Source organism: Nyctereutes procyonoides, unplaced genomic scaffold (assembly GCF_905146905.1).
Source record: "Nyctereutes procyonoides isolate TBG_1078 unplaced genomic scaffold, NYPRO_anot_genome, whole genome shotgun sequence".
Lineage (NCBI taxonomy): Eukaryota > Metazoa > Chordata > Mammalia > Carnivora > Canidae > Nyctereutes > Nyctereutes procyonoides.
The window spans coordinates 16,099,602-16,366,679 of record NW_026575052.1 but is presented as its reverse complement, the minus strand read 5'-3'; the positions used below and the strand labels follow the sequence as shown (position 1 = coordinate 16,366,679).

The 267,078-nt window shown below is 51.8% G+C and overlaps 5 protein-coding genes and 1 long non-coding RNA gene across 23 annotated transcripts; 5 read left to right on the top strand and 1 right to left on the bottom strand.

Moving 5' to 3' along the window:
* Nucleotides 1-35,440: 35,440 nt before the first annotated feature.
* Nucleotides 35,441-40,981, top strand: LOC129513934 (uncharacterized). Its single transcript, XR_008665328.1, has 3 exons — nt 35,441-35,542; nt 39,479-39,554; nt 40,930-40,981. It is a non-coding gene; the product is annotated as an uncharacterized LOC129513934 (long non-coding RNA).
* A 25,524-nt stretch (nt 40,982-66,505) lies between these two features.
* Nucleotides 66,506-76,704, top strand: SPOCD1 (SPOC domain containing 1). Its single transcript, XM_055332396.1, has 13 exons — nt 66,506-66,600; nt 67,057-67,098; nt 67,204-67,264; nt 67,571-67,661; nt 68,600-68,759; nt 68,876-68,992; nt 70,498-70,623; nt 72,693-72,825; nt 73,046-73,196; nt 73,500-73,635; nt 74,156-74,245; nt 74,867-75,053; nt 76,035-76,704. Exons 1-13 carry the CDS (start codon nt 66,517-66,519, stop codon nt 76,673-76,675), a joined length of 2,019 nt encoding a protein of 672 aa, XP_055188371.1. The 5' UTR covers nt 66,506-66,516; the 3' UTR covers nt 76,676-76,704.
* A 26,436-nt stretch (nt 76,705-103,140) lies between these two features.
* On the top strand, nt 103,141-139,069 carry ADGRB2 (adhesion G protein-coupled receptor B2). 13 transcript variants are annotated; one of them, XM_055332618.1, is made up of 31 exons: nt 103,141-103,330; nt 110,136-110,955; nt 121,724-121,807; nt 122,060-122,224; nt 123,443-123,607; nt 124,207-124,371; nt 124,457-124,624; nt 124,699-124,800; nt 124,955-125,061; nt 125,858-126,052; nt 126,205-126,273; nt 126,353-126,461; nt 126,774-127,104; nt 127,476-127,581; nt 127,761-127,804; nt 128,067-128,193; nt 128,645-128,748; nt 128,852-128,954; nt 129,651-129,801; nt 129,980-130,049; nt 130,407-130,473; nt 130,619-130,704; nt 131,000-131,098; nt 133,189-133,360; nt 133,631-133,726; nt 134,092-134,131; nt 134,778-135,394; nt 137,618-137,653; nt 137,952-138,047; nt 138,146-138,202; nt 138,592-139,069. In XM_055332618.1, the coding sequence occupies exons 2-31, from the start codon at nt 110,151-110,153 to the stop codon at nt 138,775-138,777; spliced, it is 4,722 nt and encodes a 1,573-aa protein (XP_055188593.1). In that variant the 5' UTR covers nt 103,141-103,330; nt 110,136-110,150; the 3' UTR covers nt 138,778-139,069. The 13 variants fall into 13 exon arrangements, with proteins under 13 accessions (XP_055188593.1, XP_055188592.1, XP_055188599.1 ...); XM_055332617.1 differs by having other exon boundaries at nt 137,949-138,047; XM_055332624.1 differs by lacking the exon at nt 122,060-122,224 and having other exon boundaries at nt 137,949-138,047.
* A 20,479-nt stretch (nt 139,070-159,548) lies between these two features.
* COL16A1 (collagen type XVI alpha 1 chain) lies at nt 159,549-208,594 on the top strand. Of its 6 annotated transcripts, none has more exons than XM_055332423.1 (72): nt 159,549-159,881; nt 161,446-161,557; nt 163,484-163,553; nt 163,663-163,780; nt 164,628-164,751; nt 165,041-165,307; nt 165,925-166,005; nt 166,167-166,292; nt 167,047-167,100; nt 167,405-167,431; nt 167,993-168,028; nt 169,044-169,070; nt 170,206-170,268; nt 170,513-170,554; nt 170,843-170,887; nt 170,986-171,021; nt 171,377-171,439; nt 171,813-171,857; nt 171,941-172,036; nt 172,197-172,235; nt 172,854-172,898; nt 173,059-173,094; nt 173,593-173,703; nt 174,109-174,144; nt 174,371-174,406; nt 174,484-174,594; nt 174,957-175,001; nt 176,765-176,800; nt 176,950-176,994; nt 177,278-177,409; nt 178,153-178,188; nt 178,391-178,498; nt 178,842-178,964; nt 179,058-179,111; nt 179,325-179,366; nt 179,696-179,731; nt 179,825-179,878; nt 180,050-180,118; nt 181,813-181,866; nt 181,962-181,988; nt 182,762-182,821; nt 183,004-183,051; nt 183,183-183,236; nt 186,521-186,574; nt 186,808-186,840; nt 188,302-188,418; nt 188,503-188,544; nt 188,630-188,716; nt 189,561-189,605; nt 190,537-190,581; nt 192,375-192,428; nt 192,989-193,042; nt 193,521-193,574; nt 194,963-195,007; nt 195,124-195,177; nt 195,504-195,539; nt 195,881-195,943; nt 198,124-198,195; nt 198,358-198,411; nt 198,980-199,024; nt 199,234-199,278; nt 199,602-199,655; nt 200,090-200,143; nt 202,237-202,287; nt 202,626-202,715; nt 204,106-204,141; nt 204,814-204,858; nt 205,748-205,936; nt 206,299-206,365; nt 207,092-207,268; nt 207,475-207,552; nt 208,256-208,594. In XM_055332423.1, exons 2-72 carry the CDS (start codon nt 161,480-161,482, stop codon nt 208,456-208,458), a joined length of 4,878 nt encoding a protein of 1,625 aa, XP_055188398.1. In that variant the 5' UTR covers nt 159,549-159,881; nt 161,446-161,479; the 3' UTR covers nt 208,459-208,594. The 6 variants fall into 6 exon arrangements, with proteins under 6 accessions (XP_055188398.1, XP_055188397.1, XP_055188399.1 ...); XM_055332422.1 differs by having other exon boundaries at nt 159,549-159,905; XM_055332424.1 differs by lacking the exon at nt 167,405-167,431 and having other exon boundaries at nt 159,549-159,905.
* Nucleotides 208,595-215,019: 6,425 nt separating this feature from the next.
* Nucleotides 215,020-232,451, top strand: PEF1 (penta-EF-hand domain containing 1). The gene is made up of 5 exons (XM_055332430.1): nt 215,020-215,104; nt 224,570-224,870; nt 229,027-229,182; nt 229,631-229,774; nt 231,433-232,451. Exons 1-5 carry the CDS (start codon nt 215,081-215,083, stop codon nt 231,660-231,662), a joined length of 855 nt encoding a protein of 284 aa, XP_055188405.1. The 5' UTR covers nt 215,020-215,080; the 3' UTR covers nt 231,663-232,451.
* Nucleotides 232,452-232,592: 141 nt separating this feature from the next.
* On the bottom strand, nt 232,593-243,102 carry HCRTR1 (hypocretin receptor 1). The gene is made up of 8 exons (XM_055332429.1): nt 243,077-243,102; nt 241,607-241,930; nt 241,206-241,384; nt 239,800-240,043; nt 239,207-239,322; nt 238,109-238,335; nt 236,957-237,078; nt 232,593-235,509 (listed from the first exon to the last, which is right to left on the bottom strand). The coding sequence occupies exons 2-8, from the start codon at nt 241,809-241,811 to the stop codon at nt 235,319-235,321; spliced, it is 1,284 nt and encodes a 427-aa protein (XP_055188404.1). The 5' UTR covers nt 241,812-241,930; nt 243,077-243,102; the 3' UTR covers nt 232,593-235,318.
* Nucleotides 243,103-267,078: the final 23,976 nt, after the last annotated feature.

Sequence of the window (267,078 nt, the reverse complement as noted above, 5' to 3'; positions counted from 1 at the left end):
CCCCTCAAATCTGACTTTGCCTCTACAATACAGATGCTTTATTTACTAAGTTATCTGAGACAGACACAGGGCTCATTCTTGATCCCTCTCTTCATTGGCCCCATTTTTCACGCTGGTACCATGTCCAGATGTACTGATTCATTCATTCATCCATTCCACGAAACGTACAGCAAATTTATCAGAATGGCTGTATAGCATATTGGGCAAGAGCACTAGAGCTTGCAGTCAGCCTGCCAGGCATCAAATCTTGGCTCTGCCATTTCCCAAGCTTTGAAACCTTGGGAAGTTTGCTTAACCATTCTGTGTTTCCATTTCCCTAAATATAAAGTAAGAATGCTAGTAGAATCTTCCTCACGGAGAACTGAGAGGATGGAATGAGTTGCTTTGGGTGAAACACTTATAACTCAGTCTGACAGAAGGGAGTCTGGATGGCTCATTTGGTTAAGCATCTGACTCTTGGTTTCGACTAAGGTCATGATCTCAGGGTCGTCCTATCAAGGCCAGAGTTGGGCTTATACTCAGTGGGGAGTCTGCTTAAGATTCTCTCTCTTCCTCTGCCCCTCCAACCCTGTGTCAGCAGGGCTACGTTCTCTCTGAAACCTGTTGGGAGAATCTCTCTTTGCCTATTCCTAGCTTCTGGTGCTTTGCTGGAAATCTTTGGCATTCCTTGGCTTAGAGCTGCACATCCCTAGTCTGTGCCTTATCATCACATGGCCTTCTTCCTCCATGTCTCTGTCTTCATATGCTGTCTTCTTTTAGGACATAAGTCCTATTGGATTAGGGGTCCACCCTACTGTAGGATGACCTCATTTTAACAATTATAGCTGCAGTGACCCTATTTCAGAACAGGGTCACATCCTGTGGTACTGGGAGCTAGGACTTCAACATATCTGTCTTCGGCAGCCCGGTGGCTTAGCGGTTTAGCACTGCCTTTGGCCCAGGGCATGATCCTGGAGACCCGGGATCAAGTCCTGCATTGGGCTCCCTGCATGGAGCCTGCTTCTTCCTCTGCCTGTGTCTCTGCCTCTCTCTCTGTCTCTCTGTGTCTCTCATGAATAAATAAATAAAATCTTTTAAAAAAACCTTATCTGTCTTGAGGGGACACAATCCAACCCATATCAGGCAGGAACTATGATCTAGGAATTACATTTGTTCCCCAACCTTCTTACCTCTTCTCTCCTGATGGCTGCTTAGTTCATTCTGTCTTGGTATGCCTCCTGACTGGCCCCTAGTCTGGCCCCATCGCCCATCCTCCATGTGGCTGTCAGAGTGATTTCTCCAAAACATAAGGTTGATGTTTGGAATTCACCTCCTTTGGAAGCTCCTTGAGTTTTCAGGTAAAGATTTAGCACAAAAGATTCTCTTGTTCCAGCTCCTTCCTGCCTCACTACACTGAAACTTATACCACAACCCAAAAAATTGTTTGTGGTTCTCCAATTGTATCATTCTCTTTCATAGCTATGGATGAGTGCCGGCTTTCTGCCTTGCACACACCTACCCTCACATTTCTCCACCTGTCTGGGGAAACCTTCCTTCCCTGACACCCTCTCCACCCCTCTTCTGAGTTCCTTTAGCATCCTGTGTACACCCTGAATATAGAAATTAATGAATTTATTGTTTTTCTTGTGTCTTGCTGATGGGACAGAGTGCCCCTTGAGAACAGGGATTGTCTTTGTATTCCCTATTATTAGACATTAATGTCACTTTCAACCTTTTCCCTATTGCAAATAATACTATGGTGAATATTTTTATGTTTAGATATCTTTTTCAAATTTAAAAATATTTCCTGCACAATTCAACAACAAAAAGACAATCCAATTTTTAAAAATGGACAAAAGACTTGAATAGACATTTCTCTAACAAAAATATACAAATGGCCAATAGGCACATGAAAAGATGCTCAATGTCAGTAGTCATTAGGAAAATGCAGATCAAAACCACAATGAGAAACCACCTTATACCCACCAGAATAGCCATAATAATTTTTTAAAAAATGTTGGGGGAATGTGGAGACACAGAAATTGGAACATTGCCATTGGGAATGTAAAATGATGGACCAGAGTGGAGGTTCCTCAGCAACTTATACATGGTTACTGCATGACACAGAAATCCCAGTCTTAGGTATATGCCCCAAAGAGGCAGGTGTTCAAACAAAAACATGTACACGAATGTCTGTAGCAGCACAATTCACAAGAACCAAAAGGTGGAAATGACCCAGATATCCATCAATGGATGAGTGGATAAACAAAATGTCTATGCATACAATGAAGTATTGCTCAACCATAAAAAGGTATGAAGTACTGCTACTGCAGCGTGAATGAACCCCAAAAACATCATGTTGAGTGAAAGAAGCCAGACATAGAAGAAGGTCACATACTATAAGATTCCATTCATGTGAAATATCCAGAATAGATAAATCCTTAGGTACAGAAAGCAGACTGATGGTTGCCAGGGAGTAGGGGGAAGTGGAGAATGGGAATTAACTGCTTATTGGGAATGAGTTTTATTTTGGGGTAATGAAATGTCTTGGAGCTAGGTAGAGTAAGTAGTAGTTGCACACATTGTGAATGTACTAAATGACACGGAATTGTACACTTTAAAATGTTTAATTTTATGTTACATGAATTTTACCTCAATAAAAACATCTTTAAAAGGAATGCAGTACCGATACCTGCTTCAACACGGATGAACCCTGAAACCATTATTCTAAATGAAAAATCCAGACACAGAAGGTTGTATCTTGTATGATTCCATTTATATGAAATACCCAGAATAGATAAATTCATAGAGATAGAAAGCAAACTTGGGCCTGCCATAGGCTTTCGGGGAGTGGTTGTAATGGATTTGAGGTTTCCCTTTGGGGTGATGAAATATTCTGGAACAAGATTAGTGGTGCTTCTTGTACAACATCATGAATGTACTCAATGCCTCTGCATTGCACACTTTAAAGTGGTTAAAATGGCAAATTTTACATAACATGTATTTTTATCATGATGAAAAATATTCCTAAGGAAAGATTTTCTGAAGTGAAGCCAGAATCAAAGGATGTGGTATATCACTGAACTTCTGTTGAGAAGGGGTCACTCACACCCTGCCATCAGCCAGCTTCACTCACTTGGTGTAACATTGTTCCTCAGGAAGTTCCTTGTACTTCCAAGCATGAGGTTAAATTGAATAAGAGCTTCCATAGAAGCACAAACTAAGTTAACAGATTTTAAAGCTGGGAGGGGCCCAGAGGGCACCCAGTTTCATCGGGCTCATTCTTAGCAGACCAATACTTAGTAATGATTTTAGTCCTTACTTAGTCCTGAAGTAAAAAATCACAGGAAACCTACCTACCTAAAATTTACATGATGTAGTGCTTGTGCTTTAGGTGGTATAAAATTTGGAATAAACTTCCCAGGTATGAATCCCTGCTCTGCTGCTTATTAGTTGTGTGAACTGGGATCTTACTCTGTGTCTTGGTTTCTTCATCTATAAAATGGGGCAATGGGGCGCCTGGGTGGCTCAGTGGTTGAGCATCTGCCTGTGGCTCAGGGTGTGATCCTGGAGACCCTTCCTGCGTGGAGCCTGCTTCTCCCTCTGCCTGTGTCTCTGCCTCTCTCTCTGTCTCTCATGAGTAAATAAATAAAATCTTAAAAAAAAATGGGGCAATGACAGTGCCTATCTCATCAGATTGTGTTGAAGATTAAATGAGTTTATATATATATAATATGTTCGGGGTTGCAATCTCAACTGTTAAAAAAAAGAAATAAACGGAAATTTATAAAATGCACTTTAAATCTGTAAATACCTAGGCATGATTACCATAGGAGACTGAGATAGTTAGGTATTTGTACCTATATGTAGAAGAACTCTGGACGCTGCAGCTATAAATACAGACTGACAGGGGCATGTTGTACTTCAAAAACTCTGAGCCCGCGCCTGGGTGACTCAGTTGGTTAAGTGTCTGCCTTTGGCTCAGGTCATGATTCAGAGTCCTGGGTTTAAGTCCTGTGTCAGGCTCCCTGCTCAGCAGGGAGTCTGCTTCTGCCTCTCCCCCTGCTTGTACTCTGCTCCCCCTGCTCGTACTCTTCTCTTGCTCTCTCTCTCTCTCTCAAATAAATATAATCTTTAGAAAAAAAACAAAAAACAAAAAATTCTGACCCTTGCCATTGGTGACATGCTATTCCAAAACCAATTCTTGGGCAGATCTTTTTTTTTTTTTTTTTTTTTTTTTTAAGATTTATTTATTTGTTTGTTTGAGAGAGTGCATGAGTGGGCGGGGCAGAGGGAAAGAGAAAGAATCTCAAGCAGACTCCTTGCTATGCATGGAGCCCAACTCAGGACTTGATCTCAGGACCCTGAGATCATGACCTAGGCCAAAACTAAGAGTTGGTGCCACCCAGCTGTCCCATTTTTTATTTATTTTTATTTATTTTTAAATTTAAAAAAAAATTTATTTATGATAGTCACAGAGAGAGAGAGGCAGAGACATAGACAGAGGGAGAAGCAGGCTCCATGCACCGGGAGCCCGACGTGGGACTCGATCCCTGGTCTCCAGGATCGTGCCCTGGGCCAAAGGCAGGCGCTAAACCACTGCGCCACCCAGGGATCCCTGTCCCATTTTTTAAAGTAATCTCTACACCCAGTTCATGGCTTGAACTCATGACCCCGAGATGAAAAGCTGCAAGCCCTACTGACTGAGCCAGCCGGGTGTCCCTTAGGCAAATCTTAGTATATGTGCTGCTGAAGCCAGCATCCCTTAGACAAATCTTTAAACAGATTAAATCTTTTGATTTTCACTTGAGTTGCATTCCTGGGAAATATTTTTTTAAAACCATACTTGTATGTAAGTTCAAATTAGATTCCAGGCTCAGATAACTTTACAGGTTTTTCATCTTCATAAATGTGCATGGGGCATTTGAAAGTGGGACATGGGACCATTCGTTACTGTGTGGGATGTCCTACATATTTCTGGATGTGTAGAATCCCCAGCCCCCTCCTCGAAATGTCAGTATTCTGTAGTGGGTGTTTCCACCCCCACTGAGAACCACTGAAGCTATTCCAACCATCTCCTTTTCCAGACCTAGTTACTGGGACTCAGAGAGGGAATTTAAAATAGGCACATATTCCTTTGACTGCTTGCTCACCCCAGCTCCATCTTCAGCCACGTGATCACTGTGGGAAGGGCCTCGTTGGTAAGCAGGACTCTGCCCTGGCCACATTTAGGCACTTTATTCCTGTCTTTGCCTACACACCATCTTTCTCCCCTCTGCCTCTCCCTCTCTCTTCCCCAACACTCGACCTGTCAACAAGTCCAGTGGGCTATACCTTCCGTACATGTACCATGTGCAACTACTAGTTCCCTGCTTCCTCTCCTGCCTGGTGACAACCTGTTCTTTTCATAGCCACAGGAGGTTTTGAAAAAAAAAAAAAAAAAAAAAAAAAACACACATCAAGCCACTTCTGCTTTAACTGCCCTAGAGGTTTTCCAAGACACTGGGAATGAGGTGGATTCTTCTCCCTGCCCCAAAAGGCTCTCGATGATCGGTCCTCATCTCCATTCTCCTGGCTAAGCTCCAGCACACTGACTCACACACTTGTCTCAGGGCTTTACACCTGGTATTCCTTCTGCCTGGAAATAACCTCTCTTCAGCCAGATCTTTGGAGAGTTGACTTCTTATCCTTCACGTCTGTTCATTTAAAAAAAATATATTTTATTTATTTATTCATGACACACACACACACACACACACAGAGAGAGAGAGAGAGAGAGAGAGAGAAGAGCAGAGACACAGGCAGAGGGAGAAGCAGGCTCCATGCAGGGAGACTGATGTGGGACTTCATCCCAGGTCTCCAGGATCATGCCCTGGGCTGAAGGCAGTACTAAACCACTGAGCCACCTGGGCTGCCCCTTCATGTCTGTTCAAATGTCACCTCCTTAGAGACTATCCTTGGCCACCTTATCTGAAGTTACGCCATGCCCCATCACAATCTGTGCCCTCACTTTCATTTTTGTTCTTTAAAGTGCTCATTACAGTTTGAAGTGGGAGTGTTGTTCTCTTGTCTCCTCACTAGACTCTAAATCACACTGGAGCAGAGACTTCATTAGTATCATTCTCCATGGGACCCTGGGACTTGGTCCAATCCCTGCAAGAGCTGCTCCATATTTTTTAATAAGTGGATTAAAGGCCGACACACATCTTCAAATCTTTCCCCATGAATTTTGTAGCTTGACCCAGAGAGAAGTTCCTTTCTTTTTTGGATCCCAGAACCTTAACATATAAAGCTCAGAAAGTATTGGTGGCTGAAGGTTCTGCCTTTTAGGCCAGAGATCTGGTAAGGAATCAATGGATGAGAAGATTAGAGAAAGAGGGAGAAGAATAATATGGGCATATGGAGAACCAGAGACAAGAGACAAAGATGGAAAAAGAGCATCTTTGCAGCAGTGTTGGTAGGCACCAGATGTTCCTGGGGTCCAGTTGCTAACCTGCTCTCTAGGTAAGTGTATGTGTGTAAGTACTCATGTGTATGTCCTGTTGGTTAAAAACCAGTTTCATGGGGGTAAAATTTATATGCAATGAAACCCTGATTTTTAAGTATGCAATTCAACGAGCTTTAACAAATATACAGGGGGGCCTGGCTGGCTTAGTCACTAGAGCATGTGACTCTTGATCTCTGGGTTGTATGTTCAATCCCCATGTTGGGTATGGAGATTACCTAAAAATAAAATTCAAAACAGAACAAATAAACAAACCAAATATACAGTCGTGTAACTACCACCACAATCAAGATATAGAACATTTCCTTCAACCCAAAAATCATGATCTGTTTCTGGAGTTACACATGATACCCCAAGATTCTTTGTTTGAAAACAGCTTTGTTGAGGTATATTTGATACACAGAGAGTGACATGTATTTAAAATGTGTGATTTCGTTAAGTTTTGACATATATGTGCCCCTGTGAAACTCTCACCACAATCAATCCCCATTTACCCTGAAAAGTTTCCTTCCACCTCTTTGTAATCCCTCCCTCTCAGCCCCTGTGCTCCTGTCCCCAGCAGCCACTTGAGGATAGCCACTCTGCTGTCAGTGTTGGTTAGCCTGCATTTTCTAGAGATTTATATAAATGAAATTATGCAGTGTGCATTCTTTTCTGCCTGGCTTTTTTTTTCTCTCTGTAATTATTTTTAGATTCATCCATGTTGTGGCAAGTATCAATAGTTCATGCTTTTGTCACGGCTGAGTAGTATTTTGTTGGATGGATATGCCATGACTGGTTCATCTATTCATCTATTGATGGGCATTTGGGTTGTTTCCTGTTCAGGATTATTACAAATAAAGCTGCTGTGAACATTCCTGTACAAGTCTTTGTATGGACATAACATTTCCTTTTCTCTTGGGTAAGTACGTATGAGTGGAATCGCTGGGTATTTCTTTTTTTTCTTTTTTAAATATATTATTTAGTTATTTGAGAGAGAGTGAACATGAGCAGGGGTGGTGGGGCAGAAGAAGAGGAAGAAGCAGACTCCCCTCCCCTGAGCAGGAAGCCTGATGTAGGGCTTGATCCCAGGACCCTGAGATCATGACCTGAGCTGAAGGCAGATGCTTAACCGACTGAGCCACCCAGGTGCCCCTTAATAATGCCTTTCTTTCTCTTTCTTTCTTTCTTTCTTTCTTTCTTTCTTTCTTTCTTTCTTTCTTTCTTTCTTTCTTCTTTCTTTCTTCTTTCTTTTTCTTCTTTCTTTCTTTCTTTCTTTCTTTCTTTCTTTCTTTCTTTCTTTCTCTTTATTTTTGCTTGAGGCAATCAATTTAGGGTTGGTCAAGGTTCCTCAGCAGGACTGTCACTCAGTTCCCTCCCTCTGGCCTCCTTCTGGGCTGTCCCTGTTACCGTGCAAGCCCTGCTGTCGCAGTTGGCCGAGCAAACACCTTAGCTTCCTGGGCATGTCGCATTTGAGAGCAATGTTGGCTTACATAAGCACGCCGACCTCTTGCTCCTTGCCAAAATCTAACATCTGGGAATCTTTTTCTTTCTTTTTTTTTTTTAATTTCTAGGTTTATTTTTATTTTATTTTTCTAAAATTTTTTATTGGAGTTCAATTTGCCAATATATAGCATTATACCCAGTGCTCATCCCATCGAGTGCCCCCCTCAGTGCCCGTCACCCAGTCACCCCCACCCCCCACCCACCTCCCTTTCCACCACCCCTTGTTCGTTCCGGGAATCTTTTTCAAGTGTGTTCTTGCTGCCTCTGGACTGGAATGTGAAGTGCCGACAGAGTTGTCTGCCCTAACAGTGTGATCAACGTATGTCTATGGATAGACCACAGTAGTGATCAACTCCAGAGAAGGAGAGCCTTGAAGGAAAAGATAGTCGGAGGAACAGGGAGCCATAAGATGAGCTAGCTAAGAATGAGTTTCGAACATTCAGAGCTTAAAGACAGCGTTACCTGGGCAGTATGCTTTTACATTTGAGTTGAATTCATTTCTGAAAAAGGAATGCATTCAGATGGCTCAATATTCAAGAGCAAGGGTGGGTAAACAGTACTGTAAAAGTCTTTCTCTTACCCATGTCCTTAGCCACCAAGTTCCTGTCCCTAGAGGCAACCACAATTCTCCATCCCTGGTCCCTTTGTTTTTCCAGATATCTGCATATACAAAGATCTGCAAATATAAGCACATATGTGTATGTATCTTGTGTGTGTGCATAGCACTTTTTACACAAGTGCTAGCAAGCTAAACACACTCTGGTACACTTTGATTTTTTTTCTCTTTACATATCTCTGGGTTTAATCCACAGTACAGTGGAAAAGAGCCTGCTCGTTCTTTTTTTTTATATTTACATAATACTCCATTATACTTACTCAACCAGTTGAGGCAGCATTTGACCACTGGTATTGGTAGGACAAGGGGATGACAGGATGAATAATTTTAGTTTGCACAGTAAGTAATGACAAAAATTACAGGTGGATTCTCTTGGCCTTCTGAACTGTAATATAATCTCAGTGAAGGTAGACTGAAGGATAGGTAGCATTTTTAAGCACTTGATATGCCGAAGGATTCAAAAAGTACTGGTTCTTAAACTTTAGTGTCTTTAAGAATTACCAGGGGAGCTAATTAAAACTGAGGCTAAGCAGGCTCCCTCCTCCTCCACTGCCCCAGAAATTCTGGTTCATTGGAGGGGGCGGTGGGGGGAGCACAGAATTCTAATACAAGTGGTCCTCAGACTAAACTAAGGAAAACCATGGTCTGCAGAGGGAAAAGAGCTTTCCACTGAAGGAGTAATTGAATAGTTCATGAATTCAAATCATTAAAATAATTTCATTCCCATATTTTTAAACCTGAAAGGAATTTATGAACAAGTAAATGGTCTTCTCGAACAGGTCAGAAGAATATGCAGTCTCCTCATCCCTGCATGCCAGCTCCCTCTCTCTCTGGGGACAACAGTTTCCTGTCAGTCATTACCTTTGAAGAGACAGGAGGTCCCTTACCACACTGCAGGGAGCCCACGGTGGCTGTGGAAAGAGGCCTTGTCCCTAGGTAGGGGCAGTGCGAGGCCCTGGGAAAAGCAACAAACTTGGATTTGGAAACCCTGGGTCAAGTGTCATCTTAAATATCAGTGACTCACTGTGTGCCAGGCACTGAGCTCAGGATCTTCCAAGTATTATCTCAGTGAGTCTTACAAGAACCCATTTTACAGAGCATAAAACCGAGGCTGAGAGGGAAGTTTAGTAATTTGCCAGAGGCCAGTGGGGGTGGGGGTCACATAGCTAAATTGATGGAACCAGGATTTTGATTCAAAGCTAAAGCTATTGTTCTTGAGATACCTGGGTGGCTCAGTGGTTAAGTGTCTGCCTTTAGCTCAGGGCATGATCCTGGAGTCCCAGGATCGAGTTCCATGTGGTGCTCCCTGCAGGGAGCCTGCTTCTCCCTCTGTGTCTCTGCCTCTTTCTGTGTGTCTCTCATTAATAAATAAATAAATAATCTTAAAAAAAAATAAAGCCATCGCTCTTAAACACTCTGTTTAAGTGCCCTTAACCACTTTGTTGCTGGGGAAATTTGGGAAAACCTCTTAACCACTCTTGGGTTCTTGGGAGTCCATAACACTTTATGGAAACTCCTCATTCATTGTCTTTCTTTCTCAACATGGGAGCTCTGTGAGGACATGTCCCTGTCAATGCAGATCAGAAAATCGCTTTTTCGGGGCAACTGGGTGGCTCAGTGGTTGAGCATCTGCCTTTTGCTCAGGTCATGTTCCCAGGATCCTGGGATGGAGTCCTATATCACTCTCCCCGTGGGAGCCTACTTCTCCCTCTGCCTATGTCTCTGCCTCTCTCTGTGTCTCTCATGAATTATAATAAAATCTTAAAAAGAAAAAAAAGAAAATCACTGTTTCTAAATATCTACATAGCCATAAAATAAAAATATTCAAAATATGATCACCAGAAAAACAACCTTCCTGGGGCACCTGGGTGGCTCAGCGGTTTAGCGTCTGCCTTTGGCTCAGGTCATGATCCCAGGGTCCCGGAATCGAGTTCCACATCGGGCACCTCCCAGAGAGCCTGCTTCTCCTTCTGCCTATGTCTCTGCCTCTCTTGTGAATAAATAAATAAAATAAAAAAAAAACAACTTTCTTGACTTTCCTCTGATCTTGTCTGCCTACATTTTATATACATATGTATATTATATATAATATGTATGTATTATATATTATGCTTAATATATAACATATATATTATGTATATATATAAAATATAGGCAGGCAAGATCATTATTTATATGCATGCACTATATATTAATAATGTATATACATTATATGTAGACATAATACATATATTATATATATAAATATTATATATTAGTTGATTTGGTGAGTGAAATGTGGATGTAAACATCCATGCCACTTCTAAGCTAAGCCACGCTAAGGGTTAGCTTGTGGGCTCCCATCTTTTTCATTTCTTTCTGCCATGAATCCAGCAATGGCCTTGAGAGGGGCTGTTCTGTCTGCCTGGTGTGAAGGTCACTTGGACGACAGACAAGCTGACCTATGATGACGTTAACATGAGTGAGAAATAAATATTTGTCAAGAAGAAAAATTGTCTCTGAGATTTGGGGGGCATTTGTTATTTACAGCTTAACCTAGCCCATCCTGATACAGTGTCCTTGGAATGCTACTTTGACCCCTCGGAGCCTAAGTATCCTTTTCTATAAAATGGGAAGAATTGTGGCTTACTTCATTCTCAGGGCTGTTTTCAGGATTTACATAATGCAATGGATTGCAAGCACTTAGCTTACTTTTGGGAGCTCAGTAGCTTATTAAATTTAATTGAATCTCAACCTAATCAGCAACTGGAAAGAGGCCAGAGACCAATGGATGGTGACCTTTTATTTAAAATCTGGCAAAACAGGAGTGCCTAGACAGCTCAGTTGGTTAATTGTCCGACTCTTGATCTCAGTTCAGGTCATGATCTCAGGTGGTAGAATTGAGTCCTGCATCAGGCTCCATGCTGGGCGCGGAACCTGCTTAAGATTCTCTCCCTCTCCCTTTCCCTCTGCACAACCCCCACCCCAGATAAATAAATAAAATAAAATCTGGTAAAACACTTCTTTCCATAGCAGCAGTATTCACAGTAGTCAAAAGGTGGAGACAATTCACATGTCTACCAACAGATGGATAGATACACAAAGTGCACAGACATAGAGTGGAGTATTATCCAGCCTTTGAAAAGCACGGAATTGTGACCCATGCTACGTGAATCTTGAACACTATGCTACATGAAATAAGCCTTCCACGAAAGGACAAATAATGTGCACTTCTACTCATATTAGAGAAGTGAAATTCATGGAGACAGAAAGTAGACTGCAGGGGGGACACCTGGGTGGCTCAATGGTTGAGCGTCCACCTTTGGCTCAAGTGGTGATCCCGGGGTCCTGGGATTGAGTCTCATATCGGGCTCCTCACAGGGAACCTGCTTCTCCCTCTGCCTGTGTCTCTGCCTCTCTCTCTGGGTCTCTAATGAATAAATAAATAAAATCTTAAAAAAAATAGACTAGGAGCTGCAGGGGCTGGATGGAGGAGGGAATGGTGAGTTAGTATCTAGTGAGGACAGTTTCAGTTTGAGAAAATTAAAGAGTTCTGGACACAGGTGGCAGTGGTGGTTGCACAACAGTGTGAAGATGCTTAATGTTACCAAATCATACATTTTAAAATGGCTAAAATGGTAAATTTTATGTTATGTATATTTTATCACCATAAAAAAAAAGCTTTATCAAGCTTCCCTTTCATTTGAAAAAAACCCAAAAACTTCATTCATTTTTTTTGCTCTGCTTTGTGGTGGGTCAACCTCATTTGGAGCTCCTGTTCTGGACCACAAACATTTATCTTTTCCTTTATTATTATTTTTGTTACATATATCACACGTGGTACTTATTTAAAGATTAAAATACAGATAAGCAGGGGAACTTGGGTAGCTCAGTCAGCTAAGTGTCTGACTCTTGATTTCAGGTCAGATCATGATCTCAGGGTCCTGAGATTGAGCCCTGCGTTAAGCTCTGTACTGGCTGTGAAGCCTGCTTAAGATTCTCTCCTTCTCCTTCTCCCTCTGCCCCTCCCCCACTTGTTCCTTCTCTAAAATAACAAATAAATAATAAAATACAGATAAGCAAAAAGAAAAAAAAAATCTACTCATGTACTCACCCTGCAGTGATAACCAGCATTCATGGTTTGGTGTATCTCATTACAAACATCTTTCTAAGCACTTATACATGGAATTCCACATATATCTATACACAGTCATACAAAGTTGGATTTAAACATAAAATCAGGTCAAAGTATATATGCCAAGATGTAACTTGCTTTTTTGGTCTACTAAATAATAAATATAGATCTTTCTTAAGATGAGGTGTCTGGCTGGCTCCATCAGTGAAGCATGTGACTCTTGATCTTGGGGTTTTGAGCCACATGTTGGGTGTAGAGATTACTTAGAAATAAAATCTTTTTTTTTTAAAGATGGGATTGGGGAGCCTGTGTGGTTCACTTGGTTAAGTGTCTGCCTTTGGCTCAGGTCATGATCCCAGAGTCCTGGGTTTGATCCCCACCTGCATCAGGCTCCCTGCTCAGCCGAGAGCCGGCTTCTCCCTGTTCCTCTGCCTGCTGATCCCCCTGCTTGTGCTCTCTCTCTGTCAAATAAATAAATAAAATCTTCAAAAAAATATGGGATTACTTCCCCAAAATCCCATTTTAAGTTGAAAATATTAAGTTGCATTGCGTCAAATACACCTAACCTACAGAATATCATACCTTAGTCTAACTCACATGTGCTCAGAACACATACTTAGCCTACAGTTGGGCAAAATCATCTGACCCAAAGCCTGTTTTATAATAAAGTGTTGACTATTTCATGTAATTTATTGAGCAGTGTGCTAGAAGTGAAAAACAGAATGGTCGTATGGGTACAGAATGGTTGTAAAGGTACTGGTTGTTTTCCCTCCTGATTATGGTGGCTGACTGAGAGCTGCGGCTAGTCCAGCATCACAAGAAAGTACAGTACCGCATATCACTAGCCCAGAAAAAGATCAAAATCTTAAATGTGAGATGTACTTTCTACTGAATGCATATCACTTTCCCATAATCATAAAGTCAACTGTCTTAAGTTCAGAAGAGCTGTACATGAATAATTTTCCACATTAACAGTATAGATCTGCATCATCATCGTTTTTTTTTTTTAGATTTTTATTTATTTAATCATGAGAGACACAGAGAGAGAGAGAGGCAGAGACACAGGCAGAGGGAGAAGCAGGCTCCATGCAGGGAGCCCGACGTGGGACTCGATCCCAAGTCCCCAGGATCACGCCCCAGGCTGAAGGCAGGCACTCAGCCACTGAGCCACCCAGGCGTCCCCATCTTTTTTTTTTTTTTTTAAGATTTTTTTATTTTTTTATGAGAGACACACAGAGAGATGCAGAGACACAGGCAGAGGGAGAAGCAGGCTCCTTGCAGGGAGCCCGATGCAGGACTCAATCCCAGGACCCTGGGATCACCCCCTGAGCCAAAGGCAGATGCTCAACCGCTGAGCCACCCAGGTGTCCCTACATCATCATTTTTTTAAAGTTTATTTATTTATTTATTATTTATTTATTTATTTATTTATTTATGAGAGACACAGAGAGAGAGAGAGAGAGAGAGAGAGGCAGAGACACAGGCAGAGGGAGAAGCAGGCTCTATGCAGGGAGCCTGATGCGGGACTCCATCCCAGGACCCCAGGATCAGGCTCCGGGCTGAAGGTGGTGCTAAACTGCTGAGCCACTCGGGCTGCCCTACATCATCATTTTTAATGACTGTACAGAGTCCCACTGTATATATGGATGTAACGTCTTTATTTAACTAATATCCCTCTTACAAACATTTGGTTGTTTCCATTCTCTTTTGTTATTATAAACAAGCTTATGGCAAATATAATAATTATGGTACAATTTATTGATTACTTTATATGAACCAGAGATACTTGCCAAGCACGTTGTAAGCATTATTTAATTTAATCTTCACAAGAGTCCTATAAGGTAATACAGTTATAATCCCTATCTCATAGGGGAGCAAACTGCAATTCAGAGAGGTTAAGCCATCTGTCTACATTATCCGGCAAGTGACAATACCGGGATTTAAATGGAGCTCTGTTTGTTCTACAGCCCACCCTCTCTCCTCTCAGTTGTGCTGTGTCCCAACTACTGAAATAGCGTTCCTTAAATTCCCTTTCTTGCAGCCACGGGATGGAAGGGGTTTGTGGGCAAGGAGCCTAGAAGGTCCCTTATCTAGCTCTTTTGAAACATAAATGGAGCTCCAAAAGTTTTAGATCGATTTCCCCTTAAGAAAGTGTATGTACTTGCCAACAAAGACACCCAGTCTTCCCTGAGGGCTGTCCCGAAAGTCTTAGATCTGGGACATCCCTGTCAGCCATCAGGCCAATGACTGCCTAAAGCCTTGTGTTCTTGAGAAGCAGATTTGGATGTTGTCCTCTCTGCCCTAAGAGAAGCACACTGGGCCCTCCAGGTTTTCTCACCAGCTGAGGCCTATAGGCTGTCCAGCCCAATCCTAAGTCTTGTGCTTTCCTGTCAAACAGAGAGGATCCTCCCATTGGTCCAGGTCCATGGCTTCCTTGGAAACAGCAGCCACTAAGGGATGACTCTTGTGTCCAATAGTCACTCGGGTTCAGTAGCCTCTCTCTAACCCAGGACCTACTTCCCCCAGAAGCAGACCCTGATACATGGATTTCAGAGTACACAGTTTTTCAGGAAGTGCAGGATACACCAGCAGGGGAGTGAGGAAATGAACAGGAAAGGGAAGTCTTCCAATGAAGGGTATGTTATCACCAGCTACCATTCTCGGCAACCAAAGCTAAAGTCCATGGAAAAACTCTGGAGAATGTCCTGCTGGGGTGAGTTCACCAGATGGGTGAGGGAGCTGGGGTATTTATATACTCTCAGGGCAGAGAGGTCTTTTGCAGCTTTGGGAAAAGCCTTCAGGTAATGAGATGCAGGGAGTGGAAGTTCACTGGAGCATACTAAAGTGATCAGTCTGAGAGGTGAGGGTGGGGGAATCGACTGTTCTGCTACATCTTGATACCAATATTCCCAGGGCCAGGATTTTGCTAGGAACTAAATCTTCCCACACCACAGCACCTTCCCACCCAGTCCCCAGATACAGCTGGAAACAACATTTTCACCATCCACAAGGAAGTCCACATGTCTTCAAATCTCACATATCATTATTAATAGTTTTGTTCACTTCTTCTGTCAATTATGAGAGGTTTATTATTTTGTCTTGTTCTCCCCCCCTTCCATTAGCGTGGAAGAAATACTTTCTGTTCCTATTCTTATAATAGTTACCCTCTTAATTTCATCTTGCTATCTGAGCAAAGTCTAAAATTAATCAGTGTCTTTTCTCCCCCTGAACTTTGCAATAACCTTAAAACATCTTAACTCCAATAACTAGCCTTCTATTTTTTTAAATATTTCATTTATTTATTCATGAGAGACACAGAGAAAGAGGCAGACACAGGCAGAGGGAGAAGCAGACTCCATGTAGGGAGCCCGATGAGGGACTCAATCTCAGGACTCCAGGATCACATCCTGAGCCGAAGGCAGATGCTCAACCACTGAGCCACCCAGGAGTCCCCAGTAACTAGCCTTCAACTTGTATGCCATTGTTGCATATATATTTTACAATCTTATTTTTTAACCCTCAGATGACATTTTTATTATGGTTTTATGTAGTTAATGAATAACATGAATTATTCAGAGGCATAATTCTTGGGGCACCCAGGTGGCTTAGTCAGTTAAGTGTCTGCCTTCAGCTCAGGTCATGATCCTGGGGACCTGAGATAGAGCGTATGTCAGGCACTCTTCTTAGCAGGGAGTCTGCTTCTCCCTCTCCCTCTGCCTGCGGCTCCACCTGCTTGTGCTCCCTTTCTCTCCCTGTCAAATAAATAAATAAAATGTATTTTTTAATTTAAAAAGAAGCATAATTCTTTTTTTTAAGAAGTATAATTCTTAATTTCCAAATATATAGGGGTTTTCTAGTTACCTTTTCTTTATTAATTCCTACCATAAATTCATTGTAGCTTGAAAAAACATTTTGTATGATTTCAATACTTTGACACTTGCTCAGATTTGCTTAATGGCCCAGGATATAGTTAATTTCTGTAAATGTCCCATGGGTTCTGAAAAAGAACATGAATTCTACAGTTTGTTGGATACCATGTTCTACAGATGTCTGCTAGGTCAGGCTTGTTAATCATTACATCTTCTCTGTTCTTACTGTTTTTTGTCTGCTTGTCCTAGCAATCACTGAAAGGGATGTGTTGAAATCTACTGTTATGATGGTTGATGTGTCTCTTTTTCCTTCTGCCATTTTTTGGCTTTATACCTTTTAAAAGCATGTTATTAGGTACATATGAATTTAGAATTGTTATATCTTCTTAAATGAAATTTTTTTTTCATTATGAAATGACCCTCATGCCCCATTGTGAAATGTTTTTGGCTTTAAATTGTATTTTATTCTATTATTAGTCTAGCTATGTCAGCTTTCTTTCGTTTAATATTTACATAACATGCTTTTTCTACCTTCTCACTTTCAATCTTTTTTTATATTTACAGTTTAAATATACCTCCTGTAGACAATAAATATATAATTGGGTTTTTAATATCCAATCTGGCAGTCTTTGCCTTTTGACTAAGATACTTAGTTTTGAAACTTCAAAGTGCTATTATTATTATTAACGTGATTACTGTTATTACTATTTACATTCAATATTAATTTAGACTTTCTGCTCAGGATCATTTTCTATCTGCCTGAAATAAAATATGTACAATGCCTTTAGAGTGTTTAGATCTGCTAGTGGCAAACTGTTTCAGTCTTTGTCTGAAACTGTCACCTTTATGGTTGTTTTTCTTCTGCAGGTCTAATATGATGAAAAAAATTGTCAATTCAGAACTCATCCATCAAAAATATCCTTCAAGAATGAAGACAAAATAAAGATCTGTCATCATCCATTGAACTCTTAGTTCTTCCTGCCCCAGACCTGCTGTTCCCTAGCAATCCCCAAATTTGGACAGGGAGTACCAAAATATTGGAGTTATCTGAGATTTATCTTCTTTTTCCTTCATCTCATATCCTGTTCTTTGTTAAGTCTTGTAAACTCTATTTCAATCTAACCGCTTCTTACTTCCTCCACTTCTACTAATTTAGCTCAAACCACCATCATCTCCCCTCTCTAAGTGTAGCAATAGCTTCCTAATTGGGCCCTCTGCTTCCTCTCTTACCACCCACATGACATTGACACAATATCCTTTTATAATGCAAAAGAGATATTGTTACCCCCCCAACCTTCTGATGTCTTCCTATCATATTTAGAATAAAATGCAAACTCCATACATAGTGTATGCAATGTGGCTTCTCCCCACTAACTTTGTTTCACTCCATGCTGCCTCTGTTCACTGAGCTCCCCAAGCTGCACTGGGATCCTGCCGCTCCATCTCAGGGCCTTTCCTCTCGCTCTGCTGGAGTGCTCCCCCTAGACCAAGCCTGGCTCCCTACCTCACTTCACTCCCACCTCTGCTCAAACTGCTCAAACATTAAGTAATCAGCAAGGGCTTCCCCACTCCCCATACCTTTTCTAAAATAAAGTCCTACCACTCTACTCCCTTCTCTGTTTTAGTGTTCTTCATAACAACTCTTAACTACCTGACATCATTTCATATGTACTGGAGTGTAAACTTCTTGAGGACAAGGACTTCATTTTATTCACTTTATTCATTCCTAGTGTCTCAAACCATCCCTAGTACAGAGGAGGTTCTCCATAAATACTTGCTGAATGGATGGATCTGCATTGTTGTCTATTTTACAATGAGATGCACATTAAAAGATTTTAATGCAAATATAGCCCAAGTATTTAACCTCATTAGCTTGTTATTACAAAGGTGAGTTTAATTGCCTGACTGCCTTTTCATTCTCAACTTAAAATGAGGTAACACTCCATCCACATAATGGCAAAACCTCAGTCTCTCCTTAAAGGGACCATCCAGTTATTTCTGAGAATCCCCAAAGAAGGATTCCTAGAAGTATGCTAGAGTTAGCCTGTGTGGGCTCCTAAGAGCTGATTGTTAAATATTCAAGAATTCTGTGAACTGTTGTTATACTGTGGTAGCTTGAAATTGGCCACACTGGGAGTATTTATACCATGGAAATCAATGAATGTTACATATCAGAATGGTTTTTTAAATTAAAAAAAAAATTAGAGGCAGTTTACCAGTACAAGGTTCCCCAAACTAATAAACTGTTTCCAGATGATATTAGCTCCTCTTCTGCTGAGGCCCCCTTGCAAAGGCTCTTGGAAAATCCCATCCACTGCCACTGCCCATCCTGTGAAGGCCAATGTCTCTGCAAGGATGCTATATCATGCACTCTCTGGGAGCCAAGGGTAAAGTTAAGGGCTGCCCACCAAGTAGATAGAGACATGGAGAGGAGCCTTGAGATAAGGGTTTCTCTACAACTTCCCTCTGCTTTTCCTCTAATCTAGCTGACTTTCAAAGCTCTTAGGCCTTATTTTTCTTTTTAATCAAGGCTCCATAGTGGTGGTGCCAAAGTGTGGCTTCATGATTTTATCCCCCATGTGGAAGACTCTGCTAGTTGCATTTTCTATATGCTTTCTCCCTTCTTCCTTATTGTGACTATGATGTTGGAATAGCAGAATGGCAGAGTGGGAGACACAAGAAGCCACCATTAGGACACTAGAGCCAAAATAAAATATCCGGGCAGCCCTGATGGCTCAGCAATTCAGTGCCGCCTTCAGCCCAGGGCATGATCCTGGAGACCCTGGATCGAGTCCCATGTCAGGCTCCCTGCATGGAGCCTGTTTCTCCCTCTGTCTCTGTCTCTGCCTCTCTCTCTCTGTGTGTCTCTCATGAATAAATAAAATCTTAAAAAAATAAAATAAAGTAAATAAAATAAAATAAAATAAAATAAAATAAAATAAAATATCCTGACTCAGTTAAGCCTCTATTAGCTGTCTTACCTGCTGCTTGAATCAGTTCCTAACTGAAAACACTTCTCTGTAATATCCATGAGCCCCTCCAAGTTGGTTAAGAAAAAACCACATATTTTTAAGGTGCCTGGGTGACTCAGTTGGTTAAGTGTCCAACTATTGATCTCAACTCAGGTCTTGATCTCAGGGTCATGAGTTCAGGCCCCACACCCAGCATGGAGCCTACTTAAAAAACAAACAAACCAAAAAACCACATATTTTCTATGCAAGCACAACATCTAAACAAGACCCCTCTGCTTTTTATTGTCTGATGGGAATGCTATTGATTTTTGTGTATTGATTGTGTAATTAGCCAGGTTCTTGGACTTAGTTAATATTGTAAATGGATTTTGGGGGGATTTCCAGATATATAATCAATTAGCTTTAAATAGTGATTTTGAGGCAGTCTGGGTGGCTCAGCAGTGTAGTGCCTGCTACACTGGAGACCCAAAATTGAGTCTCACGTCTGGCTCCCTACATGCCAGCCTGCTTTTTCCTCTGCCCTTGTCTCTGCCTTTCTCTCTCTCTGTTTCTCATGACTAAATAAATAAAATCTTATTTAAAAAATGATTATTTTGCCTCTTTCTTTCTAATATTTATACCTCTTTTTACATGTTTCCCTAATTAAATCAATTAGAACATTTAGAACTGTTAACTAAACATTGTGGTAGGGATCCTTAATCATTCTTTATCTAATGAAACTATTTCTAGAGTTTCATTATGAAGCATGATGCTTAGTTAGAGACCTTTGAAAACAATAATCATAAGAAAATATCACTTCTATTTTATTAATATTTGTAAAACTTAGTTATAGATATTAAATTGATGAAATGCAATTTCATTATCTTTTAATAATATTGTATGGCTTTCTTTTTCTACTTATTAATAAGATAAATTATGTTAATAGATTTTCTCATATTGATCTATCTTTTTATTTCTGTAAAGAATACCACTTGGTCATGGTATGTTTTTCTTTTTTTTTTTTTTATTTTTTTTATTTTTTTTTTTAATTTCTTTTTTTAATTTTTATTTATGATAGTCACAGAGAGAGAGAGAGAGGCAGAGACACAGGCAGAGGGAGAAGCAGGCTCCATGCACCGGGAGCCCGATGTGGGATTCGATCCCGGGTCTCCAGGATCGCGCCCTGGGCCAAAGGCAGGCGCCAAACCGCTGCGCCACCCAGGGATCCCTGTTTTTCTTTTAAATGATTATTATAGTCTATTTTCTTTTTTTTTTTTTTTAATTTTTATTTATTTATGATAGTCACACAGAGAGAGAGAGAGAGGCAGAGACACAGGCAGAGGGAGAAGCAGGCTCCATGCTCCAGGAGCCTGATGTGGGATTCGATCCCGGGCCTCCAGGATCGGGCCCTGGGCCAAAGGCAGGCGCCAAACGGCTGCGCCACCCAGGGATCCCTATAGTCTATTTTCTATAATAAATTATATTAATAGATTTATCAATATTTAACTATCTTAACATACCTATAATAAATACCACTTGATCATGGCATCTTTCTCTCCTAATATACTATTAAGTTCCCTTTGTGAATATTTTTTAAAGTGTATGAACTCAGTCTATAAACCCAGTTGTACAAGAAATATCATGTTTCTCATTCTGCCGTGATTTTATTCAGGAGTTTTGCATCAACATGAATGAGCAAGGTTGGTCTATTCTTTTCCTTTTCTTCACTATACTTGAGTTTGGGGCACAGGGTCTTCCTAAAGAAAACCAGAAATATTTCCTTCTTTATCCAACAGTTGTCCCTGTTGCTTGATGTAACTGCCCCATGGGTAGGCTGCATTATTCCCATGTTACACCTAAGGAGACTGAGGTTGGCTAGGATTGACCTTGTTAAGCCCAGTATCAAGGTCTCTGGGAGGCAGACTTTGTCAACGAAAGGTAGTGTAGAATTGTGGTTGAGTTTGGGTTCTAGGGCTAGACTAACCAGCTAACCCCAGGTAGCCACCTCCACCCAGAGTTCTTATGAGAATTTAACAAGATGATTGTGTGTGTACTGGAGAACAATGCCTGGCACACAGTAAACACTAAATAGACAAGAATTTAAAAACAGAATAGAACAATTCAAAACCCAGAGAAAGCTACTTGGTGAACCAGGCATCAGGCCAAAGGAGCACAGTCCCAGGGATGGCTCCTTCCAAGCTGAGGAAAAGCCTCAGGAATGATCTCTGCCCAGAGCAGCATCCCCTTTCTAGCACCCACACCCCAAATGCCTTCCAGATTTCATACCCCTTGCCAGGACAGAGCTGCAGGGACCTTCTCAACAGTCATGCTAGCTGCCTGGACACCTTGGATTCTCCTAAATCAAGGCCCCATGTGGTCCCTCTGGCCTGGGATGCGTTCAGTGACCAAAGCGAAAAGCAACTCACATTTTTCATGGTGTGTCCTGAACAATGTAAAAGGGAGTTCAGTGAAGAGCACTCCCATCTGAAGCTGCCTCCTTTTCCTTTCATGTATCCCAACCACACCTCCCAGTTGCCTTGAAGATCCAGCCCTTCACCTCAATTCCCACCCCAGCTGGGTGATCATCATCTCCTTTCTCTGTCTAGTCACCCACACACACACATCACCATTCCCCCCATCTCCTCACGGTGCCCACTCCTGGAGCCCAGCCCCCAACATGACCCTTCCCAGGAAAGTAGCTTGTTTTGGGCTCTGATTGCTTCTCCAACAAGAAGCAGCTCTCCTTGGATATCGTTCATCCTGTTCTTAGATGCCCTTGAGGATAATTTTTGTCTGCAGAGAAGACAATTAAGAAAGTTTATTTTTGGTTTTAAAAATGGAGTCAATTTATTAAAATTACAAATATAAAAACCTTAGTTCTCCGACTTTTATGTTCAGGTTACAAATCTTATTATTCTATTTATAAGCCTAATGCATCTTCAGAATAATTTTTAAGGAGACTTTAAATGTTTGGTCCCATTTACAAACTCAGTTAAACACCTTCACATTGGAAAATTGCTCTGATAAGCTTAATTGTATTTGATTTCTTTTTAAGTATTTATATTTTCTCACTTAACAAATGGAATCTTTTTAAGTACAAAATAGTTCTTATCAATCTAGCACATTAAACTAATAAATATGGTGAGCCCCAAACTCACTTAGATGTCCCAATATTGTGCATTACTTTAGTAAGAGTTCAACTTGCAATCAAAGTCTTAGTCTATTACTCAGTTACACATTTAAATCAGAGTTATACAGTTGTCATTCTAATAGAGAAAATATTCTTAAACATTACAATTGCATAAAACACCCAATATGAGTAAATTTCTTCTTATCACAACATTACTAATGCTATAGTCTTTGATTCTCTTTGGCTTTTCTATACTTAAAGATTTATTTATTTATTTATTTGAGAGAGAGAGAGTGCAGGAGGGAGGGGCAGACAGAGGGGGAGAGAGAGAGAGTCTTAAGCAGACTCCACGCTTAGTGCAGAGCCTGGCAAAGAGCTCAATCTTGTGACCCTGAGATCACCACCTGAGCCAAAACCAAGAGTTGGACACCCAACTGACTCTGCCACTCAGGCACCCCAAGCCTTTCTATACTTACTTTATTTTTTAAAAAAGATTTTATTTATTTATTTGACCGAGAAGGAGAGAGAGAGAATACAAAGCAGGGGGAACAGCAAAGGGAGAGGAGAAGCAGGCTGGCTACTGAGCAGCATTGCCTCCCCCCCCCACCCTGCCCCCAGACATGGGGCTCCATCCCAGGACCCTGGGATCATGACCTGATCTAAAGGCAGATGCTCAGCCAACTGAGCCACCCAAGTCCCCCTCTATACTTAATTTAAAATAATAAAAAATAATAATAATAATAATAGCTAACACTAACATAGCATTTTCTATATGCTACTCTGTTCTAAGTGCTTTTCATATATTATATATCAACTTATTTAATTGTCACAACTCTTGACCATAAACTTCAAGCAGGCCCCGAAGGCTGCCGGCAATCACACCACATGCCACGAGAGCCTTCACTCTCACATGTTTTTAAGTGACTCTTTCATACATTCTGCCCTCTTCTCAACCTCCCAACACCTTCCCATCTTAGCCAGTGATCTGTCACACAGCAAATGTGATTTCTCCCACCTTATAAAATAAAGCAAAATAAAAGTATTCTTTTTTTTTTTTAAACCAGATTTTCTCTGCTGGCTATCAGCCCATTTTTTAGAAACTCATCTTGGGACACCTGGCTGGCTCAGTTGGTGGAGCATGCAACTCTTGATCTCGGGTTTGTGGGTTTGAGCCCCACGTTGGGTATGGATATTACTTAAACATAAAATCTTAAAAAAAAAAAAAAAAAAAGCAATCCTTACCTTTGCAACAAAACTCCTCAAAGGCATTGTTATCCCTCTCCCCTGCCTCCACCCACTCCCAGCACACCCACCTAAATCACCTTGGTTCTTCTTCCAGACCATCAGCAGTGCTTTGACACAGCTGATCACTCTCTTTCCTGGAGACACCACGTCTAAGATGTCACTCTCTCTGGATTTTCCTCCTAACTCCCTGCCATCCCAACTCTAGCTGTTTTGTGGTTCTTCCTCTTCTGTCTTCTCTCATGTCACATATCCCAGTGTTGGTCCTCAGTGTTCCTCCCTTCCTTATGGCCTCTCGTTCCCTTGGTGCTCTCATCCTGTCCCATGGTCTTAATACATTTATCTAGTTGCCTCTGGTTCCCAGAGTTGTGTCATCACCCTGGAACTCTTTTTTCAACTCCATGCTTACATATCCAACCACCTGCTTGACATCTCCACTTCTGTGTCTAGTAGACATCTCAAATTAAACGTGTTCAAAGAGGAACCTCTGATCTTCCACCCACTCCCAGGTCTGCTCACCTGGAGCCCTCCCTGAACCTGCCCCCCCCCCAAGTTGATGAGCATCCTTCCAGTTGCTCAGACCAAAATCTGTGGATTTTTCTCTTTTCTTACATCTCATATTCTAATTGCAAAATCCCGCTGGTTCTGCCATAAAGATATATCCAGAATTGGGCCGTTTGTTACCACCTCCACTGCTATCACCTCTCACTTGGATTATTACAATAGCTTCCTAAGTGGTCTCCCTGCTTCTACCTTGTCCACTTACATTCTATTCTCAATATAGTATCCAAAGGGATCCTTTTTTTAAAACTCTATTTTTATTTTTTTTAAATAGGCCCAATGCAGGGCTTAAGCTTACGACCCTGAGATCAAGACCTGAGCTGAAATCAAGAGTTAGATGCTCAACCAACTGAGCCACCCAGGCGCCCCAAAGGGATCCTTTTAAAATCTGGATCAGATCATGTCCCTGTTCTCAAAAACTTCAGTGGCTCCTACTTTATTCGGAATAAAAGCCAAAATCCTTGCAGACCCTCATGATCTGATTCCTTGTCCTACTCTTTTTCCCTTCTCATCAGCTCCAGCCACACTGGTCTCCTGGTTATTCTCCCAATATCCCAAGCGAGCTCCTCCTGTATGGTCTTTATAGCAGATGCTCCCTGGGCCCGGACAGCCCCTGCCCCAGATACCTGCTCCTTCTCACTCCTTCACCTCCTTCAGGTCCTCACTTGAATCTCACCATTTCTAGGAGGCCTACTCCAAGCACCCTACTAATATGGCAGCCTGCTGCCAGTCCTTTTTGTTCCCCTCACCCTGCTCTGCTTTCCCCATCTCCAGAGAAAAGACATATCATTTACTTCCTTATTGTGCTTATTTTGTATCTCCCCTACTGGAGGCCAAGACTTTTGTTTTGTTCCTTAGTGTCTCCTAAATGCCTAGATTAATGCCTGGCATTTAGTGGGCTCTCAGGGAATACTTTTTATATAAGCAGTTTCATTAGAAGAGTACGATTTGTACTTCTGTCCTACAGATGAGGAAGCCGAGGCACAGAGAAGATAAGGAACTTGTCCCAGGTCACTCAGCCAATAAGTGGTGGAGTGGGGATTTGAACTGAGAATCTATGGGCTCAGTCACTACTCTAGATGCCTTTGTAGCTTAAAACATGGGAACCTTTGCTATAGGCTACTCTCTGGATTCCAGGTACTCAAATCACTTAAAGTCTCTTTCATCAAAGAAGGCTGTATTCCCATTCAGGTTGGGGATGGATTTTGCCTTTCTTTATCTGTTAAGATATTAAGCATGGTTTTCCATTTTACAGTAAAGACCTTTGAACTGGATGGGAACTTAAATTCTGTCAGGATTTGGGGCACCTGGGCTCAGTTGGGGTTAAGCCTCTGCCTTCAGCTCAGGTCATGATCCTGGGGTTCTGGAATAAAGCCTCGTGTGTGTCCAGGATCTGAGCCCAGCAGGGAGTCTGCCTCTTCCTCTTCCCCTCTCCCACCACTCATGTTCTCTCTCTCTCTCTCTCTCTCTCTCAAATAAATGAGTAAAACCTCAAAAAAAAATTCTGTCATGTTTTAATGGTCACGCAACTCAAAGAACAGAACCCAAGCTCTGTGAGGACAGGTGTTCTTGGATACCCTGCCTCTCTTGTTCTTTACTGATTCAGAGCAGTGCCTGGAGCCAAGTCCATGCCCCACAGATATTTGTTAAATGCTGAGTGAATAATATCTGGGATAATATCTAGTTAAATTTTAGCTACCTCACGTGGCTTTGTCTGACTCGAGGTTGTGATTCATTACACGGTTCTCCAATTTATTACCTGGTCTCCTTGGCTCCTCTCTGTTTCATTATCTGAAAGTGCTAGACTGCCACAGTGGACTGTGGTCCTCCACAGGCTTCTGGGTTCTTGGGTAAATGCTCCAGGTCTGCGTGAGCCGGATGGACCTGTCTGTCAAGGTGTCCGAACACCACCGCCACGGAGTCGGGGAGCATGACCCAGCCTCTGCCAGTCCTGTGACTGATCAACACTGTGACTCAAGCAGAGCAATCAGCCAGGAATTTTTATTAGTGTTGTTACTACAACTACTGTCACTAAGAGGACAGCCGGTACTCTTTCTTGCTTTACACGGGGATGAATGTAGGCTGTCAGTGAGGTGGCTTCTGGGGCTCCCACTGGTCACACAGAGACTGTGTAACACCAAAGGCGTGGAGCCCACAAACAAATAAAGGCAGAGAGGTGAGAAGGTGGGAGAGAGAAAGTCAGGGAGGAAGGGCTGGAGAGAGACCTTTTCTTTATTAGCCTGTTCAATTTTTCTACTTCTTGAGTCAATTTTGGTAATTTATATTTTGATAGAGTGTCATCCTCCTGTGGATGTGTCATAATGTTATCTTTATTTTTTTAAAAGATTTTATTTATTTATTTGAAAGAGAGAGAGACAGAGATAGTGGTAGAGAGCATGAGAAAGGAAGAGGAGAGGGAGAAGCAGGTGCCCCCCTGAGCAAGGAGCCTAATTCGGGGCTCAATCCCAGGATCCTGGAATCATGACCTGAGCCAAAGGCAGACGCCTAACCCACTGAGCCTCCCAGGTGCCCCATAATGTTATCTAGATTCCTTAGCCCTGTCTGCCCCACAGCTGTATCTCCTTTCCCATGATCTGTATGTATTTGTATCACCAAACCCTATAACTTTTGTTCTTAATTAGGCTTACTAGTGGTTCTGTACTTTACAAGATATTTTCAAAGAAGCTATTTTTCTTTATCCTTTTCACTGCTTTTTCTTTCTTTGTTTTCTGCTTCATTAATTTTCTTCTACTTTGTCTTGTTCTTTTTCCAGGTCTTAAGCTGCATCTCAAGTTTGTTCACTTTCAGCATATTTTAACAAAATAATTTCAAATTGTAAATTATCTTCTGAATGAAGATCACTATGCTTCATAGATTTTGATATAAATTTCCATTAATTTGATTATTGTGATGTCTGTTTTTATTCCCTCTTTATTCAGGTATTTTCCTTCACCCACTTTTCCTGATGAATCCCTCCTTGCTCATCAAATTTCAGCTTAGACACTATTCCTCAGGGAAGTCTTCCTGACCATGTCCCCCATCAGGTTAGGGCTTCTGGTTGTAAACTCTTATAGAGTTGATACTTCTCTTTCTGATACACATTGGGGATGATTCTTTATGTGATTACCTATTTCTTTTTAGCTTTCTTACCAGACAGCAAGCTCCTGAGCTCAGGGATTGTGTCGATTTTTGTCACTGTTTCGATAAGTGCTTATTGTATGAATGACTGAAAATTAATTATCAGGGAGATTGTGAAATAGTACAACTCTTTGGGAGGTGACCTTGGCAATACCTAAAAAGAAAAAAAATCCTTGATTACTTACGCATTTACCCTTTTGCCCAATGATCCTACTTCCAGGATTCTAGCCTAATGATACACCGGGAAAAATGTTAAAATGATTTATGCACCAGGCTATTCATTGTGGCATAATTTGAGATAACAAAATATTGGAAATAATCCAAATGTCTATCATTAGGGAGACTGGCTGAATAAGCTGTGATACATTCTCACCGAGGAACCAAGGATAGTATCCAGCTGTAACACGGAATGTGGAAGATGCATTGCAATGGAGCAATCTCCAGGATATATTGCTAAGTGAAAAACCCAAGTTGTGGAACTAAATACCTAGCATGCTATCTTTTGTGTAACAATGGGGTGGGAAGGGCTATAAATATGTATACAGATTGTTTGTATTTGCAAAAAGAAACACTGGGAGAATAAAGCAAAAGAACCCCCAAACCACTCAACGACAATAAAAACAATTACTTATGGAGGAAAGAATATGGTGGAGGGACAGCGATGGGAGGGAAACTTTCTAAATGCATATTGTTATGTGGCTTTGGCTTTGGAATCAGATAAATATTTCACACGTTCAACAATAATATTAAATCAAGGGGCACCTGGACGGCTCAGTTGGTGGAGTGTCTGACTCTTGGTTTCAGCTCTGGTCATGATCTCAAGGTCATGGGGTCGAGCCCTGCATTGGGCTCTGTGCTCAGCATAGTCTGCTTGGGATTTTCACCCTCTCCCTTTGCCCCTCTCCCTCCTTGCTCTCTCTCTGTGTCTCTCAAATAAAATGAATAAATAAAATCTTTTTTAAAAAGGAAAAATATTAAAAGGAAAGGAGAAAAAAAACAATGTCTAAAATTAGAAAACAATCTGAAATGAAGGACTTTACATCACACTGGTGATATAACTACTCAGTGGAGATAATTACCTGAAGTGGCTTCACAATACAATATATTAACAGTAAATGCTTAAAAATATATTTTCTAAGGACAAAAAGAGCTGCAAATAAATTTCAAAATTGCATTTGGAAGTTTCACTGTCAGTATAAATATTGATGTTGTCTTTTGAAACTATTTTATGTAAATCATAGCATAAGGCAAATAAGTGATGATGCTAATAGGAGAATCCAAGATCTTCAGTATAAAAGAAAAGAGGTATGAGGATAAAACTAAAGAGGTTAAGTAAAAACCTTGAAATGTGGCATTTGGATTGGAAATATTAGCAGAAATTCATGATTCTTTCATTTTTCTGTTCAAAAGTTATGTATTTTCCAGCTTCATCCACTGAAAAATTTGGAAGCAGTGATAACTCACTATCAGTGAGCACATTTAGTGCCCAGATTGTGTCCTCCAGCCACCAAGAATTAGGGCTTCTTGGAGAAGCAGGTGATTCCAAATCTGGGTCAGGAAATAGATAACAGGAGCCTAAGACATCTTGTTGAGCCAGCCAGCAAGGACATTGTCACAGAGTAATGGGATCACACTGAATATATAAACACCTATTTGTCCATATTGACATTCAGAGAGACAGAGAGAGAGAGAGAGGGAGACAGAGAGAGAGAAAGCCTCACATCAAGCAAATACTATTAAACACCATTGGTGGTAACCAGACCACAATCCTCATCCTGAGAATTAGCAGTGACAAGAAGAGAATTAGGTCTTTATACTGTCATTCTTGTGCTATTTCATCTCAACCTAGAGCTGTCGTTTGTGAGCAATGGTAGTTCCTTATAAAAAAAATTCTAACTAATAAATGTAGAAGGATTGATGGGATTAGAAAATCACCTTTGTTTTTTTACAACCACTAAGAAAATAATAGATTAAGGCAATAATCACCAGTGGATGAAATTATTATATGAAAGGTTGATAGGGAATTTTATAATGGAGGGAGTCAGGTTGTCACTGCCTGAGCCCACTGATCCATCTTAGCACCACTATGTGTGTTCCTGACATGATGTCATATGGTGCACACAGCCCTACATGTGAAGTACATGCCTTAGTTTGGATTCCCTCAAAAGCACACCCTAGGAAAAACATTTGGGTGCAAATGGTTTACTTGGGAAATAATCCCAAAAAGTACCTTTAAGGGATTGGAGAAATGAGGCAGGGGAAGAAGAAAACCAAAACAAAGTGAAGTAAGGAATGAGCCACCACTGGGCCACCTGGGGTCCAGTTCCTGTGCATCATCCTCTGAAAGACTGCAAAGTGTCAGGAACTTTCTTGGAGAGGCCAGGAGGCTGGGGTCTTGAGCCACCAGCTCCCACCCTGCACTAGTCAAGGCTGTTACTGGGGCCTTAGCTCCCCTGCTGCTCTCCAGAGCAGAAAATACTCTTAGGGTGCGAGACTTGAAAGGGCATTGGTCTGGCAGGTGGGTAAGTGGTTTCCAGGACTGGCCCAGAGGATTAGATGAAGCACCAATGCCACCTGCTGTGGTATCATGTCAGGAGAGCTGACCTTTGGGCTGGCTTCTAGTTCTAGGAGATACGGAGATGGAGGAATGAGGTAAACAGTACTATGAGGAAGTGAGTAGACAAATCCAGAATGGGGGAGCCTTCTACAGGAGGAGCGATTTCTTTAACGAGGGTGTTCTCTGAGTTGGTTACAACTGTGGGCAACTGGGCTCAATCTGGCCAGGGTCCCTCTGAGGACCCACCAGGAAGAGCCTCGGACTTGTTCCACTTGAGGACTGAAAGCTGAGGTGTTTATCCAAGATTCCAGGCTCCCTTTGTTAAGGGTTGCCCCTTGGGGGCCTCAGCTTCCCGCATTTCTAAATTGTTCCCAGCTGGAGGGCTGTGAGGCCTTCCCCAGTGAAACTGAGAGCCCTGAGACAGAAGAACATAGGCTCTGTTGATGTGGGGGAGGGAAGGCACGCAAAACTATCTTCCCAGCTGCTTCCAGTTGAGTCAGGGGCCAAGGGGATGTGGAAGGGGCACCACCAGACTCTGTATGCATTTTGGCGGATTCCAAAAAGAATCCTGCTGCTGCCCTACTGGTTGCCTCCAGCACATATCCCTGGCTCTCACTGGGAACCAGAATTTCTGCTGTGCAGTTGTAGTGGAAGTGCAGGGCCATCTGTGCTGTGTGTGTGTCTGTGTGTGTTGTGGTGAAAGTGCTGTATAGCCCCTGCCTTGTTCTCAGAAGGACCAGGTGCTTCTCAGAGTGCTTGTGTGGAGCCATGCCGGTTCCTGCTCACAGATAGCTCACAGATAGGGGCTCTGTGAGCACTGGAGTTCCTTCATGTTGCTTCCCTGCTTAGGATCATCCAGGCAGCTGCTGGGCCTCCTGAGATGCTGGAATGCAGCTTGGCTGCCTGGGTTCCTCTGGGGGGGCTGGCAGGGCCACAGTAGGACTGGCCTCTGCCCCCACTCCTGCCCCATCCTGGTGGCCATCTCTCCTCTCTCCACTCATCCTTCCCAGCCCTCTATCTTCCCCCCTCAGTGTGGCTCCCCTTCATGTCTGCCACCATTTTGGCCTTCCGTCTGCCTCAAACCCTCCATGGCTCTTTGTGTCCTTCCTCCTCCAGCCTTGTTTCCACCTCAAGAGCCAGTTTTAAAAACCGACTCTTATAAAAAGGTTTTAATTACAAACACGCTATAAAGAGACATTAAAAGTTGGAAAGAGGGAAAAGAAAAAGAATAATCCTGTCACTCTAACTCAGCAGCTGTGGTCAATTTTGGTTATTTCCTTTCAGTCTTCTCAAAACGAATTTCTAAACATATCATCCTATACTTTGATCTTATATTCTGCTTTTTAATTTTAATAATAAATCCTTCTGCTGGCTTCCAATGTCAAAGCAAATATCAAAGCACCTTTGCAGTGGCCTACAAGGCCCTACGTGACCTGCCTACCTACCCTGCCTCCCACAGGTGCCCAGTGGTGCACCCTCCTTCCAGATACTTCTTTCCTCTGCCCATCACTCTGCTCTCGCTACAATGGGAGCTTACCTTTCCTGAAGGTGCTGAGGCCTCAGGGCCTTCACACTGGCTATTCCTATGCCTGGAATGTCTTCTCCCAAGTCTGCATGGATCACTTCTCACCCCCAAATTGAAGGATCACTTTGTCAGTCAAGGCTATCATGTCCACCCTCCCTAAATGGCAGCACCTCCCAACTGCACTCCCAATCTGTTACCCAATTTTTCACTCTAACATTATTGGGAAACAACTCTATTGCACTCATGTTGGGCAGACACCTTTACCTGTGATTTTCCCAACCATCGCCTGGAGGGACATTTTGGTTGAAGTGGAATTGCTGGGTTCAAAGGTGTGTACATTTAAAATTTCTATGGCAGGGATCCCTGGATGGTGCAGCGGTTTAGCGCCTGCCTTTGGCCCAGGGCGCGATCCTGGAGACCAGGAATCGAGTCCCACGTCGGGCTCCCTGCATGGAGCCTGCTTCTCCCTCTGCCTGTGTCTCTGCCTATCTCTCTCTCTGTGTGTGTGACTATCATAAATAAATTTAAAAAAATTAAAATAAATAAATAAATAAATAAATAAATAAATAAATAAATAAAATTTCTATGGCATTGGCAACTCGCTCTATACTAAGGCTTCACCAATGAGTACTACTACCAGTGGCACCTGACAATGCTTTCTCCCCTTATTTGCCTAATTTTTGCCCATTTGATAAGCAACCTGCATCGTATTGTTTTAATCTGCATTTTCCTTATTAGAACTCACATTGAGCATCTTTTCATACACTTATTACAAGTTTATATTTCTTCCTGGAATTTTATTTTTCATATCCTTTTCTCATTTTTCTATTGGATTATTCATCTATTTTTTATTGTTTTATGAGTTCTTTGTATGCTGTGGATCTATTTAGCCCAAAGTAGATTTTACCATTATCTAGTTCTAGCTAAGTACAGGTTTCCAGGGGTCTTCACTTCCATAGTACCACCTAATCTATGGATGTCAAAGATCTCACCCACTGGTTTAGGAGGAGGAGTAAAAGTCTTAAGTCACTTAAATAGGGGAGGCATTGGTAGGACTAAGTGTGGACAGAGCTCCTCAGCAAAATCCCAGGACAGGGGTGAGCATCACTTCTTTTGAGCACTCCAGACAACTGTCAGTGAAGGCCCTGGATGGAGAGCGAATAGCTGAATGGCCTAAGTGGCCTGGAGCACCTACATAAGTGGCCATAGAAGATCTGCTCGTAAAGGCGCAGCCCCCACAAAGCTCCCAGCCAGTGAGGTTAGAGGGTGTGGCCATCTCTGGGCACTGACTCCTTTGTGGCCCTGGAGGCCTGGTACCCTCATCCTAGTCCCCCTTGACCTCTTCCAAGGTCATGTCTGATCCGACTCTCTTTCTCCCTCTCTGCCCCATCTCTCCATTGATTGCTCTAGGTAGCACCTGGTCTGGGTCTTCTCTGTCCTCTTTGCAATCTATAGTTAATTTATAAACTCTATCTCCAGCTTCCTTCAGGATCTACCCTTTTGATTTTCAAGAGCATTTTTCTTCAGCAAAAGCAGCTTCTTGCAGATCAAAGGCTCTGCCTTTCAAAAATGTGGTTTCTTATGTGGGCTTCAGCAGATGATCTGGAAAGTTAAAAAACAATGCCATCTGAACGTTGGCTCTTTCTCTCTCTTTATATTCCCGATATAAAAGCACTAATTCTCCTGGAGGTCAAGTGGAACCTCTGATTGACGTGAGGAAGTGGAAAAACTAAGAGCAAAATTGTTATTTTTGAGATATGTACTTGCGGCATTACTGCATGTTCACGGCAGGCTTGTTTTCCCCAGTCTGTTACTTGTCTTTCAACTTGGCTCTTGTGGTCTCTGTCATTCTGAAGATGTAGTCAAATCTATCCACCTTTCCTACTTTTCTTCTAAAGCTTTCATGGGGTTTTTTCATATTCAGTTCTTTAAATCAACGGTACTTTGTATGTGTGTAAGGCAGAGTTCAGATTTTTTATCTTTCAAATCAGAGAGCCATTTGTCCAAATGCCATTGATTACATAGTTTATATTTTCCTTGTGGGTTTGAAATGCTACCCTTAAGACAGATAAACAGATAGGCAGACAGTCTCTCTTCTGCTATCCTGCCTGCCGATCCCTTGTGGTGTAGTCAATAAATTCCCATCTCCTTAAAAAAAAAAGATAGGATGAAGAAAAGAAAGAAAGGAGGAAGGAAGGAAAGAAAGAAAAAAAGAAGAGAGAAAAGAAAGAAAGAAAAGAAAGAAATTCTCTTCTTTTATAAGTATTTTTATTTCTGGCTCATTTTTATTCATTAAAATTATTTTTTCTTGTGGAGAAAGAGGGAATTGGGAGTTACTGCTTAATGGGGACAGAGTTTCAGTTTGGGAAGATGAAAGAGTTCTGGAGATGGATGGTGGTGATGGTTGCACAACAGTGTGAGTGTAAGTAATGCCACTGAACTTTATATGTAAAAATGGTTAAAATGGCAATTTTATGTATATTATACTACAATAAAAAATTCTAAAAAAAATTTTTTTGGATCTTCTAATCTTGTGTATTTTTTCTTCCTGTTAGACTTGAGAATCAGGTTGTCAAATTCCATAAAAAGTACCTTTGATATTTTTATTGAAATTACATTAAATTTATAGATTACTTTGGGGAGAACTGACATCTTTTTAATACTGAGCTTTTCCACCCAGGAACATGGTGTGTCTTTCCATTTATTCAGATCATTTTTAAAATATCCTTCAGTAAAGTTTTATAATTTTATTCATATCAGCTTATTCCTAGATATATGATGGCTTTAGTCGCCACTCATGAATGGAATCATGAGTATAGCACTCAGGTCTGTCCTCAGCCCAGACCCTGGGATGAATGACTGGATCCAAAAGACACATGAGTCAGGAAGTAAAAACTGTCATTTCATTTAAAGCCTCTGCAATAGGCAGCAGGTGTATCCAAGCGAACTGAGCCACAGAGGCTGGCAAGGTCAAGAGGAAGGACCTTCAGGATCAGAGAAAGCCAAGTTTATCACCTGTGTGGTCAGGAAGAGGGAGAAACTGAGATGATGAAGGTTGGGACCTATGCTCACCTTGAATACTGATGTGCCCCAAATGCCTCTTTCATTCTGCAGAGCAGATTGTGGCTTTGGAGCCAAGAGACCTGAGTTTGAACCCTGGCTCTGTCATTACTAGCTCAGTGGCTTTGGGCCACTGATTTTGCTGCTCAGAAACTAAGTGTCCTCACCAGCAAAATAAGAGTGTAATGTAATTCTAATTACATATTTAGTTGTTGGATCATTTGTCTGTCCCTCCCCGCCCCCAACCTGTAACTCTACATGGGCAGGTACCAATTCATCAATATGCAGGGCTACTTCTAGCCCATCCAGTGCTTTTGAAGGAATTAGGAAAAGGCACCCTTCTGAGCAGACACAGCTTTGTGAGTCCAGTCTGGTGACTGGCCTGTTGGCTGGATCTTGGCTCCCACTTGTCTCTCAACTGAGTGCCCTTGTGTAGTGAGTGACCTGCCCCAGTGTGTATACACAGTGCTTGGCACAGGCCTGGCAACATGAGAGGTATTCAAGGAATTCACTGAATAGATAGATGATTAGATGTGGGGGCTTAGGGAGAAGGAGATGAGGGAACCCCTAAGGGGTTCTCACTTGAGCTCAAAAAGAAGTCCTCTGCTTCCAGATATAAAATAACACAGATTATTCCAAGTACTTTATCTCTCTTAATTCTACAGGTGCTGGGGATGGTGTCCACTAGCACCTAGGCTGTGACCTCTACAGGAATGGTTCAATCTGATGATCTGGTGGGATGGAAACCCCAGGTCTTAGGAAGCCTCCAAGAAGCATCCTCACTCAGGGAAGAAGAAGGAGACTGACTTGGTAACAAAACTGTGAGCAATCTAGGGAAGTGGAGACGAAGAGTAGATGAAGAATAACTGGTATGGGAGGGGGTACTTTCTGAGGAGGGGAAAGAATGTGGTGACCTGAAGGATGAGGAGGATCCAGACACAAGAAGTGTGTCTGGAACATGCTTGGATGTTGGATGGAATGTGCAAAAGTCCTGACACTGGGGACGGGTTGCTTAGCCCCCCTGGGGAGCTGAGTATTGGCCAATTTGGCTAGTCTTCCATGCCTCATTTCATAAACTTTTCAATAATTAGATGCCCTTTGGGATTTTTCTACACTACCCTCCTCTTTCTGAACTTTGTGAGGTTCAAATAACTGAGACATAGCCTCACTATACCACCATCTCCCCGACATGTACTTTGTCTCTTCATATAGGGCCAGCCTAGGTTTGACTGGATCATCTCACCAAGACCAATAAGAGTTCTAACTAAAAAAAAAAAAAAAAGAGTCCTAACTCCAAGGCAGTTCTGGTGGCTCAGTGGTTTAGCACCGCCTTCAGCCCAGGGCTTGATCCTGGAGACCCGGGATCAAGTCCCATATCAGGCTCCCTGCATGGAGTCTGCTTTTCCCTCTGCCTGTGTCTCTGCCTCTCTCTCTGTGTGTCACTCATGAATAAATAAATGAAATCTTAAAAAAAAAAAAAAAGAAAGAAAGAAAGAAAGAAAAGAGTCCTAACTCCACCATGTACTAGCTGTGGTCTTTGTCAACCCCTCACAGTCTCCTTCTCTATCCATAAAATGGGGATGAGAAAATTGACCTAAGTTGTTGGGAAGATTCTGTCCTCAATAATAAAGGCAAGTAGTGCAAGAATAAAGGGGAGACAATTAAAAACTCCAGGAAAAGGGCACATGGGTGGCTCAGTTTGTTAAGTGTCTGACTTTGATTTCAGCTGGGGTCTTGATCTCAGGGTGGTGAGTTCAGGCCCCAGTTGGGATCTATACTGGGTGTGAAACTTACTTAAAACAAAACAAAACAAAACAAAAAAAAACCAACCTCTAGGAAAAACATAAAGATGTAGAAGGAAGGAAATATACAAGCCCACTTCTTAACTCAGCAATGAACAATGTTTAGATGGTGAGAGTAATCCTTAAGCTTTTAATTTCTTTTTCATGTCTTTCTGTGCTGGCCAGAACTACCAGTGCAACACTGAACAAAAGCAGTATTAGTGGGCAACCTTGCTTTGTTCCTGACTTTAAAGGGAATGGTTCGCATATGCATCATCAAGTATGAATGCTAGCTTAAGCAGCTGTGGGAATAGTGAAATCTGAATCCTCACAGAACCTCTGATCTTTTTCTTCTTGCAACTAAACAGTGGTTTTCATGCTACAACCATTCCAAGATTCCACAGTCCCAGTGCAATGAAGTTTAAGCCTTTTAAAAGCCTAGCATTCAAGGCCTCTTACCCTTTCCCAATTCTGTGTCTTTAGGATTTACCCACTCATCCCATTCCAGATGTCTGGACATTCCAGAACACACCCTTCATGAGATCTTGAATTCTATCTTGGAGTATCTGTCCTTTGCGTTCTTGCCTGCCTGCTTTTCTCCTTGTCTGGAATACCCTTCCCTTCGCGTACTTACTCCCACTTATCTTTGAAAAGCCAACTTACCGCATTAAGGAAACTTGCCTTCCACCCACTCCAGCACTCGGCATAAGATTCATTTATAGTCTGGGGACACAGGTCCCAACACACACTAGGGTCTTTATGTATGTGTCTGTTGAATAAACACATATGAACTCCTGACTAAGACTTTAGGTTACCGAAAGGAAGGAAGTCCTGTTCTTCCAACAAATCCAGACTGTGCTTTTGCTTCAGCCTCCAAACTCCCACACATGTTCAAAAATGTTGTCTTCTGCCTTTATACTTGATCAGCAGTTTGGCTCAAAATAAAATACTTGAGTCACACTTTCTTTCCTTGCTGACTTTGTAGGTGGTGCTCTATTGAGTTTGAATGCTGGATGCTGCCATGAAGAAGTCAGAGGCCAGCCTGGTATCCACCCCCTTGTAAGTGACTAGTTTGCTTTGGTTAAGCTGCCCAAAGGATTTTTTTTTTTATAACTTTGAAATCTAATACCTTTATTAGGACATATTTGATATTGATCATTATGGATCAGTTTTCCTGGGTCTCATTACCTTTTCAATGTCTCCATTTTTTCAAGACATTTTCTTGAATTATATCTTGAAATATTTGTTTGATGCCATCTTTTGGTTTACTTTTTCTGTTACGTGTATATGGTCTCTGTCATTTTCTCTCATTATTTAAACTTAAAAAAATCTTTTCATTCCATTTCTCTCAAGTTCTCATTTCTATCCTCTGTCCCCTGTAGTGTTTCAGCAGAGTCTGTGCTCTTTGGCGCTACATCCACGTTAACTTTTATTTCTGTGTTATTGTAATTTTCCTGAATCCTGACAGCTTGTTTTACTTCCTTTGGTGGTTTTGCTTTTATTTCTGTGAGCTCTTCTATCTCTTCTCTGTACTCTTGTTTAGTAGAAATAAGCCCTTGGCATAGTGTGTGGTGTATTGTGGGAATTTTGTGAAGTTCCTCTTCATTATCAAGGCGACTACTTTCATTTTCTTGTATTTTCTGCCAGGCTTTCATCAAGTCAAGATGAATTTTTTGCATACTTGTGATCATGCTTCAAATCCAATTTTGCAGTATGCTTGTAAACCTAACTATATTATAAGCATTAGTTTCCACACTTTTGTAAGTATTTGATGGTGGCACACCATGCCATTGAATCAACATGTCATTATTTAGGTGACCATTCTTCTGCTACTGGACATTTTGTACTGTTACAAATAATTTCCTATTGAATTATATATTCTATGTTATTGTTGCTTTCATTTGTACCTCATTTTCATTTCCTACCGCAAGTTGAATGTTCTTCCATATTTACTTACTACTTCTATTTCCTCATTTGAATTGCTTGCTTGTGACCTTTGTCCAGACAGATATCTCTTAGCAACCTATTTTTCATTGGTGGGTATGAAATCCTTACATAATATAGACATTAACCACTTGCCATTTTCCCCATTCCCAGGTGACATTTACATTTTACTTACTTTTCTAACACACAAACTTTTGGTGTTTTACCTATTAGTCTTTGCATTTGTGATTTCTTTGACTTAGTACATTGTTTATCCAACAAATACCGTGTGAGGACCTGGTACATATGACAGGTGCATGGAGAGGTATGGAGTGGAGGAGTAAAGGACACCCCAGTTCCTGATTTCCAGTTAAGTTGGGGATGCAGACAAGAAAACAATCACAGTGTTGTCCCAGTAAGGGCTAGAACTGTGAGGATTGCAATGGCAGCTGCAGCAACGGCCAATTGAGCTAGCTCTCTGCATCCAGCCCCTTTCCAAGAACTTGCATACAATATCTCATCTAAACCTCACAACAGCTCTGTGACTTACAGGAGGAGGAGGATCTTCAAAATCATTACAGTTAGGGAGAATGATCTTCAGACTGCTAACGTGACTTATCCACGCTCCAACTGTTACTAAGAGCTGAAGTCAGTATTTGAAATCAACCAGTTAAGACTGTAGAGCTTGTGTTATTAACCATCCTACCAAACCAACTCCCAGGGGCAGGGTGGTGATGGCAGCAGTGATAGTGATAGAGTTGCCCATCAAGGAAAGCCTCCTGGAGGAGATGAGTCAGCACTGAGAAATAAAGGATGAAGACAATTTCACCATCAGGCAAAGGATTGTGGAGGAATGAGCACCACCCAATTGTGGTCCGTTGAATCAAATGTATTGTGTGATATAAGGAGAAGCAGATTTGCCCCAGGCATGGAGCCCCCTGAGAGGCTGTAAGTTGGCCAATAGCCAGCCTCAAAGTACAGGTGGTTCTTTCCTAACCCACATTTTACTGTCTGTAATAAACTGTCTGTTTATTCCCAGCAGGCTCCATGTCAGGTGCTGGGGACACAGAGGTAAACAAGACACTCAAGACACCTGCCCCATGGAGTTTATATTCAAGGTGGGGGAAATAGACAAGAAAGAAAATGTACTGAATGTTTGCTCTTGCCCAATGTTCTTAAAAATTCCCTTTCTACATTTTGATTATTCCTTATATCTCAAGTTCCTTCTTCCCAAAGCAGAAGCCTGCCTTCTTTGAAGCAAGGGTGCAGGCATGTGACCCACTTTACTTCAATCCCACTCACCCATCGGAGATACCAAGTAGGCGGTGAGCTCTGTGTGGGATCAGATGCACATGGGGTACACCTTTTGCTGGCCTGGGTGGTGGCCAACGCAGTATGGTTCTGGAGTCAGTGACAGTGGCAGCAACTCCCTCGTCAGTCCGATTTTACAGTGTGCTTCTTGGAGATGCCCCTGCGAAGCTGCGTCTAGAGCCTGTTTCTCTATCATCCGATAAGCCTAACATGCCTAAGTAAATTCCCTTTCTAATTAAACTGGCCGGAATAGATAACTGAGAGGCTAAGAGATTTTCCCCAGTGGTAGTTCTGGGACCAAACCTGGGAAAGGAAGAATCCAGACCCTGATGTCCTATCCTAGGTACCGCTGGGGTGATACCCCGGCTGGGGGGATCAGGCCGAAAGGGTTTGCTGGCACCCTCACATGATCATCCATGCTCAGCCTGGGCAGAACAACATGACTGCCTCCCCTCCTTGAGTCTTCTTCCTTGAGGACTGCAAGGTGATGTGTTTTGGGATGGGACTGTGTATTTTTAAAATTTTATTTTCTATTCTTTAAAAAAATTTATTTTTAAGCAGTCTCTACACCCAACATGGGGATCGAACTCACAACCCTGAGATCAAGAGTTGCGTGCTCTACCAACCGAGCCAGCCAGGCACCCCAGATTGTATATTCTTATTAATAGTATTGTTATACAATTATATATCCATCTTATACTCAGAAATAAGTAAGGGGCTAGAGCCCAAATGGACTTGTCCCAGGAAGGGAAGAAGGAGAGAAATAATCTAGGGTGTGTGGCCTTGGGGTTGTGAGCCATCCCGACCCCGCATTATATATGTGAAGGAGCCTGGCTCAATGCCCCCTAGAAGCCAGATTTATGTCCTTTGACGTCACTGTTAAGACTAACTGCACAAGGGGAAATGGGGGCTCCTGCCACCAATTCAGATTCTGCTTTAATTAAATCAGATCTTGTCCAGGGAGACAAAATAACTCGCCAAGAGCACTGAACTGGTGGCAGGGGGAAGTCAATTGCACAGAAATGGCTTATCTACCAGCAGGGCCTGCCTGTTAGCGGTGCAAGGCGAGAGAGAGGTGTTTTTCTGTTGGATGCATTTCTTTGCATTTTCCAAGGCTGGCAGATCAATAGCTACAAACAGCTAAAATAAAGTTCCGTCTTTGCTCTCCATACCCTCTGACAGGAGATGACGGGCCACTGGATAACTCAGGTTCCCATCAGATGTTACTGCTGTCAGCAACTGCTGTCCATGACCTACTCGGAACAGCCTTCAAAGGTGAGGGCTACTGTGCCTTTTTCAGAGATATGAAAACTGAGCCTTGGAGAGGGACATCATGACCCAGAGTCCCAGAGCTTATCCTTGGCCTTAGGCCTCTGTGCCTGCAAGGTGTTTATTATCACAAGCTAGGTTATTGCCGTCGTCAATTCCCCAGGCTAGAGAGTAATCGTGACCCTCAGAGAGGGAATAACCTTGCTTGCTCAAGGTTACAGAGCTAGTGGATGGCAGGGCTGGATTTAGAAGCCGGCTCGTGGGATCACAGAACCCCCTGCTAGGAGAGCTCATTGGTCTGGGCTGGTCTGGCCCCTGAATGCCTGCCCTGGAATCAATGGGAGATGGGCATCAAGACTCGTGTTCCTCTGAGAATCCCTGGAGGGAGAAGCAGGCTCCTTCCCCATCCACAGTAGCAAGGGCATCAATTCCTGGCTCTGGAAGGATCTACTCCCCAAAGCTGCAGCTCTATTTTTAGCCTTGAATCCATCAATAAGTGGAGCCTGGCAGAGCAGGCAAACTCCTGGCTGCCTGGTATTAATAAGAAGAGAGAATGGGACTGTTTATTAAGCGCTTTCTGTGTGCTGGGCATTATGCAAAGTGCTTAACATGGATTATCGGCCTAAATCTTTACAACATTCCTATGAAACAACTACATTATTATCATTTTATAATTAAGGAAAATGAGGCTCAAAGATGTTAGGGGATTTGCTTGAGACCACACAGCTGATAAACTGTAGAGCCAGGATCCAAAGGCAGGTCACACCCAAGTCTGTGGGACCCTGAGTCCATGCACTTTCCTCCTTACCGTTTTGTCCAATAGAACAGGCCCCTGGCTGTGGGGCAGCCTGGCCGGTGAGGGGGTGAGGGGCTGGGACAGGGCAGGCTGGCTGCAGCAACCAGGATACTAGGAGGTGCTGTGAAGCCAGAAGGAGCCAAAAGCTCCAGCTGCTTGTGCTGCTTGGTTGGTTTCTGTCACTGAGAAGAGAAACCCAGGCCTGGGAGTCCCCAGATGGAGAAAGGCTGGAAGAGCATTGTGGGCAGAAAGAAGAGCATAGGCAAAGGCAAGGAGATATGAAGTGAGGCTGGTTCAGGGCATAGTGAATAGTCTGGTAGGATTTGGGCAGAGAAGGAAGTCTGGTCAGGAGCTGGGCAAGATCCCAAAAGCTCTTCAATCCCAGGCAGGGAGTCTCCGTATTCTGGATCCTGGAAAGACTAGGGGTGGAAGAGTGGCATTGTCATGTCTGAGCTTCAGAGCAGGGGGTGGATTTGAGAAAGAGGCCGGAGAGAGGGAGACAAATGGCTATCCCCACTACTAACAGTGATAACAGCTTCCATTTGTTGAACACCTGCTATGTGTGGCTGGCCTCATATTAGGCCCTTTTCATAAGCGATCACCTAATATACAGGGCAGGTGCTCCAACCGTGGTGGCTCTGTGAACGCTTTTGTTATTCCTCTTTTACAGACGAGGAAACAGAGGCTTTGTGAGGTCAAGTGACCACCCAGGGCCACCAGAACGGGAATCTCCAGAGACCTTGGTGCCATGCTGGCCAGATAGGAGGGTGCAGAGTAATAAACAGTCTCTGGCAAAAGGACATTTATCTGAGGTCTCAGGAATGGAGGCGATATGTAGTTTTCAACGATGACAGAGATGAAAAAAATTTTTTCCCTTTAAATCAGTTTATTCTCACACTGAGGATAGTAGTTATGTTACTAAGGTTACAAAGTGCTTCTGGGCTGAAACCAGTAGAAAGCCTCAGTCAGGGGAGAGGGCATTGTGTCTGCAAGGCAGTGGCTAGGGGTGGGATGGAAGGGCAGGGTCTCAAGTTCTGTGAGTCCAGCAGCTCTGAGGTCTCCCCTGATCAGAGGTGTGGCCAAGGCTCAGGGTTCGGAGGCCCAGTAGCAAGCTGCAGAGGTGAGTGAAGGAGGGGGTAGGTCTGAGTCCCAGCTGCATATGACATCAGCAAGGTCAAAGTCTCTAAGGAGGGGGAAATATACCACCACCACCACTGCCACCACCAATAATGGGGACATGTGAAAATGTAAAGAGATACAGGAATCAGCTAGAAGAGCTCCCAGTGGCCCAAGCTGGAATAGTTTGAGCAACAAAATAAATAAGGCAGTGTTGGGCCACAACCCGAAGTATGAAATAAATATCCATGAGTTCATACTGATATCAATAAATGATTGGATAAATGGTATAAATAAGTGATTGAAAAAAGACAGATCTCCCATATGGAATTCCAAATAATTTATGTAGATATTCCACCCTCCAGGAGGTGGCTCATAGCTCCCCACTGCTTATGTGTGGGCTGTACACAGTGACTTCCTTCCTAAGAGAACTGTTGAGGAACAGAGTTTCCTCAAACATGATCAAGGTCAACATCAACAGTGATAAGTCATGCCGATACGATGTATGTCCATCAGCAGTCCCTGGCAGCCTTGGAAAAGGTCCACTTTTCATAAAACAAGCATACCCACCTGGGGTAGCCACAGCTCCGGTTCATTCCTGGCTGTCTGTCCACACCCCTGCAGGATGGGGATGAGGAGCCCTAGAGGACCCGACCATTGCCTAAGTGGCTGGAAGCTCAGGAGCATGGGAAATGTGGTCACTTCAGCTGCAACCAGGACTTCGAGAGGCCGCCACATCCAGGGGTGTCTTGGGAGGGTACATTCGACCGGGAGAAATTAAAGCACGCGCGTTATAAGGTTAAGGATAACTACTAAAGATTAGAAACAGAAAAATCTAATTTCCAATCTTTGGAGGAAAATAAAGGGACTAAGTGTGATTTGATAAATCCTAAAGAAGGCAAAAAGGAACACAAAAGGAAGCGGGGAATTTGTAATAAGAAAGGATATGCAGCCAAAGTAGAAATAAGACCAAGTGTATCAGTAGTCCCAGACATATGACTAGGTTAAACACATCGATGAAAGACAAAGATGCTCTGATGGGAATTCTAAAGTCTAGCTATATGCCGTGTACAAGAGGTGTGGTGAAAAGCAGAACTGCACATAAAGGTTAAAAATAAAAGGGTAGAGGGATGCCTGGGTGGCTCAGCGGTTGAGCATCTGCCTTCAGCTCAGGGCATGATTCCCGGGTCTTGGGAACAACTGCTGCATCGAGGTCCCTGCATGGAGCCTGCTTCTCCCTCTGCCTATGTCTCTGCCTCTCTCTCTGTGTCTCTCATGAATAAATAATTAAAATCTAAAAAAAAAAAGTGGGGGTAGAAAAATTATACCAGGCAAACTCTGATCACAAGGAAGCAGGGTACTAATAAATTAAGCAAATAATAAATGAATAACTAATTACTGTAATAGTTTATTATTAATAATAAATGAATGAACTAATAAGTGAATTAAAGCAAAAGAACATATATGGTAAAAATCTTTAAAAAAAAAAAAGGAGGGGGGCGCCTGGGTGGCCCAGTTGGTGAAGCATCTGCCTTTGGCTCAGGTCCTCATCCCAGGTTTCCTGAATGGAGACCCACATCTGGCTTCCTGTTCAGCGGGGAGTCTGCTTCTCCCTCTCTCTCTACCTCTCCTCCCAGCTTGTGCTCTCGCTCTCCCTCTCAAATAAATAAATAAAATCTTAAAAAAAAAAAAAAAGAACATCGATAGGAAGGAAGAGAATATTTGGCACAAATGAAAGTTGTAATCTACCCAAAAGAGGTAAAAATAAATGAATGTGTATGCACCTTAAAAGGTGTTTGAGATATAAAAGCAAGAACTCAGCGAAGTAAAGGAGTTAACAACAACAACAAAAAAAAGGGGGCAACCCGGGTGGCTCAGCAGTTTAGCGCCGCCTTCAGCCCAGGGCCTGATCCTGGAGACCCGGGATCGAGTCCCATGTCGGGCTGCCTGCGAGGAGCCTGCTTCTCCCCCTGCCTGTGTGTCTGCCTCTCTCTGTGTGTCTCTCATGAATAAATAAATAAAATCTTAAAAAAAAAAAGGGAAAAAAAAAAAAGGAGTTGACAAGTCCATTAAAATCATGAGATTTAGGGGATCCCTGGGTGGCGCAGCAGTTTAGTGCCTGCCTTTGACCCAGGGCGCGATCCTGGAGACCCGGGATCGAATCCCACGTCGGGCTCCCGGTGCATGGAGCCTGCTTCTCCCTCTGCCTGTGTCTCTGCCTCTCTCTCTCTCTGTGACTTATCATAGATAAATAAAAATAAATATATTTCAAAAAAAATCATGAGATTTAAAAACACCTCTCTTAGAAATTGATAGATCAAGTAGATAAAAAATAATTAAAAACACGATAGAGGATAACGTGGACTGATTCACTCCACATCTGTTCCCATATACAGTCGTGCTTTCTTATCTTGCAGAGGATGGAAAGCTGAAAACGATTGCCCAGTCCCTTACAGCTAGTGTTCCAAATGTGGATTAATTTCTGGCCCCGGGTACCACTGTGCAAGATCTGGAAGGTGGATGAGAGGCGGAGGCCATTGTCCTCTCCCTTGGGCAGGTGCTGCTTACGAGCCCAGTGGGAGAGCCACTGGGGTTCTCTATGCCCATATCTGGCCTCCAGTTTTGTGAATGTTGGGTCACAGTGGCAGCCAGGGCTGTGCCGTGTCCCAATCTTGGCTCGCTACCAGCATGCCATATTTGTGGACTGCTCTAGTGGCGGTGTCCCGAAGCCCGGCCTAGAGTGCACTCTTGTGGCCCTTCCAGCAACCTGGTAAACACCCACCACCTCGTATTGCTGGGGTGGTCATTGTTTTCTGCACTGAACCCCCGTTTCTACCGTTTCAAGTTACTATAGATTATTGTGGATTTGAAAAACATGATTCAAACGCTGAGGTAATAAAGAGGCAGGAAAAGCTTATACCATTAAGCGGAGACTTTACATGATTTCAACACACAACAAATATTAACCCTGACCCTAACCCTCATCTGTAAAATAGGGATAATAACAATATTTACCTCATAGACTTGATATAAAGATTAATATAGATAAATCAAAATAGATAAATATAGGCAAAGCATTTAGATCAGTCCTGGCTCAAAGTATCGTTACATGTATTAGTGATCATGGTCTTTTTTTTTTTTTAAGATCATTTATCTATTTATTCATGAGACACACACAGAGAGAGGCAGAGACATAGGCAGAGGAAGAAGCAGGTTCCCTATGGGGACCTGGATGTGGAACTCGATCCCAGGACCCCAGATCATGACCTGAGCCAAAGGCAGAAGCTCAACCACTGAGCCACCCAGATGCCCCAGCAACCAGTGTCTTTTTATCCTCAGTACCATATGGTGCTAATAACACCACCACATCCCCTTTCTTTGCCAATGGTGGGAGATTTCCATTATTGAAGTGGACCAGAATAACAGTTCACCTGTTCTCAGGAGGCTTGATCGAGTCTCTGCCATCATGACCGGAACATTCCATAGTGGGAGGTCTTTTCACTTAAAAAAAAAAAATTCTTTCTTTCTTTCTTTCTTTCTTTCTTTCTTTCTTTCTTTCTTTCTTTCTTTCTTTCTTTCTTTCTTTCTTTCATGATAGACATGGAGAGAGAGAGAGAGAGGCAGAGACACAGGCAGAGGGAGAAGCAGGCTCCATGCCAGGAGCCTGATGGGGGACTAGATCCCAGGACTCCAGGATCGCACCTGGGCCAAAGGCAGGCGCTGAACTGCTGAATCACCCAGAGATCCCTCCCCCCCAAAATCATTTCTTTAGAGCAGTATTGAGGTCATTAGTGGCACCCAGTCTCAACTCCAACCTCATTTGTGAACCTGACAGCCAGATTGAGATGGATAGCTTTCGAGATGGATCACACAACATCTCTTTTTTTCTATGAGTTTTAGATTTACAGAAAAAAATTGAAGATAAATACAGAGAGTTCCCATATACCTGGCACTCAGTTTCCCGCACTGTAAACATTATCTTGATTTTTAAAGATTTCTTTATTTGAGAACGAGAGCGAGCAAGCGAGCATGTGCAAGCAGGGGGAGCGGCAGAGGGAGAGGGAGACAGAATTTCCAGCACAGTCCCCGTTGAGTGTGCAGCCCAAGGTGGGGCTCCAGGCGGAACTCCCATCTCCCCACCCTGAGATCATGATCTGAGCAGAAAGCAAGAGTTGGACGCTTCACTGACTGAGCCAGCCAAGCACCCCGAGATTATCTTGATTTTGAAATTCAACATTATGTCTCTGAGATACAGCTGTATTGATCTATAGATCTAGCACATTCCCTCTAACTGCAGCAGAGTATTCCCCCAACCTGAAAGCTGCTCCTGGCCTCACATAGTGCCAGTGAATTCCATTTCCCTCTCGCTGATGTCTATCAGATTCCTAGTTCCGCAGTGAAAATATTTACATAGCCATAATGTCATAAATGTCATCTGGTTTTAATGTTAAGAATCAATCTACAGGCAAAGAATGGCAAACTGAATTAGCTCTACAGGATTGGATGTACAAGCTACAAAGGTTGACAAAGCGAAAAGGTGAGTGGCTGGAGGAAGGGCAGCAGCCGGGATGGGAAACTATTCATTTCACACAGAGGAGAGTCAAGAGATGCAATCTCAGGAAGAAAGGACATTTTAAGACTATTATTCAAAGTGGTGATAGTTATCAATAGAAACAATAGCAACATAAATATGAAAGAGAAAAAAAAAACAGGAGGAGAGGGGGGCACAGGTGGTTAATGCAATCATCACAGCAGGGAGTGAATAGAGACTCTTACCATGAATAAGTCAAGTGATAGAATATGAGGATATTACTAATGTTATTAATATTATTAATTAGTAGTAGAGTATGAGATTATTCAGTTATGAAAGCAGCGGGAATAAGAAAACTAAAAACGACAACAAACACGGTGAAAGAAAGGTTGCTCCCCAGAGTCAGGAACTGAGAGGACGGTTAAGCTTTATTTTCTAACCTTTCAGTGGGGCTTGGGTAGGCATTTTCCTCCGTATGAGTTATATTTTTATATCTGATACAATTAAAGTAATAAATAATTAGGCAAAGGGGATCCCTGGGTGGTGCAGCGGTTTAGCGCCTGCCTTCCGCCCAGGGTGTGATCCTGGAGACCCAGGATCGAGTCCCACGTCGGGCTCCCTGCATGGAGCCTGCTTCTCCCCCTGCCTGTGTCTCTGCCTCTGTCTCTCTTGGTGTGTGTCTATCATGAATAAATAAAATCTTAAAAAAATAATAATTAGGCAAAAATGTGATTCTGATTCTCCTCGGGGTTCAGGCACTTTCAGTAACTCCCCGCGGCCTGAGGACCAAGTGTAAACTGTCACACAGATTCCCGGCCCCCCAATGCTTCTGCCCTCGGGTCGGGGCCCACCCACCCCCGCCCAGAAGCCCGGGGGATTTGGCACCTCCGCCGGGAAGCCCTCGGGAGGGAGAGCGCGCCCTCTGCCGGTGCCAGGACGCCCGCACGCCCGGGGGCCCGTCCCCGGCGCCTCTTCGGAGGCCCCGCCCCCGTTTCTCACGCCGGGCTCACCCCCGCCCCCGCCCCGCCCTCACGTGACCCCCAGCTCCAGCCCAGCTCGGGGGGGCATCCTGGGAGGGGGAGCCCGGGTGCGCAGGTGAGAGCCTCGGGACGGCTGGGCCGCAGGGGGCCGCAGGGGGCCGCAGGGGGCCGCAGGGGGCCGCCGGGTCATACCTGGTGGAGGTGTCCATCGGAGCGGGACGGGTGCGAGGGGCACCCCCCTGACTGTCTGCTCCCCACCCAGGGGTTAGGAGCTGAGCTTTCGGTGGAAAGAGGACCCTGCTCTTCGCCTCCCGTCTGCGAGCCCTTCGGTGAGTCGCTAAGTGTCCCTGTATCTCCGTTTCCTCCCCTGTGGCTGCCCCCATGAAATGAAATGATGCACACAGTGGGTAGTTAAGAGATGGCAGCTGCAGCTGCTATTAGTCCATCCCGTTTAAGCAAAAGTGGAACCGTCAGAGGTGGGAAGGCCTTAAGAGTGGCTGTTTGCCTTGCCTCCCCTGGGGCCCCAGGTCCAACCTGGGGTGCGCACATGACTGGGTGCTGACTCCCTGTGGCCCCTGGGAGTGCCCCCCAGGTGCCCCCAGCCCAGTGTTCTGAATGCGCTGGCAGCCTGGCGCTGCATGATGCCTTCTCCTCCCTGTCTCCTCATGGAGGAGGCTTCTGCTCTGGGCCCCTGTAGGAGGGCAGACATGTCCCAGGAGGGGGCTGCGGCGGGCTCCGGCCGGAAGGCCCTGTTCTCATTCCCCGTCGCCGCTGCTGTGGGCCTTTCCAGGAGAAGGTGGAAGAAGCCAGCTCCGCAGCAGGCTTGACACCACACCTGCCAGGGGCGAGCTCTCGGGCCCTGAGTTTGGGCTGGCAGCAGGAAGACAGTCCTGAGGGAGGAGACCCATGGAGGTGCCAGCTCCCAGGCTGGGGCTGCTCCTGGGGCCACCTTGGAGGCCGAGGCCCACTGGATTGTCCTGGAGCTGTAAGCCATGGGACAAAGCCAGGTTTGGTGCCTGGCCCCCAGCTCTGCTTCCAGCTGCCCACAGTGCCTGCTCAGGGGGAAGCTTGGGCCTCCGAGAGGCTCCAGACTTCTCTGCATGACATCTTAGCTGAAAGTTGACCTGGGAACCCTTGTGGCATGTCTGTGGATCTCCCAGAGAGAGCTCTGGTTGGCAGGGAGAGGCTGGCAGGGCTTGGGGAGATGAGCTGCTCCAGGCCAGGAGAGGCCAGAGATGGTGTGAGTGGTGAAAGAACCCCCACCCTCAGCAAAGAGTAGCCCCCCAAAAGGAGCCTACCATCCTCATCAGGCCCAGCCCCTGTGGGGGCAAGAAAGAAAAACAGGAAGTATGAGGCCCACTCAGAGGGTGGGGAGGGGGCAGGCGGCTTCTTGTGGTTTGCTTAGAGCCCTAGTGGGGACAACTCCCAGTGTGAGGGAAGCCCCCCACCAAGTGCTGACCTGGAGTCTTTGGGAGACCCTTGCAGTCCTCTCTCTCCCAACGACACTGGGTCTGGGCCTGTAGATCTGGGTGGAACTTGTGTGGGATGTGTATCAGAGACTGAAAAGTTGGAATATTTGCCTATTGTGGGGAATGGGGCCCAGCTAGGCAGCCCCCATGACCCCATGGAGGTCCTACTGCCTGATGGAGGAGAGTCCCCTCAGGCCAGTTGCCTGGGATCCTTCACAAAGCTCTGTACGGTACCTGGGAGTGTCTGGAAAGGCTTCCACAGAGTGGCAAGAAGCTGAGTCCGTAGTCAGGACTGGCTGTGATGGTGGCCCTGCTGTCTCATACAATCAGGAGGAGCTAGAGGTCACGGCTCAGCCAGTGTCCAAGGTGAGGCGGGGACAAGGACTTGCTGCTCCCACTGACATCACCTCCAGCTCTCTGGAGTCTGCAACCAGCAAGGCTCACTCAGGCCCATCCATGGGGCAGAGAAGATCCAAGTGTACCAAGAGGCTGAGGCGAGGCCCAGTGCTCCATGCCCAACACTGGGGCACAGACAGGAGGGCAGACAAGTCCAGTCAGGACCAGCCAGAGGACTCCAGTGCAGGAAGCTTCCCCAAACTGGTAAGTTGAGCCTGAGAAGTTGGGATAGGAAGGGCTTGGCCATCTTAACACCATGCTTGGCGGTGGAGTTGAATAGAGGTAAGCTAGAGAGGCTTTTAGTGGACATTAGCCTTCCCACCCATTTCACGCATGAGTCAACCGAGACCCACTGTGTCAGGAAAGAGAACATGAACTATATTTGCTCACATCTTGTGAGGGTTCATTATCTTTTGGAGTTGGTGAGTCCTGGGTTCAAATTTTGCCTCTGTCCACTTCCTAGCTGAGTGACCTTGAAATGTTTTTTAAACTAAGTTTTCTCATCTATAGAAAGGAGATACTAATTCCAATTTAATGGGAGTTGTTTTAAGGATTAAATGAGATGGTGGTGTAAAATAATGTGCCTTGCACCACATAAGGCACAAAGTAAATTACTTAATTTATGTTAAATTTGTGTTTCCTTTAGTGTTAGCAAAAGCCCTATAGATGGGCATTAGCTCCATGTTTCCAGGTGGGGAAACTGAGGCTCGAGGACATTAATAAACTCTTCCAGGCTCACACAAAAGAGAGTCAATGTCCAGCCATGTTCCCTGAGTTCACTACTTTTCTTTCCATTGTTCTTTAATTAAATTATTTTATTAATAACAGCTTACATGTTTTTTAAAAATTACGTCATTTTATTTATTTATTTTAGGGAGATAGAGCATGAACATGATTAGGGGGAGGGGCAGAGAGAGAGGGAGAGAGAGAATTCCAAGTAGGTTCTGTGCTGAGCACAGAGTCTGAAGTGGGGCTCGAACCCAGGACCTTGAGATCATGACCTGAGCCAGAACGGAGTCGGACGCTTAACCAACTGTGCTCCCAGGTGCCCTGATAGCAACATGTTTATATACAAGGCAGAAGGTCTTCTCACATAGTGGAATTTTTATCACATTCAATGAATACGTATTCTGTGCTGGGCACTTCTGTGTGAATAGTCACATGAAGCCCAGAGAAGTAAGGTAAATGGCCCAAGGTCACACATCTGGTAAATGATGGAGCCAGTATATATAAACCCTGGTGGTCCATCCTGAGAGCCCACTGCGTGCCTGATTCTGCAGCTTCCCTGTTGGCATCACAGTAGTGATGGTATCTAGCCTGCTTACCATGGGCTGGATACTACACTGAGCACTTTATCTTCCTAATAGGTCTGTGAGGTAGATGCTGTTGCTATATACCCATTTTACTGATGTGGACACTGAGGCTCAGAGAGGTAAAATGACTAGTTCAAGGCCAAACAGCAAATTCATAGAACAGGGATAGGAACAAATGAGCTGCTGGGCGATATACCACTCTTTGCTATTATAATGGCATTAGAATGCTATTACATTGTTTTTGTAAACAAAACATCTTTCATCAAAAACATTAGTTTTTAATAAAAACTCTAGTATGTGTTTACCATAGAAAATAAGAAATTAAAAAAAAAAAACACCCAGATGCCTGTCATCTTTTCCCTGTGCATGCATAGCTTTTCTTTATCTAGAAATAGGATCACGTGAGTCAAATGTATAACTTGACTTTTTTGGTATTTAAAAATTTTTTCACAATAGGTGCCTGGCTAGCTCAGTTGGTAGAGAGAGAAGAGAGTGCAGGGGAGCAGAGCAAGGTGGAGAGAGGGGAGAGGGAATCCTACACAGGCTCCATGCCTGATATGGGTTTCAGTCTCATGACCCTGAGATCATGCCCTGAGCCGAAATCAAGAGTCATACAGACACTTAACTGACTGAGCCACTCAGGCACCCTGGGCATGTGACTCTTGATCTTGGGGTCGTGAGTGCAAGCTCCACATTGGGCATAGAGTTTACTTAAAAAAAAAATTTTTTTTTTCACAATTAATTTGTTAACACAGAAAGAGGAAGTCCATTTAAATGCTTCCAGGCCCCATTGCCCTTCGTCTGGAGATAATCACTGTTAATGGCCATTGTTATGAGCATCTGCCTCTATATCTCGTACATATATATAAATAAGCTCATACCATGTTTCATTGTTCTGGGATTGGTGCTTTGTATATTTTTCAAGCATTATAGTATTTGGAGATCCTTCCAACTTGGTACATATTGTTCTGCTGAATCTGTGCTTTTCCTGTGCCGTGTATGCAGCAGGCTGCAGACATTTGTCACAGCCACAGGCGCTGCTAGGACCAGAGGATGGGCCAGAACTTCCTCTTCTCATTTCCCACCGCCATCGTGTAGTTAAGAGTCCGAAGCCTGGAGCCTGGAGCCTGGCAGCCTGGCACTCAGTCAGGCTTTGCCACTATCTGACCTAGGCAAGTGGCTTCACCTCTCTGAGCAGAATTTCCTCATCTGCAAAATGAGGGTGTGAAAAGTACCTACCTGATTGGGTGGTGGAGGGGAGCAAATGAGAGGACACGTGTTTGGCATTAAACACAGAGCCTTGTACAAGATGAACATGCAGAAATGTTACCTGTTGTTGACCTATATACAGTTGTGTGCTGTTCTGAGTAATGCTGGGGTGAAGCTCCCTGGGCATCTGGTTTCTCCCCGTTTCTGATGATTTATTTGGGCCACATACCTGGAATTGGGATTCTGGGGCCTGCGCTGGTCTGAGGGGCTCGTTGGAGCTTCGTGGTAGTGCCAGGTGCCAACCTGCCTTGACGAGAAGAAGCCAACAGCTGCTCCCTCCTCCAGGCCCCATCCTTGACTCAGCAGCACAGCTTCCTAAACAGCCTGTTGCTATGACAACTAATGCCAGCTGCAGGAGAATTGAGCCGGGGCTGTGACAGGGACCGGCCGGTGGTTGAGGCCAGGGCTGAGTGCGGCCTGGGCAAGCGTGGGCATAACGTCCAGCCCTGGCCCTAGCACCTTCTCCTGGAGGCAGCCTGGCTCATGTCAGGAGAAGACAGGTGGGGTGAAGATTAGTCCCTGCTTCTTTCTGCAGGGCAACTCTAGATGAGAGATGTCTCTTCTGTGAATTGTAGTTTCTTCCTCTATGAAATGGGAATCTGGTATGAGAGGTTGGTTGTGTTGTGTTCTTCTGGTTTGAGATACAGACTTTGTGAGGATATGGCAGGGTAGGTTGAAATGTCATTTTCTTCTCTGTCCTGAGCCCCGTGGTGGCCAGTGAGGTCAGGAGCTGCTTTGTGGTGGAGTAGCAGGTGACGTGGGGAGGGCAGTTCTGTCACAGACCCCTGGCTCTGCCTGTCACAAGCTGGGAGGCACAGAGCTCCTCTGGTCCCACCCAGGTGTGCAGGCTCAGGTGCGCTGTCTGCAGCTGCAAAGTGTCGGGAGCTGCGCGCGAGAGGAGTGTCTTTCTGGCAGATGGGTAGCCTGAGAATAGCTCTTTATACTGAATGCTTAAGGTATACCAGGAGCTTCACATGATGTCATCACCTCATATTGAATCCTCACAATAGCATTAAAAGTTAGTGTCAATACTCAATACTCCCGTTTGGGATTCAGAGAAGTTAAGGTCACACAGCAAGTAAGTGGTGAAACCACTTTGTTTTGTTGTTGTTGTTAAGCTAGTTAGTTAGTTTATTTATTTATAGCACAAGAGAGACAGTTTCAAGCAGACTTCACCCTGAGCGCAGAGCCCGACTTGGGGCTCAATTTCATGACCCTGGGATCATGACCTGAACCAAATCAAGAGTCAGACACAACCAACTGAGCCACCCAGGTGTCCCTGGACTTAGTTTTTGAATCCAGGCCTGTAGGCTTCCAGAATCTGTGCTCTGAGTCAGGCGGCCAAAGGCCTGGCTAAGGAGTTTGGATTTTTTTTTTTAAGATTTTATTTATTTATTCATGAGAGACACAGAAAGAGAGAGAGAGAGAGAGAGAGAGAGAGAGAGAGAGGCAGAGACACAGGCAGAGGGAGAAGCAGGCTCCAGGCAGGGAGCCTGATGTGGGACTCGATTGCGGGTCTCCAGGATCACACCCTGGGCTGAAGGCGGCGCTAAACCCCTGAGCCACCGGGGCTGCCCAGGAGTTTTTGATGGGATTTTATTATAATTTGTTTTACAAGCAAGGGGCCTCCTCTGGGGATCTCATGGTTCAGTGTGGGGAGGTAAACAAGTAACCAGAGGTGGACTGAGGCCCAGCAGACCTTAGACACCCAGAGGGCAGTTGACTGTCCTGGGGAAGGGTGGGTGGGAGGGCTTAAGATAGGGTAGGGCAGAGGAGGGGGCTGTCTGAGTTGGGTTTGGGCAAAGGAAGTGATTGTTCAGCAAGCAGAGAAGATAGGAAGGACATATCAGGAAGAGAGCAAAGGTACAGAGGCAGGAGGTAGCTCGGAGTGTTACAGGAGTGGAGCAGTAGGTGGAATGGGGTCTAGAGAGGGAGAAGTGAGGTGAGAGACATCAGCAAGGACAATATTGCTTGAATGCAAGTGGAGAAACTTAAGTGTGGTCAAGTATCAGGAGGGGATCTCTCAGGGCATGAGCTGAGGAATCTTAACATCAGTGTTTGCAGAGAGAATGTGCTGGGGCCCAGGCACTGTTCTAAGAACCTTGAATAATAATGGCCCTTGCATCAGCACTATGAGGTAGATACTGGTATTATCCTCATTTTACTGATAAGAAAACTGAGGCACAGAGATACTAAGTAATTTTCCCAAGATGATACAGATCCTGGGATGCCTGGGTGGCTCAGTGGTTGAGCGTCTGGCTTCGGCTCAGGTCGTGATCCCGGGGTCCTGGGACTGAGTCCCATCTGGCTCCCTGCTCGTGGAGGAGTCTGTTTCTGCCTCTCTGTCTCTCATTAATAAATAAATAAATAAATAAATAAATAAATAAATAAATAAATAAATAATATTTTTAAAAAAGATTACACAGATCCTAAGTGCTGCCAGTGTCCCATTGCATGAGTATGCCATAATTTACTTATTTATTGATTCCATATGGACATTTGGGTTGTTTGCATTTTGCTATTATATCTGGTGCTGCTATGATGAAGAGCTTTATGTATATGTCTGGGTACATATACCCAGACATGAGTATCTCCATGGAATATACCTGGGAGAGGAATTGCTAGGTTATAGGGTATATGGAACTTCAACTTAAACGCCAGAAGTTTTTTTTTTTTTTAAGTGATTGAAACAGTAGATACTCCGACCAGCAGTGTATAAATCCCAGTAGCTCTGCATCTGCACCAACACTTGCGCTTTATGCCAAAATGGGAATATGCTATGGTTTCTTTTTTTTTTTTTAAGATTTTATTTATTTATTCATGTCAGAGAAGAGAGAGAGAGAGGCAGAGACACAGGCAGAGGGAGAAGCAGGCTCCATGCAGGGAACCTGACGTGGGACTCAATCCCGGGTCTCCAGGATCTCACCCCAGGCCCAAGGTGGTGCTAAACCGCTGAGCCACAGGGGATGCCCTATGCCCTATGCTATGGTTTCTCAATGTTGTTTTGATTTTTTTCTTTTTTTAAAAAAAGATTTTATTTATTTGACAGAGAGAGTGTGTGCGCATGCATGCATGCACACACATGCAAGAGCTGGTAGGGAGGGTCAGAGGGGAAAAAGCAGACTCCTCACTGAGTAGGGAGCCCAACACGGGACTTGATCCCAGGACCCCAAGATCATGATCTGAGCCAAAGTCAGATGCTTAACTGACTGAGCCACCCAAGTGCCCCTAATTTTTAATTTTTATTTTCATTTTGCTGTTACTGAGGAGAATCTTTGCATACATTTTGGCCATTACTGTTAAGTCTTTTGCCAAAAAAATTTGTTTTGGTTGTTCAACTGTTCACTATTGATCTGTAGGAGTTCTTTACATATTTTATTTATTTGTTTGTTTATTTTAAATATTTTATTTATTTACTTATGAGAGACACACAGAGAGAGAAAGAGGCAGAGACACAGGCAGAGGGAGAAGCAGGCTCCACGCAGGGAGCCCGACGGGACTCAATCCCCGGGTCTCTAGGATCACGCCCTGGACTGAAGGTAGCGCTAAACTGCTGAGCCACCCGGGCTGCCCCTTTACATATTTTAGATCCTATTCCTTTGTCTGTTGTATGTTTTGCAAATATATTCTCTCAAAGTGTTGCACATGTTTTTGCTTGCCTTGCAGTGTCTGTTGTTGGGTAGAAATTGCTAATTATTAAAAAAATTTTCATTGTAGTAAAATATGCATAACATAAAATTTACCATTTTAACCTTAAGTATATAGTTCAGTGGCATTAAGTACATTCACACTGTCATGCAGCCAACACCACCATCCAGAATTTTTTTCATCTTCCCAAATCCCTTAAACAGTAAGTCCCCATTCCCTTCTTCCCCCAACCCTTGATAACTGCTATTCTTTCTGTCCCTATGAAGTTGACCATTCTTGTTACCTCATGTAACTAGAATTGTACAATATGTGTACATTTGTGACTGGCTTATTTCACTTACCATGATGTCTTCAAGGTTCATGTTGTAGCATGCATCAGAATTCCATTCCTTTTTAAGGCTACTTAATATTCCATTGTATGCATATAGTACACTTTGTTTATCTGCCAGTGGACATCGGGTTGTTTTAACTTTATAGCTAATGTGAATAATGCTGCTAGGAACATTGGTGTATGAATGTCTGTTCAAGTCCATGTTTTCAATTCTTTTGTGTCTACTATGCCCAGAAGTGGCAGTTGAATCAAAGTGGAATTGAAAAGAGGTAGAATTGCTGGAGAAATTCTTAGTGTTAATGTATCTTCATTTATCCATTATTTTACTTATGTATTTTTAAAAATCTTTAAGGGGCACCTAGCTGGCTAATTTGGTGGAGTGTGTGACTCTTGATCTCAGGCTTGTGAGTTCAAGCGCCATATTGGGTGTAGAGATTACTTTAAAATCTTGAAAAAATAAAAATCTTTTAAGAAATCCCTTTCCTGGGATCCCTGGGTGGCGCAGCAGTTTGGCGCCTGCCTTTGGCCCAGGGCGCGATCCTGGAGACCCAGGATCAAGTCCCATGTCGGGCTCCCGGTGCATGGAGCCTGCTTCTCCCTCTGCCTGTGTCTCTGCCTCTCTCTCTCTCTCTGTGTGTGTGACTATAATAAATTAAAAAAAAAAAAAAAGAAAGAAAGAAATTCCCTTCCTTTCTCCAGGTCATGAAGATGTTTTTGTATATTGTGTTGTTTTGCCTTTCACAGTAAGGTCTATAATGTGTCTAGAATTAATCTTTGTGAATGATATGGGCTATATCTTTTTTATATGGATACCTAATTGTTCCAACACCATTTACTGAAAATTCTGTCTTTCCTCATTTATATGCAGTGCCAGATCTGTCACAAACCAAGTCTCAGTGTATATGGGATTAGTTTTTGGTCTCCCTGTATTCATCCTGTTCAGAAATCTTTCCCTTTACTAATACTATAGAATATTAGTTATAGTAGCTTGCTGTTAAAAATTCTTGATATCTGGCAAGGTGTCTCCCATCTTTGTTGTTTTCAGGAGGATCTTTGCTTTTATATTCCTTTGCACTTTCATATAAATATTACAATCGGCTTGTCAATTTCCACACACACACACACACACACACACAAATCTGTTGGGATTTTTGAATGGATGTGTATTGAATCTGTAAATCATTTTGAGGAGCACTAATATCTTTGTGAAGTATTGTACAACATGTTCAATCCATGAACATGGTATATTCCTCCATTTATTTTGATCATCTTTATTGTCTTTCAATAGTTTTATATTTTCTCCATAAAAAAAATCTTACATATTTTTCCAATTTATTCCTAAATACTATATATCTCTATATAATTTTTTGTTATGGAAAACTTCAAATATATGTAAAAATAGCCTGCATTGTAAGAAGGGGTTGGCAAATTATGGCCTGTGAGTTGGCCACCTCACCTGATTTTGTAAATAAACTGGAACACAGACACAACTATTTGTTTACATATTATCTATGGCTAATTTCATGCCCCAGTGGCAGAGTTGAGGGATTTTAATAGAGACTGTATAACCAGCAACCCTAAAATATTTTCTCTCTGATTCTCTACAGAAGAAAATTGCTGGCCCCTGGCATGAAGTTTCTTGTACTCATCACCCAACTGTACTATCTGTTATTTTGCCTGAAAGTTGACAGTAGTTCCAATAATATCACCTAATATTCATTCAATATCCAAATTTTTAATAGTCTCATAAAGATAATTATTTTTTATACTTTATCTTTTTATTTTTTTTTTAATTTTTATTTATGATAGTCACAGAGAGGGAGAGAGAGAGAGGCAGAGACACAGGCAGAGGAAGAAGCAGGCTCCATGCACCGGGAGCCCGACGTGGGATTCCATCCCGGGTCTCCAGGATCGCACCCTGGGCCAAAGGCAGGCGCCAAACCGCTGCGCCACCCAGGGATCCCTACTTTATCTTTTTAAAGTCAAGATCTAAATAAAATGCACACATTGCAATAGGTTGATATACCTTTAAACTGCTTTTAGCCAGGACACCTGGGTGGCTTAGTGGCTGAGCATCTGCCTTTGGCTCAGGGCATGATCCCGGAGTCCCAGGATTGAGTCCCACATCGAGCTCCCTGTATGGATCCTGCTTCTCCCTCTGCCTGTCTCTCTGCCTCTCTTTCTGTGTCTCTCATGAATAAATAAATAAAGTCTTAAAAAAAATAAGTTGCTTTCAGCCTTTAGGTTCTCTCTCCTTATTTTTTCTGTAATCTATTTTTTAAAATATTTTATTTATTTACTTAAGAGAGAGAAAGGGATGCCTGGGTGGCTCAGTGGTTGAGTGTATGCTTTTGGCTCAGGGTGTGATCCCAGGGTCCTGGGATCGAGTGCTGCATCGGGCTCCTTGTGGGGAGCCTGCTTCTCCCTCTGCCCATGTCTCTGCCTACATCTCTGCCTTTCTTCTCTCTGTCTCTCATGAATAAATAAATAAAATATTAAAAAAAAAGAGAGAGAGAGAGAGAGCATGAGTGCGGGGCGGGGGGACAGGCAGAGGGAGAGGGGAGTTACAGTTTCTCACTTTTGCTGGTGTATAAAAATGCAATTAATTTTGCAGGAATCCTGCTGGATTCTTTTATTAATTCATGTAATTTACCTATTGAAATTTTGTTTTCTGTGTGTCAGTCATATCATTTGCAAATAATGACAGTTTTCTTCTCTCCTCTCCAATTTTTGCATATTCTCTGCCCTCTTTCCTTTGTGCTAGCTAAGACCTTTAGTATAATGTTGAATAGAAGTGATGATGAGGGAGCCCCTTGTATTGTTTTGAACTTTCTAGGGAATGTGGTCACCTTTTCACCAGAGTATGTTTGCTATGTTTTGATTGTTTTTTTTTTTCCCCCAGGATTTTTATTTATTTATTTGACAGAGAGTGCTGGCACACAAGTAGGGAAGGAGCCAAGAGAGAGGGAGAAGCAGACTCCCCGCTGAGCATGGAGCCCTATGGGCAGGGCTGGATCCCAGAACCCTGAGGTCATGACCTGAGCCAGAGTCAGAGGCTTAACCAACTGAGCCACCTAGGTGCGCCTGTTTGCTAAATTTTTACATACATGCCCTTTATCAAGTTAAGGACACTCCCCTCCATTGCTGGTTTGCTCATTATTCTGAATGGACAGGACAGTACATTTGGCCAAATGTAATTTCTGCATTTTTGGAGATAATGTTTTGTTGTTTTTTTTTTTAATAATGTGGTTTTTATTCTCTAATTTATAATTGTAGTAAATTTAATGAGTTGGGTGGTTTTTTTTTTTTTTTCATGTTAAGTCAGTCTTGCATTTCTGGAATAAACCTAACTTGATCATGTTATCTCTTTTCATATTTTCTGAATTCATTTTCATAATATTTGGCTTGGAATTTTTGTATTTCTATTGATGAGTTAATTGACCTGAAATGATTTATTCTCATCTGCTTTATAAGGTTTTGGTGTCCAGGTTTTGCCTCCTAGAATGAATTGGAATGTTTTCTCCTTTTCTGCTTGCTGCAGGAATTTGTATAAGATTGGAATAATTTGTTCTTTGAACATTTTGGAAGAGTCACTGGTAACAAAGAGGCTGGACTGGTGTTTTCTTTAGGGATGAGGTCTCCTTTCTTACTGATTTAATTCATTTTATGGCTAGAGGTTTATTCATTTTTCTTTGAGTCAATTTTGGTGAGTTGTATTTTTCTAGAAATGTATCCATTTAATCTGAGTTTTTCAAATTTATTGGCAAGTTGGCATAAAGCATTTTATGATAGCATCTTATCTTTTTAATATCAGTGCATTCGTGATTACTCATCCCAGATATGGTCTAGTCGTATCATCCCTCTTTTCCTTATTCTTGCCAGATATTGTCTATGTTTTGAGGCTGTTCAAAGAACTGATTTTTGGTTTTGTTGATCCTCTCCATTGTATGTTTGTTTTTAGTGTCATCTTTCTTTCAATTTATTTTCTTATTTTATAAAATCTTAAGAATTATGCTGAATTTATTAATTTTGTCTTTTTTCCCTTTCTAATAAAGTCATTTGAAGCTATAAAGGAACCTGTAATTATCACCTTAACTGCATACACAGACTCTAATGCATAATGTTTCTTATCATTCAGTTACTAATATTTCATAATATTTATTACAATTTTTCTTTGACTTACACATTATTCAGAAATGTTTTCCTTAATTCCTATTCCTCTAGGCTTTTTTCTTTTTTTTCTCTCTTTCTCTTTGTTATTGCTTTCTAACTTAATCAGTGTGGTATGAGAATGCAGTTTTTATCTGAGTTGTCTGATATGGTGGCCACTAGCCCCTTGTATCTTTTGAGCATTTGAACTGGTCAAAATTGAGTAAGTGTAAAGACAGTACCAAAAAAATGTAAAAGTCTAATAGATTTTTATATTGATTACATATTGAAATTGTAATATTTTGGGTATGTTGAATTAAATACAATATAAAGTTAATTTTTTTAGAGCAGAGGAAGAGGGAGGGAGAGAATCTTAAGTAGGCTCCACACCCAGGGTAGAGCCCAATGAAGGGCTTGACCTCACTACCCTGAGATCATGACCTGAGCCTAAATCATGAGTCTGACACTCAACCAACTGAGCCACCCAGGTGTCCCTAAAATTAACTTGTTTCTTTTTACCTTTTTCTTCCTGTGGCTACCAAAAAGCTTGAAAGTACACATGGCTGATGTTTATACTTCTATTGGGCAGTGCTGGTGTAAAAAAGTACTAATCTTTTGAAATTTGTTGAGATTTGCTTTATGGTCCAGGCTGTGCTTAATTTTATCTGTCACATGTATCCTTGAAAAGAATATGTGTTATCTATTTGTGAAGAAGAGTGTTCTATATATGTGCACAGGTGAAATTTTTAAATTGTTTTTATCAGGGATGCCTGGGTGGCTCATTTAGTTAAGTGTCTGCCCTGGGCTCAGGTCATGATCCCTGCTGGGGTCCTGGGATGGAGCCCCATGTCAGGCTTCCTGCTCAGTGGGGAGCCTGCTTCTCTTTCTTCCTTTGCCCCTCCCCCTGCTTGTGTTCTCTCACTCTTTCTGTCGAATAAATAAATAAAATCTTTAAAAAAGATTTTAGGGGATCCCTGGGTGGCTCAGCGGTTTGGCGCCTGCCTTTGGCCCAGGGTGTGATCCTGGAGTTCCAGGATTGGGTCCCACGTCGGGCTCCCTGCATGGAGCCTGCTTCTCCCTCTGCCTGTGTCTCTGCCTCTCTCTCTCTCTGTGTCTCTCATGAATAAATAAATAAAATCTTTAAAAAAATAAAAATAAAAAATAAAAAAGATTTTAAAAATAAATTGTTTTTATTAAATCTTTTTGGATCTTTACTGTTTTGTCCATCAGACTGATCAACAGTTAGGGAGATACATAAGAATTTCTTGCTATAATGGTGGGTTAGTCTTTTTCCTTGTAGTTTTGTCTTTTTTTGCTTTGTATTTCTTAAGATTATGTTATTAGGTGTTTATAAGTTTTTTTTTTTTTTAGGTGTTTATAAGTTTAGACTTGTGGTAGCTTCCTGATGAAACTGCTTGTCTTTATGTAGTGAGGTCTTTGCCCCTAGTTATTTTTTTCCTTTTATCAGATATTAGAATAGCAACAAAGATTTATTTTGCTTGGTATTTGCCTGTTTACATATTATTCTATTTTTTCTCATACTCTTTTTTGCATTTTTGTATTTTAGAAGTGGGTCTTATAAATATCCTTTCATTGGGTTTTCTTTTTTTAAGGGTCTGATTTTTTTAGTTTATCTCAAAGATTAGTCCATTTTCATTTGTTGTAGCTACTAATTTATTTGAATCTATTCCTACTCTCTTTTTTTGTGCTTTGCATATACATATATATCCTGCCTTTTCTATACTTTTCTCCCTTTTATTGCCTCCCTTTAGATGGATTATTTTTTCTTATTCCTTTTTATTCCTCTAGTAGTTTGGAATTTTCTATGCTCTGTTTATATTCTTTTGTTGGCAATTTTGGAAATTTTAAAATGAATACTAACTTGTCAAAGTTTAAAGGTGGTTACTACCATTATCTGCCTTGGAAATGATATAGGGATCCTGGAATATTTCAATTAAATGTAGTTAATTACATTTAATTGCTTTAAATGTGCCTTTCTAATATATGTATTATCTAGTAAATTGATCCTATCTTATTTTTTAATCCCCCAATTACACACTGTTATAGTTTCATATGATCAATGTTCATCTAGATTTAACAACATATTTGTTATTTTCTTTGCTCAAAATTCCTCCTTGCATCTCAGCTTTCCTCTCAGGTATTATTTTTCCTTTCTGCTGCCTCAGGTTCATCCTTTAAACATTTTGTTTCTTGAGAAAAATAAAATTATCAAGGATAACAATAATTCTCTTGGTTTTCTCTAGGATACCTTTGTTTGATCCTCATTCTCAAAAAATATTTTGTCTGGGTCCCCAGTTGATAGTTATTTGCTTTAAGCAGGTTAAAAATATTATTCTTCTATGTTTTGCCTTCCATTGTGACTGTCAAGAAGTTAGCTGTTAGTCTAATTGCCATTCTTTGTACTAAAAATGTCTTGGCGAGAGGCATTTATAGCACATGGTTAAAGGTGTAGCCTCTAGAATCAGACTGCCTGGATTTAAATCCCAGCTCTTTGGTCTGGTGGCTGTGAGACACAGAGCAAGCTGATTAACCTCTCTGTGCCTCTGTGACCCTCAGTTTCCTCTTCTGTAAAATGGAGAAGCAGTCCCTAGTTTACAGGGTTTTGGTGAGGATGAAATGAGCTAATGTAAAACATTCAGAAGCATGGTGGCACAATTTCGTGCTATTGCAGTGTTAGCTGTTGTTTTTTCTCTTTATGCTCTTAGGCTCTCCTCTTCACTGGTGTTGGGCAGCTGCACTATGTTGTGTCAAGGTGTGGATTTACTTTTACTTACCCTGTTTGAGATTCACCGAGCTTTCTGACTCTGTGAATTGTTGCCTCTTACCAATTCAGGAAAAGTCTTAGCCATGTATCTTCAAATCCTGCCTCTGCCCAGCTCTCTCTCCTCTCTCCTGGAACTTCAGTCTGATCAATTAATCAGTTAGTCCCTATTCCCTCTGTCCTTCTGTCTCTTTCACTGTGTTTCACAGTCTCTGCATTGCAAATACTCCAGATGATTTAAAATCTGTTTTCTCGTTCTCCAACCTATTCAGCTGTGTCTAATACGCTATCAAACCTACATATTAACGTCTTACATTTTAGTGATTATTATCTTCTCTTTATTTCCAGAAGCTTGTTCTGAACCAGAGCTGCTTGGTTACAGTTGAATATGGTTTTGCCCCTCGTTCATACGTTTGACTCCTTTTGTTTTGTTAAACACATTACGCATATTTTGTATTCTAGTCTGATAAATCCAGCGTCTAAAGTCTTTGCTGGTCAGATTCGGCTGCCTGTTGTTTTGCAGCCTCATAACGCTGATGTAGACACCCCCAGACAGGGGCCTGTCAGAAAGTTTTCAGCCATGGAGGGTAATTCTTTTTTTTTCCAGATTTTATTTATTTATTCATAAGAGACATAGAGAGGGAGGCAGAGACGTAGGCAGAGGGAGAAGCAGGCTCCATGCAGAGAGCCTGATGTGGGACTCAATCCCAGGACCCCAGGATCATGACCTGAGCCAAAGGCAGATGTTGAACCACTGAGCCACCCAGGTGCCCATGGAAGGCAATTTTAAATATCTTCCCTGCTTTCCTTCCCAGATGTCCCATTTTCTCCCCTCTTCCCTTTCCTCAATTTACTTTTTTGAAAGGCTGATTCATTCCTGTGGTTTAAAAAAAAAAAAAAAAGTGAAAAGTCTCCATTCCAGCTCCCTGTCCCTTTCTTACCAGCAGCCTCTGTTTTTAGGTTTGTGGACACTTCCAGAGATATTTGATGCAGATTCAAGCAAATAAATTTAAAATTTCTTTCTCTTTTAACACAAATGGCAGCACACTACATACATTGTTCTAAACTTGTTTTGTAATTTAAAGAATATGTCTCTGATTATAAAAGAAATACATGCTCATTTTGAATAACATAAATACCCAAGTGCCTACAAGCAGAAAGTGAAAGTCCCTCTGGAATTTCATTCCCCAGAGATAACCTCCATTACACGTCTATAAATATATATTTACATAAATGGGCTTATGCAACATACTGCTCTGTAACCTATTTTTTTCCCTCCAAATAATAAGCCTTGCCATCTTTCCATGAATCTTTCCACATCTGTCCATGTTGTCTACATAGCCCGTAGTTCAGCGCCTGGTCTTGAGTCAGATGGAAGTATGTTCAAATCCTACCTCTGCTCCTTAGTAGCTGTGGGATTTTTCAGATCCTCTCTGACCCTGTTTTCCTCATCTGTAAAATGGGGGTAGAAATAGTATATACCTCATGGTGTTGATCTGAGGCCTTAATAAGATCATGTATGATGTGTTTCTCCCTTCAGGAGCAGCTACTGTATAAGCCTCTGATGAATGATAATTTTTATTATGACTCTTTTTAGTGGCCAGTTAGAATCCACAGTATGATATGTCATGGTTTATTAACCATTTCCTCTTTGATGAACATTGGAGGGTACTCATTTGCTTTTTGTGGGTTTGGTTTTGTTTGTTTGTTTGTTTTTGCCAATCCCATGAACACTGAACATCTTTCTCTTTTGTGTGAGTGTCTTCTTGTGAACTCCCTACAGTGGGGTCACTAGCCCTCTGAATCCTAATCTCTACATCCTTTCTCTCCAAGGAGGAAATGAAAATGCCCCATGGGGTGAAGCACGTGTGTTACGTAGGTTTTTGCTTTTATTACTGCTCTTCCTCCTCCCCGTCCTCAGGTCTGGTGGGGTGGGAGGGGTCGTTCACATCAGAGGCCCCTCTGGGCTGCTCTGTAGTACTCCCCACTTCTTGTGATGCTGAACCTAGGACTTCCAGTTTCCCCCAGACTTTGGAACCTCACCATTCATGACAATTCACTCAAAGGTTAGATTTCAGACCCATCTACTTTCACAATAGTTCCCCATGGTTTGCAATAAATTAAAAGAATCAAAACATACTTGAAATGGGAGAGGAACCTTAAAGTAAGAGAGAAAGGAGAAAAAAGAAGGGGAAATCTTGATGTGATAACCTCTCACCCTCTGCCAATCCTGGAAAGGTACAACAAAGTTAATGCTGAGCTTCCCAGCAGCCAAAGCAAAAAGGGCAAAAGGATAGATTCTATAGCTCACAAAAAGACCAAAAACCACTCTGCACCTTGAAATACTTACAAAGGGCTGAGGGTGAGAGGGGAAGACGAGAGGGTGAGAATAAAGACAGATTTCTCTCCTGTCACAGAGACCATGTAGTCAGCAAACATTTCTTGAATGCTACTTTGTGTCAGGCCTATTCTAGGCAGTGGGTATAAAGCAGGACCAAGACATCTAGTTCTCTGTCCTCATGTTGCTTGCAGTGCATTGGGGGAAAGAGACTAAACCAAGTACAGGTGAAGCGAGGTCTGGGAAGGGCCTCGCTGCTCAGTTCTGAAGTGCTTTCCTACCCCTGCAGCTTGGTTCCGGGCCAGTGATCCACCTCCTGGGGGCCATCAGCCATGGCCAGGCAGGGGAGCCTCAGCCTCCAAAGCTGGAGGTTCTGGAGAACATGATGGAGGTCAGCTTAGCATCACTGGTCCAGAGGCCCAGAAGGAAGGAAAGGCCCATGGCCCAAGGCCCCAGCGGGTGCCAGGTAAGAGCAGGTTCTTCACACAGGCAGCGTTAGTTACATAATCCCTGCTGAGACACACGTTCACACCTGCCTCACAGAGATGTCACTGCCACCACACAGGTGTGACTGGCTCATGGTCACACAGAACATGATAGCCAGAGACAGGGTTAGACCGCCACTTGTCTGGCTGGGCGGTGGTGTGTGTGTCTGTGTGTCCTTTGTCCTGTACTCCTGAATTCAGGAGCGTGACTGGAGCAAGGCAGGGGCTGAGCTTCCAGTGCATTCAGAGAAAGAGCAATCGCTGATCTTTGTTCCTGGCTGACCAGCATGTCCTGCCATCGTCAGGCCCTCTGGCCCCCTCCCTCAGCAGGGATGCATGGGCCCCTGGTGGCCTCTGACTTCTTTTGCCATCTGAGGAGTCATTCCATTCCCCTCAGCGACCCCCCTCACCCTATCCATATCGTCTTTCTCTGGCAGGAGGGAGCTCCTGTTCAGAAGGCCTGGCCTGAGTGTCCTGGGGTGAGTGCTGCTTCCCCTGCCCAGCATGGCTCAAGGAGAAGGTGGGGAGGTGATTGGGGGAGCAGCTGCTCCCAGATCATGGCTTCAGTTTCCCCTTCCCCACAGTCTGTCCCTGTCAAGGCTAAAGAGGAGGAGCCTGGTAAACAAGATGGAGGAGAAGACTCGGGTGAGGGGCTGTGGACTTGTCTTCCAGGGGCTGCTTGGGACTGTCGGGGCCTCCTGCCCAGCTTCTGGCCCCAGCCTCTGCTAGCACTCTTTCTTCTCTCACCTCTGATCCCCCACTCCCACTGCCTTCAGTCCTTCCCCAGAGGGATGGGGGCTGCCAGCTGCCTGGGACTGGATCCTAGACATCTCAGGTCCCTAAGGGTGGGCCCCCCCCCCCCCCGTTGCCTATCTAAACCCCTCAGCATTGAGTTACCCCCTCCTCTTGCTCTACTGCATCTCATGGGAGTTTGTGACTCTTTTTCTGTAGCTCAGCTTCAGCCTCAACAGGAGAAGCTATCCCTGGATGTTGGGGTACGGAACACTGTGGTCCATGCCATGCAGGAGGTGCTGCGGAGCCGGTAAGGCCTCACTCCCCACTTCCCTGACATCCGTGACATCCTGAGAGCCGTGCTCACCTCCCCGGCCCATGCCATGTTCTCAGGGCTTCTGAATGTCTGACTAACCCCATTTTGTAGCTGTGAGGTCTTTTGCCAGCACAGTGAGCTGGTGGAGAACTGACATTTGAACCTGGGTCTCTCTGGCTTCAAGGTCATACTCTCCCATTTTGCCAATGCTGCTCATGTCCAAATGGTCATGACCCACAGCAAATGCTTTCAGACACAGTGAGACTCCACTGGGAGCATCTGAGAGATCTGAACCCCGAGCTTTCATTTACAATGGTGAGACCAAGGCTCAGAGAGGGTAGGACTTGGCAAAAGTCACACACGTTGGGCAGCCCCAGTGGCTCAGCGGTTTAAGGCTGCCTTCAGCCCAGGGCCTGATCCTAGAGACCCGGGATTGAGTCCCACGTCAGGCTCCCTGCATGGAGCCTGTTTCTCCCTCTGCCTGTGTCTCTGCCTCTCTCTCTCTCTCTCTCTCTCTCTCTCTGTGTGTCATGAATGAATAAGTAAAATCTTAAAAAAAAAAAAAAAGCCACACACGTCACCCCCCACGACCTGGTGCAGGGCTCTGTTCCCTGCTCTGTCCCCTGCCTTCTCACCCCACTGCACCCCCACCCAGGCTTCCTCCATCACAGTTCCACTGGCCAAGGCTAAAGCCTGGGCTGAGCAGTCAGATCTTGCTTTGTCACTATCATGTGGCCATAGGCAAACCCCTTACATTCTCTGAGCCTTGCTCATCCCATCTATAATGGAGAATGATAGTATCACCTCCTCACAGAGTTGGGGTGAGAATAAATGTGTATATGTAGGAAGATGTGCAGAATTTAGGCTCTCGGGTAGAGAGCCTAAATCGCCTCATGGGCTCAGAGCCGTGGTTCCACTCTTAACCCCCACAGCCTCCAGGAGCTCCCAGACCTGGTGCTGAGTGAGGAGGCGGTGGAGGGCATCGCTGCTGGCATCGAGACAGCCCTCTTCAACCTGACACAAACCACCAGCTGTCGCTACAAGACCAAGTACCGCAGCCTGCTGTTCAACCTGCGTGACCCCCGGAATCCAGTGAGATGGGTTTGGGGCAAGGCCAGACCCTCTCTTGGAGGCTTGAGGCCCTGGCAGGATGTTAGGGTGGGGGCTTCTGAAGCAGTGTGGTGCAGCCCCCATGCCTGCCCCTGCAGGACCTATTTCTCAAAGTGGTTCGGGGAGATGTCACCCCCGAAGACCTGGTGCAGATGAGCTCAACCCAATTGGCGCCCCAAGAGCTGGCCTGCTGGCGGGACCAGGAGGAAAAAAGGGTGAGCTGTTGGGTCAGGTCAGGATAGGTGACGGAGGAGGGACACGGGGAGGGGATGGCCCAAAGATGCAGCAGAAGAGACAGCAGAGTGAGGGGGCTGGGCAGTGAGATCTGGGGAGCACAGGACAGAGATGGGAGGAAATGGAAAGAGCGAGCACACATGGAGAGAGAGAGAGAGACTCTCTCCACAAAAAAATGGAAAAGAAGCTGCGGGGGTGAAACGGACTGGGGATGGAAAGATTGGTAGAGAGGTGAAGCCCCGAGAGGTGTCATCGTCCACTTGCTTTTCCGTGCAGCTGGGCTGTGGGTGGGGCGGGGTACTGGGCGTGATGGTCCGGAGTCTGGAGTCCAGGATTGTCATCCACCATTGATGGGGGTAGACAACCCCCTGGCGGTCCCCCTGCTCTCATCTCAGCCTCAGAAGCCCTCCAAAAGACTGGAAGTCTTCTCACTGCCCCAGGCTGGGGTAAGGACCCCATAGCCCTCATGCTCCACAGTTATGGCCCTGTATACCCCATGTCCATGGGTGTCTCCTTCCTGCTCAGGGACAGGGAAGGTGTGGGCACTGAGCCGCCTTTGGGGAATGCTTGCTGGTGGTCCATGAGAGAGAGGGGACTAATCTAAGAATAGGCCAGTGGGATGGGTTGGCGTGCTGAGGCCCCTGTTCTGAAAGACATTGGGCTGATTAGATTCACCTAGAATCCACTGGGTGACTGTCCACTATAGGCTGGGCTTCTGTCCAGGGACCTGTGGAGGACCAGGAGCAGGACCAGCTACATAACTTGGTGGGGGCAGTGCAAAACAAAAATGTGTGGCCTTTTGTTCAGCAACTATTAAGAATTTCAAGGTGGCGACAGTGTAAAGCATGGGGCCCTGTGAGGTGTGGTGCCCTGTACAACAGCAGGAGCCCACACTCATGAAGCCAGCCCTGCCAGAGAGGATGGGACCTCCTCCAGGCTTCCAGGAAACATTACAGATAGGATGACATTGATCAACAATAAGAATGACAGGTAGCATTTACTGTGAGCCAGCCTCCAGCCAAGCATTCTACATTTGCTGTTTAATTTAATGCCCTTAATTGAATTCCTAGAGAACAGATAAACCGAGGTTCAGAGCAGTGAAGTGCTTGTGCAAGGCCACACTACCTTGGGGGTCTCTAGTAACAACCCAACTGATGCTCCAGAGCCTGCACTCTTTCGACTACACTGTATCCTTCCCAGGACAGAGGCTGGGGTGCAGTCAGAGGCGGAATTGGCTTGTGGGAGAAGGTGAAGTTCAGGAAGGCTTGCTGGAGGAGGCAGGTCTTGAGTTTGGAGGGTGAATGAGTAGAATATGGAGCAGTAGGGCATGGGGCTTGTTAGGTGAGGGGAGTGGTGGAAGCAGAAGTATGAAGGAAGAGGAAAAGTTGGCACAGGAAAGGGGCCTCGGGAGGAAAGCGCGCGCTTGGGCTCCTGGGGGCTTGAGACCCCCTGACCCGGTTGAGTTTGGGCTGCTGGGCCCTACCAGGGCCTGGAGATCATTGAGCAGCAGCAGAAGGAGCTGCGCAGCCTCCCGGCCTTCAAGCTGACTCACAAGGGTGAAGTCGAGATCCTGCGGGACGTGGACCAGATGCTGACCCTAGAGGATCTGGTGGTAAGTGGCAGCCTGGCCTGGCTCGGGTTGGGGGCTTGTGCCCAGGGTCCCACTCCTCACCTCAGCAGCTGGGTGACCTTGAGCAAGTCACTGGACTACTGTGCATCTCAAGCTCTTTGTCGTGAACAAAGTGGTGACTATTACCATGGGGGTCCAGGTGATGTGGGGCGGAACCCTGGCCCTGGCCTGTCCACACCTTCTTGGTGCCGATCACTTCCTTCTGGCCTGATGCCAAGGCACCCCACATGAGTGGTAGCAAGATCTCTGTGTCCACCACAGATCTCTGATTGGGAAGCAGGAGGGCCATGCTGTTTGAGTCAGTGACTGCTTCTGGATGTGAACAATACAGACCTACTCTCTTTGGTGGTGGGGTTTAGGGATGCTATCTATGTGCACTGCGGAACCACCTGGAGCCCAAGGCAGTTGCTACACTCCCCTCTTATTGCTGGGGATCTGCTCCATCCTCCTGTCCATCCTGCTCCTTCCTTCTTCCCCTTTGCCCCTCCATCCTGCATGTGGCCTGACATGGTGGCTCAGCAGCCCTCAAATCAATGAGCTCATCATCAGCTCAGCCTCCCACAGACGATCGGAGCTCCCCTTGGCTTATTGCAGCCACTCTCAGGAGGCTGCTCTGGCTTAGCTGAGGTATTCCCTGGGTCAGATGTTCACCTGACTCTAATCAGCTATGTGTCCGGGATGGACAGTGTGGACGGACCCCATGAGCCATGCTCATTGGGTAAATGACAATGAGCACGAAAGACAAAAATCCCTGCTCCCCTTCCAAGCTGGTATCCAGGCCAAGCACCAGAACGGCTGCCTGTGTGGAAGGGAGTCCCCAACCCAAACCAAGCGGTATTCCCTGAATACATTGAACATAATTGTAAATGGAGGAACTAGAAGACCCAGAAAGAAGTCTCCACTGGGGAGAGAGTTGCAGAGTAGCATAATATCATCCTTCCTCGAGCACCTGCTGTGTGTCCCTTTACTGTTTACAAACAGTGCCTCATTCAGATCCCACCGTGACCTACGAGGTAGGGGAGGCCATGTCCTGGATCAGGAACCTGAAGCCCTTTGCCCAGGGTCACGTAGTGGGTCATGGGGGAGCGGTGACTTGAAGCCCGTGCCTTGGTGCTACTCTGGAGGTGGTTTAGGAGGCAAGAGTTTCAGGATCTTTTAAAATCTTCCTCAAGCCAGGTTTGTTTTGTGTTTGAAGCGGTCTCTACTGTGAGGGGGAAGGGGGATTAGGCAGGGAGCATCAAGTCTCAGAAAAACGTTCCTTCTCCCTGATTCTGCCATCTGGGGCTGAAAACTTGTCCCAAGGACGTAGTTGAAATTCTCAAAAAACACTTTCTGCATGAGGATGTCCTCAGCACTGTTTGCAGTGGTGAAAATGTGGGAACCACCTCACTGTCCCGCAATCGAGGCGATGCCTCGAGTGTCGGCGCACCAGTGGACAGGCCCGTGTAACGTGCAGATGGCCCCGCTGTGGTGCACGGATGCAGTGAGAATACAGGTTGAACATCTGATCCCAGCTGTTCTAGTCAAAGGACCCCCCAAACCCTGTGGTTAGGAAAACCGTTACAGGGAATACCCAGAATGCCCATCACTGTCTCTGAGTGCTGGGACGAGGGGTGATTTTTAGGTAATTTTCATATTTTCTATACTTCCCGGATTTTCTTTCTTTCTTTCTTTCTTTCTTTCTTTCTTTCTTTCTTTCTTTCTTTCTTTCTTCTTTCTTTCTTTTTAAGATCTTATGTATTTATTCATCACACACACACACAGAGAGAGAGAGAGAGAGAGAGAGAGGGAGAAGCAGGCTCCATGCAGGGAGCCTAATGTGGGACTCGATCCCGGGTCTCCAGGATCACGCCCTGGGCTGAAGGCGGCACTAAACCGCTGAGCCACCCGGGCTGCCCTATAACAAGCTCATGGTACCTCTGCAATAAAAGGATGTGTTATTTGGAAAAATAAGACCACATCCCCGAGGCTCCCCACTCATGGAGATCTGCTCGCACCCCCGCCCCCAGCGCCTTTCCAGTCTACCCGCTCTCTCCTCTTGTGCCTCCTAGGAACCCATGGTGTCCATAGACTGCAGCACCTTGGCCCTGCCTGCCCCATCAAAGGCCACCACAGAGCAGGACGAGGACACCACGGAGCAGCACGAGCACCACTTCCTGGACCCCAGCTGCCGAATCTGCATGGGTTTGGGGAGACACAGGCTGGGTGAAGGGGTGGTAGGCAGGCTGGGGCTGAGGGTGGGCTCAGTAGTAACAGGGATTCATGGCCCTGGGAGAAGGTGGCAGGCTGGGCACACCTGTGTCCCAGGTTACTTCGAAAAGAACCTGTTCAAAGCCTGGTTCTGAAGCCCTAGGCTGGCTTCATCTAGCTGCCTGCCTGTCAGCTTCCCTTCTGTTCTTTGCAGACTGGAAGCCCTCGTGTGAGCTGCCAGACTCCCTCACAGCTACTAGGAGGATGGGGGACAGTGTCTTCCAGAGGGTCCCAAGCCCGGCCCTTGCATCCTCTCCAGAGATGCCCCAAACTAGGGAGAAGCCTCCCACACAGCTCCAGGACAGGTGGGGGACTGGGACTGGGGGAGGGTCCATGGAGGCGGCCACGTGGGGGGCAGCAGACACAGTATGGACTCTTCTTTGTGGTCTTGGGCTAACCCCGCCTCTTCTGGGGGTCTCAGTTTCCTCCTCTGTGCAATGGAACCAATCATCCCTGTCTGCTGGTCCCCACCCCCACCCTTACAAGGCCATGCTTGGTTGAGTGTTCCAGCACCCACATTAGGAACACAAGACCTTCTCTGAAAAGTCAGGAGATGCTGAGGAATGTCCTGCCAACCTGCTCTGTCTGGCCCTCTCTGTCCTCTCTAGGCTCCAGATGCCTGCTGGGCCCACAGAGGCCCTGCCCGGCCAGCCGCCCTGGGAGGGAGCTCTGGACATGTTCTCCATCAAGCGGTTCAGAGCTAAAGCCCAGCTGGTCTCTGGAAGCAGCTGTCGGCTCCTCATGGTACTCCAGCCCTGCTCACCAGGGTCTCCCTCACACACTGGCCAGTCAACTCCTCTCACCACTTTCATTCATTCTTTTACTCCTTCTAAAATAAGGCATTGGCACCCTGTCTGTGCCTGGCCCTGTGCTGGGCATGGGCCAAATGAGACACCAGCCCATTCCTGCAGGGACACACAGGTCAGACTCCCTGTAACCCAAGGCCCAATGTGAGAGGGCCCCAGGAGAGGAGTCTCATGCCTCTGTAGCCCAGGGGAGGGTTTTAGGAGTGACTGTTGAGTGAACAATCAGCTGAACTGTTGGATGTGGGTGGAAGATTCAAGGAGGGAGGACAGGGCTTCTGAGGAGCTGTAGGAGACTGGCCCCAACAAGCTGTAGACCTCCAGTGGCAGTCACGGCTTCCTGGGCAGCCACTGACCTTCCTGGGGTCCTGGTATCCTGTCGGTCCATCCTTGTCACTGAAGGCTATGGCTTCTCGGTAGCTGGTGTTGAGGGCTGACCAGCCATCCCTACCTATCTCCAGGCCCTGCCTGAGGTGATCCGTTCAGCAGGCTGCATCCCCTCCAATACTGTCTGGGAACTTTTGGCCAGCATCTGCCCAGCCAAGGCCAAGGTAACTGCCATCCTCTCCCCCCTCTCCTTCTAGCATGGGACCCTTCTAGCATGGTCCCCCTCTCTCCACCTCTGGAGCAGAGACCTGGTTTAGGGTGTTGGGGTCTAGTTCCCACTATAACTGTAGACACTCAAGTCCCTCTCTTTCCTCCTCTGAAAAGTGGGGACACACATCTTCACAAGGTCATCAGAGGTTTTTTGATTTAAGATTTCATTTATTTATTCATGAGAGACACACAGAGAGAGGCAGAGATATAGGCAGAGGGAGAAGCAGGCTCCCTGTGGGGAGCCCAATGCGGGACTCAATCCCAAGACCCTGGTATCATGCCCTGAGTCAAAGGCAGACGCTCAACCACTGAGCCACCCAGGTGCCCCTTGTCAGAGGTTTATTATTATTTTTTAAGATTTTATTTCTTCATTCATGAGACGAAGAGAGAGGGACAGAGACATAGGCAGAGGGAGAAGCAGGCTCCTTGCAGGGAGCCCGATGTCTCCAGGATCACGCCCTGGGCTGAAGGCTGCACTAAACCGCTGAGCCACCCGGGCTGCCCATTGTCAGAAGTTTAGATGAGAGCAGGGGTGTTCTCTGCCCCCAAAGCCACCCTCCTTCCTGCAACTGCAGGACATCTGCGTGGTCAGACTGTGCCCACAAGGGGCTCGGGACACCGAGAACTGCCGCCTACTCTATTCCTACCTCAACAATAAGCAGTGTCATGGCCTGGCCGCCGTGGAACATGTGTGGGTGGTCCTGCTGCCCCTGCCTGCCTTCCAGCTCCTGCCCACCAGACTGCGCCCTCTTGGAGGCCCCGGTGAGTGCCCCATTGCCCATACCAGACCCTGCCTCCCCTCAACCGTGACCAGAGGGGGCACAGTTGACAGTCACCCCTGTGTCCACAGAGGCAGGCCCATCTCAGGAGGGAATTCCTGTGACGGGCACATGGGGTAGCAGTGAGAGCTGTGTATTGCTTACCGTGGGCCAGGCAGTGTCCCAGAAGCTTTAACTATACTAGTTCATTTGGTCCTCAGAATAACCCCATCAGATTGGTGCTATCGGTTTCTCCATTTCACAGATGACACTGAGGTAGGGAGAAAGCAGGTGGCTTGCCCGCAGTCACAGAGCCAGTCAGCAGAGCCAGGCCTCACACCGGGCAGCTCGGCTGCAGAGACTAGGCTCCTAACAGCCACACAGACTGGCCTCTTCAACGAGGCATCCTGAATAGAAACTCATGGGACAGCCACATTTGATCCTGACCCAGTGCGACAGGGGTGGGACCCTCAAACAACTGAAGGTGTCAACTGACACAGGAAAGAGGGAAGTTTTCGCCACAGTTGTCCTAGGCCAAGGTTGGCCTTTGTGCATAGAGCGTGGCTTCAGCAGAACACCTGGGGTGAGAGTGGGGTGTCAGGGGTGGGCTGCACCCATTTCCAAGCAGAGTGCTTGGCCGTTCTGAGCTGCCTGTCTTGGAGACAATGCCGTAGACTCTGAACCCATATGGTCCTGAGGTCCAGCCATCTGTTCCCCACCTTCAGTCAGGGGAGTCATTCCCCTGCTGGAAGTAACCCAACCGAGATGACCTCCCCCTCCTCCTTACTGTTTCCAGCATCTCTCTCTTTTTTTTTTTTTTGTTTGTTTGTTTGTTTCCAGCATCTCATGGGCCCCCATCTCCTTGCTGGAGAGCCCTTCCTGGGGCCTAATCTGTAGACCTCCTGCTGCAGCCACCATGTAGCTTCTCAGGACTGTATGTTCTCTCCTACCTGGCCTTTGGACTCTCCGCTCCCTCTTTCCCCAGGCCTGGAAGCCACTCACTCAAGTCTGGTGTTAGCTGTACTGCTCCCCAAGGCAGGGGTTCTAGACACAGCAGAGTCCAGCCCTTTGTGGGAGAAGGTTCAAAAGATGACCTCCTTCAGCAGAAAAGTGGAGAGGAGACGCCATCAGCCGGAGGACAGGAGTCCCAATGTGGCCCCGAAGGGCTCTCCTCCCCCAAGGCCTGCTCTGCAGCAGAGCCAGGGCAATAGCAGCCTGGCTCCAAGGGGAATTTGTGCTTGGCCGAGGCCCCCCAGAGGCAGGGGGAGACTGTGGGGAGAGCCTGGAACCTGGCAAAGTCCTGGGAGAGGGCAGTGGCCCCCCAAACCAGGCCCGTGCCAGTCCTGGCATCCCTATTCAGCAGCACCATTTGGCCATGGCCACCACCTCCACAGGGCCTCATGTCCCCACCAGGCCCTGCTCCAGCATCTTGAATCCCTGGTGTCCATGAGCTACCGGCTCCAAGCCTCATTGATATCCCCTGGCCAGGGGTTCCGTCCTGCAACCCCTGCCCAGCCCCCTACAGCCCCTGGAAACCAGCCCCCTGCAGCCCCAGAACCCCCTGGCCAGACTCCTGACTCTTTGGGTCCTTCAGATGGGGCTGGCTCTGAGTGTACCTTCCCCTGAAAGACCTGAACCTCATTACCCACCAGAAGAGAGGCATTGATTCCCTCCCCAGTACTGAGTCCTGGGCTGTTCCAGAGGGAGTGGGCAGCCAGGGGAGGGTCAGCTGTTTGAATTTCCTGTTCTGCGTTCTGCTTGGTGTTGATTTTTGGTTCAATAAAGAGTTTGGCAAAGGTGAGACTGCATCTGCTGGCAGGTGTGGGTCGGGGTAGGTATTGTCTGTGAGTTTCTGTGCACAGATGTAGCAGAGCTAAAGGGCTGGGAATGGAAGGCAGCCGTGCCAGGTGCTTGACTTGAGATCTAGAACCATCACTGTGCCCCAGGGCCATTCTGCAAGTATTCTGCAAGTATTCTGAACTAGGTGGAAGAAACTATGGGAGAGAGGGCAAGACCAGGGTTGGGGGGACAGAAGTGAGGTTTTTGCAGGGGGGCACAGACACTGATTGTTAGGGAGAAAAAGAGCAAGTTGCAATGGTTTTTAAAGCTTTCAGTTACCAAAAACGATTTTTTTTCCATTACCAAGATTTTTCTCATTTGGATAGTTGGGTACCACCATATTTCCCATGCGTCTCTGTGTCTGTGTGCATCCGTGAGCATGGGTGTGCATCTGCGTGTATGTTATGTCTGCATGTCTCGGTGTGGGTCTCTGTCGAGTAAGTTGGGAGATCTACATGGAACCACTCTTCTCTGTATCCCTTGCTAGCTCCCTGGGACAGGGTGGGCATTCACGGTGTGGGGTTGGAAGCTGCTAGGGCTGGATGGTGCTGCTTTGCCTGGGGCCTGGAGTGAGCTCCTAATAGCAGCTACAATTGTAAAACATTTCAGTGTGGGGTGGACCTCGGGAGAACTGAGTCTGGGGACCCACCTGGAAACTAGCTGCCCCCTGGCTCCCTAACCCAGTAGGAAGAGGCAGGGCCTGGCTCACAGGAGAGAACTACTTCTGGCAGGACCCCTCCCACCTTCTAGCCCCCATCCCCTATCCTAAAGGGGTGTACCCCGTCCATCCCTCTGGAAGTCTACCCTTGCACCAGCCTCGCTCTGGATGGTGCCTGGCTGGGAAGGATGGGGAGTTGGTTTGGGGGAATCCCTCTTCTCTGCCCCATGAGCTCTCCTGCTGCCCTACCCGCGGCTGACAGCAGAGGGGGCCCTCGGCCTACGGATGGAGGTCGGGCTGGGCGGGATGGGAGGACGAGCTGGGGGCGGGGAGAGGTATGGAACTTAAGCCGGAGGGACGGGAAGAGGGGCCGGGGTGTGGTGCGGAGCAGGAGAGGACGCGGAGGGAGGTCTGGACTAGTGAACCAGGGGAGGGGTCGGGGCTCCTTCGGTAACTACCGGCTCCGACGGGCTGGTGAGGGCCACAGCGTCCGTGCTATATGTAAATGACACAAATTACTATGCAACCTGCAGCTTGATCTAAGTCGGCGGCTTGGGTCATGCAGTTGGGGCAGGTCGAGGGTTAGACGGCTGCGCACCCCTTCTTCCCAGGCCTAGAGCTCCCCCGCAGGGAGACAGGAGAGCGCGTGCTGCCTTCTCGGGGCACACGGGATAGAACAGGCTCTGGACTCTGGGCCGGGACTTCCTTTGGGAGCTTTGGTTTCCCCCCGCACCTTGCAAATGGGGGCGAGGACGGCCTTCTAGCACCTCGCCCCGCGAACAGGCCTAGAGGCGGACCGCGAAACCCTGCGGCGTGCTGGGGGCCGGGGCGGACGGCAGGACCTCCACCCACGTCTTGGCCCCAGGCCGCAAGCCCCTTTCCGCGGCTTTCTGGGTGGCAGAGGCCCGGAGCAAGGATTAGCGAGCTGTTGCTAGGGGGCGTGGCCGGCGGTTGCTCGGCTCGGGGGACGTTGCTAAGCAACGCTGGGCGGGGCTCACGTTGCTAGGCCCGAGTAGCAGTCCCCAGGGGCTGGAGAGGCACCCAGCTCCCCTCGGCTTCAGGGGCAGGCGCCCCCCGAAGCTGCTTTCTTGCGACTCTCTTCGGGCCTCAGCTGCCCTCGGCTGGACGCCGTCTCCGAGGGGCCTTCCGGTGCACACCCTCCGAGACGTGATCCTCTGGGCTCTGGAGCCGGGGACCCGGGGCCTTTGTGCACGTGTCTATGCGCTTGCTGGAGCGGTAGAGGGGGAGGGAGGGTCGCATTTGGGTTTCCATAGCAACCGCTCCTGTGTCATCCCATTTCTCCCAAAGGTTTTGAGCGGCGGCGTGTAGACATTTACATATATCTGCATTTCATTAGCATAGAGGCGGGGCCGGAACTTGTTGGGGCAACTATCCCTGGACGGTTCCCTTTGCTTCTCTCTCATCCCGCCTGAGGGGCACATGGGCCGCGCATGCGTGAGTGTTTTGCTTGTTAATGTCCCTAGAACCGGGGTGGGTGGGTGAACTGTAATAGTGACCTCGGGTTCTGGCCCTACCCCCTATGGAACCATTAGGATGAACTGGTCCAGGTACCCTTGACCAAAGACCTTGCCCAGCACCCCCAGGCAATACCAGGCCTGGTTAGAATCCCAGTTCTGCCCTTTGCTGTCTGTGTGGCCGTGGGCAAGTTTAGTTCCCCTCTCTGTGGCTCAGTTTCCTTCTTTGTAAATCCCGAATTCATCAGGTGATGTGAGGATTCGATGAGATGTCACTTTTATATACACTTACGCTGCTTCTGGCACACAGCAGGCACTTAGGCTAGCTTCTACCCACCCTCCATAGAATCCAGCTCCTCTCAGGACCCAACCAAAGCAAATCAACTTCCTTCGCAGCTCAAGACTTGACAACTAAACACCAGGAAGAGTTTCCAGATGTCGGGGGAAACCCTAGGACCACACCCTTGTCCTTTCTGGGCCTCAGTGTCCCCACACTGTGTGGGGTTCCTCTGCTGAGACATGGGGGAAAAAGGGCAGAGGTCAGCTCCGGGTGAAGAACCCTGTCACTGCGGGAGCTGTGTAGCAGTGCCATGAAGGCAGTGAGTTCTCTGTCATTGGGGATACGGAAGCAGAGGCTCAGCAGGATTGGGTGCACCCCTGCTAGGGAGTAGCAGATCTCCTCTTGGAATTTCTTGCTCTTGTCTGGACTCCAGTTGTCTGTATAGCCTCTTCAAAAGCTGGAAAGGCCTTCCTGGGTCTAACATCACCCCTTCCGGCTCTGGCCTTCTTGCCTTCCTTTTCCCCAGAGTCTCTGTAACCTTAGCCTTGACTGCTAGGGTCAGAGGGGAGGCAGAGGAGGTGTTCAAGGAGGAGAACCAGCTCCACTCTGTGTTGGTCTCTTAGTTCTCAATTAGGTTCAGATAATTAAGATAAATGAGGTTGGCTCCTCTCCTGGGTAGACAAAGTTTGTTGGTGATGGAGAGGGAGTATAGGAGCTGGATTCTGATTGGTTGGTTGGCTTTTTAGAGGTCGGGATTACATGAAGGCTATACCCTACAGTTGTCACTCTGACCGCTGTATGCCAGACTGCTGTCTGCCTGTGGATGGCAGTGGGCCAACTCCTTCCCTTGTAGCCACCTGCACTCCACAGGTAAGGGTTCCAGGGACAGGCTAAGAGCCTGTCAGTGCCCGGCTGGCCTGCTTGTGTCCCACTCTGGGGGCCAATTAAGTCTCCATCCCTAGCCGTGCCGATTAACAGTTAATAAGGCAGCAAACACCTGCAGCTACGGAGGCGAATTAAGAGCAACAGTCGGCATAATACACAACCCGATAAGTGAGCAATTAACAACCAGAGAAAGATTAATAGAAGCAATTACGTCCTCCTCGGAGCTCTGTAAATACAACTGTCAATGGCTGAGGGATTCAGTCCAGTCCGGCCCAGCCCCACCCCAGGCCATAGCCTCTGTAGGGAGGGGAGCCACCCGGCCCTCCTGTGGACTCCAGACCCTAGAGCCATATACATACGAGGAATACACATATGTGCAGACACATGCACGGACATATACAGACATACATTTGTGGAGTGATGGTCCACAAGATCCAGTCACAGAATACACACATTTCCCACTGTCATCCACACTTACAAAAATGTATACACAGAGATACAAGTCCTGCTGGAAATACACATAGATCCAGAAAAATATCCACAGTGTCACATAGAGACATTTCCCTATTTTACACAGGGCTAGAACCCCACAGACTATGAGACATACAGTGGAGTGTATACAAACAGGGACACAGTTATCTCCTCTTGGGGTCCCATATGCACGTGGCACTTGACCTTCTTTGCCCGCCTTGCAAAGGGTCATCCATAGAGAGCTGCAGCAGGGTATTGGACTAAGAACTAGAAACCAGGGTGAGAAGGGACAGAATGTGTGTGAACACACAAGCAAGCATGTCTGCATGCATGTAACTCTAATCATGTGTGTCCTCCCACTCATGGGCATGTTCTTGTGTGTAAACAGGCATGTGCCTTATATCTGTGTGCCCATATGAATGTTTGTATGTCAAGATGTGTGCATGGGTATGTGCACATGTGCTCGTGTCCAGTGGATCTGTGACTACTATGTGGGTTTCTGGTTCATGTGTGATACTGTGCCAGCGCTCATGACTGGATAATTGTGTGACTACTTCAGAGTGGCTTTATGTGTGTCCCATCTGTGTTGTGGCAGGTGATGAGAGTTACTGCAGGAGCTCCCCAGGGAGCCTGGGGGTTCTGATGGTGCCTGAAACCAGGGCCTGCCTCTAGGGAACAAGGTTCTAGGGCTCCTGGGGCAACGTGGTTTTCTTCACAGGAACTTCCAGCCCCTCTAGTGGGACTCAGCACTACTGGGCCTCACCCAGGCAGAGGGAGAGAAATGAGAACAATCTCTAAAGAAATGGACCTGGAGGGACGCCTGCGTGGCTCAGCAGTTGAGTGACTGCCTTTGGCCCAGGTGTGATCCTGGAGTCCCAGGATCGAGTCCCACATCGAGGTCTCCACAGGGAGCCCGCTTCTCTCTCTGCCTGTGTCTCTGCCTCTCTCTCTCTCTGTGTGTGTGTGTGTCTCTCATGAATACATAAATAAAATCTTAAAAAGAAAATAAAGAAATGGACCTGGAGGTTAATTTCTCCCGATTGAAGCTGAGAATGCACACCTTTCTATCTCCTACCTGTGTCTGGGAGCATCCCATGGGAAACGTACAGAGCCAAAACCCAAACTCTTGGCCCCTTGTCTGTGACATAGGTCGTCATACACAGAAACCCCAGACCATGAGGATCTAGTCATTGGGACACACAAACATAGACAGTCATGAATACAAACATAAAATTCCACTCACAGTCACACCCAGACCCGGCCGCCCATGCGCACTCTTGCCATACCCGAAATCACACACATATAGGCACACGTGCAGCAGTGCTCACACACACCCACATGCCCCTACACCCATTACTCTCTGAGATGAGCCCAGTGTCAAGCCTGAGAGCCCAGAGGGGCGTCCTACGACAGGTCCCCCCACCCACCTAATACCAGCCTGGCCAGATGGTAGAGGCTGCCAGGCCCCAGGAGAGCTCTCTATCACCACTAACCCGCCAGCTGACAGGCTGGTACACGGAGGCCTGGCTCTGCCAGAGCGGGGCAGGGGTGGAAATAAGGAAGTAATGAAGCTTGCCAGTACCCTCCACACCCCACACCCAAAGGAGGCTTGTCCCAGGGCCTTTCATTATTGAGCAGGGAGGAGCTTCTAAGCCAGGACACACAGACACGGAGATGCACGGATTCATACAGAGTCACCCCCACACACTCAGGCTTCCACAGGACACACAGGGACCCAGACACATGCAGACACCACCACCACCCAGCCCCCACAGGCATGGCTCTCCCCTCCCCATGCATGAGCCACTCACCAAGGCCAGGGCTGAGTTTGCAGAAAGCCTGGCCAGGCCCCTAACCCCCCTCCACCTCCTACTGTGGAATGAAAGCAATATGAAACAGATCAGTGGGCCCCCAAAGCCAAAACATCCGCTGTAGGTCTGTCCTTCTATCAGTGAATCCAGCCTTCTGTTTGACTTTTGGTCATTTGATTTTTGTTTTTCATTCATTCACTTGTTCACTCGTTCATTCAACCAATAAGGACATTAAACAAACCATTATAACCAGTCCAGTGGCCTCGCTGTCCTGGCATCTGGCAGCCTGGCAGCCTGGCGTGGGGGTGTGTAGCTGGGGAGGGAAACAAAGGGGGAGGCTGTGCTCTGAGGGATGATGGGGGGAGTGGAAGCAATGTCCCCATCCCCTACTTCTTCCTCCATCTCTGAGTGAAAGAAAAGGTGCTGCTTCTGCAGCTGGAGGGAAAAAAGCCAAATCCCAGGATAATATAGACAATAATAGCGAACACTTACAAGCCCTTTCTCTGTGCCAGGCACAGCCGCTCTAAGTGCTTTACATGAATTAACTCAGTTCTTCCTCCTAACAACTGCATGAGGCAAGTACTATTATTAACCCCACTTGGGGGCATAGGTAGGTTAAGTAACTTGCCCAAAATCAAACAGCTTATCAGAGCCACCCCAAAGGTTTAAAAAGCCTAGGGCAAGAGTACAACAGGAGACCTCTAGACCTCCACCCATCCCTCTCCTCTTCACCCCGGGGCTCCAGGCAGCAGTGTGAGGGGCTTCCGGGGCTCCTGGCAGCAGCGTGAGGGGCTTCTTATGCAGACCTATGGATACCCCAACACTGGAGTCCCTGCTTGCTCCACACTCCTGGGATCTAGCCACCCTTCTGCCACCCATCGGAGCTTGAGAAGGGATGTGGGAAAGAGGCTACCTGGGCCCTTGGCAGCTGATTTAGGGCTGTTGGGGCAGGGAATTCTGGGGTGCGGGGTTGGGGTGTGCCCTAAAGGGGGGCTGGAGCTCCAAGTGAGCATCACCCTGTGGGCCTGTGGGCCTTGAAATTCTTCATTCCTTGCAGAAGAGCACCCAGGGCAGGGGCATCTGTTGCCCAGGTCTGAGACTGTTGGAACTGGTAAGTGGCAGATCCAGGAGACCATCCCAGAACTCTGACTTGAACCAGCTCTTAACTAGACTTGTGGGTGCTGAGGCTGCCAGGGGGCTGCCGCGGAGGGGTGGGGCACAGAACTAGCCAAGTGGAACCTCCCCACCCCCACTGTCAGTTCTGCTCCTACCAAACTCAGGCCATTTCCACCGAGGGGATTGCTCTGTGCCCAGCCCCATGTGGGAGCCCAGGGTTCTCAAGGGCGACCGGCTCTCAATCCTTTATCCCTCCAAACGCATTCCCAGTGACATCCCCACCCTTCCTACACTGGCATTAGGGGAGAAATGGAGGCATTAAGGGAGGAGCAGCAACATCAATGCATCCAGCTCCCAGCCTCTGTTCCCCTGGCCCCCAAATTATTGCTCCATCTCCGGAGGCTTTTTCACACAATTACTCAGGCTAGGAATTTCGATCTCTGGTGCCAGCCAGACCCTTGTTATGCAAATATAGGCAAATGAGATGCAAACAGAGCAGTCCCAGATTAACAGAGAAATCCCCAGCAGCTGGAGGAGTCACCATAAAGTCAGCTCACTGGAGCACGCTGTCCCCAACCCCCTCCTTTTCCAGGCTCCGTCCACCTGGATGGATCTATCCGGTCCCTCCCTGCCCTCACCACCACTCTTTGGCCGGCTCAGGAGCTACCTGTTCAGACACAGGGAGTGTCCAGCCAAGGAGGGACACCCAGACCCAGGCTCTCTACCATGGTTCCAGCTTGAGATCTCTGCCTTCCCCCTATTTTTAAGAGATCCGCACAGGGGTGGAGGTTAGGGGTAAGGGTGGTGAGTGGAGTTGGGAGAGAGGGAGAACTCTGTTTTCCCCCTGTGGAAGGGAGAATTCTCTCTCTCTCTCTCTCTCTCTCACACACACACACACACACACAAACACACACACATACACACACGCACATGCACACGCACACAGAGCTGATGTGAGAGTCACCCCTAAAATGCACACATACACTGATTCACACACAAGTCTCACATATACCACTTCACAAATCTGGTCAAGGTCCACCCTTTGCTTCTTCCCCCAACACGCTGTAAATTAAGCCACAGATATCAACAGACTGCAGTGGGGGTGGGTAGGCTGTGTCCCCCATTCCTGGGGCCTGGAGGTTAGAGGGTACTGTGGGCAGAACCCCAGGTCTGTGTGAAGACAGAGGGAGTAGAAGATCCAACCCAAGGCATGACCTGGGGAAGGAGGCTGGGGTGTGTGGGAGAAGCCTGGCATGGGTAGTGGCTACCAGGAGCCCCCCGGGGGGGCTGAGGCTGGTGTCGCTGTATGATGTCTTCAGGCACCGCCCAAGGGAGCCAAGCCGGGCTGCTGGCCGGCCCAAGCAGCCCAGGCCCAACTTCTAAAAATAAGAGTCAAGAATCTAAGCTCCTGGTTGGTTCTGCGGAGCCTGTTGCCTTGGCAACCCCTTCTCAGAGGCCTCCCTCCCGGCTGCTGCCCCGTTTGGCTGCGGGTCCCTGTGCCAGTCCCCTCTGCTGGCCCCTCTGCCAGCCCTTCTCCTGTCCTCCTGGGGAAGGGAGGAGCCGTGTGGGGCTGGGGGTGGAGCAGCCAGAGGACCTGGGGCTCCAGCTGAGCACAATGGGCTGAGTGTGAGACCTGTCTGGGGCTGTGTCGGAGGCTGTCTGATGGTGGGGGTGTGACTGTGTGTGTGACAGGCCTGTGGCTAACAGCCTGCGTCAGGCTGGCTCTGTGCTTCTCTGCCTGTGACTTGACTCTCAGCGTCCCCGTGGGTGACTGTCCTCTCTCTTTGTGAATCCAGGTCCATGTGTGTGACAGTGTGTATTAGGTCCCTGCGGAAGATCTAGCTGTGGCCTTTTATATCTGCTCCTGCCCACCCCCCCCCGCCCACTCCCCGTGGGCTTTCCCTTAATCCTGCCCACCCCCACTCCCTGGGGATGCAGGCTGGGAGCACAGAGGCACAGGCATGCCCAGGTGAGCCATAGGTCAGGTGTGGTGACCTGGCCAATGTCAGCCTCTTCCAGGGTCAGCAGCTAAATATTAAATAAGATCCAAAACTGCCTCTTGGGGGAAATGGAGGGGGGAAGTCACTCCTGAAGATGTGTGATCTAAATTTCTGAGTGTGTGCACGTGTGTGTGCCCTAGCCACTGTCAGAGGCAGAGCCTCCCCTCCCCCACTCGGCCTCCCCTCTCCAATTAATCACCAAGTCCTGTCAGATGTCCTCATCATCACTGCTGCAGCTTGCCCCTCCTCTCTTCCTCTCTGCCACCCTGGAGCAGCCCAGGCCAACCCCCTCCCTCACCCAGGCACTGAAACAGCCTCCTCTCAGGGTTCCCTGCCTTCGGTTCCAGGTTGAGCCTCGCCCTCCCATGCCCCTCTCTTCACCTCCATTCTGTGGCCACAATTGCGATCCTTCCACAACACAACCTGGATCCTGTGACACCCCCTGCTTGGGACCGTCGACTGACTTTGTTCTCAGCCTGGTCTTCTACGCCTTCCTTGGTCTGGTCTCTGCTCTCGGCCTGGGTTTACCTGTGCCCCCTTCACTCAGCCGCACAAGCAACTAAGAGCTTCCAGGAGAGATCAGGATCTTCCTTGCCTCTGTGTCTTTGCATGTGATTTCCCAAGCTGGAACCAGTCGTCTTTTCTTTGGATAAAGATTATAAGTTCTGAGACACAGCACAAGCACCACCTCTACCAGGAACCCTTCCCTGACTGAAGTTAGGAGCCTCTGTGCTCCCATGACCTCCTGGGCTGCCCCCCAACACCGCCTGGCACCCATTGCATGTATTTTTTACTTCTCCTCACAGATTTGGAGATTTATAAGAAACAAAAAAGTACCAATTGAAACAAAAAATTACCCACAATCCCCTCAGGTTAGCTCCTGGCTTATTTCCTGCCAGACTTTCTTTAAATGAATTGATTAAATATTTTTTTCACAAAATTAAGAGCATCTTATAGGTATAGCTTCATTTAACTTATTATTATATAGTGAGCATTTTCCCACGTCATTTTTTTTTAAGATTTTATTTATTTGTTCATGAGAGACACACACACAGAGAGAGAGAGAGAGAGAGAGAGAGGCAGAGGGAGGAGTAGGCTCCATGCAGGGACCCTGATGTGGGACTCGATCCAGGGTCTCCAGGATCACACCCCGAAGGCAGCACTAAACTGCTGAACCACTGGGGCTGCCCGTTTTCCCAGGTTATTAAAAATTCTTCAAGAATGTGACTTTTAGGGATGCCTGGATGGCTCAGTGGTTGAGTGTCTGCCTTTGGCTCAGGACATGATCCCATGATCTGGGATCGAGTCCCACATCGGGCTCCTTGCAGGGAGCCTGCTTCTCCCTCTGCCTGGGTCTCTGCCTCTCTCTCTCTCTCTTTCTCTCGTCTCTCGTGAATAAAATAAAATCTTAAAAAAAAAGAATGTGACTTTTAATGGTTGTGTAATATTCTTATATATGGATATATCATCATTTATTGAACCAACCCTCTATTGCTAGACATTTATGTTGGTTGTGATTTTTCATAATTATAAATAATGGCAATAAGCATCACTACGCATGGTTCTTTTCCAGTATTTGGTTATTTCTTGGATTGAGTTCCTAAAAGCAGATTAACAGGACAAAGAGGTCTGTTTTTAAAACTCTTGACAGCATGGCCTGATGGCCTTCCAGAAAAGTTGTTCTAGGGAGTGCCTGACTGGTTAGAGCATGTGACTCTTGATCTCAGGGTTGTGAGTTTGAGCCCCACGTTGGGCATGGAGCCTACTTAAAAAAAATGTAAGAAAAGTTGTTCTAATTTACTCCTCCATCAGCAAAGTCTAAGAGTGCCCCAGATTTCAGTTCACATCAACACTGGTGCTGTCTTTAAAACACACACACACACACACACACACACACACACAAAACTGTATTAATTTCAGTAGGTAAAACTGCATTGCATTGTTGTTTTAATTTGCATGTCTTTGATTACTGGTGAGGATAAATCTTTTGTATTTTCTCTTTTGTGTCATGCACAGAACACACTGAGCTATAATTATATTTTTACATCCTACCTCTCCCTCACCAACCTCAGCTCTTAAGGGCAGAGCTTGTTTGGGTCCAATCCTCTATCAAGAGCAGGGACAGAGGATGCATTCCCAGAGTGCTGGATGGATTGAATTGAAGAGTTTGTCTTCAGCCTAAGCTCTGACATTGGGCAGACCTGGGGTCAAGCTTAGCTCTGAGATGTGAACTCGGACGAGTCACTTAACTTGTGTGGGTCTCAGTTTCTTCATGTGTCAAGTGGGTTTGAGTGAGGATTAAACATGATGAAGAGTGTGAAGAGGTGTGTAAAAGGTTGTGAGCAGTGGTTATTGTTTGAGGTCTGTTCATGTGTAGGATGTTGGTTTTGCTGAGGGAGGAAGGAATGTTCAGGAAGAGTCAACGCCCTACTCCTAGAGATGAGATGGTACCCAGAAGCCTGGTGGTCCAGAGGTGGGCAGGGAGCTCAGAGCAAAGGGTCTGGGCAGGACCGGGATGGGCCGTGATGGCAGAGGCCTAAGTTCAAGTTCGGCTTAGACAAGGGGGGTTGTGCCCTTGTATAATTCTGAACGGGGAATTGCTGGTTTTGTTTACATCTGGCAGATGCCACTAAACAGAGAGGGAGAGGACCTTTGCCCTGGTGGCACAGCATCTCTTCCTGAGGTTGGCCCGCTGCCACAGGGAACGCCTTGGAGACAAACTCTAGCTGGGGGTGCCCTCACCCACTCTGGCTCAGGACATGTTCCAAGACAGACACACACAATTTCTCTGCACATTACAAGCCTAATGATACTGTCATTCCGAGTCTGGAAATGAGGAGAAATCGGCTTTTTCTTGGTAATTAACGTGAGTGATGGGCCTTGAGATGGAGTGGCAGCCCCCCAAGTGAGAATGAAGCTCTCCGGGGAAAGTCAGCTAGGTCATCCCCCTGCCTCCAGGAAGGTCTGCATTCCATCCCTGGCCTCTGCTTGGTCTCCTTTAGATAAGCTGAAGCGCCGCTGCTTCACCGCCAGCCCCCCCCCCCCGCCCCCACCCCTTACCCATTGCTCATTCCTTTAGAGATCACTTTAGGGGCTAAACGCTGATGGTCAGCAGGTTCCTCCTTGAGCCTGCCGCTATGCCTTCATGCTGCAGTTCAGTTTGCTGTGCCACTGCCCTCACAAGAGCTGCCTTTATTTGGGGGGTGGGTATCCTGAGCTTAGTAGGGGTTTTCTTGATCTCATTTGTCGAAAGCAGAGCTGAAAACAGCTGGGTAAGAATAGGTTGAAGGGAGGTACTCAGAGCTTTGGGAGACTGTTCAGGAAGAAAACCTGGAGGGATGGGATCAGGGCTTGGCTCCAGTGAACAGAGGGCTGAAAGCTAATTCAGCTTTCCTTTCTAAATGAAGCGTACACCAGATTCATGAATATTTCTCTGGGACTCTGCCTCAGTTTCCCCACTATCCTCAGGGGAAAATTGTTTTTATCTCATTCCTTTGTCTTCTTTGTTCATTTGCTTTCTGTACTGTATGAAGGAGACACAGAGTAAATCAGCTCCAGGCCCTACCTGTGAGCAGCTCCGAGTCCAGTGGGACAGGAGATGCTGATACCAACAGCTTTGATGCAGAGTGAACCGTGCCACAGAAGGTGACAGAGCCCAGAGGAGAGACAAATTGGCGCTTCCTGGAGGAATCTGGGAGGCAGAGGAAGGGGACCTTGAAGGATGCGTTTGGTAACAGGGAAGGGGTGTTGAGACAGCAATCCAGGCAGAGGGAACGGCAGAGTCAAAGGCTGGGAGGTGGGAAAGAGCCTGGCACCATCAGGAATCAGAGTCCAGTTTCCCAGGACAGTGGGTGGCTGTGGAGGCAGAAGGGGGGGGGGGTTGGTTGGGAGGTCTTCAGGGGCCAGGTGCTCAAACGCAGTGAACGCTGAGGTTGAGTGCTTGAACTTATCCTGAGAGCACTGGGGAGCCATTGAAGGTTTAAGCAGATGAGGAATCCGATTTGCTTTATTCCTTAGGGTGATCACTTGGGGAAAATGTGGGATGAGGGGCAGGGCTGGCAGCTATAGCGACAGTCTCTGTGGTCATGGACAAGGGCAGCGGGTTCCAGTGATGTTAGAGGGGACCCCAGGGTGGCTATAGGTGGCCTGGGTGGTTGCTGGTGGCCCAAGCAAGGTCACGACCCAGCATGGGTCTCAGCATGGTCTCCCTCTCCCACCCGGAGCCCCCAGTGGCTCCCAGGCCTCCAGGAGCATGCTTGAATTCCCTGTAATGGCATTCCCTGGCCGGCCTTACCCACCTCTACAGCCTCGGCCCTCCCACCCCCCTACATGAGCCTGTGCTCTGGCCTAACTGGTTTTTCCATTGGTCCTGAGCTCATATGACCCACTGAGTCATCCAAGCCTTTAGCCACTCAATTCCTGTCCCCCGTTCCTCCCAACCTCCTCAAGGAAGATGGCCCTATCTGCCTCCACTCCCCACCGTCCACCCTTCCTTTTTTTTTAATATATATTTTATTTATTTATTCGAAAGAGAGAGAAAGAGAGAGGCAGAGACACAGGCAGAGGTAGAAGCAGGCTCCATGCAAGGAGCCCGATGTGGGACTCGATCCCAGGACTCCAGGATCACGCCCTGGGCCAAAGGCAGGCGCTAAACTGCTGAGCCACCCAGGGATCCCCTGTCCACCCTTCCTTGCCCTCCTCTAAACCCTCTCTTAGCAGAGGCCTGGGTAGACCATGTCCTCAACATAAACAGAGCTTAAAGACCCTTAAAGGAGGACCACAGACTGTGGCCCAGGTCTGGGTGGAGGAGAGCTGGCAGCGCCCCACCTCCGGGGGCTCCAGGAGGGCCAGGCCGGGTGAACTGTCTTGTCTACAGCATTCTTGCCTCGGCCAGTGGAGCTTTCGTTATTGCTCCAAATTAGGCACCAATCTGCCCGTGTAATTGTTTGCTAATTGGCATGAAATCCTAATGTAATTAGTTGGGCCCCTTATCAGGGAGCCTGGGGAGCCAGAGGCGGTGGGGGGCCGCTGGAGCAGGGGGGTCTAGGAGGCTGGGGAAATGTTCTGAGAGAGGAGGCCCCAAGTTGCCATCAGGGCTGAGATAAGAAATTACAGAAATGGCAGCATCCCACAGTTCCAAGGAACTTTGGAGAGTCAGCAAGTGCTGCTTATCTCACAGATAGGGAAACTGAGGACAGGTCGGGAGCGGAACCCTCTGGGAGCCGGCGGCGGAGCTGCCCACGTCACCGGTCTACGGTGAGGAAACCATCCGAAATGTGATGAAAGTGCCTTGGAAATTCTGATCCTGGGAGGGCTGGAAGGTCTCACTGAGGTGTTGTCCCTCCCAATCCCAACACAGGGGGACGCGGAGGCTCAGGGGCCCCCTGGGAAATCTGTGGACCTGTGGACTCTCATCCCAGGTTCTGCTGCTCCCCGGGGTTGATTCCTGCTGAGGGGGCTGCAGAGTGACTTGAGGATCCATCAAGTCACCCTTAGAAGCACTAAGGGTGGACAGGTTGGCTCTACTGGCCAGGATGGTGGCGGAGGGGGCCCAGGGGACTTCCTGGCTGAAAGGGGCTCCGGTCAACAACCTGGAAGTTGTTGGTCATTCTCATGAGGAGCCATCCCACAGCCAGAGGCAGGTAAGAGCCAGGGGCTGCCTTCTCATGGGAGGTCTCCCAGCATCCTGGCTGGGAGAGTCAACCCCAATGACTCCTTCCCAGGCAGGAGGGTGGATTGGCAAGTGGGGAGAGACTGTGGCCCCAGGGCCGGGGAGGAGGGGAAGCTAGTACCAGGACCATTCTGGGGGTGGGGTGCCATTTTTGTCACATGGTTCCCATCCCTGCTCCCCATCCCTAGCAGCCATTCTCCCTCAAACCAACTCTCACACCTTGGGCTGCTCCCTGCCTGTGGTCTATCCTTAATCTCTCCTACTGCAGCAGTGCCCGGGCTTCCATTCTCCCTAATCTCTATCTTTCCCCACATCTCTCCTGTTTCCTGGTCCCTGTCCCTGGATGTCCTGAAGGCACCTCAATGCAGCATGTCCAAAACAGAAATCATGGATTTCCCCTAAGTCTTTCCCCTTGTGAATAAGTGGCGCCCTCCCCCTCAAGACCTTTGCACTTACAATTACCCCTACAGGGACTGCTCTTCCTATACGTATCCCTCACCTCCTTCGGGTCTCTGCTCAGGTGGTACCTTCTCAGAGACACCTTTCCTGACCACCTCGCCTAAACTCGCCTCCTGTTCTCCTCTAACGCCCTTGCCTTCCTACCCAACACTATTTTCCTTCTTTGTTCTTATCAACACTAACAGTCTATGTATTTGTGCTTTTGCATCTGCTCCCCTCCCCCACCAGAAGGTAAACTTCTCATAAGCTCAGCCATTATGTGGTCAGGTTCTAGAAATTCCTTGAAGTTCTAGATTCTATCCATTTCACCACCCTTTGTGCCAGACAGTTTTATTTATTATTTTTTTTAAGTAGGCTCCACGCCCAATTGAACTCACGGCCCTGAGATCAAGAGTCACATGCTTCACCGACTGAGCCAGCCAGGCGCCCCAGTGCCAGACACTTTTAGTAAGCACTCAATAAATATTTGCTGAATGAATAAATGAATGAATGAATGAGCCTCTCACTGGTCCTCTTCTCCAATCCTGGCTTCCTCAAATCCCCCGTCCAGGTGCCCAGCTGTTTCTCCTTAAGCAAACTTGACTATGATTCCTCTCTAAAACCCTCCATAGAACTCTTGCTTTCAGAATAAAAGCGACCTCTGGTTTAGCTTACAAGGCCCACAGTGATGTGTTTCCAGGCTAACCTTCAGCTTCCTGTGTCCTCCCCCCAGACATAAACACACACATACACACACACACACACACAGCCATGCAGAGAGCCTGGATATACTATTTATGCCTCTGTACGGTGCTCCCTCGGCCCTTAGGTGGGCCTCTACATTCTCTGACTCATTTCTTTCTTTCTTTCTTTCTTTCTTTCTTTCTTTCTTTCTTTCTTTCTTTCTTTCTTTCTTTCTTTCTTTTTTTTTAAGATTTTATTTATTTATTTGAAAGAGAGCAGGAGCAGAGGGGAGAAACAGAAGGAGAGGGAGAAGCAGACTCCCCACTGAGCAGGGAGCCTGATGAGGGGCTCCATTCCAGGACCCTGGGACCATGACCTGAGCTGAAGGCAGATGCTTAACCAACTGAGCCATCTAGGTGCCCCTCCTTTAAAAAACAAAACAAAACAAAACTCAGTTAATAGTATTTTTGGAGCAGCTTCTTGGTGCTAGGCCCCTTGCTGAGCCTTACTGACAGGAGTCAGCCTCTACCCCTTCTCAAAATTCTTCGCAGAAGAGGAGGACGTGAAACCATCATCCCATCCCTAGTTCCTTGTTGTCCTCTGGTCCTCCTGACAGCAGCCCCCCTACCCACTCACCTGTTCTAGCCAGGATGCTGGGAGACCTCCCATGAGAAGGCAGCCCCTGGCTCTTTTTTTTTTTTTTTTAATTTATGATAGTCACACACACACACACACACACACACACACACACAGAGGCAGAGACACAGGTAGAGGGAGAAGCAGGCTCCATGCACCGGGAGCCCGACGTGGGATTCGATCCTGGGTCTCCAGGATGGTGCCCTGGGCCAAAGGCAGGCGCCAAACCGCTGCGCCACCCAGGGATCCCCAGCCCCTGGCTCTTACCTGCCTCTGGCTGTGGGATGGCTCCTCATGAGAATGACCAGGAATAACTGGATTTGAGGTCTTTATGCCCACCGCCCCCCACCCCCACCCCAACTTCTGGAAGAAGTGATGTAGGCTGAGCCATCCTTGTCAGGATCCAACCCAGGGCCTGAAAGAGTAAAGGGGACATGAAGTGACTCAGGCTGCCCCTCTTCCCTAGGACTTCTGAGCTACAGCCCTCTTCACCCCACAAGGTCCAAGACCCAGAGAGGGGTGAGTTTGTTCACCTGTGTCTCCGCCATGTGTGCGTGGGCACTTGCTCACGTGCGCGGATTCCTGGGTGTGCATCAGTGGGCCTTACCCCGTGATCCAGGTGACAGCAGCCTGGCCCACACTCCTGTGTGTGTTAGGTGTGCCCGGGAGTGTGCCCCGCTGTGTCTGAATTAGGGTTCATGAGTGCGAGTCTCCTGTTAGGAGATGGCCGTGGCCTGGGGCGGGCGGTTGGCGGTCCTTCCTGGTGTCTGGCTTGAATCTCCAGTGCAGCCACAGGGCGGTGACGATGTTCGTCTGCAACGGCGGAGCTGCCCCCGCGCCTTGGGAGAGCGACAGCCTGGAACCGCCGCTCCGCCCCCCGGGCTAGCCGCCCCTCCTCTCCGGCCTTTGCCTCCCGAGAGCCCATTGAGCTCCCGCGGGTCGGGGAGCCGGGGAGCGGGCGGAGAGTGGCGGTGGGGGGCGCCCTGGCTCCCCCACCCTGCTCCCCGCTGCCCCCACCCCTGGCCCCGCACAGTCGCGCAGACGCCCGCGCCAGCCGGCGCTGGGAGACACAGTGACAGACCCCCGGCACTCGGACGCACGGACACGCTCGCAGACTCGCGCAGGGGCTGGGGCGGGGCACGCTCAGACGGACCCCCGTGCCTGCAGACAGACGCCCACGCGGACTCGGGTGCAAATGCGCATCCACACGTGGGCGCAGACACGCGGACACACCCTCACACCCCTGCGGGCGTCCACGCAGTGACACAGACGCGAGCGCCCAAACGCGCGGCCACACTCGCAGCCACACGCAGGGCCTGGAGCACCGACACACACACACGCACACACACAGGCACACGCGCGCGGACGGTGGTGCAGGCTCGGTCTAAAAATACAGCCCTCGCCGCCGCCGGCGCCTGCCCGCCAGCGCGCCCAGACACGCCGCCGTGGCCGTCCCCCGGCCTCGAGCCCCCGGACCTCGGGCTCGCCGGCACTCGCAGCCCACGCGGGGCTCGCACGCGCCTCTCAGGCACACTCGCGAAGCACGCTCGCTCGGGCACACGCGGCGCACGCAGGCGCGCCTGGGCGGACACGCCAGCGCCGCACACAGTCGCCCCACGCAGACGCGCTGGGCCGCAGCCGCCTTTGAAATTCAGATCCGCGCTCGGGTCCTCAGCTCCGCGCGACCCGCGCCCGCCCCGGCCCCCCCCCCCGGCCCCCCCCGCCGCCCCCGGCTCCAGCCTCATTACGGCCGGCGGCCCGGAGCGGAAATTAAAATTCATTTCGGGGGAGACCTGGGCCGAGCGAGGGGCGCACGGGCGGCCTCGCCGGGAGGGCCCTTTGTGAGAGAGGGAGGGTGCGGGGCGCCCTAGGAGGAGGAGCCCCTGCGCCTCCTGCCATTCGACCTTGACCCGCGGCCGCCGGTTTCTGGGTTCCCTCACCCCCCTCCCTCTCCCCGCAAGGCAAGTGCCGCCGGCCAAGATGGCTGGGAGTGGAGAGCCGGCCCGAGGTCTCAGCCTTGGGGAGGGGGAGGCTTCCTGGGAGGCTTTAGCTTAAAAAGTGCCCAAAGACAAGAATAACAATGTCATCCCTACAGGTCTGCAGACATACCCTGCGCACAAACCCGCAGCCTCATCCAGGCACATACAGAGGACACCCGGGGCCACAACCACCCACAGTCACACACAACAAACACGGCATTATACACAATGCCGCCCCCCTCCCCACTTGAAGGCCTGCCAACAACCCCCCCCACACACACACACAGGGAAACACACCACAGGCTGGCACAGACACCTACCAAACACTGCCACACCGAGATACAGTCACACACAGACCTGCAAATGCCATATGCCCTGACTCATACCCCACCAAAAGGCACAGACACGGGCCTGAAAACACTCCCCCCCCCCCCCAGGCTTGAGCATGAAATACAAAGAAACACCACACACTGGTTGCACACAAACTCCAACAACTTAACCCGGCCCCGTCAACACACCCCACAGTCACCTAGACACTGAGCAGATACACAGACCCCAGCCTCACATGGCTGTATGCATTATATGCCATACATATACACAAATAGAAAAATTATGCATGAAACACCGCGCACCCTGCATACAAAGACAGACACACACACACACACACACAGCAGAGATCCCAAAGCCAGGCCCAGGCTTCTGACGTACAAGGCCTAGGCAGACACATACAAAACCTGCGCACAGGCACACCATATACATACACACAGACTCTCCCCCCACGCATTGACGCACACAACCACCCACACGTGTACCCGAGCTCAGCCCCACTCACTCCTACTCTGACATGCAGAACACCGGCTGGCGATGCACCCCAGGGCCTCTCCCCTCCAACCACAACACTCAGAGCCTTCTCCCTCCACCCCCTCCCCATCCGTAGGCCTTGCCCTCAAGTCTGGGACCCCTAGAGATCAGAGTTGTGCCAGGTTTGGCAGTGAGCTAGAAGGCCCACCCTCTCACCAAGCAGTGACTGCTTTACTGCCAGCATGAGGTGGTGTATGATTCTAGAGAAAGGGATGTCCTCCTGGGGTGTGTCAGCGAGGAGTGTGGCTGTGCCTGCCAGGGAGGTGCGTACATGTCAGTGGTCTTCTGGGAGGTCCTTCCTGGCACCCCCAGCAACTCTGGTTGCCTCCCCCAAATCCAGGCATCCTGCTTCAGTCTTTCCCTACAGAAGTCAGGCCCTGGGAGTCAGACCCCTTCAGATCTCTTACCCTGAGGGAGCTGGTTCTCTCTGGAAGATCAGCTCTAATCCTAAGATAAATTGTTTTCCACAGTCAGTGCTTGTTCGGTCCTTTGGGGGACAAAGCGGGGACAAGGGAGAGGCAAGACTAAGGCAGGGCCTTTCTGAATGAAGGGGGCTCTGGTTCTCTCTGCCTCCTTCTAAGCCATGTTCCTCATCTGGGAAATGGGGGTGACCACACCAGTGTAAGGGTTTGTTGTGACAATAAGTTAAAAGCAGCTGGCACAGGGTCAAGCCCACAGAGGGGCTCAACAGGATGAGCTGGTCCCGCTAGACCTCTAGGTTGCCCCCACCCTTGCCTGCTATGCTCAATGTGTCCTGCTTGGCACAAGCCCAGTCCAGCTGGATCCAGGTGGCACAGAGCCCAGGGGAGAGAACATGGGGCATCCCAGATGGTGGGAACACACTGGCCCCCTACTGCTGGTGTGCCCCGTGCCTGCCAAGTGTCCCAGACCCTCCCTGAGGGATTCCCCTTCCCTTTCCACCTGGGCAGGAGGGTGGGAGCAGCTCTCCTCAGGCACCTTCACCCTCTGCATGTCCAGCAGCCTGGGGGGTGTGGCTATAGGGGATGGTGCTATCTTTTCTGGGTGTCCCGAGTGGTTGCCAGGGCTCCTTGTCCTTAAGGCCTGCAGTACGGGAGGGTGGAATTAGGTCTCAAGGAGAATTTACCAGGGGGTAAAGCCTAGACTGCCTCCTGTCAGCCTGGAGGGGTCATGTCTAATCTCTACCTAGAGCGAGAGGGGACAAGACTGATGGATGAGCCAGACAGGTCCCCACTGGGCCAGAAAATGGAGGAGGGTTGTGTCCTGGGATTGTGTATGTGTGTGTGAGTGTGTGGTTATTTATGCACCTGTGCTTCCCAGGCAAGTGTGTGTCTGTGGGCCAGTGACTGTGTAAGTGTGTGGACATGGATTCACTGGTACATGCATCCATGTGTGTGTGTGCGTGTGTGTTTACACAGACAAGAAAGGCTAAAAAGGAAGAGGGCTTCCAAATGAAGAGAGGAAGTGCTATAGAGAAGGCGATTTGGACTCAGTTTCTCTGCAGGGATCACACACTCACAGTGTCCCGGTCACTCGGGTGGCTTCCTTCACAGCAGTGATCTCGGCAGATGAGACCTCCTCTCTCCCTGGGTGGGAGGGAAGGAGTGCTGGAAGGCCTCAAGGGCAGAGCCCCATTCTGAATCATGTCCATGTCCCCAGAGCCTGGAACAGCTGCAGCCCTTAGTAAGTCTCAAGATGGGGCTACATTCCTGCAGAGGACACCTCCCTGGGTCTGGCCCTATGGGAGGCCTTCAGCTTTATTATCTTTTGTGACTCACATCAGCTTTGCTAGGTTGGGATCATTATTTCCATTTTACAGAAGAGAAAACTGAGGCTTGAAGAGTACACATGACCTGTCCAAGGTCACACAACCAGTGAGAGATAGAGGGAGATGTCCTTTCTAGTTCATCACATGGGAAACTGTGAAGCACGGCTTTATTGGATAAACGTGGATCAAGAATCACAGACTGGAAGCTCTGTGCGGGCAGGGTCTTCACTTGCCCTTTGGCCATTCATTCCCTTGACAAATACCTATCACATACCTGGCATAATGCTTTGTGCCAGGAGATCCAACTGTGACTGGATGCACAAGGTCTCTGCCTTCCCAGGACTCATCGTCCAGCAGGGGGAACGGATGACACGTGTGTAAATACACAACATATTTTCAAGTAATGATACTGTGATGGAAACGCAAGGCGATGGTTTGGAGCGAGTAGGGATGGGTGGGTAGGGCTGCTTTAGAAGTGTAATCTGGGGAGGTCTTCTAGAAGAGGTGATGTTGGCACTGAGTCCTTCCTGGTGAGCTGGGGCAAGTGCTGGGGGAAGAAGGATTTGGACTTTTTCAAGAAGACTTGTGTTACTCCAATATTGTGAGGGGGTGAGGTGAAGATGGGGCAGTGGAAATGGCTCTGGAGAGGCTGGTAAGGGCCAGATTCTGCCAGGCTAGGAAGTTCCTGGTGCTAAGTGCAGCAGGAAGCCACTAGAGGGTTTAAGAAGAGGGTCTCTGATTTGCATGTTAAAGAGATGGCTCAAAAAAAAAAAAAAAAAAAAAGAGATGGCTCCGTGGGCTCCAGGAGAATGGATTGAGGCAGGGAGGCAGAAGGGGGAGCATGGAGATTCAAGATAGGAGGTCCCGGCACCAGATGATGCTGGCTTGGACTCCCACGTTGGCAGTGGGCACGTGAAGAATAGATGTAGGATATTCTAGGAGGTAGAAGCAACAGAATTTGATGATGGCCTGGATCCCAGCACCTAGAACACAGTAAACACTCAATAAATATTAGTTGAGGGGATCCCTGGGTGGCGCAGAGGTTTAGTCCCTGCCTTTGGCTCAGGGCGTGATCCCGGGCTTGCGGAATCAAGTCCCACATCCAGCTCCCTGAATGGAGCCTGCTTCTCTCTCTGCCTCTCTGTGTCTCTCATGAATAAATAAATAAATAAATCTTAAAAAAATATATATATATATATATATATATATATATATATATATATAGTTGAATGGGTAAGTGAAAGCACCCTCTAGGTGGCAGGATCTTGCGTACACCGTCCGTAGTAAGGTGCGTGTGAGGATCACCTAGACCCTAAAGGTCTTCTCTGCCCTCTGCCCCAGGGGCCTGAGAACGCGGGCACTGCTCAGAGGGCTGCATACAAACCAGGCCCTAACCTTCTGGGAGGATTTGGCTAGAGAACAAGGAATCTTCCCTCCTCTCCTTGATCTACAGCACCAAGAAAATGACAAACACCCAGCCTAGGCTGCCCCAGGCTCCTAATCCATTTGGCATCTACAGCAGGATGGATGAAGTTAGACATGCAGGACTTCCCACAGGCAGGGAGGGCCAGTCCACCTCTTCCAGGATACCTCTCCAGGATCCCTGACATCCAGAGCAGTAAGGTGTTTGTCACTGGAGCTCTGGGACAGACCCTGATAGAAGACTGCCATGTGGATTTGAGTGTCTCTGGGGACATGTTATGAGCTCCTGATAGGTATCTGGGGTGGGGCTGGGGGATTAAAAGGGGACCTTGGTATTCAGAGTTTTGGGTTGCCATGGGTACCTACTTGGCTGAGTGTCATTGGAGGGTAGGGGCTGAGGGAGGGACACTCCTAGGTCCCACCGGCTGGAAGGAAACCTGACCAGGCTCTGGGCCAAATAAATCATTGGTAAGAGTAGAACATTTTCTCATCTGTTTAAAGGGCAATGAAGCATAGCAGTGGCTGGCCCAGTGGGAGGCAGGGCTGAGGCCAGGCGGGTGAGGCCAGGGTTGTGCCCCTGGTAGACCCACTATCCTGCCCTGAACTGCCCCACTGAGGGCTGTGCTGCCTCTGGAATGGACCACTGGTGGTTGTTATTGTTAACCAAAATACGAATTAATTGGTAATAAAGCAATTATTTAAAAAGGCCCCTTTCAGGAAAGTAGCTCTCGCTAATCCACATCCACATCCCTTATCTCCTTGGAGCCCTGGTGAGATCATTTATACCATTTCACAGGTAAGGAAATAGAGGCCCAGGAAGCCAGAGGGATTTTCTCAAGGTCACCTAGGGATACAGTGTGAGAGCATGGTAGAGAGCCTGACTTCTAGTTGCCCTTGTGGCACTGGTCCCAACATCCCATTAGAGGTTCCAGACAGAGCTCCAAGTGGGCCTAAAGGGCTGGGATCAATCGTCCTTTACCCAGTCTTTGTGTTTCAGGGGGAGGGGTGGGTGGGAGGTATCCCTTCCTTCCGCCTAAACCCTCTGTGCTCAAGCTCTGACCAGGGTCCCTTCCCTTGCCCTCAACTCCCTAGAGGCCCCTCCTGGGGCTTAGACTTGTTCTTCCCACCCCCGCCTGGGCTGTCAGAGAAGTAATTTCTCTTCAACCAGCTGGATTTGAATATGGAAACGATTTGTAATTACTCCAAGTCCTCCCGGGCGGCATTATCACCAGAGTGAGTCTGGAAGGGCAGGGGCTCTTGGGAAAGGAGGTGGGGAAGCCCTGATGCGAGGAGGCACCTCCGGGAGAGCCTTCCCGAGGTTGGCCCTAATTGAGCCTGCTCCCGCATAACCCCGGGGAGGTCTGTACTCTCCACCCAGCCCTTGCTGCCTTGCTGACCTGCCACCCTGCCCTGTGAGTCCCCAGGTAGGCAGTACCATCCTTGTCAGTCCCTCACTCTCTCTGACCACCTGTATTCCCCAGAGCTATATTTCCCTGTACTTTTGTGGCTGAAAGAATGGGGTTGAGAAGCCAGAGGGCTACCAAGGAACACAGAAACAGACAGAATGCTGCTGTCTCTCCAGAGCCAGCCCCTCCCATTATCCCTGCACCCAGCTGGATCCTGGGGGGAATGGGAGGGCCTCAGGGATCCAGCTGCATTACTACATCTGTGAGGGACCTGCCTGGGTTTTTCTGGGCTCTGGGTCTCTAGTATGGTAATTTAATGAATATTCATAAAGAGGGAGGCAGGCTCCCTATGGGATTGGAATGGGCTGGAGCTCTGGAGTATAGGGTCCTGGAAGCTTCTTTATTTATTTTATTTTATTCTTATTTTATTTTATTTATTTTATTTATTTTATTTTTTATGATAGTCACAGAGAGAGAGAGAGAGAGAGAGAGAGAGAGAGACAGGCAGAGGGAGAAGCAGGCTCCATGCGCTGGGAGCCAGATATGGGATTCGATCCCGGGTCTCCAGGATCGCGCCCTGGGCCAAAGGCAGGCGCCAAACCGCTGCGCCACCCAGGGATCCCTCCTGGAAGCTTCTGAGGGAGGACCTGTCCTTATATCCTTGAGTGCACCTCCTGTCCTGACCACTCTCCCCACCTTTGTCCACCTCCTTAAGGCCTGAACTCCAGTAACCCCCACTGCCCTTTGCATTGCCCAAGTAAGGAGGCTTAGGATCTTCCACTGCTGTTGGGGTGGCTCTTGACCCCCTCTATAGATGGCAAGGCCTGCCTTGGCTTTCACAGTCGCAGCTGAGCCTCCAAACCCAGACACCTAGGGTGTGTTTGAGAGTGCCCAGCAAGAACCCAGGAGCCCTGCCTGCCAGTACTAGGCGTAAAGCACAGGCCTTCTTGGGCTCCCGCTGGGAAAGGAAAGGTGCCAGCCCTCCTCCCTGCCTCATACAGCCTCATAAATTCCCTTAAGGTGACGGGCGAGATTCCTTCATCGCCCCTTATTACCTCCTTCCATTAAAGTCGATAATCTCTCACAATCATTCACAACAAATGTCACCAAGACTGCTGGAGCAGAGGGGAGACAGAGGGAGTGAACAGGGGGCTTTTCTACGTCTTCCTGGTACTGTCCCTGGGGGGATGTGAAGCCTTTTCATTCTGCCCTAGTCTCCAGGGTGACCCAACTCAAGGAGCTTCAGTGGAGAGGTGGGATTGGGATTGGGTGGACTGGGGACTTCCTTGCTTCCCAGGCTCAGCCCCCTCCTGGCCAGAGAACCTTCAAAAAGTAGGGTTCCTGAAACCATCCCAACCTTCACTGCAAAGCTGCCCCCTGCTGGCTCTTCCTCTGACCAGAACCATCTGATTAACCTACTTGTCTTTGGCTGAAGTGGTGTGTCCCTGGTCTGCCCACCTTCCTGGTGGCAACATGCCCAGGCCACAAAACCACCGGACCAGGGCCCTGAGCCATAGGCATCTCCCTGGGAACCACCTTCACCATGTGGGCTCTGGCCCCACCCAACCGCACAGTGCCAGGCTGGGGAGGGGGCAGGTCCGTACATTCCGGCTGCTTCTACGCAAACAGATGCAACATGGGGGCGCCCCTGGCACAGGAAAAGGCACTTGTGGGAATAGATAGGCACTCAGGAAAACATGTAACACACTGCACACGTGTAGCATCCCCGTGCCTGGGGACATGCAACATTGCAGTTTACAGTAGAGTATGCATCAAACATACCACACTGCAGTGTACATATGTGGCTCCTACAAACAACTGACCCACAGCACTCAGCACATACGTGGCACTTGTAAGCTTGCACACACATAGCGTGTCTACCCACAGGAACAGCCAACAGACATTCAGGACCTGAACACATGTTAACACATCGTGCCTGTATGTAGCAATTGCATGCACAGAGCCAGGCAACATTGCAGTGCACCCATAGGGCACCTGTGTGCATAAGCATATGCAAAGTTCAGCGCACGGGAGTGGCACCCGCATGCACAGGGATATGCAATTTGCAATGCATACGGGGGAGGGTGGGGCAAGTGTTTCAGCCCCCCCCCCCCGCGGGGGCCCCGGAGACCCTGGCTGGGCGGGCCGCCTCCGGCCTGGGGTATCGCTGAAGGGGCGTCGCGGATCGCCGCATCCTGCGGTCCAGGAGGCCGCGGGCGGGGCGGGGGCTTACCCGGGGCTTCTCCCGCGCCGGCGCCTGGGGCCCAGGGCGGGGAGGAGGAGGGTGCGCTTGGCTCGGCTGGCGCTGCTCCCCCTTTAACAGGAGGCGGCGCGCGTCGCCCCCGCCCCCCGCCCCTTCTCCCGCGGCTCCTCGCGCCCGGCCTGGCGCGCGCCCCCTCTCGGGCCCAGCCCGCGCAGGCGCCGCGTCCCACCTCGGCCGTCACTCGGCCCGGCGCGCGCTGCGGGCAGCGGCCGGAGCGGCCGGAGGAACCGGGGTTGGCGGCGGCGGCGGCGGCAGTGGCGGCAGTGGCGGCGGCGGCGCTCGGAGACCGAGGATGCGGCGCCGGCTTTTGGAGCCTGGGGCTGCGGCCGCCGCCCGCGAATAGGAGGCGGCGCGCGGCGCGGGCGGTGCTCGGGGCGGGGGAGCGGGGAGCGGGGGGGCGGCGCGGCGAGGAGGCGGCGGCAGGAGCCCGCGCCCGGCCCGGCGCCCGCCCGCCCCGCGCTGCTCCGCGGCGCCTTTTCTGCACCCGCCGCTCCGCGGAGCGGGAGCCTCGGCCCCTCGGCGCCGCTGCCGCGAGCCGCCCCGCGCCCGGCCAGGCCCCCGCCTTAGGGATGGCAAACTTGCGCCCCGTGGCTGCCTCCGCCAGCGCCGGCCCCCGCTCCTGCTGCTGACGGCGCCCAGGTGAGTGCTCGGTCCCAGACCTCGACCCGGCCCCGCACCGAGCCCTCCCGGCGCGGTCCCGAGTTTCCGCACCGGCCCGGACTCGGGGCGCTCCCCCAGCCCGTCTCTGTTGAATCCTCCCTCTCCCGAACTGAGTTCTTTCAGCATCTACCCACTCCCATCTCTTTGGGAACTTCCAAGCCTGGGGCCGAGGCCCCTTTCATCGGTGGTGAGTCCCTTGATCATCCACTTCCCTTTCCCCATTTCTGCTAAAGCCCTCCCCCACAATCCTGACCCAGACCTTACCCCCATTACTGTCTCGAGTCTCTTCCTATCTTAGCCTGGATCCTGGCAGTGCGCCCCCCACCTTGATTAGAGCCCCTTTCTCCAACCTGCAGCTCGACTGTGCCTTCCCCCTGTATCCCCCCTCCTCGTCTGGATGCCGGACCCTGCTCCTCCCCTCCACTTCATCTCTGCCTGGAGTCCTTCCTGTCCCCATCCACGTCTGCCCCTAGTTCCTGCCTTTCCCCGCGCCAGTACCGCGACCATGCTTCGCTTCTTATTTCTGTCCCGATGCATCCTCCCCCATATCTGCCTGGAGTCTCTCTATCCCTCGCGAATCTCTGCTGCAAGTCTCCTCCCCCTCAGCCTGGACTTGGGGCCGTGTCCCCCGGGTCGGCTTCGAGCCCCCTCCTCTTGGGCCAGGATCTCCACCGGCCCTGCATCCCTGGCTCCCGTGTCCATCTTTGGTCGGAGTCTGTCCATCCCCCATCCTTCTCTTCCCACCCCTGGGGCATAGAGCCGGGCACCAAACGCACCCTCCCGCAGCCCCGGGGGCTGGCATGATAGGGCGGGGGCGGGGGGGGTTGTAGGTTGTGAAGTTGGAGGCCACTCCCGCAGTCAGCTCGGTCCGAGGGAAGTCCTCTGCGCCGCGGCCGGTGCAGAGCGGGCGAAGGGTCTGGTGCCCGCGGGGGGAGGGGCTCCCGGGCCGGAGATACTGCCCGCCTGCCCGCCTTGCCAGCTGCCGGCCGGGCCCCTGGGCGTCCTCTGGCGCCCCCTGCCCGCAGCTCTGGACCCGCCGCCCCTTTTCCTCCCGCGGGTAACCCCGGGTTTCCGCAGCCAGAGCAGCAGCGGCGGCTGCGGGACTGGCGCTGGGAAGTCCCTGGGGAAGAGGAGGCTGGCGGGCGAGGCCGGGTGCCCCCTTGTGCTAGCCGCGGGGGAACAGTCCTGGTTGTCGGGCCATATGCTCTGGGGGTAGTGTAGGGTGGGGTGGGGTGGGGGGTGGGGTGGGGTGGAGTGGAGGGCTCATCCCAGCAGTTATTTGGGAGCCCTTTGAGCTATCAGGGATAGACCAACAGGACTAGTCCCTGGATTTGAGGTGGTCTGGATGGGCTTATTTGGGCTTGGGCAGGTGTCCTCAGGGAGCCTCTGTCTACCCTATGGCAGTTTCCACTAGGTGGGGTATGGGGGCAAAGGTGGGCTCATCTGGTCTGGGCATGGCTTAGGAGATGGGGGAGTCCACCTGGCCCTGGGACAGCAGGCACCTGGGGAGTGCCCCCCTTTTGCTGCCATAGGGGTCAGTGTGGACTCTGTACAGGGTGTGCCGATGGCGGTGGTGGTGAGGCTTGAGGGAAGGTCTTCCCTGGACTGAGATGGACAGAGTTTCCCCCTCTTCTTCCTCTTCTGACTCCCCTCCCCCATCACTCTTCAGAAAGGCATAGGTCTAGCCTGGGGTGGGTGTATGTGGTAGGCATTTCTGTAACCCAAAGTGAGGTCCCAGCTGGTCTCTGCCCTCTTTTCTCCCTCTCAACACCCAGGTAATGGAGCTGAGTAAGTAGTAGCTTCTGGTTAGATGAGCTGGGTTCAAAAGCTGTGTGACCTGGCAGGCTACATAACCTTTCTGAGCCTCAGTTGGCCCTCTATAAAATGGGTCAGGATAAAATGCCTCATATAGTTGCTGGGAGAATGAAATTAGATTGTTAGGTGTTTGGCACCTAGTAACGCTAAACAGTGATTGGTTTATTGGGCTGTTTGTCTTCAAGGCCAAGGTCAGGCCCCCCTCCCAGCTATTCCTATTCCCAGAGGAGAAGTACAGAATGGGTTTTAGTGACTTCACCCTAACCCCCCAGGATAATAAAGCCAGACAACACCTTCAGCAACCAGAGTGGGTCGAGGGAGCCTGTGACTGTCAGCCTCTCCCCTCCCTCACCCATCCTTCATCATCCCCCTGGACTGCTCTGGGATCAGCTCTGGCCAGAGGGGCATCAGTGAAAACCAGGCCAAGGTCTCTGAGGTCCTGGTTCAAGTATAGAGGCTGGGCAGGTAAGATCAATGCAGGGAAGAAACCCAAGTCAAGGTGCCCAAAGGTAGGCTTGCCTGAAAGAGGGGCCCGAGGTAGGAAATGAGCCACAGAGGAGCACATGGTGCACAGAGGAACCTCTTACCTCTCCCCAGGAGGTCAGACGCCATCAGGAACTTTCCAGGACAGTTAGTGCTCCAGGTCAGAGTTAGGGGGCGCCCCCGCCTAAGGGCCCCAAGAGTTTGAAGAAACCTGGCTCTGCCGGGATTGGCTTGGTGAAGGGTGGGTAAGGGGGAGAGAGAGGGCTCGAATGTGTGGCGTTCTGCTGCTGGAAGTCCTCTGGGCAGGGTGGCTGGGCCTGGGTCCCACCGGGGAGTGGCAGCCTCCCAGCCTCCAGTCTGCCGGGCAGCCCTGACATTGGGGAACAAAAGCTTTCGGTTCCTGTAGCAACGGCTCCAGCTGCTGCAAAGTTCCGGGGAGGCGGGCGGAGGGCGGCTGAGTCACCGCCCCCTCCCCCGCCACCCTCGCGGCCCCGCCCCCGCCCCCCAAGTCTCCCTCCTCGTGGTGGGGGTGGGGGGCTTCCCCGGGCGGAAGACCCCTGAGCTGGAAGAGGAGTGGCCCTCTCTGCCAGGTGGAGAAGGCGGGGCCGCCCTCGGGGGTGGGGGGGGAGCCCCCTGCCTCGGTCCTGCCCACCAGCTCCAGGAGCTGGATGGAGGTGTGCACCCTCCTGGGTACCAGAGCTCCGGGAGAGGGGTCCTTGGGGATCGGGCCACCCGGCCAGTGCATGGGCAGGGGACCCGAAGGCCCCGGGTGGGGGGTCCCCGCCCGCGTGTCGGCCCGGGCTGGGCCCCGCAGCGAGCGCCGGGGAGGCGGAGGGTGAGTGACGGGCGGGCGAATTGGAGCTGCCAGGTGGATAAACGCGACCGACGTGCGCACCGCCGCGCCCCCTCCCCCACCGCCGCCCCTCCCCCGCCCGCGGCCCGGGCTCCCCGCGCTCCGCCACCCGCGCCGCTGCTTCCAGCGCAAGGGGCGCCGCTGCTCCCAGCGCAAGGGGTGCAAGGGGCTCGATCCCCGGGATCCCGGAGACCCAGACCGAGCCCTGAAGTGCCCCCCTCCGTCCCCCCGTCTTGTCCCTGCCAGCTGCTGCAAAAGCCTCCGATTCCCTCCTCAGTGCAGGAGGGGAGTCCGGGGCCCGCCAGGCCTGCAGGGTCTGGGAGGAACGGGGTCTCCGTGTACTTGGGCATAGGGTGGGATTCTCAGGTCTGCTGGTGGGTGTGGGAGTCGGGGGGATCTCTGAGACTGGGATTATGCCAACCCCCAGCTCACCCATCTCAGCCCATTGAAGTCCTGAGGCAGGAGGCCTTTAGATTATCCTCTCCATTAACCTCGCGACCCAGGAAGTTCTTCCTCAGAGCTGAGCTCCATACCTATCCTCTCCAGCTCTGGTGCATGTTTCTGAGCTTTACTGGGCTTGGAGGTGGCAGAGACATTTCCAGGGTTCAGCCCAAAGGGCCCAGAGATAGCGGCGGACCTCAGCGGGAAATCGGGAGAGTTTGTGAGGTTCTGGGAAGGAGGGAAGGAGGGGAAGGGACCATGTGCGTGCTCTGCTCTGCCTGCACCAGGCTTGGTGCAGGGAACTCACTGGGAGGCTGAATGAAAAGATAGGAGCAGTCCTGAGAGCAGGGATCATGGTGTCTATTCCACAGTCCGGGAGCCTGAGGCTCAGGGAGGGTGATCAAGGCTAATAAACACCTGGGCTGCCTGTGAGGTTAGGATCCTTCCAGGCCCCCTCCCAGGAGAGTCTCTCTCTGACTTAGCTTGGAATCGAGCTTTTTGCCTTATTTTATGGATGGGGGAATGATATATATATATATATATATATAAAAGGTCCCCCCCCCCAAGGTCTTATGTCCCAGCAGGAACCACCAGGGTCATACATACCCAGGGTGAAATTCCCGAATTGGTGTGAAGGGAGTGTCTGAAGGAGATTGAGTGCAGGAGGGGGCTTGGGCAGGATTTAGAGGTGGCTCTAAAGAGGTACAGAAGCCAGGCTGTGGCTCTGGGAATCTGGACTTAGCGCTTCTTGGCGGGTCGGGGCTACGGAGGAGGGAGCAGCTGAGGCCCAGGAGGTGGGATTGGGAGGGGTGTTCTGAGCTCCCAGCTTCAGGAGCACACAAAGGAAGGAACAGTAAGTCAGATCCTGCCTGACACTTAGCTGTCATATGCTAAGTCTCAAAGAACCTGTGTGTGTTCACACGAGAGTACATTTGCATCTCTGCATGTGTACAAGTGTCTGGCTGGCTCTTTACACTTTGTCCATGTGAGAGCCTAAACCCTTGTGTGCATGTGAATTCACACATCTGTGGCTTCACTCATCTATGTGTGTGTTTGTATATGTGTATCTGTTCACATATAGAATGCCGGTGACACCTGTCTTTGCGTGTGTCTATGCATATGTGCTTTTGTGTGCATGCCTGCACAGCACAGTGGTGTTCAAGCCTCTGTGTGTATGTAGATTCCCCACCCTGCTCTAAGTGGGGGAGGCAAGACCAGTTATAATGAGCCCCCACCTCCCTCTGCTGAGCTGCAGCTATGGCCTGAATTTTGCAGCCTGCTTAAAAATAATTGGGGGCAGCGGGGGGATTGGATGTCACTCATCATCAGCTACTGGCTTCCCTGGTGCCGCAGCAGGCTGGGTGGGCTGAACAGTTTGGGACAGGCATGATATGGAGCAGGGAAGGCCAGGGGTCTTGTGTCCTGTTTTTCAGTTCTGGTGGGAGCAAGGGAGACACAGCCTGTTCTGACTTCTGCTGAATAACTCCAGACAGGTCTCAGAGGACGGTGGGGTGGCTCCTTCCCAGTCAATGAACCTGCCTGGAGCTTGTCCCCCCCAACCCCCCTTACCACTATGGCTGGGGAGGGGCAAGTGTGGGATCTGGGGCAGTGAGGAGTTCCATGGAAGCTGTACAGGAATTGGAATTCTGGGGTTCTAATTCCTGCCCTCCCACCACAACCCAACCCCTCCAGCCACTGTTGAGGCTCTTGAAAAGCCAAGGGGAAATCTGTGCCTGGGGAGCCTCTGGGTCTTGGGAAAATCCAGCCATACCTGTGAATTATCCTCTCTGTGATTCAGTTCCCAGAGCTAATGGCTTGTCCATCTGTCCTGAAGCCTGGGCAAGGGAAGGGGACAGAGCAAGAGGCTATTGGTGGATAAGTGGGAACCCCAGGCTGAGGCCTCAGGTCCCGGGTTCCAGTCCCAGCTGGACTACTCTTGTGTGATCTTGAGCAGGTCGCCTCCCCTTTCGGAGCCTCATCTTTTCTCCTCTAATGTGGAGCAGCCAGGCTCTAGGGGCCCATTCAGTGCTGTGAGCTGTGCTGTCGCAACGGAGGAGGGAGGCAGTGTGGATCACCTCGGGGGCAGGACTGGAAGCAGGTGCCAGGCTCTGCTCTCTGGGCAGCTAGGGTGGGAGTGTCTCTGTCCTGGCCTGGTGGGTGGGAGGGCAGCTTTTGTCCCCTTGGGCCTGACCGCCCTGTGTGGCTGTCAGGGTATGGCCAAGGTCCTCGCTGTTGCCCACACCCGGAGTACATTCACACCTGCTGGGAGTTCGGCTTTAGGGCAGCACTTTGCAGGGAGGGAGACATCAGTGAACTCTGGGCTCCGCTCCTAGGAGCTTAAAGACTCCTGAGATGAGTGAGCTAGCCCTGGGGAGAGAGCCGGGGATAGAGTGGTAACTGGGGCTAGGGACCTTCGGGCAAGGGCTGTGAGCTGGGGGATGGCTTGGTGGCCTCACTACGGGGAGCAGGCTGCAAGCCAGGCCTTGGATGGTAACCCTGTGGCAGGAAGGGAAGAGGGATTAAGGGCAATACTGCACCCATTTTGCAGATACCTCCCACTCCCCATTTCCACAGCCGTGGTACACATGACGTTCATACTTGCGACGCCCTCCAGGGGCATGGATCAGGTTGTGCGCAGTCCCTGGCACACCGGTGGTAGCTCCTCCCCTTTCTCACCCACTCAGTAAAGCAAGCGAGTGAGAATGACATCGTTCTGGGAATAACCTTGAATTGCTCTGATTTATAAAAAAGCAAATCGTTGTCAAACATTGCTCCTTTGACAATTACCGCTGGATTACACGTGACACGCCTCACAGCTGATCACGATACACTGCGACTTAGGGCAAAGGTTCTGGAGCATTCAAGCTGGGTGGCGGGGATGAGGCTAGATCCACGTGTCAGGCCGGGTGCCTGTGGCTGGTGGGACCCACCGAGGAATCAGAGGGTGACAGACATGACAGCTGATGTTTCTCACGGGCTCATGGAGTCAGGCTCTCTTCCGTGCCTTCATCCTACAGGTGAGGTGACTGAGGCTCTGAGCAGTCGAGTCCCTTATTTGTCTAAGATCACACAGGTGGGCGTGGGGGACTTCAGAGTCTTAACCACGAGGCCCACTCCCTGCAGCGAGCAACAGGAGACTTAGAGCCCGTGCTCACAGTGCCCGGGACTGCTGACCACCATCTCTCTCCGCAGGGCAAGGGACATAGGATGACCCCAGCCTGTCCCCTCTTACTATCTGTGATTCTGTCCCTGCGCCTGGCCGCCGCCTTCGACCCTGCCCCCAGCGCCTGCTCCGCCCTGGCCTCGGGCGTGCTCTACGGGGCCTTTTCACTGCAGGACCTCTTTCCCACCATCGCCTCAGGCTGCTCCTGGACCCTGGAGAACCCTGACCCCACCAAGTACTCCCTCTACCTGCGCTTCAACCGCCAGGAGCAGGTGTGCACTCACTTTGCCCCCCGTCTGCTGCCCCTGGACCACTACCTGGTCAACTTCACCTGCCTGCGGCCTAGCCCAGAGGAGGCCGGGGCCCAGGCCGAGGCAGAGGCGGGGCGGCCAGAGGAGGAGGAGGAGGCGGCAGCGGCGGGGCTAGAACTGTGCGGCGGCTCGGGCCCCTTCACCTTCCTGCACTTCGACAAGAACTTCGTGCAGCTGTGCCTGTCGGCAGAGCCCTCAGAGGCCCCGCGCCTGCTGGCGCCGGCCGCCCTGGCCTTCCGCTTCGTCGAGGTCTTGCTCATCAACAACAACAACTCCAGCCAGTTCACCTGTGGCGTGCTCTGCCGCTGGAGCGAAGAGTGTGGCCGCGCTGCCGGCAGGGCCTGTGGCTTCGCCCAGCCAGGCTGCAGCTGCCCCGGGGAGGCGGCGGGGGCTGGTCCCGCCACCACCACGCCTCCAGGCCCTCCTGCTGCCCACACTCTGTCCAATGCCCTGGTGCCTGGGGGCCCGGCCCCACCTGCTGAGGCCGATTTGCATTCAGGGAGCAGCAATGACCTGTTTACGACTGAGATGAGATATGGTGAGTCTGGGCAGGGCCCTGGTGGGGTGGGTGTGTCCGGGGGGCTCTGAGGGTGCCCAAGAGTCTTGGCAGATCCTCAGGCCATTCGTGTGGTCCTTTGCCCCCATCCCCCCCATCTCCAGCTCTGTCCCAATGTTGGGGTCCCTGAAGTGGATCTGAGTTAGACCTTCCTCTTGAGGGGTTTGTAGTCTTGGTGGGGTAGTGGGGGACAGAGACCAGACAGTGCAGTGTGGCGAACCCAGGGAGAGGACTCCCCACCTTGGGCAATCAAGGAAGACTTCCTGAAGGAAGCGATACAGGAGCCGAGATCTGAAGGGCAAGTAGAAGCCAGCCAAGCCAAAGAAGTGATGAGGGCATTCCAGGCAGAGGGAGCAGTGCAAACAAAGGCCCCAAGCTGGGAGTGACTGTGGCAGGTTCTGGCACTGCAAGTTGACAAGTTTGCCTGGAGGCTGGAGAGTAGACAGGGAGCAGGGATGTGTTCCTGTCCACATGGGTCAGTGATTTTTGGCAGTGGCCCCAGGGTCAGGGCAGAGGGAGGTGCAGAAGAATGTGCCTGGGTGAAGAGGCCCAGGCTTCGAGGCTGCCTTGGAGGGCTGGGCTGGCTCAGCTCCCAGCATCCCCTGTCTCCCCCTCTGGGCCCCTGTCTTCTGGGACCGAAGCTGCCAGCTGCTAGAGCTTCCTGCTGACTGGGCAAAAGCTCCGCGAGCCCTTGAGTCCTGCCTGCTCTTGCTCCCACCCCAGCTCCCTCACCACAGCCACCCTCTGCCTACCCTCCTTCTTGCAGCCCCTCATCTGGATCCTGTGTGTGGGCTGGTGACTGGCCAGGGGGCTTGGCAGGGAGTGGGCTGGGAGAGAGGCAGATCCAGGATACAGTCCCCAGCTCTGCTACTAAAAGGGAGTTCCCTTCCCTCTCTGGGCCTCAGTTTCTTTATTTGTGGTAACAGGTGTTGGCCTACCATCATGAGGATGTCATGCAGGGATGGAAGTTGCAAGAGGCATCTAGATCTGCCTGAGAGTATTTACAGGGAGGCAAGGGGTCTTGTGTGAGGGCCGCTAGGAGTATTGGAGTATGACCTTTCCCCACCTCTGCTTTGGAGGTCAGAGCCCTCGAGTTGGGCACTGCCTTTGACCGTTCCCTTGAGTGGATCCCATTTTGTTGGCATCAGTTTCTTCATCTGTAAAATGGGGAGATATCTCTGAATCAATTAGAGGGGCTAGTTGTCATGACAGTGGCGTCTCCCAATGCAGTGGGGGAGGGGAGGGGCTCCTCAGCCTCCCCCAGGAGACACCTGGCACCATGCCTATCCATGGCAAGTGCCCAGTGGCCTTGCTCTAGCCTCTCCACCTGGCAGTTTGGCCTTTAACATTGGTCGATGAAGCCGTCCGAGTGACAGCCAGGCCGTGGGCAGGTTACGGGCCCTGGAGGCTGGCCTGGGATTTAGTGCCTGCAGGAAGAAATTGAATTTCACTTCTTTGTCGAACATCGGCGGAGAGCGCCAGGCGTATATCAGGAGGTTTATTGGCTCTTCCTGCCTGGCGGCCACTGCCTATCACTCTGTGGGGGCCTCCCCCATTGTGCTCAGCAGAGGGCAGGCTCTTTTGTCTGGCTTTCCCTGTGGTCCATCGGTCCAGTGGTCCGCAGTGGACGAAGGAAGGCTCTGCCCTCATGGGCGGGCACCATCTGGGCAGACTGCCATGTGGAGCACAGAGCCAGGAGCAGCCAGCTGGGCTTGGTGAAAGCCGGAAGCAGGAGTTGATTGGTAGTCAGGGTGTCTTTGGGGGTCAGAGAGGGCTGGTGATGGGAAGGCCACCAGGGTCCCCATCATCATCACAGCCTCTGCAGGGGCCCCTGGATCTGAGGATGGGTGGAGATTGGATGCTGACTGTGCCTAGGCATGAGGCCTGGTATCATCTCTGAGCAGGGAGCCCCAGGCTCCCAGCTGTTCCACGCCTGACCTCTGCTCATGCCCCTTGTCCTGCTTGGCGTGTTTTCAGGCTGCTCCATGGGGTTGCCTGCAGGGAGGGCCCTCGTGGGGCATTGCAGGGGGTGATATGGCATCAGTCATCCTAAGTGGGCTTGCACAGCACACTGGTGCCCAGACTTCCTTCCTCTCCCCTGGCAGGCAAGGCACTTTTCCTCTCTGCCATCTCTTCCCTTCTGCCCAATCTCTTAGGGGCAAGAGACAATGGACATATGGCTCAGTCTCTTGTATGTGGCAAGGGGCATCTGAGGGCCAGGGCATCATCAGGGCTCAGGGCACTTTGTGCCTGGTGGCAGCACCACCCCCTCCCCACTGGGCTGGCTGGACACATATACCAGCTACAGGAGAACTGGTTCACACATGGAAATGCCAGATTGAGAATAAGATCGGTGGAGAAGGGGAAGAGTAAGCCCCTCGTGCCAGCCCCCCTCTGCCAGGTGGCACAGCAGGGGAGCGATGCTTCCCTTCTCTGGGATGCCCTGAGTAGGATGAATGGCAAGGCCAGGTGGAGCGGGGCTGGGTCGATACTGGAAGAGCCATGAGGCCGGGAGCTGCTGGGCAGTGCCGGAGCGGAGTGCCTGGGCCTGCCTCAGAGCCGAGTGCATTTGACAAGAGGGTACAGGCGCCTGTTAATTTCACGCAAACTGCCTTTGATAGATCTCTTGTTATTTTTGGTGAGTTGAGCCATAAATTTGTGCCATCTTGCTGCCGCAATCTGTTAAGTGGGGAGAGAGGAAGAAAGAGAAGGCAGGCAGGAAGGAGCTCAGCGGATGCTGGCCGAGGCCGGGGCAGGAAACGGGTGGAAGAGGTAGTGGCTGCCACCCTGCAGTTCCTGCCCACTGACCCTCCAGTCCCGATGAGGCACTGGCCAGGAGGGATGGCTGTGCAGAGTGACACCCGGGGGAAGGTGGCTTTCGCTCTGGCAAGCCTCCCCTTCCTCTCCCACACCGCGCAGCCTCCTCAGAGACACTGTCCCATCCTTGGCTGGTTGCCGCTAACCCACCTCCCCATCCTCCAGGCTCCATTCCTGAGGCAAGTGTTCAGATCCCCACTCTGCCGCTGCGGCTGTGTGACTTGGATGGGGGGCTGCCCCACGGGGGCCTCACTTCCCTGATCCAGCCCCCATACTCCCCATAGTGGCCCAGACTCTTGAGCCTGGCATTCTGGCCCCATCCCAGACCCAGCTGCACCTGCTAGTCAACCTTCCCTCTGATTCTGTCCTGCCCTTGACTGGGGCTCCTCACTGGCCCCCGAACCCCTGCCTTTGCTTGGGCTGTCCCTCTCACCTGGAATGCCCTTTGCCCTTAGTTATCCAGAACTTCCCATTCTTCTCAGTGCTGCTCAAACCCTATTTTCTTCTAGGAAACTAGTACTACCTTCCCAACCTAGTCCTCAATTGGTCTCTCTCCTCCCAGCACTCAGGCCCTGCTGTCCTCTTTTCACCAGCCTTGTCTGCTGGAAGTGCAGCCTTACCTGCTTGCAGGGGTCGGGGGGTGCTCAGACATTGGGGAGGCCAGGCTTCTCTCAGGGCAGGAGCAGGAGGGTGATACATTTCCTAGAAGGTCCTTCCAGCCCAGATCCGGGCTGCTGGAGCTCTGTGTGCTCCATCACAGGATGGGGAGTTGGGCCCAGATTCCTGAGACATCTCAGCAGGACGGAGTCCCAGGCCACCCCTCACACACATCTTCATGTCTATTGGAGTGGAGTTTGTGCCAGGCCTTGGGTCGGCTCTGGGTAAATGAACTCCAAGGTGAACTAGACACACCTTCTGCCCTCTGATGGGTGAGGGTGACCACTAGTGTACAGTGGTCAAGGCCACAGGCCAATGTCGCCCAGCCCTGGGTTCAGTTCCCAACCCCACCACTGACTAGCTGTGTGACTATGGGAAAGTTCCTTCACCTCTACTTTATCACCTGTAAAATGGGGCTGCTAGAGCTATTCATAGAGTAATAGGAAGATTAAGCAAGAGAATATGGGTCAGTGCTTAGCACGGTGCCTGGCAGGTGGTAAATCCCTAATAAATTGTTGCATGTTGTCATAATTTTAATGCAGTGGGCATGATGTGTCAGATGTCGAGGGAGGAGGAAGAAGAGGGGATTTTAACACGAAGGGGTGGGGAGGCAATCTAAAGAAGGTGATTCTGAGTTGGGTTTTGAGGATTAAATAAGAATCATTAGCCCATGAAATTTTTTTTTAATTGAACTGCTTCTGAAATTTGATATATTTGGAAGAAATTTCATATCATAAATGGAAAAAGAGTATCAGTTATTTGAAATAGAAAATAACAGGAGAGACAACCATAGTGAAAACTAAACGACATTAGTAAATTCTAGCTAGATGCTCGTCTCCTCTCAGTTTGTTAGAGAAATGAGCACGTGCTGGGGATGTGTTAAGGCTCAGACGGCACAGAGACTTTATCTTGCATGCATTTGGAAGAATTAAAAAAAGTAGAGCAACCATATAATTTATCATCTAAACGGGGACATTTTTGAGCTTTTAAAGCAGGGGAAGGGGTCCTATTAATTACATCAGGGCAGGCACAAACTAGACTACCCCAGGCAGATTGACAGGAAGTCGTCCTGATTAAGAGAGACTTGGAAGGGGGAACTGCCTTAGTCCATGATCCAGGGTTATTTAATGGCACGTTTGTGAGCCACCCCAAATCATTTCCTACCACTTACTTTGGGAAACCCCGCAGGAGGAAGCAGCCCATGCAAGGACATGGAGGTGTGAGCATGTGAGTGAGTACAGGGAGATCTAGTAGACTGGTATTACTGGGCAGTAGCCTTGGTGGTGGGAGATGGGGCCAAGGCTCTGACTGCCATCCCCAGACACTGGGACCCTGCCCCATTGACCAAAGGACTTAAGGCAGCAAGAGGTTGGGTGTGGAGGAGGCCCGATGAGTCAGATGTGATCCTGCTGTCCAGGAGCTCCTGGCCGCATGGAGGAGGTGACAGGGACCCAGCTTGCTCTGTTGAGAGGCTGGGCAGATAGGCCAGCAGCTTGGGGGAGGATGTCATTGGAGGGGAACTGGCATTCTGGCTGGGCACCTGGTCCCCTAGGGATACCCTGTTGCATTGGACTGGAGATAGAGCTTGGGAGGTTCAAAGCCATCTCCCTGTGCCCCTGCCCCCTGGCGTTCTGATACACTGCTAGGGGTGGGAAGCCATGGAGGCGCACGACAGAGCCATGTTTTAAGGGGATCTGTTGGTGCCTACTCAGGGCTCCGGGGCCAGCCTCAGGGAGGATGTAGAGAGCCCTGGGAGGGATGACTGCTTTGTAAATCGCACTGCTCTCCCCGTGGAAGTGATGATTATGGTGGTTATTTTTAACACATTCATGACAAAGGAGGCCGAGGGGGCTGCACTTTGTGGAGTTTGGGGGCAGGGTCTACAAAGCGTGGCGTAGCAGGTTTCTTCAGTCCTGTTTATTTTTTTTATTTTTTATTTTTTAAAGATTTTATTTATTTATTCATGAGCGAAACAGAGAGAGAGACAGAGAGAGAGAGAGAGAGAGAGAGGCAGAGACACAGGCAGAGGGAGCAGCAGGCTCCATGCAGGGAGCCTGAAGTGGGACTTGATCCCTGGTCTCTAAGATCACACCCTGGGCTGCAGGCGGTGCTAAGCTGCTGCACCACCGGGGCTGCCCTGCAGTCCTGTTTAGATGGCAGAGGGCCTGGGCCCACCCTGCCTGCCAGTGCCAGGGGGGAACCAGAGTGGCCCCTGTGTGATTGGGGTAGAGGAATCCTCAGGGATATCTGGTCCATGTCTGCTGAATGCCTGTCTTCTGTCTAGATGCTCAGAGCTAGGCCCTCTGTACAAGAGAGGATTGAGATCCTCACACAGTGCCCACAAGAGGGACGAGCCCAGGATACTCATAGCTACAGAGGGAGGCAGCCTAGGGTCTCAGCCACAGAAGAGACCAGTATAGCCAAACTCCTGGCTAGTCAGCCTAGGAAGCCTTCCTGGAGGAGGCAGCATTTAACATGTAGAAGGTTGGCAGATTGAGGTGGAGGAGGGGCATTCCAAGGGAGAGGAAACACCAATGGCAGAGAGGAAAGTGTGTTGATAACAAGAAGGAGGTGGCACTCCCTTTGTATGGAGAGCTTATCATATTCAGGTGGTCCATATCTTGTTTCACTTCATTCTAAACCTGTGGTAGGATGTATCATTTTTATTTTCAGTTGAAGATTTTTAAGCTCAGAGAGGTTGGGCAGCTTGCCCAGGGGCACACAGCAAGACTGTGGCAGAATTGGGAATCACATCTGCATATGCCTGGCCCTTAAATCTCCGTCCCTCCTGCTGGCCCACATGACCTTGCAGTGTGCTTAGCTGCCTGGTGGGAAGAGGAAACAGGACTAGAGAGGTCAACAGGGGCCCACGCATGCCAGGCTCAGAGGTTTGCATGGGTAGCAGTGGGGAGCCACTGAAAGTTCCTTAGCAGGGGAGTGTGTGTGGCTTCAGCTGGGCTCCCAGAGGATCATGCTGGAGGCTACAGAAGAGAATCAGGCTCATGGGTGGGGAGTGAGGAGTGGGTGTGCAAAGGAACAATTAGATGGTGGTGTGAAAACAGAATAACACTAGCAAGCGTGTGGAGCTTTGAGGGGTATAAAATGACTGCAGGTCCCGTGGGAATTAAGAAAGGTGTCTCTGAGGAGGTCTAAGTTGGACTGTGTTTTGTTAGAGCCCATGCAGTTCAGTGGAGCGAGCGTGGCCTCTGGAGGAGTCTGGCAGGCCGGATTCGAGTGCTGCTCAGCCCTGCCCAGGATGAGGCCTCGGGGCCTCCGTCCTCATTAGTAACGGGGGAGAACCCATCCTTGTGAGGATGAGATGAGGGGATGTAGAGTGCCTGGTGACTGGCAAGCAGAGGTGGAGCAGTAAGCGTTACCTTATTCGCAACAGAACAGAAAGGTTATGAGGTCATCAGGGGTTGAGCAGGGAAGTGAGTCCCAGGCAGCAGGTGGGTCCTGCCCACTGCGGGCTCCCAGGGGGGGAAAGCTGATAGGCTGCAGGACTGTGAGCAGCCGAACCCCGGGTCCTCCAAGCTCAGGAGTTCTGGGTGTGCTCGCACCCGTTCCTGGACCCCTTCTTGCCCTGTTGGCTCAGCGGCCTCCTAGATTCCCCCAGCTGTGGGCCTGCACATGGGATGTGCTGAGTACGTGTGGTTTCCATAGGTGACTCCTCTGGTCCTACCTGTGTTCCTCACACTCAGGTCGAACTGGCTTTCATATGTTGGGACGAAGGGGACATAAATTGCTGGCTTCCCTTCTGAGGGCAGTGGGGTGAGGGCGGAAGGGAGGACAGCCAGTGTAGGCCCCAGCTACCTAACCCTCACCCTCCCCCTCCCCTCTTAGGCCCAGCCCAGGAGGCCAGGAGGGGGACTCCAGAGCTGGGCCTGGGACACATTCTGATTTTCAAATGGGGGTGGATTCTAGAAACCACCGCCATCACCTCTGGTTATATTATGGGACTGGCCAGCAAAGGGTTGATGCACGGTTTGTAGAGGCTTTGGAGGCCCTGGGAAGTAGTGGGAGTCCTGGCGGGAGGGTCAGACCGCTCTCTCAACACTTCTGTGTTTGCTGGCCATCCTGGATGCCAGGCCGGTGGATGGGGGCTGCCACAGACAGACACAATGATGATCAAGATGCCAAAGGAGGAGCTGGATGAGGGGATTCTCAGCTGGATTTGTGATAGGTCAAGCAGTATCTGCAGAACGTTTACTAGGAAATGGGTGTCAGGATTGAGGCTGGTCTCGGTGGAGGACTGCTGGGCGGAGCTGATACTCCAGATTTACAAGGGATCACTTCCAGTGACCCCTGTGGGGTGACAGGGGCAGCTAGGAGCAATGCGTTCCTTGGTCATCCCAGGTAAGAGCTTTCTAGGTGAAAAAGGTGGGGAAAAAGCAGGTAGAGATTTGAGAAGAAATGGCGGTCCTATTTTGAATTTTGGGGGCCCCTCATCAGGAGACCTGTTCAGAAGGCAGGAGGCTACATAGGAGCAAAGCCCAGAGTGGGTGCAGGGGGTAATGACTCGGGAACAGACATTCAGAGGGGCTAAATCAAACCTTGGGCTGGGGGGTACAGGGGGTGCAGTGAGTGCAGTGGAAGCCCAATGAAGCATGGATGCCTGATGTGGGAAGCAGCAGCAAGACAGACCAGCCCAGTCAAGGAGACTGGGACAGAAGAGCCAGACAGGTAGGAGGAAACCAGGAGATTTGGGGAGGGGAGTGTTTTAAGGCAGGAAGAGTCAGCAGGGCCCCATACTGCCGAGGGGTCAAGCGGGGAGAAGCCGAAAGCGTCCATAGGATTTAGCAATGAGGGCGTTGATGACTTTGTCGAGAACAGTTTCAGCAGAAAGATGTGGTCAGAAGCCAGACTGCAGTGGATTACCAGGCGAGATGACATTTGAGCCAGGATGTGAGTGGCAGGTGAAAAACTAGAGTGCCAGCTGTGGACTACTTACTGATGGGGAAGAGGAGCTGGAGGGCAGTAGCTGGAGGAAGAAGGAGAGTCAAAGAAGGGCTCCCCCCAGAATGGAGGTCCATTCTTGAGCTTCCATGAGACAACGGTGCTGACCAAATGCCAAGCCAGAGGGTAATGGATGGAGTGCTCCTGGAGGGTGTGAGGGGTAGACGCAGGACCAGGCCAGGGTTGGGGGCGGGCTGGGATGTGTGGCCATTGTAAAAAGGACTGCAGGGAATTTGGGAATTAGAGGGATAGGGCAAGAAGTCAGGGGCAAGGTGGTGGTGGTGGGGGGCACTTCTATGACACAGTGTCTGCTTTCTTTGTAAAGGAGTTCCTTGCAGAGAGAGAGGGGGCAGAGATGAGCTCAAGGAGAGAGGTCAAGGTCTGGCACAGCCCAGGTGGGGAACGGGGAAGGCGGGGAGCCGGGGAGCGCTGCTGAGAAGCCCCAGGCGCCCAGCGGATATGCAGCCCTGAATCTGTCCTGGTGCCAGTTGGCACAGCTGTGGATTTCTTCAGCAGCCTGGGGGTGGGCGTGGAGAAGGCGGCTTGTCACAAGGCTCCAGGGCTGGGGACTGGCTAAGGGGGTGTGGTGGAAGCGCTGGGTGAGGGGATTCAGGAGTGGGCAAGTGGGGCATGGGCACCTTCTCTGTGGAGGTGGGGCCCAAAGTGAGGCCAGGAGGGATCGCAGATGCTATATGAAGGGAGGAGGCCCCGGGGGGCTGCAGGGTGGCAAGTGAGGATGCAGAAGAGGTGCAGGTTGTGAGGGGAGGGGAGATGGTAAAGATAAGCCAGATAGTTTCTGCCTTCTGAGTCTTCACCACATGCCACGTAGGGTGCTAAGGGCTTCATGACCTCCTCTCAGGGAGTCCTCCAGTCAGCCCTCAAGGTAGGGGGTATTCCGAGTACTGTTGTACAGAGGTGAAACCAGAATCAGAGAGGCAAAGACACTTGCCTAAGGTCACACAGCTCGGTCAGTGTCCATGCCCCTTTTGGGATCCAGGGTTGTCTGACTCCAAAGTTGTTCTGGGGAGGAGGGGGACTGGTGGTCCAAGTTTCTGAGATGGTGAGGTTTTGGGGAGGCTGTCAATTGAGTTCTGGGACTAGTGGCTGAAATGGAGGGAAGGGCCCCAGTGTTGAGGAGACCGGAAGCTGGGCTGAGTGGCACTTCAGGGTCTCCTGCACAGCGGGTTTACTCAAGGGGGCCCTCTTGGCACCTGGTCCGAGAGAGCTTTCTCTCAGACGCAGGGCCTGGACTGGGCAGCAGGGGGCAGGAAGAGCATAGCCCTCTTGGGTTCCTTCAAATGCAGTACCTGGCTTTCAGACATAGAAGAGGGCCTGGGCTGGGTCCTGTCCCAAATGCTGTTCCCATCTGCCCAGCAACCTCTGCATGGGCTGGATCTACCCCTCTGGGCTTGCATCGGCCCCCTTCCATGCTACCTTGTCTGTGGGAGAGAGCCTGGATGAGCTCATGTCTGAGCAGAAGGGGCGAGCTTTGAAGAATGGGAGCTCCCAGCCCCTCCTAGAGCACGGGTGGTGCTTCCAGGGCCTAGACTAGACACATAAATCAGGGTGGTCAGTTGAGAGCCTGGTGAGGCTGGGGCCGAGGTGGCGGCGGCCTCCAGGAGCACCTCCTGCTCTCCCAGCCACAGGGGCTGTGGGGAGGAGGGTCTGCAGGTTGTAGGCACCTGCCCTAGGCCCTTGGGTCTCAGAGGAGCAGCATTCTGACCTGTGCCTCCAGGTCACAGTCCAGTGCTGCCTGGGGAGCAGAATGCAGGCCTGAAACACAGCCCATGGCTTGGCATGAATCATGTCCCAGAGGCAGGCTGGGAGGTGGTCTGTTTGTCAGCCTTAGGACTCAGACCCCTGAGAGGAAGGAGCCAGGGCCTCAGGCCCGCCAAGCTGTGTGCTCTTGGACAAGTCACTTCCCCTCTCTGGTGTTCAGTGTCCTCCTGTTTAAACAGAGACGATGGTCCCTGAGGATTAAAGGAGTAGGTGTGGATCTCACATGGCCCAGAAGCCTCCCAGAGCTCGTTGACATGAGTGGCCAGCCACTCCTCTCCAGTCTGCCTCAGTCTACCTGAGGCAAGAGGAGAAGACAGTCCTAAGGCTGTGGGCGAGTCCTGTGTGGCCTTCTGAGCCTCAGTTTCCTTATCTGTGAAATGGAGGTTGGGGGGCAGAGGAAAGGCCTTGATGCCTTCTCAGCATTGCCTGCAGTTGGTTCCGGACCCTCAGGCTGAGGGCGAGCAAGGCTGTCCTCTCTGCGCCACTCTGGCAGGACAGAGCTGGACTTTGCTGAGCCCCTGCCACCACTTCCGTGTTCCAGGTGAGGAGCCGGAAGAGGAACCGAAGGTGAAAACCCAGTGGCCAAGGTCTGCAGATGAGCCTGGGCTGTACATGGCACAGACAGGTAACTCGGGCCCGCCTCCCTCCTTCTGCGGCGGGGGCCCGACTCTGTGGCGTCTGGTGGCATGTGTGCTTGGCGTGTGCCCGTCCGTGTCTGTGTCCTAGAGCTCAGTCACATCTCTGCCACGTGAGGCCCGTGGGCAGGGCCGGGTGGCCTCATCAAGAGCCTGTCACTTGGGGTCAGGGTAGGAGGATCCCTATGAGGCTGAGTGCTTGGGAGGTGCCCCCTGCCGCCGACGCTGTCCCTCTCTCGTAGGCGACCCGGCGGCTGAGGAGTGGTCCCCGTGGAGCGTGTGTTCCCTGACGTGTGGGCAGGGTCTGCAGGTGCGGACCCGCTCCTGCGTGTCCTCCCCCTATGGGACCCTGTGCAGCGGGCCCCTGCGGGAGACCCGGCCCTGCAACAATTCAGCCACCTGCCCAGGTATGCCCATCCTCCCGCCTGGTCTGCCTGCAGGGTTAGGTCCTGCCTGGGACTTGGGCAGGTTAATCTTCCAAAGATGGTTGGTTGCCTCCTTTTTTTTTTTTTTTTTTTTAATTCAGCAAACTTGACTGTCCCCTACACCGTGCCCAACCCCACAAAGGGCACTGGGGACGCAGATGAATCAGGCCAGGGCCCACACCAGGGGGCTCACTTCTAGTCCCACTCTCCTGATGCCTGTGTCCCGGTAACCAAGGCTCATCTTTTGACCTTCATTGCCCCCTCTGTTCCCTATGCTCTGGCCATACTAGCACCTCTTGCACTTTCCCAGGTCCCTGCATTTGCTTATTCCCATCCTATACCGCCCCCCCCACACACACTACTTTTACCTTGGCTGTTGCTGTTCAGCCTGCCCTTTGAGATGGAAGACAAATGCCATTTTTTTTCTTGAATGAAACCTTGCCTGACCATCCCTGCCCTCCTCTGGCGCCCCATCCCGGTCCCCTGGGAACCTCCTCAGTCCAGCATGGAGTGTTGAGAATTTGCATGTGCCTGCCTGGGACAGGTGGTCTGCCATGGGGCGGAGGCGGGGCCGGGGGGGCAGCTTCAGCCAGTCCCGCTCCTTGTTCACTGAGGGAGTGAAGTGGTGCCCAGGCCATGCCCAACTCCTGGCTATGGATTTAGAGTAGGGCTACCCAGGAAGGGGTCTCGGCACTTGGGGGTGTGGCAAGAGCTTACAGAAGGCTGGGGGAAAGCTGTGTTCCAGAGTGTGAGCTCTGTGTGTCAGTGTCCATGTAGAGGTTCATGTCTCTTTGTGTGTCCACGCGCTTGGGGTCGGGAGGGGCACCACTCCTGCCCCAGCCCTGTCGTGTTGGATTTGTGCTTTGGGGTTGGGCTTCGGGAGGGTTGGGGTGGGAATAGGCTGGGGCGGATCTTGAGCCCTTTCCTGGGCTTTCCTGTGCCCCCAGGAGAGGAGGAGCCCTGGCTCCCCTCCTGGGCCGGTCCTAGTCTCCCTGTCCTGGTGTCCACAGGAGGTATCCTGTGGGAGTTGGGACTCGAAGCCTGTGTCTTCCACATCCCCCCAAAGGGCGGAGTCCTGGGGCCCAATGCAGAGCCAATGAGGAGCGGTCGCAGAGCTGCCGAGGCTCCTGATTGGTGGGCGGATGGGCAGTGGGCGGGGCCAAGGTGCCGCCCAGCCACCGGCCACGTGCTTCCTTGCAGTGCACGGCGTGTGGGAGGAGTGGGGGTCCTGGAGCCTGTGCTCCCGCAGCTGCGGGCGGGGGTCCCGGAGCCGGATGCGGACCTGCGTGCCCCCCCAGCACGGCGGCAAGGCCTGCGAGGGTCCCGAGCTGCAGACTAAGCTCTGCAGTATGGCCGCTTGCCCGGGTCAGTAGCGCCCGTGGGCTTCCAGGCGGGCGCTGCCCAGCCGGGTGGGGGTCGGGAGAGCCAGGGGAGGCAGTCAGGTCTGGTGCCCTGCCCCTGGGGGCCCATAGACTTGACCAAGCATGGGGAGACTGGTGAAGTGTACCTGCCTGCGTGGGAGGTGATGTGGCCCCGCCCAGACTTGGAGTTGGCACTCTGAAACTCCATCCAAAGAAGACTGCCCCTTCCCCTAAGCCTCGGATGGCCTTGCTGTTCATTGTCCTTTGGTGCTCCTGGCCAGCCTGGCCGTGAGGGGACACAAATCTGGGCTTAAGAGTGGGCAGAGGTCCAAAGGTGTCCCTGGGGCCCATTTCCCTAACCAAAAGAGAGCAAGTGCCACCTCGTGGTGAGGTAGTCTGTGTTCCTGGAGCTGGTGACAGGCAGGCGGGCCCAGGCCAGGCCCCACCTGCTCACTGCAGCATCCCCTCATCCACCCCTCTCCCGTGGGTCTGGCCTAGTTCAAGTCTGAATGCCCAGCACGCTCTGCCCTCTCCCTGCCCTGCCCCCCGGGTCCCCACACCCCTTTGCTCAACGGCCACCCCTGCTTGTGTCTCCCCATGCAGTGGAAGGCCAGTGGCTAGAATGGGGTCCCTGGGGCCCATGCTCCACATCCTGTGCCAATGGGACCCAGCAGCGCAGCCGGAAGTGCAGTGTGGCAGGCCCAGCCTGGGCCACGTGTACGGGTGCCCTCACGGACACACGCGAGTGCAGCAACCTTGAGTGCCTGGGTGAGTGCTCGCTGCAAGGGTGGCAGGTGGCAGCCCTGCCCCCCAGGGGGCACCTGGGGCCACTCACGCCCCCCTTCTCCTGCAGCCACAGATGGCAAGTGGGGGCCGTGGAATGCGTGGAGCCTGTGCTCCAAGACGTGTGACACAGGCTGGCAGCGCCGCTTCCGCATGTGCCAGGCCACGGGTGCACAGGGCTACCCCTGCGAGGGTACCGGAGAGGAGGTGAAGCCTTGCAGTGAGAAGAGATGTCCAGGTATTGGCCACAGGACTCGGGGGTTTGTGGGACAAACCTGTGGGCCTGGCTGAGCCCCTCCCCTGTCCCCACAGCCTTCCATGAGATGTGCAGGGATGAGTATGTGATGCTGATGACGTGGAAGAAGGCGGCTGCTGGCGAGATCATCTATAACAAGTGCCCCCCCAACGCCTCAGGTGAGGGGTCACGTGGCTCTCCCTGAGGGCCCCACCCAGGCCATTCCCGATCACTCCCTTTTGGGCTCCCTTTCCTTCACTGCTTGTCTGAGCCTCCATCCTGAGGTGTGGAGTCTGGCCCCCACACCTCCCCCCATGTCCTGTCCCCCTGCAGGGTCTGCCAGCCGCCGCTGTCTCCTCAGTGCCCAGGGCGTGGCATACTGGGGTCTTCCCAGCTTCGCCCGCTGCATCTCCCATGAGTACCGCTACCTATACCTGTCCGTGAGTGTGCCCTGGTGGGCTGGGGCAACACAGGGTCTGTCCTAGGCTCTGGTGGGGGATGGAGGGAACTTGCTTCTTGCTCTTGCCTATGTGCCTTGGCATACGTATGCTGTGCCTACTTCTGCCTGGCTGTGCCTCTCCTTGCCCAGCAGACTCCTACTCATACCTCAAAGCCTGAGTCGCAAGTGTCTTCCCTTATTCCCGATACTTGCTTTTGTGCTTCTCTGGTCCCCTGAGCTTCCCAGTCTTTAGGTGTCATGAATGCTCTTTGCGATGTCTGTGTTCTGTTAGACTGGGAGCTCCTTAAAGGCAGGGACAAAGTTGGATTTGCTTTTGTGTTCCCAGTGCCCAGCCCGGGGCCTGCCATGGGCTAAGAGTGTTGGCAGTGAATGTGGCCTGCATGTCGTGTGTGTCTGACTGCAATTGGTACTTGTGTGATTGCACTCGGAGCTTGTGTTTGAAAGAGAGAGTGATAGTGAGGGTGCATTACGCTTCAGAGTGTGCATGACCCCTGGGATGGGGAGGCGTCTCGTCCCTGTGCCGTGCTTGTCATCTTTCATGTGTACATCTGAGCACCTCCCTTCTCTAGCTGTTTCTATTTCAGTCTTTTTAAAGTATCTTTAGGCTTTTTTCTTGGACTCTGTCTCCCATGAGCCCCGTTGAGCATTGCTCTCTGACCTTTTCACCCTGTCTCCCCCTCTGGATGCAAGCAGTGGGTGGACTGGAGTGGGATGGGCTGGCCACCGATCCCAGCTCCTGACACTCTGGTGACAGCAGCCCGCCTGTCCCCCTGCAGCTTCGGGAGCACCTGGCCAAAGGGCAGCGCATGCTGGCAGGTGAGGGCATGTCACAAGTGGTGCGCAGCTTGCAAGAGCTACTGGCCCGGCGCACTTACTACAGTGGGGACCTGCTCTTCTCTGTGGACATTCTAAGGAACGTCACTGACACCTTCAAGAGGGCCACCTACGTGCCCTCGGCTGATGATGTGCAGGTACTGCCCTGCCCCACTGGAAGGAAGGAGGGCACCCTAGACTGAAGTGGGAGGTTGGCAGGGTCTGCTGGGGGTGGCACATGTGTGATTGTGGCAGGGAAGATGCCATCGCTGCGGCTGGGACATCCTGACACCCACTGCTCTTCCCCCAGCGCTTCTTCCAGGTGGTGAGCTTCATGGTGGATGCAGAGAACAAGGATAAGTGGGATGATGCTCAGCAGGTGAGGGACGGGGCTTCCTAGGCTTTTTCCTCCATGACCCACCCCTGCCTTGGAAACCTCATATACTGTCTGTCTCTAGGTATCCCCGGGCTCTGTGCACCTGCTTCGTGTTGTGGAGGACTTCATTCACCTGGTGGGCGATGCCCTCAAGGCCTTCCAGAGCTCTCTGATTGTCACAGACAACCTGGGTACAAGGAGGCAGGCTGGGGAGTGGGTGCTGGTTATGGGAAAACCTGAGCCGCTGTGGGGGAGGGATGGTTTCTCAGGGCTCTTCCTGTTTTTTCTCTCTTTCTCTGGGTCCTCTGTTCCCCTCATTTGACCCCTACTTTGTATCTCTTTCCATGTCTCTTCTCCCCCCCCACCTCTGGGTGGTTTCTCTGTGCATGTACCCCCAACCTGTTGTGTATGTACCGACCTTGGGATCTGCCTCTCCTGAATCTGTTTCTTCCCCTGTGACTCTCCCCTCTGCCTCTGTCCCCCTGTCCTGGTGTGGGTTGCAGTGATCAGCATTCAGCGAGAACCGGTCTCCGCCGTGTCCAGTGACATCACGTTCCCCATGCGTGGCCGCAGAGGCATGAAGGACTGGGTGCGGCACTCGGAGGACCGCCTCTTCCTACCCAAGGAGGTGCTCAGCCTTTCCACCCCTGGGAAGCCAGCTGCCTCTGGCACCTCGGGCAGCCCTGGCAGGGGGAGGGGCCCAGGAACCGTGCCCCCTGGCCCAGGCCACTCCCACCAGCGCCTCCTGCCAGCAGATCCTGAGGAGTCGTCCTCCTACTTTGTGATCGGTGCTGTGCTTTACCGCACGCTTGGCCTCATCCTGCCACCCCCCAGGTGAGTCCCTGAGAAGGGTGGAGGGGGCTGCCCAGGGGAGAGGAGGAGGACTGAGCCTGCCTGTACTATACTGTACTGAGCCTGTGCTGGCCACGGAGAGCTCCCTCTGTGGCCTTGGGCATCATTGCCTGGCTGGGGATACAGGTGATTCTCAGAGGTGTCCACACAGCTCCCAGAGGCTTCCCAGGGACTGGGGGCTGCTGGTCTGAGCTCTGGACCTCACCTGAAGTCCTAGGCCCCACTGAATTCTAGGCCTTTCCCAGGCCCATGGTTCCCTGGTAGCCCCCTGCCTCTGATCCCAAGTACCTCTGGGGATCCTGATGGGGTCTGGGCACCGCTGGCAGGAGCTGATCTCAGTACCTGTCCCCCAGACCCCCGCTGGCCGTCACGTCCAGAGTGATGACAGTGACTGTGCGGCCCCCCACCCAGCCACCAGCTGAGCCTCTTATCACAGTGGAGCTCTCCTACATCATCAACGTGAGTAGGGGCCTAGACAGTAACCCTGGGGACACCCTAAAGGCCTATCTGATGGGCAGGTGGTCTGCCCTGAGAGCGGGCTAAACCTCTGGCCTGTGTGGGGCTCTGCCATGGCAGGATGGGTGATAGTCTGGGTTGGTGAGCTTCCCACCCAAACTGTACTTGTGACTTCTCCCCAGGGCACCACGGATCCCCACTGTGCCAGCTGGGACTACTCCCGAGCGTGAGTTGGGCAGGGGCTCTATGTGGGGAGGGTGTGGCCTTAGTGCTTATCTGTCAGGTGGGCTGTCTCACCAGGCAGGCCAGAGGGTTCCTTGGTATTGTCCTTGGCCTGGGGGAACAGGGGCACATCCTGGGGCTCTCGGCTGCCTGCCTCTTGTCTGAGGCCTTACCCTGGATGTCCCTTGTCCTTGGGCAGTGGCCAGCACTAGGGGTGGGGCCACAGAGTTGGGCTGGGTATGACTCCACCTCTCCCCTCACTCCAGAGATGCCAGCTCAGGGGACTGGGACACCGAGAGCTGCCAGACGCTGGAGACACAGGCAGCCCATACTCGTTGCCAGTGCCAGCACCTGTCTACCTTTGCTGTGCTGGCCCAGCCACCCAAGGACCTGGTGAGCGGGAGGGAAGTGCCTGGGTTGGGTGGGGGCAGGGTGGGGTGCTCCTGGGCTGCCAGTAGCCATCTGTGACCGTGTTGGCAGGGACCTGGGCGATCCAGCATGTGAGTCTGAGCAGGTGCATTCGTAGGACGGCACACAGAAAGTCTGTGCCACTGGGATGGTGCTCACAGGGATGACGTGTGCCCGGGGATGTGTGGTGGTGGGCGACCGTGTGCGGGTACACACACGTGCATGTCTGGCTGCGTAGCGTAAAGTGTGGGTGACCGAGCGTGAACGCACATCCCCGTGTGTGAATGTGTCTGCCCTGTGCTCATGTGAATCCAATGGTGTGAGTGTGAGGAAGATAGAGGTGCCAGTCAGGGCTAGACAGGGGAGTGGGGAGGGGCAGGGCACCCCTGCAGCTGCCTGGCCCAGTGACCCGGTGAGTCCTGCTCATCTTCCCTAGACCCTGGAGCTGGCAGGCTCCCCCTCGGTCCCCCTCGTGATCGGCTGTGCCGTGTCGTGCATGGCGCTGCTCACCCTCCTCGCCATCTATGCGGCCTTCTGGAGGTAGGTGGGACGTGGGGCAGGCTGAGGTGGGAGGCGGCCAGCCAGCCCGCCTGCCTTGGGCGGGGCCGCTATCTCCTCTGTCCCTGCCACTGCGCCCTCTCAGGTTCATCAAATCCGAGCGCTCCATCATCTTGTTGAACTTCTGCTTGTCCATCCTGGCGTCCAACGTCCTGATCCTCGTGGGCCAGTCACGGGTGCTGAGCAAGGCAGGTGCAGGTCACGGGCGCCAGGGTGAGAGTGGAGTGAAAGGGCTGAGGGTGGAGAGCGTTTGCAGGTGATGGCGTGTGTGTTTGCACGTACGTGCCCAGGTGGCGGCTGTTCGTATACACCCGAGCCCTGTGTTGGGGGAGGGTGTGTGTGGGAAGTAGGGTGTGTGAGCCGACATGAGGGCACGGGAGAGGGGTGTGTGTGTACTTGAGTGGTGAATGTGTGCCTCTAGGGACACGTATGTGAGCTGAGCTTGTGTGCACGTGTCAGGCGGGTGGCATTTGTGGGACTCAAGTGAGGCCTCTTGTGCCACCTGCCTGTGGGTGACCTGGGCTGGCTGTCCCCTGTGAGCCCCCTCGGCCCTCTCTGCAGTGTCAGCGCTACAAGTGCCAGGCGTGGGGCCCGCCTGGCCGTGACGTGGCAGGTGCTCCTGTCTGTCCCCACCCCTGCCAGCCCCGTCTGCGCGTGGGTGGCCTGCCTGCCCGCCTCCCGGATGTCGAGTGCTGTGTGCGTGTCACCGGGCCCATGTCGTGCTGGGTGTGGGTGCAGAAAGGCGGGGGTGCCTGACAGGGCTCTGTGGGGGGCGGAGCTTGGGTGGGCGGAAACGGCAGCGCCCAGCAGCGGGTGTGGGAAGCCTGGCGCCTCCCACCCTGGTGGCTGCTCAGGGCCACTCCCTCCCTTTCCTCTCCCTGCAGGGTGTATGCACCATGACTGCCGCCTTCTTGCACTTCTTCTTCCTCTCCTCCTTTTGCTGGGTGCTCACTGAGGCCTGGCAGTCCTACCTGGCTGTCATCGGACGGATGCGTACCCGCCTTGTTCGCAAGCGCTTCCTCTGCCTGGGCTGGGGTGAGCAGGGCCTGTGATGGACTCTGGCACCGGGCCTTGGGGGCCAGGGCAGCAGGATGGGTTCAACTTTGGCCCTGGCCCCACTCTTTGGGCCCGGGGTCAGCTGCGCTGCGTCTGGGAGGATGAGAGGGCTTCGGGAACTGGCAGCCATCTCACTGTGGCCCCCTTGCTCCTCCAGGTCTGCCCGCCCTGGTGGTGGCCGTGTCTGTCGGCTTCACCCGCACCAAAGGATATGGTACATCCAGCTAGTACGTGGGCCTCCTGTAGCGGGCAGCGGGGGTTAGCGGACCTGTTGGGGCATCACACCGGACATTGGGTCTTCTTAGGCTGCGGTCCTGGCCTGTGCCTGCCGTGCTTCGGACAAATTCTTCCCAGTCTCTGAGCCTCTGTTTCCCTGACTGTGAAGGGATGTACTGGGATTGGGGGGTAACCTCCAAGAACCACGGAGCTCAGGGATCAGCCTTGTTTGATACCTGTCAGGGCCAGATCTTTTTAGAGGGGAAACCGAGGCTAACTGTAACCCAGCTGGGGGCGGGCCCTGAGAGGTGGCGTGCAAGGAGCGGGCCTCCTGGGTATCTGATGCCCCTTTTTCCCCTCCACTCCAGCTGCTGGCTCTCCCTGGAGGGTGGCCTGCTCTATGCTTTTGTGGGGCCCGCCGCTGTCATCGTCCTGGTACGTCCCCCTTCAGCATCTGGGGAGGGGTGTGGCCATAGGGGCTCTATCCTCTCCCTGAACCCCATCTCCACTTGGGGGTCTCCCCGCCAGGAGGGCACCTGGTGATCCTGTCTCCCCCCACCCCCCCCTCACTGGGCCCCAGGTGAACATGCTCATCGGAATCATCGTCTTTAACAAGCTCATGGCACGCGATGGCATCTCGGACAAGTCCAAGAAGCAGAGGGCCGGGTAAGGGGGCTGCGACGTGGCGTTGTGGGCAGTGGTGCAAGGGAGGGTGGGCCGGGCCTCGTGGAGACTCAGGGTTTGCCCATGCGGCCGGGGCTTCCTGACCTTGGTGCATCAAGGGTGCAGGCAAGGTGGGCACCTGGAGTGCTCTGCTGCAGCCCCTCGCCCACCCTAACCCACCTCTTTCTCTCTCGTCTGCCCTCCCCCTCCCACCCCACTCGGGGCTCATGCTGCCCTGTCTCCTCCCGCTTCCCATGTGTCTCCCCCCTCCTTCTCCCGTGTCTGTGCCGCCCCCGAGGTCGGAGCGGTGCCCCTGGGCCAGCCTGCTCCTCCCCTGCTCAGCGTGCGGAGCGGTCCCCAGCCCCCTGCTCAGCTCAGCCTCGGCCAGGAACGCCATGTTAGTTGTGCCCCCCGGGGGGGTGGGGGTGGGGGCGGGCAGGGGCAAAAGAATGGGGGGCAGTGCCCGTGGTGGGGGGGAGGAGGGATATCAGCCCAGTGCCCTGGAAAGCTTGCCCTGTCAACCTGCCACACACTTTCAAGGGCTTGGCATTGACGTGGCAAAGGGCAGCGGGGAGTGAATGTCTGTGCCTCTTGGAAGATGCTGGGTTCCTGTGCCCACCCCTCGCTCCCACCCTGCCCCCACTCCCAGCTTATGTTTTATCCAGGCACAGCTGCAGAGCCCTCCTTACACCCCTCAACCTACAGAGGCTTTTAGAATCTTAGGCCCTTAGAATTTTTGAGCTCATAGAACCTTAGAATGATAGAATCTTAGAATAAGACAATCAGAAGCTAAGAATGTTAGAATGAATGAATCATACTCTTATCATTTGTCAGAGCATCTGAGATTTAGAATTTCAGAGGCATTGAATCTCACAATCGATTGGAGAACAGAAAATCTTAGAGATAGAGAGCTACTTCACCAAGATACTCCCTGGAAGCAGAGAATCCTAAAATCAGAGCCGTGTAAGAGTAGAATGAGTGGATGAGTGAATCCCCAGGGGCCTTGAGCCCAACCTCCCACCCAAGGCCAGAAATCCATCGGAGCCTCCCTGACCAGTGAGGGTCCGGCTTTATCTTGCACACCTCTGGGGTCAGGAAAGCTCGCTGCTTCTGGAAGCAGCTGGCACCCTCTCTGGGAAGCTGTGCCTGGTAGAAAGCTCCCTCTCCCTCGGGCTGCTGTCTGCCTCTCTGACCCAGTCTCTCAGAACTAGCAGTTACAAGCCTGGGCTTTGGAGGTGGCCAAGCTGGGTTTGCATCCCAGCTCTGTCTCTCTCCCAGTTGGGCACACTCCAGTTTCCTCATCTGTAAATTGGGATAATAATCCCCATGCCTGTTTACTGGAGTTGTTTTGATCACAGCGTGAACTAATGTATGTAAATTGTTCAGTGTAGGGCCTGGCAGAGGATTGGTGGTTAATCAATGGTAGCTCTTATGACTGTGATTAGGCCTTTTCTGAGTCTTGGCTGCGCCCCCGGGGGCTGTGGAGACCACTGTGCCCGCCCCCCGCCAGGCTGAATAGCCCTGAACTTCTCTTCCTAGGACAGGTCCTTGGCCCCCTGCCCATCTCTCTGCCTTGTCCAGAGCTGTTCCCACCCCTGCCTGACTCTCCTACCGGGGTGTTCATTAAGGCAGAGTAGGCTGGGTGTGGCACCTGGCCCAGTAGGGCAAGCCTGCCCTGCTGTGCCCACGTGGGCCTTAGCTGGTGAGGGCAGGCTGGCTCTGGTGCCTGGATGCCAGGGCCCGTCTGCCTTTTCCCTTGGCCCTCCCTGTGGCCAAGGGAAGGTGGGGGATGTGTGGGTTTGGTCATGACCCTGGCTTTTCCCGCCAGCCCCAGCTATGCTCTTTCTGCCCTGGGCTCTGAGCGACCCCACCCCCACCCCACCCGAGCCTGGCACTGCCTCCTTGGGGACCAGAGGGGGAAGAGGCTCTGCTGCACTGGGCCCGACCCCATCCCCAAAGATGCGTGCTCTGATGCCCTCCGTGCCGTGCTCTCTGACTGTTGGATCTTTCCGTGTGTCAGCCTGTCTCATGCTCTCTCTCTCTGGGTCTGTTGTCTCTCCTTGTCCAGTCCCCTCCCTCCTCTCCTGGAATCTCTGGGGGTGCAGCCCAGGCCTGTGATTCCACGCAGATTGGGGCTGAAACTCACAGCATCTGCATCTGCCTCCCTCCCCAGCCTCCTCTCCCATGGGCTTCTTCCACCTTCTCCGTTTCTGTGCCCTGAGGCTGCCTCTGGCTCCGGCTCAGCCCCTCGCACCTCTCCCAGCCTCTGCTCTGGCCTCGCCGCTCTTTTCTGCTCTCTGTCTCTCTTCTCTGCCTCTCTGCCTTTGGCTCCTCGGCCTCTGTCTGCTTGGGGACATTGCTGAGGTCTTGGGGTTCAGGGCCCTGCCAGTCTGCAGCTTGAGGGCCTCAGGCCGAGCGCAGGCCTGGACTCAGCTACCCCTGTCCCCTGGTGTGTCACCCTGATGGGCCCTCTGCTGCCATCCTCAGGGCCTCGCTCTGGAGCTCCTGCGTGGTGCTGCCCCTGCTGGCGCTCACCTGGATGTCGGCCGTCCTGGCCATGACAGACCGGCGCTCCGTCCTCTTCCAGGCCCTCTTCGCTGTCTTCAACTCGGCGCAGGGCTTTGTCATCACTGCTGTGCACTGCTTCCTGCGCCGAGAGGTGGGGCTGGGCTGCTCCCGCCCCCTCCCATCCACCTCACCTGTGCAGATGGGGAGGAGCCAGGCCCCAACCAGGTCCCCAGCTGGGTGTGGGCAGCCTTGTCCTAGGCCTTCGGGTCTCCTGGGGCTCCTTTTCCCCTTTGACCTTCCCCTACACAGGATGCGCTTCTCTCTTTCCACACCCACCCGGGTGCCTGGGGTGGGAGGCCCAGTCAGCTGTGGCCAGGGGCCCTGTGGTGGCCTCAGGCCCAGCAGGCACCCGCTGCCCCAGGTCCAGGACGTGGTGAAGTGCCAGATGGGCGTATGCCGGGCCGATGAGAGTGAAGACTCTCCCGACTCATGTAAAAATGGGCAGCTGCAGATCCTGGTGAGTGAGGGGGCCTAGGAAGGGTATGGGTGGGTTGCTCCCTCCTCTTGCCACCAGTCCTCCTGCCCCAGGCTTATCTTCCCATCCATGGAGGGGATAAGAGTCAGGGAGGGGACAGAGATTGGGTTTGATTCAGGCCCAGTCACTGACAGCCTGCTGGTATTGGGCAAGTCTTTTCCACTTTCGTTTTTTCCACCTGTTGGGTAAGGTTGGAGAATACCATGTGGGGGCCTTGGTGGGCTCTGTTGGGCAGTATTCCAAGGACAGCCCCTCTGGGTGGCTAGGGAGGGGCCCGAGTCCCTTCTCCCCACCCTGATACATTGATCCTCTCTCTGCCCATCTGCTCTGTCCCTCTCTGCCTATAGTCAGACTTTGAAAAAGATGTGGATCTGGCTTGTCAGACAGGTGAGTCTGTGGGAGGCCGAGAATGGCCCCCAGGGGTGGGCAAGAAGGGAGCCCCTCCAGCCCCATCATGGGAGGCCCCGTTAACAGTCTGGTTGTGGGGTTTAGCTGTAGAGTCAGACAGCTCTAAGTTGGAGTCAAACTGAACACCACTTACTGTGTGACTTTGGGCCAATGGTTTACTTCTCTGAGCTTTAATGAATTAGGGGGGATCAGATGCCTAGTAGGGTACTTGGCATACAGTGGCTGTCACATTGTTCTATCATTTTCATGCTTACCAGAATCTCTTTCCAGTTCTGGCTCCTGGGGAGGAGCTGCTGGGGAGAGGGGAGGTACAAGGCTGTATTGACAGCCTTGGGGCTACAGGGGTCAGAGATCAGGACCTGCACCAGGAGCTGACCTGTAGGAGTTGGGCCTTGGCTTCATTCCTTGCCCTGCCTTGCTGTGGGTCTCTGGGCGGGTCTGACTCCTCTTCTTCATAATGCATCTGGTGTGTGAGAGTACCTACCACCAAGCCATCTCTCTAAGACTCAGTTTCTTCTCCTTGGACTCAGTCCAGGCTCAGGAGCTTGGTACCTACCCAGCCTGGGCAAGGGCATCAGGGACTCCTCCTCCCCAGGACTTACCTCTCTCCCACTCCTGCTCTCAGTTCTGTTCAAGGAGGTCAACACTTGCAACCCATCTACCATCACGGGCACACTGTCCCGCCTATCCCTGGACGAGGACGAGGAGCCCAAGTCCTGCCTCGTGGGTCCTGAGGGCGGCCTCAGCTTCTCACCGCTGCCTGGGAATATCCTGGTGCCCATGGCAGCCTCGCCAGGGCTGGGGGAGCCACCGCCCCCACAGGAGGCCAACCCTGTGTACATGTGTGGGGAAGGTGGCCTCCGGCAGCTGGACCTCACATGGCTGCGGCCCGAGCCAGGCTCTGAGGGGGACTACATGGTGCTGCCCCGGCGGACTCTGAGCCTGCAGCCTGGCAGTGGTGGCGGAGCTGGTGAAGATCCCCCAAGGGCCCGGCCTGAGGGCACCCCTCGGAGGGCTGCCAAGACACTGGCCCACCCGGAAGGCTACCCCAGCTTCCTGTCTGTGGAACACTCAGGCCTGGGGCTGGGCCCTGCCTATGGGTCTCTACAGAACCCCTATGGGATGACCTTCCAGCCACCACCACCGACGCCCAGTGCCCGCCAAGTATCTGAGCCAGGGGAACGCAGCCGGACCATGCCCCGCACTGTGCCAGGCTCTACCATGAAGCTGGGCTCCCTGGAGGTGAGGGGCTGTAGGGCATTGGTGGGGGGGAGGCCTGCCCCTGTGTGCCTGAGACTATGTCTGAGTCACAGGCAGCAGCTGGGAAGGGACAGCCAGCTTGCCCCCAAAGGAGCCCCTTTGTACAAAGTGGCTGGGAGTGTGTACACTGTGCAGTTCTTCCATTTGTGCTCCCGCAAATACAAGGGAACCTGGCTCCTCTGAACTCCTCAGCTGGACCTCGTGCACACTGAGGGCTCACTTTTTTGTGCATTCCCCCACTTGATTCACTGCCTCCTTTGCGGTGACTGGCTAGGACGGGTCTTCCTTTGAGGGGCCTGTGGCTTGGGCCAAGTGTTGTGTTGTTAGAGAAGCCACACTGGGGGCCAGGAGCCTGGGTCTCTGAGTCTGGCAGGTCTGAGGTTGCTTCTGGGCGCTGACTGATCAGCGGTGAGATGCTGAGTGTAATCTCTCTGAGCCTCAGTCACCTCGTTTATAAAGAGGGGAGCTCCTTTGTAGAATTGTTCCAGAACTAATTGAGTGTACAAAACATTTGTCTCTATATGAAGCAGGTAGAAAGTGCTAGGCAATTAGGAATTGATGCTGTTAACGTCCCAGAAATCAGCCTCAGGCCCTTGCTCCTAGGCTTGTGGTCATTTGACCCTCTCTTTTCAGGAGAACATGAGTCCCTTTGTCTCACTGCCTCTGTGTTTTCTGTGGTTGCCCCACCTTCCCTCTGGCCTCCTCAGGGAGTTACTGGGAACAAGCAGGTGACAGTGAGCTACTGTAGAACTCTAGAACGCTCTGGAACTCTGGGAGGTTCTGGAACTCTGGGAGGGATGATGGAGATGTGGATAAGGACAGGGGCAGGAGTCACAGCTCAGACACCGTTGGCTGCTCATGTTTGGCCTCAGACACCTCTCCCCATCCTCCGCACAAAGGAAATTAAGTTAGCAGCTAGATTTGCAAGTTTAGTTTCTCTCCCAAAAATGTTTCTTGAACATTTGGTGCCTGCTCCTGCTGCAGATGGCAAAGACAGGAAGGCATAACAAAGACAAAACGACAGCGGCACCGGGGAAGAGCGCGTTCGGCATCACGGCAGGTTTTGTTCTGTGGACACCTGCCCAGGGTTGGGCCACGGAGGTGGGGCCAGTTTTGGGCTCTTTGTGTGGGAGGTAGCAATAAATGTGACGGTGTCTTGAGGGGTCAAGGATGACGTCCAGACTTCTGGTGCAGGCAACTGCAGTGGAGTGGAGGCGGAGGAGCCGGTTTGGGGCGGGGAATTCAGAGTTTTTTTAGTTGGGCACAGCTGTGTGTGTGGTGCTTGCGGGCCTTAGAGGACGGGAAGTGATGTCCTGCTGCCTCCAGAAAGAGAGATGTGGCCAGGACAGGGAGGGCACACACATGTGCGTGGTGACAGCCAAGAGAAAGTCTAGGGCAGAGCGTGGAGGGCCTAGTGCTGGGGAAGCCAGGGATGATGGAGAGGAGACAGGTGGGGGCTGGGAGGACCACGAGAGGCTGATGTCATGGAGGCTGGGGGTGATGACCATGTCTGCTGGACCTGGGCTTTAGGAGATCTTGGATGGTGGTCTTAGCATCACCCCTGGACCTCAGTTTCCCCCACATAACCCGGGACAGCTGACCTTGGTCTCATGAGTGCTTTTGGTTCCAACATTCAAAGACTCTAAGGGCTCCTCCTTGAACAGAACTGGTTTGTCAGCAAAGCAGGGTCAAAGGAAGGACTGGAGACCCAAGTCCTTGTGTTTGCAGGGCAAGTGGAGGGTTCCAAGGAGAGGGGAGCCTGTGGCTGGCAGAGGGTGGACAAGATGGGGTGGAGGGGTAGAGTCCAGGGAGCAGAGGAAGGAGTGTCTGCTCTGTGGTCCCATGTGGGAATCTGTGTCTCCCACACACCTGGCTTAGGTTGCATGTCCATGTTTGTGTGTGTGTGTGTGTGTGTGTGTGTGTGTGTGTGTGTATACTCCCTGTGTGTGTCTGCCTACGGTGTTGGGTATGTGTGAGCATTACAGGAGCGGCCGAGTGTGGGCCTGGGGCCGGAGCCAAAGCCCTTTGGCCGGGTTCTGCATCAGCTCCTCATCCCCCAGGCCTCTGCCCTTAAAGCTTCCTGGCTCCCAGGCCCGGGCTGGTGGGGAGGTGCGAGGGCAGATGTTGGGTGCCAGGGTTCCTGTCTCTAAAGTCCCTGCATGTGGTAAAAAACTTCTCCACTGTTTCTTTGGTGCTCCCTCTCAGCGAAAGAAGTTACGATATTCAGACCTGGACTTTGAGGTAAGTGGTGTGTGTGTGTGTGTGCGTGTGTGTGTGTGTGTGTGTGTTGAGAGGCATCTGTCTGGTGTCTGTCTCTGGAGGATCCACTCCTAAAATTAGCCAAAGTCCCTAGGACCACGAGCCTGTGGTTTCTGTGGGGTCTTCCCATCATCTCCCCAACCCAAGCCCAAGCCCAGAGCTCTGAAGCAGAGGCAGAGCCAGGCCTTGTCCTAGAGGCAGAGAGATGTGGGGTGCCAGGATGCTAAGTGCGGGGGACAGTGGGGGAGCACCTCCTCTGACCCCCTGTGGCTCCCAGAAGGTGATGCACACCCGGAAGCGGCACTCAGAACTCTACCACGAGCTCAACCAGAAATTCCACACTTTCGACCGCTACCGCAGCCAGTCTACTGCCAAGGTGAGGGCACCTCCCGAGGTTTCCCTGCCCAAAGCTCAGGGCCGCACCTACTACAGGGCCCCCCAGGGTCGGACCCTGACCCATGGCCCCCATTGCAGAGGGCGAAGCGGTGGAGTGTGTCCTCGGGTGGGACAGCCGAACGGAACATGTCTAGCGTAAGTGCCCCCCAGGCTGGATCCAGGTCAGGTGGGCTCTGAGGGGCTTATCCCCTGCCAACCCTCCTCCCCTGCCTGGGCAACCTTGGCCCGCCTCACCAAGGGACTACTCATGCCATAAAGTGGCAGTTCTGGGGCTGCCTGTGAATGGGGAGCATTGCCCGGGGCTCTGGCAGGAGGAGAGTGGGCACACGGAAGACTTGACCCTGGGGGCCTTTCAGAGCACAGGGCTCAGGAACCCAACTCTGGAGCTAGGAAGATCTCAGGTGCCTGGTTACTGGGTCACCTTGGGCTTCTCTGGCCCTCTCTGGGGCTCCTCAGTTTGTCCTGTACGATGAGTGAGAGGGTATTGGCCCCTCTCCATGGGTCCTTCCCACTGCTTCCCACAGGAGAAGCCCAGCCCTGGGGAGCATCCTGGCTTGTCCCAGCAGCGGAGACATCAGAGCTGGAGCACCTTCAAGTCTATGACATTGGGCTCGCTGCCCCCCAAGCCCCGAGAACGGCTGGCCCTGCACCGAGCAGCAGCCTGGGAGCCCACAGAACCACCTGATGGTGACTTCCAGACAGAGGTGTGAGTGCCACACCGGACTGCCCACTGCGTATAAATATATATATCTCTCTATTTTCACACTCCACTTTGGAACCACCCAGGAGCCGGCGCCCCCTCCCCTCTCCCGAGGGCTGGGCAGGGAGGTGCAGTGGACTCAGCCGGGCTGGGGGAGCCAGACACGGCATGGCCTGGGGAACCAGGGCCCTTCCCCTTTTCTCGGAGGCCCCCCCATCTTCACCCCAGCTGTCTGTCCCTGTCCTGGGCTGGGGAGGGGGGAGGGAAACTTTGTCGGGAATAAACTTCACTCTGTGGATTTGGCCGCTGAGCTGTTTGCTTCCCCCAGATTAAAGGTCCAGCCCAGGGTCCCCGACTTTGTTCCACTGTCTCCTTGGTTCACCTCACTTGGTCTCTTGAAACTGTATAATGGGGTCAGGCCCACCTTGACTGGGCTCTGACTCTGTCTTTGCCCCTGACTCCCGGGGTGACCTTGGACACATCCTGTCTCCCTGCGGGGCCTGGGTAGGGGAAGCAGATTGGGAACATGGGATGGGATCCCTTGCAGCTGGCCTTCCCCCTTGGCCCTGATGGTCATGACTGCTATTCACTGGGACTCAGAGGCCAGACTGCCTGGGCTGGAGCCAAGACGGAGCTTAGTGACCTTGGTTTCTGTGAAATAGGGACTGTAATAATAGTATGGATCTCATAGGGTTGTTAAGAGGACAAGACACGTTAATATGCGCAAAGTGCTCAGTGAGGCCTGGCATGGAAGACACTTCGAAAGGCTTAGCTATTATCACTTGGCACTTGGTCTCATGCTGTGCTCTGTGCTAGGAGCTTTGCACACACAGCCCCTGATCCCTCAGAATAACCTTGCTGGAAGCTTTGGGTTTGTGGATGGGAAAACGAGACCAGAAATGGAAAGTGACTTGCTCAAGGCCACTGTCACAGTCAGAGCTGGGATTTCAAGCCCAGGCTTGGTGGACAGTGGAGCCCGCCCCCCCCCGCCCCCACTTCATCAGCCACCCTCCTCACCGGACAGGAAGCTTGAGCTCAGCTCCCTGGGACCTGACCTTCATGGCTGCAGGAGAGTGGCAGGGTACTGGGGGGTGTGGAGCCTCAGAGTCCAGGGCTCAGGGTGGTGTGGTGTGGAGGGGCCAGAGGGCCAGGGTTGGAGACTCCTTGCTGGGGTGTCTTTTTCACATGCCCAAGTGAAGGACCCTTGCTCAGTTCCCGGGCACCCAGGAAGAGGGGATAGAGGATGGGAACCTGAAATGTCTTGCAGCGTGTGCAGTAATGCTTCTGTGGTTGGGCGCCGCTGCCGGCCTGGTCATTCAGCAGCACCAACACCCCTGGGCCACTCCCAAGACTCAGTCTCCGGGGATGGCTAACACATCAGAGGGGCAGGGGTTAGGTGCCTGGTTGAGGGAGAAGGGGAAAGGGACTGGCTGCTGGGGCAGGGCTCACAGCTGACAGCCCCCTGGGGGAGCTGGAGGAGTGGTGGCCCTGGAGATACAGGCTCCCTCAGTCTTCTCTGAATCCTGCCTGCTGTGGGCCTCGTCAGAGGAGCAGGAGCAGAGTCCTCAGACCTGTGCCCCTAGGTTCTGGGCTTTCCCAGAATCCTTGTGCTCCTGTGAACCTTCTAGGCCTCCCTCCCCTCGGGCAGCTCAGGCATGTACTGTGCTCAGTGCTGTCTCAGGCATGACCTCATTTGAGTCTTCAAGGTAAGTACTGTGACTCCCCCATTCGACAGATGGGGGGAAATCAGGGCTCACAGAGGGGACATGACTTTTCCAGACTCCCACACCTCGTAAGTGACTATATACTGGGGCTGAATCTTGCTACCAGCCAACCTGGGTAAAAGAGAACTTTGTTCACTCAGGAGTCGCCAGCTGCAGCTTGCAGGTGGTGGGCACGTGTGGCTGTCTGTTAGGTGATGGGACCCCGGGTCAGAGTGGCTCCAGATGTTCGTCCCTTACAGCTGCTCTGTGTCAGCTTCATTCTTTTTTTTTTTAAGAATTTTATTTATTTATTCATAGAGAGAGAGAGGCAGAGACACAGACAGAGGCAGAAGCAGGCTCCATGCAGAGAGCCTGACGTGGGACTCGATCCCGGGTCTCCAGGATCACACTCTGGGCTGCAGGCGGCGCTAAACCACTGCGCCAGCGGGGCTGTCCTCAGCTTCATTCTTTAAAGCAAGCCTCTCACCCCTTACTGGACTTCCTTCTCCCGGGTCCCATCACTGGCTTTGCCCTCAGAGAGGAGACTTTGCCTTAAATTCTGACCAGAAATTCCCCAGGGAAGGGCTGTGATTGGCTCCAGGCAGAGGTTGGGGTGCTGTGATGGGCACAATTGGCACAAATCGTGAGTTATGCTGGCCCTGTACCTTGTGCCAGCAGAACCCACCTCATGCCATGGGCCAGGCTTTCCTTTGAGCTACCCTCTAAAGCCTTCTCAATGTCTTTCCTGTATTCCTGTCTCCTTTCTTCCCAGTCCTGGGCTCCACTGGCCACCACTGGGATCTCCAGGCCTGAGCTACCGTGCACTTTCCCCCTCCCTCTTGTGGTTTCTTGCTGTGAGTCTGGTTTGAGGCAGCTTAGTATTCACCTTGTTGATTCTGCTCAAGCAGCAACCACAGCTGCGGCAGAGGCTCCCAAGGTGGGAGACTTGCCACGTCTGTGGTCGGGGGGGCAGAGCTTTCCTGGGCTGAGGCTCTATGCCTCCCTCCTGCTCAGTCCTCACTCCCCCAGGCACTGACCTGTGGTGTGACCTTGGACCAGCCGCTGGACCCTATCAGCCTTGTGTTTCCTTATCTGTAGGCCTGATAGCGCTCTCATCAAGGCCGATAACTAACTTGTGATTTCTTTCTTGGACTTGAATTTCTCACGTCATCGTCCTCCCTATTCTCTCTGCCTCCTGTCTTCAGTCCTTTGTCCACCTGGGCCTGGCCATTGCCCTGCTCAGATACCTCCTAAGGATCCTAGAATTAGCCTAGAATGCAGGGCCCTTCGTGATGTGACCCTTGCCTGCCTCTCATGACCTGTCTCTCACACCTCTGTGCCCAGGGTCACATGTCATTTCTCCTGCTTGGAACTCTCCCCCACCCCCCACCTCCTCACACTGACAAATCCCTTCATCCTTCTAGATCCAGCCCAAGTGGCCCCTCTGTGAAGCCATCCCTAAACTCCCTGACTCGGCTGTCGGCACTTGCTGGGCTCCCTCAGGTCTGGCACACACTTTCACTGTCACACTGCTCACAGAATTGGTGTCATTTATGTCGATCTGGTTCAGGTTTGTGTGCTCAGTCGAGGGCTCCACACAGAGCAGGCATCAATGGATCTTTACTGAGTGAACAGATGGAATGCACACACCAACATTGCTTTCCTTATCTGCAGAATGGGGATATTGATAATTCTTACCCAGCCTTCCTCACTGATATTATTCATGGGGAGCATTTTGCAGGTGACATCGACCCTGTCCCAGTTATTCATTCCAGTTATTCCTTCCCAGGCCCATGGTGCTATACAAGGTGCCTAGCCGGGGAGCTCCAGGACGCTGTCCGGGGTGCTGAAAGGGACCCACTGCCCTCCCAAGAGCTGGGACAGCCTGAGAGGCTTACCCAAGCTCAGCTGCAGCTTCCCGTGCCTTACAGGCCATGGTAGGGTCACGGATGAGTAGGCCAGCCCTATCTTGTACGACCAGACCCTGGGAGAACATCTAACAACAACAACAGCAACAACAAAAATGTAAACCACATATGTAATTGTAAATTTCAAATTCTCTAGTAGCCATTTATAAAAAGAGAATAGGTGAGACTATTTTAATATATTTGGTCCAATATATCAAAAACATCATTTCAACACATCAGCAGTAATTACCAACGAGATACTTTATGTTGTTTTTTGTACTATTTGAAATTTAGTGTTTGTTTTACACAGACAGCACATCTCAGTTTGGCCTGGTGTTGTCCTGAGTCATCAGTAACCATGTGGGGCTAGTGGCTACCATGCTAGGTAGAATAAGGGCAGTGACCCTGGACGAGTCAGTTCAGTGTTCTCTGTGGAAAGGAGACACAAATACTACTGCCTCATTGGCTCATGGTAAGGGTTCAAGAAGTTGACACAGAAAATTCCCAGCACAGTGCCAGCACGAAGTAGGTCTTAAGTCACTGTTCCTGGAATCTAGTAATTCAGGAGATACAAGTGGACAAGGAGGGGGTGTCCTGAGGAGACCTTACCCCCCACCACACAGCCTATTTTCTCCTTCCTTCCACCTGCAGCACCAGGCCCTGGGAGAAGAGAGGCAGGTTAGGACTGGCACTTGAACAGACACATTAAAACTCAATAGGGTTTAATTCACTTCCATTAGGCACCAATTAAAAGGAAATTAGGTGGCCAAGGAGGCCTGAGGGAGACCCTGGGTGCAGGATGCTGCCAACTTCTGCCTCTCTGAACTGACTTCCCTTAAGGCTTTTTGCCCACTCTGGCAATTCATGGGGTCCCACATATGAAGCTTTTTAGGACCAATTCGTAGCACCTCCTATTATTCCTTCCTGCACTTCTCCAAGGCCACCAACCCCAGGAAGATCCCTACCCTCTCAGGCCCTCAACATACATCCTAAGTGTTGAGGACAGAGGAGCCACCCATAAGGGCTTTGGCACTGCAGGCTAGTGGGAAGTCAAGAAGGGTGTCAAGCAGGAGACTGGCATGATCAGATTTATATATTAATAGGATTGCTCTGGGTAGATGGGGAATGAATGGGGGTGAGTAATTAGTGAAGAGTAAGGGTGGATGCAGATACCAGTGAGGAGACCATCCATGAAGGGGACTTTTAGTGGAGGTGGCATGGAATTTATATGTGGTGGGTGGAGTTGTCAGGCCCTAATATGGACAGTATGGGAAGAAACCAAGGATGACTCACGGGCTTCTACCTTAGGCACCTCAACAGACAACTGTGCCATTAGATTTGGGGCACCAGAAGAGAACTAGCTTTGGGGGAGATGATTATGATTTTGGTCTTGAGTATGTTAACCTGGAGGCACCTTGGAGACGGTCAAAGGGGAATGTCACATAGGAAGTAGGTGGTTAGATGGACTGGAACACAAAGAGCTGAATTAGGGTCATGGGTGTGGCAGGAGTCCGTATTGGTGTAGGCCATAGAGTGAGTGGGAGATGAAGAAATGACCATATAGAGTTCTTGAAGTGGGGCTGTGAAAAGGGAGAGGAAACTTGGGGCCCACTGTAGACTCTGAAAGTGAATTAGCTGGATGATGGAATGTTTCCAGAAATGAAGAGGTCATCCTCACCCCCTCCCCAAGATCCTACATAATGATAGACCAAAAATAACCAGCTCTGCCATTCTGGGAGGCAGGGTCCTGAGACCTGGTAATGGATATCATCATAGAGATTGATTCTGTTCATTTGTTGGGCTGCAGGCCAGCAGCAGTTCCTGAAGAGGGGATGGAAGGTAGAGGTGGGTGCTCAACAAAACCTCAGCTCTAAGACCTCTGGGAGGAGGAAACTTTGGATTCCCTGGGGATTTCTGGGGTATGAGATGAAGATAGGGGCATGTGCCCTGGGCTGTCTGCAGCCCTCACTGCCTGGTCAGGAGGAACAGGGGTGAGCCCTCCCTGCAAGCCTCCCCACTGGGCCTGCTCTAGGCTGGTATGTCCCTATCCCCTGTGGTGCATGGCACAGCCCCAGCCATCAATCTAGGCATCCCTAGAGTCAACCAAGAAAGTCAATATTTAATTTGGGCATCATGTTAATGCTATTGATCGCTGCCTCCCCTTCTCCGCTTCCTCAGGCTCATTTGTCACTTCCCACCCACTGAGGGTTGCGGGGGTGGACTGTGCTAAGGCCCAGTGGAGGCAGAGCTTACCCTGGGGTTAGCTTGGGAAAACTGGCCTGCATGTGAGGGTGCTACCCTGAGCCACCCACCTTCCCATTCTCCCCAAGAAATCTTTGATCTGCTTTGAGTTTCCTGAGCCCTGTCTCCAGGGAGCTCACTGAGATGGGAAAGGGAGTTCAGCTTTCCTCCAAGGTGGGGACTGAGTCTAATTCCTTGCAGGGTCCATAAGCAGAGCAGGTGTGGTTGGAATTGAATGATGGATAGAACTTGTGAAGTATGCCACTGTAGGAGAGAAGCAAAGAATCCTGGGACCCAGAGCCCAAGGGCTATTCCATTCAAGCTTCTGGAGCCCCTCTGGGTGCCTAGCACTGTGCCTATATAATGCTCATGGAGACCTTGAGACAAAGGTCCAGCTCTAGGCTCTGGGAGGAGTTTGGGAGTGCTTTGAACTTAGAGCTCAGCTGGGCAGCAAAAGAGGCTGGGGGAAGGGCAGAGCTGGGTTCAGCGCCATAGTTTGCTTTTGTCATCTCTGGGGATCCTTGGCACTCTTACCTAGTCTGGCCCACCCACCATCAGGAGGGGAATGGAATTGGGTTGGGGGCCAGGCTCATGCTTAAGTTGCAACTTGATCCCCACTTGGTGAATGGCCTCAAGTTAATAACCTTTCTGAGCCCCAGATTCTTCCTCTGAGAAGTCTCTTAGTGCGTTGGTCACTTTGTATGGTTTTCAGAGGGTCAGAGATGGGAAGGGGCAAGCCTTGGTGGCACAGGGGGATGTTACCAGAATTCTTGCACTGAGCACCTGCCACATCTGGTGCAGCCTTGAGAAGCTGCCAAAAATGCTGCTGTGGGTCACTTGTTGTCCTGAGCCCAAAGCCAAGACTATATCACTGAGGGGACAGTTGGGCCAGGCCTACCTTCTAGATATTGGTCCAAGGGGCAGATAGTCCAGCTTGGGGCACCAGCAAGGTGGCAGCAACACACACAAACAGAAGCAAAAATAAATTCTGCTTCAATGAACTTATCCAGAATTTTGCAATTGAAAAATCCAAAAAGAAGTTGTTTCCATTTCAGCATGCATGTAAGTATTATGCTTCACAGAATAGTATTATTTCTATTATGAATTATGTATGAAGAACACCAGACTCTTTTCAATGTGCAGGGCTCCTAAATATCTTAATCTTGCCCAGATGACTCCCATCCAAGCTGCCCAAGGGACTCCCCAGTGGCCTAGCTCACCCATTCTGAGCCACTCAGTCAAGCCTTGAGCCTAGAGAGCCTGAATCAGTCATTCATTTATTCAGTAATCATTGATGCCAGCTTGTGCCAAGCCCTGAGCTGGGAACTGACAATGTGAAGATGAGGAAAACATAGTCTCTAAGGAGGATACCAAAGAGGCAGAGAGAAAGGATAGATTTTGTTTCCTCTGCCCAAAACCTTCTAGGCACCTTCCTGCCACGCTCTCCTCACTGATGGAGCTCCAGCTACACCGTCTCCTTTCTACTCCTCAAACACATTTCATGCCTTCTCCTACCCCAGGGCCTTTGCATGTGTTGTGCCCTCTACTCAAAAGGCTCTTTCCTAGTTATCTGCTTTGCTGGCTCCTCATCTGTTGATTGAAGCCATCTCCTCAGAAAGGTCTTCCGTACATACCCCTTGCCCCTCTGAGTCATTTTGTATCACATTAGCCTAATCCTTCCTTAGTACTGCTTTTCTCCATATGAAATTACAGCACTTGTTTTCTGTTTCTTGTGTCTCCCCCACTAGGCCGTGAACCTCTAGGGTGATATTCATTGACATATACCATTGCCTGGCACATGATGGGAACTTAATAGATACTGTTGAATGGATGAATGAATGAATGTGGAGTTTAAGGTTCCCATAGGACATCAGGAGGGGGATACCTGAAGCTAAAGCTCTGGCCCTTCATGCCCTGCCACAGGCTGATCTTGTCCTGTCTAGACCTGGGGGTGGAGGGAGGGTATTGCATGTGCATGCCTGGGAAGGAGAAAGCTCCACAGGACACCAGCCTCAGGGCATGCATATTGCAGGAGGCTTGTTCCTTGCATATTAACTTGCTGCTGGGCTGGCAGCTCTGGCTCCTGCTGAATTTTTCACCATAAGGGCCAGTGGTTGATTAGGGATGGGGGTTGGGTGGACAGAGCATAGACATCCAGAAGACCACACATGCTTTTGCACAAGAGTGTCACGTGCAGTGATATAGGCAGGGGCTTGTCACAGGTGGCTGTGCATGTGTGCTCCGTGTGCAGCCGCATGTCCGGGCATGCTCTGCTCTTAGCTGGCCTGTGGTGTGCACAGGTGAATGGTGTTTTATGTGCTATTTAGACCATAGAGTTCCACTCCCACCCCCATTGTGCAGAAAGGAAAAATGAGGCCGACAGAGGGGAAAGGATGCTCCAGGTCACATCATGAGTCTATGAAGGGTCAAGGCTAATGTTCAGTGAACAGTGAGCATTTATGGAAATACCTATGGTGTGCATGGCACTGTGCGGGACACTAGGGACTCACCACAGTAGTGAAACTGGGATCTGGGAACTGGGGCTAGGGGAAGAGGGAGTCACATATGGACATGAGCAGGAGGGGCAGGAGGGGTATTCTCTGCCTTTGTGGAGAGGATATCTGGGAAGGCTTCTTATAGACGAAACCCTCATGCTGAGCTTTGAAGACTAACTGAAAGCTCAGCAGGAAGAGAAAGGGGCAGGGGCACTCCAGGGGGAGGGGGCCATGCAAGCAAAGGAGCCAGGGAGGCATGAAACAAACTGGCACATCTGGGAAACTGAATTGTATGGTTTGGCTGGAGAGAGAGGAGAGTACCGGGGGATGGGCTGCTGAGATGAGGCCACGAGGGAGGCAGGTTCTGATCACAGTGAGCCTTGCAGGCCATGATAGGGGTTTGGATTTTATTTTGAGGGTTTCCAGGGAATCATTGAACCCAGACCTGTGTTCTAGAAAGATTTCTGTAGCTACCAAGGAAAAGTATATTTAACATATACATTTTGAGCACTATGTGCCAGGCACCCCACTAGGTCCTGATGATTCAGTTCTGAATGAGGCACACACTCCCCGCCCCACAGTACGGATACAACAGACAGGTGTGGCAGGTAGAAATCTTGGCGCACAAACTCAAGAAATACTCCATTTCTGTATTCTTGTTAAGTCAGCTCCAATCTGACTCACGCGAAACCCTGTCCTACGAGTTGGCAGAAAATGCAATCTCAGCCATCACTGGGGTCCCCTGACACCTCCTTCAGAGTCTTGTTCCAGGACTCGCTGTCCCACTTGGGCCTAAGCACCAAGGAGGTGCCACATGTCTCCCATCTACTTTGATCACGCAGAGATGCCCATGTCTTGGCTCGAGGTTTGGCAACTCAACTCTGCCACTTCAGAACTCCAGCCTCCCCAGGTGCCCTGCTACCGGGCCTCCACCGATCTTGCCACCAGCCAGGGGTGGGGCTGCCGGACACACGTCCCTACCACTCCCAGCAGGAAAACCCCCTTCTGCCCACTCTGCAGCTAGCTGCTCTGCCTCCGTTCTCTGCCCTCATTGGCCGTCCTCTTCTCCTCATGCCTTGGGAATGCCTAGCTCAGTCACTTCTAGAAGGTTAGCTTTTTCCAAAGTGAGGATGAGCCATCAGACTTCAAACAGCTTTTGTGTTCAGCCCCGCACAGTTCCCTGAGGCTAGGAAAACCAAAGGGCTGGGCTATCAGCATGAAACTGGCAGGGGGCGGGGGGGGGGGGTGTCCCCGAAACAGAGTATCTCAATAAATTATCCTGTCACAGGAGTGCCTGAGTGGTGAGATCCAAGCTGTGAAACTCTGAGAGGGCAGGGATGCACCCGGGACAGTGGGAGCTGAGACAAGGGACACCAAACTCACTCCTAGGAGTCAGGAAAGTTCTCCCAGTGAGCAGAGTTTCTGCCGGACTGAGCCCTGAGAACAGCAAGGAAAAGAGTTCTAGAAGAACGGAACAGCAGGTGGGAAGGCTGTTTGGTGAGCGCCAGCAGAGGTGTGTGAAGAACTGACAGTTGGCCTGTGCGAAGGAGGTGGGGTTAAGTGGTGAAAAGCCTCCTAAGTCCCCAGCCAAGCCTTGGCTGTTCATCTTGATCATAAAAAAAACCTTTGAAAGATATTAATCAAGGAAGTGACATGACCAGATTTCTGATTTAAAAACGCTAGTTGGCTAGAAGTAGAAGAATGGCTGGGGAAAAGGGTAAAGTTGGAAAAGGGCAGCAGTTGGCAGGAGCTGCAGGGATCCAGGCAAAGGATGGTGGCTGCCTGAACCTGGGGCGGTGGCCTCGATGGACAAAAGAGGACAACATCCATATGGATGGGGCGGTGGGGAGGAAGCACAGGGCTTCGAAAGACTATCTGGGGTCAATCCCTGTGATGAAGGCGATTGGATTGGGGAGGATGGTGGTGGTAGGTGCCAGCAGAACACCCAGGGAGAGGAAGGATTCCGGGTGCAATGGACCCCTCCCCCCCTGCATCCCCTTTGCGATTCCCAAACTTCCCACTAGATGGAGGGCTGGTGCTAAGAGACCGTCTCCCCTCCCACTCTCTGCCCTCAGGGCACCCCCAAGGGATGGGCCTTCCCTTGGCCTCTCCAAACCGAGGGTCCCTGAACTCGCCAAGAGAGCTCACGTATTTGGGGCTATCGGCTGCCCCCACTCCCCAGGACTGTGACCTCCACCTCTAGGGAGCAGTAGTGGGGGTATCAGCCCAGAGACCTCCGCCCAGGTGCCTCGGCGAACCGCTCTGTGCCCGCGAACACAGCAGCGTCTCCGTGTTCCGAGGGGCCTCGGTCACTTGGGCCTCAAACTCCGCAGGCCTCCCACAGGTCCGCCCTCAGCTGGGAGGCCTCGCTGCCTACAGCGCTGGGGTTCACCCCCACCCCCCGACGCTCTCATTTTCCCAGACCCCACACTGGGGGAGGAGGCACCCATTCCTCTCACTTCTGCCCCGGGCCCCAGAGGCAGGCCCAGGTCCAGTCCCAGGCGGTCAGAAGCCTGGCATCTAGGCCTTTCTGGACCTTGGAGACAGGATCCAAGGTGGGCCAGGGCCGGGAGGAGCCAGATAGGAGGCGGGGCCTGGTGCGGAGTCGGGAGGCAGTGGGCGTGGCCGGCGGCGGGCTGGGGGCGTGGCCGGCGGCGGGGTGGGGGCGTGGCCAGAGCGGGCTGGGGGCGTGGCCGGCGGCGGGGTGTGGTCGGGATCCCCGAACTTGGAAGCGTCCTCCCCCGCTCGCCTAGCCCCTCCCGGGAGCCCTGCGCGCGCTGGCCCCCAGTCTGATGGCCAGACAGATCCTCCGTCGGGACGCTCCTGGCCCTACTTAACAGAGGTCATTTCTCCAGAGGCCGCGCCCAGCTCTCTGGAACTGCCAGGCCTTGCAGGGAGGAGGGTGGAGGGGGAACACATTCTCGAGCCTACACCTCACCCCCTCCAATCCCCCCCCACCCCGTGTTTCCATTCTTTTCTAGGTGGACAGCTGGAGAGCCTGCGGCTTGAGCCCAGAGCAGGAGGAGCTGGTCAGGCGCCCCCCCTCAGGCGCCCCCCCCCCATCCTGCCCTTCTGTGCTCAGGCCTGGAGCCGGCTCTAAAAATAGACCTAGGCGCCTAACGTGCCCGCCCAGGAGGGGGTCTGGGATGCCTGAGTCACCCTGCCCGCGGGGCCTCCCCTCATCTCTAGGAGCCAAGGCTAACTTGATGGTCAGGCATCACTCGGGCTCTGTTGGCTGGACTCTGCACTCTTGGCTGTGCCTTGTTCCCCTCCCAGGCCCCAGGAACCGGCCAGACTATGGCAGGCCAGGCAGGGGCGTAGCGGTAGCAGCCACAGCCGGGACGGATTAGAAGTTCCCGGCCCTGATTTATTTAGTTGTTTTTGTGCGTCTGGGGGGGATGCCCCCCCACCTCCCTGGCGGGACAGTCAGGTCTACACCTGCCCTTCTCTCCCGCCCAGGTCCCATGGGGCTATTCTAGGCTTCTGGGTGGGGACCTGGGCTCAGAGTAGCAAAAAAATCCCAACTTGGATCTTACAGATTCTGGAGCTACCACCCCATTCTACAGAAGAGGAAACTGAGTCCCAAAGAGAGGAAGGGATCTATCGCAGAGCAGACTGTACTGTAATAGCCCTGGGTTCAAATCTAACTCTGCCTCTCAGCAAGCCACTTCTTAGTGCCTGTTTCCTTACTGTATGTAAAGTGCTTAAGTTGAGGATGATAGCTATTCACCTGTACAATGGGAATCATGACAGACACTTAGGATTATCCTGATGATTAAAATAACTTTTTATTTTTTACGTATTTTTTAAATATTTTATTTATTTATTTGAGAGAGAGAGAGAACGGGAGACCAAGGGGAGGAGCAGAGGGAGAGGGAGAGATAAACTCCAGCAGACTGCGTGCTGAGTACAGAGCCCTATGTAGGGTCAATCTCACAACCCTGAGATCATGACCTGAGCCCAAACCAACAGACACTTAACCAACTGAGCCACCCAGGCACTCCTAAAATTACTTTTTAGAAAGCAGCAAAGGCATTTTGAGAGTTTCTCACACCTGAGTTGGATTCCAGTCCCAAAAGTTTGTGACCATCTCTGGCGCCTATCTTTCTTCCTTTCCCGATGTGTTGAAGAGAATGAATGGGTAAGCTCCGGTCCTCGGAGGCATTCAGCTAAGGTGATGTGGCATGGTCACAGGGACACTGGGATGGGTGTGGAACACTTAGCTCTGAGTGGGTGGGAGGTGGGGGGAGGTGAGGAGAGGTGACATTGCATCCTGGGCTTTGCACAGGTCTGGCTCACCTAACCCTATTTCCAGTTCTGAGAAGGGAGCATGTTTGGGTCATGACAGGTTTAAGAACTGCAGCCTTGAGAGGAATGGAAGAGGCTCAAGAGTCCCCAAAGTTCAGCTTTATCTCGTTGCCAAAGTCAGGGACCTCCCCCCCCCCCACCTCAAGCCAAACAGGGCAGCCAGGCCAACCCTGGCCTTGAACCCAAGTCCTCAGTCTTAGACTCATTCCCCCTTCCTTCCAACCACCTGTTCGCTTTGTCAGGCCTTCTCTGAATGGTCAAGGCTGACAACACTCCAGTTGGTTTTATTTCTTTATGTATTATTTGTTATTTAGGCTGCTTCATGGAGGGAAAAAACAAAAAACAAAAAACGATTGTGTCTTATATATGTCAGAAATGTCACTGACCTCTCAAAGCAACATGATATCTGCTCTGTAAATAGTGAAGGGGACAGATATGAACGTGGGTGTGAGGTTTGGGGCAAGAGTCCCTGGTGAATTACTAGCTCTCCCCAATAATAATAATAATGTTAATAATGCACATTTTTGAGTGTTTGTATGGGCTTGGCTTAGTTTCACGCATGAGATCATGTAATCCTCCCCTGATTTCCATGTGGTTAGGTGTTATCATGATCACCCCATTTTATAAATATGGAAACTAAGGGCTCAGAGAGGTGAAGGAATTTGCCTAAGAGAACAAAGCCAGGAAGTAGCACAGCCAGGATCAAACCCTCTCTGACCTTTGATTTTATTTTCTGTCTTGATGAAAAAATTGCATTTTCATTCTGAACTTTCTCTTCCCCCTGCCCACTCCCTCAAGTTCCCTTCCTAGCCCAGCCCCGGGCACTACTGGGAGGAGGTGGGGCTGGGTAACCAAAAAGCTTCTCTCCACCCAGAGATTCCAGGATTCAAAGAATTTATGATTCCAACTGTCTGAGGCTTTGCATGCCAAGGAAGAATCTGGGAGTCCCTGGCTGCTCCTCTCCTAACCACACCTCCCCCAGGAGACTCCTTGACCTGCCTTCCAGGGCGGGAAGTTTGTCCTTTTAAGGGGAGCTCAGCCCTTCTTTCATTCATGCAGCAAATATTTGTAAAACGCTTGGTCTCTGTCATAGGCTCTGGGGATTAAATGGTAGCGAAAGCAGCTCTTTGTACGGCTTACAGTCTCTAGACGAATCAATGGCTGATCATTGATTACACCCCTCGGTCTTCCAAGCTTCTGTTGAGATTTACCTCTTCTGGGAGACTGTTCCCCACCCCCTATTGGGAAGGAAAGCCAAGACAGTCTCCAAGTGAAGGGTGTAGAGGGCAGGTGGGCAGGGGAGCCTGCCCACAGATGGTGTGTTGTAGGTCGTGCGGGTTACTTTCAACTTATACACAGAATATCTGTCTCCTAAGTCTAGGAACCACGCTTAGCTCTTTCAACATATCGTCTCATGGAACCTTCACAGCACCCTTGTGAGCTGAGGACAATTCTGTTTTACTGGCAAGGAAACAGAAGATGCCCCAGAAGAGGTGAGGCGATTTGCCGAAAGTCACAGAGCTAGTAAGTAAGGGGTAGTTATTCTGAAGCTGGAGACCCCACTCTTAGCTACTGTTCTGAGTTCTTATTTAATTTTTAGGTGAAGAAACTAAGACCAGAAGGGGGCTAGGGACTGGCTAAGAGTCACACAGCACAGCAGGACTGATCTGGGTTGATCGGAAACCAAAGGGATGCTTGGGTATAAAGTGTCCCACTGGGGCCTCAGGAGGCCAACGCTTGCCCCCAAAGGGATCACTGGGAGTGGGGCAGAGCTTGGAGGAAGACTGGGGCCAGATCAGCCTGGGGGTCCCCGATGCTGTCTGTGCTCTTCCCTCCCCCTGTTCCAGGAGGCCGTGTGCTGTGGGGCAGAGGCCCCTTGGAGTGCCTTGATAAATGAGGGCTACATCCCACTGCCCCTTCTTGTGCTTGTTCTAAGATGTCATCTCTGTGCAGGCTTGGGGAGGTGGCCAGTAGGCAAGAGAAGAGGACCCGTCAGACCTTCACCCTCGGGAGCTTCCAGTCTGTCTGGGGAGGTGGGGAATTACTTGGCTTAGGGATCATTATGCCAGCGAGCATCTTTGAGCATTGACTAGGTGCCAGCGCCTTGAGAGAGGCTTTCCCTTTGTCACTATCCTCTTCAATCCTTACAGCAAACCCTAAGTGATAGATGTTGCTGTTATCCCTGTGCTTCTCAGAGGAAGAGGTTAAGTGACATCCCCCCGGCCCCCGTTACAGAGCCAGCAACAGCTAGAGCCCGGATTTGAACCCAGGGACAGGTGATCTAACACCAGGTTCTACTGCAGGAGTTCTCAATATGGTCCCTGGTCCAGCATGTACTGGGAACTTACTCAAAAAGCAAGCTCTACTGAATCAGAAACCCTGGGGGTGGGGCTGGTGGGACCAGTACTCCAAGCTTGAGGACCTCTGCTCTCCTGCTTTGTAGCACTGCAGGTGACTTGATTCAGATCAGGAGCCCTGGAGTCAGGTAAAGCTGAGTTCAGATCTGTGCTCCACCACTTTGCAGTCTTATGACCTTGAGACTTCAGTCTTGAATCCTTGCCTTTCTAGCCCGTGAAGAGGTAAGAACAGTGCCTTACCTCCTAGAATTGCTGCTGGCTGAGTTAAATGAGAGAGTAGATCCCATTTGACAGATGGAAAAAGAAAAAAAAGGGAGATTCAGAGAGGCAAAAGGACTCACCCAGGACTGTGCTGGGTGGAATCTTTCCCAGAGACGGCTCTGCCCTGTGGGTCTGTCCCAAAATGACCAGTTCAAATCCAGCTCCATCCTTGCCAGCCGTGTGACCTTGAGCTGATGACTCACTTCTCTCTGCCTGTATCCCCACACTCAGAATGGGCATCGTGATTGTGCCTGGGCCTCCTATGGATATTGTGAGACTAAAATGAGTTTTTCCATGTTTGGTGCCAGCCAGTGCTTTAGAAGGGTTCAATAAATCTCAGCTGTCGCTATTAAAGGCAGAGCCAGGATCACTGCCAGTGTCTTCTAACGGTCCCCACCCCTGCTCAGAGTATGATGAAGAGTTTACAAGCGGTCGGTGAGCATGGGAATTCCTAGGGGCAGGATTTCCTTGGGGCAGAGTGGTCTCTCCACCTTGCTGCTACTGGCAGGTTGACCTGGTTAATTCTTTAATTGTGAGGGACTGTCTTGTGCATCACAGGATGCTTAGCAGCCTCCCCCCCTCCAGATGCCAGTAGGCACGCCCCCAAGTTGTGACAATCACGAGTGTCTCCAGCATTCTCCTGTGTCCCCTGGGGAGCACAATTGTCTCACTGGAGAGTTGCTGAGTTAGCATAATCAGACAGGGTGCTTTGAGGTGCTTTAGGACGTGAGGTGGGTTAATGTGGGAGCCTACAGTTTACCTTATGCTACCCTGGGGAGGCAGGGGTTCAGGGTCACACAGTGAGTAAAGGGAGGACTGGAATCCAGGGCTCTTGTGCCCATCACCTCCCAAAAGTTCCCTCAGAACAAGCAGGCTGAGCCCAGGGGACAATCCAGGCAAGGCCCATGATGCCTAGTGCGTTCTCCTTTCTTACCCCAGTGACCACCTGCCTGGCCGACACCACATCCGCAGCAGTGCCCCACAGAGTCTGCGCTCACCTCTCCAGAAGCTCCAGGGTGGTCAAAGCAGTCAGGCACCCGGTGCCATGAGCTACTGAAATAAGGCCCCCTGGTTGGGCATCTGTAAATGTTGCTGGGGGCAAGGCTGTCTGTGTGGAGCTCGCCATGGCCCTGCAGGGGAGGTGCGCATTAGCAGAGTAGAGCACCAGTCCACCCGCTGGGACTGTAAAGCTGCCTCTGGAGGTGAAAGATGGGTCTCCCCGCCACAGGGATGCGGACAGCCGTGGAGACATGGTGGCAGGGCTGATTTAAGGCAAAGAGATGGGGGGAGGGAGAACAGGCAACAGAGCCGGAGAGTCAGAGATACAGAACCAGAAACAGAGACACATGCAGATAGAAACAGGGAGAGACAGAGACAGGGACATAAAGATACAGAACGTGGGAGAAGAAGACAGAGATCAGAGACATAGAGAGACACAGAGATTCGGAGTTAGAGATGTAGATTCCCAGAGGCACACAGGAGAGTTAGAAGCAGAGAGGCAGAGGCAAGAGAGAGCTGCAGAGGGGCCAGAGTCACAGGGAAGAAGTCAGGCTAGAGAACCCGAGGGTGACATTGGCGCAGCAAAGAGGACAGAGACAGTGGGAGATGGCCAGAGTCTTAAGGCGATGGGACAGAGATACCCAAAGGAACCAAAGGAGGCAGAGAGTGACCTTGACCCTCTGGTTACCATCTCTCCTTTGGGTCCCAGAAGCCGCACGCATGTGGCTGTTTCTGCACATGTGTACACTCATGCATGTGTCTCCTGTTGGTGTGTGTCTGTGTATGAGTGCTTGGACAGGGCTAGCATGCATTTATCCGCTACTTCACCAGGGGATGCCTCTGGGGCACCACGCTCAGCTGTAGGGCGGTGAGTACCAGTAGACAAGGGCCCTTGGGGTGCCTTTTGCTTCTTAGTAGAGAAAGACAGTATACATGCACACAGACACACACGCACACACAGATACTGCAGCTATGCAGAGATTTAAAACAGATTCATGTGATCAGGAATGGCTTGAGATTCCTCTGGATCTGGTGGTCAGGAGAGGCCACTCTAGGAGGTAACTTTGAGGCAAGACCTGTCAAAGAGCCAGCCCAGCAAAGATCAGGGAAAGATCCTTCCAGGTAGAGGAAGGGGGGTTGGTAAAAAAGCTCTGAGGGGAAAATCAACCTGACCAATTCAGGACCGAGAATGGAAACCAGGGGGGCCCCAGAAGCTGGGGGCAAGGCTGCTGGACAGGAAGGCGGAGGACAGATCATGCTGGACTTAGTAAGGCCAAGGAAAAGATTTGGGGTTTTATTCTAGGTGAAATGAGAACTAGAAAATTGAAGTAGGAGCATGAATGCAACAGCTACAGATCTGGAAAGGCCTTGCTGGCAGCTGGGTGGGAGGTAGGGGTTGGGAGTCTCCTGCAACAGTCCAGGCAGAAGAGGGTGTGGCTTGGGTGAGTGTGGGGAGGAGTGGATGGATGCAGGCTGTATTTTGGAGGTAGAGTCAACAGGACTGGGTGGGGGGTGGGGAGGAACCAAGGATGACTCCTAGTTTTTTGGCCTGAGCATCTGAATGAATTATGGTGGCATTTACCAGAATGAGGAAGACAGGAAGAAGTAGATCTGTGGGGAAAAATTAGAGAGTTCTGTTTTGGCCGTGTCTAATACGAGTGCACGCATGTGCACCTGTGTGCACCTATGCCAGGGCTCACTTGTGACACGTGCATGTGGGCTTCAGACCGCCTCTGCTTGGCCTTGTGGGAGCTCCTGGCCCTGTCCTGGGACCAAGCCCCATCTTGGCTCTTTATTTTCCCCAGCTTGTGCTGCCCCTGCCAGATGGGGATTCCCCGATAGCCAGCTGGGACAGGGGGGTGGGCAGCTCTGGGCGCGGTGGACATCTGGGCATACTACCCTGGGCCTGGGAGGCCTCAGTAGCCCCACCCGGCAGCGGCAGCCAGGCTCCAGGGCAGCTGGTGGCGATTAGCAGCGTTCATTACCTCGTGGTGATGCCATCTGGGGTGAGGGCACTGAGCCCAGCCCCACAGGATACCCTGCTTGCTGGTGTGCAGGGCTTTCTGGGGCTGAAGCATAGAAATGTGCGCATGTATGTACATGTGTCCGCGTGTGAGCGGGGTGCTTCCCGTGGGAGCCACCTGTGCACACATGTATATGTAGATCTGCAGGTTTCTCTGCTTGTGTAGATGAGTAATTACACCTGTGGGCACATGTGCATGGGTCTATGTATGTTTGTGCATACATAGCTGGGTGTGTGCATATCCAAGTACATGCAGTGCCGTACATATGCATTCTGAGAACTGCACACCTGTGCTGGAGTATGTCCAGGGATATGTTTCTGTGGGTTCATATGTGCTCACACATGTGTCTCCATGCGTGTTTATGTGGGGGATTATCATGTGTGTGCATGCGTCTGTATATAAATGTAGGTGCCTACATAGGCACATGCAGTCTACACACCTGTTGTGAAGAGCATCTCTGCATGTTCCTGGATATGTGCACATGCGCGTCCGAGGGAGGATGGCGCGTGGGCACCTTTCTAGACCATGTCTACAGTGTGTCTAGGCCAGGTTCTGGTGAGTGCGCTTGCGGGGCTATGTGGAGGTATCTGTGTTCCCCCTTCTCCGCTCCCTCTGGCTCTGGCTTCTCTGGGTCCAGCCGTCCCCTCCTGCCTGGGAGAGTCACATACGAGCGGAGGAAGGGTAGGAGCTGCCCAGGATGGCACAGTCCTTAAGAACTTGTGCTGTGAGTGCAGGCTAGCTGGATGTGGCTCCCTGTTCCACCTGTCATAGCCACGTGATCTTGGGTAAGTTGCATAGTTCCTATGCTCCAGGTTTCCCCATCTGTAAAATGGGGATAAGAATAGAATTCTCCCTCCTGGGGTGGATGTGAGGAGAAAAGGAGTCAGCCCATGTGGAGTCCTTGGCACAGACCCTGGCCTATACGAGGTGCCTATGAGTTCCCAAAAGCCCACCTCTGGAACAGCACCCTGGGGGCAGGGAGAGCCTGTGCCCTCCCACTTCTCAGGCCGGGGTGCCCAGAAAGCCCCACCCCTCCGCTTCCCGCCTGCTGAGCTCAGCGTTTCCCAGGCCCCACCGCTGTCCTAGCCACATCTGGGAAGGCTCCCTGGCCCCGCCTGGACGACAGTGGGGCTCTTCTGTGGCCTTGGTTGGGGTTTCCGCTGACTCAGCGCCTCTGGCTCTTAAGGCGGGAAATCCCAAGCCTGCTCCCCCTCTCTCTCGGGTTAGATGGGCCACAGGGCTGGTTCAACCCTATAGCTTCTATGGGAAGTCTCCCCTCATCAGGGCATCCCAGTTGCTCCCTGCTCCCCATATCCATTCCTACCATTCATGGGCCTCTTGAACCCAATTCTTGGTAGGTAGTTCCTCAGCCTTAGTGCCCACAAATTTGTTTGCTGCCTTGGGCGAGGTAACCTTGAGAGGGTCACTGGGATCATCCCTGCATCTGGATAGAACTGGACACTGTAACCTGCTCCTTTCTGCTAAGAAGTCCCATCCCTAGTGCATATGCTTGAACCTCAGCACCCTCCACACTCCTACCTCCTGCCAGCGTTCATGGTAATAATGATAATAACAGTGAATATTTATTGAGCTCCTTTTTTAATATCATTTTTATTACTTGACAATCCTAGTTTCTTACAGCTCTCCTTTTTTTGGGGGGGGGCACAGTTTACAGCTATTTTTGCATGTTTACTTCTTTTAAGTAAACTCAGCCCCCCGACTCGAGACTCAAACTGGCAGTCCCAAGATCAAGAGTCCCATGCTCCACCGACTGCGCCAGCCAGGCGCCCCATACGAGCTCCTTTTTCGTGCCAGACCCTGTACAAGCCCTTTGACAGCCTTCCACTCGTTTCCTGCTTGCAACAACCCTGTGGGGTATAGAGATCATTATCCCATCATACAGATGAAAAAGGGAGTCTGAGTTAAATAGTAAGTTCCAAGCCACAAAGCTAGAGCGCAGAGGACAGGGACTGGAGCCCTTCTAACCTCATGGAATCAGGAAGACTAAGGGAGCCTGCAGGGCTCCACTTCTCCGGGCATGAGGTTAGAGCAGAACGGGTTAATGCAGACCCCCCCAACGCCCCATAGCCCAGGAGCACCCCCTCTTCCAATTCAGACCGAGAGGAACAGACTAACTGGGAATGTGAGGCTGAGAAACTGGAAAAAGCTGCCCGAGGAGGCCTGGGCAGCAGCCACGTCACCGCTGCCACGGAACTGGGGAGGAGGGTCTCCGACACCCCCCTCTGCCCGCCGCTCCCCCCGCCCAGGGCCTTCTGGAGGCCCCGCCAGGAGAGGGGAAGGGGGTGGCCCGGGAGGCCCTTCACTCTCCAGCCGGCCCTTGAAGGGCTGCCCGCCCCCCGCCCCCGCCCCCGAGGCCGCCGCCGCCGCCGGCCGCCGAGCCCCCTCGCAGGGCAGCTCCGGGCACGCAGGGGCCCGCCCCGCTCGCTCACCTGGCGGGAGGCGGGCGGGGCGGGGCGGGCGCGGGGCCAGGCCGGGAGCGGGGCGCGCGTCCCGCCGCCGCCTCTGCCACCGCCGGAGCCCCCTCCCGGCCCTGCGTCCCGCCTCCTGCTCGGCGGGCGGGTCCAGCTGTGTTCCATTAGCGGCCCTGGCACGTCCCCAGCCCCCTGGAACCGCCCCTCTTCCCCCACCCGCGGTGGCCGGCGTCCCGGCAGACAGGCGCGCGCGCTCGCGGGGCCGCATTCAGCCCCCCGGAGCTGGCGCCCTGGCACTGGGGCCCGCGCCGACCACGAGTGGTCCGCGACCTCCCAGCGGCCTTGAGGATCCCCTGGCCGGCTGACCTGGGCTGCCTGGATTACTCGGTGAGGTGGGGATCCCCGGCCACGGTAAGTGGGGGTGGAGTGGGCTGCCTCCGGCCGGGCTGAAGCGCCTCTTCTGCCTCCAACTTGCTGTGTGACTTGGGCCCAGTGGCATCCCGTCTCTGGACCTCAGTTGCCTTCTCTTTAGGGGAGCTCTAAACTCCATCTGGGTTCTGCTTTCCCTGCCTCCAGATCTGTGCCTTTCTACTGGGATGGGATCACATCCTTGGAAGCTTCTCTCCTATCCCTGCAGCCCCTGCTCTGGCTGAGGCCAGGGGCTAGAGATGAGGAGCGGGAAGGGGACACAAGCACAGCGATGTTCCCGCCTCCGCATGCGTTCACATGCCTCCCACAGCTGGCAACTCTTCCACTGACTGGCAGGACGGGGAGGCCAGGATAGGGTTTTGAGTGCACACCACTAGGAAGGGGGATGAATGGGGTGGAGGAACAGTTCTGCCCCAGGAACGAGGGGAACAGGGTCCTACCTCCAAATATATTGAAGTGAGGGGTCCTTCGGGTGCTCACTCCCTATTCAGGACTGAGGGAAGAGAAGTAGAGTTCCATAACAGCTGGGGGGAATGAGGTCAGACTTGCACAAGAACTTCCCGACAGGCAGGCCTACTGGAAGGGGAGTCACAGGCTGGCTCTGTGCACGTGTGTACGGGCAAGCTGGTATGTCCAGGTATACGGGTGACATGGGTCTCTGTAAGCATGCCTGTGTGCAGGTAGGTCTGTACACACCCAGTAGCACAAATGTGTCTGCGTGTGTAAGTGTGTATATATCTGCATGTGTCATGCTGACACATGAATGACTGTGTGTGCACGTGCGAGCTGCCCGTCTCAGGGGAGGCCGGATGATGTATGGGTCTGCTGGCGGCTTGCTGAGCCTGCATTGATTTATCTGGGCCCATCCATCACCGTTTAATAAAACTAAAAGACGAGCATCCATCAGCGAGGGAGGTTGGCAACAAGGTCCTGAGCTCGGTAACCTGCTTTCCTACCCACTGTACCCACGGGGGATGCTTCCTTGGCCCCCACAAAACTCCGTGATACTGACAGGAGATTCAGACCCTGACCTTTGTGGGTGCCTGGCAGGACTGGATGAACTGGGTGCAGCTAGCCAGGTACCAGGCTAGCGTAGAGCAATACAGTGCACAGGTTGATAAAATATTGAAATACTTCTAAGCATCTTGGTAAATAGTCTCTGTCTCAAGCCCCTCACTACCCCAATTCACCTGGCCTTCTAGGACCCTCTAGATCTCTCGGGAATCCAGCATTTATCCCCTGGCGCCATTAGATGCTGCCTCGACCCAGTTTCAGTGCTCTAACCAGCATTCTCCTCTGGCTGGTCGCTGTCTGTGCCATACTGGTGGTTAAATATTTTGAATATTACCCTGGCCCAAATCGTAGCCCAAGGCCTGTGGTTGGGCCTCTGAGAGGAACCGATGCTGGCCAGACGTCCTGCCACCCCACCTTGGGCCTAGGCCCCATGGACCGGCTGCTACTTGCCTATGTATCATGCCATGCGAACTCAGGAATCCACCTTCAAGGTCTCTGCGGTTTTCAGGTGCTGTGGCTGTGGCCGACCTCTCTGGACCAGGATGTGGGCATCTTGGCTTCCCGGCTTGTGGCTGCTCAGTCTCTGGGCTGCGTGCAGCCAGGCGGCAGATACAGGTGAGGTGCCGCATGAAGACTGGGGTGCCACTGGTCTGTGACTGGCTCTCTGAGATGCTGGGGTCCGATGTACATGTGTGACCATGTGCCTAGGTCATGTGGGCAGGGATGGAGAATCCATCCAGGGAGCCCATCCCAGGGTGGGCTCAGGGTGGGCTGAGGCATGGTCCATCTGTACGTGTGTGGGGTGAGCTGAGCGTCTGTGTGCTTCTGTCTGCATGTTTGTACGTCTGTGAGCCTTTCTGCATCGCAGAGTTGCTCTGTGCCTCTGTACTCATTCCTGTGTCTGTGTGTGTGAGAGAATAGCCCTCTTCCCCAGCATGTAAAGCCATCCTGTGCAAACAGTTGAAGGAGGCCCAGGCCTTTCTGATCCTTTTCATGGTAGAGAATCCATCCTCCAGCCCACGTGCTCCTCCTCCTCCACGGCTGGCCCTGGATCCTGAGTAAAGGGCCCGCCTCGAGACCCAGACGCTGGATGGAGCAGAGGGTGCAGCTTTCCAGGGCCTGAAGCCAGAGGAAGTTGACCGGGCAACTTGCCCTGCCCTGCTGGGTGCCCTCTGGGCTTCATAGCTTAGCTGCCCAGCTGAGCAGAAATAGAACTCCTAGAACCCAAATCTAGCTGAGGGAAGCAGAAAAATCGAGGTGCAGATGTGAGAGGGGTGTGAACCCAGGGTGCACGTGACTGCTTGCAGGTTGTGTGTGCGTACATATGTGCTTATGCGTGCATGCACGTGTGCCTTGCTCTCTCTCCCTCACCGGCTCCCCTGGGGGTTGGGGCAGAGAATTTCAACATCTGTAAGGAATCTGGGCCCACTGCCAAGGGGTGAGTCACCCACTGCTGCTGCCGATGCTGAAGACAGTGATAGTCTTTCTGGCCAGACCTGGGGGAGGGAGACTTCAGTGGGGTCACTGGGCCGAGGGATCCAAGGTTCCTTCTTCCAGTTAGGCAGCCAGGGAGTCCAATGCTCAGCTTCGAGGAGCAATATTCATTGTCCTGTCCCAGCTCTCCCATCTGCAGTGATGGGGAGGCTTTTTTGAGTCTGGCCTTTATCTCCTATTGTAGAATCCTTCCTAACCTTTTGCTCAGTCAACCCTAAAGGAGACAGGCCCATGGCTACCTACCTGTCCCTTCGGGTTTTGGAGACCATAATTAAGCTATTCTTCTCTAGGAGCCTTTACCCACTTAATATACCATGTCGGAAGCCCCTAGATCCTGGTGGTTCCCTTGAGTTTGTGGTCCCTTTGGGCCCTCAGTCTCTTTTTACTGTTTCATAAGGTAGTTATCCAGGTGAAAAATCATTCTGTTGGTTTAGACTTGTGTCTGGTCTGTTGTTCTGCTGTAGATGTAGGAAGTAAACCCCACCCACTGCTGAGAACACATGTACCAGCTACACACAGCATCCCTCGTGGCACAGGCATCCACAACTCACACATGTGCAGACATGCACATGTGCTTGTACATAACACAAGCGTGCATAATGTGACTTTCTTTACCTCTGAAGTGATCCTCTGCCCCCCACTTGGGTGTATATGAAGGAGGAGCACATGTAGACATTTGGCTCTTTACCACATCTGAGTTCTGTGACTGCCCAGGGTTTCTTTTGTTCTTTCTTTTGCTGACCTGCCCCCTGACTTGGAATTTTGGTGGATATGAGTTTCAGGAGTTCTGGCCTTGCTCTGCTGTGAACTCATTTAGTGGCCTTGGGCCCAGCCTCAATCTCTGGGCCTCAGTCTTCCCATCTGTATACTGGGAGTCCTCCTGGCTCCCAGGGTAGCTAGAGTCAGAAGGCAAGAGGTAAAAGCAGCCCCCAAGGCGGGCCTGATTAAAGATCCAGAATGGGGAACAAAAATTTGCTTCTCTCCAGGTTCCCCAATGGACTCTTTAGCCAGAGTCCACTGAATGGCCCATTGCCAATTCCTTTCCAGGTGAGCAGTGCCCACTTTCACAAGAGGAAGGACTCAAGTTGGAACATAGAAGCCATTTATCGACCAACATAACTGGTGAGTGCCCATCTCATTCTGCTGTCCCCCCCCTACCATCTTGCTGGAGCGGCTGTTACCCCCTCCTCACCTGCCCAGCTGAGCTCTTCATCTGGTGTCTCCCTCAAAGGCTTTAATCTCATCCGCCGACTCAACCTCATGAAAACATCTGCCATCAAGAAGATCCGCAACCCCAAGGGGCCCCTCATCCTGCGACTGGGGGCAGCCCCGCTCACCCAGCCCATGCGGTAAAGGCCCCAGTGTGACCACTGGGCATTAATACTCCCCAGCAACTCTGGGTGTGGGGCTCTGTTGGTCATCTTCTCCCACTCGTTGGCAGAAGTCAACCTGGTTTCTACTTCTGGGGTTTGCAGGGTAGGCACAGAGGAAATGTGTGGCTGATCCACCCTCTGTCCCTCCCCTACCTCTGGCTAGCCCCTGGGGGACAGGCCTGTATTCTCTGGGCACCATGAAGACCCTGGGATGGAGATGGGAACCTGGCAAGAGTCTGTATGTGTGTATGTGTGTGTGTGTGTGTGTGTGTGTGCACCCCCATGTGTCCACATGTAAAAGTTCATACTCCCACAAGTCCCCGGGGAGTTTGGCTCCTGCTTTCCTCTCTAGCCTCAACTTCCAAAATGTTCCTCTTTCTTTCTTGCTGCTCTAGTCATGCTGAATGCTTTTTATCTTTTTCTAGCATCTTCTCCTACCCCAGTCCTGGTTATCCTGGATTCCAGGGCATCCTGGATTTCTTGGAAGAACTTAACCACAATTGTCATGATTTAGTGACATAGTCATCCCAGGGACTCTTTGTTTAGGGTCCTATTTCTGCCCACCCCCCAGACTTGAAGGCTCCATGAGGGCAGGAACTTTCTCTGTGCTTTCACCACTGTTATCCCCAGTAGCCAGTTCCACCCACGTAGTAGGCACTTGATAAATGTCAGTAGACTAAACAAACATGCATATGTATGTGTCGGTTTGGAGGTGTGGGCCTGTGCGTGTCTCATGTAGGTTCAGCAGTCCTGAGGGCCCAGGGAAGGCAGCAGGTGGCCTCTCACCTGAGCCTCAGGGTACCCCTCCCGGCTCTACCCCCAGGCGAGTCTTCCCTCGGGGCCTCCCCAGTGAGTTTGCCCTGGTGCTGACGCTATTGCTGAAGAAACACACCCACCAGAACACGTGGTATTTATTTCAAGTGACCGATGGAGATGGGTACCCACAGGTGAGCCAGACTACCACCCCCCTGCCCCCCCGTGGCTCTTGGGGCATCGAGCAGTCCCAGTCCAGTCCAACCTCTGTCCCAGCTTGTGAATTCAGGGGTTCTGTGCCCCATCCCCAGTGCCCACCCTCAAGGTTACCCCTACCCCAGCGGCTCCTGCCCTACCAGCTTTCTCCTCTTTCTGGGCTTCAGTGCCCCCTCCTAAGAAATGACCTTGAGAGCCCTGAACTTTGCTCTACTGAGCCCATGGGACTCTGATCCTCTGTCCCGGTCCTTTCTCAATTGCACACAGATTTCCCTGGAAGTCAACAGCCAAGAGCGGAGCCTGGAGCTCCGGGCCCGGGGCCAAGACGGCGACTTTGTGTCCTGCATCTTCCCAGTGCCCCAGCTCTTTGACCTGCGCTGGCACAAGCTGGTGCTGAGCGTGGCTGAACGTGTGGCATCCGTGCACATGGACTGCACCTCAGCCTCCTCTCGGCCTCTGGGGCCCCGGCGACCCATGCGGCCAGGGGGCCACGTCTTTCTGGGCCTGGATGCAGAGCAGGGGAAACCAGTCTCGGTGAGTGCCAGGTCGGGCGTTGGCCTCTGTTCCCACCTTCTGGGAGCCTGGGTGAGCTCCCGGGAATCCCTGTCTGACCAGGTCCTTCCCTTGCTCAGAATCCTGTTGTGGTTGCCCACTGCCCTCCGGATGCAGCCTAAATATATTAACCTGGCATTCAAGGCCCTTCACGACCTGGTCCCTAACATGTCTATGGTATCTTTTCCTTCATTTACACCTCTCTGTAAGGCTTCTTCTGGTCAGTTCCTTCCTAGTCATACATCTTGCCTGTTCCTTTCACACCCATGTGCCTTTGCCTATGCTGTCACCTCCACCCGGGACACATACCCACCTGCAGGGTATTTGCTCGGCCTTCAAGGCCCCGCTGAAATGGAACCTCCCCGCCCCTGTTCCTCTGGGCCAAAGTGACCTTGTCTCCCTCCTCCCTGTCTTTCCTGTGTGTGCAGTTCTGTTTTGCTTTTGGTGACAGCTCTGTTCCTGAAGGTCTCCCCGGTGAAACCAGAAATACTCCGAGGGCGCATTCTGGGGTGGGGCCTTCTCTGGGCCTCACGGGCAGCCAAGGGCACTGAGCTATTTGACAAAATGAAGCGGGAAACTGACTTGCATGTCTCCTGCAGTTTGACCTTCAGCAGGCACACATCTACTGTGACCCAGAGCTTGTGCTGGAGGAGGGATGCTGTGAGATTTTGCCAGGAGGGGTGAGTGGCCTGGCTCCGGCCCCGCTGGGAAGGTCGGGGCACTTTCCATGGGCCTAGTGAGCTGGAGATGGGGACCGGGATAGGGATGCAATGAGATCGCAGGATGGTGGGTGAGGGCGTGAATTCTGAACTGACCCCATCCCTTCTGTCACTCCGGACAGTGTCCCCCAGAAACGTCCAAGGCCCGCCGGGACACCCAGAGCAATGAGCTCATCGAGATCAATCCACAGACTGAAGGCAAGGTCTACACCCGCTGCTTTTGCTTGGAGGAGCCTCAAAACAGCAAGGTGGGTGGGCAGGGCAGGTAGACATGAGCATAGGTGAGTAGAAGTGGCACCGAGGTGGACCACCAGGGTCAGTTGTGCCTGGGGTAGGGAGGGCCCCGGAAGCCCCACCCCTATAGGATTCCGGGAGGCAGAGAGCCCACCGGGTAAACCTGTGCCTACCTGCCTGTTGGCACTGAGGGAGGTGCCCATTCTAGCCCTGGCACTACCCAGCCCCTCACTGACGTCACCCCAGACCCTTCTGGTGAGGTCAAGACCAGGCTTGCACCCAAAGGCAGTTGCTCCGGGACAGAGCTACGTGAGATCAGAGGCCAGGACACACTGCTTCCTTCAGGGATTGCTTGCCCTCCTGAGGCCAGCCCCAGCCAATGCCAGGCTGATTCGATGCCCAGCACCATGGCCAGCTGCCCTACCTACTCTTGGGTTCTTTAGGGTGGCAGGGAAACCCAGTTCCTCCCTTTGCCCCACCCCCAGGCTGGGCAGTATCCCTGTCCGCTGGGCATCATGCCCAGCCTTTGGCTGCAGGAACACAGGATCCCATTGATTCATGGTCTTGTTTTCTCCGACATCACGTGGGTGAAGGGGAGAAGGAGGGGGGACCTGTGGGAGTGCCAGGGGCCTGGGCAGGCTCTTGATGCCTTGGGAGGTGCCAGCTGAGGGGGTACCTGGGTCCCTGCCCCTACCTGGGTGCCTTTATCTGGCGTGGGCTCCTGTGCTGCTCCCTCTTGAAAAGTTCCTTTTCACTCTGTCTACCCAGGTGGATGCCCAGCTGACAGGAAGTATCAGCCAGAAAGAAGAAAGAGGAACAAAGGTAGAGCTAGGAGCGGGGAGGTGGGGAGAGGAGTTCATGGTGACCTGGTCTGCTCTCTGTACCCTCTGTAAACCCCTTGAATAAGCCACTGTACGCCCACACTCTTCCCACCTGCCCCCACTCCTGGACAGAGCTTAGGCTGTATAGGCGCCAGCTCGGAGAAGGAAGGGTGAATGGGGGCGAGACAGACAGTACCTGGCACAATGTAGGGCACCCGCTCCTGATGGTTCTTGGGTAGGAGTATTGGAAGCAGCGTTTCATACCCTCTGCTTCCTGCCCATTACCATGCCCTCCCTCTTCCCAGGCCCGTCAGGAGCCAGCAGCCAATGAGGTAAGCCTCCCATCTAGACTGGCAAAAAGAGCTTGGTTGAGGAGGTGCCAGCATGAACCCTTTTGACACTTTGGGGCACTTGAGCCTGGGCATGGGGGTTTGGGATGACTACTCAGCTCCTAGCATTCCTTCGGGGCTCAGTGCTGGGCTCTGTCTGCCTGCTGCCTCTCCTTGGGTGGGTAGAGGAGGAGGGACTCGTCCTGGACACTCCTGCCGAGTTGGCAGCAAATGGCCACGGGCATCATGGGAAGAGTCCAAGCCTTGGCTGTGGGACCCCAGATTCTGGGCCTCACTCTGCCCCCACATGCTGCGTGACCCAGATCCCACTGCTGTTTCTCTCCGGGCTTCAGTTCCTCATGTGAGAAATGGCTTGGCTCTGGGATGCTGGGAGTTGAGGGATGAGGCTTGTTTGGTAGGATTCCTATCTTCTTGCTCCCTTGGACTTCACCCAGGACACACATGATGTTCTGTGTGCTTGCTGTGTGTATGCAGGGAAATGGGGTTTGGAAGGCCGGTTCCGGGCTCTCAGAACTGACCTCTTGGCCCATTCTTCCCTTGTAGTGTCCACCCTGTGTCCATGGTGCCCGGGAAAGCAATGTGAGTGAATAGAGAGTGTGCAGGGTGGGGTGGGCGGGGGCTGGGAGTGGGCTAATTGGCTTTCTGGTTAAAAACAAGTGGACCTCTGTGCTCTTATCACACTCCCTCCCTGCACATCCCCCAGAGCTGGACTTGACTCCCACCCCATCCCCACCAAGGGCTTCATGGAAGGAAGCCTCACGCCTTGTGATCCAGACAATGTATTGGGATCCGGGGTGAAATGGGGACAGGATAGTGGCTGGTAGGGCTAGGACCTTGGTTGCTGATCCCGGCTTTCCACTTCCCACAAGGACTCAGGGCTGCCCTGCTTGAAGGCTTCTCACATCAGCTTGGAGGCCTTGAGAAGGGGAAGGCTGACTCAGGGTGGCACAGCTCGGCACTGGCCCCCAACCCTATGTTGGCTCAGGACCTCCCCTCATATCCCTCTCTAGCTGGCTCTGGTCCAGCCTCCCTCTGGGGTACAGAAGGACAAAGGAGAGGGGCTCGGTGTGAGCATAGCTAGTACCCAACTGTACCTCTTCCGTGGGCGGCATAGGTCACCACTTTCCCATAGCCTGACATTCTGAATTGACATGCCACATTAGTCTATAAAGGGCACAGCCCTGGTTACCCTCTGCTCCAAGCCCCCTGACCTTGGGGGACACAGGAAGTACTCCTCTGCTGCCTGGCCCTCTTTCCATCTAGCCCCCCACCAAATCTGGTAAGGCTGATGGTCCCCGGATATGCAGGCGTTACCATGGCAACTGAACAGCCCTGTAATCCTAACAAGTAGGGGGTGGGACTAGCTAAAGCCGGCAGTTTAAAGAAGGTAGGTTAGACCCCTCTGCAAGTCTGACAGCATATAAAGTCAGCATGCTGGGTGGCCTTGGAGGCAGAGCTGTTGATCTGCTGGTGGTCTTGGATTTGGGGTGTTGGTCCTGCCACAATGCTGTGTGACCCTGTTTAATTGCTTGCCTTCTCTGCATCCCTGGTTTTTCCTCCATCCCTGAGGTACAATGTTTTCTTTGCCCCCCAGGTGACAGTCGGTCCCTCTGGACCCAAGGTGAGTCCAAGATGGAGAACAGGACACTCTTGCCCGCTTTGGAAGTCCCGGCCTGTCCCACAGTGTGTTACCCCCTGGCTGTGTGTTTCTATCAGGGCTACCCGAACCTGTATGTGTGGGGGGTGATTAGGTGTGTGTGTGTGTGTGTGTGTGTGTGTGTGTGTGTGTTGGGGAGAGTAGGGAGCTGTGTGTGTATAAGGATGTTAAAGGTGCCCCTTTTCTGAGTCCTACTGTGCATCAGGCTTTGGGCCTTGCATTGCACATCTCTTACCTTCCCCGCTCCTCGAGCATCCAGCGGGGAGGCCACTAGCATTTTACTTCAGAAAACACTGAGGCTCAGCAGCGCCCCGTGTGGGCCTGGAGGTATTGGGGTGATAGTGTGGGGGTCTGGCTGTGTGCCTCCTGGGACACACGTTCACATGTGTGTGTGGCCCCCTGTGGTGGGGGGAGTGAGCCCTTGTGCCCGTGGGCCCGACAGGACCACAGAGGGCATGAGTGACGGGGTAGGCGGCACGCATGTGAATGTGGAGCTGTGTGCTTGTGGGTGCCCAAGAGTACATCGCACAGCCCCTGGGGCTGCCTTTGTGTGAGTGTTGCGTGAGTGCCAGGCTCCGTGCTGAGCACCTTGTGTGCACTGTCACATTTCTTCCTTGACACAGCCCCCTGAGGAGGGGCTAACATGAGTCCCTTTTTATTGCTGAAGAGACTGAGTCTCAGAGAGGTGACATGACCTGCCCCGAGTCACATGCTAGTAAGCGGTAGGGGCAGGATTTGAACTCTGGCAGCCTGACACTCCCCATCATGGATCTGTCATCCCACATGTGTGTATCCGTGCATATGTGTCCATGTGCCCCAGGGCGAGCTGCGTGCGAGCTCGCGTGCTTGGGTAGGGGTGGGGAAAGTACCCTCTTTGTGAGACTATAGATCTGCCAAATATAGCCTCTTGGGGTGGGAGGGCCATATGGATGAATGCATATGGAATCCATATGCTGTGTGCATGCTTGGGGGTTGGGGCAGGCTGTGCTCATTTACACACCCGAGCGTGGTGGATGGGTGAAGACGGGCTGGGAAGAGCTTCGGCAGGTCTCCCATGTGCTCCCTCGGGTCCCAGCCCCTGTTTTGATCTCATTCACAGGGAGGGAAAGGTGAGCGAGGCCTGCCTGGCCCATCAGGCCCCAAAGGAGAGAAGGGAGCCCGGGTAAGTGCCCCAGCCATGCCCACTGCAGGGCCCTCCCCAGCTGTACCCTGGGGGTGTGCTGCCATGTGAGCCATCCCATCAGCTCAGCCCAAATCCTGCAGCCTGGCCTACATGGGGGCTGATGGGTGGGGTCTTTCTAGGAGTCAGTTTACAGAGGCCTCTATTTTTTAGGGAACTGTGGGACTCTTGAGCCTATCCTTCTCAAAACAGGGTCTCACCCACATCCCTGGTTCCCTACCTCTAGGGCAGTGACTGCGTCCGAGTCTCCCCAGAGGCCCCACTTCAGGTAAGACCTGGAGGTGGACGCCTGGGTGGCTCAGAGGCTTGAGCGTCTGAGGTTGTGATCCTGGGGTCCTGGGATCGAGTCTCGCATCGAGCTCCCCACAGGGAGCCTGCTTCTCCCTCTGCCCGTGTCTCTGCTTCTCTCTGTGTCTCTCATGAATAAATAGATAAAATCTTAATAAAGACCTGGAGGCAAGGCCAATATGGGGTCAGCCCCCAGAGAAGGGGCATGTGTGTCCTTGCTGTCCACCAGGTGACCTTTTTATCTCCCACCCCTTATCTCCCTTCTCAGTGTGCAGAAGGCCCCAAGGGAGAGAAGGGGGAGTCAGGAGCCTTGGTGAGTGTGGGACTGAGGACAGGGCCGGGCAGCGGGGTCTTCGCCCAGCCTCCCCCTCTTTCTCTCACCCCTTGTCTTGTGTCCCCTCCTCAACTCAGGGACCCTCAGGACTTCCAGGCTCTGCAGGCCAGAAGGTAATGGGCCTGGATTTGGAGGGGCGGGTGCCAGGGAGGCCTGTGGGCCCTCAGACTTGAGGAAGATGTCTAAAATCTTGCCAGAGGACAGAGGGTACCATCCCCACAGGAGGCCAGAAGTGGCAATACTCTCTGTCCCTCCCTGTCACCTTGCCCTGTCCACGTGCCCCCACAGACTCCCTGGCCCGGAAGTTCTTTCTGTTGTCTACCTTCCTGTAGTGACTGCAGCCATTCAGTCTCTGGGGAGGCAGAAACCGGGGGTCGAGAAGCCAGTTGTCCTTCCTCCCGATAGGGCTGGTTTGGTTCTTCCAGCCCATTCTCTCAGCCCCCGACACTTTACCTTTTCCTTCCCCAGGGCCAGAAAGGCGAGAAGGGAGACGGAGGCATCAAGGGCTCTCCAGGAAAGCCAGGCCGCGATGTACGGTGCTCGGGACCCTTCCTCGCCACCACCCCATGGCCCTCAGTGAAATGCTGGAGTTAGCCATCAGAGTCCAACCTACTAGCCTTGCTCAGACAGGAGAACGGAAACCCAGGGAGGGGGAGGCTGTGCCCCAGGAAGCAGAGCTAGGAGGGGACAGAACAGGACCTGAACTCAGGCCCCCTGGCTCCCAGCCTGACCCCTGACCTCTGATGCCCTGTGGTTGACATCTGATGACCTTGGGGCACAGGGCTGGAGTCTGACTTTGGGGAGGGGTTCTGAGGGTGGGCAGCTGGGTGCATACCCATCTCAGTGGGGCTGCTGTCCCAGGCGGTGCCAGGCCTCAGGCTCTTCTTCCGCCTCTACCCCACAGGGCCGGCCAGGGGAGATCTGCGTCATGGGGCCCAAAGGGCAGAAGGTGAGTTGTGGGTACCTGTGGGATGGAGAGTGGGTGGTGGGGCTGAGGCGATGGCTCTCTCACACCCACCATGTCTGTACCAGGGAGACCCCGGTTTTGTTGGGCCTGAGGGGCTGGCTGGAAAGCCTGGCCCCCCTGGCCACCCTGGGCCCCCTGGGATAGGACTTCCTGGGACCCCGGTGAGTACTCTTTGCCCCTCCTGCTGTTCTCTGGTCTGGCCAGGGCTGGGGAGATAAGACTCAGTTCTGGGGGTCCTGGTTGGGGGAAGGGGCTTGGGTGGATCTCACTATGATGTAGGGCCTCTGGGAAGCCTCTATCTGATGCTGTTCCTGCCCTCAGGGGGACCCAGGCGGCCCACCAGGCCCTAAAGGAGACAAGGTAAGCACAGGTGGGAGCGTGGCACTTGGGGAACCCCCTGCATGGTGGAAGGAGAGAGAAGGGGACCCAGGGCAGCAGGCATGCATGGAGGGAGGGAGCCAGGCATTCAGCTGAGAAGGCTGGCTTAGTTCAGCCAGGCCCCTCAGTGAGGATTGTCCCCCTCCCAGTGCTTGCTGACTTGGGAGCCCTGGCCTGGGTTCTAGGCGTGGGGACAGGTAGGCCTAAGTCTAGTAATGACCAGAAAGGCCATAACCGGAGGGCCCAAGCCCCTTTTAAGGTCATATGCCTTGATGAGCAGAAAGCCCTGGAAATGTCTGACCATGTCTGTCTGCTCTGGCTCCTCTGGGGTCACCCAGATTCCTCTGGACCTGCTGCACGAGGGAAGGGCTACACAGAGGCCTCATATTCTTCCTTCCTTTGCAAGGAGAAGGACTTGGGTTAGACGTGGAGAAGGACAGGCAGCAGGCAGGGAGTGCTTGCTGACCAAGCTGACCATGAGGAGATGGGAGATTTGGCTGAGATTGTACTGCCAATTCAGAGAAGGGACTGATGGGGAAGGGGTGGATGGGCCAAGGTCATGGCCAGGAGCCTCCCCCTTAACACTTCTTCTGACCACAGGGCAGCTCGGGGGTGCCAGGAAAGGAAGGTCCTGGCGGGAAACCTGTAAGTAGGCCCAATCTGGAGGGGGAGGGGGTGTGTGGCCTACCATGCCCAGGGCTGCTCTGCCAAGGCCTCCAGAGAGAGGGGGGGCTAGGTCCTTGGGCCCTCTCTTGGCATACCAGTCCCTCTGGCTGGCACTAATGCCCACTGCTTCTTCTGACAGGGGAAGCCAGGAGTGCCGGGGCTGAAGGGAGAGAAGGTGAGATCCAGGCAGGGTTGCACCAGGATGGGTGGGAGTGGGAGCCCCTCTCTGAAGGTGACACTGAGCATCAGGAGTGCTGGACTTTGTTGGTTCTTATGGTGTGTGTGTGTGTGTGTGTGTGTGTGTGTGTGTGTGTGTGTGATTACTGAATAAGGAGCCTGGCTTGGGAGTTAGACAGCTGGGTTTGGGTCCTGCCTCGGCCGCTCACATGATTAATGAATGTGCCACTTAGCTCCTCTTCACCTGAGTGTCCACATCTGTAAATGGGACACCATGTCTTCCCATGGCTTGTTGCGAGGATGAGTTTTGTGATGTCCAGGAATCATAAGTGGAATGAATGAGTCAGTTGAACAGAGAGCCTCTCCAGTGTTCTTGCTGTCCACCTTAATGCGGAGGGTGGGGCCCCCCACCAGTGTCTAGCTGGAGCTCCTTGTCTTCCCCAGGGTCCACTTGTCTCTCCCAACTTGTCCACTCATGATCTCTCCCTTCTGCTAGGGTGACCCCTGTGAAGTGTGCCCGACACTGCCTGAGGGCTTCCAGAACTTCGTGGGGCTCCCTGGAAAGCCAGGGCCCAAGGGGGAGCCAGGTGATCCTGCACCAGCCAAGGTGAGTGCCCAAGGTGGCCATGGAGGGGCCCCACAAAAGTCCTGGGAGTGTGATCCTGGGAGGAGTTGGGCACTTGACAGAGGGACTGGGTACTGCTCTTGGCCATAGAAAGATTGTGGGCAGAGGGTCCTGGCTCTTAGCTACATGGGAGGGGGCTGAACCATAGAGTTTGGGGCTGGGCCAGAGGGCCCTCCAGGTCTCCATGGCTACCTCCTAGGTTTTTTGAGGAGCCTCTAAGATGCCTTTTGGGCAAGCTGGGGTGGAGCCAACCCTTATAGTGAGTGAGACTGTGCCCTCCTCCTGGGACTGGTGTTGGTTAGGGGTGGAGGAGTGGGCAGGGCTGGGTCAGGGTCCTCGCCCCGACTCCCCACTCCACTCCACTCCCTCACCCATACTTTCTTTCAGGAGGGCCTGGGAGCTGTTGGATGGAAAGGTGATCGGGTAGGTACTGGAACTTTCCAGCAGGGTATTATAGCCTGGCCTGATTTCCTCCATGTGTTACATGGGTTGATTAGCCCTGGCTCTGGAAGCTAATCTTGAGCCCCATAGGACCCCTGGGTATTTGAAAAGTTTGTGGTGTGTAACATTGTTGTCCTCGGGTATGGCCAGGAAATTGGGGTGCCCCTGCAGGCCCAGCCTCAGCCCATAAACCTTTTCTCTCTTACAGGGAGATCCTGGCATCCAAGGCCCCAAGGGAGAGAAGGTAAGGGAACACTGGCCCCCCTGGCTGCCCACCCCCCGACTGCTGGGAGCCTTTCCGAGTTTTTGTTCCTTCCCCAGGGGGACTCCTGCTCATCCTGCAGCTTAGCCGTAGGAGCCCAGCATCTTGGGCCCTCTACAGGGGCCAAAGGAGATGTGGGTTCCCCTGGCTTCGGTTTGCCTGGCCTTCCGGTGAGTGACCAGCCTGGCCCAGTCCAGCCCCATCTTTGCCACACGGGGAGCCTCCCTGGCTCCTCAGGCTCTGAGCCTGCAGGCAGAGACCAGGATGGAGTCCCCGACGCTGGTGTCCCCAGCCTGCAGCCTGGTTTCTCCCTCCTTCCCTCCGCTGCCCCAAGCTGCTTGCCCTAGGGCTCCCTCCTAGAACCTCCAAGTACCCGGCTGTGTAACAGAAGCAAGTGTCCAGCTACCTGCCTAGTTGCGGCATTCGTAATTCCAAGCTGGCCTTTCTCTTGCTGGGTGGACACTGGGACCGTGGAGTCTCAGAGAGGTGGGAGTGGGAGGATGCTCTAATTGTGACTTGATTGTTTTTTTAGGGGAAAATTGGGGCTCCAGGGCCAGCAGGGCTGAAAGGAGAGAAGGTGAGATCTGGGTTAGCCACCAGGGGCACCCGGGCTTCTTGGAAGGGAGGCAGGGAATGGGGATACAGACAAGAGCTCAAATCCACAGCGAGAAAAATTCATCAGTGCTTGGTAGACGGGAGTCAACGAACCTACTTGTGAGAGCCCTCATGTTCACGGGAATTCCTTAGTGTTGTATTTTCTATTTTATTGATGATCTAAAACAATTAGGCACGTGTAAGGCTACCTTTTAATAAAATAACCGTATTTAACTCTCCTTTACCACTTACAATGGGCTGGGCACTGTTCCAAGCGCTGGTGCGTGTATTAACTCGTTTCATCCTCCTAAAACCTTATGGGGGAGCTGCTCCATTATTCTCATCCTACGGTTGAAGAATCGGAGACAGAGAAGGCCAAGTCAGTTCCCCAAGGTCACATGGGTGTTTGAGTGTAGAACTGGGAGCTGAGCCTAGGAATCTGGCTCCGGAGTCTGTAATCTTCGCCACTCAACTTCGGTGCCCGTGTTCACGTTTGTATTTATGATTGTGTCGGAGACAAATGACAGTGTTGAACTTACAAGGCGGTGTTGCTCAGATGAGGGCTTCTGGGGGTGGACGAGTGTTCAAGGGTGACAAACACTGAAATATATGTTTAGACTCTGCTCTGTCAGGCAAACCACACCTGTCATTTCTCAGATGGAGCTTTGTACCCCTGCCTCACTGCTGCTTCCTCTCTGGGGTGTCCCAGCCTCAGTAAATGGCATGTCCCCTCCCCCCACTCCTCAGGCCCCAAACCTGCAGCATCCTAGATCCCTGTCTGCTCCTCCATCTGACAGTCCTGCCAACAGCATCTCTGGTGACGTCCCCTGCTGCTCTCCACCTCCATGCGCACCACCGTGGTCTGAGCCCCATCGTGGCTCACCAGGCTGCACCCACCAAACCCGTCCATGGCCTGTTTGTCATCCAGCAGCTAATATAACCTGATCTTGTAAAAAGAACTTGGGTTTCATTATTTCTCTGCTTAATATCCTTCACGACTGACTCTGTACCAAAGTTCTGCTACGCCTTACAAGACCCTGGACAGCCGGCCCCTGCCTGCCTTTCTCCTGGCCCTCCTCTCCCTGGTTCTCAGCCTCCTTCCACTCAGGAGCACGTCAAGACTATTCCCGCCTCTTAGATTCTGTACTTGTGACTCCCACCATCTAGTATGTTTTTCCTCTCTACTCTCCCCTGCCGTGCTTTTGCTGGCTGGCCTGATTCTCATCTTTCTGAGAACAGTCATGGTCAACTCTTCTCTGACCACCCTGTCCAGAACGGCCTCCCTATCTCATCTCCCTGCCTGTTTCCTCCCTGGCACTCACCGCTGTTTATTGTTATGGTAACTTAAAAAGTTCTGGTTGTCCCCCACAAGAGTGTAAGCTCCACGAGGTGTTCGTGCATGCTGCTCACTGCATCCGACCTGCACCTGGCCCCGTGCACAGATGTGGAGGTGTCTGGTGCAGGGCTGTTGGATAACTGAATTAACGATCATTGTGTGCGGGGTGAGGGCCGCGTATGGGGCTGGGATTCTGGGAAGTGAGGCTGGGGGCAGGAGCCTGCCACAGACTCTCTGGGGGACCTTGGGGAAGTCCCCTGGCCGCCCTAGGCCTCAGTGTCCCTAGCCAGGAAGGGAGAGAGGTAGTCTAGCAGTCCTCACAGGCTACTTTTGCGGTTTGTGGTTTGGGATTGACTCAGCACCTGTAATGCCTCCTTACTTTGACCCCATGTTTTCTGCTTTGTCCTCAGGGTAATTTTGGGGAGGCAGGGCCAGCTGGCCGCCAGGTAAGTGTGCTCGGCATATGACAGCTCTGGGGAGAGGGAAACGTGGGAGGTGCTGCCTGCTGCTGCGGGGACAACAGACCTGGGCTGTGCCCTAGCATAGCCCGAGCAGGTGCTAGGCCTCACACATGGCCTTTTTTCTAATCACACAGGGGCCACCAGGGCCAGCGGGACCCACAGGCACCAAAGGGGAGAAGGTGAGTCAGGAGATATGCTCCAACCTGCAGTGGGGAGAACTTCGTGTACTAATTCAAGCCCTTTGAGGCTCCCCACTGCCTGAGGGTAACATCTTCTTCCTTAGCATGGCGTTCGAGACCTTGATCATTTGGCTCCCACCTTCATTTCTTCCCCGTCCTCCCGAAATCTCTCCTGAGATATCCCTCACCCAGCAGACGTGCCATATTGGGCCCAGGTCTATTCCTCAGCCCCAGATTCCAAGCCTGGCTCGGGATCCCCCAACCCTGTGTCCTGGCTTGGCAGGGGGAGCCTTGTGAGCCGTGCCCAGCCCTGTCCAAGCCTCAGGATGAGGATGGCTATGTGGTGGCCTTGCCTGGTCCTCCTGGAGACAAAGGAGAGCCTGGGCCTCCAGGCTTCGGCTTGCCAGGAAAACAAGTGAGTTCCCAGGTTGTTGCAGGTGGGGCTCAAAGTGAGGAGGGATCCCTGCCTGGGTCTCTTGGCTCCCTGGACAGTGGGGAGGAGCTGGGAGTGGGCGGAAGGGTCAACCAGAGGCAGCTGGCCTCAGGGACCTCAGCCCTTCACCCTGGGATGCAGCCTGGCAGGGTGTAAAGAGCACCAACTTGGGACCAGACGGGCCTGAGTTTAAATTCTAACTCTTTTCTGCCTTTTCCTCACTCTATGACTTGAGCCAGTTCCCTTTCCTCTCTGTGCCTGTTTCCTCTGTATGGTGGCGCCGTGGAGCCTAGGAATGATGTGTGTGAAGCACTTGGCAGCACACAATAGGCATTCAGAAAGTGATAGTTACCGCGGGGCCAATTATTGTTACCGCTTTCCTGATAGCAGCGAGCACTGACATAGTGCACGCTCTGTGCCACGCGCTGCTTCACGTGTGCTAGCTCGTCTAACCGCACAGGGACTCTCAGGAGAGAGGCCAGCTGCATTTTTATCATCCCCTTTGACAGATAAGCAAACCGAGAGAGGTTAAGTAACTTGCCCGGGGATACCCAGGCAGGTCCCTGGCTCGTCTCTCCTCTTAATCTCTACAGTATTGCTTCCCTAGAACAGGGCAGAGATTTTGGTCTGTGTTCCGTACTGTTGTATTCCCTGGGTCTGACAGTGCCGGACGTTTAGGGGTGTCCGCTGTGAGTGAATGGGTGCTAGAAATGCTTTCTCCCCAGGGCAGGGCCGGAGAGCGTGGACTGAAGGGGCAGAAGGTGAGAACCTTGTGCGCGTGGGGGGGGCACTGCCTGTCTGATGAGCCTGCCACCTCCTTTTCCTGATTGCCCCGCACCTACTCCCCACTCCCTGCACAGCCCTCAGCCCAGTTGGAGGGCTCCGAGTGCCTTTAGTCCCCGAGAGGGCAGTCTGGCCCCCAGCTGGGTCACCTCTGCCCTCCGTGAACCCTACTCCTTCCAGGGTGATGCTGGGAATCCTGGAGATCCTGGAGTGCCAGGCACCATGGGGCAGCCGGGCCTGTCAGGAGAGCCTGGCGTTCGGGGCCCCGTAGGCCCTAAAGGAGAAAAGGTGGGTTGGGCAGGGGGTGTTTTGTTGCATGAGCAAAAAAATAATCAGCCTGATTATTAAAAAAAAAAAAAAATCAGCCTGATAGCTAACGAGGGGAAGGACTGCAGAGTCAAGCTGTGAGCCTTACAGGATACCAGAGTCACCGGGTGGAGAGGCCTCAGCCCTTCTCCCCAGCAGGCAGGAGAAAGGCGAGGAGTGTCAGCGGCTGTTTTTATTTCCCAGACCAAGGCGGAGGCAGTGGGTGGGCAGAGCTCTCAAGGGGCACAAGGGCTCCCTTTCTGATGCCTGCTGCTGGCCTGGCTGTCAGCCCTGGCTCAGGGCTCCTGGCTGTGTCTCTGACCAGGGTGACGGGTGCAGCGCCTGCCCCAGCCTGCAGGGAGCAGTGACGAATGCGGCGGGACTGCCTGGGAAGCCCGGCCCTAAAGGAGAACCAGGCCCAGAAGGTGTGGGCCGGCCTGGTAAACCGGTGAGTTCCAGCTGCCCACCCTCTGGTCTTTCCCTGCCTGAGCTTTGCCTTCTCTTCCACCTGCGGGACCCATGGGCCACCTGTATCTTTTAGGGCCAGCCTGGTCTACCTGGAGTTCAAGGGCCCCCAGGACTGAAGGGCATCCAGGTATGTGTTGGTCCCAGGAGCCTGGGCTGCAGGTATGTGTGGTGAGGGGTCGGGGTGGGCAGACACATGGGGGCATTGGGCCTGGAGTGGGGAAGATCAGCTACAGGGTAGGAGGAGATGGAAGTGAAGAGGTTAAGGGGAAGAGATTGGAGAAAAACGTGTTAAGGGTGAGTGGGGAATCTCAAGCCAAGGATTGTCCTTCTACCTCTTCAGGGAGAGCCTGGGTCTCCAGGAAAGGGAGCCCAAGGGCCCCAGGTGAGTTTTTAGCCTTACCTTTGCTTACCTGCCCCCAGACCCCTCAGCACTTCCATTAGCCAGCTGCCCGCTCCTATCCATCTCCCCAGCTACAGAGCTCTGCTTGCCCTCAGATGCTCAAGGGCACAGCTCTGAGATAAGGAATTGGGCAGCAGCCCTGGCCTGCCATTACTTCTGTGGAGGATCTTCCCTTTGCCCCCTGCCCCCTGCCTCTCTCATCCTCAGTCTTCCTGGGGAGCTCTCTTGAGACTCCCCACCCTGACCAGGTATGTCAGTGGGACAGGTTGGCTCAGGCAGCTGTGGCCCACTCTGTCTTTTCTGACTTGCAGGGGGAACCTGGAGTCCAGGGTTTGCCTGGCATTCAGGTACGTCGGCTCTGGGCCTGGAGGAGGCTGGGGTGGGGAGTGGGAAGGGGTCACTTTAGGGTAGGGGTTAACCAACTGCGCTTCCATCTGCAGGGATTTCCAGGACCTCGAGGGCCTCCTGGTCCCATTGGAGAGAAGGGCGCCAAGGTGAACCTCTGCCTCATAAGGCACTAACCCTGAGATCCTTTGGAATGCCCTGGAAGAGGGGACAGGGGCACAGGACCTGTGACATGCCTATCACAGGGCCACCCCAGACCTGGTCTGATACATCTCAGCTGCCTGGTGCCCCTTTTAGCCTCTGTGTCCTCTCTTTTATAGGGATCTCTGGGGCTGAAAGGAGCTGCTGGGCCTGTGGGGCCCCCTGGTGCCAGTGTCTCTGGGCCTCCGGTAAGGGTCCTCTCTGCACGCTGTGCTGGATGTCTTGCTGGGGCCAAGGCTCTTGCTGCTGGGAAAAGGGCATGGGGCTGACCCCACCGGGGCCGGCAGCATGGGGCATGGGAGGAAAGAAGCCCAGCCTCCGAGAAGGAGGGCCACATTGCCTGGACTGGGGCACCTGACTACGGACATTACTTATCATCACAATTTTTGGAGCAGTGACAGCTTAGCCTAGTGCTAAGCTCTAGACCAACAGAGATTCACTTAAACCTCCCAATATCCCAGTAAGGGAGTGGCTATGATCGTCCCTGTTCCATAGATGAGGAAGCTGAAGGCCAGAGGGTGAGGAGTCAGAGTCAGGACTTGAACCCAGGTCTGCCTGTCGCAAAGCATGTATATTAACTCACCCACCCCCCACTTCAGACCTTGGGTCTTGGGGGATCTCTAAATGGCTGCTGCCCCATAGACCTATCCACGCTGATGGAAATGTTCTGTTCTGCTCTGCCCGAGTGGGTAGCCACTAGCCACATGTGGCTCTTGAGTGCTCGAGCTGTGGCCAGTGTAACTGAGGAGCTAAATTTTAAATTTCATATAATTTTAGTTAATTTAAATTTAAATAAGCACACGTGACTATGGGCTACCCTACTGGACAGCACAGGTATCTCGAGACCAGCAATACTTTCAACTTCATTACCCTCAAAGACCTCTCTTTATGACCGTCCCAATAATGATTCCGTTTTAAAAGATGTGTCTATTGAACAAATCACATAGATTAAGTAATATTAAATGCATTTGCTCACTTTCATTCATCAGATACCTGTATAATAGTCTGCTTCCACTCCACATGAACCTACTAGACTTGTACGAGATGGTATAATTCTAGCCTAAATCAAAGAAACACTACCTTCCAGCCAGCCTGTGCCATGCCAGGTCGTGAGCAAATGTGTAATTTCCTTGGGCTTTTGGTAATGTTGAAAATAGCCCAGTGAAGGATATATTTTCTGTCTTTATGGATCCCTAGAGAAATTTCCGTTCCAGTTTGGCAATCACTGATAGAGCCCCCTGAGGGAGCCCTAAGCCCAGAGGGGCCAGGAACCTCCCCATGTCCACACAGCCAGTCTGTGTGGCCCGGTAGAGCTGGACTGCCGGGGCGCCTGCCACACTGTGCTCGTGGTGTGACCCAACATGAGTGACAGCCTTTCAGAGTCTCCAAATTCTTGGTGAAAAATAAAAGCAGAAATTCCTGTCTCTAAGTCATCGGAGGTAACCTTTGTGACAGAGGACAGAGTGTGTGTCAAGCGCTTAAGTGGGGGTGGAGAGAGAACGAGAGAGAGAGAGAGAGAGAGAGAGAGAGAGAGAGAGAGAGGGAGAGGGGACCTCGGGTCTCCTGTAGCTGGGTGCAGTCGTGCTGGGGAATCTATTACAACATTTCTTGAAGCCTGAGTTTTCTCACCTGTAAAGCAGAACAGTACTGTCCTGCAAGGCTGGAAGGGGGGATCCCACTCTGTTGTGTGACAGGCACTTGGCCCGGTGCCTGACACCCAGAAGGTGCTCAGGAAATGCCCGTATCCTCCTTCCTCTGCTTCTTGTCTCCTGCACCAGAGGCCCTTCTTTCCAGGACATGGGCTATCGCCCTCCCCTACAGGTGGGCCCCGTGGCTGGCTGCAGACCAGGCTCACCACTGACCCTAGGCTCTCTCCCTTCAGGGCCCCGATGGACAGCAAGGACAAACTGGACTTCCAGGAGCAAGGGGGATGCCAGTGAGTATGATGTCTCAGGGCAGCAGGAAGCTCTAGCAGGGGGAGTCTCACCTCCACACCCCATCTACTCACTTCGCTGTGTTTCTTCCCTGCAGGGTGAAAAGGGACCTCAGGGAGAGAAGGTGAGTCCCAAGGCCCTGTGGCCAATACTGTGGGGAGGTTAATAGTAGCCCCGCCCCCCAGGGAATCTGTACACATGGGACTGGCTCTGGAATGGGGAATGGAGGCTGAGGAGTCATCCTGGTCTCCTTGCTACCCCCAGCTCCCTGGTTCCAGGAAACAGGGGCCCTGCACAAACATTTCTCATTTCACCTGGTTGCTGGCCCAGGGCACAGCCAGGATCTTGGGAGACCCAGAGAGCTCCAAGGCACCCATAGGGGCAGCTGCACTTGCAGATGGGGCCTAAGTCAGAGGCCAGGGCAGGAGCTAAGTTGGGGAGGACCAGTGGCGAGAGGGCAGAGGTGTTGGGGGACGGGGCCCGGCCAAGGGGAGCGCGACAACAGTGGCCAAGCCGTGAGTGTCCTGGAGGCAGAACACCTGTGTGGCAACTGACGCTGAACCCAAACCAACAGGAATTACAGTACTTGGGGCTTACCCAGAAGCCAGAATTTGGGGCTGAGGGCTTCCCAGTGACAGGAACTCTGTACGTTCATCCATTCCACCCTCCTGACAGTCTCTGCATTTGGTGCTATTGCCCTCATTTTACAAATAAGGACACTGAGGTTTGAGAGGGTTGAACAGGTTGCCCAAGGACACAGTCATAAGAGGCAGATCCTGGATTTAAACCCTGGCCTCTTCATCCTAGAACCCAGGCTGCCTCTCAGATGTTGGTTTCCAGAAGGTCCTCCATCCTTGCCCCCTGCCCCCACTCTGACAAAGGCTCTTGTCTTTTCAGGGCGAGCCAGGGGAGTGTTCCTGCCCCTCTCGGGGGGATCCCATCTTCTCTGGCATGCCGGTAAGTGGTACTGAAGCCCTTTCCCCAGCCGGGGCGAGGCCTGGCTTCCTGTGTTGGCTCAACATGCAAGGGCCCCCGCAGGGCTTTGCGCCCCAGCCAGCTGCCTCCCCACGCAGCCCTGCGCTTGGTGTGGACGTTGCCTATAACCTCTCCCTTCTTTTGCGACCCCCACTCCCACCCAGGGTGCTCCGGGACTTTGGATGGGCAGCTCCTGGCAGCCGGGCCCGCAGGTGTGTGTCGCTTGTCTCCTCTGTCTCCACGTGTCCGCCAGCACCCCACGGCTTGCCCACCCTAATGCTGTTGCCCCCCAGCAGTGGGGCAGAGCTTTCTTTTGGGTCTGATTGCTTCTTTTCTCTCTCAGGGTCCCCCAGGGGTTCCCGGACCACCTGGCCCTCCTGGAATGCCTGGGCTACAGGTAAAAGGGGAGAGAGAATGGGAGTTTGGGAGGGAGGGTGGCAGGGTGGCAGGGCTTGGGCTGTGTGCTGCGCCTCCACCCAACACCTATGCATGCCATCCTCACTCCTCTCCATTCCTGCTCCCCAGAGCGGCATGGGAAGAGGGCCATTGATCCCTTAGGGCAGGCTGTGGGCAGTCCCCTCCTTCTTGAGGAACACCCTGCTGTGTGTTGGCCCAGACACCCTACTGACTCTCGGGCCAAGCTCAGCCCTTGGTCAGCTGTCAGGAACCCAGAATCTGGGTCCAACAATCCTTTACGCTCATGTGGTGCTCCAGTGTTCTGGAGCAGCGTGCGACATTCATTTGTGCAACAAATATCTTTGCACATCCACTAAGCTCCGGCCACTATTTTAGGTGCTGGTACCGTAGCAGGTTGCAAAAGTAAAAATCCCTGCCCTCTTAGAGAACACATTCTAGTAAGTGAGGCAGACAATAGGCAAGATAGAGAAATAAAATGGAATACAACCTGTTGGAAAGTGATCTGTGGTGAGGAGGAAGATAAAGCAGGGTGTGGGGTCAGAAAGTAGGAGGAGGGCAAGGAAGATGTTTGAGAAGAGGGTTGGAAAGAATCCAGACTTAGAGGAAATGAGTGAGTAGGCCTGTGAGGGAGAGCTCCTGACAGGTGCAAAGGCTTGGGGGCGGAACTGGGCCTGACAGTTGGGGGAATAGCAGGGAGGCCAGAGACAGGGAAGGGAGAGCAGTGGGAGTGGAGATCCGTGTGGCACAGTGATGAGAGAGTGCATTCCAGAGCCCGTCAGCCTGACTTTGAATCCCAGCTCTGCCGCATGCTAGCTGTGTGATGCCGGGCAAGTTACTCACCCTTTCTGTCTCACTTCCTTCATTTGTTAAGTGGAGATAATTACAGCATGTACCTCATGGGGCCTTTGTGAATTTTAAACAAGTTAACATGTGCAAAACATGTAGAACCGTGCCTGGCACATAGTAAATGCTTAGGAGGCATTAGCCATCATTAGGCCAGTGATGACTTTTATTATTTTATATCCATTCTCTCGTTCATTTGAGTCTCACATCAACTCTGATAGGCAGATGGTGTTATCCCTAAGTCTCAGCTGGGTAAATGGGCTCCGAGAGGTGAAGTATCTTCCCTGAGGTCGTGTGGCTAGGAATTGGCAGCGCTGGACTGGGCTTCCCTGGTGCCAGGCATCTTCTCCTTGCTGCCGCTGACCTGCAGGACAGTTCCCCAGCAGCGTACAGACCAGGTCCCATTCTCTGAAGGTCCTAGGAGGGAGAGGCAGTGGCTTCTGCATATCTGGCTCCCAGCTCCTGAAGAAAGCAGAGCAAAATCACGTGGAAGCTTTTTACAAACTGCTCCCCTACCCCCTACCTCCCACCCTGGAGATTTTATACATCCCCCGCTGCCACCCTGGGGGTGAGAATCTGTTCTGATGAGTCCCCATTGCTGATGGGAGTCTCTGCCGGGATCCAATTCTCTCTGTCTCATCAAGAGCTCAGAACTAGAGCCAACTCTCAGTCCCCCATGGGCCAAGCACACATTTACCAAGTGCCCCAGCATCCTGCTGCACCGCCAGGAAATGGGAGTCTGTCTGCAGGGGTCTTGCAGTTTGCTTGGGGAAGCATGAGAGTCATTGCAAAGTGACCCATTAACACACTGATGGAGTGTGAACCCTGCCAAGAGATGCGGGTGGAGAACAAGGCAGAAAAGAGTAGTTGCAGAGTCTGGTCCCAGGCACTGGAGTCCTCGCCCTGAGCCAGTGCCGGAGACTAAGCCGAGGCTGCCATGAATAGGCACCTGCCCTGTGCCAGGCAAGATATGGCTCTTCCTTGTCATGTCGGCCCTGCAGTCCTTTCAAGGAAGGGAGGGCCCAGCAGCTCCTGTATTCAGGCTCAGAAATGGGCCGGGAGAGAGAGAGAGCATTTATTTGCTCAAGTAATGTAATTTCTTGTAAGCCTCCATCCATTTCCCAGAAGGGGAAACTGAGGCAGGGAAGTCAAGCAATGTGCCTGAGGCCACATAGTAGCTAGTGAGTGGGTAGCTCTTGGCTTCTCTGGTAGGACAACAGGTGGGACATTTAGTTCTAGGAGGGCAGGGGAGGGAAGTCAACCAAGTATCAGGCTTGAGCTAACCCACGGGCAATGGCAGGTGGAGCAGGGCAGATTAATTTAGGTGCATGAGGATCACGAACAGGTTCATGGTGTCTTCCCTGTGCCAGGCACTGTCCTCAGCCTGTTACCCTGTGAACCCACTCAGGATGCAGAACTAGTGGCACAGGAGCTTGTGGGAGGGAGGCTGACGCCAGTCCCCTTGGGCCTTGGTAGGGCCTGGCCTGGAGCAGGGAGGGCTCGCAGGGGAAGGTGGCATGTTCTTCTGTCGTTGGGAGCTGGGACTTGAAGGGAGGCCAGCTCTCAGTACTGGCCAAGGAATTCCCGAGCGGGGAGAGCCGGGTGTGCGGTGGTGCGTTCACTCAACACGTATTTAATGCACGCCTCCTCTGTGTCTGGAACATACTCCCAGGCCTCCGTGGGGTATTTAATATGCAAATGTGCATTGAGAGCCCACAGGGGTCACAGGGAGTCCATGTGGCAAACACCTCACCTGAGTTCCTCACACTCACGGTGTCCTTTATGCCTCACTGTAAACCATCCTTGTTCCACAGATAAGGAAACTGAGGCACAGAGATTTTTTTTCCAACTAAGCTGGCAGAAATTTCCAGTGAAGTAGTAAGGGGCTTACACCTGCATAGGTCTGGCTCCCAAGCCCCCACCTTGCTGTGTCCACAGGTGTTCTGGGGAATGTCTTTTGTGGAAGGTGCTGGAATCGTGGTTAAGAGTCAGTGGTCTTGACTCCAAATCTCACCTCTGCCTTTTGCTCTTTTTGTGACCTTGGGCAAGTTACTTAGCCTCTCTGAAGTCTTTGTTCTGCATTCAATCTCATTGAATCACCAACACTGTGATTCAATGAGATTATAGAGGAGCTGTATGAGAAAGAAATGTCATTACTTATGATGTAGAAGCCCCTCTGCCTGACTTGGACGTTCCTCTAACTCCCTGCTGGACTGGTTTTGCGGGGGGGGGGTCACTCTTCTGGACCTCCTCAACTGTCCCCACAAACGGTCTGGAGATTCTGAGCTAAGGATGGATGCCAGCCTTGCACCTGCCGGGCTCTCGGTTCTGCAGGAAGAGAAGGGGCAGTGGGGATGGTGGGCACGAGGCAGGGTGGCCTTCGGGTTCAAGTCCACTCACTCAGTATCTTCTTGGCGTCAGGGATTGCCTGGAAACACTGGTCTGCCTGGACAGCCTGGGCTCACCGCTGAACTGGTAGGTACTGGTGGGGCACTGTGGGCCCTGTGCAGCCCCCTCCCCGGTACATTCTCAGGGCCGAGCTTGCCTGTGCCAGCTCCCTTAGCTGCAGTGGGGGCCCTCTTCCTTCCCTCCTGCAAGGCATGGAGAAGCCAGGGTGGCCTGTGGCTCCCCACGGCTCCTTCTGATCCCATCAGTCCCCGACCCCCTTCCCCTCACCTGCCTGAGCCCTCCCATCTTGTCTCCTGCAGGGGTCCTTACCAATCGAACAGCACCTCCTTAAGGTAAGAGAGTAAGAGGAAAGGAGGAGGAATTGGCAGAGAAGCCTCCTAAGGGGATCGCTGTGGGAAGTGCTCAGCACCACACAGGGAGAGCTGCAGACACGATGGGGCTGTTGGTGGGGGAACATGCGTTTTCCAAGCATCTGGCACCGAGGGTGACACAGGCCTCCTGTGCTTAGTCGCCTCTGGAAACAAGACCTGGATTCTCCTCTCCACCAGTTCTACATCCTCCGGGGTTTCTCCAGAGCTCCCCCCCGCCCCCGCCATCCTGGTCACCCCCTTCTAGTACTGGCCAGCCAGAGCCCTGGACCTCCCGCTATCCCCGAGGGCCTGGTTAGGCCAGAGCATGAGGACTGCCTGCCCTGCCACCACCCACCCGGCCCCTGCTTTGGACAGCAGATGTCTCCAGAAGTAGCTTCCTGTCAGATTAACCTTCTGACAGCAGCTGCAGGTTGGATCACCATGGAGTGTGGCAATGAAGCCCCAGTTCTTCTCCCTTTGGCTCCTGGCAAGCCGAGGATACCCCAAGTCCTGCCCCTAGGCAGGTGATTGCATGACTCCAAATGCAGGATTCGACAAGTGCTCTGTGGAGGACCTCAAACTGGAACTGAGTGTGTGGTCTGGAGAAGGGGTCAGATGGCACCCCAGAGGAAGCCTTGGCCTGTGGACAGAGTGCCACCTCAGACCTAAGCAGAGCAGAGTCCAGCACAGGCTCCCACTTACCTGAGACAAGTCACACTGTCTCTTTGAGCATCGGCTTTCTCATCTCCAGAATGCTTATAAGATTACCTGCCTCATTGCACTGTCAGGAGCGAATGTGATAATGTGCAAAGGCCTATTACAATGGCTGGCATCATGGGTGCTGAGTCAATGCCAGCCATTATCACTGGGCTCTGCATTGAACAGTGAACGTAGATCCTGCCCAGAGGTCCAGGGACACTCCTCCACAGATGGGTGAACCAAGGAGCCCATGACAGTCAGGATCTACTGGGGCAGGAGGGCAAGCCACATCCCAGAGGGTGTCTGCAAAGGGCCTGGCTCCTCCTGCAGCTGCTCCTTTGCACCCTTGGGCAGAGAAGCTGTGGTTGGAGCCGGCCTTTTCAGCCTGAATCCTCGTGGCGTGTCCTCACAGTGGGTGCAGGTTGCAGGAACAGCCGGGACAGATGGTCCCTCTGCGGGCCCCTCCGCCTCCTCCCACACGCCTGTCTGGAAAGTGGCTTTGGCTTGGCCCCACAGAGCTGCTTCCTGGAGGAAACTCAAAGCCAGTGCTGGGATTGGGTCCCCTGAGGATGGAGCGAAGCTACCGCAGGGATGTGGCTGGGGAGAGAGAGAGTGTGTGGGCGAGGGGAGGGGGGACGGCCGGGCAGGGCGCCCTGGCTGAGCTCGGGGTGGGGTTCCCCCATTCGGCCCGCCCTGGCCTTCTGGGACCCATGCCCCGCTGCCCTCTCCTGTCTCTCTCGTCAGAGCATCTGCGGGGACTGTGTCCAGGGGCAGACAGCCCACCCAGTGGGGCTCCTGGAAAAAGGAGAAAAGGGAGACCAGGGTATCCCCGGCGTGCCAGGCCTGGACAGCTGTGCCCGGGTAGGAGGCTGGGCTCTGGGGTGGCCTGGTGGAGGGAGAGCGCTCGGCTGCCTCACCTGACGGAGGGCCTCTTGTCCTCCTCAGTGCTTCGCGGAGCGGGAGCGCCCAAGAGCTGAGGAGGCCCGGGTGAGTGGCCCCTGCTCCTCGCCCGCGCCCGGGGCTCCCAGGGAGGGCCCTGGCTGCTCAGCTCACCGTCCTCATCCCACTCCAGGGAGACAACGGTGAGGGGGATCCAGGCTGTGCTGGAAGCCCCGGCCTGCCCGGTCCTCCGGGACTGCCCGGCCAGAGAGGAGAAGAGGTAAGGCCTCGGCCGGGCCCTTGTCTGGGCAGGGCTCCAAGGGGGCTGGTTTCTCCACGCAAGTGGCCTTCAGGTCCTGGGGGTGGGTTTCATTCCTGCCAAATGTCCTCCTGGGCCCTCCGGTGGCGCCCTGTCTCTTGGGAGTCCTTCGGGGGGCTCTGAGTCTCAGGTCACCTGGCATATCTCATGGCTTTGACTCCCTTGCTCTGCTGGCACACTGGCCGCTCTTGGCCCAGAGGACACTTTTCTGCTCCCGCCAGCTGCTTCGCCTGCCCGCATCTCTTCTCTGGGGCTCGTTCCTTTGCCCCTTCCACCCTTTGCACAAAGATCACTTTCTCAGGGAGACTTCTCCTGACATCTTGAAAACTGACCACCAAAAAAAAAAAAAAAAAAAAGAAAAGAAAAGAAAACTGACCACCCCCCACCAACCCTAAAACCTCTTGTCCATGCAGTACACGTGTCACCCTCTGAATACTATGTATTTCATTTATTTAGGAAATACATCTCAGCATCTGCTGGGCACCACATGCCAGCCCCTGTTTTATTCGTTACCGTCCACCTCTCCCCTAGACTGTCAGTGCCACAAGGCAGGGATTTTTTATGTTTGGTTTATTGCTGTGTACCCAGCACCTGGGCTAGTGCCTGGGACGTAATAGCTGCTCAATAAATGTTTGTTGGATGATTGAATGAACTGAATGAAAGGTGTACTATCAGCTAAAATGGCCCTGTTTTGCCATCCCTCTGTTGACTCTGGCTGTGGTGAGCTGGGAGGAAGGCTGCAGAGATCCTGGGGCTCTGTGGGGGCCTGAGCCTCTTCCTCCATTTCCCTTGGCTTCCTTTGCAGGGTCCGCCTGGCATGAGGGGCTCCCCGGGTCCTCCAGGCCCTATTGTAAGTATCCATGGTTTCCTGGTCCACTTGAGAAGCTCTTGAAAGGGTCCTGATGCCCAGACACCATTCTTCTGTCTTGTATCCAGGCAGCTGGGCAGGGCAGAAGGAGGGAAATTCTACTGCCCACTCCTTTCCCTCTTCAGAGCATCGGTGGGGACTGTGGACTCCCACCACCCGAGCCCCTGGAACTGGCCTGCTCCATCCTGCTCTGCCTATGGTCCTGCTTAGGGGGAGGCCCTCAAGGGCACACGCTTGTCTCCCTGTCCCCATCCCTACACTGTCCTACACAATGGTCCCACGCTCCCCAGCGGGAGGGCCTAGACTTCTGGCTTGTGGTCTTGGCTGCCAGGAAAGAGTGTGGCAACCTGACCAGATTCCTTCATGCCTCCACGCCACCAGTCGCTACAGGGGCTAGGGGCTAACACAGAACTGCCCCATGTTGCTCTGTAGGGCCATCTCTAGGGCAGGTCTACAGAGGCCAGACCAGGGATGTCTCCCCTGGAGTCCTCCATGGAGTTGCTATGGCAGGAAAATAGAAGTGATCAGGGAAGACGGAAAGAACCAAAAATGCTTTCTTTGGAGAACAAGTGGCTGGTGGCCAGTCACCTTAGAAGCAGGGAGCCACCCAGCTGGGGGCATCTGGAGGTCAGGTTGCTGGCGTGATGGGCTTGCACCCCAGCAAGGGTGTTGTCCAGCTGGACTCGAGAGAACTTGGCAAGGGCCCTTTGACTCTGGGGGCTATTTCTTATCTCTGCTGATGGCAGAGCCATTCTTACTGGAGCCAAGGGGAGGAGCGGGTGTCTTCAATGAGTCTCTTTTCCAGCCACCTTGGAAATATTCCTGTGATCTCCTCTCCCCACGACCCCCTGCCCCAGACGATGCCCAGGGTGACTGTGCTTATGAGTTGTGACCTGCCTGTCTCTCCCACCAGGGCCCTCCAGGTTTTCCTGGTGCTGTTGGCTCCCCCGGATTGCCTGTAAGAACCTAGCACTGCTCAGCCTCCCCCCACCATCGCCAGCCAGCTCTCTGTGGCTTTTGCTTGTCTCCCTTCCTGTGGAGCCCTCCCCCTCCCTCCTCCCCCTTCCCCCCTCCCCCCTCCATGTTTGTCTTTGGTCCCTGCAGGCACATAACGACACAGGTTCCCTGAGGGCCCAGCCGCTTGGACATCTTCCCAAGTCTCTGACTTCCTTCACTTCTCCCTCTGCTCCTGCTTCTTTCATCAACTCCCCACCCTCCCCCGCCCATGGTCTCCTTTCTCTCTCCCCCCCAAACCCACATCACTGCCCCCCCTCCCCCAACCCAGGCCGGGGAGCTGTTTCACCTTCTTATTTGAAGCTGGTGCCTCTAGGGGCCTCTTGATTCCTCCCTTCTCACTTCTGCCTCCTGCTTCTCCCACCTTTGCTGTTGACTAAAGATTTGCTGGAAGTAGTTCTTGGGGCCCTGCCAGGCACCTGGCACAGAGCCCGGCAGAGATGCCAAAGCTTTAGGGCTTCACATTGCAGGCTGGCACAGGTTGCTGCCCCGCTGCTCAGCAGGGCCGTCCACGGGCACCCCAGGGATCCAAAGGTAGCCCTGCTTGCACCTTTCCCATCGTCCTAGAGGAACCTCGCAGCTTCCTCCTCTTCCTCTCCTCTTCCTTGGCTCCAGGCCCCGTCTGCTGCTCCAAAGGCTGGGCGTGTGATGCCAGCCAGTCGGGTTTCTGGGTGTCGTGGGGCCCTGTCCCTCTGCGCCCGGCGCCCGGGTCTGCGCCTTCTGCCAGGTGTCGTTAATTGCTCTGCCTTCGTCATCGTCACAAGTGTGTTTAAATCATCCCCAGCCTCACTGTTGCTCCGTCCTGGGTCACGGAAACTAACCTCCTGTTTGTCGGATTTGGTGTTCCTGGGGCCTGGCTCCTCTCCTCCCAGGCCTGGTGATGGAGGCTCAGGGAGCAGGGCCCTGCCTTGTCACAGCTCCATCTGTCCCCACGTCCTCATCCTGGCCGGACCTTGTCTGTTTCTGCTTGCTTGGGTGAAGGGGCCATCTGTCCGTCTAGCCATCTGTCTTGTGTTGTGGAAAGGTTTGGGCACCGTCTCGTGAGGGCACGAGAGAGAAGGGACAGACACAGCCCCTTAATGCTGTGGCGAATCCACAAAGGTCAGCCCCCAAAGGTCAGGTGAGGGGTGGGGGCTCTGGCTTTGATGGAAAGTGATACCCCTTTCCACCCCAAAAAGTGACAGTGACTGCTCTGGAGGGAGCAGGCTGCTCTGGGGGCCTTCCCATGTCTCTCCCCTGCATCCCTAAAAGAAGGTGACTTGTGGCTGGGGGTGGGGGTGTACAGGTAAGTGTTGGGTTTCCAGTGATACATTTTGGTAGCAGAACATCACAGAGGGATACTTGTCCTGACAGCTGCCCCTTGGGGGAGCACACACGTGTCAACCCCCTAAAGATACACCCCAGCCAGTTCCCGAAGTAGGGCACATCAGTGACAGTCACCTGCCTGAGAGGTACCCTCTGAGCGTCACCTACCTGGGGAGGGGGAGCATATCTCTGTAGTTACCTGTCTTGGGGGGTATGTTCTTAGAGGTACTCCTAGGTGGGAGTCTATGCCTCTCACAGTTATCCTTCTGGGGTATACCCCACGGTCACCCTGCTGGGGACCCTGGAGTGGAGGCATCAGCAATGCCCAGCCCTGCTGGCCTGGGGATGGAAGGCTGCAGGACAGGGAAGAGGAGTTGGGGGCTGGGTGGGGACTGCCCTCCCTGGCAGGTCCTCATGATTTTTCTCTCCAAGGGTCTTCAAGGGGAGCGAGGCCTCAGGGGCCCGACAGGAGAGAAGGGAGAACCGGTAAGCAGGCACTGGCCGCTGGGGAAGGAGATGGTGAGCAGCCCTGGGGAGGCAAAGGTGGGCCCTCAGGGATAGTTGCCGAGTGGACGATGGGAGGCCGACTCCTGAAACTGTCTGCCCTGAACCCTCGGATTGGGGGTCTTCACACCCCATCAGGATCAAAGGAGGCTGAACTCCAAGTGCCCTGACTCCCTGGAAGGGGCAAACAGCCCCCCTTCCTGGCTTCCAGCAGCTTCCTGGGGGCTCCTCCCTCCATCCTCCTCCTGTAGCATTCAGTTGGCCCTTCCACGCCCCACTTTCCCACTCCCCTTCTCATCCTCCCTGCTCTGGGCCTTTTCTCTGGCTCAGCTCCCAGGGTTCTGGCCGGGCTGGCCCTGTCACCTAGCCCCAGGCTCTTGGTGGCGGTTTCAGGCAAAGGAACCTGGGCCTCTGGGGGCGTGCTGGCCCAGGGTGGTGGCTGCCCTGGAATGGGCATCCTGGCTATGGCTACTCTATTTGCCCTTGGTGGGGTAGACAGAAATGTTGAGGGGCTGGTCCATAATGTCAACCTTTCTTTGTAGGGTCCTCCAGGGCAACCTGGCTACCCAGGTGCCATGGGCCCCCCAGGACTGCCCGTGAGTATGGGGATGCTGGCGTGGCTTAGCAGAGCCTCGGGGTGGTGGTCGGGGTGGGAGCAGGCTGATGCATCTCCCCAGCAGGATCCCTCCCGCCTAAGCATTTTGGCCTGTGCCTCTGCCAGGCTGTCAGTGCAGGGCTCCCCAAAGCCCCTGTGACAGAGCAGCTTGGCCCTGCCACCCCACTTGGGCACTGCAAACTGAGGTGCCAGGCTCTCAGAGCGCCCAGCTCCCAGCCTGGGACCTGCCTCCTGGGGGGAGGGGCAGGAGAGCAGGGGAGACCACCAGAAGCCTACCCTGGGCAGGTGCCTGCTAGGTGGACATGTCCCCGCTTTCCATGGCGCCCCCCTCCCCCAGCCCTCGTCCTCGTCCTCGGTGCCGGTGCCAGCGTGTGCCAGCTGCAGTCTCCACCCCTCGCATTAGCACCGTGACGGTGGGCCACGGGGCTAATTCGGCTCTCTCTCTGCTCACTTGTCAGGGCATCAAGGGGGAACGGGGCTACATCGGGCCCCCGGGAGAGAAGGGAGAATCGGTGAGTCTAAGCCGGGGCTCTGGGGCTCCGCAGGGTCAGGTGGCTCCCTGCCCCACCTCCACCGCCACCACTAATGCCGTCAGAGACTTTCCCAGCAGTGGTGGAGGGAGAGATGTGACCCCAGCTTCCCTGCCCCCTGGGTCGCTCCAGCTGGGCGCACACGCAGGCAGCAGGCAGCAGGCAGTGGAGGCTGGTTGCCCAGAGGAGGCTGAGGGGAGGCCAGAAAGAGGATCCCAGGAGGTTTTGTGGAAATGGGCTAGCAGAGGCTGCCAGGGGGCAGGGGGCCTGGAGTCGGCCCTCAGGAGATCCTCCTCCTCCCCTGCAAAGGTGGGCGGGCAGGCCGGCAGGCAGGGCAGGCCTTGGGAGGGCCAGACCTGGGACCCCAGACCCAGAGTGGAACCTGGCCTGATGCCACAAGCCCAGAGCCACCCTTCCAGGCTGGGTGAGTGCAGGAGCAAGGGCTGTTATCAGGTGGGGACATCACATCAGTGAGGTTATCCCTGAGGCTCAGGAAGGGACGTGGCTCACCCAGCATGCTGCAGCTAGTTAGTGAGTGAGTTAGGGCAGAGCCTGGACTTGACCCCAAGTCCATCTGTGACCACCCTGCCCAACTTTAGTCTTGCCTTCCCTCCACATGTCAGTGAGGCTTGGGTGGGATATAGCAGACCTGATGTGCATTTACTCAATAACAGACATTCTTCAAGGGCCTTCTGGGGCTGGGCTATTCTGAGGGTGCCACAATGCATAAAACAGGCACTTGTGCCCCTTGACTTCATGGGGCTCACATTCCAGTGAGCGAGGCAGATAACAGATGAATAAGCCAATGCATATAAATGATGAGAAAGCAATGGAGGAAAGAGAGCAGGGTCAGGGACTGGCTGAAGTACAGGGTGCTATTAGAGGATCGGTAGCCCTCTCTGGGGAGGTGCTGTTTGAGCTGAGCCCAGAATAGAGTGAGGGGTGGGGGAGGCACATAGCTATCTGTCCTGGGGAATCCCACAGGGGGAAGAGATTGAAGCCATCTAATCCCTTGGTAAGGTTTTAAGAACTCCAGAAAGGGTGGGGGAAGGGTAGGCATTCTAGGGAGAAGGGACAGCTGTGCAAAGGCCCAGGGGTATGAATGCATAGAGTATATTCAGAGAACAGCAGTCTGACCAAGTGAGGCAGAAAAGACAGGGAGAGGGAAGTGAAGCAGGGAAAGGTGGTTGGTATCAGGTCATAGGAGGCCTCAAAACCCAGCACAGGTAGAAAGTGTATTTACTTTATTCAGTCAGACAGAGGGGAGCCTCTGTCTCTGTCCCCCCCCCCACAATCTGTTCCCCCACCCCATCCCCTGACCTCCCACCTCCCCCAGTCAGAATGCCTGATTCTGCTCTTCGTCTGCCCAGGGCCCACCAGGATCTGAAGGTCTCCCAGGTCCCGCAGGCCCAGCGGTGAGTGAAGGAGGAGACAGGGGACTGTGGACATGGGGACTCCTGGTCCTGGTCCAGCCCTGGGGTCGAAGGGAAGAAAGACTGTGTTCCAGCTGCATTGTTTTCTGTGGTGACAGGGTCCCCGAGGAGAGCGAGGACCCCAAGGGAACTCAGGAGAGAAGGGTGACCAGGTGAGTGACCGCAGGATGTAGCTGGCTGTCCTGACAGTGGGGGAGGGCCGGGGGGTGGGCACAGAGGAAGGGCTGGGTCCTCTCCCTGGTGGCCCCCCTCACGTGTGGAGGGGTAACCAGGTCTAGCCTCCAGCCCTCACCCGTCCTTGAGTTGTAACCTCCCACCTCGTGACTAGTGTTTCACCAGCTGGTCATCTTGGGCGGAGCGGAGGGGCTAGGCCCCAGGGCTCAAGGCAGCCTCTTCACCCTGTCACTCTTTCCATCTGGGCAGCCAGGAGGGAGAGAGTGGGCGGCGTGGCAAACTGTCCCTTGCTTCTTCCCCCTAGGGATTTCAAGGCCAGCCAGGCTTTCCCGGCCCACCGGTGAGTGAGAACACAAAGCCAGCTCTGTCTGATGTGATCCTATTTGGGAGGGGCAGGGCTGACCAGGCCAGGCTGGACGGAGATGGGCCTGGGGAGGGAAGAGGCATGGGAGGAACGGCCTGGGTGGCCAGGCCTGATTCCAGGAGCCAGGACCTGGAGGGCAGAGCCTCCTGGGTGGGCCCTGGTGCAGCAGGCCAGCCAGCAGAAATGCTCCTAGGTGGTGTTTCTAGGAAGTCAAAATGCTTCACTTTAACTGCAGTGAAGCTGACCTGGAGGAAGAAGGACGGGGAGCTGTCCCTCCAGCCCCACTCTCATTCTCATCCGCTCCTTTGTTGATATAGGGTCCCCCTGGATTCCCAGGCAAGGCTGGAGCGCCTGGCCCACCCGGCCCCCAAGCAGAGAAGGTGAGCAGGACCCCAAGTCCTCCACGGGCACAGATCTGAGCCATGCAGCAACCATGCCCCATCCCACACACTATCAGGCCTTTGGAAATTCAAGGACTGACTCTCGGTTATGTCTACTACAGGGCAACAGACCAGTGGCCCTAGGATGGCAGCTGAGCCCAGGATGCCTGCTGGGAGCACGGGCTGGGGAGGACGCAGGGGGGTGCAGGGGGGCGTGTGAGAGGAGGTGACTAGAGCACAGTGGGCTGGCTTTGTCTCCAGGGCAAGGAGGAGGAGCTGCAGGGAGTAGGGAAGCACATCCAGACTGCAAACCCAAACCCCCTAAGCCCCTAAGCCCTGAAGCCAGAGCAGCTCTGGCCATTCACCTTCCAGGTCTGACAACAACAGGCATAGAACCTGCTCAGATTGTCTCCAAGGGCCCAGAGAGGGCAGGAATGGCCCGTGAGCTGGTGACAAGGGTCAGGCAGCCTGGGGAGCCCCCACACTAGCTGCCACTGGGTTTGACTTGCTCATTTGGAGACTAGCTCTGCCTTGGTCTGAGGGCTGACATTCCTGTCTCTGCCCAGCCTCTGGGCTCCCCAGATGTGATGCCTGGGTAGTATAATGAGGCCCGAAATGGACTTCTAAGCTTGGGGTGGGGGGCTCATGACCCAAGGGGAGAGGCTGCAACCACGGGTGGAGCCTCTTTCGTCGGAAAACACTCATAGCATAGCTGTCAGAGCTAGAAGAGACTTGCAAAAGGGCCACCCTGGTCTAACTTCTCACTGTCCTGGTGAGGCCATGAGGCCCAGAGAGGCTGGGTGTGCCTCCCTGCCTCCCCAGAGCTTGCACCTATCAGTCATGGTGGAGGTGGTGGTGGCTCTTTGTGGCGGACCCGGGTGGCAGCCCCGTCCAGAGCCTTCCGGGCTGGCTCCGTGCCCCAGTCCTGCGTGCTCTCCTTAGGCTGCTCACTGCAGAGAATCCCAAACCCCTGGCCAGGGGTTCCCCACTCCACGCCCCATGGGACTGACATTTTCTGAGGCTGTGCTGACCCCTCCTGGTAGCTGGTGGCATTGCAATGCCACCGGGGACTCTCCTCCCCACCCCCCATGGAGGGGGTCTCTAGCTGGATCATTTCTCTTTGGCGAATCCTCAGCCACTGCACCGGAGCAGCCACTCCCTTTCCACTAGGCTACGCGGCAGCCCTCCACACCAAGCTGCCCCCCTCCCTTCTCCAGTAAACATTCTAGTTCACACGTTGATTCTCATCATTTCCCTGCTTTGAACAGTCGGTGGCTCCCCAGTACCTGGAGCAGTGGTTCCCAGACTTTATTTTGAAGTCCCCGGGCCCTTTCATCACACAGGCGCTCACGTGAACCTTCAATGTATAAAACAGACACGAGTGGAGCCGCTCTGGCTAAGGCAGGGGCAAGGGGTTTGGGTCCACCCTCTGGGGTCCCACTTCGTGCACCCATCTCTGACGCTCCTCCAGGAACATCCAGGGCTCTGAGAAGTACAGTTTGAAAAGCACTTGTCTGTTAGATAGAGTCTAGCACAGTGTTCAGGGCATTTAGGCCCTACCTTTCTCCGGCCTTACTTCTCACCCCATCCCTCACATGGGCCCCCCAGGCAAATGACCACTTCCAAATCTGTATCCTTCTCTGAAGTTCCCTCTGGCTTGCCCTTTTGTCCTTCCCCAACTTGTCGAAATCCCAGCTATGCTTCAGAGTCTAGTGTCTGGTGATGCTTCTGTGATACTTTCCCTGAGCCCTGGCCGGAGTGAGCCGCTCCCTCTTCTGAGAGTGACTGTGAGCTTCTTGAGGACAGGGGCCACCCTTTTTTCATCTGGAAGGATCAGAGGCTATATAGTGCTTGGCACAATGTTGGGACCGACGTGAACTGAATGTATGCCTTTAGTTGAGCACCCATTGAGTCCCTGAATCAAACCCGAAGAAGATGCTAGCTCTGTCCGTTCCTCGTGGAACAGTGTGGGAAGGGGGCTGCTTTGCAGATGAAGACAGATCCTCCTGGGGAGTGCTGTGGAGTATATCCAGTTAGGCCAGAACAGAAGTGGGGCTGGAAACCAGCTGCCCTGATTTCCAGTAATCATCAGAACCCAGTGCCCAGTGCCTTGTCCCAATGCCCAGCACCCAGCGGAACGAGGCCCTGCTGACTTTGTTGTGGGGTGGGCTTCTTTCCAGGGCAGTGAAGGGATTCGAGGCCCACCAGGCATGCCTGGTCCCCCTGGGCCACCAGGATCTCCTGGGATTCAGGTGAGCGTGTGAGCTGTGTGCATGTGTGCATAGGGGTGCATGTGCGTGCTTAGTTGGAGGGGGAGTTGGGTGAGGGGTGGATAGGGTGAAAGGGCTTGGTCAGGCCTCTTGCCACCTAGGGCTCCAGCACAAGTATGTGATATGCCTTCTTCCTCCTTCTAGGGCCCTGCTGGCCTGGATGGTCTGGATGGGAAGGACGGCAAGCCTGGCTTGAGGGTGAGATGATAGGTACCCCTTTCCTTCTTCCTCTTCCAAGAGCCAAAGTCAACAGAACCCAGATGAGCTGCCTTCCTTCCATCTGCTTCTCACCCCACTGCTCTGATGGCACCAGAGCCCCTGGGTTCTTCAGTTCTCCTGGTGACCTTAACCAGGTTGGATGAGCTGGGTCTCACCAAAGGCAGACAGCCAAGGGAGTGGATTGACATCCAGAAGCCCAGGCAGCTAAAGATACTAGGCTGGGTGTCAGGAAGAGTAGGGTGCAGATACGGAAAGACTGGAGTCACCCTGGCTCCTTGGATCTGGTTTTGCTGGGGCATCTGAAAGGGATGGGGAGTTGCAAAGGGCAGAGCATCAAGATCTACACCATCGGGTCCCCAAAGAAGGAAAATTGGGGTTCTGGAGAGAACTGAGATTCACTGAGGGTCCACAGCCAGTCAGAGGCTGATCCGGGCTCAAGATTCTTCCCTCCGCCTCCTGTGACATTCCCTCTATCCTGGGGGTGGAGGTGGGGGCTGGAGAGAAGGAAGGCAGTGGTGAATGAGTAGGCATCCTGTCTTTTCTCTAGGGGGACCCTGGTCCCGCTGGCCCCCCCGGACTCATGGGACCCCCGGTAAGTTGAGCTGCAAGGAGGAGCTGGTAAGTCCCAAAGCTGAGCAGGTGTGAGCTCTCCTTGGTGGGTGGGGCAGCTCAAATCCAGATCCTCTGAGGACCATGTTAGGATTTTGGAGGGGTCTGATTTGTTCAACCCGAGGAAGGAGGCAAGGGAAGTGGCCTCTGCTTGAGGCGAGGGCCATAGCAGCTTCCCACTTTTTCTTCCAGGGCTTCAAGGGAAAAACAGGACACCCTGGCCTCCCAGGACCAAAGGTGAGGGCCTGGTGACTTCTGCCGAGCAGGTGTTCTCAGCTCTCCTCAAGGCCTGACCCCAGGCAGATATGGGGGTCATGCTCCTTGCAGGAGTGCCCGTGCCACTGAGCCTTGGGTGAGATGCCATCCCAGCGTCCGAGCCTCCTGAGACCACAGTGCCAGCAGATTGGGTCAGGCCTCACCGTCCACCGGCCTGAGGGCATCGGGGGTGCTGCTGGCTGGAGGCGGGGCAGGGAGTAGGACTCCTCGGATGTGGGGTCAACATGAGGCCAGAGGAGACCAGCAGAGGTCTGTGGAGCTCCAGCTGGCCCTCTCTCTTCCAGGGAGACTGTGGGAAACCGGGTCCCCCAGGCAGCAGTGGTCGGCCCGGAGCAGAGGTAAGGGCTGAGTTGAGCACAAGCTGACTGTGGGCTCTGCCGAGGCCTGGACGCAGCCACTCCCCTCCCACTCACTGGCCAATGCTGCTTCTCTCCTAGGGCTTTCTGGGGGAGGTTTGCCCCACACTGCACACCTTCACCTTCTTCCTCCTCACCTCTTCCCTCCTGCAACTGCAGGCTGTTGGGTCACTCGTGTAAAACAGGGCCTGGAAAAAAAAAAACAGGGCCTGGCCCTCTCAGGCTGGGGGCTCAGGTCTGTCTCTCCAACAATACTCAGGGACCAAGGTGGGCCCTGGAAAGTATGGGCCTGGGGCCTGGGACCCAGCTCAGCGTCTCTGTTGGCGGTCCGCTTGCTCTGTTCAGCTTTGTCCTACCTAAGATCCCCATGTGTTTAAGTCTGCTTCCCTGTCGCTTTTTTTTCCTGGTTCCTACAGGGTGAGCCTGGTGCCATGGGACCTCAGGGAAGACCTGGCCCCCCAGGCCACATTGTGAGTTAAAGCGTCCTTGCCTCCGCCTTTATGAGAGTTAGGATTCTATTGGGGCTGGGGCGGGCGAGCCAGTGATGGCCTGAAAGCACTGGCCCCAGGAGCAGCCGGTAGCGCAGTAAGGGGCTTCGGACCCACCTAATCCAGTGGTGCCCAGGCTTTTTGCCATTTTATTCTTTTCTGGGCACATTTTGAGTTTACTTATCAAACAGAGATCATTCAGCTATTCAATGAGCAATAATTGAGCACCTGCTCCATGCCAGGCACAGTTCCAAGCATGGGGCTAAAGGCAGTGAGCGAGATCGACAAGGTCCCCTGATCCCAGAGCTTCCGCACTGGCATAACAAACAAACAGATTAATGCACAAGCATCAGGCAGGGATATGATGTCTCAGGGAGGGCCTGGGAGGCGCCTATAGAGGCACCTTTACTGCAGAAGTGGCATTTGAGCCAAGGCCTGAATGACAAAAGGAGCCATCTGTCTAGCAGTCTGCGGAAGAGTGTCCAGGGGGAAGGGAGGGCTGGGAGGGTGGCCACTGACGCAAAGAGCCTGAGGCAGGGAGGGGCCTGGTGGGTGGGGGGAGCCCCAAGGTCAGGGTGGCTGGAGTGGAGTTTGGGAAGGGCCTGAGTGGGAGCCGGAAAGCTGTGCTTGCAGAGGACCTAGTGCAGACCTGGGACCTTGGAGGTGTGATCAGGAGGGGAGGGGTGCAGGTGGAAGCCTGGAAGCTGAGATGTCCCGGAGGGATGGTGTGGTGGGGGTGGTCGCGGTGGTCGGTGGTTGGCACGGAGTGGTGGCCGCAGGCAGAGGGGCTGTGTTTGGAGGACTTGCTGACAACCCGCGTGGGGGAGGGCCGGGGAGCCGAGGAAGGAGAGAAGGCGGGATGTCTCCTTCTGTGTGTGCGTGTAGGCGGGCGGCCAGCTGCGTGGGTGGCGCACTTACAGAGGTAAGACAACTTGGAGAGGACAGTTATTAAGCAATAATGAGTTTCCCCGTCTGAATTTGCTCCTCAGTAACAGAGATGGCTGCCCATGGGCGCCTTTGATCAGTGTGACGGCCCCAAGCTGATGGGGTTCCTGAGCAAAGGAAACACTCGCGTTTGATTGCAGGCCTGTTGTGGCAGATGTACAGTTTCTGAGAGGCTTCTGGAAATGTTAAAAATAGTTCATGACCAAAAAGAGGAGCTCTCAGGTCCTCATCACCGTGTGTATGAGGGATCCAGAGGCCCTGGCTTGGGGACCCCGGGTCTAGCCTACTCCCCGCTCACATTATAGATGAAAGGAACTGCACGCTCTGAATTGTGAGCCCATCACAGACTCACTGGGGGCTGGGGAAAGGGGGCACAAGGTTCCCCCCTCACTTCTCTCTGTCCAGCCTCAGCCCCTGCTCTGTGCTAGTCCCAACGCTGGACAGTTCTGCCCCAGAAGTCTAGCAATGAGTAGAGTCCATGCCTCCAGAACTTTCCAACTGGGAACGTGGAGGGGCAGGCTGAGAGAGAGGTCTGCATGCCCTGGGTTTCAGAGAAGGCACAGCTCTCAGCAGGGGGCTGGCATATGAGCTGTGATTCAGAGATGGGGACTGCATTCAGGCCCCACCCCAGCCCAGCAGGGTTGAGCACCCCTGCGTGTTGAGTCCCACTGCCCTCCAGTGGCAGCAGAGTAGGGGACCAGGGAGGCCCAGTGGCTGAGGGCTGGGCTTATCTGTTTGGTCGGGGCGGGGGGTGGGGGGGGGTGGTGGTGGTGCTGGAGTTGAGCCCCTGCTACGCAGCCCCCAGCTCCTGCTCTTTACTTCTCCCACAGAACAGGAGGAAGTGGGGTGCCTCGGAAGACCACAGGCCCACATAGTTAACCTTCAGGCCTTTGCCCTCTGCCCTTGGCTCCCAGATCATCCTCTCTGTCCTGTGAGCTCAGGGACCTTCCTAGGTGTCAGCTCCAGCACAGATCTTTCGGTAGAAGCTTGAGGGCAAGAACAGAGGGAAGGAGGGTTTAGGAAGGAGGACGGAGCCACTGAGGTTTAAGGTCTATTGGTCCCTCGCTTGCTTCCTGGGGGGCCTTGTTCCCCAGGACTCTTTCCAGCCCACTGAGTTCATCTATCTTTAGGGGCCGCCAGGGCCTCCAGGCCAGCCGGGTCCTGCCGGGATCTCTGCAATGGTGAGTGACATGTTCCCCGCACCCCTCCTTCCTGGGAGTCAAGCTGGGGGTCCTCGCACAGAGGGGAGTGGGGAGAACAGTTTGTGTCTACCCCCCTCCTTCCTGGCTTCAGCCTCTCCTGCCTCCTGGGTCTCCCCAAGTGGCACATGGTAAATGCCTTTGAAGGGGGCCAGAGGCCATCACGGGGCCCTGTGTCAGGTTCAAGCAGCACTCCCCTGCCCTGGAGGGCCTGAGGGTTGGGGGCATGGTCCCAGGCACATAATGATACCTGCCTCTGCTGTGTGGGGTTCACTGCTGCCTCTCCCATCCCCTTCACCACCCACCTCCTTTCTCTTCAGGGCCTAAAAGGAGATCGGGGAGCCACTGGAGAAAGGGGCCTTCTAGGGCTTCCAGGCCAGCCTGGCCCCCCTGGACACCCTGGCCCCCCGGTAAGACCCCACATCTTACTGCACAGCCCCAAGGTTAAAGGGCCAGTTGGCTTGGTCACTGGACCACAGCGCTGCTTGTCCAGGGTCTCCAGGGAAAGAGAGGTTGTTAGCATGGAAGATGGCAGCACAGAGCTTGTGCCTGAGGATCACATCATATCTGGAAGAAAGGACAAGCCCTGCCAGCCAGTGCTTGCCAAGTATGCACCAGGCCACCGCTTCTGACCACACACCACTTGTGCCAATCCCTTGACCAGGTGTCAGGCAAGGGAGAGCTGGCGCCCATTCTGCCCCTGCCCCCTCCCCGTGGGAGCTTGCTAGCAACCCCCGAGAATCTAAATGCCAGGGACCAGAAATGCAGTGCCATTACCGCAGCCCTCTCGGCAACCCAAACCACTCCTGGTCTCAGTTGGCACTTAATACCAAGAGGTGTGATATATTGGTCCCTGACCGTGTGCTGAACGGTGACCTAAGCGCTTGACATTTTGTCATTTAATCTCTACTGCAATCCTATTTAGTAGATCTGATTGTCCCCATTTTACAGATGAGGAAACCAAAGCTCAGCAAGGTTAAGTAGGTGGTGGGGAATTGGACAGCTAGTGAGCCGAAGAGCCTGCCTGATTCCAAAACCTACGTCCTTAGCCACTCTGCAATATGCCCTCTTTCAAAAGTTCCAGACAAGTGACCAACATCAGATGGATGGATTGCCAACCAGTCTTAGGGATGAAATCTCCTGGGGAAACTGAGGCAGGAACCCAGATCTCCTGGCCCCCAGGTCAAGGTGTTCTCTTCTGGAGCTGTAACCATGACCCTGGGGCTGGTATAGGGGTGATAGTTGGCCCATCTGCCAAGAAGGTGGAATCTCACCTACACACTCTGATTCTTGCCATGGCCCCAGGGCAGGCAGGTCCCTCCAACCTTCTGGCCCTCTCTCATCTCACCAGAAGCAGGCTGGGCCCAAGATACAATCTGTCCTGTCCTGGGGAGGGAACAGGCTCAGGCTGCCTGGCCTGTCCCTGGAACCTCACTGAGGACAGAGGTTCACAATTACTGCCTCTGTTCGGCAAACATGTAACATAAACTCAGAGCTAGGGATCCTGCAAGAGCCTGGGACCTCAAGCCAGGAGCAAGGAGCATGCAGTCTGCTCTTTCTTCGTACAGCTCATTCAGGGGGCAGCTGGGGCTGTTGGCTGGGGCTCTGGGAGAGACTGGAGTAGAGGGAGGGAGGATGCCTAGGTTTCCATGGCCTGTGCCCCAAGTGTCTCAGGGTGAGGGCTGGAGAACTGTGGTCTCTTGGTGGCACAGGGCTCAGTGCAGGTGGTGGGCAGGGGGAGGCAGGTGATGCCATGCTGGGTTAGTGCCAATCATATGTCTACCGCTCTCTACTCCACAGGGTGAACCTGGGGCAGATGGTGCAGCTGGCAAAGAGGTACTGTCGTGCTGGGCTCCTCCTTTCCCTGGGGGATGCTGCTGCTTGTTCCTAGCCTGGCCCTCACCCCTCTTTGTTCACTCAGTGAACACCCCCTGAATGCACAGACTCCCTCCAGACAGATATGCAGGAGTTTGGTGGCCCTTGCTGCGTTGGGGAGGATTGGGGGCTGGGGAGAAGGATGCATGACACTTGTTCTTCCCTATTTTTTGACTGTGTACCTGGCCAAAGAAAGCTTATGGTGATGATGGTAGTGGTGGTGGTGGTGGTGGTGGTGGTGGTGGTGGTAATGGTGGTGGTGGTGGTGGTGATGGTGGTGATGAGGTGGTGGTGGTAGTAGACTCCAAACAAACATTTCCTGGGCCCCAGCTCTTAGAAGGGCTTCCAATATGCCATGGACTGGCCCTTTCACTCTGACTTCTCACTTCTTTTTGTTTGTGACAAGGGACCCAACCAATATGATCACACAAGGCCATGCCCTGGGGGACATTGTTCTCCCTTCTAGCTGTCGACCAACAGAGAGGAGGCTGGTGTCCTTCCTCACCCAGAGCCTAGCTGGATACAGTTCCAGGCCCTATGGCTGTGGAAGGTGGTCCTTTCATGGCACCTACCTCCCCGGAATGGCTTGGAGATGCTGCCCAGACTTGACCCCTGACCTTTGCTTTCCTCTAGGGACCCCCTGGAAAACAGGGACTCTATGGACCCCCTGGTCCAAAGGTGAGTGGACACTGGCTGGTTTTGAGGGGAAAAACTCATGAGTGATGAAGGCCTGTTCCAAGCTCTGACTGTAGCCATGGAGAGGAGACACAGGAAGGTCAGTAGACAGGAAGAAAATCGTGGGCAGAACTCAAAACTTGGAGCAACCTCATCTCTAAAAGCTTCTCACATGGGCCTATTTCTTAGCTATGATTGGGAGGATGGAAATCTCAAGTCCATTCATTCATTGACCAGTTGATTGATTGATTGATTCACTCAGGCTGCAAGCATCTGCTTGATCTAACGTAGATTCCAGGCCCTCTGTCCCAGCCTTGGGCAAACCGAGGTCTCTGAACAATAGCTGCTCACTTAGTCCAGTCGCACTTACGCTAGGGCATGGCAGGCTTTACAGATTAGATAGAGCACCCAACTCAGCCTGGCGAGTCAGGGAGGCAGGGCAAAGTACAGGAGCATTTTAGCCGAGCAGGAGGAGTGCACTGGGTGGAAGGAGGGGAAGGGCATTCCAGGCCAGGAGGGCTAAGATGTGTGGCCGAAGGCAAGTTCTAACCCGTGAGGCGTGGCTGCAGGTACAGGGCCAGGGAGGTGGGCCTGGAGAAGAGGTGATTGGGACCACATTGTGAATGATCTGGAATGTCTGGCCAAGGAATCAGGGTTTATCCTGAGGGCAGCCGGGAACCTTCAGAATGTCTAAGCATGAAAGCTGTCTTCTCAAGAGGGCTGCTCTGGGGGCAGTGAGGTGGGGCAACTTGTCAGGATGCTGCGGCCACAGTCAGGGGAAGTCGCCAGGGGCCAGGATGGGGGATGGAAGTGGGGGGGCTGATTGCTGAGACGTCATGAAGTAGACTGGATAGTACTTGGCAATGCTGGATGTGACTTCCTGTCTTTGTAGGGTGATCCAGGACCTTCAGGACAGAAGGGCCAGGCAGGAGAGAAGGGAAGAGCTGGCATGCCTGGTGGGCCTGGCAAGAGTGGCTCCATGGGGCCTGTTGGGCCACCAGGTCCTGCAGGAGAGAGGGGCCACCCTGGATCTCCGGGGCCTGCAGGGAGCCCAGGATTGCCCGGGGTGCCTGGCTCCATGGTAAGAGGGAAGGCCAGCAATCATGGGCACCGTGCCGCAGAGCAGGCATGCAGGGCGGAGCTGGAACCATTCTGGAAGCTCCTGTTGGCCCTCTGAGGGAAGGAGCATGACTCCCGTATCAGTGGTTCTTAATGGCGTGTGGAAGAGTGGGGAGGTTTGGGAGCCCGTTCCCCAGAAAAACGAGCTGCTCCACAAAACGTTTTGCACCATTTCCTGGGGGTTAGGACCTTGGATTAAGTATCTGTGGGAGGCTCCTAGCAGCTTTGTTCCCCTCCTTATCCTTTATCTCCGTAAAGTATTCCCAGGGGGAGAGCACCAGGCTTGGAAGTATAATTGAGGCAGGTTTTCTTCCTTTTCCTCAGGGAGACATGGTGAATTATGATGAAATCAAGAGGTTCATCAGACAAGAGATCATTAAAATGTTTGATGGTAATTGGCAGCTGGCTGGGTGGCAGTGGGTGCTGCTGGCCCTTCCCAGCTGTTTCTCCGCCCTGCCCTGGCCTCCTTTCCCTTAAAGCTCTATTCCCCTCTCCAGTCACCCCCCACCACCCCCCTCCGTTTCCAGGCATATGTTCAATTAGACGTCAGACCTACCTTATCACCTGCTCTGTTCAGAGATAAAATGATTCCCCCCGTGCTCCGCGAGCCCCCACTGGAGCAAAGGAGACAGACAAGAAAATTGAAATCAAACGAGTCCGCGTGCAGTGAGCTCTAAATAGAGGGGCGAGCGGCAACCATGAGATAGCTGGTGTGGTTTCACTTTTAAGCATTTTTCCTGTACATTTGTTCATCCAACCTTGCCATGCTAGGGCCTGGGGGAGAACATGGACCAGTCTGATGGGGCTGGCCATCTTGCTAGGGAAGCAGACCTTGAATGCCGGGCAAGGAGTCTGGACTCTATTGTGAAGCCAGTGGTGGACTAATGAGGGTGTGGGACAAGAGAGAGGCCACCGTCAGGTCTGTGCTGCTGAAGGACCACCGTGCACAGGAAGGTGGAGGCGAGGGCATGGGAGGCCACTCAGGAGATCAGCCCTGGAGTTCCTCGCTCTGACTCCCCATTGAAGAATGGCTGTTTGGACTCCAGGCTGGCAGCCTATCTGTGCCCGTCTGAGGCCCCTGGGGCACCATGTGACCTGTCCCCATCCTTCTTTACAGAGAGGATGGCTTACTACACCTCCAGGATGCAGTTCCCCATGGAGATGGCCGCAGCTCCGGGACGACCAGGGCCCCCGGGGAAGGACGGTGCCCCAGGCCGGCCAGGCGCTCCGGGATCACCCGGACTTCCTGGCCAGATTGGCAGGGAAGGACGGCAGGGCGTGCCAGGCATGAGAGGTAGCTCTGCCCCCCCAGTTCCCAAAGTGCATGGGGGACTCTTTGGGGGCAGGCATGAGCATGCATGAGGTCTATTGTGAGTCTGATTTGTGTGTGTGTGTGTGTGTGTGTGTGTGTGTGTGTGTGTGTGTGTGTTTCAACTAATCTGACCGGCTGTGTCATTTTTCTGCTAAGGAATAGGACTTATTTTATTTCCTTTGTCCCAGGATTGCCCGGTACCAAAGGTGAAAAAGGGGACATTGGTATCGGCATTGCAGGAGAAAATGGTCTCCCCGGCCCCCCAGGTAGGAAGAGCCAGAATTTGAGAGTATGAATCTTGAGCAGCTGAGATCTGTTTTGCTAATGTTCCTTCTGCAACACAATATAGTTATGGAGAACCTCAAATAACACAGGCCCATCAGCCAACATTTACAGTAATGCCAGGTGTTCGAAGGAAGGGAGTGGAAGACCCAGGGTCCATCCTCAAGTCCTAAACTAGGCTAGCGGGACACAGGGGAAGACGGTCAGATATGGTGGGGCCAGGGGATGTGAGCTCAAGTCCTGCTCCGCATCATCCTGGCTGTCTGACCTTGATGAGGTCGCTAAGTCAGGCTGTAGAGACAAAAGAGAAGTGACCAAAGCCTGCTGGCCTGGCTCTGAGACCTAGCTTCACTGCTTACCACATGGGCAATCTCTCTGAGCCTGTGTCCTCATCTACAAAATGAGATGATAGTTTCTGTCTCACAGAATTGTTGTGAAGATTCATTGACTTATGCATCAAAAGCACTCGCCTTGTGCCTGGCACATGGCAGCTCCCAATAAAACTAGCCAATGATATTGTTGTTATTGTTAAATTGTCGTGGGGATCAGATCAAGTCTTCACGTTAAACCCGTTGTAACCTGACAAATATTTATCAAATGTAAAGTATTATTTACCATGACCATGGTTTCTTCTTTTCTTGCCACCTGGGTCTCTTGACGTTCCTCCTCTGACTCTTCCCTCCCTAGGCCCTCAAGGCCCTCCAGGGTATGGCAAGATGGGTGCCACTGGACCAATGGGCCAGCAAGGCATTCCTGGCATCCCTGGGCCCCCAGGTCCCATGGGCCAGCCGGGCAAGGCTGGCCACTGTAACCCCTCTGACTGCTTTGGAGCCATGCCAATGGAGCAGCAGTACCCACCCATGAAGAACATGAAGGGGCCTTTCGGCTGAAACCACCAGCTCCGTTAGATGAAGGACTCCATTGGGAACATATGGCTGAAACTTACAGGACTCTGTGATGGGTTGTGAATGTTTTGTTTTTCTGAATTGCTATTAATATTTTTTTATCAATAAATGAACAAAACTACCTGCAACCCCACTTCCAGTGGGGGTTCTCTGGTGCTGCCACTGCCTCTCTGTCATACCCCTCTGTCATTTATTCCTAGAGCTAAAAAAAAAAAAGGGCCTTTCATGTCTGTGGTCAACCAGCAGAGCTGGGGTATGCTGCTGTATAGGATGCCCGCAGCTCAGCTCCCCTCTCTAGATGCTTCTGAGTCCTGCTTCAGTCCTCTGCGGAACTTGTGTCTTGCCCTTCTCAAAGGTGGCACACTTCTCAAAGTCAGAGAAGGGGCATCACTCAGCTTGTTCCCATAAATGAGCCAAAAGCAGGTTTGAAGACCCCGCTTATGGCTCATAAAGGCCCCTTCCTGGTTGCTTCTCTAGAGAAACTGGTGTTTGGTACCCCACCCTCCCTGGTTACTTTTTTTTTTTTAAGATTTTATTTATTTATTCATGAGAATACACAGAGAGGAGAGAGAGAGAGGCAGAGACACAGGCAGAGGGAGAAGCAGGCTCCATGCAGGGAGCCCGACCTGGGACTTGATCCTGGGGTCTCCAGGATCATGCCCTGAGCTGTAGGCGGCGCTAAACCGCTGAGCCACCGGGGCTGCCCACCCTAGTTACTTCTTGAGAGTGGCCCAGAGCCAATTCAGGCTGCACCTGGGGAAATGCCACCCAGCCCTGAGGTGTATTCACCTGCCTGGCTGCATCTCCAAGCGTGCAGTCCCTTCTTGCTGCTCCAGTAATTCTGTGATTAAAACGTCTGTGCAAACAGGAAAGATAGGCTTCAGCTCCCAGCCTAGGCAACCAGGGACTGCTTCTCCAGGAAATGAAATGGAACTTTCTGCCTGTGCCATTGCATGGCCCTGTCACCAGCTCTCCTGGACTGCAAATGGCGTCTTTTGTTAAACTTTGTTCATCTAATGTTTTTGGTGCTTTTCCTGCACATCTTAGCCTCGGCCTTCAGAAACAGTTTGCATCGGTGCAAAGGGGTCACAGGCAAGCCATGATCAGATCTAAGCTCGAAGTCGTCAAAGGCCACTGGGAATTTGGTGATCTATCTCCTGTCTCCTCCATATATAAAAAGGCCAGGAAGAAAAGGAAAAAAAAAAAAAAGTCAGCAAGTTGAATATTATGGAAACATTCCGTCTCAAGCCTCTTCCGTCTGTCCTTTTCACATCTCTTGTCCTGATGGGCTGGCTGCCCTGTGAGAAAGCAACAGGGCACATCCAGAGGGACTTCTAAAGAAAGCCTTTTTATTGGCCCCAGCTTTCTAGAAGGTTTATTCAAGTTGGATAAACTTCAAAGGGATCACAGAGCGGACTCAGAAATGCACCCAGAGTCTAGATGCTTATCCAGACTGCCTGAAGCCTTCAAACTGGCTGTCATCTCTCCAGAGCTGGCATTACTAGCACGGTTCTGAAAATCTTCTTCAGTTGGGCCCCGAGTACCAAGAGACCAGTCTACTGATGGCTTCTCAGAACCTTTGCCCTATTTTCTTCCTGCCAGGAGAAGAGGCGTACCAGTGGTCAGGGGAATGACATCAGGCAGAGGCCCAAGCACGCCCGAGTGCCTCATGTGATGCTTTTAGATCAACGGGGCGCCGGTTCTGAGTTTGTCCCTCATCAGCAATTTTCCGTTAACTCCCCTTCTAACATAAAACATTAAAAAGCAAACACATCATCTTTGCACCGAAATAGCAGCCAGTTTGCACAGTGGAGGAGGACAGATGTTAAAGCATTCCTATTGGAAGGCCAGCTTCCACTCTGGGCCCCAGTCTGCAAAGTGGTAGCTGGCAATTGGCCTCATGATAAGGAGCACATTGGCGGGAGTAGAGAGAGAAGCTAGGACCAGCTGTTGGACTGAGCGGGTTGGTTTTGAAGGCCAGAGGGGAATCTCACTATGGGGAAGCATCAAACTCCTACCCTTTGAGGGCCACCAGGGAACCAATCGGTACACAGTAAATGATGCTTTCTTCACTTTTCTTCCTGAGTCACATTTCATGCTACTCTTAGGAGAGTCTACAACAGGCTGGTTTAGGCTTTCATGATTTGAGTGCTTGTCTCCCTGGAGTTTGGAATTACTGTATTTTCTTGGACCATGAAGAACCAGATGGAAAGCTGAATTTTATAGTCTCTTCTGTTACTGTGGTCAGCAAAAAATCCATGGATTTTGCTCATAAATTCAGGAGCTGGGTAAACTGAAGAGAAAGGAAGGAGGGGCACAAACTTCAGGCAGTTTTCTCACATTCTTGCCCTGTTATTCTTTGGCCTTCATGTCTTAGCAGCAGGCTTTTATTTTTTCTATTATTTTATTTTTATTCATGAGAGACACAGATTGAGAGAGAGAGGCAGAGACACAGGCAGAGGGAGAAGCAGGCTCCATGCAGGGAGCCTGACATGGGACTCGATCCCAAGTCTTCAGGATCACGTCCTGGGCCGAAGGCAGGTAAACCGCTGAGCCACCTGGGCTGCCTGAGAGTCCAGGCTTTTAAAGGCAGCATACAGCTCATTCAGATTAGCAAAATCTAACTGGAGGAGTCCGTTTTTCTCTCACTGCTTTGTGCCAGGAACTGTCCTAGGCTCTGGAGAGTCAGAGGCAAACAAGACATATCTGGCCCCCTGCACCAACAGTGTCTACAGAGAGAGCAGGGAGTTAAACAAGCAATTACAAATAAAGTGGGATGGTGGGGCAGTAGCAGGCACCATGGGAGCGTAGGGCCGAGGGACCTAACCTCGTCTAGACACAGATCAATGGAGCCGGAGGGAATACCACGTGCCAAGGTCCAGAGGTGGTTAAGCATGGCCTGCTGAGTGACAAGGGCACGGTGCAAGGGGACACAGTGCTGCTGGTGGCTGGAATGTGGAATGCGAGCAGGGCAGACAGTGGGAGGCAAGGATTTTATACAAGGGGGTGGGGTGTTGGGTCAGGTTTGCCTGCTGGGGAGTTCACTGATGGTAAAGTGAAAAAGGGATTGGAGGATCCTTAATTTGAAAAACCCTCTGCTCTATAAGAGGGAAAAAAGGCTGCTGCATGTTTATTCTGCAGAGAAAAACCCCGGATCTGATGTCTTCTGGAATTTAAATCTTCCCCTTTGTCATCATAGTTTCCCAGGTCACCAGAATTCAACAGAATCTAGCCGCTTCCTTCACATGTGGCCTGTTAACCCCTTATAAGCCTAGTTCTTTTTGTTTTGGTCTTGGATAATTTATGGGAATAGAATATATCAATGTATTCTCTGTACGATCCCATAACGGAAGGAGTGTGTGGCCAACGTGCCACGTCTGTTATTCTCGTTTTTCTGCTGGTTCTGTGGAAAGCTGCTGCAAATCAACCTCTCATCCACAGCGTCCAACTGCAGTTTAAATTTCAGAAATGGATCTAGTTGAAATCAAAGAGAATTAATTCCACAATAATTAGGTGGTCATTGGTATTCCTTCTCAGTAAGCAATACTGGAGCTTGGAGCTGAGCCAGGATGTTTGGGGGGAATCATGTGTCCCTAGGGGAGACAGTATTTTCCATTGGATGGGCCTTCCATTACCAAGCTCTGCCTCACCTCTAAAGAATCAACCACAGGGTTTCCATGAACTCAGGGAAGTGTTCTATCCTCTAAAAAGGGCTGGAATCCAAGTTTTCCCCTTTGGCTAAAGCTGAAACAATAACAGGAACTTCCCCACCCACCTCTGTCTGCCTCAGGTAGTTGAGATTTTGGAAATCAGTTGACTGTTTTTCAGTCTCTGGAATTCCTGATCTCTGTGTTATCCAGCCTGCTCCAAAATAAACACACCTGGGCCTGCCCCAGCTCCTCAGAGGCACAGCCCTGGACATTGGCTCCGGCTAGTCTCAGTGCCTGAGAGATGACTTAGATGCCCTTGCCCCCAAAGAGTACAGACATCCAACAGAACATTCTCCTAAGAGCCCCTTTGCTAGGTAGAGGGACTAGGGGTGTGAGATCTTCACAGAAATTTAATCCTCAGCACCTAGAACAGAGCCTGGCAAGGGGTGGGAACTCAATAGGGTTAAAATATTTGTGGAATAAAATGTGCATTGCATGACCCCAGTTTGCAGTCCAGGTGTCACCTATTCTCTCTCCCAGCAAATACCCCTTGACCTTCAGCCCAGATATTAAAACTTCTTCCTCTGAGATGCTGTAATTCAATTCTACCTGTTTTTTGTTTGTTTGGACTGGGTACGGGATTACAGTGGTAAAGACAACACTACTACGTAGTTAAACTACTGAGTAGTTAAGAGAGGTGGACTTGGGTTCAAATCCTGACCTCTCCATTTATCTTTCTGCTAGTAGGGAAGTCACTTAGCCTCTGTCTGCCTCAGCTCGTCATAAATGAATAGTAAAATCTATCTCAAAGCACTCTGCTAGAAATGAAACAGCATTGTATTAAGCACTACATCAGGCACCTATTAGTTATTCAATATAGGACTACAATGATGATGACGATAATGATGATGACGATGGTGATACCTAATAACATTTATTAAATTCATGCCAGACACTATTCTAGGTACTGGGGTACAGGAGTGAATAAGAGGACAATCCTACAATATACATGTAAACTTTAAGACAATTCAAGTAGTGACAAGTACTATGAAAAAAATGAAATACTGTTTTTTTTTTAAAAAATGAAATATTGTAATATGATAGATGACTAGAATGTGGGGAAGCAATGCTACTTTAGATGTGGTGTCCAGAACCAACCCCCTCACCCGCCTCTGCCACCCAAGGAGGTGATATTTGAACCAGAACCTGGATGACAAGGAGGAGTCAGCCAGTGAAGAGCATTCCAGGAAGAGGGAAGAGCTAATCCAAAAATCTGTAGGTGGGAATGAGCTCAGTTCCAGGCGTGGAGACCAGGCCAGCATGGCTGGAGTGAATTGAGGGGGACAGCAGGGACAGGAAGTGAGGCTGGAGATACAGGCAAGGCCATGAAGGTCAGAAGGCTGAGTTTAGATTTTATTTAAGAGTTATGGGAAGGAAAGTAAACCCAGGAATGACATGACCCAATCTACATTTAAGACAAGCATTTTGGCTGCTCCATGAAGAAAATGGGAGAAAGAACAAAAGCAGGGACATTGATTGGGAGGCTACTGCAACGATCCAGGCCACACATGACAGAGTCTTGGACTACGGTGATAGCGCAAACAGGGAGAAAAGAGCAGATGTGGGTCTACTTTTGAAGTCGAGCAAATGGAGGTGGGAAAACATTTGGAGAGACAGAAGCCACACTAGAACAGTCCTAGGTTTTGGCCTGAGAGACTGGGTGAATTTTCTGGGATGAAAGAGGGGAATACATTTTGAGGAAAATAACAAAGAGAACCCTTACATGAGGCAGGCTGGAATATAGCACAGTAACAATACCAAATGCCAAGGTGAAGTTGCGTCATATGTGAAAGGTCTTGAGCGCCGGAATGAAGACTTTGGGCCTTTTTTGTAGGTGCAGATGGAGTCGTTGTAGCCACTGTCCAGTCGGCAGGTAGCATGATGAGCACAGTGATTTTGGAAAGTGCCTGGCTAGATAGATAGGCGGTCTGGAATGGATAACACCTCGTAACGCCTTATTCACTTATCGATTAAAAAAAAAAAAATACCGTGCCAGGCACTCTCCTAGGTACATGGGATATGACAAGAAAAACCACATACCTATGCCCACGTGGAAGAGCTTAACCCCTTAGTCAAATAAGCATGCAAACGAGTGCAGAGCCTGAACCACGAGCAAGCAAGTACATGACTCTACGTGGTCACTCAGTGACAGAACTGGACTGACTTTGGGGAACAGTCAAGACCTCCCCGCTGAGAACCGGGTGACCACTGACAGCAGCTCTAGGCCACCTCTGCCCCGGCCCACTGTGAACCAGGGCAAGTGGCTGCCTCTCCGGACCACAGTATCGCTGTCTTACGAAGAGAGCCCAGATGATCTAATTTTCCTCCCACTCTGGTGGCCGGGGGTTTTCCTCTCCAAAGACCACGGGTCTCACTCCAAAGCTACTAACTGGCACGTGGTGTCCTGACATTAGAGCGAGGTACTCCCGCCGTGGCCTCCCCCCTGTCCAGGAGGCCTCAGTTCGTTCCCGGTCGTCACGGCAACCGCCCGGGCCCTCCTCCGGCGGGCGGAAACTTCCCGTGACGACTGCAACCACCCGCTACCAGGCGCCCCATTTGCCAGGTTAAAACATGGCCACCGCCGCCAACACCCGACTCCAGTTTCTCGCTGAATACCCGGGCCTGAGCAGCCCCGGGGCCTACGCCAGGGCAGGAAAGGGAAGAACGGCCCCGCCTGCAAGCTGGCAGGGTTTCCGGAAACCCGCACCCCTTCCTTGGCACCCCGCCTCTCCCCAGGCACCCGACCACCGCCCTAGAGCGTCACTTCCGTCGGTCCCGGCGTCCAGGATTGACGGCGGCGGCCACCCAATCACAAGCGGGCCCACCCCCAGGCCCGGGCGGGGCAGGCTTAGGACCGGGAAGCCCCGCCCCTCGCCGACGTGTGACGTCGAGTCGCCATGGCCAGCTACCCGTACGGGCAGGTGAGTGTGCGTGGGGGGGGGCGGGGGGCGGGCGATTCCAGGTAGGGGCTTCGCCGAGTCCAGGCCCAGGCGCCGCCTCGCCTTGTCCGGGCGTTCTCCGCGCCCTTCCTACGCGGAGGCCGGCGTCGGCGAGGTCTCGCGCGCCAGGGAAGGCGAACGGCTGCTCGGTCGCGCCTGTCTCACGTCACGCAGGACTGCAGGTCTGGGAGGTCGCGTCGCGCCCCCTCTGACGTCGCGCCCGTGAGGGTTTGGGGACCTTGGATCCCACGTAATCAGGCGAGGCTCTGCCGGGGCCCCACACCTCCTCGGGGCTCCCGGGGGGCTCCCGGCGGGCTCACCAGCGCCAGCAGAACACTGAGACAACTGGTTGCGCCTGCCACGTTCGGGGCGTCGGATAAAAATACACCGCTGACGTACTGCGTGCGAAGAATCGGGAGAATCTTGATTGACCCGCTTCCGCGGGTCCCCCGAGTGACCTTGCTCGTTTAGGCTGACCCCTCCGTTTCATGCATGGGAACAGTGAAACCCAGAGAAGACGCAGAACTTACCCGAGGCCCCCGGGCGGGCAGCGGAACCCGGAAGCTGTCGGCACAGGCCTCTTACCCCTCCCCAGCCCATTTCGATCCAGCCAAGAGCACCACAGCCAGGGGACTCTGTGACCAGAATCCTCTGTTGGATGACGGATCGGTAGAGTGGTTGACTTCAGCCTGGAGTCAGCAGGTTCACCCCTTGGCCCCACCTCTTAAATAGTTACGAGCCATTAAGCAAGGTATTTTGCTTCTGTGAGCCTGTTTCCCCGTCCATAAAATAGGGCCCAATAAATAGGGTCTACTTGAGAGAGCTGTCATGAATAGCAAGCTGTCATGCTTGTAAAGCATTTGGTACTTCTAAGAGTCTAACAGTATTTTAGTATTTGGATTTTTTTTTTTCTAAGACTCCTAGGTCAGTGCCAGGAGGGTCCTCAAAATACTCCCTTTATTTTAAGAAACTGAAGCCCAGGGATCCCTGGGTGGCGCAGCAGTTTGGCGCCTGCCTTTGGCCCAGGGCGCGATCCTGGAGACCCGGGATCGAGTCCCACGTCGGGCTCCCGGTGCATGGCGCCTGCTTCTCCCTCTGCCTGTGTCTCTGCCTCTCTCTCTCTCTCTCTGTATGACTATCGTAAATAAATAAAAAAAAAATTTAAAAAACTTTAAAGAAACTGAAGCCCAGAGAGGCTCCTGAGTTGCCCAAGATCATACTAATTTAGGAGGTAAAACCCATGCAGGGGGGACGCCTGGGTGGCTCAGTGATTGAGCGTCTGTCTGCCTTTGGCTCAGGGTGTGATCCTGGAGACCTGGGATTGAGTCCCAGGTTGGGCTCCCTGCATGGGGCCTGCTTCTCCCTCTGCCTGTGTCTCTGCCTCTCTCTCTCTCTCTCTCTGTATGACAATCGTAAATAAATAAAAAAAAAATTAAAAAAAAATTTAAAGAAACTGAAGCCCAGAGAGGCTCCTGAGTTGCCCAAGATCATACTAATTTAGGAGGTAAAACCCATGCAGGGGGGGCGCCTGGGTGGCTCAGTGGTTGAGCGTCTGTCTGCCTTTGGCTCAGGGTGTGATCCTGGAGACCTGGGATTGAGTCCCAGGTCGGGCTCCCTGCATGGGGCCTGCTTCTCCCTCTGCCTGTGTCTCTGCCTCTCTGTCTGTGTCTCTCATGAATAAATAAATAAAATATTTAAAAACCCATGCAGGGAAAATTGGAAAATAAAATTATATGGGATATTAGCGATCAACTGAGTATAGTCCCATGCCAAAAGAGAGATGAGGGAGTACAGCCCTGTATGGATGGCTTTTGTACACAGTATTTGAACCTTTTTAATCTCAGTGATGAAGGTCCTGTAAGCATGCTAGCAGAGATTATTGTCCCAAGGTTATTGCTGAGGAAGGAGCCCAAAGAGGTTAAGTGGCTTGCTCCTTTTCGTTGCATTTTTAGCAGAGGTAGAAAAAAAAGCTGATGTTAAGAGGAATTATAATCTAGCAGGGCTTCCAAAGCTCCATTCCATTGGTTGGGTCTTACGAAATGTTAACTGGTATTGCTAATAGAGGAGGATTCTGTGGTTAAATAAGTTTGGGAGATACTCCATGAAATACAGCCGAATAAGTTTGTTCAACACGGGGCATCTCAGAATTCTTAATTTGTCAATATGCTTTTGTAAATCTGCCATTGAGGGATAGAATATGCAGTATTTTTAAGCTTATCTAACCGTGGAACTACCTCCCACTCCCAACTCCCCTTTTTAAAAAATTTCTGGTAGTTTTTTGGTACAGCTACTATCTTGGGGGAACACAGTTTGGGAAAACATTGCTATGGTGCATTGTTTTTTAGAGGATGGTCTGTGTCAGAATCACCAGGAAGTTTGTTTAGAAAGCACACCTTTGGGGATACCTGGGTGACACAGTCAACTGAGCATCTGACCTGGTTTCAGCTCAGGTCATGATCTCAGGGTTGTGAGACTGAGCCCTGCATCAGGTTCTGCACTCTGCACAGAGACTGCTTGGGATTCTCTCTCCCTTCCCCTCTGTACCTGCCTGCTATGCTCTCTCCTTTCTCTCTCTCTCTCTTTCTCTTTCTCTCAAATAAAATAAAATAAAAAGGCACACTTTTGGGTTCTACCTCAGACCTATTCCATACCCAGGAAGGGCCCAGGAATCTACATCAATAAGTTTCTGGAGGTATTTTGTAAGCATCTTAGAGGCAGTAACATGGAAATTAAGAGCCTAAGCTTCCAGGTTGGATACAACTGGGCTAGAATCCTAATTCTAGCACTTAATAGTTATATGCCCTTGGACAAACCATCTAAGGGCTCTGACCCTCAGTTTGCTCACCTTTAAGAAGGGAGGAATAATACTTCATAGAGCTGAAATGAAGACAAACTGTGATAAAGCTTGCAGTGAGCTTGGCACTGTGCTGATACCAAGTGTGTGCCAGTGCCTGGTGATGGCTCTTGCTGCTGGGATCACTGTTAGGCCACATGGCCTGGGCTTCTGCTCAGAGTGAAATTCTGAAAAAGAGCACGGAGAGAACAGTGTCTAGAATAGAAGAAATGCTTTTATCCCCCCATCATACCCTGTCCACCTGTCCAACTCCTGGTCCAAGGTATTCCAAGAAAATACCCGGTGGTTTTAAAGCATACAAAGGCTTAGTGCCACCTCCCCTCTGCCCAGAACATTGCAGGATTCCAATAAACTCTAATCTGCTGCCTCCAGCCCTGGGGCCCTTGAGCATGGACTGGGTGTTGGAGTAGTGAAACTCAATTACCCTTTGGTCCTGGGTGGTGGGGGCAGTTTGATGGGTTTCAGTGATTGAGAGTTTGGTCTCTGAGGCTGAGAGAGTTGGCTTCACATTCCTGCTCTGTCATTTCCTGGCAGAAATTTCTTGCCAAAGTCCAAGGCTCAGTTTCCCCTTCTTTAAAATGGGATCATAAGAGTACCTACCTCAAGAGTTATTAAAGGAGGTAATCCGTGTAAAGTGTTTGGCACGGCATTTGGCATGTAGTAAATACTCCAAGGAAAGAGCAATACAAATAGATGAATTGTGGAATCAGTGTGATAAGCATTAAATGGGAGTGAGTGTAAGGTACTAGAATGGCACAGGAGGGATGCCTAACTAAGTCTGGGTGGGAGGAAGTCTTCTTAAAGGAGGTGACATTGAAGCCAAAAGCTGAATCACCGGTATGTGTTAGCTGAGTCAAGAAAGTAGAGGGAATAGCATGCACAAAGGTCAGCAGATGAGAGTCCAGTATTTGGGAGGAATTTCAAGAGATCAATATACCGTGAAGAAGGGGAAAGGACTAAGAAATGGGACCAGCAAGCTAAGCAAGGACTAGATCCTCAAGGACTTTGCACGCCTTTTGAGGGAGGCTGGACTTCATCCTGATTAATGAGGGAGCCGTAGAGGAGTCTTCTGTCATTTGTGCTTCGGAGCTGGTACCTTGGGGCCACTGTGAGACTGGACTGAAACAGGAGACACTTGAGGCAGGGAGACTGGTTTCAAAGCTGTTGAAGTACCCCCTTGGTTAGGGAGAACGTCGGGCTGGTAAAGAGAAGCATTTGGGAGGTAGGATTGGGAAAACTTGCTCCCTAATTGGGCTGATGGAGGGGACGAAAGAGGAGGTCCCAGGAGGGCACTAGGGCTTCAGGTCTGGGGGACTGAGATGAGGACAGAGGGGAGGGGTAGGTTTGGAGGGAAGGTCCAGGAGGTTGTTGGATACGTGGGTCTACAGCCCGGGAGAGATGAAGCTGGACAGAACGTGTTTGGAGTGTCAGCACAGGGCCGTAATTGAAGTCTTGGGAGAGCTCTTGGCCCTCTGTTCATTTGCTGCAGGTTTCTGGCCTTTAAATATTTTAGGAGGCTCTGCTGGTGAATGCCCAAACCACTCCTGTCATCTTGATTGTTTAACCCCTTAATATGTGCTTTAGCCTCCTCTGGCCGACACTTATGGGGCAGCCCCAGAACACAGGCCTCTTTTTGCAAGACAGCTTACTCCCTTCCCCATCAGGACTCCGCATGGACCAACCTTTGATGTCTCTGAACTTCACGAGCGTTTTGGGATGAACCCTCAGAGCCAAAGGAAGATATAGAACTTCCTGAGTGGGTTATCTAGGAGAAGGTGAGCTCCCCACCACTTGCAGGAATGCAAACAGATCCAAAATGATGCTGCATCATCTCCCTAGAGGTTGGACTGGAGGCTTTTTGAGATCTCTTATAGTACCATGCCTCTTAAATCAGGTCTAGGTGCTGGGGTGAAAAAAGAGTAAGATTCTTCTGAGTCTCCCTGATTTCCGGGCTTGAAGCGTCTTCCAGCCCTTCCCCCTTTGGCCTTGTCCACTGTAGGAATCCATCATATTGAGGACAATCCCTGTTCAGTCACAATTGAGAGAACAACAGAAGGTAGTAGGTAGAGGCCCTGTTTTGAATCCCAACTCACCAGTTCTAGCTGCGTCATCACAGGCACGCTAGTAAACCCTGTACCTTAATTTTCTCATGAGTAACATGGGAGTAGTAGCACTTCCTTCGCAGGACTCAGTTCAGGGGGAGCCAGCTGAACTGCAAGCACCTTGCAGAGCCTCAGGAAAATGTTAATTGCCCCTTCCCCCTCCGGCCCCAGTATATCAAATATAGTTTATGTGCAATCAGTAAAGACCTAAGGAGGGGCGCCTGGTTGGCCCAGTCAGCGGAGCATGTGGAGCATGTGACTCTTGATCATGGGGTTGAATCCGAGACCCATGTTGGGTGTAGAGATTACTTGAGAATAAAATCTTGAGGGCAAAAAAAGACCTAGGGATAGTTTTCTGTGTTGCTCCAGAACCATGATTGCTGCACTCTTCCTGCCTGTCTTCCTTCCCCCCTCTCTCCCTCCCTCAATCTTGTGTTGATCAACACGAAATGCTCTTGGGAAAAATCTCAGAAGGGTTGGCAGCGTGGAGTAGCATAAAAGAACAGGGAGTCAGGGACTCCAGTTTTTGTGTCTGGTTGAGACGTTCACGAACAACTCAGTGACCCTGGGAACCATCGTCCCCAGACTTCCTCCCCGGTCTGGGTTCTGCCTCAGTTGGTGGCTCTGCTTCATCTGTGCATGTTGGATACCTGAGTCATTCTGAATGCTTCCCTTTCCTCCCCCCTCCATCTTTTTCCTAATCGAATTAGCTATCAAGTCATGTCTAGCCTATCTCTGAAATAGCTTCAGAATCCATCCTGCCCTCTCCATGTCTAAGTCCGCTGTCTGGTTCAAGCCCTGCCTGCCTAGCACCTGGGCTGCTGCCTCCCCCGCTAGCTCATCCTCCGCCCCGCTGCTGGTTAATTCTCTAAACAGGGCTCTGATCACGTTCCTCCTCTATTGGGAACCCTTCTATGGCGCTCTGTTTCCTCAGGCATAAAGCCCAAACTCTTCAGAGCGGTATTCATCTGTTCAAATATTTATGGAGGCTTGCAGGTGCCAGGCACTGTGCTGGAGCCTGGGTGCCCTGATGAATGGGGCCCAGTGTCTGGCCTTGGGGTGCCCACTGTTGCACGGAGGAGACACAGACAGATAGAAGGTCCTCTAAGACACTGGTAACTCACCCTACTGACCGAGATGCGGCAGGAGGGGAGCTTGGTCAAGGCGTGTGGAAAGAGCCTGCCTTTCTGAGTTCAACTTGCATTCCTGCCCCCACCCTTGGTTTTCAGCCATTTCCCCCCATCTCTCTGGGCTCACTCACAGGTCTGTGCCCGTCTTCTCCCTCCTGTCTGGAATGTCCTTTGCTGCTCTCCTTTTGGGGAATGCCTGGGCATCCTTCAAGGCCAGCTTCAATATCACTCCTGCCTCCTCCAGGAAGCCTTCCTTGACCCACTTCATGCATTTCTTCATTTGATTGCTCATTTTTCACTCAAAAAAAAAAAAGAACAAATTCCTGTCTGTGCCTCCTTAATAGCATTTAAGTAGAGTTTGGTGGCACCAACCGAACTGTGTCTTAATCACTGATGGGACCCTCAGGGACAGGCCCTATTTAGTTTTGCACCCCTGCCTAGTACGGCACACTCTATAAGTGCTTGCCGGATGAAGTCCTTGGAGTCGTGTGCCTCAGTTTCTTCCTCTGAAAAGCAGCCAACTAATACCTTCCTTTGTTCTGTTAGAGGACTGTTGGCATTTGTGCATTTGTCAAAGTGCTCTGTGAAACGTAGTGCTGAGGGTTCTAACATAGGACAGATAGGACAGGATTTAGCTGCTGCCAGACTGCACCAAACCGAGCAGGTCCCTGGAATGTGTGACAGTGACAGGGTCAGAAGACCTGCCAGTAGCACCTGCTTTGTTGGTCTGGGGGCATTTCCCAGGGGGAAGTCCTGTGCCTCAGGTGCCCTAGGCCAGGGACAGTTTATAGCTTTGTTCACTGGGCTGGTTGCAGAGCAGTTGCTTTTTGGCTTGGGGTCGGCTTGTTCTTTGGGTGTGCCCAGACTCTGCAGGGCCCCCACCCCTTTCTCTATCCAGCATGGGAGTCCAGTGCCCTGCTGCTTAAGGAACGGGCACTGTAGCTCAGGGCAGTGGGAGTACTGAGCCCGTGGGTGTGGTGGGGGGGTGGTCTGGCTCCACCTCTGCCTCCAGCTCCAAGTGATCTGAACAAGACCCTTTCCCTCTTAGTTTCCCCATCCAGATCCTGAAAGGGTTAGGCTAGACGGCCCCCTCCCGGCCCCCTCCCGGCCCCCTCCCCGGCACCCTCCCATCACACTGCTCCAGCTCTCTTGGAATCTCTTTCATTCTTTTCATCCCAGCTTAAAGCTGCTTTCTCATGGAAACTCCCTCCATCACCCTCTTTGCTTTCTGGTTCATGGCGCAGGCTGTGTGTCCACTTGAAACACCTGGTTCCTTATGCTGTTTTGTTAGATGTTATGGAGAGTGTTTCTGTGCCTCTGCAGTTCACTGGAAGCTCCCTTCAGACTGTTTCACACCTTTATACGCCCCCCCCCTTCCAAGATTTTACCTGCTCCAGGGCTTGGCTGAGGACGATGAATATGATAAAAACAGCAGCCAAGATTTATAGATCATTTGCTCTATGCCAGGCACTGTTGTAAGAACTTGTTTTCTCACATCAGTGGTTTTCAGACTGTCTCTTGAGTCACTGTGGGGCGTTTACAGAGCTCCCTGAGGATCTAACAAAGGCGGGCCCTGTGTGGTTGGGGCTATGAAACCCCCACCGTGCTTCAACCAAAGCCACTTTTATCAGTTTTTTAAAGTTTTATCAAAAGAGTCTTTAGCTAAAAGTTAGACTGGCAAGGTTCTGCTGCATTTATTTCTTGTAATCAGCAGAGTGATGTAGTGAGGGAGAGATTATTGTATTTTATTTGTGAGGGAGCAGGCACAGAGATTGAGCCAGGGGCCCCCAGCGAGAACTCAGCTGGTGAGTGCAGTTTTGAATTGAGATTGGTCTGTGACTTCACTGTAAAGAAGTCTTGCTGCCAGCTCTGGCGGCTTCCAGGGCAGCAGAGCTCCCAGCATGCTGAGTGGGGAAGGTGGAGGGAAGGACCTGAAGCCTCCCTTCCTTCAACCAGCAGACCTCCTTTAAGATGAAGTGTAAGTTCGGCCTCAGGCCTCAGCCTTGAGGGCAAGTGTCCCAGACGCTGTCAAACACAATAAAGAGGGCAGCCCTGGTGGTGGCTCAGCGGTTTAGCACCCCCGTCAGCCCAGGGCCTGATCCTGGAGATCAAGGATAGAGTTCCACGTCCGGCATCCCTGCATGGAGCCTGCTTCTCCCTCTGCCTGTGTCTCTGTCTCTGTGTGTGTGTGTGTGTCTCTCATAAATAAATAAAATCTTAAAAAACAACTCCACAATAAAGAGAGCAAGTCCAGGCTCTCAGCAGTTGGGCTACTAGTGTGCCTTACAGGTTTATCTAGAACAAGTCTAGGTGGTACCTCCTCAGAGCAGGGCCCTGCTGCTCCCTGGACCTCTGAGCCCAGCCCGTGCGCAGCTGTGTTGGGGCTGTGCTCTGCGCTCAGAGCCATGAACACTGAGTGTGGGGCTCCCTGGCTAGTGGTGTGGGGACGAGGACAAGAGAGGGAGCGCCCCCTTGTACGTGCTAATGTACAGATGGCCTGGGTCCTGGCCACGGCCCCTCTCTCCACACAGTCTATCTGCGATTTTTCTGGACTGGAGTCTCCTCCTGTGTCAGAGCGCTTCATGTGCCTGGTCTCATTTCATTCCCATGCCAACCTGGGAGTTAGGCACTATTATTCCCATTTAAGAGAATAAGAACAAAGGATATGGAGGCTTCGAGATGGCAAGTCGTTAGTCTGGTTAGGAAGTGGCAAAACCAGAACTCACACTGGTCCTTTTCAACTCTCACCGTTGCCACTATGGTGCCTGAGGATCAGGGACTCCCCTGCCTGTCTCACAGAGTCATGAGTGAGAAGGGGAAATGCTTTTGTATCTCGAGCTGTTGGAAGGTAAGGAAGACATGCTGGAGATGAGCTCGTGCAATGGATATATTGTTCATGATTGAAGAGGGTCAGGGTGTGTGTGATGGAGATCGCATTTGCACTATGCATTGTCCAGATGGAGATGGAGGCAGCACAGGGTGAGGATCTGGGATTTTGATTCATATGCTTCCTCATTCATTCAGTAAATATTTACTGAGCATCCATTCAGCGCTGGGGGCTAGGGACAAAGCAGCAAACCAGACATGATCCCAGGCCATCACGGAGCCTCTTGATATGATGGAAAGGGGATCTAGGAGGGCAGGATTCCAGCCCTTCCCCACAGGTCATTGGTGGTATGACCTTGGGTAGGTATTATTTTCTCTAGAAGGTTGTTCGTCTGAGCAATGACATCATAATTCTAGCCCTGCCTACAGGATCAGTTGAAAGAGTGGCAGTAGCAATGGTTTGTGACTATAAAGTGCCATACTCTGGCTGGTTTCTGGCCTTCCCATTCTAACTGGTACTTTGTTCTTCTTGCAGGGCTGCCCAGGAGGTGGAGGACAAGCACCCGGAGCCCCTCCGGGTAGCTACTACCCCGGACCCCCCCATGGTGGAGGACAGTACGGCAGTGGGGTACCCCCAGGTGGTGGCTATGGAGGGAGTCCTGCCCCCGGAGGGCCTTATGGACCACCAGCTGGTGGGGGACCCTATGGGGGGCTCCCCTCTGGAACTCCAGGAGGACTATATGGTGGTGCGGCCCCGGGGGGCCCCTATGGTCAGCCACCTCCAAATTCCTACGGTGCCCAGCATCCTGGGCCTTATGGACAGGGACCTCCTCCAGGTAAGTAAGGATCTTAGACTCCAGGTGCCTCTGACTGTTCTGGGTTATCCAGGGTCCATCCTTGCCCTTCCTGTGGGTACGCAGGCAGCCTGGTCACTGGCACCCTAGCATCTTGCCTGTAGCTCCAGCTTGCATCAGCAGAACCAGAAGTCTGCTAGTTAGCTTTGCTGTGGTAACAACTCCAGAATCACTTCGGCTTACAACAACAAACATTTATTTCTATTGCTTGCTCACACGCACTTACTCTTGCTTACGCGTCAGCAGCTGTGGATTTGGCTGCTGAGGTTCTGTGCCACGTGTCTTTTCTTTCCAGATCCAGGCGGAAGGAGAAGCCCTTATTTGGGATATGCTGTTCTGGTGGCAAGAAAAATCGGGAGGGCTAGGAGGAATGCACAATGTCTCTTAAAAGCTTCTGTGCTGAAGTACTTTACATGTCTTCCACTCATATACTGTTGGCCAAACCACATCTCTTGGTCAAGCCTGACATGAGTAGGATGGAAGTGGGTGTTCCTCTCATGCAGGGGCTCTGCAAGCCACCAGGCAGGGGAGAGGATGTACAGTGCTCTTATGGGGTTGGGGGAGGGCATGGATTAGCAAATAGTTGAAAGCGGTATACCGTGGGGGAGAACCCATTTTTGTGTGAGGGAGACTGGCCACTATATAGAAAGGCAAGCATAGTTGCTGAGAGCCTGGGCTTTTGAGATTAGGCCACATACTGATCTGACCAAATTACCTTACCTCTTTATGTCTCAATGTCCACATCTGTAAAATGGGTGAATGCCACTACCTAACAAGATTATTAATAAGGATTTGATGAGAAGGGGCAGGTAAGCACTGGGTACAGTGGGAAGGGCTTAATATGCAATATTCTGTGGGAGGACTCATTCTGGGACATTCTCAGTGAAGAGGTATCGAGCATGTCATGTGATAGCACTTGTGGCAAGGGCCTCACCCCGATTGATATATTGAGGCAGATCAGGAGAATGATGGGATGCAGGGCAGGTAGAGAGCAGAGATGCTGAAGGTGAGGAATTGGATGAGGGGGGCGGGGTGGGGCAGGGGGCTTGGAGATTCAGTGGAGGCAGAGAGTCCTGGTAGAGGGCTTCAGGCTCAGTGAAAATGACTGAGAGACCTCAGCCAGGGGGTCAGGGAAGGTGAGTGTCTAGATCCCTGTTTCCTCCCGGACTAATTTAGTCAGCCTCTTCACAGAATGCTTATTCCTGGGAGACCAAGCTTCTAGGCTGCGCGCTGGTGCACCTGCAGGGCCTCCCAGGAATGGCCCTGTGGGGAGGCTGCTGCATCTCAGCACGCATTCCTGGGCAGGTGGCCCTGAGGAAAGAGCTCACACCTCGGGGGTTCTAAACACAGTCAGTGGCATTGATTTTGCCAGAGCCCCGAGTTTCTGGCTGTTTGCTTTCAGCTCAGCAGCTTCATGGTGAAGTTACTCATCCTTCTAAAATCTCGTCTGTGAGCTCTCATGAGGTCGCTGCAGGTAAAGGAGCCCCTGCCTGGGAGGCTCATCCCTTTGGGGCCTGAGGCTGGAGACCATGTCTGGGCTGCAGAGAGAGGAAAGCTGTCCCTCAGACTCTCAGCTGCTCACCGTATGCAGCTTCCCCTTACGTGGCGGCCACTGTGGCCTTTTCTCTGGTGCGGCTCATGTCTCCCTGCAACAGTGCTGCTTAAAGCATGGCCCAGAGCTCACCTGCATGGGAGTCACCTGGAAGGCCCCATCTCAGCCCCCCTGGATGAGTCCAGGATCTAAAGTGTCAGCACCTTGCTCTATGATGAGACAGATTTGCCCATTGGAGGTGCCCCACTGCCCTCAGGAAAGATCCTAAAGGTGCTCAAGACCCAGCCCCAATGCCTGCCACGGCCCCTCCCTGCCGTCCACCTGAGTCCCATTTGTGTGCCTCTGAACACACCTTGCCCCTGCTGCCTGCCTGCCTGCTTCCCATCGTAGCTCTTTTCTCCTCCTTTCAGATGGCCCTTCCTTTGGGAAGATGTGCCTGCATGCGGGGCCACGCCCTTTGCCAGAGCTCCATTTTGCTGTTCTCTCATTTACCCATCATATAGCCCTGGGAAGTAGGTCTGTTTTGAGAATAGGGGAAGCAGTACTCAGAAGACTAAATCATTTGTCTAAAGTCACACCAGCTAATGAGGATCAGTGCTCTTTGCTTCAGAGCCTGGGCTTTGTTGGGCAAAATGCCTAGACCACATGTCCCAGAGACTGTCCCAGCGCCATGGCCCTCACTCCCTGTGGTACAGCTGCTGTTTCGGGAAGGGGTTTTGGGGCCTGCCTGGATTTCCCTTACACGGAGGTAGGACTAGGCCCTCAGTCAAGCAGACTGTTTTCTTCAGGCCTCGCCTTTGGGACTAGGTGGTGGCTTTTGTGCTCCACCATAGCTGGTGGCTGCCTCTGATGCTGCTTTGTGGGAAGGAGCCCTCTGGGTGGCCAGTTCACTCTCTAGGCTCTCCAGTCCTGTATAGCTCTGGCTTTTCTCTAAGATAGGCCGGTATGCTTCACTTGCATCTCCCACCCCTTTACCCTGCATGTCTTTCCAAATGAGTGATACTTTCCTCCACCTTCTGAGAGACACACAAAGCTACTTGAACCACAACAGCACCAGTAATCGGCAGTTAGATAGTACTTAGATTATACCAGATGCTGACTTCAAGATTTTCATATATTGTGTCTTCACAATAACCTGATGAAGTACATGCTCCTGTTTCCTCATTTTACAGATAAGAAAACTGAAACAATTTAAATAAACCAAGGCCACAAATGGGGGAGCTGGGCCTTGAGCCACGAGGCCAGCTGTGGCATGAATTGAGCACCTTCCCTGTCTGTGTCTGGCTCTGTGCTAGCCGTTGGGGACTCAGAAATGAGTTAGGGGGGCATCTTGCCATAGGTTGCTCCAACTCTAACCTGGAAGAGGGTAGAAGAAAACATGTACCCAGGTGATCAGAGCCATAGGAGAGAAGGTGTATAAAAGGAGAAGAAAAGGAAGCCTGTCCAGAGGTGGAAGAAGAGGGAAGGTTTCATGGAAGTAACAGCATTTTATTTGGGTCTTGCAGGGGGACAGGAAATGATGCAGAGATGAGGGAGAAGGGTTTCCATGGCAGGGAACAGGGAGTAAAGCCTCTGTGGTGGGAATAAGCAGGGATGGCTAAGAGTAAGACTAATGCTTCATCTGGGCTGGAACAGAGCTGAGAGGGGGACAGAGATGGAGCGGTAGGCAAGAGTGGACCACATTGCAGGGGGACCCGGAATGCTGTATTAAGGATGCTGAATTTTATTTTGTAGGTGGTGGGGAGTCTCAAAAGAGTTTTGAGTTGGGTTGGGGGGAATGAGTTAGAACCGAGCTGGGTTTTAAAGATTACTTGGTAGCAAGTGAAGAGTGGTGGAGAGTAGCCATAAGGATGATTTGGTTAGGCCTTTGGGGTTGTTACAACAGTCCACGTGAGAGGTGTCTGAACTAGGGCAGGTGTGTAGGAGCGGGGAGGAGGTACAGAACCGGGCAGCTCTCTGGGTGCGTGGGGCTGAGGAGGTGACAGAGATGTCTGACACCTCCTCAGTGAGGCTGATGCATTGGAGCTGATGGGGAACAAGAAGAGATGGTGTTCTGTGGCCACATACGCTCCCATGGCTCCTGATAGAGTATGTCCACTGTTGCTGTGTTTGGGGAGTCAGACATGGATCAGACCTGGTTCCCACATCAGAGAGCCCCCTGCTGCTGCGACTCTCAAAATACCTGTTTCTGGGCTGTGCATGTTAACTGCTCAGCAAACATTTTTGGGTTCCCAGTCTGTGGGGAAGAGATAACCCTTCTTTTCCTAACATTGTTAGTCACCTGGAAACTCCCTGTTCCTTAGAAACTTAAGATCAAAGAGAGAAATGACAAACACTGTAGGAAAATCCCAGCAGATTCACAGAATAGAAGCCAGCTACAAATACTCATAGAGTTTACATCCAAGGTCCTCTTCCATCAGAGCAAGGCTGTTGGCTTGATGGAAGGCAGGGTAGGTGGACTTGTGAGGCTTTGTGGGTAAGGGATAGCTGTCCCCAGGGAGGCACTGGGCCTGGTCCTCCCAGCATGACTTTGGATTGGCCTTGAGACCTTCCTCTGACTCCTCTGGTTTGCATCCCTTTGTGCAGGTGGCATTCCTCCCAATGTGGATCCTGAGGCTTACTCCTGGTTCCAGTCAGTGGACTCCGATCACAGTGGCTACATCTCCATCAAGGAGCTGAAGCAGGCTCTGGTCAACTCCAACTGGTCCTCTTTCAATGACGAGACATGCCTCATGATGATTAGTAAGTCATGATTAGTAAGTTCCCCATGGGCTGGGGGGGAGAGCTCCCTACTATCTGACAGTGGGTGGGCAGCCATTTGGAGGAGAAATCTTTCAGGCAGGAATTTGGGTTCAAGGTGAAATCCTCTAGAATGAGAGCTCTTTCCCTTTGATTTTTTTCTCAAGTTCCAGACCTTGTGGAGTCACAGGCTCACTTTTCCGCTCTGCAGAATGGGACTCCCTGCATTGGTGGCAGATGGCATGGAGGGAGTCAGCTGCCAGGTGTGCAGAGACACTGCAGTTCTGGAAGGGCTAGGGCTGAGAGTGGCCCGGGTGGGGGCTGGTCCGCACTTGACGAGAGTATGTCTCAGGTCCAGGCATCTGGGCCCCAGGCCTGAGGTTCTGGGGAGTCTCCTACTCTGGCCCTCAGTCTCGAAGTTTTTCTTCCCTCCATTCCTTCTCTCCCCAAGACATGTTTGACAAGACAAAGTCAGGCCGCATCGACGTCTATGGTTTCTCAGCCCTGTGGAAGTTCATCCAGCAGTGGAAGAACCTCTTCCAGCAGTATGACCGGGACCGCTCAGGCTCCATTAGCCACACGGAGCTGCAGCAAGGTGGGGACCATGGTAGGGACCCTGGACAGGCAAAGCTGGACTTCTTTGTTTGCTCTCTGTGACAGGGAAGGGGGTTCCTCTAGCTTCTGACTACCAGCTGTCCATGTGCTGCCCTCAACACAGGCCCACTCCACATCCATTCTGTGATCTGGCTGGGGCACTGAGCCAAGATCCAGGGCAAGGGAGCACCTGGTTCCAGGATGAGGCCTGCACTCCCTTGTGATGGTCCTCCTGGCTCTGCTAGGTGAGACAGACCCAGCCGGAAAGGAGCCTCGGGGATGGGAACTCAGCAGCCCAGGGGACCTGGAAGTCAGCATGTGGGGCTCATGGGGCTCTTTCCTCTCTAGTTGCTAGCATAAAGAATGGAAAGAGCCCTGTATAGGGACTCAGAAAGGTGGTTTCTGTTGCCAGCTCTGCTAGAAGGCAGTTTCCTTCCCAACTCTGGGACCGAGATCACGCTAAAAGTTGCAGTAGACTAAGATGACCTGAGGCCATAGCTCCAGGTCTGGTTCCAATACTGACTTGAGAAGATGGGTCGTGAGTGGGGTGATAAGAATCTGACAGGGAGCTTTGCCACCTGGGAGGGAGAAAGGGCTCTCCAGAGAACCTGGCCCCTTGCCCTGGCTGTGGATTTCAGTGAGACTAAGTGGGGGTGGGGGTGAGCTCACCGTGGCTGCACCCATTGAGGGGAAAGGACATGACCTGTACTGATCACCTCCTCTTTTGCCCAGTCCCGTTACAGATATTGGTGAGAGTGATACTATCACAACAAAATTTATATTTACTGACTGCTTGTTGTGTCAACACAAGTAAGCACTTCATTCACTCTCCCCGTGTGATAGCTACTATCTGTTCTTCCCTATTCTTAGGTGAGGGATCTCTTACTATTGCCCTTTTACAGATGAGAGAACCGAGGCTGAGTTTAGGCGACTTGCCTCAGGGCCACAGAGCGAAAGGGGAGCTTTTAGCCTGGGCTGGTAGATACACGGAGAGGAAGAAAGGAAGCCTCCCAGGTGGAGGGACAGAGGAGCACGAAGGCTGTGACCTTGGAACTGCCCAGTGCTGGGAGATGATGATGATTTTATTTTTAACAAATAACACTGAGTGCTTATTATGTGTCAAGCACTATGCCAAGTGCTTCACAGAATAACCTCCTTTAATCCTTACTAGAACCTACAAACTAAGTCTCATCCCCATTTTAGAGATGATAAGATGGAGGATTAGCAAGGTTAAACAACTTGCCCAAGGGGCTGTGTTGACTCCAGAGCAGGCCTATCATGTCTGCCTCTGGGCCACACTGCCTCTGATGTCTGCCCTGGGCAAGGGGCTCCCTGGTGGCTCAGGCTTCCTTCTCTAGTGCGGATGAGTCACAGATGAGCATGCGTAGCCCTCTGTCATTCTGGGATCCTATGGGCCTGATTAAACAGACAGTAACGGAGATTTGGAGAAAGGGATTGGGGCCTTCCAGCTAAGGGCAGTATCCAGAGAGAGCCCCTCTTGGGCTCCTGCCGTCTCTGACAGACCCCAGGGACTTCTGTCCCCTCTGTTCTGGTACGTGTCTCCTCACAGTCCCCTGCACTGCCGTGCTCCCCAGAGCTGGCTGATGGCGGTGCTCAAGGCAAGGTTTTGTGTCTGCTCTGTGTGCCCCTCCTCTGCAGCTCTGTCCCAGATGGGCTACAACCTGAGCCCCCAGTTCACCCAACTCCTGGTCTCCCGCTACTGCCCACGCTCCGCCAACCCTGCCATGCAGCTAGACCGCTTCATCCAGGTGTGCACCCAGCTGCAGGTGCTGACCGAGGCCTTCAGGGAGAAGGACACAGCCGTGCAGGGCAACATTCGACTCAGCTTCGAGGACTTCGTCACCATGACAGCTTCTAGGATGCTATGATGCAGCCCATCTGGAGAGAGTGGGTGTACTGGGGACCTTTCCTGGCTCCTGAGGGTTGGAGAGGCGTGTGGGCCTCTCCTCTTTTCCTGCCCCTCCTAGAAAAAGATCCTTGCCTGATGCAGCACTGTTTCCAAAGAGGGCTGGGAATCCCGTGTCACAGTCAACCAAATAGCAGGGACCTGGGCTGAAGCCACACAGGTAGTGGCCTGACCTAAGAGAGGACTGGAAGCTGAATGTCCTTAGAGTCCTGAGTATCTAAATGGCCCAGCCTTATGCCAGGAGCAGGAGATGCCAGTCACTGCAGGGGAGTTAGTGTCCGGTCAGCTGGGCTCTAGCCTGTAGCTTTTCCTTCTGCGCCCTGACACCAGTGGTAGTGGTCATCAGCCTTTTGCTGTTAGCACTTGAGCTCCCTCACACATCCCGTCTTGTCAGATGAATCCAGTTTCTCCGAAGTGGAAGCTAACCAAGCATGAGAGAGGTTTGTCTGCAGGACCAAGCAGCTTGGATCCCACCAACCCCATGCCCCAAATCCACGTGTATTGACTTCTGGCTGCCTGGGTGCCATCCTTGCTTGGGGAGCTCAGACAGCCTGCTCTCTGGGCATCCTTGGCCAGGCTCCCCTTCTGCAGCTTGGACCCCTCCTTTGCCCTCCATTCTCTGCTTGGCTCCAGTCCCCAGGGGACAGTTGCCACCTCCCACTGCCAATGCTCTTTTGTTATTTGTGATTTTTTTCTTTCGGGGCCAAAAGTTCAGTGAAACTGTAAGCTTCAATAAAAGGACAAAACTCTAGACTCTCACATGTCCCATCACACCTTCCTAGCTACAGAGACATCTGCACATCCACTTGGCCACTCATTTATTCTTTGTTCAGTGACCATTTAAGTACCTGCTGTATACACCACCACACCGTGTAGGGAGAAGTGTCTTAGGGGGACATGACCCACATGGGGCTGGTCCCATTTACCAGGGTGGAGCTGAAGTGTAGGGGCGGGCCAGGTTCATGTGTTCTATCACCATTTTAGGGCTGGCACTCTGGGCTACAGGCACCACCCCAAACTTCACAGCATGGTCTTTTTTATTATCTCAAGCCCTAGTTTTATCTTCCAGGCAAACTGCATTTATTAAATCATAACTTTCCCCCTTTTTTTTATTAAGCACAGACATCTGTACTTGCTAGCTGGATCATTAGATCAGTGTGATAACCAGTCTACACTAAATGTCTGTAGTGATCTAACAGAATTTCAATCAAAAGCCAAGACACCAGACATTGTGGTTTGTTGGAGGACCTTATCATGGGCAACAGTGTAATAATCCTGTTACTCTTTGCGATGAAGATAAGAAAGCTCTTCCTCCCTGCAGTGGGTGGGTGGTTGGGAGCAAGCAGCTCAGTGAGGCCCAGCAGGTGTGTTGGGTTGGCCCAGTTCAGCCCTTCTGTCCTCTGGGCTGCTGTCAGCACGAACTTGGATGGAATCCAGTTCCCGAGGCCAACCTCCCCCCAGGGCTAGAATCCTCTCTCTTGCCCCATTGTGAGTCCTGCCTCTGCGTGACAGCTCAGTGCCCTTCCAGGAAGCAGGCTTCCTCTTTGACTAGCAGAAACTTCTTCCTGGTGGGATTCCAAATCCTGCCACTTTGAAAACCACCCATTGACTGTAGTTTTCTCTCTTGGCCACCCCTTTCTGCATGCCACACCTCTGGATAACTGGAACCTGCCACCGTGTTTCCCCTAGGCCTCCTTTCTCTAGGCTGGGTAGTCTCCGGTTCTTCAGCAACTCTTCCCTGAGCATTGCTCCCTTGGCCATCCTGGTCCTCTGAATTTTCTCCAGTTCATTTGAACTCCTCAAAGTGGAGGCCTCGGGCCCACTGTTGGACTGGATTCAGCCAGCAGAGTAGAGTAGAATGAAGGCCATTAGGCCATTAGGGGAAGCTTCTGTCATTTCTTTGTTTCTACTGAGCTAAGTGTCTACTGAAATCTGTCTCTAGAATGGTCCCAATCATAGTCTTAGCCTTGTGCTCATCCGGGGCTCCTTAGCCGGCAGCCCCTTAGCTAAGGAGCCCTGGACCTGGGTTGGTCCTTGTGGGTATGGTTGGTTCTGAGCTTGGGAGCCAACCCTCACACATGGTTCTGCCCCCTGCACCTCCAAGCCCGGCTACACAAACTTCACAAACAGCTTTGGATCACAAGACCAAGAGAGTGAGGAAGGAGCAGGGCAGCCCATCCCTGGCAGCAACTGCCCATCTGTGGAAGTGGCCACAAGCGCTGGGTTGGTGAGTCACCCAGAGAGTGGGTGAGATACTTAGGCCATACCTTCTACCTGCTCTGGGAGAAGTGGGATGCCTAAGAGGAGGGGTGCGTTAAGCATTCCTGGACCGGACTCCTGGCAGGACCATAGTTTTGCCCCATTTTTTGACGGGTGAGGTCAGAAGGAGCCCGAAGCTCCATTAATCAAGTTAAGCAGAGCCGGTGGTGCGCACGGCCAAGCTGGCCCCTGCCAGATGTCTCCCGCCCCTCGGCAGAGCAGTACTTCAGAGTTCTCTCCACTTCCTGCTCTGGCAGTGAGGATCAGGGCCTCTGGCAGCCCTCTAATCATCTTGGTGGCAGACGGAGCACGTCTGTGGCTTTCTCTTTTTATCCTGTGAGTTCATAGAAAATAAATGCAAGCCTGATTTCCAAGAAGGTGAAGATCAGTCTGTTAACCCCACTGTCTGCCCTTCCCCCTGGCCCTGCATCTCCCTTACCTCCCATAAGCCACTGGGCCCATAAGCAGACAGATGTGTCAAGGATCCAGGTCCTGGGCATCAGAGGATTGGCACCACCTGAGGAGGCAGCGCTGCGTGTGCTGTGAATCCTGGCTGGGAGCCCATCTGGGATCCCGTGTATTGGGGGCAGGGGTGAGGGTCAGCAGATAATAGCATTCCAGTGCTGCCTTGTCTTCTCCCTTCCCCCATGCTCCCCCACCTTCTCTCTCCTCACCTAAGCAGCACAGATTTTGTGCAATGACAAGGAAAGGGAACATTCAGTGCCAGGCTTTTAATTACAATTGCTTCAGGCTGCTGGCCTCCATGCCAAATGGCCACACGGAGAGTGTTCTATCACACCAGAAAGCCAACAGGGTCCAGACTGTGGTGCGTGCACCCGGCACCTGGTTAGGGATGGGGCTGTGTGCCTACCAGGGAAAGGCCAGACCCAGATTAGTTCACGTGGGCCTCAGAGCAGCTGGGCTTTAGCTGGAACTGCTGGGCCAGATGGAACTGCCTGCTGAGACCCTTATAGCAGACTCCAGGGAAGGCCTGTAATTGGGTGGGAGAGGGATCTTTGGGAGGAAGGCCAAGCTGCGGAAGGATGATGGGGATGGATGATACCGTGGGGCACAGCCACGCAAGAGGAATATGATAATCCTGTCCACAACACTTCACAATCTACAAAGAGCTTTCCGCTTTTCCGAGCATGCTTAATCCTCCCATCAATCCTGCTTAGGAGACAGGGCTCAGAGAAGGGAAGTCACTTGCCCAGAGTTAAACAGGCAGAAAACCAGGTTTGGAGCCCTGGCCTCCCACTGCATCCAGCAGTTTCCACGAGGAGGTGGGTCCCTCAGGAGCCAGAGGAGCAGCCCAGGCAGGAAACAGCTTGGCCCCCACCGGAGCCACCAGGGCAGCCCTCAGGGCAACACCGTGGTGACACTGGTGAGCACCACGTGCTCGGGGACTTTGGAGACGGAGCACCGGCTGTGCAAGGACAAGGACTTGTGGCTGGCAGAGGAGCGGGGGCTGGGGGCCTTCGGAGAGCCGCAGGGACCCAGGCCAGGCAGGCAGCAGGAGAAGGCGGCCTTAAACTGCTCCCGGAATTTGCCTTGGTTGGAGACAGAAGACACAGCCATAAGGAGATGGATGAAGCAGGAAGGGCCTTGGGCCCAGGGACACCCACGCAGCTCCAGCCAAGCTGCCTGTGAGGGGGTGGGAGGGCAGAGTAGAGCTGGGAAAGAGAAAGCCCCAAGGCGACCTCGTCACTGCCAGGGAGAGTGAGGACAGAGGCCCCAGAGCAGTTCCCAAGGAGAAATGCAATTTTCATCTGATTCCTTGACTGCGCTCTGGCTGTGAGCCCGGCTCAAAACGTGGTGTCTGGCTCAGGGGCCTGGGGCCACCTCTGCCCTCCTTGGCGTGTAGGTGGAGGGGCTCAGACTCACCAGCTGTGGCTAGGCTTTCCCCCACCTATGCCCCCCACAGTGATGGGAAGGACAGAACCAGCTTGCAAGAGGCACTGTGCTGGGCACCTCTGCCTTGCCCCCCCGGTCCCAGCACCCCGAGAGGCAGAGACCTCCTTGACCATGCTTCATTGCCCAACAAGCCTCTCTGGGGCCCCAGCAGAGGCAGGCACACAGTAGGTGCTTAGTGAATGGGGACCAGACTGGAATGCCCGGCAGGAATCTGCCTGCCGCATCTCCCCCTGAGCTGGAGACCACCAGCTAGCCTTTGGGGACTAATTCCTTAGTCTCACTGAGGATTGGGATATGGACTTCCAGCTCCTCCTTCTTCAGCCTTTTCTCAAAGAGTATTGTTCCCAGGCTTGAATAGTCATCTGGACCTGTTTGTTAGGCCTAGATCTGGAGCCACGGGTCTAGCAAGCTGCACTTCTGCTGAGCCCAGGTGCATCCGAGGGTGGAGGTGTGGACAGTGGGACAGCAGAGGGGAGAGGCCTGGGGTAGGGCTAGGGGACTGGGGATGCCTGGAACTCCAGACAGGGGAGCAAGAAGGCTGGTACTGGAGGCAGGTGGATCCAGGGACAGCCCCTCACATCCTGGCCACTCTGCCAGTACGTGTCTAGCTGGGCATGGGGAAACCCTTCCCCAGCCAGGGCTGCCTCTGCCGGTGACCCTCCATTACCTGGATGACTTGGTTATGCAGTCATCCTCTTAGGTAGGAGCTCAGGGCCCTCTTCCCATAGTTCCTGGCTCCCCCCAGAGCCTGCGTTGGCCAGACGGGCTGACGGGAGGTGAGCTGGCCTAGCTCTTTCCTGTCTCACCCACTCACTGATTTGTATGGTCTGCACAACTGGATCCTGGGTGCTGGTCAGCTGGTTCTGGCAACTTTTGGGAGCGTGGCCTGTCTCCACTCAGACCAGGGGGGCAGGGGTAAATCTTCCCCCAATGGGACTTTCCAGAGCCAGCTCAAGACCCCCAGGCAGGAGCAGAGACATCCTCTCCTGCCATCCCTTTATTCAGCCTGGATCGGGGGCGGGCAGACTGCTGTCCCAAGGACACCTACCACCCTCAGTTGCTCTGCCTCTCCGGGCCACTCACCGCTGAGGAAGTTGTAGATGATGGGGTTGGCAGCGCTGTTGGCATACACCAGCCAGTGGGAGAAGGTGAAGCAGGCGTACACGGCTTCTCGGTCACTGGATTGGCGGAACATCCCGAACACCCTAGGACCAGGGGGAGGACAGTCAGAAATGGAGTATGTGTGTGTGTGGTGGGGGGAGGGGACAGGAGTCACTACCCTCATCTAAAGCACAGGAAAGCCAAGGCTTAGAAAGGGAAAGTGAGTCAACAAGGTCACACTGCTCACGAGTGGCTGTAAAGTATGGGTTCCCACAGCCCCTTCTGTCCACCAGGTGACCCTTTCCTGGGCCTTTAGGTCTGGGGTCTTGAGCACAGAGAGTTTGACCAGGGTAGGTGTAGGGACAGGGACCAGGGTTCATCTACTCAGTCACCCCACCATCTGATCTCTATCCTGGTGGCAACATGAGAAGTCAAGACATCATCCATTTTTTCAACAACGGAGGTGCAGAGAAGTAAAGTGACGCAGCCAGGAAGTGGCCAAGCACAAACTCACACTGAGATGGTCTCATGGCACACAGCCCATTGCTCTTTCCCTGCACCCCGTGGCCCCGCCTGCTTCTGGTGCTCTATCCCTCCAGACACCTGCGGGGCCTGGTCCCTTGCTGCTTCCCTGCCTTCAGGTCTCTGTCAAATGTCATTTCCTTAGGTGAGCCTCTCCCCCTTTTTTTTTAAACCATTGTGTCTAAAAAAAGATGAAAAAATAAACACACAAACCCCCGCCAACCCCTGTCACCGTCACTCTCTGACCTCTTCCCCTATTTGTCTTCATAGCCCTATCACTGCCTGCCAGGACGGTGGAGACTCATTCCTCTCCCTGCCCCCAAGATGTAGACTCCACAAGAGCAGAGACTGTCTTCTGCACGTGGTCTGTGCCCCCCAACCCCTGCGAGCTGATGGGTTGAGTGAATAGAATGTCACAATATCCCACCAGCAGCTCACACAGTTATTATTCACATTTTACAGGCTGGAAATTGAGGTTGGGAGGCCCAGAAAAGGTCATTACTATGATCTGCCGCAAGGCCACACAGTGGGTGAGGGCTAGAGCCCCGTCTTTCTCCAAAGCAGAGAGACCTCCTTCCTCTGAGGCCACAACCTCTGCCCTCATGCTCTCACCTCTTGAGGACATTGAGGACACTGATGGGCAGGTAGCAGAGGGCAAAGACCAGCAGCAGCACCATCAGCATCTTGGCCGTCTTCCTCCGCGCTCGCATCTGCTTCACCTCAGCCAGGAAGGCCCGGGCCCGAGGGGGCGGTTCTGTGCTCAGGCCAGGCCCCTGGTCCTCCAGCTGCTCCGAGGGCCGCTTCCAGTTCCTCACCAGGGCCGATGTGGTGCCAGGGATCTGTCGGGCACACACAGAGAGAGCAGCGGTGGGTGGAGCTCCCTGGGAGGGCCCTCCTCCTTCTCCAGGTCCTGCTCCGGGTGGACCCTGGGGCAGGGTGGAGGTGGACAAGGCAGCGAGCCCTTTTGCAACAGGGAGGAACCCAATATTCATGACGAGGACCAACACTCTGGACTGGAGGGTGAACAGTCTCTCACAGAGTCCTGCTACCGCCCAGAAGCTCTGAGCATTCCCCTCCCCGCCCAGAACCTGCCGTTAGGTTGGTCAGTCTGCAACAGAGCCCCGAAGGTGGGCCCCAGAACCAGTAAGGCTCAGCCACTCACGGCCATGACTAGTTGGCCACACTTACTCAGCACGTGCAACGTGAGTACTGCTGCTTCTTTGGCTGGATAGTTGTGAAGACATTGCAAGCAATGTGCCGAATGCGGCAAAAACATAGAGGTGCTGTAGTGGGGGGGGGGTGCTGACCTGAGCCTTGGAGGGCCCCAGGCCTTCCCCTCGCTGGCTGAGGGATTCAGGGGGAGTTGCTATGCCTCTCTGAGTCTCTGTTTTCTCATATATTAAGTCGAGGACAATACATGATGGCTGAGAGGAGGCAAGACTAAACAAAGCTGGAAGTACATGGTACAATAAATGGCAGGTACTGATGTCAGAATGATGATCAGATATTAGATGTTGAAACCGATATTAGTTACCATTGGGTTCCAGGGTAGGCACCAGCACTTTGGCCTTGACTTGGCCACGTCCCTCGGCCTTGCCTCTCTCTGGTTGCAGCCAGGATGGCATGTTCTGAGGCGAGGGACTGTCTATTCCCTTGGACCACTACCCCATTTCCCACCAGCCCAGATAGTGACCCCGCAGTGGGCCTCACCTGGCGGCCCCAGAGCTTGCGGAAGATCTGGAAATAGGCCATGGCCATGAGGCCCAGTGGGGCCAAGTAGGTGACAATGAAGAAGCAGCTGTGGTAGATCTTGGGATAGAGGTCATCTGTAGGGGTCAAGAGATACAAGGCCAAGAGGTCCTCCCTTCTGGGAGCCTCCAGCCTGTTCCACTTAGCAATGCCACCCTGCCCCAACTAGAGCCACAAAGTCAAAGCAAGCAGTGGGGCCTCACACAGACACCATGGCAGAGAGACCCTGGCATTGCACAGCCTGGCGGTGTCCACCCTGGAGGGAGCCCTAGCAGAGGCCTAGACTAGAGGAGGTACCCGCTGTGGAGATATCTCTGGGCAGATGTCTGCTCTGTGGCATCGATCAAGAGACGGACACCTGTCCTATGGCATCCATCAAGGGGTTCCCCACCCTGGGAGTGTACCTGATAGAAGCCTGCTCCAGGGTGTCTTGTTGCGAGATAGCCACCCCGGGAGTGCCCACCACAGGAGTGCACCAACAGACACCTGCCCTAAGGGTACGTGTCCCAGAGGCGCCCACTTCAGGGATGCCCACACAAGGCTCCCACCATTACCTGCCCAGTGTTCATCACACACAGAGAAGAGGCGGGTGCGGTTGGCTAGCTCAGGGAGCACGCTGCTGCATTCCATGACGGCAGCCTGAGGTACCATGACAGCCAATGACACAGCCCAGATGCCCAGGATGGAGCTGCGGGCGCGCCGGGCAGTGCTCTTGAACAACAGCGGGTGGCAGATGGCATACCAGCGGTCCAGGGCGATGAAGCTGAGAGTCAGCACTGCCACCGACACAGACACGGCCTGCCCCATGGGGACACAGCGTCAGCCCTCTCGGGGGCCACTCACAGACATGGGATGAGAGATCGAGGCTCAGGTGGGGTGCGGATCCTGACCACACTGCTTGCTGGTTGTGTCGATTTGGGCAAATCACTCTCTCTCTCTCTGAGCCTCATCGGTGGAATGGGACTACGTCATCCACCTGGCAGGATTCTTTTGAGAATCCATGAAATTGTGGGTGGAAAATGTCTAGGTTCGAGACCTAGCACATAGTGGGTGCTTCTCTACTACAATTAATAACTTATGCTCATGGAACCTACTACGTGCCAGACACAGTTCTCATTATCCTCACAACAACCCCACCCCCATGTTACAGATGAGGACACTGGGGCACAGAAAGGTTAAATAATTTGTCCCCAGTGAATTTCCTCCCCAGCCTGTCTTTGTTCTCAGCGTTCCCAGGGTTAATCCATTGAATGGAAAGCCTTAAAACAATGGAAATCCAAGAGGCATTTCTCTCGGCCCAGGGATGCCATTCTTTCCCGGAGTGTTAGGAAAGATCTTAACTCAGGGAGGCAGACATGAGCCCAGGCCAGAGGTGGAGGGGGGTACTGCCCCCAGGAGTGCCGGCCTACCGTCTGGGGTACAGGAAGAGGGCTGAGGGATGCAGCTGAAGGGCGATTCTGCCCTCCTTCCACTCCACCAAACCCATTAGACATCCTGATTCCCACCTCTGGAGGGGCGGGGGGAAGGCTCTTTGGAAGGTTCCTTTGGAACCAGGGTGGTTGGGAAGAGGAGAGACTTTCCAGTGGCCCCCCTGGAACCAGGGAGTGGGCCCAGCATGCATTTGTGTCTGTCCCCATGGGCTTGTGCCTCTCTCCTCTGCTGTGTGCCCAAGTACCCGGAGGCGACTGTACATGTGTCCAGTGGCTGTGTGCATGTGGGTCTGCGGGTGTGACCAGGAGGGGACTCTCTGTATGAATGTGTGGGGCCGTGTCTGTGTCCTCAAGTGTCAGGCCCCACGGCCTGGCCTTGCTGACAGTAGAGGATGACACTGCAGAGGAACTGAGCCACCGAGTCCTGTCTGAAAGGCAAGTCTGAGGGTCACTTAGGTCTATGCAAGGCCATGGTCTTTGTACTTGGGGTGACAGAGGGGTGGTGAACAGCACCCCTGGGTGGAACTCACCTGTAGGTAGGGGATGACTTTGCAGAGGGTATGACCGAAGAGCCAGGACTCAGTGATGTCTACCAGCAGGCTGGCCGGGAGGCAGATGGCTGTCACCAGCACATCAGCCAGGGACAGGTTGACAATGAAATAGTTGGTGACCGTCCTCATGTGGTGGTTCCTCCACACGGCCAGGCAGACTGCAGGGCAGGTGGGGAGGTGGAAAGAGGAGGAGGAGGTGAAGCTAGGGGCAGAGTCATGCGGATCTTTGATCCTCCTAAACAAGTCTCTTCCCCCATGCCACCCATCCCCAAACTACCCAACCAAGGGAGATGGGGGAGAAGGAGAGAGAGAAGCCAGGCCCAGGTCACCTTCCAGTCCCTGGAGAAGTCCACACCACCACAAGCAACCTAAACACCTACCCAGCGTGTTGCCCACCAGGGCCACTAGGAACACAGCCACGTAGGCAGCGATGAGGACCCACTCATACTGCTTTGGGTACAGGTAATCGCGCCACAGATAGCGCAGGAACTCGTCTTCATAGTCGGGAGGCACCAGTGACGGAGACAGCTCCCCGCCGCCGGTGGGGGTCCCAGTCTGGGCCCCTGGGGTGGCTGAGGGCTCCATGAGCTTAGGAGTTGCTGATGCCAAGTGGCATCCTGGGCCCTGCAGGGGGAGGGGAGCCTGGCCAGGCCTCAGCCCACTTCCCTAGCACGCAGGTCTCTGGGGTCCCAGCCCCAACGATCCTGAAGGAAGGAGGGGAGGAAGAAAGAGAGAACATTAGGAATGTGCCAATTTGCATATAAGCTCCCTCTTAATTCTCACGGTGCTGTCAGGTTGCGGTGAGCCCAAAATTGATGGAGAAAGACAGATGTGGCTTGCATCTCAATTCCATATGCAAGTTGCTCTTGGATACCCTATGTCTCCCCTTCTAGCCTCGGTTTCCCCATCTCACCAAAGGAGTCATAACTGTACCAAGCTCATAGGGCCATGGTGAGGCTTAATGATCTCTAATGCGTGCCCAGTGCTTTACCCAGACACTGGCAAGGGTAGCCGGCTTCAGGGCCGACTCCGGGTACCATTAAAGATCCCTGCTTTATAGAGGCTCAGAAAGCCTGAGCCCCTTGTTTAAGGTCAAAAAGCTACTATGCTAGGTCTGTCTGAATCCGCGAAACACCATAGATCTGCGAGGGGAAGCCATCCTGATTGCAAATGTTCTCTCCTGAGTCAGTTCACAGGCCTGAAATTTTGGTTAAAAAAATGGTCGAGGGAGGCGTTGGAGACCCAGACCCCGCCGGCCAGACCTGGACCCTCCCGGTACACACGCAGGGTTGCTGGAAGGACTGAGGACCTCCCTGCAAGAGAGAGGAGAGCCCCAGGCCCAGCGGCCAGGCCCCTCAGACCCCCAGACCGGCTCCACTGGAATCCCCGCGGCCGGGATGCGCCCCGATGGCCGCCAGGGGTCGCTGGGCCGGCGCGCAGGCCGCTTTCTCCATTCATAAATCGGGCCTCGCTCCCCGCCCCCTCGCCCGCTCAGACCCTCCTGCCGGCGGCTGGGCAGGGACGCCCCCGGACGTGTGTAGGAGGGTTACCGGCCCCTAGAGACCCCTGGGGGAGGGCAAGGGGCTCCTTCGTACCCCCTCCAAGTGCCGGCGGACCCACTCCCCCAGCGGGACCTCCCTGCACCTCGGGGGCGGTGGGGGGCTGCGGGGAAAAGGTGGAGGAGCGAGGGCGCTGGGGGTTCCGCAGAAGCCTGCGCGGAGGAGGGCAGAGCCTCCTGGGGACCCTGCCTCCCAGCACCCAGCTCGTGCCCCGAGGCTCTTGGCTCCCGCCGAGGGTCCTTTGGAACCCGCACCCCGGGCCTGGGGGGGGGTGTCCCCCAAGCCCCGCACCTGTTGGCTCCGGGACCCCGGCGTCCTCGGCTGCTGGCCCCCGGCCCCTGCACCGGGGACTCCGCGTCCCTGCCCCCGAAGGCCGGGCTCGGGGGCCCCGGGCCGGGGGAGAGGTCGGGGCAGCCCCCTCCCGAGGCTGCGCCGCCTGGGCTCGCTCGGCTGGGCGCGAGCCGCAGCTCCTCCGCGGGCTGTTGCTGGGCGCGGGCTCCGCCGGGCTGCGCGCCGCGGGGAGGGGGGGCGAGCGGGAGGGGCGGGCGCGGAGGGAGCCCCCAGCCGGTCTCGGCTTCGTGTCGCCCAGCCCGAGACCGGGAGGGCGGGGGAGACGCTCGTTCCTCCTCGCCTGCCACTCCATGCTTCCATCCCACCTCCATTCATGCGTCCGCGGCCGTTCATTCATGCGTTCGCGTTCGCTCTGCATCTCCGCGTCGGGTCGCCGCTCGGCGTTCAGAGCGCACCTACTGTGTGCCAGCGGGGCCCTGGGCAGCTCCGGGGGGCCGCAGCGCGGGGGGCTCCCAGCCGCACCTCCCCTCGCGGCCTCCCCTGGCTGACGAGGACGATGGCACAGGTGGGTCGCGGGGGTGAGAGCGGCTGCTGCACCGCGTCGGCCGGGCTCCTGCCCTGGCAGGTGCAGCCAGCTCCCAGAGGGGCCGGGAGGGAGCCCCGGTCTGCCCATCTCCCAGCCCCCCTTCTATCTGCCCCCGATCCTTTCCTTCATACCTGCTCCCCACCTCCCAAGATGGATAGTGAGTGGGGGCAGGAAGAGGGGACCCAGAGGGGCTAATTCCACAAACATTGACTAAGCTGTGTGTCCGGCAATGAGCTAGAATAATAGAGCCCCCTACCCACCCCATGATCTCACCTAATCTTCCTGTCAGTCCAGGCAGGTGGTTGCTATTGCCCCATTTTCCAGATGAGAACACTGAACTCACATGATTCAGTAACTTGCCCAAGGCCACACAGCAGAGGCAGAGCTGGGATCCGGACCTGTGATCCTTTCCAGGTTTACCCACCTCCTTACCAGACGGAGGCGCCCTGTCCTCACACAGTCCCAGGCTGGGTGGGGGCAGGAGGCTCCCAGGCCAGCAAGTGAGCTACCGCAGCAGGAGGAGAGCTGCGAAGCGGCCCAGAAGGACAGATTGATTAAGCCAGGGCCTCAGGACAGACTTCCCAGCGCAGGAACTCGGGAACCTGAAAAGTGGCCTTGCAAGGGGGATTATGGTAACCACCGAGAGGGTTCCAGGTGGAGGCAACAGCAGGTGTAAAGGTATGGAGGGTGAACCTGCCAGGAACTGCAGGCAGGTGACGGGCAATCCCCTGGGCATCAGGCAGGCACCCTGACCGTGCCCTGCCTCAGGACAGGGCCTCCCTAGCACATCAGATCCCACCGTCCTCTCAGCCTCGGAGACTCATACTCCTTCCCTCGATGGAGGCTATTCCCGAGATGTAACCTCCATCTTCCCTGCGGCTCCTCCTTTCTCAGAGGAGCTAGAGATGGGCCATTAGGCACAGAGTGTGTGAGAGCTGAGGCAACACAGCGGACAGGTCGGTGACCTTCGCCTTTCCAGAACCGAAGTTGACCCTAGGGCATGACTCTGTCCCTGGGCAGGATGGACAATGGGGTCACAGCATCCTTGTGGTTCTAGTGCTCTGTCCTGTCTGCCTGGGGTGCTGGTGGAGGTAGGGGAATGAATGAGGGGACTCGAAAGAGGAGCGCTGGTATGTGTGCACGCGTGCATGCATGTGCCTGTGTGTGAGGGCATGTGTATGTATGATGCACGTATGTTTTTCTTATTTAGAAGGGCTGTGAGTGTGTGTCTGGAGAATCTAATGTGTGACTGTGTGTGCTTGTCTCTGAGTATGCATGTGAGCAGAGAACAGGCTCTGGGTTGATGACTGAGGGTCACCCAGAGTGGGATGTGTGTATTGGTGTTTGTGTACACAAGGAGTGTGTGTGTGTGTGTACGTGTGTGTGTGTAAGGGGTGTCTGTCTGTCTGTGTCTGAGCGTGTGGTTTTGGCTCTGACAAGCATCGGCCTCCCGGCGTGTGCCCCTGTGAGCGTGGGAATGTGAGTGTGGGCATGTCTTTGTGTCCGCAGCTCCGCAACTATGGGACTTGGTATGTCTGCCCCCACGGCGATGACTCATCTAATCCCCCACGCTCACCCCCCAGCTAGAGCTCTGCCTGTCTGCTATGTAAAGGCCAGGGAGGGGACTGCAGCACAGGGTGGGATGGGAGGCGCATCGTGCAGGGACACTCAAGTGACAGCTGCAGCAAACGAGGTGCAGCTGGTAATGCGACAGGTATAGACCAATGTGTGTCTGCGTGGATGGAGGGCACCAGAGAAGCCCAGCACAGCCTAGGGCTTAGAGCCCAGCCCAGAGCTCAGGATGCCATAGTCCAGGGCCTCCCAGACACCCCGGGTCCCCCGAACCATTCTATATGGGGTGCACGCGTCTGTACGGGGAAGGAGTCACGGCTGAGGATTCAGTTTCGCAGAGCCAGTCCCATCTCCCCTTAAGAGGGATCCCAGTGACCAACTCCTCCGTCCTTTGGTACCCCAGAGATGGCTGCTTTCCAGGACAAAGGATCAGGAGTGGTTCTTTCTACCCAGAGGCAACAGCTATTTCTTCCTAGCAGACCCTGGCCAGGGCGGAGGCTTTGGGCTCCCAGAGCCCTCTGGTCGTGAGTCTGGCTCCCTCAGCCCTGGTCTGAGGGTGGGAGAGCCCAGTTGTTTGGCCTGGGTAGATGCTCAGAGAAAATCCTGCGATCCCAGGAGGGGGCCAGTGATGCTCTGGAAGACTGACAAGGGGCCGCGGTGGTTGGTCCTGGAGCCCAACGGCAGTGGTCTCTGGGAGCTCCTGGCAAAGCACCAGTGCCCAGGAGAGGCAACCAGGGACCTCACATCCTCCATCTCCAGACTGGGCACTCAGCCCTGGCACCTCTTCTGCCTGGGGAGGGCCACCCTGAAGCCTTTGCTTTGCCTGAGCTGTCTGTCAACTGGTGGCCACACGACCTCTTTCCTGGAACCAGCCAGCCCCCCCCCCCCCCCCCCCGGCCTGGTTGATCTAATCCCGAATCTCTGAGCCACAGGTCCCTGTCACATCCATCTTTAAGTGCTATCACCGGGCACAGACCCTAGGTGCTGTCTCCCCCTCCTGCCCAATCCTGGTGTGACTTACAGTAACCTCTGTCAGGCTAGGACTAGAATAATCAAAATATAATTGGGTTTCGACTTGCTAATGCTGCCACAGGCCTGGGCTGTGCATGGGAACACTCTGAGCAGGGCAGAGGTGCCTTTTAGAAGAACAGAACTCTGCAGGCAAGCAGAGGTGTGCAGAGGGGCTGGACTGCAGGCCCTGAATGGGGGATTCTGAGGGCTGAGTCTGGCAGGTCACTGAAGAGGCTGTGGTGTTTGGTCCTTGGGCCCAAAGGCACTGGCCGCTGGGAGCTCCTAGCAAAGTGCCTTGCCCATGGGAGGGACCCGGGGACCTCGTGTCCTCTGTTTCCAGGCCAGGTGCTCAGCATTTATGGCTCTTCTCCTCAAGAAGGGCTGACCCTCCTTCGGGGTGTGGGTGGCTGGAGGGGAAGGACATCTCCGGAGAGAGCAGGGGGTCCAGGGCCCAGAGCCAGGCATCCTTGGTGACTTCACAGGCTACTGAGCACCTTCAAGCCGGGGCAGAGGCAAAAGGGAATGGGCTGGAGATGGCGGTCTCTGCTCCCTCCCTCATATAGTCACTCAACAAACACAGACAGCAAGTAAGCTGCCAAGATGGGGGCCCTGCTGGTTAGTCTGGGGAGACCCGCATGTGAACCAAAGGGTGGAGGTGGGTGTCATATGTATTAGAGTGGGAGCTCGTGGAGTCGGGAGTGGGGGACGGGATAGGACCGGGATGGACAGTGCTGGTGCATGGGAACCCAGACATAACTGCCCCCCTCCCAGTCTGTTGAGTCTCATGTTGAAATGTGGTTAGAAGCACAGGCTTTGGGGCCAGAGAGACCTGGGTCAGACTCCCAGCTCTGCCACTTACTGCTGTGTGATCTGGGACTAGGCACTTCACTTCTGTGACAGGCTGGGTGGTGGCCCTCAAAGAAGTCCACATTCTAAGCCCGGGAACTGTGACATGTTACATGGCAAAAGGGACTTTGCAGAGGGGACTAAATTTGGGAGCTTGAGATGGGGAAATTAGCCTGCGTTATCCAGGTGGGCCTGCTATAATCACAGGGGACCTTGTAATAAAGAGACAGGAGGGACAAAAAGAGCAGGTGTGGCGGCAGAGCAGCAGTGGGAGTGATGCCAGTGCCGGGAGAGGCCACAGCCCAGGAGGGTGGGCGGTCTCTGGAAGCTGGCAAAGGTGAAGAACAGATTCTCCCCTAGAGGCTCTGGAAGGAATTCACCCTATCGATTCCTTGATTTTAGCCCCCACTGGTCTCATTTTGGACTCCTCACCTAAAATGTGGCAAGAAAAAAATTGCGTTGTTTTCAGGCCCTAAATTCACAGTAATCTGTATAGTAGCCACGAGAAATGAATACAACCTCTCTGGGCCTCATCTCACTGGTTCTGAGATGAGAGCAACAGGAACCTTTGCCGTAGAGACTTGTGTAAGGGTTCACTGCGCATGGGCAGTGGTGCGGAGCGGCGGTCGCTGGGCACCAGCAAGTCGGACACTCACATTCTCATACACACTCATCCTTAGCAATAATTTAATATTTAGGAAAAATCAGAATGGTCATCGTGGGAAAAATCAGGGCTTTGTCAGACATCCTTATGCTTGTCTTGTCATCTGGTACTGGTTTTGGTTTTGGTTGAGTCACATATCCATGCAGGAGGCTACTAACGGGCTTAAATCTTAAAATTACAAATAATATTAGTTATAAAAAATGACCACAATAAACGTGTGCTGGTGTGGTTATTTTGGCAAAGGAACACACAAGGGGGAGGAAAAGAAGAAGCCTGATCCTTCTAGGAGGTGTGTGCGTGCGTGCGTGTGTGCGTGTGTGTGTCTAGATTGGGTAGGGCTTTTTTTTGTTTGTTTTTTAAAGATTTTATTTATTTATTTGACAGAGAGAGCACAAGCAGGGGGAGCAGCAGAGGGAGGGGGGCAAGCAGACTCCCCGCTGAACAGGGACCAACCCACCCCTCGCCCCTCAAGGCAGGGCTCAATCCCAGGATCCCAGGATCATGTCCTGAGGCAAAGACAGACGCTTAACCCATTGAGCCACCCAGGCACCCAGAGACTGGGTACTTTTGTTTTGTTTCGTTTAACTATGATCTGAATCACCAGACATTTGAGGGAAATCTTTAACAGGACAGAGAAAGACCAAGATAAACAGAAAAATGTTCCAGAGGTAACTTGGGCTGGGCTTTGAGGGATGAATAGGAGTTCAAAGATGAGCTTTGAGTGGGATATCTTGGGCAGAGGTGGGAGAGGAAGAAAAATTGGGACTCCAGGCAGAGGGGTTGACATGAGCAAAGGTGAGGAGTGGGCATGGCCAAAGGTCCGTTCTGGGTCCACAGTAAATAATTAGTGGGGCCCAAGGGTTCTCCTGTGAAGAAGAGCAGTAAGAAATAGAAAGGCAGGTGAAGGGCTGGCCTGAATCTAGGCTGAGGAGCTTGGACTCCATCCCAAAGGCAGTGGGGTCCCTGATGGGTTTAAGCAAGGTTGTGATATGGACTGATTGGCGTCCATGCCCTCCAATTTAAACACATTTGAGATGAATAAAAAGTATATTTTTTCTTGTAATAGATTCAAACCACTCATAATAAAATAGAGTAAAATCATTCTTTTAAATCATGTAGAGGAGCTATGGACTTCTGTATTAGAATATAGCTACTGCAACAAAGACTCCCAAATGACAATGTCTTAGAAGATGGAAGTTTCCTTTTCTCCACAGGCCATCCAGAGCTGGCCAGGTGGCTCTGCAATCATCAGGAAGCCAGAATTCTGCTTGGGTGGAAGAGTATCCTGGTCATGAGCACAGGTTCTAGCGCCAGACTGCTTGGCCTGAAGTGGATCAGCTGATCCCATGTAGCTGCAAGGGAGTCTGAGGAATAGGCTGTTTCTCTGGGTAGCCATGTACCTGGTGAAACGCAAGGATTCTAGGAGCAAGGGAAGGAGGGCAGGTGGCTACTGAGCTAACAATGTCTGGCACCGTGCCCAACTGTGAAAGATGAGAAGTTTAGCAAAGGTACCTTCCCTCCAGAGTTTGGTTAGATACCCATTGCCAGCTCTTCTTTCTCATGACATTAATTTTATGAAATAGCTCCTGACTCCTGCTGTGTAAGATGAGACATCCTTTATCATACTTGCCCTCCCCCCTCCTAAATCTTCTTGCTAAACCACTACATGTGAATCTAGTTCTGTCTCCACAGTGAGAATGTTCTGGTTTTTGTGTGTTGTCCACCTCTGAATTTCAAAATTTGAAAATAAATGAATTGTTTTTTAGACATATTATGATTATGTAAACATTATTCTCCACAGAGCTAACTGGCATCCAGGGACCCGTAGAGAAGGAACTGTAATCTTATGATTTTCAATGCTGCCTGAAGGGAAATGCTCCTGGCTTCAAGTGCAAATGTATTTTCCTACATTCCCTCAACATTCAAAGTCATGTTATGTTTTAATTCACTTCATATTTGGACCAAGGCCTTCTCATACAAGTTCTTGCTCTCCTGGAGTTTCTCATTGCTTTTCTCTTTTCTTCTTGAGAAAAGAAACATATGTCTTTTTAATTAGGTCATTAAAATCTCCCAGTTTCTTAATTACATTATTTGTTGAATGAAGCCCATTTTCTTCTTGAAGACACTTTTCTCCAAACCCTCTGACTTCCTGTTCTAATTTTGACTGATGGCTTTATGGACCTCTGGCATTTCTATTCATTACATTTGGGGCCAGTTCTTCTGTTGGGTGAATCCGGTGTCTCTTTCTTGGGTTTTGTCTCTGTTTTGCTGGAGTATATCTTCAAATAACATTTTTAAAGGGGGTGCTTGGAAGGAAAGCCTTCTGAATCTTTGCATGTCTGAAAAGTACTTTGAGTCACATATCCATAAAAGACATACTTTGCATGTCTTTTAATTTGTTCTTATTCTTCCTGGGGAGTGGGGAGACCAATCTGCAGACTTCATTTTAGGGCATGCGGAAAGTGGCCAGATGGGCAAGTAGACACCCAGGTTTCCACCCTGGGCCAACATAAGGAGTGATTTCCTCTAGACACCAATGCCCTGAGTAGAAATTCTGGTCCTTCTGAAAAAGATCACTCCAGAGCACCCGGGTGGCTCATTTGGTTAAGTGTTTGCTTTCGTCTCAGGTCATGATCCCCGGCTCGGCTCCTGGGATTAAACCCCATGTTGGGCTCCCCACTCAGCAGGGAGCCTTCTTCTCCCCTTGCCAGTGCTCTCTCACTCTCCTTCTCTCAAATAAATAAATAAAATCTTTAAAAAGAAAAAGATCACTCAATTTCTTTAGAAAGTGGTTCCTTCTCACCTTTTTAAAAATTATTAGAGCAGGGGAGGGGCAGAGAGAAAGGGAGACATGCAGACGCTGCACCCAGCATGGAGCACAATGTGGGCCTTGATCTCACAATCCTGAGATCATGACCTGAGCCAAAATCAAGAGTCAGACGCTTAACCGACTGAGACACCTAGGTACCCCTCTTGCTTTTTAATCTCCCTTCTCTGTATTGTTCTTGTTTGCTGGGGATTGTTAGTGGGGGATGCTGGCTGGTTATTCATTAAACAGGCCTTTCTTTGAATTATTTCCTAACTGGTTATTCTCATACCACCATCTCAATTTTTGCCATATCTTGTTACTACCTGAATTAATATTTACCATTTTTAATGTATTTTTAATGACTGAAACAAGACAAACAAAAAAAACCACAGCTTCTATAAGAACCATTTGTTCTTGCCAGTCTCCTACTCTCCTTGAACTTGACCTTGGCTTCTTGCCAGGCCTTGTGTTTAGGAGCAGGGTCTCCGGAGACATCCTTATTGATGACAGTTGTGTCCAAGGGGATATCCACAGAGTACCTTGTGGGCATGAAGTGACTGTAGTTATAAACTTTCACAAAAGATTTGATCTTTGACCTCTTGGTGATTTTCTTCTTATCCATGGCAGCTGTCACTTCGTGGGAATAGCAGTCAATTGCAGCCACCAGAGCTTGGCTGTAGGGATGGTCTGAGGTGCCATCGTCAATGTTCTTCACGATGACTGCTGTAGTGTCTAGCCAGGACCTGCACCACCACCACCTTCGGGGGGTTTCATGAACTCCCCCATCTGGACACCAGTCAGTGGAGCCTACAACAGGAAGAATAGTGACTTATGGTATTATTCTTGTTTAAATTAAACTAGCATTTAAACAATGCTAGTCCTACCCTATAGCTATCAAATTGCAAGTTTGATGTTACAGTTGTACCTTCTGTTGTTTGTCATGATGTAGTTCTATTTTCTGATCTATATACATGATTATTAAGATAACAGAGGTTTATTTATTTACTACCAAATAACAGCCACAACAATGGTGCATGTGCCATACTTCACAAAATACTTCTCAAATTAATTACTGTGTTGATTACCGGCCAATCAACTGCCTGACCTTTCTGCCAGTTTGGGCCTCCAAGGGAGTCTCCTTTCAATAGTCCCTCTCCTCCTTGGCCTGATTCTGACATACTGGGAATAAAATAAAAGAGTAATTATTATTGGTGATGTAAAGTGATGACTGCAAAGGCCTCAGCTTAGAGTGGGAGCTGTGGGACCCACCAACTGAACCTCCATCACTGACTGGAAGCAGATGGTTGGGCCCTCCTCCCCCAGAGGGGGCTCTCAGTTCCAGCCCTGCCTCTCCTGTCCCCTCGGGGTGGCATGTAACTATAACAATCAAGCATCTTGGGCTCAGGTACATGTTCAGAGAGCAGACAGTCCATATCTTATCCAAATTCCTCCATAAAGTAGAAAAAGAGGGGAAACTACACATTGCATTTTATGTGGGTAGTAAATATTCAATCTGGACAAGGAAGTTTGAGACAAGAAGATTTGAGGTCAATCTCAATTATGGACATAGATTCAAATATCCTAAATAGAAAGTTGTCAAATTACATACAGCAACATATTTAAAAATGCATAACGACCAAGTTGGGTTTATTACAGAAATGCAAGAATATTTCAACACTAGAAAATTATTATTTTTAAAGATTTTATTTATTCATAGAGACACAGAGAGAGAGAGAGAGAGAGGCAGAGACACAGGCAGAGGGAGAAGCAGGCTCCATGCAGGGAGCCCGACGTGGGACTCCATCCTAGGTCTCCAGGCTCACACCCTGGGCTGAAGGCGGCGCTAAACCTCTGAGCCACCTGGGCTGGCCAAAAATCATATTTTAAGTCTCAGCCACCTGAGTGGCTCAGTCCGTGAAGCATCAGACTTGGTTTCAGCTCAGGTCATGGTCTCAGGTTGGTGAGATCAAGCCCAAGGTGGGACAGTCAGCATGGAGTCTGCTTGGGTTTCTTTTCACTCTTCCTTCATGCTTCCCCTCTACTCCTTCCCTCTGTTCACACATGTTCTCTCTCTAAAATAAATAAATAAAATCCTTTAAAAAAAGAATAAAATTATCATTTTAAAAGATTTGTTTATTTATTTATTTTAGAGAGAGAGAGAAAGTGAACAGGAGGAGGGGCAGAAGAAGAGGGAGCGAGAATCTCAAACAGACTCTGCACTGAGCAGGGCTCTATCCCCCCATCTTGAGATCATGACCCCAGAGGAAACCAACAGCTGGACCCTTAACCAACTGAGCCACCCAGGGGCCCTTATTATTTTAAGTCTCAACATTAACAGATTAAAAGATACAAATATCCTACAATCACATAAAACAGATGGAGAAAGTGCATTTGATAAAATTAAGCAGTTTATAAAAATTCTTGGCAAACTAGGAATAGGAGGGAACTTCCTTAATGTGATACGTCGGTAAAGGGTATCTTTCTAAAACCTGCAGTAAAGGCACCACTTTATGATAAAAATGTAAAGAATTTCCTTTAAAGTGAGAAACCTAAAAAGGATATTCATTACCTCTGTTTCTGTTCAAAGCTATCCTGGATTTCTTAGCCTGTGCAATAAGGGAAATAAAGGGAATAAATGGTACAAACCATTGGAAAGGAAGAAACAGAATGGTCATCATATATTTGTAGAACATGTAATTGTCTACCTAAAAAAATTGAAGAGGTTCTACAGGCAAGGTATTAAAATTATTGAGAGGATTCATGTTGAGAAGTAATTTTCCATGGGTCAATTGCATTTCTGGATGCTTTGCAGAGACTCTACCCTTTTATTTGAGATTATCTTTTTTTTTTTTTTTTGGACAATCTCTTCAAGGATGTTTGTATGTCATCCATCTTCGGATCATAGAGTAAATATTTCCCTCCAGAGCAGAAGGCAGATTTGCTTATTGTCCAGTTTATGGAAGATAGCATCCCTCTCTATAGCCAGTTCCATTTATAAGGCACCGGGCTGCTTTAGTTGGCAGAGCACACAACTCTTGATCTCAGGGTCATGAGTTCAAGCCCCATGTTGGTTGTTGAGATTACTTAAGAAAAAAAAAAACAGATAGTTAAATCAGTTCCTTCCAACAAATGGTGCAAAAATAGGTTTTCCATGTGGAAAAAAAAAAAAAACTGCACTCCTATATCACCCTGATTGCTAAAGTTAGTGCAAAGGGTACTAAAGATGAGAAAGCTTAAAACTTTTATTTATTTATTTTTAAAGATTTTATTTATTCATGAGAGACACACACACAGAGAGAGAGAGAGAGAGAGAGAATGGCAGAGACACAGGCAGAGGGAGAAGCAGGCTCCATGCAGGGAGCCTGATGCAGGACTCGATCCTGGGACTCCAGGATTACACCCTGGGCTGAAGGCAGGCTCCAAATCGCTGAGCCTCCTAGGGATCCCTTAAAAATTTTAAATAAAAATATTTTCTAGGGATCCCTGGGTGGCTCAGCAGTTTAGTGCCTGCCTTTGGGGCAGGGCGTGATCCTGGAGACCCGGGATCAAGTCCCACATCGGGCTCCCTGCATGGAGCCTGCTTCTCCCTCTGCCTGTGTCTCTGCCTCTCTCTCATGAATAAATAAATAAAATCTTTAAAAATATATATGTATATATATTTTCTAGACCTCACAATACAAAGATTTTTCTTTTTTTTTAAGATTTTATTTATTTATTCATGAGAGACAGAGAGAGAGAGAGAGACAGGCAGAGGGAGAAGCAGGCTCCATGCAGGGAGCCCGACATGGGACTCGATCCCGGGTCCCCAGGATCACACCCTAGGCCCAGGCTGCCCACAATATGAAGATTTCTTAACCAAGTTTAAGAAGCACAAGCAATAAAGAAAATACTGATAGATTTGACTACATTAAAATTCCAAAGTATTGTACAGCAAAAATATTATAAAATCCAAGGCACACATATAATGAATACAACAGACAAAGCATTAGTATCCAGGCCGCACAAGGACGATCTACAGATCAATAAGAAGATCCCAAACAACAGAAAAACAAGTATAAGCTTGGGATGCCTGGGTGGCTCAGTGGTTGAGCATATGCCTTCCACTCAAGGTGTGACCCAAGGTCCTGGATCAAGTCCCGCATAGGGCTCCCTGCAGGGAGCTGCTTCTCCCTCTGCCCATGTCTTTGCCTCTCTTTCTGTGTCTCTCATGAATAAATAAATAAAATCTTAAAAAAAAAAGCATAAGCTATAAATAGGTAAACAAAACAACCATATGTGAAATGATGTTTAACCCTACCTGTAATTATTGGAATGCAAATTAAAACAACAGTGAGATAGAATTTTGCATCTCAAGTTGGCAGCACTAACATATCCTGTCCGACTATATTATGTGTTGAGGAATATGTGGGACAATGGGCACTCTTGTTAATCCTAAAGAGAGTTTAAATTATAAACACTTTGAAAAGCAATTTGGCAATATCTAGTAAAGTCTAGCATGTGCATGCATACTCTCCAACCTAGCAATTCAATTCTGGAAATAAATCCTAACTCTTGACAGGTACAAGAATGTTCATTACAACACCATGTAGAGTGAAAAAATTGGAAACAACAGAATAATGTACAAGTTAATCTTGTTAAAGCTACAAAGTACACAGTTAAGATGAATGCACTGGAGGGACACATATTAATTGACAGGCTACCCCTAACATTTATGAGGCCCAAGGCAAGGGTAATCTGGGGGCTGAGGGCCCACTTCTATTTTCTTCCCACTCTGGTTCCATTCCACATAGTGAGGAACGGCACACACGTACACACACACTCGTGTAGATACTTCAGCCTATTTGTCTGAACTCTGTCCACTAACCCCACCCTCCCACAACCAGCCACCCTGGCCACCTCTTAGGATTAGAGTGTGTATGGCTGTGTGGTCATCTGATGAAGAAAACTCTAGAGAAATCACTGCCCTGGCCTTGGAAATAGTCTCTGGGCCTTGGGGGTAGAGGAATTCATGGTTTAGAAGAAGGAGAGAAGGATTGTGAGTGGGTCTGGACTCCTTACCCCATGGAGGAGGGCCAGGGTGGGGGTCTTGGGTCCCAGCTGCCTGAATCTAAGTGAGGTGCTGTGTGTTAACACAGACAAACCTCACATGTAATGTCATACAGAAAAGGCAGAGAGACATGTGGTATGTGATGCCTTATGTGAACCTTCAAAACAAAAAACTACTATGGACTGCTCAAGGATGTGTACAAGCGGAGCAAAGTTATAAAAGCTTGCATGGGGGGATGCCTGGGTGGCTCAGCTGTTGAGTGTCTGCCTTCGGCTCAGGCTCAGGGCGTGATCCTGGGGACCCGGGATTGGGTCCCACATCGGGCTCCCTGCAAGGAGCTCCCTGCATGGAGCCTTCTCCCTCTGCCTGTGTCTCTGCCTCTCTCTCTTTCTGTGTCTCTCATGAATAAATAAATAAAATATTAAAAAAAAAAAAAAGCTTTCATGGGAAGGACAGACCCTGTGGGGCAGCAGGGCAGACTAGGCACTCTGAAAAGCCTCCCTCTCCCAGAGAGTCAGATGCTGGAGGGGAAAAAAGACAAAACTTTTAATTTTTTATTTTATTGCTAGTTTTCTAGAAAATGAAATCTCTAAAGAGACAAAACAAAATCGTGAGGCCAACCCAGAGCTATGAGGGGTATACATTTAGAGTAGACCTATCCATAAGGTACCTGCAGGTTCAGAACCACAACTGGAGGGGTGGAGGAAGCTGATGAGGCCAGAGCAGGATAGGGAGACCAACCTGAGGTTCCTAGGTTGAACAGGGACACTGCACCTGCAAGTAAGTTCAAATGGTTTCAGGTACACCATTCTCCCCAGCACTCAGATACAATTATCTCAAAATTTAAAAAAAAATGTGTTTAAATCACCTCCAGCACCTATATTAAAAGAACTTCCAAGGGGCGCCCAGGTGGTTCAGTTGGTTAAGTGTCTGCCTTCGATTCAGGTCCCTGATCCTGAGGTCCTGGGATTGAGCCTCACATCAAGCTCCTTGCTTAGTGGGGAGTCAGCCTCTCCCTCTCCCTCTGTCCCCCCCCCCCGCCACCGCCCCGCTCATGCGTGCTCTCTCTCTCTCTCTCAAATAAAAAAAATAAAATCTTAAAATAAATAGGGGATCCCTGGGTGGCTCAGCGGTTTAGCCCCTGCCTTCAGTCCAGGGTGTGATCCTGGAGTCCCAGGATTGAGTCCCACATCGGACTCCCTGCATGGAGCTTGCTTCTCCCTCTGCCTGTGTCTCTGCCTCTCTCTCTCCCTCTCTCTCTCTCTCTCTCTCTCTCTCTCTCCCTGTGTCTCTCATGAATGAATAAATAAAATCTTAAAAAAAAACTTAAAATAAATAAATAAAAAATAAAAGAACTTCCAAGCATGCACTTTGGAAAGCAGAAAAATGATCAAAGAAGGAGTGTTGAGAAAAAGCCATGATAAACACGTAGGAAATTCTAAACAAACTCTTACTGCTTGGCAGGAGGGTTGAGATACTGAGTAATACTGATAAGCTTTGCTAAAGTGCAAGGTAAGATTTTAAGGGAGCCACTCTAAGAATAGGATCAGGGTCAATGACTTCTATACCAGGAGGCAGAAAAAGTGGAATAAGAAACAGTCTACTTTTAAAAAGGCAAGAATATGGGCAGCCCGGGTGGCTCAGCGGTTTAGTGCAGCCTTTGGCCCAGGGTGTGATCCTGGAGACCCGGGATCGAGTCCCACGCCGGGCTCCCGGTATGAAGCCTTGGTTCTCCTTCAGCCTGTGTCTGTGCCTTTTTCTCTCTTGGTGTCTCTCATGAATAAATAAATAAAACCTTAAAAAAATAAATAAAAAAGCAAGGATAGAAACCGAAAAGCAGAGCAAAGATGGGACAAATGGAAAGCAAAAGTTAATGTGGTAGGGACACCTGGGTGGCTCAGTTGGTTAAGCGTCTGCCTTTGGGTCAGGTCATGATCCTCAAGGTCCTGAGATCGAATTCCCTTTGGGCTCCCTGCCCACGGGGAGCCTGCTTCTCGCTCTCCTGCCTGCTCATCCTCTCTCCACTCTCTCTCTTTCTCAAATAAATAAGTAATATCTTTTTAAAAAAGAAGAACTTACTCCCATATGTTTGGAGATTTTAAAACATACCTCTGGGGACACCTGGGTGGCTCAGTGGTTGAGCGTCTGTCTTTGGCTCAGGGCATGATCCCAGGGTCTAGGATCGAGTCCCACATCAGGCTCCCTGCATGGAGCCTGTGTCTCTGCCTCTCTCTCTCTCTGTCTCTCATGAATAAATAAATAAGAAATAAAATAAAATAAATAAAAAATAAATAAAACATACCTCTGGAGACAACATAAATGTTCATCAACAGCTGAATGCATGAATAAGTTCTAGTATATTCATACAATGGGATGCTACACACCAAAACACATTCTACACAAGCACATACATACCCTATTTTAACTGGCAATAACTAGAGGAACCTCACAGACAGAATGTTGAGCGAAAGAAGGGAAAGAGTAAATACTCTGTAATTCTGTTTGCATGAAACATAAAAGCAGACAAAATTAATCCACAGTGACAGGAGTCAGAATGATGGTTTCCTTTGGGACGATGGGGGTGATTACTGACAGGGATGCTGTTCTCACTTGTTCTCACTTAGAAAATAAAGAAGAGGGATGCCTGGGTGGCTCAGTGGTTGAGCATCTGCCTTTGGCTCAGGTCATGATCCCCACAGGGAGCCTGCTTCTCCCTCTGTCTGTGCCTCTGCCTCTTTCTCTGTCTCTCAAGAGTAAATAAATAAAAGCTTTAATAAAAAAAAAAAGAAGAAAGAAAGAAAGAAAGAAAGAAAGAAAGAAAGAAAGAAAGAAGAAAAGAAAAAAGAACCAGAGAATAAATCAGGATGAAGCAGAGAATAAGCAGGATGAAGAAATGATGAAGTAAGAGCAAAACTTAATAAAACAGTAAACAAAGATACAACCGAGAGGATTAACGAAGCCAAAAGTGAGTTCCTTGAAAAGATTAATTTACATACAAAAAAGAAAAGACAGAAAACAAGTAAAGATTCTTTTTAAAGATTTTATTTATTCATGAGAGGCACAGATAGAGAGGCAGAGACACAGGCAGAGGGAGAAGCAGGCTTCCCGTGGGGAGCCTGATGCGGAACTCGATCCCAGGACCCTGGGGTCACAACCTGAGCCAAAGGCAGACGCTCAATCACTGAGCCGCCCAGGCGCCCCAAACAAGTAAATATTAAGAATGAAAGGATATGGGGGCAGCTCGGGTTGCTCAGCGGTTTAGTGCCGCCTTCAGCCCAGGGTGTGATCCTGGAGACCTGGGATCGAGTCCCACAGCGGGCTCCCTGCATGGAGCCTGCTTCGCCCTCCGCCTCTCTCTCTCTCTCTCTCTCTCTCTCTCTGTCTCTCATGAATAAATAAATAAAATCTTTAAAAAAAAAGAATGAAAGGATATGATCACTACATATTTAGGAGAGATTTAAAAGAACAATCTGAACAACTATTTTTTTTAAAGATTGTATTTATTTGAGAGAGAGCGAGAGAGCGTGAGCACAAGCAGAGGGAGTGGCTGGCAGAGGGAGAGGGAGAAGCAGACTCCCCACTGAGCAGGGGACCCAATGTGGACTCGATCCCAGGACCCTGAGATTATGACCTGAGCCTAAGACAACCATTTAACCAACTCAGCCACCCAGGCACCCCGAACAACTGTTTTTTTCTTAATTTGTTTGTTTTATTAGTCATTTTCTTTATCGATCATTTGTGTTGGTTCTTTGTTTTCTGTTTTATTGATTTTTTTTCTCTTATCTTTATTATTTTCTGCTCTTGGGCAGGGCGGCATTATTGTGCGGTCTTTCTCTGGTGTCCTAAGTTGAATGTTCAAGTCACATGTGCAATCTTTATTAAGGTGCAATTTTTAATATAGGCATTTAAGAGGATGCACATCCCTTCAAAGATTGTTTTAGCTGCACTTAAATTTCAAAACGTAACACTTTGTCAGACAGCTCTTATGTGTTGTATTTTTTTTCTTCCATTAAGTATTTAGAAGTTTGATTTTAATTTTCAAACATAGGGACACCTGGGTGGCTCAGCGTTTGAGCGTCTGCCTTCAGTTCAGTGCGTGATCCTGTAGTCCCCGGATCGAGTCCCACGTCAGGCTCCCTGCATGGAGCCTGCTTCTCCCTCTGCCTGTGTCTCTGCCTCTCTCTGTGTGTCTCTCATGAATGAATAAATAAAATCTTTAAAAAAATTTTTTAAATAATTTTCAAACATAAGTTTACCTTTTTTGTTAGTTTTCTCATTTCAATGGATTGTGGCCATAGAAAATGGCCTGTGTGACATCAGTTCACTCCTTGGCAGACTTGCTTCATGACCTACTATGGGAACAATTTCTGTAAATGTTCTCATACTGGATGAAAAGAATGCCAATTTTTCTGTTTGATCAAGCTTCTTAATTGTGTTATTCAAATATTCTACATATGTACTAATTGTATGGCCACTTGATTTAGTAACTATGGAGAAAGGAAAGATAAGATCCTCAGGAGGATTATAGATCCAACCATGTCTCTTTGAAATTGTCTCAAATTTCATTTCCTATCAGGGGTCATCAGACTATGGTCTGTGAACCAAATTTGGCCCACTCCTTGTTTTTGTAAATAAAGTTTTATTGGAACACAGCCATGGTCTTTTGTTTATGTATTCTCTATGACTTTTTTCTTACTACAATGGCAAAGTTAAGTAGTTGAGACAGAGGCTGTCTTCAATGTCTAAAATATTTACTATCTGTCCTTTTAAACTTTTTTTTTTAAGATTCTATTTATGTATTTGATAGAGAGCACAAGCAGGGAAAGCAGCAGAGGGAGAAGCAGGCTCTCTGCTGAGCAGGGAACTACTCAGGGCACCATCCCAGGACTATGGGATCAGGACCTGAGCAGAAGGCAAATACTTAACCAACTGAGCCACCCAGGTGCCCCCTATCTGTCCTTTTATAGGAGAAGTTTGCTGACTCTGCTTCATATAACTGAGGGCTAGTTAGGCAGGGGCTAGGTTCAAAGAGGTTCAGAATTATATCTTCCTGGTAATATTTTTCTTAAATGTTAAATCATATGTAATGACTCTCTTATCCATAATTATGCCTTTTGACTTAAAGTACATTTTGTCTGATATTTATAAAGCTCTGCTAGCTCCCTTTGGCTTAGTATTTGCCTGCTATGCTTATTAGAAATGCTTTCAGCTGCAAGTAACAAAACCCAACTACGGTGGCTGAAACAAACTGGGGTATGTTTTCTTTAAGTAACAAAAATCCCAAAGTCAGGCCATTGCCGGCATTATCTTAGCTGCTCCGTGATGCCATCAGTACCCAGGCCTGCTGTGTGTCTCCTCTCCATCAGCATTAGCTTGGTGGCTTTTGTGCTCACGGTTACGTCAAGATTGCCAAAAGGCTGCTACACTTGAGGCATTGTGTTCATGCACCAGGCAGAAGGGAAATAAAAAAAGCACTTCCCAGATTTCCCTTTACATCCCAGTTTCCAGAACCAGGACATATGAGCATCTTTTCCCTAATCGTTGACGGAGAGAAAAGAGGCTCTAAGATTGGCTTAGAGCAAATCATGATTCATCCTTTGTGGCCAGTACTTTGACATCACAAGAAATAAACTGGGGCTGGGGTACAGACACTCCTCCTGGATAACAGATTTCTGCCAAGTCCCTGAAAAAAAAAATTGGACTTCAGAAGCAAAGTGCAAAAGGTTTCCAGCACACCATTGGTCAGACCACGATGGTGTCTCTTATACCTGGGGGGTCTTTCTTCATATCTCTGCTTTCAGTATTTCCATAGCTTTGTTCTATTTTATTTATCTTTTTCTTAAGATTTCATTTATTTCTTCATGAGAGATAGAGAGAGAGAGAGAGAGAGAGAGAGAGAGGCAGAGACACAGGCAGAGGGAGAAGCAGGCTCCATGTGGGGAGCCCAATGTGGGACTCGATCTTGGGTCTCCAGGATCATGCCCTGGGCTGAAGGCAGCGCTCAACCACTGAGCCACCCAGGTGTCCCCATAGCTTTTAGATATGTCTCTCATGAACAGTGAGTGGACAGCTCGATTATGTGTTTTCTTTCTCTCTGATAACCTAGCAACTGGTGAAACCAGTCCCTTTACATTGGTTGTGATTGGCAGCATTTAAATTTTTTTTTCATTTAAAATTTTATTCCTAAATCCTCTCTTGTGTTTTCCACTTACCACGTGTATCATCAATAGTTATCTATTACTATGTAGCAAATTACCCCCAAACTGAGCATTTCAAAACAACAAACATGTATTATGTCACCTAATTTCTTTGGGACAGGAATCAGGGAATGGTGTAGCCAGGCGATTCTGGCTCAGGCTGTCTGAGAGGGTGCAGTCGAGCTGCAGCCATCTGAAGGGTCTGTTGAGGATCTGCTTCCAAGTCCATTCCCACGGCTAGGGGCAGGAGGCTTCAGCTCCTCACCCCATGAACTTCTCCATGCCTGTGACATAGCCTCCCCCGAGTGAGTGATCTGAGAGAGATAGCACACACAGAGAGAGCATTCAGAATGAAAGCCATGGGTCTTTTCTATTAGGGTTGCCAGATTTAGCCAATAAAAATACAAGATGCCCAGTTAAATTTAAATTTCAGATAATACTTCAGTATTTGCACAGGATATATTTACACTAAGAACTTATTCATTGCTTATTCAAAATTTAAATTTGACTGGTCTTGATTTTTCTCTGGCAACCCTATTTATAATCTGGCCTTGGAAGCAAAGCTGGCTCCATAATTCATGGTGTCCCTTATTAAAAAAAAATTTGAGGAATCTCTCTCTCTCTCTTTTAGATTTTATTTATTTGAGAGAGAGAGTGCACATGAGCAGGGGAATGGGCAGAGGGAGAGGGAGAAGGAAACTGCCTGCTGAGCAGGGAGCCCAAGATGGGGGACAGGGTTCAACTTCAGGAGGCAGAAGCATAAGCGACTGAGCCACCCAGGCACCCCCCAAAATTAATAGGAATTTCCAATTAGCGAAAGCAGAGCACTAACCCAAGCATGGAGCCCTTCTGGGGACAGTGTCCCTTTGTGAAGGCATGGGTTGTATTCCCCGAAAGCCAGTCCTGCTTGGAAGTGACATACCATCACTTGTACCATGTTCTTTGGCACAGGAACAAGTCACTAAAGCTCCACCCACACATTTTGGGCGGGGACTTCACATGGGCATAGGTCCCAGGAGGCAGAGATCATTGGGACCATCTTGGAAACCGGCAGCCACACCACGCTTTTCCTTTGCTTCTTTTATTTGTCATTTCCTGCCTGGAGGTGGACGGATTGGAATGTCTTCATTCCCTTTGTTTCCTCTCTGCAGGTTTAGAATACATTCTATTTCTGTTCTTTCATTAGTCATCCTTAAATTTTTAACATGCACACATCCACTTCACAGAGTCTAAAGTTAATCAATAACCTCCTCTAGGACAACCAAGGACCTTAGAATACTTTTAAACTCTGATCATAGCTTCCTGCCTATAATTTGATTATTCCCTAAGTTTTTAGTCTTACCTTGTTTATTTTATTCCTTAAATCAGTCTGTAAAATTGTTCTTATAAAGTCCATGGTCATTTGAATTTCCCCAGCTAAATCATTCTTCTTCTCTCCACTTCTTGCAAGCTACTTCTTCCTTTTGGGTTCATTTCCTGGGTTTTTCCTATTATCTTCCTTTGACGTCTTGCCAGAACCAAAGATCTCTATGGTGTTTTAAGTGATTTAAAATTTACTTTTATTTTTGTTTTTCAAAGATTTTATTTGTTTATTTGAGAGAGAGCACTAGTGAGGGGTTGGGGGAGAGGGGGGGGAGAAGCAGAAGCAGACTCCCCGCTGAGTGCAGAGCCTGATGTAGGACTCGATCCCAGGACCTGGGGATATGACTGAGCCAAGCACATTAACCAACTAAGCCACCTAGGTGCCCCTTAAGTGATTTTTTTTTTAAACTTGGGTGCATCTCCAGTCCAATCCTACCTTTTGTTCCTGACACTGTACAATTTGTGCTAATAATTTGTTTATTTTATTGAGGCTTTTAAGTGAATTTGCTAAGCTTTTTAAAGAAAGTCCAACTTTTTTTGTTGGTTTCCATAGAGTTCCTTCCTGCTTTATTATTTCCTTTTTTCTGCTCTCTGAATTTTCTGATGGTCTTTTCCTAAAGTCTCGAGTCAGACACTTATTTCATTGTTGCCAATCCTTCCTGTTTTTAATAAATGCATTTCAGGCTAGAATTTTCTCTCCAAGTTCCCCTTTAGCTTTATTGTTATTCAGTTTTAAATATCTTGCAATTTCCATTATAATGTTCTCCTTATAGAGAACATGAATTATTTAGAAATGAGAATTTAAGTTACAAACATACTGGATTTCCTTGACCAATGTTTATTGTTGGTTTCTAATTTTATTATATTGGGATTAGAGAACACAGCAGTGATATTGATTCTTTGAAAAAACTGTAGACTTTTCTGGATGCCACCTATGTGGTATCTTTTTTTTTTTTTTTTTTAGTTTTCCATTTGAGCTTGAAAACAATAGGTATTCTGTGGGAGGAGGGGGGAGCTGTGAAGTTTATGTTTATCTAGTAGATGAAGTTCCTTAATTATATTGTTCAAACTTCCCTATCCTTACTAATGTTTTGCTACTTGAGCCACTGGTTTTAGGAAAGTTTAATCAACGTTTCCCACTTTGTTTATAGATTCATGACTTTCTCCTTACAGGAGATCTGCCAGATTTGCTCTATATGTCTCACCAAAATAAATATAAGTTCATGAGACATACAAATTCATGACTATTATCTCTTCTTGGCAGATGTTTTCTTTTATGATTGTATTGGTTAGGATTGGGCTGATTTTACAAAGACTTTAAAAACAGTGCTTTAAATAAGAGAGAGTGTATTTTTGTTCACTTAAAAGTCCACAGCCCCTCGGGGGTCCTGTGGGGTTTTAGTAAATGGGGACCTCAGGAGGAGATGAGACAAAAAGATGATGAGGTCACCATTGCTCTTTCATCTGAGTACTGGTCACCTCTGCCTCCCTTTGACCCTGCAGGCCTAGAGGTGAAGCTTTACTGCTGCTGCTGCTCCCTTAGGATCTTGCATTCTCTCCTGTGACTCCCCTACACCCTGCTTTGTCATTAGTCTTTTTTGGAAATAAACTCTGCCCTAATTCCCCTAATTAGAGGATGCCATCTGTTTCCTGTTGGGACCCTGAGTGATGAAGGCTGGCATCGCCTTAAGTCATTGATTGTGAATACCTATAGGGCAAGCGTGCACAGGCCCCACCACTCCCTATTCTCCGACTCCTGGCTGACTCTTAGATCTGCCTGTTTTCAAAGACAACTGAGGCTGATACTCTGAGTTAATGGCCCCAGGATAAGACAGCCACCGCTTCCAGGTCTCCAGAGCATCGTCCGGCCATGGGGAAAGGAACTACCCAAAGCTCATCAGTAATACCCACCTTGTCCATTTCAACACATGCTCAGTGTGGCTCTTGGTCCTATGGCCAGAGCTGCCTCTCCCTGGATAAACTCCGTATCTTGGGGTCATGGGAACTCACTTTTGTCTGAGGATGCTTTACTACTTTAGATGGGTCAATACTTTCACCTAATGTCTGTTGGCTTCTGCAGGACCACATTAGCCTGGCCCCTTTAAGGGGACTTCAGGGGGGATCCCTGGGTGGCTCAGCAGTTTGGCGCCTCCCTTTGGCCCAGGGCGCGATACTGGGGTCCCAGGATCGAATCCCCGCATCGGGCTCCCAGCATGGAGCCTGCTTCTCCCTCTGCCTGTGTCTCTGCCTCTCTCTCTCTCAGTGTCTATTATCAATCAATCAATCAATCAATCTTTAAAAATTAAGGGGACTTTGGACATCTTTGCTCTGATTCCTCACACACCAATTTCTTCTGTCTGACTCTCAGTGGGCCCAGCTTGTTTCTCTCATTTCCTCATTGTTAGGGAAATTCTCAATGTAGGGCTCACAGAGATAGCACAGATCACTGTTCCCATTTTACAGACTGAGAAACTGAGGTTCAGAGAGGAAAGTGAATTTCGGGGAGTCCAGGGGAGCTGGAATTCGAGCCTGGGTCTGTCTGGCTCTGAGTTAGAGGCTTTCCAAGGGAGGTGTGTGTTTGGGGAGACAGAGAGGCCTGAGTGGAGGCAGGGAGGCAGGATGGTGGGTGAGGGAAACAAACCTCAGAGCCAAAGCCCTCCTGGCCAGGCAGGGGCACAACATCTGGGTGAGAGGGCCAGAAGGCCAACAGGCTGAGATCTATTCCCAGTTCTGCCCTTTGCTTCTCTGTCCCCTTGGGCCAGTCTCCAGGCATCACAGAGCAGTTATGAGAGGATATATGTAAAATACGCAGTACACAGCAGCTGCTTGGTTCTAGGAGTCGGCTTGGGTCCCTCCTCTTCACTCTCTCTGGGCTGCACAGGGCGCCAGGTGGATTCAGCCACTAGGGGGCCCTGCTGCCAAGGGTGACCAGGCCTCTGGGCCCTGCCAGTCTCCATCCATTCATTCATTGATTCCTCCACTCTGCCAACAAACAGCTCCTATATTTTTTCTGGGCCCAGTAGTCTTTGGGGTGATCCTGAGAGCAGAGAGGGCAAGGCACAGCCCTGTTCTTGAAAAGCCTACAGTCAGGAAGGGATACTGTGCCGGACGGAGAAAGTGGGGTCGGGGTGGGAACCCAGAGCACTGAACACGATGACAATGACTGTACAGAGTCAGGAAGGCTTCTCAGAGAAGGCTTTTGAACTTGACTTTGCCAGGATGAGCCGTGATCCAGCTCCCACTGCACAGACTCCGATCCCTCCCTGTAGTCCCAGGCCAAGTTGACCTGAGTGTTCATAACCCACTTCACTCCTCCTCCTGCCAGGCGTGTCCCTGACCACTAACTTCTGTAAGCCCCAAACTTCAGGTCCTGGTCATGTGTGTAGAGTTGGAGGTCACAGAGCCTGCTTTGGGTACAGGATGAAGAGGGGCTGCTTGCGCACAGGACAGAGTGTAGGGAAAACCCAGGCTCTGGAGCCTGACAACTGAAGTTCTCTACCACTTCCTAGCAGTGAGTCCCTGGGCCTCACTTTCCTCCCTGTAAATGCGGGTAATAACTGTCCTTACCAATTGTGCATATGTCCAGTATGGCTCACATGGCACCCATCTCTCTCACCTATAAAGTGACATATGCTGTTAACCATCTCATTGCCCATCTCAAGGATCCTACTCTTGAGGGCCTAATTGGTCTGGGCCTTGCTTCACTTTGGAAAGAGACTGCCTCCCAGGTTAGTGTCATAGCCACAGAATTTTCATCAAGTGGGTGGAATTCTAGAAGTTATCCCCCTCCCAAGGCTCAGCAACGAGGAAGAAGGCGGGAGGAGGGGTGGTGTTAGGAATCTTTGACCTACAAAGGGTATCTCTCTAACTTGTTCTACAAATTCATAGGAAGGCAGTGTGGTCTGTGT

Excerpts from the sequence above, each read along its gene's own strand:
- SPOCD1 (XM_055332396.1), top strand. The coding sequence starts at position 66,517 with ATGATGGAGGTCAGCTTAGCATCACTGGTCCAGAGGCCCAGAAGGAAG. Across the intron at positions 68,760-68,875 it reads TGCGTGACCCCCGGAATCCA|GACCTATTTCTCAAAGTGGT; the intron begins GTGAGATGGGTT and ends CTGCCCCTGCAG. Across the intron at positions 70,624-72,692 it reads TGACCCTAGAGGATCTGGTG|GAACCCATGGTGTCCATAGA; the intron begins GTAAGTGGCAGC and ends TGTGCCTCCTAG.
- ADGRB2 (XM_055332617.1), top strand. The coding sequence starts at position 110,151 with ATGACCCCAGCCTGTCCCCTCTTACTATCTGTGATTCTGTCCCTGCGC. Across the intron at positions 126,274-126,352 it reads AGTGGGATGATGCTCAGCAG|GTATCCCCGGGCTCTGTGCA; the intron begins GTGAGGGACGGG and ends GTCTGTCTCTAG. Across the intron at positions 130,474-130,618 it reads CCGCCGCTGTCATCGTCCTG|GTGAACATGCTCATCGGAAT; the intron begins GTACGTCCCCCT and ends ACTGGGCCCCAG.
- COL16A1 (XM_055332423.1), top strand. The coding sequence starts at position 161,480 with ATGTGGGCATCTTGGCTTCCCGGCTTGTGGCTGCTCAGTCTCTGGGCT. Across the intron at positions 173,095-173,592 it reads CGGGGCTGAAGGGAGAGAAG|GGTGACCCCTGTGAAGTGTG; the intron begins GTGAGATCCAGG and ends CCCTTCTGCTAG. Across the intron at positions 190,582-192,374 it reads TTGGCTCCCCCGGATTGCCT|GGTCTTCAAGGGGAGCGAGG; the intron begins GTAAGAACCTAG and ends TTTCTCTCCAAG.
- PEF1 (XM_055332430.1), top strand. The coding sequence starts at position 215,081 with ATGGCCAGCTACCCGTACGGGCAG. Across the intron at positions 224,871-229,026 it reads TGGACAGGGACCTCCTCCAG|GTGGCATTCCTCCCAATGTG; the intron begins GTAAGTAAGGAT and ends CCCTTTGTGCAG. Across the intron at positions 229,183-229,630 it reads GACATGCCTCATGATGATTA|ACATGTTTGACAAGACAAAG; the intron begins GTAAGTCATGAT and ends TCTCTCCCCAAG.
- HCRTR1 (XM_055332429.1), bottom strand. The coding sequence starts at position 241,811 with ATGGAGCCCTCAGCCACCCCAGGGGCCCAGACTGGGACCCCCACCGGC. Across the intron at positions 240,044-241,205 it reads AAGTCATCCCCTACCTACAG|GCCGTGTCTGTGTCGGTGGC; the intron begins GTGAGTTCCACC and ends CCCATGGGGCAG. Across the intron at positions 239,323-239,799 it reads GTGTGATGAACACTGGGCAG|ATGACCTCTATCCCAAGATC; the intron begins GTAATGGTGGGA and ends TGACCCCTACAG.